The following is a 288358-nucleotide window of genomic DNA, read 5'->3' as shown; positions in this document are numbered from 1 at the left end:
GCTTGAGGCCTATCTACTTTGGCGCCTCAGCATTTGTAAATAAGTTACTGGAGTTACACCAGGAGCATTTCAGCTTATTCCTCCATGAATTTTGGATTACAAATACAAAGGAGTGACTTAGCTAGCGAAGAAGACCCCGGATTAAAGAACTTTAAGTGAGACCTCACGTATAGCCTTTAAAGCAGAGGGAGCTCCCAGGTTTATATAAATACAAACATACATATTTTATATTGTGTTATATTGAAATATATTGTGCTGCCGTCCTATGTTGGGATGACAGCACAATTACTGTAACCGCGTGTTTCAATATTTTATAGTAAATAATATTTCTGGTGAAGTATCCAGTTGTGTGGCGTATTGGTTTTTTCCTCACCAGGTGGAGCCAGTGGATCCTGAGGGTATATACAAGTACTTTGCATTGCTTTATATTGTACTGTATTACATTGCACCACAGCTGTGCCAAGGGGATTGAGTCAAGTTAGTGGGGTTTCTAGGAAAAGTACAGGCCCAATTAAAACCAGCAGCTCCTTCGGGGGTCAGTGCTACACATATATGCACACAAATGCACACCGTAAACTCAAGATAAAAAAAACATTAGATGACGGTGTGAATTTCTATTTCCTTGTTTAGGCCATGAGGTGACATGGTATTCAAACAATATATCCAATAAGTCTCTTGTTTACAGAGGCATTGAAATCTCTCAGCTAAAGTTAATGTATCAAGTATTGATTCAATTATCCAAACATTGAGATCAGTGATCTCTTTGTGATAATGTATGACAAAATGCTGTGCAACATTATATTTGGGATTTCCCACTTGGACAGCATGGCGATGTTCTCCAAACCTGGCACATAAAGTCCTGATGGTTCTACCTACATATAGAAGGCCACAAGGGCAGGAAATACAATAGACCACATATGAAGTGGAGCAATTAAAATAGTCTCACCATTTCCTAAATAATCTCAGCTCTTTGGAATATCAAGCCCTGAAATCTCTCAGTACCAATCAGGATATCATTATCAGATCAGCTGATAAGGGGGGAGGGATAGTGTTACAAAATAAAGTTGATTATATAATGGAGGCAAACTGACTTCTTTCAGATAACACTTATGAAAAATTGAAATCAGATCCTCTACCGAGATTCATAGAGGAATCCAACTCCATAGTTACACGTACACTCAGTGAGGGCACACTCAGCAAAACAGAGGCTGCTTTTTTTCAGAAATAATTTTTCCCATAGTAGCCTCTATGGACAATATCACCACCAGTTATTCACTCTACATAGATTACTTTCTCCAACCCCTGGCCCAGGCTCTCCCTTCTTTTATCCAAGATGGTACTCATCTGATAGATCTACTAAGTCCATACACCTGAGAACCAACATATCTGTGGTTGTCTCTAGATGTGCATGTGTGTGCATATATTGTGTACACTTGCTTATGCATGCTTTGCTCTTCATGATATATCTTTTTAGGTCCATTCACACATTGTTCTCAAAGTTTGTCATACATACACCTTTCGGGTCGTTCATTAATAATTATGTCACATGATCTAATTTTTTAGGGCCTTGTGGAATTTGTCCTTCATTTTTTACATTATATTAATTATTTCCCATGATATTTTGTCAGGATCATTGATCTCGCCTTCTCTTTGCCATTTTCAATATGTTCATACATCCGTGGGCACACGTGTGTGTGTGGGTGTATGTATATATACACCCGTGTGTGCTTATACATGCATACATACATGTCCCTCTGGAGATTCTTTGGGATTGTTAATTTCCCATGTGCATTGTCACTCACATGCATGTGCATGCATCCTCCTGGTTTATATACTTATACATTATTCATATGTTGGTCTCCCTCCTCCTATACATAGTACATTATTTTTCATGTTCTTTCATTCATCCATATATTGATGAGAATATTTATTTTTGTTTTTGGTTATTTTTCTATATATATGATGTATCATGGTGCATGCATGGTACATGCATTCTTCATTTAATAATGAAATAACAGATATGGTAAATCTTTATATAATATTTCTAATAATTTTTATTCTAGTCCCAAATTCACAGTTGGACATTCACCCTTTCCAGCTATATCAGTCTAATTATCGTCTCTTTCATAATACTCCTTTATTGATTTATTGATTTATTTATTTATTATTATATTTTAATTATTATTCTCCCCATTACTTCATATACATATATTCATTTTAATTTTTTTTTATATATATTTTTATTTTAGGTATATATTATTTTATATGGTGCTAATCTATTGTTGTTATATATTGTGGCAACATTGCCGTTTCATACAACTACGTGTGTTAATTTCTCCGTTGTCCAATACAGCACTTTGCTTGTCTATAAATACTTTACTTCTTGGTTAGACCGATAGAACTGATGAAACAACGGATGTTGTGAAACGCATCTTCTGATGTTCTCCACGTCACTTCTGGTCTATGAAGCTTGCGTTCCATGCTGAGACGCACTTCCAGTTCTGGCCTTTTGGTCTTACGGACGTTGAGGATACCATACGCTGCTGTAACTACACCATTTGCAAGGCTGCTAGCTAGAGAACCATCTACAGAAGCTTCATTATTGCTTCTTTCCTCAACGGCTTGCCAGCAGCTTGTCATTCTCATCCCTCCACGGACCTCTCAGTGACTCTGGACCCAAATTTTTACTTATATGCCTGATTACCGCATACCCTTGTGAGTAGCCATTTGCCCATTTGTTACACTATATTAAATGCATCCTTAAATACTGCACTTAGTCTGGTGCACTTTGTCTCTTCTTCCAAGCAGGTTAACATGTAAACCACCCTCGTAATATTAAGGTTGATAAAGTTGTTAATTTTGAATTTTCTCTTACCCTCAGAGTCGGTGAACATGTCTGTTTTTTCCACGTATTTACAGACTGAACATCTACCACATTTATACATACCCTTCAGCGGTGGTAGCAGTGTCAACCAGTTGGGGGTTGGAGATCTCTGGTATTCAGAACGAATGAGACTATCCCTGAGATTCCATGAGCGGTGGGCAGTAAGAAGTGGCCGATCGCCCACAATTTCTCCAAGAATAGGCGCATCAGTAAGGACATGCCAATGTCGACTTAGTACGTCTCTAACTTGGTCCCATTGGGCACCAAATTTAGTGATGATCCTGATGGGATCTTGTGGCTTACATAGGGATTGGGGATTTCTCCCCCTAACACGAAGGGCATGTCTATCAACCTGCATAGCCCTCTTTTTGGCCTTTCTAATGCAGGGATGAGAATATCTCCTTTCCCTGAGCCTGCCATAGAGATTCCGCGATTCAGCCACAAAGTTTTGTTCTTGAAAACAATTCCTTTTTATTCTGAGGAATTGACCAATGGGTATTCTGTGAATGAGTAATCTAGGATGGTCACTGGTAGCCTGTAGTAAGGTGTTAGCTGCTGTTGGTTTTCTATAGGTTTGAGTGGTATTCAAACCATTCTCAACTCCTATAGTTAAGTCCAAAAAAGGAAGAGTCTGCGGGTGAAAAGAAAAGATGAGCTTAATATTTCTATCATTAATGTTGAGTTCCTCGTTGAATTCAGTCAGTTCTTGGGGGTTACCAGTCCATATCATAAGCATGTCATCGATGTACCTCAGCCAGAGATGACTATTGCTGAGGTACATCAGCGAGGAGCACACAACCTCCTACTCCCATAAACCAAGATGTAAACATACATAGGAGGGAGCCCAGGGTGCCCCCATCGAAGTCCCCCTGATCTGCAGATAGTAGGTCCCCAGGAACTGAAAATAGTTATGCTCAAGTAAAAATTCAAGGATTTCAACAATGAATTCATTCTGTTGTCCCATGAGTGGGAATTTACTTTCCAGAAAAAACTGAACAGCTCTAAGGACACACCCATGGGTGATCGACATGTATAAAGATTCCATGTTGATCCCCACAATGAATGCCCCCTCCGGCAGTACCATAGTGTCCAGATGAAAAAGCACATCATGTGTGTCCTATACGTAAGAAGGCAGGTCCTGGACCATTTCCCATGCATCAATATATTTCCCAGTTTTCTCCAGGGGACCATTAATAGCGGACACTATGGGTCTGCCAGGTGGATCAGATAAAGATTTGTGAAGTTTGGGTATGATGTAAAATGTTGGTGTGTTAAACTGAAGTACCCTTACGTAATTAAATTCCCTTTTAGTAATCAGATTTTCCTCCATACCTAGGCTCAGCTTGTGATTAAGAGCCTTAACAATAGTAGAGAAGGGGTAAGGCCGCGTACACACGCGCGGACTGTTGGCCCAACCTTGTCCGCTGAACAGTGTTTGGGCGGACAGTCCGCTCGTGTGTGGGCTTTCAGCGGACAGTTGGACGGACAAGGTTTTACGGAAATTCCGAAAAACTGTCCGCTGAAACCTTGTTTCAACGAACAGTCCGCCCGTGTGTAGGCTTGTTCGTCAAACTAAGTTCCGCGCATGCTCAGAAAGGATTTTCAAGCCGAAAGTTATAATGCAGTGTATAGGACGTCGTATTTTGCGTCACGTCGTACGTGCCGTTCACGTCATCGCGCACGGTTTCAGCAAACTGTTCGTTCGTCGTGTGTGGCCATGTCCGTCCATGCTAAGTTTGAGCGGACTGTTCGCTCAAACTGTTGGACGGACAAAGTTGGGCCAACAGTCCGCGCGTGTGTACGCGGCCTTAGAGTAAAGTTTCCGGTAGGTGGATTCATCATGAAGTAGCCTAGTGACCTATTTTTCATATTGGTCCTGAGTAAGAAGGACCACATTGCCACCCTTATCACTACCTTTTATTATAATACCAGGGGCCTCCTCCAATTCCCTCCATGCCCTTCCCTCTTCTTTAGTAAGATTGTCAATGCCCCTATATTCCCAGTTAATTTTGGATAAGTCCTTCCTGACTAGGTCAAAGAAGAGTTCAATCCACTTGTGTTTGGATAATGGGGGCATTTTGACAGATCTAATTGGAATTTTGAATGGACGAACATATTCCCATCGAGCTCAGGGAGTTCAGAATCTGATTCAGAGTCAGCATTCTCTTGCAGGAGAGACACAAGGGCATCTAATGCCACTCTTTCTTCTTCATCTGTTTGGTTTATTTTTATTTTACTATGTCGTATATTATGCCAATATCTAAAGATGACTTTTAAGAAAGAGGGAGATGTCCCTGTATACCTCAAATTCATTAATCACTGATTTAGGTGAATATGAAAGACCATTCTGAAGGAGTGAAAGATGATATGCATTCAATGGGAACTCAGTTAAGTTCACCACCTTCATATCTTGTGTGGACACAGAGCTCACAGTTCCACTGTTCAACAGAGTATCTATTAAGTTCTCTGAGTCCTGATTCTGAGTTCTCTTTGATTTTTGTGAGATTCTTTGATTCTGCCTTGCTCGATTGGAGATGTATGTGTGAGAGGTTTCCCCATTGCACTTAGTTTGGTTTTCCCTTTGTTTGTACCTAGGTTGTTTTTAGGGTCCTGGCCTTTCTCTAAAAAAGTCACTGACTTATCTCTATCCTCACTTTCGCTATCTGTAGATGAGTGACGCCTATGGTTAGGGTTTGAGTTTTTTCTCCTCCTACTTTTATGTGATGCTCACAAATGCTCCTGATGCCAGATCTGATAATTGGAACCGGAAGTCGGTGGGCAGAGAGGGCGGAGCGGAGATCGGTCTGGCAGCAGTGAAACATGGGGGTAAGCTGGCCGGGGCAGGGTGCCGTCCATATTCTGTCCAAAACGGTGACAGGAGCCATCACATTTGGTACAGGAAGTGAAGTTCCGTGTCTCAGTCGAAGGGTAAACATCCCAACGCCCATCTTGGTGCACCCTGCACTAGGCTGCAGTAAACCAGCAGCGAACATCTTGTTACACCCAGCCCATATAGTTTGGGATTTTATATATATATATATATATATATATATATATATATATATATATATATATATATATATATATATATATATTTATTTCCTGGTGCCTTCATGGCAGCATACCTGTGATAAGCTCTGCCTTGGGCTACTCAGAAGGTTGTGGCTTGGGACAACTTCTAAACGTTTGCACTAGTCCATGTCTACATAAGCAGTCTTAGCCTCTTGCCACTAAATCTCTCCTTGACCACTACCATAAATTATTCATAAAACATAAATTATGTACAGTGCTGATAAAAAAATAAATCATACAATGTGAAAAAAATCTTGCAAGAATAATTTCCATGTATATGTGAGACTCTTTTAGTACAATAGCCCCACTTTAGTCTTCCCAAAAATATGTGTGAAAAAAATAATTTAGTATCATCAATGCTCCCACTTCCCAGATCCATGAGCTCCACCTTCAACACCCATTGCTATAATTGTAAATCTGTTCACCTTGGTATTGACCTCCAGTATGTGAGAGGTCAGATAAGGCACTATATGATGTGACTGGAAGATGGCTCCACACCTCCACTCTACATGGGACCTGGAGAAGTTTCCATGTGCACCTCAAAATAACACACCAAATCTAATGCTCTCAGTTGGAATGTTTATTTTTATATATTAAAAAACCCATAATAGTACTCACAAAGCATGCAGAAAGCACTTGAACTTAAAATAGGAAGGCACAGCTTTCTTGGAGATTTCTTGGAGTTCAGGACTGGCTTCAGACATAAACATACATAGGAAGCCACCACTTGCATTCTCATTTGAGCCAGTGGGCATGATGACATCAGTCATTAACTCTGTCCTTATGTGTTATGTCCAAGTGGGTGGGGACTTCACCTTCTGATGAAGTCTGCACCCACTGGGATGTAACGCGTTGGGGTAAATGAAAACATAAAGGATTTATCTTGCAACCTTACTCCCCAAATGAACATGTGATGCAGCAGATGGCTCACGACAAGGAGGATCCTGGGACTCAAACACAGGAGGCCAGTCTAAAAATTTATAAAAATGGGTTAATAATATACATTTACAAGAACAAGGTCATATAATGATTCATAAAGTAATAATGTTTTACTGAACTCCTGGGGTTTAGAAATCTGCTCCTAGCAATGCTCCTGCCAATTGGTTGTTTATTCCTTTTTAACTCTGACCTAAAGTTCTTCAGAAGTCATACAATGCCAAATGTGCTGCTAATCCTGGTAGCATCTATTTGCTCTCCCATTCTTGTGCTAAAGCCTACAACAGCCCTGCAAGACTTGTCCACATTCACAGACCACCAAGGCTAAGCCTTCTGGACCGCTCCTGTAGCTACTCATTATATTACATGCTCAGTCTCATCTCTTAATGGATATTATAAATGGCCTGCCTCGCCTGAGGTCCTTCCTGTTGGAGTAACCGGTGCCCTGACAGAGCCTGAGCTCACCACCATGTATTATAAGTTGAGCAGCTTCACTCAGAAGCTGGTCGGGGCGGCGCCGGTGGAGGCTTACAGCCCGCAGGGTTTCCGACCATTCGCTAACCCTGAGGCTCCAGCGCCCATCTTTGCAACACCAACAAAACTTCCAGGTGAATCCTCTGCTTCTGACACCTTCAAAAACAGAGTGCCAGAGCTACAGAAATTCTTCCAGAAACCTGATGGCATACCTGTCCACTTAAAAGGAAGATATTCTGACAGACTTCTGTACCGAACCACTATGGCATTATCAATTGGAGGGACCATCTATTGTGTCATAGCACTCTTTATAGCCTCACAGCCCAAAAAAATATATAATTCTGGGACTGATCACAGCAAATGTCAAACAAACATGTAAAATTTTATTTTTGTCTATCTTACGGAGCGTTTTACATGTTAATGTTGATTTCCAAAAACAATAGTTTTACTTTAGAGTTGAGGGATGACAGAAAGGTGTTCCGGCCATTTCCTCATTCAAATAGGCTGTGAGTACTATTCAAATTAAGGAATATTTATAAAGACTGCTGTATTTATTGGTAATTCCTCTTCCATTCCTATGAATACACTCTTATTAGATTTAAGTGATCTTTCTGAACAGAGCCCTCACCAGGATATGATGCAGAATGGTCGGTTTTTTATTTTTATTCAATTGTTGAGCTGCTCAGGTCATCTTACCGAGTTGAATTAGCTCTTGTAACACACAGGTTGTGTTAATAAATCTGTATGAGCTATGGAATTAAAGGGTCACATGTACAGTGAAAGCAAGACTTCTGTGCAAAATATGGAGCACAATAAATATTTTCCATCCATAAAAAAAATAAAAAAATAAAAATAAATAAATAAATGGCCTGCCTCTCTCTAAAGAGAAGACTATCATCTGGGTAATGGTTGACTATTTTAAAAAGATGGCCCACTGTCACGTACCTTAAGGCAGAGCCCGGAGTGCAGGGAGCGGCCTCTCGTAAACCTCTGACTCAGGAGGCCCTGATAGAGGTGACAGGGGCTCGTGAACACAAGCGCCTGACTGGATGGCTGGTGTAGAAGGCAGGAGACCGTTGGTAGCAGGGAGGTGTCCTGTAGTCCAGCCGCAGGATGCAGATGACAGCAGGACGCAGCAGGCGGTTCCAACCGGAAGCAACGGACAGCAGGTATGTGCCTTGTAGCCCAGTGGCGGAATGCAGGCCGCGGGCAGAATGCAGCTGACAATGGGGAGGAGTCCTGTAGTCCAGCAGCGGGATGCAGGTGGCAGCAGGATACATCGGACAAAGGGAAGGAGTCCTGTAGTCCAGCAGCAGGATGCAGGTGGTAGCAGAACACAGCAGAAGGCACCGGCCGGATACAGCGGAGAACAGGGAGGTGTTCTGTAGTCCAGCAGTGGTAGGCAGGTAACTGGCAGGCTACAGAGTAGTTAAACAGTCCGGGTCAAACACAGGCGAGCAGATCAGGTACCAAAACGAAGTCCAAGAGAATAGTCAGGTTCAGAAGCCAAGGTCGGGGGCAGGCAGCAAGCAGAGAAGTCAGGAACAGGCCAAGTTCAATACGGATCAGGTAGATTCGGATACAGGGTAGCAGAGTACACAGAAACGCTGTTGATCGGGCAGCAAGACAGCAAGGCAAAGATCCCCTTTAAATAGCAATTGCCGCGCACATACGCGCGCTATTGGTTTTCCTGCGCACAGGTATTCTTCCGACCCTCACACCACTCAGACGTTTGTGGGAAAGGTATTCCTGACACCCACTTTGTAGCTTTTGCCAAGTTGCCTTCTGTCAAACAGCTCTCCGCTCTTTTCATACAAGTAGTCATCAGGCTTCATGGCATTCCATTGCCTATTCTGCAAATCACCACCAATCTAATGGGTAACTGAGGCTTACTAATCAGTCCCTAGAAGGTTTCCTCTGCTGTTTCATCTCTGAAAGACAAACTGAATGGGCCTCTTTTCTCCTGTGGGTTTGACTACAAAAGTTGGACACTCCTCTAATGGGTTTTAACCTTTCTTCTGTGTTTATGGCTTTCACCCCAAGTCGTCAGAATTCAAATTTTCCAGAGGCCAACAAGCTTGGGGAGCATTGTTTCTGACAAGCTGTGTATAGCAACCTTGAGCAAGCTTCTGCATATAACTGACTTTCAGCTAATCACTTTAAGGTTGATGATTTGGTGTGGCTATCTGTCCTCAATATCTTTGTACACTCCACTCTCAGAATCTAGCACCAGGTTTGATTGGACCTTTTCAAAATCATCAGTCAAATCACCCTGGTTGTTTCTGTCTAAGGACACCCAACTAATTTTATGTTTACTTGTTGAAAACAGAGAACCTGGTTACCATATACTCGTCTAAACTTCCAGTTGCTACCAGTGGTCAGCAGGAGTTTGAGGTAGATGACATCTAAGCCCTTGTACACACGGTCGGAGAATCCGTCAGAATGTGTCCTATCGGACCGTGTCGTCGGATAATCCGACTGTGTGTGGTATGCATCGGACTGATTCCGTCCGAATATCCATTGGACCCAATTTTCCAACATGTTGGAAATATTTCCCGACCAACCGGTTCGATCGGACATACTCCGATCATGTGTAGCGAATTTTGATCGGACCAAGTGCCACGCATGCTCAGATCAAATTCCTACATCAAAGCTATTGGCTGTTAGCCTGAATGTAGTCCCATCATAACGAAATTACGTCATCACGTTCTGAAAGATCGGATTTTTCGACAACTTAGTCCGACCGTGTGTATGCAACAGTTTCGGACACAATCCGTCAGACTAAATCCGACGGACAAAATCCGACGGATTTGGTTGGCAGAATATCCGACCGTGTATACAGGGGCTTAGGCCTTGTACACATGGTCGGAGAATCCGTCGGAATGTGTCCTATCGGACCGTGTCGTCGGATAATCCGACTGTGTGTGGTATGAATCGGACTGATTCTGTCGGAATATCCGTCGGACCCAATTTTCCAACATGTTGGAAATATTTCCCGACCAACTGGGCCGGTCGGACATACTCCGATCATGTGTAGCGAATTTTGATCGGACCAAGTGCCACGCATGCACAGATCAAATTCCTACATCAAAGCTATTGGTTACTAGCCTGAATGTAGTCCCATCGTAACGAAATTACGTCATCACATTCTGAAAGATCGGATTTTTCGACAACTTAGTCCGACCATGTGTATGCAACAGTTTCAGACACAATCCGTCAGACTAAATCCAACGGACAAAATCCAACGGATTTGGTTGGCAGAATCTCCGACCGTGTGTACAGGAGCTTAGACTTTAGGAAGATTTATAACTCACTTCAATACTCCAAAGTGCATCTCATGCCCAATGGTATTTAAAATCCTTATAAAAAATGTAAAAAAATAAAGTTATTTTTCACAGTCCAATGCGATTTAAAAATTACTGTCACATGGCAGAAAAGAAAAAAGTGCAAACTTTTATAAATTTAGCCTATTATCTTTTTCACTGTTGCAACCCAATGCAATTAGTGCTGCATTGATGGTCTCCACAAAAAAAAAACCTTTTCCAGTACATATCGTCCATGGCTTAATAAGTACAGAAGTACAGAAATAAATCAAGAACACATCAAATTACTATGTTAAGCAATATTTCCATAGCAATATCTGCAGAAAAATGGTTCTTCTAATCCTTTATTTGAAGGAAAACGTGTGTGGAGCATGCAAAAGGGTCACAATCTGAAAATATAAGCATTTTCTTATTTCCAGCTAGAATTTGTGCAAGAAATGAAAATAGTGCAATCATAATCCATGAATAATTCATTAAGCTGGCAGAAGGAGATCTCTTTTTTTTTAAATGTTTTCTACATAGGGACTGGGTGTGTTGGTTACTTGGATTGGGATGTGCTAGATGCTAAATATACCATATGTTTAGCGCACAACTATTTAACTAGCATGATAAATAAACCCATTTGAGTAGAATAAATTTTAAAGCAGAAGTTTAGTGAATTAAAGAAAAAAACTGCATCAGGGACAGTACTTACCATGGATGACATGTGTCTTAGAAGAAAAAGAACCACTGCTCCAGGTGTATCAAGATAAAGCTGATTGGAATTTCTTGCAGAGGGCAAACTTGGAAAGAAGAAAGAGATGGCTGCACTTACAGAAATTCTGATAGCCTTTTATTATGTTCGCAAAGATAACACCAAAGACACCAAATTATGGTCACGTAGACGCATTTCACACATACATCTTGTGCTTAATCATTACCATGACATGTGTCTTGCATGTTGGTGGCTGCTGTGTTTGGTTGAAATCCAAAGTCCTCTACCTCTGGATACCCCTATTGTGGTCATCTTGCCTTGCTGCAAGAGTTAATATGAGTGGCTGAATATGTGACAGGCACTCATCAAGTGCCAAATATGCCCAATCTTTATACCCTCATGATCCATCCAATCGGTTCCTACAATGAAAAGCACTTTATGAATGGAGGACAGGCAGATGAATAAAAGGTGCATCTCCACTAATCAAGGATTGCTTTTCCTTATGGGAATCAATAGAACATTTTTGTTTCTTATTGGGCATAGGGGTGAAGCAGGGGTTTATAGTTGACACTTGATGAGTCCCTGGGGCTGATTTACTAAAGGCAAAAAGACTGTGCACTTTGCAAAGTGCAGTTGCACTCTGTAAGTGCAGTCGCTCCATAGCTTAGTCATATGAGGTAAAGCTTCACTTTGCAAAGAGTACCCAATTACAAGCAAGGAAAAAAAAATGTTTTGCTTGCACATGATTGGATGATGGATGTCAGCAGAGTCCTTACTCATTTACTAAGCTCTGGAGCAAGTGCTCTTGAAGAAGTAAAGTGCACAGTCTATTTGCCTTTAGTAAGTCTACCCCCTGTGTCACATATAGCCTTTTATGGGTAATGAGTCATTTTGGAATGTTAGTTGTATGTAGAGTGGCATGTGAGATAGGCATGTTTCTCTTACTCTCTCATTCTTGTATTGTTCTGTCTATATAATCCGATATTGGCAAATAATAATAATAAGATAAAAATGAACAACCATTTTTAATAATCAGTGTAAACAAAAACAGAATCTGTATGTACAGTAGATGTACTATATAAAAAAGGTACTATATGTATCTGCCTTTGTGATATATTCAATATATATTTAGAAATAGAATATATAGATGTTCACAATTTACATGTAGAATAGATTTACTGTTTTAACTGAGTTACATAGTACTACATGATTACAATAACAACAAAGATTATTAAAGTCATACAACAAACGTCTTTTAAGTCTACCCTTATACCACATTTACTTTCATTATAAATCATAAGAGAAGTTACTTTTTTAATAAATCTTCATTAAAAAGTAAAGTATTGAAGTCAGCAGGCATTATAAACACATAATGTTCTAATGTTTAATCTAAACAAATGAAAATAGTGTATGTGAAAATTGTCTAGCTAATAGTATAGAGCAAGGGTGTGGAGCCTATTTCAAATAGTATAAAATGACTCACTATTAACATGGTAAAGTGAACAGTAAATACATTTCTCCATGAGTCAGGCTGTAAAGCAAGATGCTGTGCAATTCATTTGTGACAATCTTTTATAAGCATTGATGGGCAAAGCATATAATATTGAAAAAGCAGTTTACTTTTTAACCATATTTTCTATTTCAGTTTTAAATGATGCTAACTGTGGCAATATACTCAGTAAAATTGCAATGCAATACCAGTCTCAAGATTCCTTTTTGATATATTGTTACATCTAAGTAGCTAAGACAGAGATTAATACAGGGTTTACTCAACCTATGCTAGGGTCCTCCACCTAGCATGTATTCAGTTATTGGCTCCCACATGGATCATTGGGCATAGTTCGTGCACAGCCCCTCCCAGTAATTTGTCTACCTTGTCAACCACATGCGGAATCTGGCTGCAGGGAAGCAAGAAGTAATTTGGTTAAGAAGACCATGGTGACAATAATGACATCCATCTGATGATGAAATACCTTATATAGCCTGTTTATGCATCCCTGCATTACATTCACCACCGTTACATTGATTGCTCTTCCAGTTATAAGGAATGGAGGGGCACTCCTAAGGCTGATATGTCTTGATTTGTACCCTTCTATTTCCTTTCTCTCTATTCTGAGAATGCACCCATACATTTTGATTCACCTTTAGGTGCTCAAAATTTCATATAGCTATATCATCCTGCAACCTTTCACTACCTAATACATCTATTCCACTAACTACCTTATAAGCCCTTGTACACACGTTCGATCGGAAAATGTCCGATCGGACCGCGTTGTCAGATAATCCGACCATGTGTGGGCTCCGTCGGAATATCCGACCGACAAAGTTTTAGACCTGGTCTATAAAATTTTCCAACAACATGATCCGATCAGACTTTGTCCAATCGTTTGTAGAGAATTCCGATCGGACATAGTGCCACGCATGCTCAGATCAAATTCCTAGACCAAAGCTATTGGCTACTAGTAGTCCCGTCGTTACGAAATAACGTCATCACGTTACGAACGACTGGATTTTCCGACAACTTTGTCCGACCGTGTGTATGTAACACCAGTTTTGGACAAAATCCGTCGGACAAAATCCGACAGATTTTGTTGTCGGAATGTCTGACCGTGTGTACAAGGGCTTAGAGAGCTTGAGAATGAATTCTGTGTTACATTTTGCTTGCCCAGATCTCTATTGTAAGCTTGTTGATGGGCTCACATCTACAACTTTTGCTGCAGCTTTGCATAAATGTGGCACAGTGTTCACTAAACAATATATTCAATCTTGCTGTCCCAGTTACAATTAATCAGATTGCTAAGAGGTTACTTACAGTTAAGTCACTGCTGTTGTTTTTGACTCTTATTATTTTTTACTCCCGTTATTGTATCCCTTAATTTGTTACAACCACTCAATTCTCAAGCCACAGTGTAGCGCAAGCTCAGCATAACTCTCATACTTTATGTGAAAGGACTGACCCCTCCTTTCCTTTTGGAGACCCTATCAGGTAAAATAAAAACCCCAGATATCCTTGTAAAAGAAAAGAGTGCTTACCTTAGTTTCTGTCTGCTTTGTTAAAGATAAATTTCTCTCTGTCAATTTTCTGTGTTCTCCAATGTGCTTAATGGTTCCTTCCACAGACCATCACTATAGTACATTTACTATTTGGCAGTGGGATAATAATATGCTTTCTATTTTTTTGGTAACAGTGAACTCTATTAAACAAAAAAAAATTGTAGAGGTACATGTTATAAAAGGCCAATATATGCAAGTATACTTAAATAAGTGTATATGAACATGTAACCTTGTTTCAACTGAGTAAAGGATTCACAATTTCTGTTTTTTTAGAGATTCTACATAAGTAAAAAAAAAAAAAACAACATAAACAGTGAAGAACTGTTTTGTGTGGCTCTAAAATTTGCTCTGGTATCAAATACCTATTGATAAGGGAAGGTCACTTTAGCTGATCATTATAAGTGTAATTTTTTAATTCAGGTCCACGGAGTTGGGCAGGGAATGAGCTTGCATAAAGATATTGAGGTAATTTAATTACAGTAAATGTAACATCAGATAGAGGTTTGACTTTCAGGGAAGTTTGCACAGGAAACCCATTCACCCAAAAAAGTTTTTTAACAAAACATCCTCTAGCCATGTAAATTAGCCTGTAAAAGAGTAAAACATTTCCTATGAAGGAAAACAATATATAAATTATTAAATCAACAGCGAATGAAAAGTTGAAAACTACATCCTGCAGCCCAAACTGGGCCTAAGTTGGAGATATTTAGTGTCAGATATCTTTAGTTCCTGTTTCAATTTTGTATTTAAAGGAACCCTGAGAAATTGGTGCATACATTGTAGTTCTACCTTGGTCTATGGAGGACCATTTGGAACAGTCAGAAAATATTCACGATCTGGATTACACTAGATGGGATTGTTAGGGAAGATAATCTGGGATAATTGTGTGGTTGATCTGGAGACATTTTTTATAGATTATTAAAGACATTACTAAGTTGGAGGAAGCAGTATGAAGAGGCCTCCTGCGTACAAGGTTTGAGAATGTACTATCTTCTATTACAGGGATATCTTTCTGAACAATTTTATTTGCACTTTAAAAGAAAAAAGTATTCAAAGAAATGCATCAACCGTTCAAACTGCTAGGTGCATGGCTTTCCTATTTTTAAGTACTTTCTGAGTCACTAACCCAGTGCAGATAGTGATCGTCAAAGTGACAGAAAGATCTGAAAGGAGAAAATTCTTATTAAATCTAGATGAACAGGCGGTTAGAGAGATGTATTGGGTAGTGAGAGGTTTCAGGATGATCAGGTAGAAAACTGTGTCCCAAAAACTAGATAAGAGCCAAAGGGTCTCCAAAAAATTTCTGCAACTGCATGACTAAAGTTTATATTTGCATTTTCTTCTATACTCTCTACTTTTGTTTAGTTGTGTTAATATTGTCATTCTCTTGAAATATATTGTATGGGTAACAAATTCATTTTGTAAAACTTGTTTGATTAATGTTATTTTGACATTAACAAATTCCTTTAGTCTATAAATGCAGCTTTTTCTTAGTCCAAGACAGCTGTTCCTATGCAATGGCAGATGGTGTTTAACCACTGTGTTTATATGTCTTGTGTGTCTGGAAATTTAAGGAAAACCTCTTTTTGGGCAGTCCAGGGTTCTACTAAAATGTTTCTTTTGAGAGATTATGCAATTAATATAAATACTGAATTTTTTTTCATTGCTATTGTCTTTGTAGTTTAAACTACTTCAGACTTTATAGGAAAGGTTTATTTTAAAACATCTGTTTTTTGGGTAAACAAAGATTTTGGTGGTATACATGAAAAATAATGCACAGTACTCTGCAACTCTGTGTATGATATCTGTTCTCTCTTGGTGTCAAAATTACAATGGCTTTGCATTATAGAAACACAACTGAATTTATCAGCTAAACAGAAGATAACTTTTCATCTCTGTATAGATAGCCACTAGCTAAATATCTTATCCTAACCGGTTGTTGAAAAATTAATTATATGACATGTCTAGACATATGTCATTCACATACATACCTAAATTCTTTACTATATGATCCTTACATATTTTTACATTTCATGTTTTCAAATGTATTTGAAGTTTACTTTGATTCAGTTGTCACTTTACAGGCCTTAAAGGTAAATAGACTTACATTTATACATGCATATAGTGGCAATTTCAGAAACCAGGGAGGGGCTGCATTTATGTGTAGTAGGAATAAGGTTTAGGTTCACTGCTATAATGGGTGTGAGGTGAATCCTGCAGGTCTGAGATTCGCAAACCCAGGTAATTTATGTGCAAATTTGCCCAAGAAAAAAAGTTTTTAAACCATAATACACTATATTACCCTTTAAATATGGCCAGCAGGCCTAAAAAGGAACTTTTGGATAAGTCAGCTACCACACTATAAAAGGAAGGGGGGACGCACAGGGCAACCATATTGTCAGTTGATTGAAAGCTGTTGAAGAGAAAGATAAGGAAGCTGACAAATTGCATATGGAAAATTGGGTTTTATGGAGTGGTATTTTGGGGTTTTCATTTCTTTTGGGGGTATATTGACTTTTTATTGTATATTGATAGGACCTTTTCTTAAGTTTGGGGTAGTCAAAATGCAGCATTCACTTGCTACTGAACATCTGTTCTTGGAGCCGGCTTTTATATGTAACACACTGCTGCATCATTTGAAAGAGAAAAAAAAACAAAGTGAAAAAACAGTGTGTACCTACTCCACCTTACAGAATATCACACATATTTAGCATACCCCGCTATTCCCATAGATTAAATAAAAGTTAGGCATACACTAGTTAGGCGTATTATTCCAGATTGAAACGGTTCTGCTGCTGGCCAATTTTACACTGCTGTATCCACTGCACAATCTTTAAGTGTTATATTAAAACACTGCCAGACCCTCTATTAAAGGAAAGCATACCACACTGTGTAAGTCTTTTCTAAAAATGAGAATACCTTTTTAGGGCAATCTTCAAGCCGGTCACATTATTCGTGGCTGCTTTACAGCTTCAATACATGGCCCCTGCAGGAGGGGCCCAGATCTCCCTCTGATGTCAGCCAGGGAGGTCATGTGGCCGCGGCTGTGAGTCATGTGACCGGCCTGAAGATAGCTCTAAAAATGTATTTACAATCCTCATTTTTAGAAAAAAACTTACACAGTGTGGTATGCCTGCCTATAATAGAGGGACTGGCAGTGACCATTGTAAGTTTCTTATTTTTACTAATAGCAGCAGGGATTGGGGGGGGGGGGGGGTCAGAGACAGAGACATAGAGCTGACAGGCAGGGAGGGGGAGAGAGGAGAGCAGAGCAGGGCTGCGGATGATGGAGGAGCGTAAACTGACCACGGTGGTCAGGGCTTAGAAGCCTGATTATCATGGACAGCGCAGAGAGGGGGATATAGGAAGTAGCAGGATCAACCATGTTTTTTACCGTTTAGGGGGGGGGGGACAAATTACACAGCACATGCACTGTGCTGTTTAATCTGCTTTAAAGCAACAGGTTCTGATTTTTTTGGGGGTTAACAAACACTTCAATTCTTGTAGTAAAGCCCCAGCATGTGCTCTCTGTCTCTATTTAATTAGGGTCTAGCCTTGCTATTCAAAATTGTCCTGCTGCAATGTCATACTGCTGTGTCATCTGCAGTCTCATAATTCTTGATGTAAATCACTTGCCGGTAAGTAACACAGTGACAGGCCCTTCTCTTATCAGTAAGTCTCTCTACAAGGGGACTCTAAGCTAATGGCAGGGTCTCTAAGGGGGGGGTCCTGCTAATATAAAGGCACTCTAATCTAATAGGGGTCAGATGGCAAGCGGGTGGGGGGTCACACTGGGGGCATTCAAGGGCACACTGGCAGCATTTAATAGGCACACTGGCAGCATATGATGGGCACACTGGCAGCAAATAATGGGCACACTGGCAGCGTTTGATGGCACAGTGGCAGCGTTTGATAGCATAGTGGCAGCATTTGATGTGCACAGTGGCAGCGTTTGGTACAGTGGCTGCGTTTGATGGGCACATTGGCAGCATTTGATGGCACAGTGGTAGTGTTTGATGGCACACTGGCAGTGTTCAATAGGCACAGTGGCAGCATTTTATGGCACAGTGGCAGCGTTTAATGGACACAGTGGCAGCGTTTGGCACAGTGGCTGAAATTGATGGCACAGTGGCAGCGTTTGAGGGCACAGTGGCAGCGTTTGATGGGCACAGTGCTAGCGTTTGATGGGCACAGTGGCTGCAATTGAGGATTTTTTCAAATTTTTTGTGCCCCCCCCCCCAAAAAAAAATTTGGAGCACCAGCCACCACTACACTAATGCATTCCAATTTCAGAATTCCCCCACATCCCACCTGCACTACGGGGGAGGCACTGTGCCCCCACACATTGTAAAAGATGGGAAAAAAACACAATCAGGTGACAGATTGTGGAATTACTGTTGAGCTTCTGGGAACTTTGTTAAAATTATTCCTGAACCTTTGCATCACTTACTACTGAACCCCTGCACTCTGTGTCCCCTTAAGACACAGTCAGTATTCAGCACAATGAAAACCACACCCAACTTTTGCTGCAACGCATTTCGCTGCACTTTTTCTCAGCTTATGTTTTTGTACACAGGCCCATTGCTTTCAGAAAATGCCCTTGACCTGAGCTCATCATTGCGCATCCATTCCAGATGCTTTTATGTCACATCACACACATCACATACAAGCGCGTGGGCTGGATGTGAGAGGCGGATCAACAGGATGAGTGTGCCAGGACAGGTAGATGTGTCTCATCTCTACTTTCTTTCACCACTCTGCATATCACGCATATTATAAATGAGAAGGGGGTACAGTGGTGGAGCAGATGGGAAGACGGTACAGCGGTGGGGAAAGTGAGCAGGAGGGCTTCATAGGTGGGACAGAAGAGCAGGAGGGTACAGCGGTGGAGCAGATGTGCAGGGAGGTACAGTGGTGGAAGAGATGAGAAGTGGGTTCATCAGTGTGACAAAAGAACAGGGGGGTACAGTGATGGGGCAGATGAGCAGGGGGTTCAGTGTTGGGCCAGGTGAGAAGGGGGTTACAGCGGTGGGACTGAAGAGCAGGGAGTTTAGTGTTGGAGCAGATGAGAAGGGGGTTCAGTGGTGGGACAGAAAATCAGGGGGGTAGAGCAGTGTGGCAGATGTGAAAGGAGGTGTATTGGTGGGACAGATGAGCAGGGGGAACAAAGGTGGGGCAGAAGAGCAGGGGGGTACAGAGGTGAGACAGATGTGAAAGAGGTATATTGTGGGGCAGATGAGGAAGCAGGTTACAGTGGGTGGTCAGATGACCAGATGGGTTCAGTGTTAGGACAGATGAGAAGGTGATTCAGTAGTGCGACACAAGAGCATGAGGGTACAGCGGTGGAGCAGATGTGCAAGGAGGTACAATGGTGGGAAAGATGAGAAAATGGGTACATTGATGTGGCAGATGTGCAGGAGGTACAGTAGTGGGAGGGATGAGAAGGGGGTTCAGCGGTGGGACAGATGAGCAGGAGGGGTTCAGTTTTGGGCCAGATGAGAAGGGGGTTACAGTGGTAGGAAAGATGAGCAGGGGGAACAGCAGTGGGGAAGATGTGAAAGGAAGTGCATTTGCGGGGCAGATGAGCAGGGGGTTACAGTGGTTGGGCAGAAGAGCAGGGGGGTACAGAGGTGGGGCAGATGTGCAGAGGGGTGCAAAGGAGGTACATCGGTGTAACACATGAGAAGGGGGTTACCGTGGTGGGACAGATGACCAAGGGGGTTCAGTGTTGGGGCAGATGAGAAGAGGGTTCAGTGGCGGGACAGAAAAGCAGGGGGGTAGAGCAGTGGGGCAGATGTGAAATGAGGTGTATTGGTGGGACAGATGTGAAAGGGGTACAGTGGTGGGGCAGATGTACAGGGGGATACAGTGGTGGGGCATATGTGCAGGGGGGATAGTGATCTGAGGTATGAAGGAGCAGGAATTGGGGCTGATCTGAGGTGTGAGAGTGCACAATGTTAATTTCTCATTATTACTTAAGTAGTTTACAGCATGTACTTTATAAAAAATCCTTTTCATGATTGAGAGTGTGAAGTTGACATTTTCTTGTTATAAAATTGGCACGCTCAATTTCTTTGAAAACATTTTTCGGCACACTGTGCTCAAAAGGTTGCCTACCCCTGTACTAGGACAATACTTAATTTGCTTCTCTGAAATAATAATGAAAGAAAATTCCTAGAAATGCCTGTTTTCCATCATGAATTTCCTAGGAAACTACTCGCTGTTTTACATATATCTTGTACATATTAATCTTGCTGATTTCCCTTTGCATTTATCTATAAAAAAATGTCAATATATATTTCCATAGAATTGCTGATAGGTTTAAAGGTTTGTGTTTTTTCAACTTAATGCATCCTATGTATTAAGGTAAAAACATTTGTCAGTGACTGGCCCCCTAGCCCCCGTTTTACTTACCTGAACCCTCGAACTTGTCCCACGGGGACACGCTATCTCTCTGCCCAGGGTTCTTGGCTCTTGATTGGATAGATTGATAGCAGCGCAACCATTGGCTCCCGCTGCTGTCAATCAAATCCAATGATGCGGGAGCCAGGGGGCGGGGCCGAGTCCTGCATTCGGCCTCTATGGACGCAAGTTAACCCTCTGGGAGAGCGCTTCTCGCAGGGGGTTATCTGATGGGGGGAGGAGCTGTGAGAGCCACAGAGGGACCCCAGAAGAGCAGGTTCAGGGCCACCCTGTGCAAAACGAGCTACACAGCGGAGGTAAGTATGATATGTTGGTTATTTAAAAAAATAAATAAAAAAAAAACCTTTAGTGTCACTTTAAGTAAATGCATACAAAATTGGCCATCAGTTTTTTCCCTCATACCACAATACTATACACAACAATACCCAATTAAAGCTGAACACTAGGCAAATAAAAACAAAAACAAAAACACACTGATGAATGCAGCTCTGTATTCATTAAAACATAATTAAATTGTCTTTTTGTAAGCAGTGTATGTACCTGAATTCTGAATTTGGTTTGGCATCACCAGATATGCCAAGGAGACTTTTTTTGAAACCACATTGCATTGCATGACCTTTGAAATATGGCCACCAGGCTCAAAAAGGACAATGAGGGGCTTTTGAATAAGCTAGCCCTCTCACTATAAAAAGAGGGAGGCATAGGACAGCCATAGTGTCAATGTACTGGAAACAGCTGTAGGGAAAGCCTAGAGAAAGCTGATAAACAGCACAGGGAGAAATTAGGATCAGTTAGGAAACATTTATTCTGATAAAGATAGCCGATTACCAGCTCTCTTTACATCACATGATCAGCTGTCATTGGCTGACAGCTGATCACGTGATAAGGGGTCAGGAACAGCCCCTTACTCCAATCTGTGATCAGCCAAGTCTCATAGACTCGATAATCACAGAGTGCGCTGCGTGTGCCCTGCAGGGGGGCGTGCAGGCCGCTCGAGCACGGGAGGACGTCTATTGACACCCTCCCGACAAAGCAGGTCTGAGCTGTAGCCGTCATTCAGCTATAGAGCGGATGGAAAGGGGTTAATGTCAATTTTGAAAAGAGCAAACCCAGTAGCATGGCTGATTAGGTGCCAGAGGGCAGACCATCAATAAGCATAGTAACTTTTCTAAAGTTCCTTTCTTGCTTTCAGTTGAGGTTTATATCTACTGGCGTCTTTAACAGCTTCCATATAGTGCAAATTCCAGCACTTCTCTCCTACATGTAAAAACCAACATTTTTTTGCTAGAAAATTACTCAGAACCCCCAAACATTTTATATATTTTTTTAGCGGGCACCCTAGGAAATAAAATGGCGGTCATTGCAACTTTTTATGTATCACTGTATTTGCGTGGTATGGCGCCAATCCTTGGTACTTAAAAATTTCCATAGACGCTTTACATTTTTTTACAGGTAACATGTTTAGAGTTACAGAGGTCAGGTGCTAGAATTATTGCTCTCGCTCTAATGCTCAGGGTGATACCTCACATGTGTGGTTTGAACATCGTAAACATATGCGGGCATGACCTATGTATGTGTTCTCTTCTCCGTGCGAGCTCCCAGGGATGGGGGCGCTTACATTTTTTTTAATTGTTTATTTTATTTAAATTTTTACACTTTCCCTTTAAATGTTTTTTTTTTTTTTAATCACTGTTATTCCTATTAGAAGGAATTTTAACACCACTTGTTATCCCTTGTGCACACGGTCGGACATTCCGACAACAAAATCCGTCGGATTTTGTCCGAAACTGGTGTTGCATATACACGGTCGGACAAAGTTGTTGGAAAATCCGACCGTTCGTAACGTGATGACGTAATTTAGTTACGACGAGACTACGTTCAGGCTAGTAGCCAATAGCTTTTGTCTAGGAATTTGATCTGAGCATGTGTGGCACCTTGTCCAATTGGAATGCTCTACAAACGATCGGACAAAGTCCGATCGGATCATGTTGTCAGAAAATTTTATATCCCAGCTCTAAAACTTTGTCGGTCGGATATTCTGACGGAAACAGTCCGATGGAGCCCACACATGGTCGGATTATCCAACAACACAGTCCGATCGGACATTTTTCATCGGAATGTCCGACCTTGTGTACAAGTGCTAATAGGAATGGCGCGTGACAGATCCTCTGTGCAGGGTGAGAGACGACCACAACAACCAGCAGCCCCTATGGGGGTACTGCTGCATGCAGCTTATGTACATTTAGAAGAACATGGACAGCAGCAGGGAAGACAGGACCAGGATACTGGCTGGAGAGACCACAATAATCAGGCAAACAGGAAGTGCAGAGACATGGCTTGAACCATGAAGTTCATGGGAGGAGCAAAGAGTTCAGCGTTCAAGACAAACACGGTTCAACACAGGTTCATTCAAGGAATTTTCCCAGGAACTGTGGGGTTATTTACTAAAGGAAAATCCACTTTGCACCGAAAGTGCACTTGGAAGTAAAGTCGCTGTAGATCTGAGGGGAACATGCAAGGAAATTGGATGGCTGCTTAGGGGGCACTTGTGCAGGCATTTTCCCAAGCTGGGCTGTGTCCATAGACACACACAGTGCGACCCTGCTGGGCCCTCTGCTCCCTCCTCACAGGATTTGACTGACAGCAGCAGGAGCAAATGGCATTTTCAGATGTGTGGGGCTGCCATTAAGGATAAATCGTCTGCAGTTCATGTTGGTTCTGGGTACTTGCGGGTGCAGAAACACGTGCGATTTACACACTGTCCAGCACCCGCAACCACCGTAACAGTGTGAACCTAGTGTCATACTGTGTTTTGAAGACAAATTTTCTTTTTAGAAAGTCATACCGTGCCGGGGTTGTATACTTTTCTGCACTAAAGTCTGGAGAAACTTTTTTTTAATCTCCTCATTGTTGGTTGATCTTGAGTCTTGTTCCAAGGGCTGGGAAGTTTATGGACTTATGCAGCTTTGACATTTACTTTTATTTGTGCTGCAAATTATAAAAGTATATTTAAACAGGATATGTACAGTCACTTAATATTTGCCTGTGCACCAGAGGCACACTGATTAACTCTTCTTGCTTACCAGGTTGACTGCTTATTGTCTAAATGAAAAAAACTTTTTTTTTTTTGCAGTTGTACCAAATAAATCACATTCCACCAACATAAAAAAATTCTCTCCCAGTTAGATATTTTAGTGATATTTAGAAGACAACATACTGTACTCTCATATCAAAACAGCAGCGTTTGGTCAAATACAATTTGTTTCTTTAGGTGAAAAATAAATGAGATTATTGAACGCACCGGTGAAATATGGTACAGCATGTTGTCAGTACATGAATAACATAGCTTCTTCAGGATATGGGCAAAAGCATCACATTGGAACAGAAACATAATGAAATGTGACATTTCTTTCATTTTGTTTGCTGGTCTGCAATAGTAGAGTGGATCTCATAAATGATTAAAGAGGAATTTCACCAAAAAAATAAATAAATACATATATGTGTGTGTGTGTGTGTGTGTATGTATGTGTATATATATATATATATATATATATATATATATATATATATATATATATGTAGCTTACCAATTCATAGATGTGGTGGTCCTATTAGTTTTCTTTGTGGGTGGGGGGGCTTTTTTCACCTTTATTTCACCTGGTGTCCAGCCAGTAAAACAACCTCCTGCCTTATGCCCTGTACACACGGTCGGACATTCTCACAACAAAATCCGTTGGATTTTTTCAGACGGATTTTGGCCCAAACTTGTCTAGCATACACACGGTCGCACAAATTGTCGGAAAATCTGATCGTTCAGAACGCGGTGACGTAGAACATGTACGGCGGGACTAGAAAGAGGCCAGCAGCCAATAGCTTTCATCTAGTAATTTATTCTGAGCATGCGTGGTACTTTGTCTACACACGAGCGAAAGTTAAATGATCGGATTTTGTTTTAGATCCGGCTCTCAAACTTTGTGTGTCGGGAATTCAGACGGAAAAAGTCAGATGGAGCCCACACACAATCGGATTTTCAGACAAAACACAATCCGATTGCCCTTTTTCCGTCGAAAAGTCCGACCTTGTGTACAGGGCATTAGGGTTTCTGCATTCTGGGCAGTAAATCAGACACCTTTGGCAACAACATTGTCAGTCTGAGTATCGTTAGACCAGCAAATTTAGATGGATTGGACTGGCAAATTTAAGCTGAACTCTAGCTAACACTTATGGCCCTTTCACACTGCTCTGTAGCAAAATCTGCTGATTTTGCTGTGTTTCAGATGCATTTCCTGCGCATTTGTGGTGCATTTATGCATTGCCTGTGAAAAATGGACATGTGACTCAAAAAGGCACCAAAAACGGGAAGCTGAGTTTTTGGTGAGGTTTTCAAAACCGCACCAAAGATGCAGCATGCAGGACTTTTCAAAACGCACCGACCCTTTTATGCAGTGGTGTGAAGAGTCCCATTGGATTTAAAGGGAAACATTTTTCTTGCGTTTTTCTTGAAAGCCAAAAAACTTAGGGAAAGCGTATCAGTGTGAAAGGGCCTTTAAGCAGTTACAGCAACATTTTTCCTTTTGGGATAAAGTTTAACATAAATAAATAAAAGCTGACCTTTCTAAGCACCCGTCAGTGGTTTATCTCAGCCCTCTAACTGATAATTTGTCTGGACAGCTTGGTCTGTTAAAGTGTTAGTTCACCTTTATAGAAAGAATGTAAAGGTGGACTAACATTGGACCCCCTTCCGCGCCCCTTGGCCTCCCCTGTACTTACTTCTGGGAAGACTGAACTGTCAGTGCCTACCCAGCCGATCCAGCAGTCTAGGGATCTGAAATCCCCACTTTTCCACATTTTCTCTGTGCAGCACTTTTAGGAAGGATCGGAGCAATTCTGTTTGTTTAGTGACATTACAGAGCGTTGCTCTGATCTGTCCATGAAGCACTGAGCAGAAAATAGAGAGAAGAGCAGGCATTTCAAATCCCCGGACCACTGAACTGGCTGCATCGGCACTGACAGCTCAGCAGCCCCGGGGGTAAATACAGCAGGCACTGGGGGTGAGGAGGGTGTATGGTGTTAGTTCTCTTTTTACATGTTTTCTGTAAAGGTGAACTAACACTTTAAAGTAAAATAAAAGACTTACTGCCCGAATCACCAGATGAAAATAAGGATAAAAGGTCTAAAAAATAGAAAACAAATGCAGCCACCACATCTAAAAAAATGTAAAGTGCACTTTGAAGTATAACAAAAGGCAATTTTTAGTTTTGGATAGAGTGTAGATGGATTTACTTCTGCCTGTGCCCCCATTAAGGAGATTCACCCTCTTTATTTGTCTTATTTACCATTAACATTGAAAGTTAAAGTAAAAGAAAATCAAACATTTCGAGTTGTCCCCAGAAAAGGGAAAACCTTCCAATGGGTACACTAGTGCTGGTGACCTGGAGATCCCCAAGAAAGTCCCTTAATTTGCAGGGGTTTACTAACACTTCCTATTTGGCTATGGGAGAGGAAGTGAAGGGAAATCTCTGCAATGGGATACAGATGGCAAAAAAAATCTGGTTCTATCCAAAATGAAATGAAAATAAAAGTTTTGCCCACAGTTGGTGGATATTCTTTCCTATTAAATACGTAGTTAGTCCACCAAAAGGTGATATTTTAGCTACAGGTAGAGTCTGTTGAGCTTAGATACTCCAGCAGTGCACTCTCCATGCCATAATTGGGGGTTCACATGTTGTTGACATCCTCTGGGGCTCTGTGTGCAGTCACCATGGGTGGACATGGGGTAAGCATGCACTACTATAGGAGGACAGGTTGCCACCTGTCCAGGATTTACCCGGACAGTTGGGGTTTGAAACCATGCGTCCGGAATTCAGACTGCCTGAAATCCGGACATATTATTTAGACTGGACTATGGCTTCCCAGCAGGGTTGCTGGCTGCAGTTGTCTAAGCTGTGAGTGTCTGTTACACTTTCACAGCCCTAAAGCCAGCAATACCAAATCCAGAGTCCCCCAAACACACACACAAACGGGAGAGGAGAGAGGGCTCAATCTGAACCTCTTCCCCCCACCCCTACTCCTCTGTCTGCCCACTCTCCAAATTTCCAGACCCAACCTTCCTTTTTAGGAGGCATAGTGCCAGGGATTGAAGTCCAGCAGCCGCAGATACATCTGGATGAGAGGTGCTGACTGCCAAGGGGTGAATGAACTCACCATCCATCCCTGTCTGTGACTGAAGTCTCCCCACTCCCCCCTTCTCTCTCCTGCCTCTGAGTGAGTACAATAAAGCAAATCAGGGTTCTCAGAGCACCCCTTACATCAGAGTTCCCCTTTACACCAGAGGCCACAGTGTTTTCCCTTACATCCTTGAGGGTAGGGCTCCTTGAGGGTAGGGACCAATGTGAGTGTATAATGTACAGGGATAGGGACAATTGTAGACACTCAGGTTGAACTGGATGAACTGGTGTCTTTATTCAACCTTACTAACTATGTAACTATGTAATTATCAGGGTCTTTTGCATACATCAGAGTTCTCAGTGTTCCCCCTTAAATCAGTGTTCCCAGAGCATCCCTTATGTTGGGGCCCCAGAGTTCTACCCTTACATCAGAGTCGGCAGAGTCCCTCCTTACAGTGAAAGAGAACTCTGCGAGTTAAGATGTAAAAGGGGAACTCTGTGGATCCAGATGTAAAGGGGGACTCTTGTTATTAACGTCATATGATTAGAAATGTTGGGGGGCGTGGCTTGGAGCCGGGACGAAATGGCCGCTTGCTAGAGGAGCTCCGTCCGCGGGAGTCCTTTCTTCAGCCTTTAACACAGGAGCAACATCAGCCAGTCGATGGGGAAATCACGGGGACAGCGCTCGCAGTCCCGCTCGCGCTCCCCGAGGAGTTCCGAGGCTCAGACAGGGCGCGGAATACCGGAACTATTCCGTCCCCGCTCACGCGAGGCCGAGGCTTCATCTCGGGCCTACCCGGAGGCCGCATCTCCTTCCAGGAGTTCAACGCCGGCGGAGCTTTCCCCGCGAACGGAGGGATCGCTCAGCCCACATGCCAGACAGACTCTCACTGTAGCAGACCTCCGGGATGTGGCCACTGACATAAAGAATTCCCTCTCAGCAGCTATAGGGGAGCTCCGCAGAGATATACAGGCCATGCACACCAGAATCTCTGGTGTGGAAGAAGCGACAGCCCGCCATGACTCCGCCATTAGGCAGCTGCAGCACACCTCCTCCTCCTACAACATGCAACTGAGAGATGCCAACAGGTACATGGAGGACCTCGACAACAGGGGACGCCGCCACAACTTGAGGGTAAGAGGCATCCCCGAGACTGTTGAACCCACACGCCTGACCCAGGCCACTACACAGATCTTTAATGATGTCCTAGGCAGACCCCCGGACACTTCCCTGGACTTTGAACGACTACACAGAGCCTTGAAACCCAGGGGCAGAGATACAGACCCCCCCAGAGACGTTGTCTGCTGTTTAGTTAATTTTAAAACCAAAGAGGAAATTCTGAGGAAGGCTAGAGACAGACGACAGTTGCTGTTCCAAGGTACAGAAGTGAAGATTTTCCAGGACCTGTCTCCCGTGACACTACAAAACAGGAGAGATCTGCGCCCCCTTTTGGAGGTTCTGCGCCGCAAAGGCATTCCCTACAAATGGAGATTCCCTTTTGACTCTCAGCATCTGTTTCCGGTCGCACTGCCATTTTGAGAGTACCAGAAGAACTGAGCAGGTTCTGCGACACACTTCAGTTGCCCCCGGTGGAGCTACCTGATTGGTACAAAGCTTTTCGGTCCACTCATCTCCGCAGATCTGACTCGATGGACACCATCCCTGAGAGAGATGATTTCCATATCAGAAGGCGCAGATCATCGTCACCGAACCCGCTTCAGCAGAGAGAACGCGGAGACAGGGCCTGCAATAGCCCTACTGCCTCACCGGCTCACAGGCGAGCGCGACCAGATGACCCCTAAACTCAGCGCCATTTTCATTCTTCCAGTTTGCAGGATCATGCGCCTTGGTTTGTCCTGCTAGAGACTCTCATTTGACCCTGTCGCTTCTTAGTGGATCTTCCCTCACCCCCTCCCGAATTGGAGGGCCGAAGAGACACTGTCATTGATTTACTCACTCGTTTTTCTGTTTTTTGCCTTTCTCAGTGGGGTGTCCTTCCCCCCCCCCTCGAACCCATGTTTCCCACGAGACTACAGCTGCTTGCCAGTTTTTACCCAGCCAGACCTGTTGCCATGTTCAGTTGACGGTTGTTGAGCAAGTTATTCAGGTTGGGGAGTTCGCTGATCAATTAAGTCCGCATACGTCAAGGCTGGATATATCTAGCCAAGGGACCCTTTTTTTTTTTTTTTTTTTTTTTTTTCTCTTCCCCCTCTATCTCCCGCTCACACAGTGGGACCACTCGCAAGACTGTACCACCACCTCCCGCCAACATGTAGAGGACATCTCCTGCGAGTACGCATGCGATTTGATATCACGGATCATTATTTCTTGTATGGGATAGGCATCGGAGTACTTCCCGCCTATTTTAAACTGCTTTGATGACTATGTGGAGGCTGGAAGGGGGGAGGCGGGAGGGTGGGAAATTGGAACGCTATGTGTCCGGTTAAGTATAAGATAGCACATAGAGTTATCAGGATGAGGGGGACCGTTAGCTGCAGGTTAGCTATTGTTTTTTGCATTTACCTCACAGCCTTATTTTTTGCATAAGAAGCAATGTTCCAAGGCGTGGTTCTGTTATTGGGCCCCCTAGTGTTGTTTTGTTTTATTTCTATTTTCCTCTTGTTGCTGTTTCACTGTTATGTTTTTCACAGGCTATGTAGTCATGGTGGTGTAACCTATCATCTTACCCCCTCTTGCTTAGTATAGCTGGCTCCTGCTACACCTACAGACGCCTTCCAAGGACTCCCGCTGGACTGAACCTGAAAGAACTTCTTCTCGGACGACCTTCCACACACTCGCACAACGGACGGACTCTCCGACTGTTGACCCATTCCGGACTTACCACACTAGGTCAGGGTAAGGTAGCTGTGCTACACAACCCTCCGGCTCTCTTTCTTCTTTGTTCCCTTTTTCTCCTTCTTTCTCTCCTATTCTTCCTACCTTTGTCTTCCCCTCTATCCCCCTCCCCACTCTCTCTCCTATACCCTTTTGCCTCTTCCCCCCCACATATTTCTCTCCGGCCTCCCCTGAGCCACACGTCACTCCGCAAGGGGAGGTTCTCCTTACTAGCGCTGGGCTTACACCTAACTATCCGCGCTCCTTCCCACCTGACTTTGAGGAGCCCGAACTGCTGATCACAGGGCCTAGCCACATTTTCACAAGCGATCCCGCACGATTTACTTTACGCAAATATGTCTAACCCGACTCCTACACTAGGCCCCTCTACTCTAAAAATCTGGTCTCAAAATGTGAAGGGCCTTAACATCCCCGAAAAACGTAGCCAGGTCCTAAACCTTTTATCCAAGCAGAAAGTAGATATAGCATTCCTACAGGAAACGCACTTCCGTACTGGACAGGTCCCTAACATTCTTAGCCGAAAATTTTCTACGGCTTACCATTCTACAAACCCCTCTGCAAAAACTAAGGGTGTCTCAATCCTCATCGCTAAGAATATCCCATGGCAGTGGGAGGATTCACTTATAGACCCAGATGGCAGATATGTCTTTTTGAAGGGAACCATATATAATAAACCAGTTACATTAGCGAGCATATACAGCCCTAATACGGCGCAGGTTAGTTTCTTCCGAAAGGTCGTTGACCTTCTTACGAACTTCCACGCGGGAATGACAATTCTGGGCGGTGACTTTAATGTGGTACTCCAACCCCTCCTAGACTCCTCGTCGGGTACGTCCTCCCTTCCCTACAGCTCTCTACGGCAGATCAGGACTTTACTACAAGCTCTCACTTTACACGATGCTTGGCGCACTCTACACCCCACCACAAAAGATTACACCTTTTTTTCCGCACCACACAATCGGTACTCCAGGTTAGATTACCTATTCATTTCTCAAAGAGACCTCCCTCTGCTCCAATCGGCGAGGATCGAACCACTCCTTTTTGCAGACCACAACCCGATCTCCATGCTCCTTACATTCCCGGTTCAAAATAGGGCCATGAAAATCTGGCGCTTGGACGCCTCCCTCCTTTCCTCTGAGACAGATCTAAATGCTATTTCCTCCAGCCTAACTCATTATTTCCAAGAAAATACTACCCCCGGGATCTCCCCTATTACTATCTGGGAAGCCCATAAGTGCACTATAAGGGGGAAGTTTATAGAACTTGCTGCATTGCGGAAAAAAGCGAACCAAGCCCATATCTCTGAATTAGTCCACAAAATCCAACAGCTCGAACGAGCCCACAAACGCTCGTTAGCTCAGGCCACACTTCAAGACTTGACTGACACGAGAAAGCTCTTACAGGAAGCGTTGAACCGTAAAACCCACCGTAAGTTTATTCTCAACCAGAAACTGTTCTATGAACAGGGCAATAAAAATGGCAGACTTCTGGCCCAAGCCATTCGCACTAAGCGCATGTCCACTACAGTTCACACCATTAAGGATCCAGGGGGCACGGCACACACATCATCGGAGGGTATAGCATCTCAATTCGAATCTTACTATAAAAGCCTTTACAACTTACACAACCCAACGTTTACTCCTTCGTCCCAAAAACACAGGGAAATGCTCCTTACGAACTTTTTGGAAAAATACAGCCCTGGAAAGATTTCTAGTGAACTAGCCTCTGAGTTGGACAATCCCATCTCAGATTTGGAGCTCAAGCAGGCCATCAAGCAATTAAAACCGGGCAAAAGTCCGGGGCCGGATGGTCTGTCTGCCCCCTATTATAAAGCTTTCACTGAGATCCTCACTACACCCTTTCTGCGGGCCTTTAATTCCCTTAGTAACTCAGAAACCCCATTCCATCGGCTTCTAGATGCCCACATCACGGTCATCCCCAAACCAGGGAAGGACACTTCATCAGTCACCAGTTATAGACCCATTTCTCTACTCAATTCAGACATCAAGCTCTTCGCCAAAATACTAGCCAACCGCCTACTCCCAATCCTCCCCTCTCTAATTGGCAAATATCAGGTGGGCTTTGTCCCTGGCAGGGAGGCCAGGGATAATACTACCAAAGCCATTAACCTACACCACTGGCTTACGTCCCGTAATGAAAAGGGTTTTTTCCTGTCACTGGATGCTGAGAAGGCATTTGACAGGTTGGCCTGGGATTATTTAGCTTCGGTACTCCGACACCTAGGTCTACCCAACAGACTGCTGACCTTGATCCTGTCCCTTTATACCACCCCCACTGCATCCATAAGGGTCAATGGCCACCTGTCAAATGCCTTCGACATCCGAAATGGAACAAGACAGGGATGCCCTCTGTCCCCTATTCTATTTATCTTGACGCTTGAGCCTTTCCTTCGGCGCTTGCATTCCAATGAAGATATTAGGGGAATTCAGGTAGCAGGACACACTCATAAGTTAGCGGCATTCGCGGATGACATCCTTTTGTTCCTCAGCGAGCCGCTAACGTCTATCCCTAATTTGCTCAAGAACTTTGAAGCCTTTGGCAAACTATCCAACTTGAAAATCAATTTTTCAAAGTCCAACGCTTTAAACATCACTTTACCTACCGAAATAGTATCCCAATGTCAAACAGCGTTCCCTTTCTCCTGGAAACAGGACGCTATCACATATTTAGGAATTCAACTCCCCAAGCATTTGTCCAACTTATACTCTAATAATTTCCTCCCGCTGTCACGCTCCATTACTGAAGATCTACGACGATGGGACAAACCCCACTTCTCCTGGTTTGGCAGAGCAGCCATTCTCAAGATGAATGTGCTCCCCAGAGTCCTATATCTTCTACAGACAATTCCCATTCAACTCCCTGCCTCCTTTTTCGTGCTCCTCAAACGCGCGTTCACACACTTTTTATGGAAACATAAACGCCCGAGAATCAGTTACAATCAACTTACCAGCCCTAAAACCGCAGGAGGTATAGGTCTCACGGATCTTAAACTGTATTCCCTTGCCTGCCAAATGGTCAGAATCTTTGACTGGTCAGCTCATGGGTCAGATAAGGACTGGGTCTCCATAGAAAATGCTTTCTCGAACATTCCTGTCAAGCACACGCCCTGGATCCCCACTTCCTCTGTACCTAAGGCCCTGAAAGGCCATCCGCTAGTGCACACTACCCTGCTTAACTTTAAGGAAGCATGCAAAAAATTTAAGGTCTCATCCAATCCGGGGCCCCTCACGCCTATTCGGCTTAACCCCGCGTTCCCCCCAGGCATGTCTGTAACCTTCCTTAAAAATAACTGGCCACATGCAGAACTGTTGGCGCATCAGTTTTATCAAAATGGGGAGATCCTGGATTACTCGACACTTCCGACAGATAGGGATATTCCCCCTGTACCCAAATGGTCTTACTTTCAAATACGCCATTTTCTTAGAAAAGTTCACAGAGAGGCCGATCTCTCTAGACAGCTGACGCCTTTTGAGACTCTCTGTTCTCAAGCCTCGCCCAAGCGCCACCTAATTTCAGAGGTCCACTCGCTCCTCTCTCAGCCCACCTCTTCGAAACATTGGAAAGCATGCTTAGCTTGGGAAAGGGATCTGCAAATGGAGTTCTCAGAAGAAGATTGGGAAAAAATTTATATCATCACGCACAAAGGTTCCCTGAACGTGCATACCCAAGAAAACAATTTTAAACTTATTTCTAGATGGTATCGAACACCGGCTTTAATCAACAAATATAACCCAGAGATCCCTAACAAATGCTGGAGGTGCTCTGATACTGACGTATCCCTACTACACATATGGTGGTCGTGTCCCCGTATCCAGAATTTCTGGACCCAGGTGCATGGAATAGCTAGCTCCATTACTGACAGCCCTATTGACTTTACAGCAGCTCACATGCTCCTACACCACACTTCAATCCCAAACCGCTCCTATATGCACTCACTAGGCTTGCATCTACTCAACGCTGCCAAACTGTGCATCCCCATCCATTGGGGATCTCCCACTGTTCCCTCCACCTCTGACTGGTTAAAAAGGGTGGCCAAAATAGCTGAAATGGAGGAACTCATTTACATTGCCAAAGACTCACCGCACAAATTCGCACAGATCTGGGATAAATGGATGACTTTTCAAAGCTGTCACCCCTTGAGCTTCGGGGCTAACCAGACTAGTCCTTCACTTAGCGGGCGACCGCTTGTCTAAATTGGGTAACCCCATCTGCCTCGAATCACACCGATCGCGCGGTCCCGGGATGCGTAGGCCAGCCCGCTTTATCGTCTTTCCCCCTCATTCTGCACACGGACACATGGGGGAGCCCGGAGAGTAATCCCTCCTCCCCAACCGGGGCTCCAACTCCCTATCCCCCCATCCCCTTCTTTTTTGTCCTCCCTTTCATACCTGTTCTTTCTTTCTTTCCTTCTTTCTTTTGACTTGACTACCCCCCTGTATGGGGATTAGACTTTTGACGCAGACACCCATCCCGAGAACGGTTGACGACTTCCCACTGACTATGTGAACCCCTCCCCAGCCCCCTGCGCCTCTCTCCTGGCTACAGTTTTACCACCCTCTCTCCACTTCACTCCACTACACCTTGGGGTTTTGGACCGAATGCCATGGGAAACTGAATATCCCCGTGTTGAGCAATGTTGTAACTGAACTGCGACCCCTTACCGCTTCCTGTGCTTGCATTCGTGGTGAGGAAAAGGAAAGGAGTGGAGACGTAGGGGACATAACATCGTGTTTAGTTTTAATAGGAGATGCTGGGTAGGACTCACCTCTGCTCTCCACTATGAAACCTTGCCCGGTTTGACGGTTCACATGTTTTATCTATGCCATTGTTTTTGTCTGTGATACCAACTTGTACTTTTCTTATTTTGTACATCAAGTCTTGCCTGTTATACCTCTTTCTTTGAAAATAAATAAATATTTTATGGAAAAAAAAAAAAAAGAAATGTTATTTAATAGTAAAATATATGTATAGTTTACTATAAAATAAAATTGCTGTGCGCCGCTAAAGTGTTTGAGTTTGACTTGAAGAAAAGGTGGCAACCCTGGAGCTAGCTCTTATTTACTATGAGTCCATCTTCTATAAACTCTTATTTTTTGAGTGAGAACCATCTCTTTACAGGACCAGAAATGCATTAGGATATACACTGTGCCAGCCCAGCTGGCAGTTGCAAAAAACATATCTTCTCATAACACCTTTAAACATTTATATTTAGCATGTTACAATATGTGGACTGCCTTTTGCAGCTGCAAATTTTTATATAACTGAAATGATATTAATGATATTAAATCATGTGAAGAGTAAGCACTACAGGCGTGTATAAAACAAATGGTTTATGTATGGTTACAGCAGCTCTACCATAAACCATACTGACTTAAACCAAAATCTTTGCTCAGATTTTCAAATAGACTGTATGTTAGTTCAGGATTTATAAGCAAATATAAGCTACTCATGCATGATATTAAGGAGGATACATAACAGAAATTGTTTTACACAGTTGACCTCAAATAAGGTTAAAAGCGATTAGATGTTTTCTGAAAATTAAATAACATTTATTGGTAAAGTATGTATCAATGTATTCATTGGTACAAGTATATGAGCATCCAAAACAAAGATCAAATCAATATGGTACGACGTGGATTCATACCTTTCCGAGCACGTTTAAAGTGGTTCTAAAGCCTAAACATTTTTTCCTTAAAGTGTTTCTAAACCCAGGACCCTGCATTCACTATATCTACCATATTTTTCGGTGTATAGGACAACCTTTTACACCTAAATTACACAACCAAAAAGCGGGGGTCATCTTATACACCGGGTATGAAGTGGCCGCCAGATGGATTTCAGCTATGCACTCTGTTGATGAATACAGAGCCTGCTAAGCCTGCTCAGATTGGAGAAACAACCTCTGCCAATCCAAAAAGGATACATTATAATGAGTCAAAGTGGCGCGGGCTGATGATGTCACAGCCTCTGCCAATCTGCCAATCCGAGCAGCCTATGTATCCATGAACAGGTTAGTAAAATACATTGCCCGGCCATTCTCAGCAGCTTTTGGAAAGCCGCTGAGAACGGCCGAGTGCGGCCAAAAATAGGCAAAAAGGGATGAAAATGGGCGAATACAGCCGAAAATACCCAAAAGCCACTGAGAACGGCCGAGACCGAGCGATGCCGAGATACACAGGACATCCGCTCTGTATCTCGGCGGCACCATTTTTAAAATGACACTGACAAGCCTACAAACGACTGACAAGGCTGGAATCGACTGACAAGGCTGCAATGCAAGGCTGCAATGCAAGGCTGCAATGAAAGGCCGCAATGAAAGGCCGCAATGCAAGGCTGCAATGCAAGGCCGCAATGCAAGGCTGCAATGCAAAGCTGCAAATGACTGACAAGGCTGCAATGCGAGGCTGCAAATGACACTGATAAGGCTGCATTGATGGGCATTTAAATGTAAGGTTTTTTTCCTTAAACTTCCCTCCTAAGTTTTTTCTTTTAAATTCCCTCCTAAACTTGGGATGCGTGTTATACGCCGGCGCGTGTTATATGCAGATAAATACGGTATATACTTTACAACCACTTTAATGTGTTTATACATGAATTTGAGTAATTAGGTGTGTTCATGCAGTGCCATTGTCATCAATAGGTTCTTTATAAACTGTAGCACATCAAAAAATGAACAATCCATGTCAACACATCATACAGATATGAAGTAGCACCATTTAAAACAATGACTAAACTATGCATATGCTTTGGAGTTTATATGTGATTGGCCTTTATAAAACCAACATCTTAATAATGATAAAAAAGATTATCAAGATCAGTAGCAGAAGAATGACCAGACATCATGTACAGGTAAGTGCATGATTTATACACTGTTCTATTGTCCAATCTGAGTTGCTATACACAATATGCATTTGAAATGAAGGTACACATGTTCATACGATTAATTTATAAAATATTTCTGTGATATGGCTGCCCACTATTCTTTAAACCTGTTGAGCTTATTGAAAAGTTAAAAATCCTGTCATAATACTGTATAATATGCTTACTTTTTTAGCAAAATGCTTAGTAATGCCAATCAAGCTCTTGAATTAAAAAGCATATGCAAGAGTTAATAATCCACATAAATCCTCTGAGACATTTTCATAAGTCTTCACGATTCCTTAGAGATTAATTTTGTTCTCAGGCAACAGCTATGAGTAGGTTTCAAATATTGCTTGACAAATCCCAGGCCTAGCTACATGACAAGTATTAATGTGAATGTGTCAGAGAGGGCAGGTTCTTTCACCAAGAACCATTATATTGGCCTTATATAATGAACTCAGCAGAAGCAAAATTTATGTAGGACACTACTTCATATGTCTTAATCAGGCCTAATGTGTGGTGGCTTGCTCTTCTGTAACTCATACTGATTAAAGGTTCAAATGGTTGGTGTTCATTTTAGCACCAACCTTTGAGGGTTTGTCAAAATTAATTTATATTTGTGAAAAAACACTTTATATATTATATATGCTTACATTCAAAAAAACAGAGCAAACTGGTGAGGCAAAAGAAATACATACACAGATGCTTTTAATAAAAAAGATCTTCCATACACATTAACATATGTGTTAAAAGAGCCCTAAAGCGATGTTAAAGTCTTGTTTTATTTTTTATTTTTTTTAACTAACAAATACGTCATACTTACCTGCTCTGTGCAGTGGTTTTGCACAGAACAGCCCTGATCCTCCTCTTTTGGGGTTCCTCACTGTCGCTGCTGGCCCCTCCTTCCTGCCAAGTGCCCCCAGAGCAAGCAACCTGCAACGAGTGCACCCAAGCAGGCCCGCTCCCAAGCCGTGGCTCTGTGTGTCCATTTACACACAGAACCACCCCCTCCCTTTCCTGATTGGCTCGCTGGTTGTGATTGACAGCAGCTGGAGCCAATAACTGCTGTTGCTGCCAATGAGCAAGGAGAGTCCCTGGAGACCGGAGGCTCTCCTGCACATAATTGGGTCAAGATGGAGCTCATGTAAGTATTGGGGGGGGGGGGGAGGCTGCTGCATATAGAAGTTTTTTTTTTTTTTTACCTTCATGCATTCTAAGCATTCAAAGTGCCTTGAGCTTTTAGAACCACTTTAATAAAAAATAAAAAAAATAAAAAAAGGTGTCAATGAACATTAAGCAGGCCATAGATTGAACGATTCTCTTTCCTGCAACCATAGGTAAGAAATGCATAGTAGCCCATTATGCTTTTCATTTTCAGGCTGCAGCAGCGAGCAAAATAGGAAGTAAAACCCATCAGGGTTTACTTCCTCTTTAACAGGACAGGTTCCACTCATAACCAGAGAAGTAGAATGCACGTGCTTAGCGTTATATCCAGAGGTTTTCTTTGGAAAATAGATGTATGAGTGCTGCCAGCATTGCTGCAGAAGTTGAAGGGGTGGGGGGGTGGGGGTCAGCCTGTCAGTGTTCAGACCATACGCCACACACTACAACAGCTGTCTGGTTGGTCCTAACCTGTCCCTGTGACCCCGGGGTATGTTTGAGGCCCCTTGTTTCTTCCTATGTGACCACACAGCACCGCCCACCAGGTCGATTCCCCTTGGGCTTGCCCCTCCTCCTTTCTGCTCTGGTCGGTTCGTTCTGATGCATGTGCAGCAGTTTGGGCAATATTCGACCACTGTTGTTCCTTGGGAACAACGTGGTTTACATTCGTTACCATGGGAGGCTTTTGCTCTCCTCTTGCCCCACCTCTGCTGCCGCCTCATTGGATGCTTGCCACCGTAATCAACGGCGGCTCGCGGTGCATGTGCGGCAGCCTGTGGCCATGCCGGTCACCGTCGCTTCCACCCAAACATGACATATTTCTGGCCGGGGCGCAGTCTTAAACGGCTGCCTTCAGACTGCTTAGTCAGACCAGCATTCCTGTCCAGGACCACATGCATGATTTGGTCTCTCCATTTGTGCTATCTATAACTACCTATTTAAAGTAAGACTGTGCTTATTATTACTAGTCATCAGTTGATGGTTATTTGGCTTTTTGTGTCTTTTGCTACTATCCCAATTATGACTCATTGAATTTTGGCTTTGCCATTTCTGCTCTTCGTTCCATCACTAGGCAATACCTGTCTGATCTTTCTGCCAACCACTGCACAGCTTACCTCACTGGTCAATTTCACAGTGATAATTGCCGGTTTAGACTACGGTGATAGACTATTATCTAAAGTGCGTTTATATAAAACAAGTCCCGGCTCTCATGGTTACTTACCGCCGCTTTCTATCGGCCTTTCTAGCCATTGGTAAGCCTTTTCATTATTTCTTGTTATACCATATATATTCAATACCTCTTATCTACTGCCCATTTTTTGGCATGCATTATGCATATGCATAGTATTGGGTACTATACAGATTATTTATATTATATTTTTGTTCTTTTCCTTTCTTATTTATTTTTGTTTTACAGAATATTATTTCAATATTGGGGATTCTTTGTTTGTTTGACTTTATTCACACATGACCGCCTACAATTTATTACTTTAAAAATTGTCATACTATGTAAGTATCTATTTCTATGGTATACAGTATATTTTGCAATATCTGACTAAGGCCGCGTACACACGGGCGGATTGTCTGCCCAACTTAGTCCGCTGAACCGTGTTTCAGCGGACAATCCGCTCGTGTGTGGGCTTCAGCGGACTTTTTCAGCGGACAGTCTGACGGACTTTGTCTTTCGGAATTTCCGTAATTTTGTCCGTCCAAACTTGGTTTTGTCCGTCCAAACTTGGTTTCAGCGGACAGTCCGCTCGTGTGTAGGCAAGTTGGACGGACTAAGTATGGCGCATGCTCAGAAAAGATTTACACGGCCGAAGGTTGCATTGCAGTGTATTGGACGTAGTTTTTCTAGTCCCGTCGTACGTGCTGTACACGTCATCGCGCAAGTTTTCAGCGGACTGTCTGTTCATCGTGTGTGGTCAAGTCCCTTCATTCAAAATTTGGACGGACTGTCTGTCGGATTGTCTGACGAACTTAGTTGGGCAGACAATCCGCCCGTGTGTACGCGGCCTTATGCAAAAAACTTTTTAAATGTATTAGTTCATGCAATGTGTGGCTGCATCCCCATGGGAGAATTGCTGCTTCTTGCCCCCCCGGTGGTCACCAGACTTGGGCTTATCCTGCTAGATCCCATTGAAATTACCATTTCATTGTTTACATTGCTTTATGTACGGGATAGTATTTTTTTACATGTTTACCAGATCTGTTAGCTCCTGAAGAAGCGCAATTATGCACGTAACATGTGGACCGAAATATCTTATATCGTGACCTCACACTGTGACTCAACAACTCCATGCACCTTATACCTTTTGGATGTTGTTACTGGTTATATCATATTGTATCCTTTATCCCATTGGATTAGATTACAATATTTGGAGGTGTTATTTAAGTCCTTGGGGTCATATATTTTATGCAAACATTAGTATGATGTGTGTTCTTTTTATGTTTTGTACATTACCTTTTTAATTTTATCCAAATTAAAATTTCAAATAACTTTTATCCCATGTGTGTGCCTACAAAGTCCATCTTTGCAAGTCCTTAGTCTTTTCCACACGCTACATCAAATTGGTCTGCATGGCTGTTGTCCCAGAGGGAAGCCTCTTCTAAAAATTATGCACAAGAAAGCCCGCAAACAGTTTGCTGAAGACAAACCGACTAAGGGCTCCTTCACACGGACGTGTCCGTGTACGGAGCCTGCTCTGCTCAGCGGGGGATTGCTCTGTCGATCCCCTCTGAGCAGGAAGATGACAGGTCTGTCTCTGCACACTGTGCAGGGACAGACCTGTCAGAGCACCGTGCTCCCCTATGGTTGATTGGATGACGACGGACCTTAGAGTCCGTCTTCACCCGATCCGATGTCGGAAGGAAGAATAGGTTTTTCGTTCGTCACACTTTTTCGGATCGGAGCGGGTCGGATGTCAGTGGACATGTCACCGCTGACATCCGTCCTTCCATACACCTCTATGGAGTGTCCGTTCAGGTCCGCCTAAAAACTGACAGGCAGACCTGAACGGACCAGCAGTGTGAAAGGGGCTTAAGGAGGACATGGATTACTGGAACCATGTCCTGTGGTCTGATGAGACCAAGATAAACTTATTTGGTTCAGATGGTGTCAAGCGTGTGTGATGGCAACCAGGTGAGGAGTACAAAGACAAGTGTGTCTTGCCTACAGTCAAGCATGGCAGTGGGAGTTTCATGGTCTGGGGCTGCATGAGTGGTGCCGGCAATGGGGAGCTACAGTTCATTGAGGGAACCATGAATGCTAACATGTACTGTGACATACTGAAGCAGGGCATGATCCCCTCCCTCCGGAGACTGGGCCGCAGGGCAGTATTCCAACATGATTACGACCCCAAACACACCTCCAAGGCGACCACTGCCTTGCTAAAGAAGCTGAGGGAAAAAAATTATGGACTGGCCAAGCATGTCTCCAGACCTAAACCTTATTGAGCAATGAGCAACTGTGGGGCATCCTCAAACAGAAGATGGGGGAGCACAAGGTCTCTAACATCCACCAGCTCTGTGATGTTGTCATGGAGGAGTGGAAGAGGACTCCAGTGGCAACCTGTGAAGTTCTGGTGAACTCCATGTCCATGAGGGTTAAAGCAGTGCTGGAAAATAATGGTGGCAACACAAAATACACTTTGGGCCCAATTTCGACATTTTCACTTAGGGGGTGTGCTCACTTTTGTTACCAGTGGTTTAGACATTAATGGCTGTGTTTGAGTTATTTTGAGGGGATAGCTAATTTACACTGTTATTATACAAGTTGTACACTCCCTACACTCACTACTAGCAAAGTGTAATTTCTTCAGTGTTGTCACATGAAAAGATATAATAAGATATTTACAAAAATATGAGATACTGTGTGTGCGCGTGTGTATATATATATATATATATATATATATATATATATATATATATATATATATATATATATATACATACACATATATATATATATATATATATATATATATATATATATATATATATATATATACACACATACATATATAGTTGTTTTTTTGGAGGCGGGTTGCAAAGAATGGTTAGGTAATTTAAGAGTGCAACAAAACTTCAAAATATTTCAAATGTTTTGAAATGAAAGACATTTTACCTTCTTCCTTTTTTTGTTCTGCCACACACACACACACACACACACACACACACACACGCACACACACACACACACACACACACACACACACACACACAGTGATATCTGTCCCATATTGTAAATGTGGAAATCATATAGCTGATTATTACACTGTAGGGATGAGCCGAACACCCCCCGGTTCGGTTCGCACCAGAACTTGCGAACGACCCCCGCGTTCGGTACGAACGTTAGAACCCCATTGAAGTCTATGGGACTCGAACGTTCAAAATGGAAAGTGCTAATTTTAACGGCTAATATGCAAGATAGTGTCCTAAAAAGGGTTTGGGGACCTGCCTCCTGCCTCAGGGGACATGGGTCACTGCAAAAAAAAGTTTTAAAAACTGCCGTTTTGGCGGGAGCACTGATTTTAATGACGATTAAAGTGAAAAAAAAAAAGTGAAATATTCCTTTAAATATGGTGCCTGGGGGGTGTCTGTAGTATGCCTGTGAAGTGCCACGTGTTTCCCGTGTTTAGAACAGTCCCTGCACAAAATGACATTAAACGGAAATAACACCATTTAAAACTGCTTGCGGTTTTAATGTTATATCTGGTTCCTGCAATATGGTTGAAAATCATTGAGAAACATGGCATGGGTAGCCCTCCCTGCCCATTACCAGCCTATTTGGGTCTTGTACGCATATTAAAAAAAGGAAATGCGTGTGGCCCCCAGGCCCTATATACTCAGAACAGCAGTATACAGGCGGTGCAAACAAGACAGGGACTGTGTAGGTTTGTTGTGTTAAGTTGAATCTGTTTGTCATTTTCAACCGGTACATTTTTAAAGTGTAGCTCCAGTCAAAAAAACTATTTTTAAGCTTTTTGGAAAACATAGGGAAGGGTTATCACCCCTGTATAATTTGTTTTGTCGTCCATCTTTTTTCATCTCACTTGCTGCTGTCTCCTTGCGTTTGCAAGTAGGAGATGTTTGTAAGTTGGATGTTTGAAAGTAGGGGCCTGCCCTATATTATAGCGGTATGTACTGGGTACAGAGCACGCAGATAGCACGCACTATCTCCTAACACTACTGACTGCAAGCTCTATTATTAACCACTTGACCACTGGGCACTTAAACACCCTTAATAACCAGACCAATTTTCAGCTTTCGGTGCCCTCACATTTTGAATGACAATTACTCAGTCATGCAACACTGGACCTATAGGAAATGTTTGTCCTTTTTTCACACAAATAGAGCTTTCTTTTGGTGGTATTTAATCACTGCTGGGTTTTTTATTTTTTGTGCTATAAAAGAAAAAAGACCGAAAATTCTGCGAAAAAATGAATTTTTCTTCGTTTCTGTTATAAAATTTAGCAGATTAGTCATTTTTTCTTCATAAATTTTGGCCAAAATTCATACTACTACATATCTTTGGTAAAAATAAGTACAAATTGGTGGATATTATTTGGTCTTTGTGAAAGTTATAGAGTCCACAAGCTATGGTGCCAATATCTGAAAATTGATCACACCTGAAGTACTGACGGCCTATTTCCTTTTTTTTTTTTTTTCCACAAAATTGTCATATTATCAGGTTATTTCACACACACAGCATATGCATACCACAAATTACACCCCAAAACACATTCTGCTATTACTCCCGAGTACGGCGATACCACATGTGTGAGACTTTTACACAGCGTGGCCACATACAGAGGCCCAACATGCAGGGAGCGCCATCAGGCGTTCTGGAGCACCCAGGCCAATTCTGACATTTCTCTCCTACATGTAAAAATCATCATTTATTTGCTAGAAAATTACAGAGAACCCCAAAACATTATATATATATATTTTTTTTTAGCAAAGACCCTGGAGAATACAATGGTGGTCGTTGCAAATTTTTATCTCACACGGTATTTGCACAGCAATTTTTCAAGCGCGTTTTTTGGGGGGAAAAAACAGTTTTGTGCTTAAAAAACAAACAAAAAAAACAGTAAAGTTAGCCCAATGTTTGCATAAAGTGAAAGATGAAGTTATGCTGAGTAAATAGATATCAAACATGTCACTCTTCAAAATTGCACATGCCCGTGGAATGGCGCCAAACATCGCTACTTAAAAAATCCCCATAGGCGACGCTTTAAATTTTTTTTTACTGGTTACATGTTTTGAGTTGCAGAGGAGGTCTAGGACTAGAATTATTGCTCTCGCTCTAACATTCTCGGCGATACCTCACATGTGTGGCACATGCGAGCACATGGGGACATGGGCGCTTTAATTTTTATTTTATTTTTTTATTGTTCATTTTACTTTATTTATTTTAGTTTGACATTTTTTCCCCAAAAATATATTTTTGATCACTTTTATTCCTATTACAAGAAATGTAAACATCCCTTGTAATAGGAATATGGGGTGACAGGTCCTCTTTACAGTGAAATCTGGGGGGTCAATATGACCCCACATCTCACCTGTAGGCTGGGAAGCCTGAAATAAAAAATAAAAAAAAGATTCTGGCTTTGATCGTACTGGCGAGTTGGTAGAAGCACCGGAGGGTGGTGAGGGGTGGGGGGCGTCTATGGCTGGGTATTTCAGGGTATCACCGAGTATGGCTGGGTATCTCTGAGTATGGCTGGGTATGGCAATTTATGGCAGGGTATTACAGAGTATTGGCGGGGTATTGGCGGGGTACTACAGAGTAATAGCAGGGTACTGCAGAGTATTGGGGGGTACTACAGAGTAATGGCAGGGTACTGCAGAGTATTGGGGGTACTGCAGAGTAATGGCGGGTACTGCAGAATATTGGGGGGTACTGCAGAGTAATGGGGGTTACTGCAGAGTAATGGGGGTTACTGCAGAGTAATGGGGGGTACTGCAGAGTAATGGCAGGGTACTGCAGAGTAATGGGGGGTACTGCACTGCAGAGTAATGGCAGGGTACTGCAGAGTAATGGCGGGGTACTGCACTGCAGAGTAATGGCGGGGTACTGCAGAGTAATGGCGGGGTACTGCAGAGTAATGGCGGGGTACTGCAGAGTAATGGCAGGGTACTGCAGAGTATGCACTGGTATTGCAGAGTATTGGCAGGGAATTGAGGGGTTAAATTCGGTGAGCAGCGATGTGGGCACTGCAGATGCAGCCCACATCGCTGCTGACACCGATCTCTTTCCCCTCCGCTGTACCGATCGGTACAGAGAGGGGAGGGAGGAACCGGCGTCATAACATGACGCCGGTTTGTTTCCAAGTGATCACTCCGTCATTTGACGGAGCAATCACGTGGTAAACGGCCGCTATGAGCGGCCGTTTACCGTGATCCGTGATGCGCCGGGTCCTGTGGACCCGGCAGTCATGGATGCTCTCGAGTGCGCGCACCTCGGGGCACGCGAGAGCAGAATTCTGGGAGGCCGTTAATTAACGGCCTCTCAGAGTTAAACAACCGCCCTGAAGCCGTTAATCGGCAATGGGCAGTTGTTAAGTGGTTAAAGCTAGATCACTAGCTATATAGGTGAGGTGAATATAGTGGTGTATACTGCAGTCAGGGCACAGACAACAACCACTACACAGCAGCAAGATAGGAAATCAGCCAAAAACGATTGGTGTGTACTGTGTTGAAGGTACACAGAACACCCACTGCTTCAGATGCTAAGTAACACACTACACGAGGCCGCCTCAAAGGCGGCCTTATATAGTGTGGGGCGTGCACTACACAGCCTGAGCTATGATTGGCCACAGGCAGGATGCCTGTGGCCAATCATGGCTCTCCTCACTGCCGGCGCTGCGATTGGCCAAGCATGCGGGGTCACAGTGCATGCTTGGCCAATCATGGGGCAGCAATGCACTGCGCCACCGCAGTGCATTGTGGTCCGCGCGCGCGTCACTCGAATTTTGACGCGAACGGCCCAAACGTTCGGAATTCGCCGAACGGCCGAACAGCCAATGTTCGAGTCGAACGTACGTTCGACTCGAACACGAAGCTCATCCCTATTACACTGTTTGACAAATGAGTCTTCCTATGAGACAATGTGGTGACCTAGGACATTACTGATAATCCATCTCATATTGCACCCTTCCCTAAACAACCTCTTCCAGACCCTGTCATCTCTCTGCTAGATCTGCTGTGGTACGCATAATGCAAAAAAAAAAATGTAAGCATTACAATGCTTCCCCTATGGGTTAGGGAATAGAACATTGACCCTTAGCTTGGGCAAGCAAGTACATTTACAGACTATTTTAAACCCCAAATGGCCCACAATTTAAAATTACCTTTTTTCCTGCTGTTTACTAATAGGGATGACCCCCCCTGATTCGGTTCACATCCAGAACATGCGAACAGACTGAAAGTTTGCACCAACTCTTGAACACCTTTAAAGTCTCGAACGCGAGAAATCAAAAGTGCGAATTTTAAAGGCTAATATGCAAGTTATTGTCCTAAAAATAGGCGCTGTTCAATTGCCTAGACACCACACATGGAGATAGTCTGTTGCCCCAGCAGCACAATATAAGACCTATGTGCGGGTTTGATGTGGGCCACCTTTATGTCCCTAGCACTTTCTGGCTGTGCATCTCCGTGAGGTGATCTATCAATAATTCTGGCAGACAACATTTTTGATATACATTTATATATATATATATATATATATATATATTCACACACAAGTATTTACTCTTGATATGGGATTTATTCTCAGTAGTTTTGTTCATTTACAAATAAATGATTACAGCTATTTGTTCTCCTTAGATATGCCTCTGAATAAGGGAATGTGTTCCTGAAACGTGTCAGGCGTTTTGGAGTTCACATTATAAAATCATATATGAAACCTTTGATGTTGTGCAGACTATATATTTACATGTATGATTCCACGCATTGATTTACGTATGGATTTTTATACTGTCCTGTAAAACGATTTTGTGTATTATTTTTGTGAATAAATTTGTAATATATTTTTTACTCATATTTTGGTCTGCCTTAAAAGTCCCGCTTAACCTCCCTGGCGGTACGATTATTTCGGATTTTAGGTGCTAAAAGCGGTACCATTATTTTGCATGAAAATTTGGCGTTTTATATTGTAGTCCTGCAATTCTTAGGAATAACTCTCTTAAATCTGTTCAAACCAGAGTCTAGCAGACATCCCGGGTATGATAAAGTTTGAAAAATTAAATCATAAATTATAATATAATAAATAATTATAAATAATTGTACCAAATAATAATATAACAATAATAAAAATTATTCAATAATATAATCAAATCAAAAACACTGAAATTTGCTCAGTTGCAGAATTGTCACTGTCATTACTTTTCAGTATTTGATGACGGATCTCCCCACAAATCGCTATCGCTCAATTCTGCGAGTGATTCTAATTTATTATCGCTGTTTTCTAGCTGGTCTAAAACCATTTTTGATGTACAGTGACAGTTTTGGTTGCTATGGGCAATCTCCAGTTTCCAGGCATAAAGAACAGTTTATATTATATAAAACTGCATGCAGGACACTGGGCAGACCACTAGGGACAACGGGGATGTGAAATATTTACATACAGCAATGTAATCTGTAAGATTACATTATACTGTATGTTTACTGTTTGTTTCACTTTTTGAATTTGGCGCCGATCTCCGTGCCCGTGCGTCGCAACGCTCGCAGGGCACGGAGATCGGCGATGTAATGCAATGAGCGAGACACGGCTCGCTCGTGCAGCGGGGAGACAACGCTGGATCCGAGGGAGAAGGTAAGTAAGCCTCCTCCTGGATCCAGCGATGCAGTCCCGAGTCTGACTCGGGGATACCGCTCTTGGTATAAAAAATCCACCCCGAGTCAGACTCGGGAATACCGTCAGGGGGGTTAAAGTGAAAAAATAAAAGTGAAATATTCCTTTAAATATTGTACCTGGGGGGTGTCTATAGTATGCCTGTAAAGTGGCGTGTGTTTCCCGTGTTTAGAACAGTCCCTGCACAAAATTACGTTTCTAAAGGAATAAAGGTAATTTAAAACTGCCTGCAGCTGTAATGTAATGTCGGGTCCCGGCAATATGTATGAAAATGATTAATAAAAACAGCATGGGTAACCCTCCAGCCCATTACCAGGCCCTTTGAGTCTTGTATGGATATTAAGGGGAACCCTGCACCTAAATAAAAAAAAGAAAAGGCGTGGGGCCCCCAGGCCCTATATACTCTGAACAGCAGTATCAGCAATCCCAAGAAAGACAGGGATTGTAGGTTTGTTCTTAAGTTGAATCTGTATGTAATTTGGAACAGGTAAATTTTGTAAGTGTAGCTCCAGCCCAAAAATCTATTTTTAAGCTTTTTGGAAAACATAGGGAAGGCTTATCATCACCCCTGTTACATTTGTTTTGCTGTCTGTGCCCCTATTCAGAAGATTTCACCTTACTTTCTGTCCCAACGACAATTTGATTTAGAAAATTTGGGGTTTTTAGGGAAACAAGGATTGGTGATAAAGCATCAGTGGAGGAGACATCTTTTTCTCATATTAACTCTTACAGCAGAGAATTTCCCTTCCTAGGGGTAGATTTCCTCTCACTTCCTGTTGTCTCCCTCCGTTTGTAAGGAGGAATAGAATAGCCACTCAGCATAACAGGATAGTCACTCAGCATCAGTATAAGCAGTCTTGGAGGGATCTCATATTCATAAAAAAAATATTTGGTTACATCAGCATTGGTTGCTTGGTAACTGATGATCCAAGACTGATTCATTTTTATGAAGGTGAGACGATCAACCGAATCGGTGGACAGGCGCACTCTGATCGGTTACAAAGCCTCCAGTAGCACTGAATGTGCGTTCCGAAAGAACGCTGGATGCAGGACAGGCCAGTAGCTCAATTGCATACTGTGCCAGCTCTGGCCAGTGATCCATCCTCAAGACCCAGTAACCTAGAGGATTTTCGGTTGGAAAAGTCTCCAAGTCTGATCTTGCCCCTAGGTATTCCTGCGTCATGTAAATCAGACGCTGGTTGCTGGAACCGATCAGACCTTGGGGCTGTGGACTAAAAAATTGTCTGAACATATCTGTCAGATGGCCACCTTCTCCACCGCTCCTGCTGTGACTGACCGAAGCCTCAGCAACACGTTGTCCAGGACCAGGAATTTGTAACCTCTGGAAACGCATTGCACAAACCTTTCTGCAAGGCCTCCCGAAGATGTTTCATCCTCTGCTCCTTCTGTGATGGCTGGATACGTTTCACAAACCCTATACTTGTAACGTGGATCAAGGAGAGTTGCCAGCCAGTACTGATCCCTCTCCTTGATACCACGAATCCGAGGGTCCTTTCGCAGGCTTTGCAGGATCAGGGAGGCCATGCAGCGTAGGTTTGCTGAGGCATTCAGTCCGGAGTCCTCTGGGTCACTAATGATGACCTGATCCGCAGCCACATCCTCCCAGCCACGTACAAGTCCATGGGTTACTGGGGACTGTAAATGATCCCTTGAAGACTGCTGCTGATACTGAGTGCTAGGCTCCACCTCCATGCTGACACAATCCTCCTCCTCTTCCTGTGTGATCGTCGGCCCGCAGGAACACTGTCTGGATAAAGGGAGCCTTGAGAGGTAAGGAAGTCCTCCTCTTCCTCCCTCTGTTCTACCCCAAGTGCCCTGTCCATTATTCCACGCAGCGTGGGCTCCAACAGGTAGACAAGAGGGACAGCATCATTGATGCATGCACTGTCACTGCTCACCATCCTCGTGGCCTCCTCAAAGGGAGACAGGGCAGTGCATGTATCCTTGACCATGAGCCACTGGTGTGGATCAAAAAAAAAAAAGCCAAGCTCCCCTGACCCTGTCCTGGTGCCATAGTCGCACAGGTACTCATTGATGGCCCTTTGCTGTGAGAGGAGAGGAGGTTGGTGCCATTGTCGCAAACCACCATTCCTGCCTGAAGCTGGCATGGCGTCAACCAGCTCTGAGCCTGCCCCTTCAGAGCTGACAATCTCTGCCCCAGTGTGGCTCCTGTCCCCTAAACACACCAGCTCAAAGACCACATGGCATCTTTTTGCCTGAGTGCTTGCGTTGCCCCTTGAACACCTACGGAGCGCCGCTGGTTCCAAGGACAAATCTATAGAGGAAGAGACCATGGAGGAAGAAGAAGAGGAGGGGGTGGAGGAAAGAGGAGTGTCAGAATCACCACTAGTAGAATTTTGGAGGTGTGGTGGTGGAACTGCGCCCTGTCCTGCATCCTTCCCAGCTGCCAGCAGGGTCACCCAGTGCTCTGTGAAAGATAGGTAACATCCCTGCCTGCTGGACCATGGGTCAGCGGTAATATGCACCTTACTGCTGACCACTCTGCCCAACATGGCCAAGACATTGCCTTCCACATGCCGGAATCACCTTCCGTGAAAAAAAGTGGCGTTTGGGAACCTGCCACTGAGCTACCGCACATTCCACAAATTCACGAAAGGGGCAGAGTCCACCAGCTGAAAAGGCAGCAGTTGGAGTGATAGCAATTTAGCAAAGTTAGCATTCAGACGCTGGGCATGTGGATGGCTGGGAATGAATTTCTTTCGCCTGTTTAGCAAACAGGGTAGGGAAATTTGCCTGCTACAATCGGATGTAGGTGTCGAGATAGCAGATTGCCCACAAGTACTTGGCACACCTAATTCTACACCTTCATTCCTCTCAGTACAGGTTTCTGAGAGAACTGAAAGTATAGTGGGGTTGGAGATCCCAGCTGATGAGGAGCAAGGAGAGGTCCGCCTTGTTCTTTGGTGTGGGTCTTTTAAGTACGCTTGCCAACAGACTGCGTGGGAGTTCGACATATGTCTGGTCAAGCATGTGGTGCTGTTTTGGCCACACTTGATACGCTTAAGACATATGTTGCAAACAGCAACGGTGCGATCTGCTGCACATGTCTCAAAAAAGGCCCACACCACAGAACTTTTGGAAAAACACGTGGAGTCAGCAGAGCCCTGCACATGTGGAGCCCTGCGGTGTGATTCAGTTGGTTGGCTGCAATTAAGCTGGCCCCTGGAGGGCATCCTGCCTCATTGTAGATGTTCCTCCTCCTCATCCTCCTCCTCTCTCCTATCAGGCACCCATGTAGAGTCAGTGACCTCATCATCCCCTCCCTCCTCGTCACTGGAGCAAACCTGGCAGTATGCTGCAGCTGGGGAACATGACTGCCAGTTTGTTGTCCTTCTTGGGGACCCCCTCTCTCTGGGCTCATGTTAATGCCTTCCTCAATGTGGGTACTATCATCAGAGCCTTCAAAACGCTGCGCATCCTCCTGCAGCATGTACCTAACACTGTGGTCGAACAGTTCGGGGGACTCCTCAGGGCATGATGGTGGGGCTAGGGAAGGAGTATCTGATGACACTGAGCCGATGGAAGAGGCTGCTTTGGCAGCTGCATTGGCAGCCAAAGTACTCTGAGCCTGGTTGACAGAGGATGAAGAGAATGAGGACGGCTTGGTTATCCACTCTACCAACTCTTCTGCATGTTGTGGCTCAACAAGGCCAGCTGCTGTAAAAAAGGACAAGCGTGCCCCATGGCCACGTGCTGAGGATGCACTGTGTCTATGACCAGCAATGTTAGCTGTAGACACAGAGCCTGCTTGCCCTCCTTTAGTGGCCTGTGAGCATTTGTCTCTCCTTGTTGGTCTTCCAGACATACTGTATTTGATTTATATGTAATGTATTTGAATAGGTACACCAGGAATGGCCTGCAGTGAGATATACCTGCACAAAGCTGGGATGTATATATATATATATATATATATATATATATATATATATACACACTGATTCTGAAAATACTGCTGCTAACTGAATCAACTGCCTGCCTGTAGTATATTAGGAAGAGAATAACAGGAACAGTCTGCAGTGAGATCTAGCTGCACAGGATACAGTACTGAATATATTGCAGCGAACTGAATGAACTGCCTGCTTGTAGTATATTAGGAACATAACAACAGGAACGGTCTGTAGCGAGATCTAGCTGCACAGGATACAGTACTGAATATACTGCAGCTAACTGAATGAACTGCCTTCCTGTAGTATATTAGGAACAGAACAGCAGGAACGGTCTGCAGTGAGATCTAGCTAAATTGGATACAGTATACTGAATATACTGTAGCTAACTGAATGAACTGCCTGCCTGTAGTATATTAGGAACAGAACAACAAGAACGGTCTGCAGCGAGATCTAGCTGCACAGGATACAATACAGAATATGCTGCAGCTAACTGAATGAACTGCCTTCCTGTAGTATATTAGGAACAGAACAGCAGGAACGGTCTGCAGTGAGATCTAGCTAAATTGGATACAGTATACTGAATATACTGTAGCTAACTGAATGAACTGCCTGCCTGTAGTATATTAGGAACAGAACAACAAGAACGGTCTGCAGCGAGATCTAGCTGCACAGGATACAATACAGAATATGCTGCAGCTAACTGAATGAACTGCCTGGCTGTAGTATATTAGGAAACAGAACAACAGGAATGGACTGCAGTGAGATCTAGCTAAACTGGGTCAACTGCCTGCCTGAAGTAGATTACAAATAGTACAGCAGGAACGGTCTGCAGTGAGATCTAGCTAAACTGGATCAACTGCCTGCCTGAAGTACATTAAAAACAGTACAGCATGAACGGTCTGAGTGGAGATCTAGATAAATTGGATCAAATGCCTGCCTGAAGTAGATTAGAAATAGTACAGCATGAACGGTCTGCAGTGAGATCTAGTTAAACTGGATCAACTGTCTGCCTGAAGTAGATTAGAAACAGTACAGCATGAACGGTCTGCAGTGAGATCTAGCTAAACTGGATCAAATGCCTGCCTGAAGTAGATTAGAAACAGTACAGCATGAATGGTCTGCAGTGAGATCTAGCTAAACTATATCAAATGCCTGCCTGAAGTAGATTAGAAATAGTACAGCATTAACAGTTTGCAGTGATATTGTCAGGAATCCGCCCGTTCTGCACGATCGGGTGCCCGTTCGCGCACGCGCGTTCGTGCCGCGGGTCGTCGTGGGCACGCGCGTCTCCAAGCACGAGCGGGTGCACGTCGTTCGTATGTGCGCGCGGCATACGCACGCACGAGTGCGCGTTAGCGCTATTGGCGCCAGTGGCCCTTTTTAAAGGAGCAGCTGCAGTCGTTCTGTGCTGTTCGTCTGCAGCTTGTGCCTGAAGAAACCTGTTGATCTGTCTGCTACCAACCTGATACCTGACCCGGCTCCGTCTGACTCTGTTGACCTCTCCTGCTCCGACCCCGGCTTGTTTGACCTCTCTTGGACTGATTACCTGTTGCCGAACCTCTGCTTGTATCTGACACCTCTGCCAGTTCCTGCTTGCTCCTGCATCTGTACCTTGCATCCTGAAGAGCCCGCCATCCTGTCTGCAGCCTTCTCCTAGCTGCCTTCCTGCCACTGCGAGTTCCTGCTCCAGAGGATCCTCTCCTATCCAGTGCCTGCTGCTGCACCTGGCTGGACTCTCCTACCCCGCTGTGCTCCGGTCTCCCTGTTCCCATTCCAGTGAGACCAGAACCAGAGCCGTAAGAGCGGTCCCCTTCCACTAAGTCAGACTCACCACCTGAAGACCATAACAGATATCTAGCTAAAGTGGATCAAATGCCTGCCTGAAGTAGATTAGAAATAGTACAGCAGGAACAGTCTCCAGTGAGAGCTAGTTAAACTGGATCAACTGCCTGTCTGAAGTAGATTAGAAACAGTACAGCATGAATGGTCTGCAGTGAGATCTAGCTAAAGTGGATCAAATGCTTGCCTAAAGTAGATTAGAAATAGTACAGCAGGCACGGTCAGCAGTGAGATCTACCTAACTGAATAAACTGCCTGCTCAAAGCTATCTCTCTCTATAACACCAGCAACACACTACACAGGGACGATGTGCAGGCGGCCTTATATAGTATGGGGCTTGTACTTAACCCCCTGAGCTATAATTATCCAAAGACATCCTGCCTTTGGCCAATTATGGCTCTGTTTGCTTACGGCGCTGTGATTGGCCAAAGCATGCAGGTCATAGTGCATGCTTGGCCAATCATCAGCCCACAAATCACTGCGATGATGCAGTGCATTATGGGTCGTGACGCTCCACTCGAATTTGGTGCGAACGGCCCATAATGTTCGATCTTCGACGAACGACCAAACAGCGGATGTTCGACTCAAACTCGAAGCTCATCCCTATTTACTAATTATCCAGATAGCAAGCAACTGTGCTGCAAGTTTGAAAATGACTTGGTAAGCTATTATTGGACTTGCAAGGGTTCACAGGTTTGTTGCACAATCACAGCAAGTCAGCTTTGCATGACCCTGGATCAACTTTATTTGCAAACATTCTGCAAGTCTGTGCAATAGTCATCCCACCACAAGGGGCACTGTGGCTGAATTTTCATGCTGTAGACTTGCAGAGCTCTTGCTGTAGACTCACCAATGCAACTTTGCTCTTGCTAGAGACTCGTCGTGCAAATTTGCTACAAATTGGAAAAGTGTCAACTAGAACTTGTGCTTCAAGTGCTCTGCAAGTGTACAACGTGCCGGTTAAAATGTGCAGCAAGTTAACAGACTTACAATTCAACACTGCCACAAATGTGTGGCAAGTTATCCTTGCTATCTGGGTAGTTAAGAAGTTTTTCAGAGCCTATCCATGGAGTGCAATAAATTGCTGGAATACTGTAGCATGATGCGTTGAGATGCTTTCAATTTTGAATGGCATGAAAATGAATTAGTCTGGTGCACATTCAATGGAGCTGAGTTATAGCACACAACAATGCATGGTAACGCATTACCATGAATTGTGATGTGCTGCAAGGGAAAGAATAGTGCATGGCTAATTGTAGCTGCTCAGCCTATTCAAACGCATAGCCTGTCTTACTACAACTTATGTGTGGGATAACATAGCATATATTTGTTCAGGCATCAAAGCACACCACAGACATCTAAATGGACCCTCAGTACCTGTAAACATGAAGATTTCCATTGTCAACTGATTCTGAAATCAGGCAGTGTAATTACAACAGGTATTTCAATTAATGAAAAAGTCACACCCTTTAATCAGATTTATATCTGGAAAGGAAAATGAGAGAATAAAACTTGAAGTTGATCAGTAGCTACAGAACAATACGTTTCATATAAAATACACTTTGATGGTGGTCCGGAAATGTACATAAAATAAAATCTCCATCAACTAAAGGTATTATACTTGATTATTAGCTGCTCATTCTCAGTTTAGTTTTCTATTCTATGTACATGATTATATAGTACATTATTTTTTGCACCCAAAACATGCACAGCTGTCTTTTAAATCTTCAACCCACCTTAACCCTAAACCTTAGCACATCCTTTAACCACTTGCTTACTGGGCACTTAAACCCCCCTCAGTCCCAGACCAATTTTCAGCTTTCAGCGCTGATGCACTTTGAATGACAATTGCGCGGGCATACAACACTGTACCCAAATGAAATTTTTATCATTTTTTTCCCACAAATAGAGCTTTCTTTTGGTGGTATTTAGTTACAGCTCGGAGTTTTATTTTTTGCTAAACAAACAAAAAAAGATGCAAAAAAAAATAAAAAATAAAATCATGTTTTAATAGTTTATTATAAAATTTTGCAAACGGGTCATTTTTCTCCTTCATTGAAGTGCGCTGATTAGGCGGCACTGATAGGCTGCATTGGTGGGCACTGATGGGCTGCATTGGTGGGCACTGATGGGCTGCATTGGTGGGCACTGATAGGCTGCACTGGTGGGCACTGATAGGCATAGTTAAGGCGGCACTAATAGGCACAGATAAGGCGGCACCGATGGGCACAGATAAGGCGGCACTGATGGGCAAAGATGGGCACAGATAAGATGGCACGGATGGGTGGCACGGATAAGTGGCACGGATGGGTGGCACGGATGGGCACTGATAGGTACCACAGATAGATGGGACTGATGGGCACTAAAAGGTGGCACTGATAGGTGGCTCTGATAGGTGGCACTGCTGGGCACTGATGGGCGGCACTGCTGGGCACTGATGGGCGGCACTGGGGTGCAGCACCTTTGAGGCAGATTGGGTGGCACTGTGGGTGGCACTGTGGGTGGCACTGTGGGGTGGCACTGTGGGTGGCACTGTGGGTGGCACTGTGGGTGGCACTGTGGGCACTATGGGCACTGACGGGGGGCACTTACTTTTGCGTTTTATTTTACTTCAGGATGGCACTGCGGGAGGCAGGTGGGCACTGGCAGGTGGCAGGTGGTCCCTTGTATTGATGGCCGTGATCGGGACTGATGTCCCGATCACGGCCGCCGGTGATCGGCTTTTTTTTTTTCTCCTCGCGCTCTCAGCTGATCACGTGATAAGGGGTCGGGATCGACCCCTTGCACGGATCGGTGATCAGGCGAGTCTCATGGACTCGCCGATCACAGAGCGCGCCGCGCGCGCCCCTCAGGGGGCGCGCAGGCCGCTCGTAACCGGGACGACGTCAATAGACGTAGTCCCGGAAATGTAGGTCCGCGCTAATGCCGTCATTTGGCAATAGCGCGGATCTCAAGTGGTTAAAAATAAACACCTAACTAACCTAACTGTATTGTAACTCTTAAAGAGAACCTGTAATGTGTGATGACCCTGGACAGTAAACGCTGGCTTCGAACACCATTCCACTGGAAAAGAATATACAGGGTGTGCTATGCATGTGCACATGTGATTGTTCACTGCTATGTGAATAGGGTTTTATTATTTGGAGAGTTTAATGTCATCACAATGTTGCAGCTGTTTCAAGATTATTTCACATGATGATCGTGTTCTTCTTGCAGCACACCTTCAGTAGAGTTTGCATTAAGAAGCCATTAAACTGAAATAACCTTTGCAGTTATTCACTTGTACAATACATCACTTAAACTGCACAGATGGAAAATGTAATCCAATATCCTATCATCATTATTATAGCCCTTTTGGAAAATACTGTGACAGAATTGTAATCATCCATTTAATGCCCAACCTGTGAAACCACCAGTGAAGGTGGTACAGTAAGGAACAATTTACCATTCATTTATATAATAAGCGGTTGATAACATACAGAATATTTGTATGCATGAACTATCTATACTATGAAATTAGAAAATTCATAATTGCAAGTGGTACTCTAAGCAAATATAAAATTGTACCCTTTAGCCCAGTTATATATGCAATCATAGACTACATTGGTAATTATTTTGACATTATCTTCCTGCAATTCCCTTAGTTAGGCACTTTGAACCAATCATGCTTAAGTGCATTGCACAGTTGTGTGGATCGAATGTGTTTTCACATAATAGGAGCCAGAGGGGCAGGTGTTTGGTCAGGTTATGGAGGAGTCTCAAAGAAATGCCAGGATACAACATGACTGCAGTCAGGAAAATGCCAGGATCCAATAGAATTCCGTCAGGAAGAATTCAGGATCCAGTACGGATGAAGGCTGATTTATTGTTCAGTGCCACCTGAGCCCAGGGCTATGTGGTCTTTAGCCATTTCTGGGACTTAACCTGACTTGCTTGTGCTCAACCGGGCTGGTTGCTGTTACTGATCCTACAGCTGTCTCCTTCCTGGTTGCCTGCCTTTGTTTTTGACCCTGCACCTGCTGCTGTTCTTTCTTTGTGTTCCAGACCTTACACCTATCTCCTGTCTGATACTGCTTACCTGTTTTCCTAACCCGACATCTGTCTTTTACCTTGTACTGCTGATATCTGCCTGTTGTTATCCTTGGCTGGTTCCTAACTTCACACCTGTAGCCTTCTCGGTACTTCTGCTGCCTGCCTGTTGATGACCTGAGCCTGTTCCAAGATTATATGATCCTTAATGGCACTCAAGCAACACCACTGCTTTTGTGCTGCCTATAACCAATACCAGGGACACATGGACTTGAGTACCAATAAAAAAAACTGACCTGCTGTCTCAGGCTCCATCAACATACATGGCATAGAGGAGAGAAGAAACATTCGCTAAAGTGACACCCTTCGAGCTACGAATTGTGACAAGGGTGTGTAAATCATAGAACCGGTTTACTACATTTACAAGCAAACCTGAGAAGAGAGACAACTGGTGGGATCCACTTTCTTTAAAAATGCTAGGTGTCTGATTGTCTGGCTTCCATACCAGCCCAGATTATCCTTAATCCACAGCAATGACAGATATGCATAATGTGTACGAAAAAGTGAATATTGGTTGTAGGATATTGCCACTGTATTTATCTAATGATCTAAGCATTAGTTATTTCAAACACATATGAAAAATCTTTAGCAAAGCCACCATGTTAAAATGGTCTATGGCCCATGAAGATAGTAGATTGCATAGTTTGTGCTGCTATTATAAATCTGGGATATGTTTACTTTTGCAGGATTTTGGGTACCTATATGATGTTATGTACTGTATGCTAAAGCCCAAGCTACAGTACATATGCAATCCTGATGCAACATAAAATCAGCTGAGGCAATGAACTGGAAATCATTAATTTCAATCTACTACCAATTCCATTGTAATTGCTAGACAATTGCATACTGACACGATACAAGGGCCGTAGCATTTTGCATTTTTTTATTCAATAAATGATGATCAAAGCAAAACAAGATTCCTTAGTAATCACAACAGATGTCAAATGAGAGCAAGATGGAGTGATGGGTTAATTTATTAAAGGCAAATAGGCCGTTCACTTTGCAAGGGAATCTTCTCCAGAGCTTAACGAATGTGGTAAATTTCACTTTGGAAGAATGCCTAATCACATGGAAGGACATTTGTAAAATTGACACAAACCAGCAGCCTCTCACTGTATGACTTACTACAATGTTGTAGTCTGATTGCTGCAGACTGATGACATTATCTTAACCTAGGCAAAATCATTTGACTGTAGCTCATGCTTTTTAAAGATAACAGGAACAGCTTTAAAAAAAATAAAAATAAAGTTTACTGTGAATGTTTATTGTGACAGATGTCAGAAATGTTTTTTTTTTTTTCTGAAAGATCCACTTTAAAGACAGCTATTGCAATTAATTATACTACACACCTATAATAAAAAATTTTTTTTATAATATTGGATTATAGGTGGAAAAGCAAGGACATGTATATGATTATTGTCCAAAGAGGCAAATTTTCAAAGTAATAAAGGATTCATATTAAGGATTTGCTCTACACCAAGGGTACTGGAGCCTGTAGACAAACAAACTCTACTGCCAATTTCAGCACCCCCTTACCTAGGGTCATGTTAGATGTACTGGCTCTAATGTGTCCAGAATAACCTGATATTGTGTAAGCAAGCTCATATTAGACACTTGTAATTCTACTGATGATGGAAAAGCATGTTTGTCCAATATACAGTACAGTGAAAAACAACTTCTTTGCCTACGACACCTACAGGCACAAGCCTAATGTACGTAATGGCAAATCCTGACCTGTGTGTAACCATTGTCTTAAAAACTATTTTTAATTGAGAACTCATTAATGTTATTATGTTGGTATAAGACAATTGGAATTATTTATGAGTATCACTTCATTGTATTCTCTACAGTGATTAAAGGGGAGTTCCACCCAAAAGTGGAACTTCCGCTTAATTGCTTCCCCCGTGTCATATTTGGCATCTTTCAGGGGGAGGGGGAATGGGGACCTGTTTTTGACAGGTCCCATTCCCCACTTCCAGGAGACCAAGCCACGGCCCGATCTCCCGAAAGCTCGCCCCCTTCCTCCACCACCGGGCCAATCAGAAAGCGCAGCACGCTTCTCGCATGCACAGTAGGAAACCAGCCGTGAAGCCAGGTTCCCTTGCCTGGAATGGTGGGGATCTGAAGATCGGCTGGGGTGCCGACATCGCAGGTAAGTGTCCATATAATAAAAGCCAGCAGCTACAGTATTCCCCCCCCCCCCCCCCAAGACGGAACTCCGCTTTAAGGAATCTTCTAAATATTGTGCTTTGAGGACATTTTAATATCAACTTAGGCAGTCTTTAAAATAATTTATTAGTTGAAGCTCTTTATTAATTCTTGGCATCACATGAGTCTTTATTGCATATTGTTAGTTTTACTCATCTTTTTTATCTAAGAGGAACTGTTGTAAAAAGCACTCGTTGAAGCCAGAATGGATTTTACCCCTCACAACTTCCTGCTTGAGAACTGAACTAATCTTTGTTTGCTTTGTATTCTATCATTACAGTGGGAAAAATCTTTACACCGTGAGTGTGGAACAAAACATAGTGTATTTCAAGCCAAATAAACATTCAAAGGAAGTTATTGTCTTAGTATGCCAGGATTCGGATGCAAACAATAATATTTATAAAACATATTAAATAACAAGACAGCTAAACATTCAGATGCCTTCAAATTAAATCAGTTTCAGTTACTGCACACTATATTAACAAAAATATTGGGACACCTGCCTTTACACGCACATGAACTTTAATGACATCCCAGTCTTAGTCCATAGGGTTCAATATTGAGTTGGCCCACCCTTTGCAGCTATAATGGCTTCAACTCTTCTGGGAAGGCTGTCCACAAGGTTTAGGAGTGTGTCTATGGAAAGGTTTGACCATTCTTCCAGAAGCGCATTTGTGAGGTCAGGCACTGATGTGGACGAGAATGTCTGGATCTCAGTCTCCATGCTAATTCATCCCAAAGGTGTTCTATCAGGTTGAAGTCAGGACTCTATGCAGGCCAGTCAAGCTCCTCCACCCTAATTCACTCATCCATAGCTTTATGGACCTTGCTCTGTGCACTGGTCCAAATCATTTTGTGGAGGAGGGATTATGGTGTGGGGTTGTTTTTCAGGGGTTGGGCTTGGTCCCTTTGTTTTGGTGAAAGGTAATCTTAAGGTATCAGCATACCAGGAAATTTTGGACAATTTCATGCTCCCAGCTTTGTAGGAACAGTTTGTAGGTGGCCCCTTCCTGTTCTGACATGATTGCGCACCAGTGCACAATGCAAGGTCCCTAAAGACATGGATGAGCAAGTGCGAGCTGGAGGAACTTGACTGACCTGTACAGAGTCCCGACTTCAAACAAAAAGAACACCTTTGGGAAGATTTAGAGTGGAGACTGCGAGCCAGGCCTTCTCGTTCACATCAGTGCCTGACCTCACAAATGAGTTTCTAGAAAAATGATCGATTATTCCCATAGACACACTCCCAAACCTTGTGGACAGCCTTCCCAGAAGAGTTGAAGCTGTTATAGCTGCAAAGGGTGGTCCAACTCAATATTGAACCCTACAGACTAATGCCCCCTACACGCGATCGGATTTTCCGACAACAAATGTTGGATGTGAGCTTGTTGGCGGAAAGTCCGACCGTGTGTATGCTCCATCGAACATTTGTTGGCGGACTTTCATCCAACAAGTATTGGCTAGCATGTTCTCAAATTTTCTGCCAACAAATGTTTGTTGTCGGACTTCCCGATCGTGTGTACATAAGTCCGTCAGACAAAAGTCCACGCATGCTCAGAATCAAGTACGAGCCGGAAGCGCTCGGTCTTGTAAAACTAGTGTTCGTAATGGAGTTATCACGTACGTCTTGTACATCACTACGTTCGTAATTGTTGGCCAAAATTTGTGTGACCGTGTGTATGCAAGACAAGTTGGAGCCAACACCCTTGGTACAAAAATCCACGGTTTTCTTGTTGGAAAGTCCAATCGTGTGTACGGGGCATAAGACTGGGATGCCATTAAAGTTCATGTGCGTATAATGACCAAAATTCCAATTTTTGCCAAAATCACTTTTGACTATAAAATAGATACATGGAAATGAGTGGCTTACAAAATCTGTGCAGCTGCTGGCCTTCGGTCTCTTTATAACTGGGGAATTCCTTTTCTAACCTGCCAATACAGTAATTCAGTTGCCATAGAAACTGGGGTTCTGAATGATATGAACATTCTTCCCAGTAATTACTACAGCTGATGAGTGCTGTAATTATCACCACTTCCTAAGACAAACTTAAAATAGAATAGACATGTTACAGTGATAGAATGCATAATCTATTTGCTTCCCTTTAATAAAAATCGGAGAAAATTCAACTTTTGCTTATTTATTTAGTCTGATTTAGGCTATTTCAGCAATATTCTTCTAGACAGATTACAGCTTCCAGGGTTTTTCATGATTTCTCTTATGTGTATTCACTTCAGAATATGAAGTATTATTTCCAGGCGAGCTGTCATATAGGGGGTCATTTACTATAGCGCGAATATGCGATCACACCGCACATGAAAATAGCCCCCAATTAAGCCAATTAAGATATTTCAGTGTAGAAATCACTTTATAACACACTTTAAAAGCAGATTATCTTTAAACAATATACCACATATTTAAGTATCATTTAGGCAATCTTATGCTCTAAACATTCTCCAGGCCCTAACATGAGTAAGGGTTTGGGTGCTATCTGTTGTCTGGGCGCTATAGTGAATTCGATTTTGGGAGTATTTGTTCGCCAGGGCTATTGTGAATTCTATTTGGGCGCCAATTAGCGCTATTTGGCGTTTTGAGCGCTAATTCGCATATTTGAGCAATAGTAAATGACCCCCATAGTCACTGGAATGCCATGACCAGCAGCACTGAAAAATAGCAATGACTGTATAGGAAGGCCCTGTTTCTGTGCAGATGTAAGCCTAGTAAGATGGGACATTTAGAATGGCATAGTGCATTTCACAGCACCAGGAAGAAAAGCAGCAAAATTAAATACTGCTTAAAGGGGTTGTAAAGCTTAATTTTTTATTTTCTAAATATGTTCCTTTAAGCTAGTGCATTGTTGGTTCACTTACCTTTTCCTTTGATTTCCCTTCTAAATGTTTTTTTTCTTTGTCTGAATTTATCACTTCCTGTTTCTCCTCAGTAAACTTCACACCATCATCTAAACGGTGTTTAGTCAGCCAGAACAGCTTACTGAACAGCTTACTGAAGAGGAACAGAAAGTGAGAAATTCAGACAAAGAAAACAGAGAAAAAAAACATTTAGAAGGGAAATCAAAGTAAAAGGTAAGTGAATCAACAATGCACTAGCTTAAAGGAACCTATTTAGAAAATAAAAAACAAACGTTTACAACCCCTTTAAGCATCAACCCCTATTTTCTTGAATGGGAATTTATCATGAAGTAGGAACAGAAAGCTCAGCAGTCTATTATTAAGCTATTGACCCTGGGAAAGCTGCTAGATTCTCAATACAAAGGTTGTCTTTGGACTGTAGGGCACCTATCTGTGCCTAACTGAAGGCGTACAATAGATAAATGTACTCACAATTATCCAGACTCCTGTCTTGCTTATGGATACCGAGAGCTCCTGACATGCTTCTACAGGCATTTTGCAAAGAATTTTAACCCACACCAAAAAAATATATACATTGTTCTCATCTCTTATTCATTATGTGTATATTTTTTTTTTTATGTTGTACCATTTTTATAATTATTTTGTAGTTGTATTAACACTAAAATTAAAGTAAGGCCTCATGCACACGGACGCTTTAACATTGTTTTTTTGAGCTTTTTTTGCTGCTTAAGAATAGAGCAAAATACAAAAAATAGCTATTTGAATTTAGTGATTTTTTATATTATTGAAAGAATACATACTGTACTTGAATAGAATTTTCTTTTTAAACCAGAGTTTAGTGTCACTTTAATACAACAGAATTATGATAGAACAACATGACTGAACCACCCCCCATCCAACAATGACCCACTAATGTCACCAATCAACCTGCACTGCATCATTCAATAAACACAAAGGGAAAGGCAAAAGCTTTTCAACTTTCTTACTTATAATTTGTAATCAACTGTCTGTGCTTCTGCAGGTAATATGCAAATTACCATAATTTGTCCCCTGCTAAACGTTGGGAACTAAAGTGCACCGTTATCTATATCCAAATGATGGCTTGATGCTCACAAACGACACAGTCATGAATTATATATATATATATATATATATATATATATATATATATATATATATATATATATATATATTTTAGGGTTGTGATCGGACCACAGTGGGGGACAAATTAAGGTGATTTGCATATTACCTGCACTAGCACTTTGCAAACCAGCTCATTGGTACAGGTATCTTCCCTTGTGTTTAATGTGGGAGTGGATATTTTCTACCTATAGGTAAGGCTTACCTATAGGTACAGTAAATATCTCCTAAACGTGCACTGTTTAGCAGGTATTTACTTGTGAAACTGCCGGTGACATCTCCGGCGCATGCGCTATGAAGGAACGGCTTACCATGCCATTACGTCAGAGCCCTGTGCCATGATATGACGGCTTGTCCAATCAAAGTATTGGAGTCCACCAGCCTGGAAAGAAAACCAGGTCAAGAAGGAAAACCCTATCAGCGGGACAACATGCCGCTGGAGGGCTTCACTTTGAAGTAAGTTTCACATAATGTGCTAGTATGCAATGAATACTAGCACATTGTAACATTGCCTTGCAGGTTAAAAAAAACAAAAAAAACAAAATGGTGGTCTACTACCGCTTTAATGAACTCTGGAGTGTGCACTATTGGTTAGTGATAATGTTGTTATTTGATTTTTAGTATATTCAAAGTAGGAATGTTGGATGGGGGTTGTTCATTTGTGTGTGATATAATTCAATTGTTGTGATGAAGGGTAATTTAAATGCTTACAGCAATCCACCATTTATTGTTTCGGGTTTGCATATACCACATACTGGAGGATCCTTTTATTATATATTTTTTTGAGATATAAAATACACAAACTCCTGTCCACACATCAAGAGATGCACATACGTGTGCCTGTGCACATGCACGCATGCAAGCACAGGTACTTGCGCAAAGATTCAGCCATTCCCAACAGGAGCATCAATGACATATGTATTTATTTTGCTTGCAATTAGAAGCTAAGCCTCTTCAAGTGTTTAATTCTGACATCTAATAACCTCTGCCTTGAGAAATCATAATGTACTTTTGGATTTGTTCCAATTATTGTGCACATCAAAAGCACACGTTTAAATGTTTACCTTAATATTATAGCAGGTAATAAGGAAGCAGCGCTAAAATTTCCCTATTTTGACATGAACGGTGAAGATTATGACTTCCTCCATCTGTGTTCTATTTGGGAACATCAGGAAGCAACAGCTGAGAAAAGATGACAGCTTTAGTACTTGGGAACACACCTACTCACGTTTCTCTCATGCAATCCAGAGCCATGCCAAAAGGAGAACAAAAATGTACTGTACAGACAAACTCTACTAATATTAGGGTGAACGACGAGCAGAGAAGCTATTGTGACAATTGTTTGATCCCCCTCAGCCAAATATAAGTGTAAATAAAAAAATCCATATCTGCATATTATTTCATATTGTATGGCTCTAAACTAAGGCCCCATGCACACCAGCTTAAAAAACATTGCTTCTACGGGTGTTTTGTGTTCTGCCTATAGAAGCAGCTCAGTATTATCCTATGAGTCCATGCACATTCGGACGATTACAGGCATATTTTTTGCTTAACATTTAGAGGCAGGAAAAAAAAACACTTCTGGTTTGCGTTTCTGATTGGCGCTTACTAACAGAAAAATGTAAAACTCTCCTAAACTCAACTGTACAAAAATTGCTCTATATCCAGTTGCCGACCGCCGCACGACGATGTATGTCGACAGAATGGCACGGGCAGGCATATTGGCGTACAGGTACGTCCATGCCTTCCCGTGGGTGGGGGGCCCGATCGGGCCCCCCCCCCGTGCCAGCGGCGGTCGGATTCCATGCAGGAGCGATCCGGGATGAGGGGGCGGCCATTCATTCATGGCTACCCCCTCGCGATCGCTCCTTACGAATGAAATGGCAGCATTACATCACTTCCTCTCCTGTAATGTAAACACAGGCAGAGGAAGTGATGTAATCTCTCCTCGTGTCGGTCTTTTTCGTTCCGGCACCGAGGAGAGAGGATCAGTGAGTTGCACCTAACACTACACTACACAGTAGAACATGCCAGGCACACTTTCACCCCCCTTCACCCCCGATCACCCCCCCAATTACCTCTGCACCCCCAGTCACAGTGACACCAATTGCATTTTTTTTTATTTTTTATTATTGCACTGGTGTCATTTGTGACTGCAATAACTGTTAGGGCAGTTAGGGTTAGCCCCCTTTAGCTCTAGGGTACCCCCCTAACCCCTCAATAAAGGTTTAACCCTGTGATCACCCCCGTCACCAGTGTCACTAATAAGCGATCGTTTTTCTGATCACTGTATTAGTGTCACAGGTGACGCTAGTTAGGCAGGTAGGTATTTAGGTTCGCCGCAGCTTTTTATAGCGTCAGGGACCCCCATATACTACCGCATAAAGCCCCCTGATTGCCCCCTAGTTAACCCTTTCACCAGTGATCACCATATAACTGTTACAAGTGACGCTGGTTGGTTAGTTATTTTTTTATAGTTTCAGGGCACCCGCCATTTATTACCTAATAAAGGTTTAACCCTCTGATCACCCGGCGGGTGATATAAGTTTGAGGGTCAGATAAGGTCTGCGTCGCCCCAGGCAGCGTCCGGTTAGTGCCAGTACCGCTAACACCCACGCGCAAAGCATACACCTCCCTTAGTAATATAGTATCTGATCAGATCTATATTAGCGTCGCCAGCAGTTTAGGTTTCCCAAAACGCATTGTTAGCGGGATCAGCCCAGATACCTGCTAGCACCTGCGTTTAGCCCCTCCGCCAAGCCCAGCCCAGCCCACCCAAGTGCAGTATCGATCGATCACTGTCACTTACAAAACACAACACACATAACTGCAGCTTTCGCAGAGTCAAGCCTGATCCCTGCGATCGCTAACAGTTTTTTTTGTAGCGTTTTGATACAGTCGCTGACAGCCTAGGTGCTTTTTTACCTGTGAGTCTCACTAGTGTACCCCTAAATTTAGAGCCCAAAATGGCAAAGCGAAGGCACACTAGTGAAGAGGCCTACACGTTTCTGAGCATGACAGATAGTGAAGAGGAAGTCACTCATCTGTCAGATTCAGGCTCAGAATATGATCCTGTAGAGGACAGCGGCTCCATGACAGATAGCTCTGGCGACTGAGATGAGGTCCCTGTTAAGGGCAGGTGTACCCGATCCCGAATTTTTTCTGTTGTTCAGGTGCAGGAACCGCAGGTCGCTCGTATGGAGCAGAGACATACTAGAGTCGCTCATCCTTCTGGTGAACTGGCAAGCACCAGCGGCCTAGTACACCCTGGACGTACATCCAGCACTGCAGTAGCACGTGGTGACGTGGCGAGTTCCATAAGTGCAGTTCAAGCTGGCGAGGTGGCAAGCACCAGTAGTGTCCCGCTGCCACCAAGACGAAGACAAAGACAGGCCCGTCTTACCCATAGTGCCCTTCCTGCAGAATTCGCCAATCCTGATTGGGTGCCCACCACTTCTGCAGAACCCGTACTTCCCCCATTCACTGGCCAACCTGGCATTAACGTGGAAACAGTTGATTTTACGACACTTGATTTTTACTCACTGTTTTTCACCGAAGATCTCTATAGATCTATTGTGGACCAAAGCAATTTGTACGCTGGTCAACACATCGCCACTGTTCCCCAGTCCGCCCTTGCCAGACAATGGAAACCAATTACGGTTTCCGAATTTAAGATCTTTCTGGGCCTCTCCCTCAACATGGGCATAACCAAAAAGAGTGAGTTGCGGTCATATTGGTCCACTGACCCAATTCACCATATGAGCGTGTTCTCTGCTTCCATGTCCAGGGCACGATACGAGCAGATTTTGCAGTTCATGCACTTCAGCGACAATGAATCTGTCGTCCTCGTGGAGACCCTGTATACGATCGGCTCTACAAAATTCGGCCCCTCATAAACCACTTCAACCAATGTTTTGCAGACTTGTTTACTCCCCATCAAGTTGTCTGTGTTGATGAGTCCCTAATTAAGTTTTCTGGTCGCTTGTCATTCAAACAATACATTCCCAACAAGCGTTCCAGATACGGGGTCAAGGTGTATAAGCTCTGTGACAGGGCCACAGGCTATACACGTAGTTTTATGGTTTATGAGGGTAAAGATAGTCACGTAGAGCCGGAGAACTGCCCTGACTACATAGGAAGCGCTGGCAAGATAGTGTGGGACATGGTGTCACCCTTATTCGGAAAGGGGTACCATTTATATGTGGACAATTATTACACGAGTGTGCCACTGTTTAGTCACTTGTTTGATCAGCAGATTGGAGCATGTGGCACCGTGCGACCTAATCGCCGGGGCTTTCCCCAGTGGCTTGTAGAGTCTCGTCTTAGGCTGGGGGAAGAGAGCCTGCTTGCGGAGTAATAATTTGCTCGCTATGAAGTGGAGGGATAATAAGAATGTTTTCGTTCTTACCTCCCTTCATGCAGACAGGACGGGCCAAATTCCTACGGCGACTGGTATTGTGGAGAAACCCCTCTGTGTCCACAAATATAACCAAAATATGGGAGGGGTGGACCTCAATGACCAGTTGTTGGCGCCGTATCTAGTTGCCCGTAATGCCAGATGCTGGTACAAAAAAGTGTCTGTTTATTTATTCCAATTGGCTATGCTGAATGCTTATGTGCTACACAAAGCTTCAGGACGGACTGGATCCTTCCTTAAATTCCAGGAGGATATCGTCAGAGCCCTTCTGTATCCAGACGGTGCTCCACCTCACCTTCCCCAACCAAATGCAGTAAGCCGGCTGCATGAGAGGCATTATTCTTATGTCCTCCCGAGTACCCCTACCCAACGAGCCCCCCAAAGAAAATGTTGTGTCTGCAGAAAGCGCGGATATAGGCGTGACACCCGTCATTATTGTCCCCGCTGTCCTGACAATCCTGGTCTTTGCATTGGTGAATGTTTTGAACGCTACCATGAACTAGTTGAGTATTAGCGTAGGGTACAGCATTGCACAGGCTAGGCACACGTTCACAGGGTCTCCCAAGATGCCATCGCATTTTGAGAGACCCAAACCACCGGAAACGTTACAACAGAAGTGTTAAAGTTACATAAAAAAGTGTTTAAAAAAAAAAAATATATATATATATATATATATATATATATATAATAAAAAAAACAAAGATAGTTGTCGTTTTATTGTTCTCTCTCTCTATTCTCTCTCTATTGTTCTGCTCCTTTGTACTGTATTCTATTCTGCAATGTTTTATTGTTAACCATTTTTTGTTTTCAGGTACGCCATTCAGCTGTAGCGTGGATTTATTTATCTTGACAGCAACAGTGTTTGCTCCCACGATACATAAAGCCGCGACTCCAGCACTGTCGGGGGTGATTTCACCACCACAGTTAAAAAAGAGCATATATGCCAAAGCATGGGGGCATAAGGGGTGGAGGAGCGATTTGCTCCTACCTTTTGCGGGAGGATGCCCCCATGCTTCAGCATATATAAATGGTGCATGTATGCCCACCATTAGAAGTGGGTGGATGAAGGGAGGTATTCTAATGGTACCCACCGATCAATATTTTTTTTTCGTTCAGCCCACAGGCTGCATGAAAAAAAAATTACAATATATGCCCAACCAGTTCTTTGAGTGCTTATACCAGAATGATGCCAGCAGGTTTAGGTATCATCTTGGTATCATTCTTTTCAGCCAGCGGTCGGCTTTTATGTAAAAGCAATCCTAGTGGCTAATTAGCCTCTAGACTACTTTTACAAGCAGTGGGAGGGAATGTCCCCCCCCCCGCACCATCTTCCATGGTTTTCTCAGGCTCTCCTGTCCCAACAGGGAACCTGAGAATGCAGCCGGTGGTTCCGCCAGCTGACCATAGAGCTGATCAGAAACCAGAATGGCTCCAATCATCTCTATGGCCTAAGAAACCGGAAGCTATGAGCATTTCATGACTTAGATTTTGCGGGATGTAAACAGTGCCATTGGGAAATTGGGAAAGCATTTTATCACACGGATCTTGGTGTGGTCAGATGCTTTGAGGACAGAGGAGAGATCTAGGGTCTGATAGACCCTCATTTTTTCAAAAAAAGAGTACCTGTCACTACCTATTGCAATCATAGGGAATATTTACATTCCCTGAGATAACAATAAAAATGATTAAATATATATATATATAAATGAAAGGAACAGTTTAAAAATAAAATAAAAAAGCAAAATAAATAATAATAATAAAAAAAAACACCCCTGTCCCCCCTGGTAAGGCGCAACGTCAAACGCAAGCGTCGGTCTGGTGTCATATGTAAACAGCAATTGCACCATGCATGTGAGGTATCACCGCGAAGGTCAGATCGGGGGTACTAATTTTAGCAGTAGACCTCCTCCGTAAATCTAAAGTGGTCACCTGTAAAGGCATTTAAAGGCTTTTAAAAATGTATGTAGTTTGTCGCCGCTGCACGTTTCTGACTAAAGCATGTCGTGTTTGGTATCCATGTACTCGGGCTAAGATCATATTTTTTATTTCATCAAACATTTTTTTATTTCATCAAACATTTGGGCAATATAGTGATTTTTATTGCATTAAAATTAAAAAAAGTGTGTTTTTTCCCCCAAAAATGCGTTTGAAAAATCGCTGCGCAAATACCGTGTGAAAAAAAAAATGAAACACCCACCATTTTAATCTGTAGGGCATTTGCCTTAAAAAAAAATACTTAATATTTGGGGGTTCAAAGTAATTTTCTTGCAAAAAAAAAATATTTTTTCATGTAAACAAAAAGTGTCAGAAAGGGCTTTTTCTTCAAGTGGTTAGAAGAGTGGGTGATGTGTGACATAAGCTTCTAAATGTTGTGCATAAAATGCCAGGACAGTTCAAAACCTCCCCAAATGACCCCATTTTAGAAAGTAGACACCCCAAGCTATTTGCTGAGAGGCATGTCGAGTCCATGGAATATTTTATATTTTGACAAAAGTTGCAGAAAAAAGACATTATTATAATTTTTTTTTTTTTTGCACAAAGTTGTCATTAAATGATATATTGCTCAAACATGCCATGGTTATATGTGAAATTACACCCCAAAATACATTCTGTTGCTTCTCCTGAGTACGGGGATACCACAAGTGTGAGACCTTTTGGGAGCCTAACCGCGTACGGTACCCCAAAATCCAAGCACCACCTTCAGGCTTTCTAAGGCCTTTTTGATTTCATTCCTCACTGCCTATCACAGTTTCGGAGGCCATGGAATGCCCAGATAGCACAAAATCCCCCCAAGTGACCCCATTTTGGAAAGGAGACACCCCAAGCTATTTGCAGAGAGGTATGGTGAGTATTTTGCAGACCTTCATTTTTGTCACAAAGTTTTGAAAATTGAAAAAAAGAAAAAAAATATACATTTTTATTTTTTTTCTTAATTTTCAAAAACAAATGAGAGCTGCAAAATACTCACCATGCCTCTCGGCAAATAGCTTGGGGTGTCTACTTTCCTTTCATTTGGGGGGGGGGTTTGTGCCATCTTGGTATTTTATGGCCTTCAAAACTGCGATAGGTAGTGAGGAGTGAAATCAAAAATTTACACCCTTAGAAATCCTGAAGGCGGTGCTTGGTTTTCGGGGCCCCGTACGCAGCTAGGCTCCCAAAAAATCCCACACATGTGTGATCCCCGTACTCAGGAGAAGCAGCAGAATTTATTTTGGGGTGTCATTTCACATATGCCCATAGCATGTGTGAGCAATATATCATTTAGTGACAACTTTGTGAAAAAAAAAAAAAGTTTGTAATTTTCCCGCAACTTGTGGCAAAATATAAAATATTCCATGGACTCAACATGCCTCTCAGCAAATAGCTTGGGGTGTCTAATTTCTAAAATGGGGTAATTTGTGGGGGTTTTGTGCCATCTTGGCATTTTATGGCCTTCAAAACTGTAATAGGTAGTGAGGAGTGAAATCAAAAATTTACACCCTTAGAAAGCCTGAAGGCGGTGCTTGGTTTCGGGGCCCCGTACGCGGCTAGGCTCCCAAAAAGTCCCACACATGTGGTATCCCCGTACTCAGGAGAAGCAGCAGAATTTATTTTGGGGTGTAATTTCACATATGCCCATAGCATGTGTGAGCAATATATCATTTAGTGACAACTTTGTGAAAAATAAATAAAGTTTGTAATTTTCCCGCAACTGTGGCAAAATATAAAATATTCCATGGACTCAACATGCCTCTCAGCAAATAGCTTGGGGTGTCTACTTTCTAAAATGGGGTCATTTGTGGGGGTTTTGTGCCATCTTGGCATTTAATGGCCTTCAAAACTGTGATAGGTAGTGAGGAGTGAAATTACAAATGTATGCCCTTAGAAATCCTGAAGGCGGTGCTTGGCTTTCGGGGGCCCCGTACGCGGCTAGGCTTCCAAAAAGTCAACCACATGTGGTATCCCGTACTCAGGAGAAGCAGCAGAATGTATTTTGGGGTACCATTCCACATATAACCATGGCATGTGTGAGCAATATATCATTTAGTGACAACTTTGTGTAAAAAAAAAAAAATGTTCTCATTATTCAATCGCTTGAGGCAAAAAAATAAAATATTCAATGGGCTCAACATGCCTCTTATCAATTTCCTTAGGGTGTCTACTTTCCAAAATGGGGTCATTTGGGGGGGGGGGGGTTTACTGCCCTGCCATTTTAGCACCTCAATAAACTAAATAAACTAAAAGCTGCGTAAATTCCAGAAAATGTACCTTAGTTTTTAGATGTGACAACTTTTGCGCAAACCAATAAATATACAGTTATTGACTTTTTTTTTACCAAAGACATGTGGCTGAATACATTTTGGCCTAAATGTATGACTAAAATTGAGTTTATTGGATTTTTCTAATAACAAAAAGTAGAAAATATCATTTTTTTTTCAAAATTTTCGGTCTTTTACGTTTATATCGCAAAAATCGCAGAGTCAGTCAAATACCTTTAAAAGAAAGCTCTATTTGTGGGAAAAAAAGGACGCAAATTTTGTTTGGGTACAACATTGCATGAACGTGCAATTACCAGTTAAAGCAGCGCAGTGCCAAATTGTAAAAAGACCTCTGGTCATTGACCAGCAAAATGGTCCAGTCTGAAAGTGGATATAAACGTTTTTTTATGCCAAGGGAATTGGCATTTTTTTAAGCCCAGTGTGCATGGAGCCTAAATGTAAGGACATTTTATCCCCTGACTTTAGCAATAAATATGACAAAAGAGGGACAAGCCATATATAACCTCTTTGTTTCTATAATCACTTTGGGTTGGTACATAATGGAATTTCCCACTGCTCTTTAACTCACTTAATATCTTAAAAGGGGTCCATATCCACTATTTTAACAACGCACACCGTTTACAACACCACAGATGCAAAAACCTCAAAGAAAACTACAGGAACAAACAAGCATGTGTCAGTGTAATGCTGCGTATACACGGTCGGATTTTCTGATGGAAAATGTTCGATGGGAGCTTTTTGTCAGAAATTCCGACCATGTGTAGGCTCCATCGGACATTTTCCATCAGAATTTCCAACAACAAAATCTGTTGGGCGGAAATTCCGATTGTGTGTACACAATTCCGATGCACAAAATTCCACGCATGCTCGGAATCAAGCAGAAGAGCCCCACTGGCTATTGAACTTCATTTTTCTCGGCTTGTCATACGTGTTGTACGTCACCACGTCCATGACTATTGCAATTTCCGACCAACTTTGTGTGACCATGTGTATGCATGACAAGTTTGAGCCAACTTCTGTCGGAAGAAATCCATGGATTTTGTCAGAATGTCCGATCGTGTGTATGGGGCCTTACAGTGATTTTTCCACAATGCAAAATCCATGTGTTTCTCAAGCCAGTAACACCCTGAAAAGATAATCAATGCTCCTCTCATATATACTGAGATTTTCAGTGCCCTGGAAGTGTTTACCTTTATAGGATAGGGACACTCCACAACACAATGTATTAACACATATGAAAATGACAACCACCATATGCAGCCTGTATCTAAAATATCAACGAGACAGTGACTATCATGGGACAAATAAGCATACAGTAGGTGATCCTAACTTGAATTTAATGATTAGTAACCATATGTCTGCAGCAGAAATCCACAACTCCATCCTTAAAGAAATTACATTCAAATAGTTTCTTCTAAAGATATATTTTTGGTACGGAAAAAGTAACAATCTTTTTTTTATTAACAGGGATTTTCTATTTGGACTCAAGATCTCATAGACCTTACTTTAGAAAATGATCCAGCTGTTTCCCACACCTCAGCACACTCTGAAAATGGGGGTACTGGAAATCCCTGGTGATCCACGTATGCAATGCTGCCCGGTCACCTATGCTGAGTTCCCAGATCTGAGTGTACACCCTCTGTGCCCATTATGAGGGGTTCCCACTATCCCTGTGCTGTGCTGACTTCCTCTGATTGGCGAACAAAACACCAGTCACAATTCTGTTAATTTGGATCCAAAATTCCGAAATTTGTTAACGAAATCTCATATTTCATATAAAATTTGTAAGCATAGAAATTCCCCATAGGGTTCCCACCATCACTGTGCTGACTTCCTGGGGTTTTAACTGTTAGGTTTGTTAAATTTTCGTAAAAATTACGAATTTTCATTATGATGAATTTATCATTATGAGGGGTTCCCACCATCCCTGTGCTGTGCTGACTTTCTGGGTTTTTAACTTTTAGGTTCGTTAACTTTTTCGTAACAATTGTGAATTTTCGTTATGACTTTGGATCCAAAATACGTAAATGAAATTTCGTATTTCGTACGGAATTCATATGCATAAAAATTTGTATTTCGGATTTGTACGAACTTACGAATTTCCGGAATTTCGTACTAATTTTCAATTCGTACGAAACGAATCGCACATGTCTATTGATTACCTGTGGCACTGTCTTCACTACAGATGGTAGTAATTAATTTCTCCTGGAGAAGCGGCTGTAACTGGAAAATATGTAAAGGATTGGTTGGACATTGACATGGAATTTTATAGATAGGCAACTCCTATCATTGATTAGTGCTTGCAAATTAATAATAACTACTGCAGTAGGGAACAGACACAAAATATACACTCTGCATTTTTCCAAATAACTGTTCTGCTTTATTATGATGCAAGTGAAGGTTTTTATACACATGATTACGTACATATCACATTACTAGTACAATTGTACTTGTATGGTAACAATGGACGTAACATAGGCAGACTAATTCTAATCAGGACTCAAAATAATGCAAACATGTACTGAACATTATTAGTGCCGTGTGCACAGTGAGGGCATTGTGCAATACATCCAAAATAGAACACAATTATATACAGAACTTACAAATTTCCTTTACAGTCTCCTCTCATTTGATCCATATTTTGATCACTAACCATACCTGCTATCACCTTTAACCTGGAACCTCCACACACTTAGGCCTCTTTCACACTTTCACACTTTTATTTTTTCCAAATGGCATATAGTTTGATATAGAATAAAAAAAAAAAAAGATTGTATATCTTAAATAAATAATGCTGTTAACATTTGATGAAGAAGTAACATTTACAGCATTTTTTATTCCTAAATTTTATTTTTTACATAACTTGTTATGTTTTAAAAAATTAGTTCACAAGGGGTGGCACGATGCCATTAGAGACTCATGCCACTATAGGTATATAATGTCATAATGTATGAGGTGCATAAACTCATTGCATTGTATGGGATTGTAAAAAAGTCAATTGTCTTGTTATTAGTTTGTTTGATATGAACCTAATACAGGTCATATATATATATATATATATATATATATATATATATATATATATATATCTATATATATATATATGATTTTGTCTAACTATATGCAATTTGTTTAATTACATTTTTTATTAAAATTTAATTTTTTTGCTATAGTCGTAGACACGACCATCATTGTCCTTAGAGGTTTGGGATGTAATTGGTGGTAATGCAGATAAGGTGGTACACTCTTCTGCCATCACAACTAATTTTTAAAACTTTTTTTCTTTCATTATTAAGTTTCCAGAACATCGGTATGTTACATACAATGTTTTGCCCACACTCAAGATGGCACATTGCAGCTCACTACGCAGGACTCAGAACGAGGGTAGGTGTGTGCTTTAAATGGTGGTGGATCAGCATGCTACCCGCTCCCCATTGAAAACGTTGTTTGATGACGAAATGCGCCTGGAAGGTACGTGCTGACGTCACCACGCCGTCGAGGAGGACGGGAGTTTAGTTTGTTACCGGCCGGCTTCTTTTTTATGCTAAGGCATATTCTTTTTATAATAAATTTGTTGTTGATGGTATTACGCTATGGCCTGTCATGCCTCTCTTTTGGATTGACACTTATCAAATGTACGAAAGATACGGACACTGTCACTGCTGGAAATCTAGACTTATCGTCATTTGGGTTGTCTGTATATCCAGCTGAGGAGTTATCCAATTGTGGGAATATCTGCATTTCTGGGCTTATCATTTGGTAAGGAGGCCCTCTATGTGGTGTCAGTGCACTTGGATTCATTACTTATACATCACTGGGTGATTTTTGTTTTTCTTGCCCTACAATTAATTCACATTGTAAGTGTAATGATGTGGTGTTTTGCTTGTTTATAAACCTGACAATATTACGCTATGGTATATTAAATTTTTCTTCTGGGTTAACACGGTTTTGGAGTTAAAATCTATCCGGGATTTTAAGCCTACAAGGACTTCATTGTTGTTACATCTTCTTGTACTCCAAGGCCCAGGCTGGGTTGGAGCCATCTGTTTGCTTGGCTTACATTCTGGTAAAGCATGAATTTCTTAAGTTTTAACTTTGTTGTGAAAATCACTGGTGCTTTTATTATTTGAAAGTTTTTACATCTACAAATCATCACTGTGGACTTTATTTTGCACTATGCACTTTTTTGTCATATCTATTAACTTTTATTGATTTATCAAGTTTTTAATTAATTAATTTAGATAGGTCACTCTGCATTGTATGATCACTATTTTGCTTTAGGTCTCACAATAAGCCCACAATAAGCTGCTGTTCACTGTGTTATAAATAATTTTTCCCTTCAAAGCGCAGTTTTCGTACCCCTTCAGTATGGGTATTGCCACCCTCAGTATAAAACCGGGATCAAATCTACAAAAAATTAAATATCTGGGTCTTCAGGGAGTGTGTCCTGCACTGGGCTCACAGCAGCTGATTCCTACATTATCAGTTTGACACGTGGTTTTCCTATGTCTCCAGCCTCCTCCAATACGTAGTCCTGTCGTAACTAATGAACGTCATCACATTCAGAACGTTCGGATTTTCCGACAACTTTGTCCAACCGTGTGTATGCAACACCAGTTTAGGATAAAATCTGTCTGAAAAAATCAGGCGGATTTTGTGGTCGGAATGTCCGACCATGTGTACAGGGCATTACCCTTCATTCCCTTACTTAATTTAAATGGCAATGATGACTGGCCAGTCTTCTGTATGTGTGCCTATACCCGCTTGCCTCTAAACTACTTTATCTAGCAGATGTACCACTTATTCCTGTGAATAGCACTATTCTTCCCTTTCTTATCTATAACACTCCGATGGACAGTAGACAGTGACAACATAACATATAACCACCAATCAATACAGTTTGAGTAAGGAGAGTAAAATAGGTACCCTTTGTCCCAAAAATGTCTTAATGATCAAGGGAAGTCTGATAACTCAAATAGCAAAAGGCTTACCTCAGCCGGCTGATTTTCAGAAATTCCCGGATCGTTTCAAGCTCCTTATTTCGTATTCTCAGGATCACCTGTAAATATCCTCCTAGGCAAAGCTTGCCATCTGACATGGAAATATTTAGATAGGCAACGCCTATCCCCATACTGATGAGTGGTTCCAAATTAATAATAACTACTGCAGTGGGGAACAGACACAAAAGATACACTCCACATCTTTCCAAATAACTGTTCTGCCTTATTATGATGCAATTGAAGGTTTTTATGCACATGATTATGTAAGTATCACATTAATGTTACAATTGTACTTGTATGGTAACAAGGGGCATAACATAGGCAGACAAATTCTAATCAGGACTCGAAAGAATGTAAACATGTACTGAAAACATTATTAGTGCCGTGTGCACAGTGAGGGCAGTGTGCAATACATACAAAATAGAATACAATTATATACAAAACTTACAAATTTCCTTTATAACATCAGAAATTAATTACACCCTGTGTCCACAGGACTTACCTGGGAATACCATCCCACCAGCAATATCTACAAATATTGTTTTGTAGTGTTGTCTGTTTTATGTGTATGGATATGTGTCCTTTTTTAACTAATTATTGTACAAATAAAATGTAAAAACTTTTATTATGTAAATTTGTGGTATTTTCTGGGTACTGAGATGCTGGGGGTCCAGTGTGGATAACCCCTGGCCACACCAATATTGCCATAATCTCATACAATTTATAAAACTTCTGCATGTTTTTTTTATGTTGTCCCCCCCCCCCCTACAGGGAGGGGGAACAACCCAATTATATAATTGGCCTCGGCCTCAGAACAGTTTCTCTATACATTTTCAAGGAACGCCTGAATGTTCTATACGGTGATATGTATTTTTATTGCCATGCTGTTAAGGCTTTGTACTCTGTGTTTGTTTTATGACTAGTAATTTGTTGGTTCACCATCAGAAATAAAAGAATAATAAAAAAAAAAAAACTGAGACACTTGCCATAGCAATCAACTCAAGGAGTTGCATGTCCCTGGTACCTTTCTGCATGTCTTCTATAAAAGTATAATGCCAAATTAAATGTAAAGTTCCACATCCCTGTATTGTAAATTTTTATTAAGGTATTGTGAATGGTGGGATTTTGGAGGCACAACCATTAAAAAATATATACTCTTTATTCAATTAGGTATAAAAACCATACTAATATACCATACAATATTCCATAAAATACATCCACGATACAATCTTATTCATCAGTTTCACCAAAACATTTTGTGAAAGTCACATACATATATGCTGGTCTTTTCTGGTCAGGCGCATTTCATGGAATACTCCACTTCTTCAGAAGCCACGAGTCTAGTATTGTATCAAAATAGATTTGAAGAAGCATGTGTCATAATTATGAAGTACCATATATTGTATGATATATTAGTATGTTTTTATACTTAATTGAATAAAGAAAGTAGATTTTTTATAGCTGTGCCTCAAAAATCATATATTTCACAATACATTACTAAAAGTAGAAGTAAAGGCAAAAAGCTAAATTCACAGCTAGAATTTGTAAACGCAAAGTGTAATCGAACCTGCCAAAAATTGTAATGTATTTCAGCTAGTTTTCTAAGCCATACATCACGGTTAGACAATGCTTGCAGGATCTGACTTAACTCCACGGCAGTTAAAGCAGTACAGCTCGGTCAGTAAACTCCCAAGCCTGATCTTGGAAAGGGAAAGAGCAGCAATATACAGTACCAGTTTGTCAAGATGTCGGCAAAACAGTAAAGCTGAATTGGCTTACCGTATTGCTCCTTCCTCTCCAAGTCTGAAGTTTGATAGATTGATTTTATATTTGGCAGATTGATGTAATATTTAAAATGTAGGGTATTTTAAAGATTTTAAAGTATACCAGGGCTAAATTGGAATATTTTATATATTTCTACAATAGGGCTTCAACCACTTGACCTCTGGAAAATTTGACCCCCTTCCTGACCAGGTCATTGTTTGTATTTGGTACTGCGATTGCACAAGCATGCAATGCTGTACTCGAGCAAAATTGACATAATTTTTTTCACACAAATAGAGCTTTCTTTTGGTGGTATTTCATCACCTCTGGGCTTTTTTACTTTTTGTAATATAGACGGAAAAAGAATTTTGAAAAAAAAAACAATATTTTTACTCTCTGTTATAAAAAATATCCAATAACAAAATTTAAAAAATCAAATCTCTTCTAAAATGTATTCTGCTACATGTCTATGGTTAAAAAAAATCCCAGTCAGTGTGTATTGATATTGATTGGATTGAAAGTGAAAGTTATAGCGGCTACAAACAATGGGATATATTATAGTTAGATTATATACTACTAATGGCAGTGATCAGCGACCTATAACAGGACTGTGAGTGCGGTGGAGAATCTGACACTAACTGATGCTGGGGGAACTGACAAACTGCCACTGACATCACCAGTTACATTAATACTGTGATCAGTGCTAATACAATGCAAAGTCACTGTAATAATGACCAGGGGAGGGCTGGGCCAGGGGGCAGGGATGCAATTGCCCCCTGGGCTGCTCTGATATGCGGTGGAAAAGGCTGCTGTGTCGTCAGCTCAAAACCGCAACATGCACAGTTCTTGAGCTGGCCGAGTCAGTACTGTGAGCCAGCGATGTCTTCATGTCAGGGCTGACAGCACAGCCCCACCCAGCCCCTCCCTACTCCACACCATTGGCTGGCAGAGGCTGGACCTGCTCTCTGCTCAATCTGACCAGTTGGCTGGAATCCAGTGAGGCTCCTGGGAGGCTGGGACCATCCAAGTAAGTGAGCTCCTCCTCTCTCCTCCTCTCTGCAGCCAAAGAGTTTTTTTTCTAGCAGCCTGTGCCAGTACCTTGCCCTCCTAGGTGGTATGACGTGGGCTCTCACTGACATGCTGCAGTTTGGCTGCAGTGCTGGTGTACTGGCAGTCATCCTGCATGTTGCCCCTGGGACATAGAGGATGCACATTTTTACTGCTTGTTCTGAAAGTGCACAAAACGTCCTGCATGCTGCATGTTTGGTGCACTTTCAGAACATGCAGCAACAATGAGTAACCTAAAAGAAGTCTGAGGGGGTGTGACACCCGCCAGTACACCCACACTGCAGCCAAACCGCAGCACACCAGTGTGAGCCTAAATGCTTGTATTCACTTGCAGCAGCCACTGCCACTCCTCTGAAAAGTGATCCATGCTCAGGTCACTTTTCAGAGGCATTTGACAGGCAGTGAATAGTTGATATCACATTTCATCCCTGCCTACTTTAACCCCCCTAAATGCCAATCCCTGCAGGTAATGACACAGTTCACTTTGAACTCCACCTTATTTCCATTACTCTCTGTAGGTATTAGATGTGGTCTCACCTTTTTGTTTGCACATCTAATACCAAAGGGTACTTTCACACTGGGGCGATGTGGGCGGTAGTGGGTACAGCGCTACTCGTTTTAGTGGCGCTTTATCATTGTTTTAGTGGCGCTAGCAGGGCACTTTTAACCCCCACTAGTGGCCAAAGAAAGTGTTAAAAATGGCTGTGTTGCATTCATTTCAATGGGCTGGGCATCTCTCCCAAACCACCCCAATAATGCTGCTTGCTGGACTTTTCAGAATGTCCTTCAAGCGCACCGCCCCAGTGGGAAACCTGGGGTGGCATAAGAAGCGCTTTACAGGTGCTATTTTTTAGCACTAAAACGCCTGTACAGCGCCTTCAGTGTTAAAGGACCCTAAAGAGAGTTCTGGAAATAAGGTGGAGTTCAAAGTGAATTTCTACACCTAAGTGGAGCCCCCCTTTCAGAAGATTTGAGGATATTATTAAACCCAGAGACTGGTGGATTTAGGCCACAATAGACAGATTGGAATTCTGCCGGTTCAGCAGACATTTCAATCTATCTCTGTGGTTGTACAGAATTTGACTCCATCAACTGACAGTACAACCAGTGTGTCTTTATGTTTTTTAGCGATCAGTGCTGGCTGCTATAGCTGCCAGCAGTGATCACTGTATTCTGATGGCTTGGAAATTTTCACCTCAGAGCACACACCGACACACGGCTCTTACGGAAGCTTGGTAATTCAAGTTCTGGGCTTCCCTAACATTACAGCCCTGTGGGGCTGTGACCAAGTCTGGGCAAGAGCTGGGATATGACATTACTTACCTCATATCCCTGCCACTCCTAAACCTGCTCCACTGCAGCACCAGACCCACAATGCCCTTAATCTGGCCTGTGCTCCGGCATGCGCCTGCATGTGCATTTCTTACTATCCGCAATTGAGACAGGAGGAACCTGCACCCTGGTGAATCTGGTGTTCATGCCGGGGAGACAGCAGGACTTGCGTGTTTAGCCTGCTGCGCTCACTGTGACTCTCAGCTACTCTGCTTGCTTGGCTTGCCCAGTGGTGTGGTGCTCACTCACCGGACTCCACAGGTAGTGCTTAGTGTGGTGGCAGTGACAGCACAGTCTTTAGTCTTCATCTTCCTGCAGTCTCATTGGTCTGTGTACTGGGTGTGGGGAAGGGGCAAGCTCTTTTTCTCAGTCTCTCTGGGGGCAATCATGCAGTCTCTTTCTGAGAGACTGCTTCACTTCACACTGCCTGTACAGAGACTGACTGCTTCACAGTGCCTGCACAGAAAGTGACTGCTCTCTCTGTGCAGGCAGTGTGAAGCGGGGTCTCTCTCTGTGGAGGCAGTGTGAAGCGGGGTCTCTCTCTGTGCAGGCAGTGTGAAGCAGTCTCTCTCTGTGCAGGCAGTGTCAAGCAGTCTCTCTCTCTTTGGGGCAATGTGGAGCAGTCTCCCTCTCTCTCTGTATGGGGAATGTGGTGTAGATGGGTGGTGAGCTGATTCAGTGGTTCAATGGGCCACTTGACTGGACTTGCCCCCCAGGCCTAAGGCTGCCAGCCCTCCCCTGATAATGACACTGGGTAGGAAGGGATTAACATCTAGGATGATCAAGAGGTTAAAAGTGTGCCTAACTATGTGTGCAATGTGTGCTGCTTTTACCAAGGATCTTGTTGTTTTTATTCCCTGCTTATGGGAATGAAAAAGCAATAAGATCCCCTGTTCGTGAACACAGCTCTGTATTGTTTACAATAACTGGGCTGTGTTCAGCTGTGTTTAGCACAGATCACAGGGTCCTGGTGGTCCAGTTCAGGAGAGCTACTCTACCTATATGTAAGTTATATGGTTGAAAAGCAGTTATAAAGAATGCAGGAGTACTAAGGGCTTATTTACATGGGTTCCAAGGCCCACAATGTGCAAAGAAATGTATGCCTGTCAGATGTGTTTGTGAGTCCATAGAGGCTTGCATCGCCATTTACTAACCAGCTTGTTTCAGGTCAGTGATTGGAGAGTATAATAGCCTGGCAACCAGCAATCTCGTAAGGAAGTAAGCAATGGCAGCCTTCATATTTCTCTCACTACAGGTTTCTTTAAAAAAGAAATGTTTTAACAAGTTTGTTTATCTTTGTAAAATGAAAATGGACAGCAGCTGCACAGGTACTAACAGTGACAGCAGAGCTGGGGGCCCATCTGAGACCTAGGGTCACAGTGCCATGCCACCAGAATTCAACGCAATCACCTCCTTGATTGGGGTAGGAAGCAAACAGAAGACACAAGATGTTTTTCATGACAAAAATGAACAGTCTAGACCTGTTCACACAAAGTGTTGAAGCCACTGGTGGCCACATATGGCCTGATAGCTACAGACAGTATACCAAAATCAATCATTGTTTGTGGACATTAGGGCAAGAATCAGGTTATGTAGAATAATAATGAAGTTAGAATGACTTGCAAATTGAAAATCCCTGTGTGAGCAAGTGTCAATCATTCCCTTTTTCCATAGATTGAGAGAGAAAATGACAGTCCCAATAATATTATCATGGGGCATTTGAGGATGAAGGAGACAAGTGTCTTACTACATATCACAATGAGTAAGACATCTTTCCATCTACAATATGTCCCCTGTAACAGTAATCAGACAGGAAAGGCAAAGGAGAACAGTATGTACAAATCTAGCCATTTTGCTGGGTCTTTGAAACCTAAATGCAGCTCTTTCACCCCTGATTAAAGCGGGAGTCCACCGGGACTCCGCGTTTTTTTTTTTTTTAAAGCCAGCAGCTACAAATACTGCAGCTGCTGACTTTTAAAATAGTGACACTTACCTGTCCAGCGCGCCCGCGATGTCGGCACCCGAAGCCGATCTCTAGATCGTCTCTCGGGTGCTGCCGCCGCCATCTTGGGTATGGGAATCAGGAAATGGAGCCTTTCGGCTTCATTTCCCGGTTCCCTACTGCGCATGCGCGAGTCGCGCTGCACAATAAGGACGGTCCCCGCTGCCTCTGGGATCTGTGTGTTTCCCAGCAGGCAGCGGGGCACTTGCGGAAAGGGGCGGGCACTTGCGGAAAGGGGCGTAATCTACGCCCCTTTCCGCAGAGAGCTATCCCGGAAGTGGGTGCAGATACCTGTACTGTACTGGAGGGTTCCGATGAGAGGAAGGTCCACTTTAGGGTGGACCTCCGCTTTATATTCACTTTTGGCACAAAAATATCCTGGCAATCTTTGTCCTAGGTAGCCTAACATTATTTTATTAGTGACTACTTAGCATGTAATGATATGTTAGAGTCATATTAGGTATGAGAAGCCCCTTATAAAGTAACACCCCCCCCCAAAGAAAAATAGAATGTGATTTGCTCTGCTGGTTCACAGATGCTTGCTTATGTAATCCTCATAGCTCTATACTATAGTTTTCAAAGGAAATAAGGCATAGGTGTGCACAGCCTATTGCATTAGTGTGTGCAGCCCAAAGTTCAAACACACATGCGCTGCTGTATGTGTGTGTATACAGTATATATATATATATATATATATATATATATATATATATACACACACACACACACACACACAGTTGTGTGAAAAAGTATTTGCCTCCTTCATGATTTTTTTTTTTTTTTTTTATATTTTGAGTATTTAGAGTAAATCCAAGATGCAGTTTTTAAATTATTTTTTAATTTATTGAGGGAAAAAAATCTGTTCAAACCTGTGAAAAAGCAATTGCCCCCTCTCATGCTGGATCATGAATGAACTGTGATTAACCACAATTGTTTTGGAAAGTGGAGTTAAATTTCACTTGCCACACCCATGCCTGATTACTGCCAAACCTGCTGAATCAATAAATCACATAAATAGAAGCTGCCTGACAAAGTGAAGCATGCTAACAGATCACAAAAAGCCACTTGGTTTCTTCAGACCATGACACATTTTTCCACATGCTTTTGGAAAACTTCAGATGTGTTTTTGCAAAATTTTGCCAGGCTTGGATGTTTGTCTTTGTAAGAAAAGGCTTTCATCTTGCCACTCTACCCCATAGCCCAGACATATGAAGAATAGGGGAGATTGATGTCACATGTACCACAGAGCCAGTACTTGACAGATATTCCTGCAGCTCCTTAAATGTTGCTGTAGGCCTCTTGGCACCCTCCCTGACCAGTTTTCTTCTCATCCTTTCATCAATTTTGGAGGGACGTCCAGTTCTTGGTAATGTCACTGTCGTGCCATATTTTCTCCACTTGATGTCTTCACTGTGTTCCATAGTATATCTAATGCCGCGTACACACGGTCGAACTGTTTGACGTACTTAGTCCGTCATACAATCCGACGGACAATCCGGCGTACTTTCCACTGAACGGACTTGACCACACACGGATACACAAACAGTCCGACGAAAGCTTGCGCGATGACGTGTACAGCACGTACGACGGGACTAGAAATAGGAAGTCCAAGACATAGCAAAGCCCTGTAAATCCTTTCTGGGCATGTGCCATTCTTAGTCCGTCGGACTAGCATACTGACGACCGTATTGTCCGCTGAAACCAAAGTACGACGGACAGATTTTTGGAAAAACCGAAATTCTTAGTACTCCGGACTGCACGCTGAAAAAGTCCGCTGAAGCCCACACACGAGCGGATTGTCCGCTGAAATGTGTTTCAACCGACTAAGTACGTCAAACAGTTCGACCGTGTGTACGCGGCATAATGCCTTGGAAATTCTTTTGTACCCTTCTCCTGACCTTTTAACAATGACATACCTCTGATGCTTTGGAAGCTCTCTGTGGACCATGGCATTTGCTGTAGGATGCAACTAACAAAATGTAAGGAACGACCTAATGGAACCGCTGAACTTTTTGGGGTTAATCAGAGGCACTTTAAATGATGGGATGTGTGTACTGACTCCTATTTAACATGAGTATGAATGTGATTGCTTAATTTTGAAAGCAGCTACATCCCACTTCTGCAACAGCATTATTTTAGCATTGTTTTTTAGTTTTACTTTATTTTTACCTTTACACATTAAAAGCGGAAATTATTTATCTTTGTCTCATTTTTTTCAACACAGAAATTGGACATTTTAACAGGGGTGTGTAGACTTTTTATATCCATTATATATACAGTATATGTATATACCGAATACACATACACACTCTTATAAATAAATGTAAACAAACACTTTAAAATGTAATAAAACACTTTTTAACTAAATAAACACTTATTGCGCATATATAATTAGTGTTGTTTTTTGCTAGCGCAGGGAGAGGAGGGGAAACCGAGAGAGCTGCGGGGGAGGAGGGGACCAGGGGAGCACACAGGGGGGTCCAGGCAGCAAAAAGAAGAGGAGCCAGGACAAGAGAGGCGGAGGGGTGGCATAAACCGGTACTGATCCCCTGTATTTTTTTCCTGTGGCAGCTGAATGCCGATGGAAGGGAGAGGAGGAGAAGCTTACTTTCTGCTGCTGAGGAGTAAAATACAGATACGTTTCAGTAAATGTTGCCCCCTGTCACCCCTCCTGTCCAGTTTCCAGGGGCTAGCAAGGAAGGAACATAATCTACTTATCATCTGCTCACGATCAACAGGTTGCTGACCCTCAGGTTAGGATGTGCTTGGGCACACCTGAAACACCGCGTGCACACGCCTATAAAATAAGGTGTTACTTTTATTGCCATTATAAGATTCATGTATAAACATTGATGATACTTGTGAAAAAAATAAACTCTGCTATTCTTATTATGAGCAAGAAGGGTGCTTTGAAAGAAATCAGAATTTTTTGAAGAGACATCTAGCATATGCAATGATCCTGATCATTTATTATCTGGCAAATCTTGTGTTCTATACTCTCAAAAGGTCATATCTCACATATTTACTTAGTAGGTGCCAAAAATATTTCTAGCACTTACATGCCCCTGGGACAGTAGTGTACTGTATTATTTCATGTGTTCTGTCTATATTTGCACAGAGCCATGTGTATATATGCTCTGGGGGTTTGGCCTTTAAAGGAGAACTATCATGAAATGAGTCTAAAAAATAAACCTGTATATGCAATTATTGCTTGGGCACTAACAGAGTGTCTATTTCTATTTTTCCAATGTTAGTAACTTTCATTTTTTTCATTACGCTTTACCTGTATATATGTATGTCTAACTCCCCACCATTTCCACTACTCTTCAAAGGGTACTATCCCTAAGCTATCTGGTCTCTAGTAATTATCTTAAATAGCACTCAGATTGGTTTGTCCTAATATTGAGCACGGAAAATTTTTGGGTGACCAATTTAATAGTAGACATAACATACATACATAGAGAAGATCCAAAGAGGAGTAATATCTATCTCTTTGCCTTGATCAAAATGCTGAAAACACAGTGTACGATATATTTCTTTATCATGCATAACCAAGGCCTCCTGCCTTGGGTGCTCTGGTATCATGGAGGAGGGGCAGAGTAAGAAACATTTGTTTTGGGAATGAGAGTTTGATGGGGGGGGCATCAGTGGTAGGTGGTGGGGGGTGGTGTAATATGTGCTAGGAGGGGGGACATTGTGGGGGAGCTAGTAATGGAATTTGGGGGGGTTTGGGGGAAAGGATTTGTCCTAGAAAGGGGGGATTCTGCCAGAGGGGAGGATTTGTGCTTGTGATGAAATTTGAGGGGGGGATTTATGCTAGAAGGGGGATTTTGGGGGATTTGTGCTCAGAGGGGAAATTTAAAGGGGGGACTTGTGCTAGGATGGGAGTTTTGGGGGGGGGATTTGTGCTGTGGGAGGATTTTTTGCTTGTAGGGAAATTTGAAGGGGATTTGTGCTGGAGGGGAGGATTTGTGCTCGTGGAGAATTTGTGCAAGGAGGGGGATTTGTGCTTAGAGGGTAAATTTGGGGGGTTTGTGCTAGAAGGGAGAATTAGTGTTTGAGGGGAAGATGTGTGCTCATGGTGAAATGTGTGCTAAGAAGGAGGATTTGTACTCAGAGGGGAAATTTGGGGGGGAGGGGATTTGTGCTAGAAGGGGGAATTTGGGGGAAGGGTGTTTGTGCTGTGTAAGAATTTGTGCACATGGGGAAATTTGAGGGGGAGGTTGTGTTAGTAGGGATGATTGGGGGGAGGGGATTTGTGTTAGAAGGGGAATTTTAGAAGGAGGTTTGTGGTAGGAGGAGGGATTTGTGCTGGAGGGGAGGATTTGTGCCCAAGGGAAATTTGGAGGGGGGGGTAATTGTGTTTGTAGGGATGATTAGGGAAGATTGTGTGACATAAAAAATTTAACAAATTGCAACAACAATTGTATTCTCCAGGGACCCTGATTCAAAATATATATAATATTATATAGTATTATTGGAGTTTTAAATAATTTTTCTAGAAAAATCTTATCTCTGGAATGTCTTCAATGCAGGGTGCAGCTATTTTGTCTGGATCTGATTTGTGGAGGTGATTGGCTGATGGAACAAAGCAAGGAAAAGGGGTCTGAAGGCCGAAAGGGAAAGGAGAGGATGAAACAAAAAAGAAAAGGGATACTTTCTAAGTATCCCTAGGTCGTACTTTTAAAGGCATACGAAACAATAGCAAAGTATAAAGAAATAACAATGTTTATTAATTAAGCAAATATAATACATGAATAGAGCATTCAAAAAATCATATATAAGGATACAGAGTATACAGTGAGCCCTTGTGGGTCAGTGCGTTTCACCGTTACGTTTCTTCAGGACACAATCAAGGTTTCAAAGGTAGCAGAGGAGAGAATGGATCTCACTGTCTTATCAGTCCAAAAGGAGAGGTCGTGGCACAAATGGGCACAAAAAACAAAACGATGAGAAAAACAAAAACAAAACAAAAATACCAAGATTATCTTGCAGGAGAATGAGCCTTGTATGCAGATATCCAGATAACATGGATGTTCAATAAAATACTCCTGGAAGGGGGGGTTAATTCCAGTGGTCTGTATACAGTTAAATAGAAACATAAATACCCGCTAATATAAGTAGATCGATGATGAAAACCAAATAGTTCCCAAACAGGGGCGAAGCACTGCCATAAAGGGTAATCCAGGACCGGTAGCCACAATGGGGGGTACAACAAAGTCAAGCTGCCTTAATGGCTACCCCACAAGGAGTCCTGTACCTAAACAGGTAGTATGGTCCCTATAGGGTGATCTATAATAAAGGTAACAAAACAAAAAAGCAAAATAGCATGCTTAGTTGTAAAATACACTACCACGCAATAGACAAACATGCCGGCGGGAAAGTGTCAGCAATGCAAAACATCCAAATATGACGATACAAGGCCAAAAGCCATGTGAACAAGGGTACAGAGGCAGACAACAATAAAAAACAAACAAAAATGAAAACAAAGAACAAAAAACAAAAAGCAAAAAAAAAAAAGAGAGGTATCCATAGTATCAGGATGAATCCCATGGACGGACAGCGATAATTAAAATAATAAATGCTCATCTATCATACAGTCAAGAAAATCAATCAATAATTACACTATATTATTCAAAGGTATATAATTCATCATTACCAAATAGCATTTATTTAGTTAGTCAAAATTGCCCCCTCGAGTATCCTGCTAGATACGATCAAGGACAGCAAATTTGAAAACCTGAGGATCATATTTGTGTCTAAAAGCCACATGGTGGCCAATAGTAGTGGTCAGAAGGCCATTGGTGGCATAATAGACATGGTCCTTCATCCTCCTCCAGAATTGCCTTATCGTTTTGCCAATATAGAAGGCTCCACATTGGCAAAAGATTATATATATTACTCCCCTAGTATGGCATGTAATATGATGTCGTATGGGGTGAGTATGGCCATTGGGAAGCTAGATTGAGGAACCTCTATCAACAGATAACAAAAATCACAAGTTCCACAGCGAAACAGTCCTAGTTGATCCTGTTGATCCTATTGTTTGTTCTTAGATTTATGGTATTGACTATGTACTAAATGATCTCTAATGGATCCTGAACGTTGAAACATTATTTCGGGTTTTGGTCCCAGGTATTTAGTAAGCACAGGATCCAGTGTTTCTGGATGATGGATCATATTCTTTGATGATGCTACGAGTAAGTTGTAATAAATCTGACTGTATTAGAATCAGTCTTTTTTGGTCCTGAGAACAGAGCTACATTTCTTGATCTACCTTGGGCTTTCTTAAAAGCCCTTTTTTAAGCAGGTTCTGCTGTATCCCCTGACTATCAACCATTTATACAAAAGGTCAGCTTCATGTTTGAGAAAAACATTATTGGAGTAGTTTTGTCTCAACAGTAGGCATTGACAGAAGGGGATATTTTCGACCAATGAACGTGGATGTGCGCTCGACGCCTGTAAAATCGTATTCCAAGCAGTGGGTTTACGATATAATGATGTGTTAATAATGCCATCAATGCCAGTACTAATGGTAATGTCAAAGTATGCAATTGTGTTCATACTGGACTGCATTGTGAACTTGAGATTATAGCTGTTTGTACTTAGCATTCTCATAAACCGATCCAATGCATCTACTGGTCCCGCCCATAGCATCAGAACATCATCTATGTAGCGGAATCACTGTAGGTTCTAGAAATTACCTCCATCCCATGGTCATGTGGGATGAATGAATAGAGGGCCTCAATGTCAATGGCCACAAGGGAGCATCCAGGGGGCACACCTAGGCCATTCAACTTCTTGAGGAGGTCTGAGGTGTCCTTGATGTATGAGTGTAAAGCCGTTACATGCGGATAAAGGTATTTGTCCACAAACTTGCTCGCTCTTTGAGTCTTAGAGCCCACTCCTGAGACAATTGGGCATCCTGGAGGGTGTCTAAGGTTTTTATGTGTTTTAGGGAGCGAGTAAAAGGTAGGAGTTTTGGGGTAGGGAACTTGTATGCCCTCAAAAATTTCCTTGGTGATCAAGCCATTGGCATGGGCCGAAAAATTGTATCATCATACTGTTAATTAAATCTGGCAATTGTATTTCGGATATTGGTTTATACCAATATCTACTTTTTAGTATATCCCAGCACATATTTCTGTACTGTAGTTTAGAGAGGGTGGTACTGAAGCAAGCAGGTGTGTGGAGAAAAGACGAAGCTACTGCGACTGACTAAACAGAACCTTGCCATAGCTGACTGCAATCAGGAGAGAGACCTCACAGAAAACAGGTCATTGCACAGTGTGAGGTGTGATTTGGATGCCTGGTGACATCAGATTGTACTACAGAGCACCAATGCAAATTATGTCTCAACATGCTGGATCTCCCCAAAGACCGCCAATTCATACCACTTCTGTAAATATTTTACCAAATAATACCCAAGTCAGCCAATGCTGAATAACTCCTGCACATAAAAAAATACTTGGGAACACAACCTCCAATGTCCAGAATTAAAAAAATAAATAAACATAAATAAGACAGGGCATGTGGACAATATAGATAATGCTGGTATTAACATTCTACTGAAAGGGTTAATGAGATCACACTCTGGAAGATCTGTCTTTACCATAGGTAATTCTCAGCTACTTGTGCATTCCACGTCAAACTCATTTTTAGGGAACACTTTCTGCCAGGTTAGACGTTGATTTTTTGGCCTGTTCTTTCCATTCAGAAATTGACTTCTGACAACTCTTCTGTGGCTCCCCTCCCCCTATATCAGCAATCAGGGTGGCCAAAAAAGATTATGAGATACACATAGCGGAGGAGAGTTAAAAAAAAAAAAAATCCAAATAAATTTTTGATATACATTAACAGTAGAAAGGCAAAATCAGAGCACATTGCCCACATAAAAGACGATAATGGGAGGGTGGTTTCGGATGACACAGAGAAGGCAACTGTACTAAATGCCTCAGTTTTTACGCAGGAAAAGGAGGGGTAACCAACTAAGACAGTACTGTTAGTGACACATCACAGGGCATACCCTCATGGCTAACAGAGGCTGGAGTGAAGGATTTAATAAACTTAATACAAATAAATCACCAGGACCAGATGGCTTACACCTGAGAGTCCTCAGAGAACTCAGTCAGGTTATAGCCAGACCATTCCTAATCTTTGTGGACAGCATACTGACAGAATTTGTACCAGCTGATTGGAGAAAAGCCAATGTGGCACCAATATTAAAAACAGGACAGAGACAAATCCCTGGAAACTAAAGGCCAGTCAGCCTAACATCAATCATTGGTAAATTATTGGAGGGGATGATAAGGGACTATGCCCAAAATATCCGAAAATTACTGAAGAAAAAAATATCATAAGTAGTTATCAGCATGAGCTTATGAAAGGTCATTCTTGCCAGACCAATCTGTTAACATTCTACGAGGAAGTGAGCTGCCATCTACACAGGGGAAGGCCAGTGGATTTAGTGTACCTGGATTTTGCAAAGGCATTCGATACAATCCCCCACAAGCTCTTATTCTACAAGCTTAGGTCAGGAGGCGTGGAACATAAGGCTTTTCTTGGGTAAAAAACTGGTTACAGGGGCGTGTCCAAAGGGTGATGATAAATAACATGTACTCAGACTGGTCTGGAGTGGTGAATGGGGTGACTCAGGGTTCTGTCTTGGGACCAATTCTATTCAATGTTTTTATAAATTAGCGATTTACAAATATCTCAATAGCGATCCCAGCATAGGAAAAAAATATTCGTTCTCAAGGAGTGTAAGAGGACGCGGGCCGCACAATGAGATTGGAGGAGAAGTGAGTTAATCTTAAACTTTCAGGGGGGCTTTCACTGTCAAGGCAATAAGGAACGCTCTTTCACAGTTGGTGGTGGCTGTGGGGAGTACATGGATATGGGAAATAATTATAGACACTGACACACGTGCACCTACGCAGGTTGAACTTGATAGACTATTGTCTTTATTCAACCTTACCTACTATGAAACTATGAAACTCTGTGTACCTGGGTTCACTTGTCCTGTCATCATTTAAGCCCATAGCGTTGCTGGAGAATCAATAATAGAATCAATAATATTGCATACACTGACAGAAACTTTCCCATGGGTTCTCCGTAGAACCTTTGTTGAAACAACTTCTGGAATCAATTCCAAAACCAAATTTTCCACTGTGGATCCCCTCAAGAATAACATAATAACCAGATTCATCCCAATTTAATTTCAATGAACAAATAAAAACAGAGCAAATCACAGCAATTACTCTAGCAGCGCTCTACAACACGTAAAGGAAATATCAATACACCTCCATCTCCACCTCCCAGAGACAGAAATGTGCAATTACTGTAAATAGTGCACAAATATAATATCCTTAACTGGATTGTTAAGAATCCAGATACAACTGCTCCACCTGAATAGTTGAAATCACCACTGTGTGTTAAGTGAGCCACACTCCCCTCTTGACACCTCATTCACTGCAAAGTAACAAGCTCAATTCTCCAATCACAGTGTTTGTTTTATCTCTGGTTAGAGCTCCCCACTAAGATGGTCTTCCATTTTGTTAAAACTCAAAAAAAAAGGACAAAATAAATCCTCACAGTGTAGTCCCGTTCAATTTTGTATTGTAGAAACATGCCCCCTAAAAAAATACTCAGAAGAATGCATAAAACAATTGCTTATCAGTCATAATGTCAGGCTCCGGCCATGTAATAAATTACAAGCTGCGTCTCACCACACTACCTAGATCCTCATCACTTCCGGTCACCGCTCTGACGTCACTACCTGTCGCTGTATAGTCACACCCTGACGTTTTGTCCTTCCGACTTCCTGAGAGTTTGCTGTGATTTACTCTATTTTTATTTGTTTATTATATGTTTTTAGTGCAGTTGTCCACCACATTAGTATTGGTTTGAGTTTCACCTTTCCTCCATGAGCACATAGTATTAGAATATAATTAATGTACTTAATTTCAATAAAACCTGCAGATATGTTACTTCACCTGGCTGCAAGACCTTTTCCAGGCAGCGCAGACCCAGGAGGAGACACAAACGCACTAACCTAACAAGGCAGACAGACAAAGTTTTTCTGACACTTAGTACTAGGTGAACCAAAAAAGCTGTAATATTATCATGGTAGATATAAGGATTATCTATAATATCCTGTGTAGAGAATCTGTATGGTGTGCTGGATTATTATAGGAAAGTAATCTTATTATCCTAGGCTTCTGCATGTCCAGTTCGAAAGAACTCAGTGTTAAGAATTTATTGAGCGGTGTTATAACATCCATTGGTCCCTGGTTAGACTCTGTTAAATTAAAGACCACCATTCCCTAGTATGTGGGGTGTCCCTGAGCTTACCCTCAAGGGCCCCAATGGTAGAGGTTTTCCCTTGGATGTGGTTCTTAGTGAAGGAATATCCCATAAAATGTGTAGAGGCATAATGAGATGCATATGAGGACCCCATGTATATAGCATGATATTTATTTTTTGTAACTTAAGGGGGGTACCGTGAAGAAATCAGGGATCTACATTTGCATCATTGATTTTATATTTGTCTTGACATGCCTTTAATTGATACAGTTATATAAGAATACATTTTGCAAAATATATTTTTAGTCTGTTCATCCTTTAGCGCCTTAAACCGCGTGTCTATTAGTTAAAGCTAAAAACCTTTCCCATCTTGTCAAACTTCCATTGCTTTCCCATTCCTTCAACTGGGGCCTTCTGCTATTGAACCAAATGCTGGTACACTGCTTGCAGCATGGAATGTACATATTTAAGAGTGGCATCACTCTCTGAAACAAAGAGAGTGAGTAACTGTCAGACAATCGGTGTTCATTCCCACTATCATGGAACTATCATGGAACTCCGATTAGCCCCTGGAGGGTGAAGACAAATGATGGCCACTGTGTCAAAGGTCTCTGGCCATCCTACCATGGGGGAACTTATTAAAACTTGACTGGGAGATTCCCATCATAGGGGAGCTATTAAGGCCCTATAGACCAGATCCCTATATCTTCTAACTTCTGCAGGGGCAGGTGCTTAAGTTGTTTGTCATAGAAAGTCTTGGTAGATCAAGGTCACTTGAGCCCCAAAGTCCAGAAGGGCTTTCATGTATAAACCTTCCACTTGAACAGGCACTATAGGAGAAGGGACCACTAGCTTTTCAGACAACCTACTTGGAGGTGAGGAGGTGAGGTTACTTGTCCCACTGCTTGAGCTTGAACGCTTCTTTTGGTCTGATGGCATGTCTGTTGCTGTCTAGGCCAACAGTTTTGGGTTCGGTGCACACTGATTTTCCATGATCTGAGGCTTGAGTTTGAAGGTAATTTTGGCAGCCTAATCAAGGTTTTAGATTAGGCCAGACAGGAAGGTTTGGGCCCTGCCCATCCTTTGTCTTGAATGTGGGAATGGGAACAAGCTGACTTAGTTGAGCATCTGGTTGGCTCCTTCACCTGGGGGCCCCCTGGAGTTTTCCACTGCTTGTAATGTTCTTACTGTGATCTTGATGGGCTAGGACAGACACAGTGGTAGTGACCAATACCCTCACACTTATAGCAGACCATTTCTCTAGATGGCTTTTCAATGGGAGCATTCTGTGGTGTATGAGTAGATCTTGAGACATTCTCCCCTGAAGGTGTGTCAGTCCTGGCAAACAGCAGAGTCATTAGATGCATCATCTGGGATATCTTTGTCAATAAAGTGGCTACTTTGAACTATAGAAAAAGATTCAAGTCTCATCCGAAAGTGCTATAAATAAAGACAGATATCAACTGGAAATATTCCTGCTGCCTGTAAATATGGACTATAACGGCACCGCATTGGAGACAACAACCAATAAGATAAAATACCAACTTTATTTATACAATTAAAAAATATATGGTAAAAAGACTACAATTACACGTTCTATATGAATTAGGGACATAGTACCCTCTCCATATCACATAACATTTAGATATTCATATACCGACTCAGGTGGCATTAGCCCAGAAATAGTTGTTCTAGTGGCTGTAAGGTTAATGCATTTTTGTAAGGGCTTACCTAGGTTGGAGTCCATAGTGCAGAGATGTATGCTCACCCTTGCAAATACACACAGCCCACAGTAACAAGGTAAAAGGCTACCCGGGCTGTGAATCTGTGCACAGGGGCTTGACAGGGAATTTACCAAAGGATTGTTGAGGTGAAGCCGTAGCCAAGCACTGGGAGAAATGATGCGAGCAGTAGAGAACCAGGAGGCTGTGCTCTCCCCTCACGCCCAGCCTCAGTTCTTGTGATGACTCCACTCTTAATACAAAATCCTCCTGTTGACAAGCCGGTGACTATTGGGAGTAGGGATTTCAGAAGTCAGAGTTAACGATGAACAGAGCAAGAGTCAGAAGCCGGGGTCAGTCTTGGAACACTGAAACTTGAAAATAACAACACAGGAAACCAGAAACCTTTGGCAATACAAGAGACAATGAACTGACACAACCCTCAGAGTGAGGCAGTGTTTTATACCCAGCTGATTAGATAAACTGCCTCTGCTGAACCAGGAGTGACAGGTGCTAATTGCAAAGCAAGTTGCAGAGTATAGCCCTCAGTGCTGTATGCAGGACAAGGCATAGCTGGAAACCAGGCTGGATAATGAGCTGAGGTGTGGCTCAGAGGCAATACAGCAGGAGCATTACACAGAAAGTCATGGGTTCAATACCTCCTTGAGCCACCTGGGGTGTGGCCATGCCTGGCCGTTTGCATGGCACGGTAGGAACCTTGACAGTTTTGCCAAAGATTTGGCTTCTTCAGGACCCAAACCAATAGAGAGTATAAACTATGCAAAACAATATAAGTATTAATATAGAGCAAATGTCTGAATGGTATACACAGTTAATTCATATATACTGTATATATCATCATGTGTAATAACTTTGTGTGCTCGCACCAGTCAGTCACCACAGTGGACCATCAACATAGGGCCATCTGCCCATTAACATAGGGTCAACATGAGCCCAAATCCACCTACAAAGGACAGGCAATAGGCAGCCAAGACAAGATCTAAATGTGAAAAATAGGTGCTATAAGAGCCACAATTCCCTATTGTATGTATATACCCATGATCAATATAGGGGTACGCACTTCACTAATATAATCAAATATGCAGGTATGTTAACCAAAATATAAGGACCTTCCTGCCTACAAGGATATCGTACAGATGAAAGGCAGTATTCCCACAAGTATGGTAAATAACTCTATACATACAGTAGATCAAAACATGATATCGGTATATAAGATAAAGTCCAGGGTATGTATGGCTCAATATTAGTCTGTAATCTATAGGAGGTGGACCAGGATGCTGTACTTATATAATATTATGTCAAGTAACAGTATAAAAGACCTCTATGCAGATATGATCAACTGCAGCCCAACGAGGGAGGGGGATGAAAGGAGGGGGCCTCCAGTGAGCTCTCCAATGTAAATAAGGTCAATCTATAACAAAAAAGGTACCCACATTTAGATAACCGACCCTAAAGCCACACAGACCACACCAAAGGGAAACCTCCTAAAAACACAGTGAGCCACAAACTGCAATTGTAGCGTTTTTACCTTATATTTTTTAATTGTATAAAGGTTGTAATTTATCTTATTTATTGGTTGTTGTCTCTGATGCTGTGCCATTATAGTATATTTGGCCCCCGTGGCATCAGAGGGGGGTGGGATCACCCGTTTACATCCCTCAGATATATAAGAACTGTCACAGAGAAGAACTGTCAGTCGGCAAGAGCCTCCCATGGAGGCGGAACAGTTGCAGCTATTTTCTTACCCCATTACCAATTCACGCAGGGGGAGGCCGGGATCTGGGGTTCCCCTTGTTAAAGGGGGCTTCCAGATTCTGATAAGCCCCCTGCCTGCATAACCCCACAACCACCGGGCAAGGGTTTTGGGGATGAGGCCCTTGTCCCCATCAACATGGGCACAAGGTGCTTTAGGGTCAGACCCCAAAGCACCCTCCCCATGTTGAGGGCATGTGGCCTGATATGATTCAGGAGGGGGGCCCCCTCTTTTCCTGCGGCCTGCCAGGTTACGTGCTCGGATAAGGGTCTGGTATGGATTTTGGGGAGACCGTTTTTTAAAATGTTGGCGCAGGGTTCCCTGCACTTTTTGTTATTCATGTTTGTGTCCCATAGACTTTAATGGTGTTTAGGTGTTCTGACAAATTTTTTGCCTGTTCGCATCCCTAGTAAACAGCTACAGTAACAGTAATTACCAGAGCTGAACTGCATTTACCTAGAAACAGTATATAAAGACAGTCCTAACTTGTAATAACAGTCCCCATTTTGTCACACTGGCCACTGAATGATGAAAAAAAAAATGGTGGCCAGCAAGGTTCCCAGCAGACAAAGTTAGTCTCTTACCAGATCCAGGGCACCCTCTTCTGGGTCTCCAGACACGTGCTTGGATTCATTAAATGTTAAAGTGGTTGTAAACCCTCCCCCACAACTTTGTCCCATGTAAATCAGCATAAAAATCCATAATGAACAGTGCTTGTAGATATCTCCTTACTTGCTTAGTATTGTTGTAATTCTTTTTGTTCTTTAGAATGACATCACTGAGCATGCCCAGATCTCCCTTGATTTACGGCACACTCTCTATGTCTTATCTATCTGTTATCAGGACTTCCAACTGCACACCACTGATATCCCAGGAGGCTTCATAATCACTCAGAGCTTCCTTCTACACACCATGTGACACATGCAGTGTAAAGCACAGCATGGGACAGCATTACTGCACTCTTATCAGCTGAAGCTGATAGGACTCACACAGGTAAACACTAGATAAGCAGCAAAAGTAAATACTATGAAATAAAACAAGTCAGCTATGAACAGGGAAGCAGGGTTGCCATAGAAACGTTGGATTGAGAAGGAGGCTTGGTTAACAGTACAGGAAGTGCTCAATGTAAGAGCGGAAATACACTCCACTGTGGACTTAAAAAACAATACTTAAGATGGCGCTGCCTAACCCCTGGAAACAAGTTTTTTAAAGTTTCTTTAAACAGTAAGTAATATGCAATGTTGGCTGGATTACAGTGGCTACAGTTTGATAATTACTTATTATAATGGACTAAATGAAAAGAATCATCAGAGTGGGAGAGTTTACTTTCTCTTTAAGTTCAAGCTAGACAGGAATAAAAGTTGCTGTGATTTCTCTTTTTTAATCCTGATGAGACAGACCCGCTTTTACTTCCTTACAAGTGGTGGGAGTGCTCTCTAGTGCAGTGTGATGTTACTAGGCATCAAATCACACCTTGCGCTGTCCAATGAGCAGTCTTCACTGAGGTCTTTCTCCTGAGGCCCCATTCACACCTGAGTTTTTTACTGCGTTTATTGCATTTTTTTTACGGCGTTTTGTCACAATTTTGTGCAGGGCAAAAGGTCACCAATGTAAAAAGAAGAAAAATGCCCAAATCTGCCTTAAAAAAGGTTCCAAAACTTGTTTGAGCTTCAGCCATTTTGTAGCTTCTGGCTTCAGGCGTTTTGGAGTGGAGATGTGAACCATGTGGAGATGTGAGTATAATAGATTTTTTTCCCCTTCAGCGTTTTGTAGCTTCAGGCTTCAAACTACAAAACGCTCAGGTGTGAATGGAGCCTGTAGTCAGTAATGGAAGAGCTCTGTGCTGTCAGGTGCAGCAACTCAGGCTTTCCCCACACACCTACTTGCTTCAGGTCCATCCTCTTCTTTCCTCTCAGTCTCCAGACCCCCACTCCTTGCTTTGTTGTATTAGCCAATCACCTCCAGGATCAAAGCCAAAAGAGCTGCACCCTGCACTGGAAACACCTCTGAAGATGAGCATTGCAAAATGTTCTCCTTAAAGATGGCTGCTGCACTTCTGGATTTATGAACATTCAGTTTAACCCTGTCCACACAGCAGAAGGATACTACAGCAGCAACAAAAGTTCCACAGCAATTAACAGCTACAGTCCAGGTTATACATGCATAGGTTTATCGTTCCCAGCACCAGGCCCAACATGCTGAGAATGATCATGAACAAATGTACTTCATATATAAAATTGCTAGAAGCACGGGAGAAAAGATTTTTTGGCAAGGAAGATTTACATATCTCTTCTGCCTAAAATTATTTTGTTTCAATTTTAGAAAACATTTTAGACAGAATTTAGCCTAATGTGCAAGCAAATTGTTATGCTAGTATTTATTTATTTTTTTGTAATGTTAGCTGGACTATTGTTTTAAAGAGTTTAGTTGTCCTCTGGCAAAATGAAACATTTTGTAAACAAATGTTTTTGCTTTAATCAATTTTTGCACAACTTGTACATTCATATTGTTAAAAACAAATAATCAAGCCGGGTCTAGACTTAACAGCACAAGTAGTATCTCTCTATGATATCTCCAAGAGCTCTGTCCAAAACAAGATACATCTGTTATTGACTCGTATGTAAACATAGACACTTGGCAGCTGCAGGATAATACGCTACGAACAACTGTATCAATAATTCTGAGGTAGAACAAAAGGAAAAAAAACACTCAACAATAATATACGCTATTCAATATGGTGTTTAATTAGATTCTCATTAAAATAAGTACAAAGCTCTTCAAATCATGGTTCAAGTATTCCCTTTTTATTTCAGGTATTATGTTTACTACAATTACAAACTAACAGCAATTAGATGATATGTTTATGAAAGGAAAGCATGAAATTATAACTGTTAGGAAACATTATTTACTATTATAATTTACTACAGGTTCTGTTTAGAGCATTTGTTACCCCAACATTTTATATTCATGATTTGTACCTGCTATACCATGTACTTGTATGAAAAAGTCTCCCGTTCTCTTCCTTTCCCTGTATTGCTTCCTTTGTATGAAATCCCTGGAAATCCTGCCAGTTCCTCTGCTTTCCCATTAAAAACCAACCACACTAAGCAGGAGAGCACACCATGGTCAGTTCTCTAGCTCTGCTGGGAAATCAGTGTGCTTTCCTCCAATGATCAGACTTGTCCTGACATGCCCCCACCTGCACAGCCTTTCACTGAGAAGCTCAATGTACTGCTGTTTCTCCTCTCCAGCTCTTATGCAGCTGGGAACAGACCGAGGAAATGTGATTGGGGGAAAGAAGGTATGTATAATGTTTTTTTTTATATCCATACACAGATGCTTTTACTTTAATTTCTGTTTTAAACTAAATGGGCTGTTTTACAAGGTGACCATTTACAATCATTTTAAAGAGGACGTAAACCCTGATGGGTTTACTTCCTCTTTGTCTCCCTGCAAAGGTTAAGTATAATGGGCTACTATGCATCGCATAGTAGCCCATTATGTGTCACTTACCTAACACAGGAGCCAGCGATGTCACCGCTGTCCCCTGTAGTACAGAGCGCCCATCTTCTTCCGGGTATCGCTGCTCCGGCCACTCACAGCGCCGGAGCAGCGATGACATCACTCTCGCGCATGCACATGGGAGCCGCCACTAACAGCATATCGGCGTTAGCTGCGGCATGCTGCTAACGGCGATAGTGCGCCTGTGTGCCACTGTCTACGGAGCATGCACCACAGACAGCAGTGCCTGTCTTTTAGTAAATATCTCCTAAACTTGTAGGTTTAGGAGATATTTCTTGGATCTACAGGTAAGCCTTAATCTAGGCTTACCTGTAGGTCAAAGTGGTTTGTAATGGTTTACAACCACTTTAAGGTCAGGCTGGATTTAAAGAGCCTCTGTTTTGGACCTACACAGTGAAAATTTACTTTTCTGCCCTTTCACTAAAATTCACATCATCATGCAGCTCTGTGAAATCATCTAACATTCGTTACTTACCTTTTCCTTACCTTTGTGTTCCCACTTAATGGTTCCTCCGAAGCACTGCTGATGCAGCCAGGACCTCACAGATTGCCCCTGGGAAGGCAAAAAATATATCTCCTGCGCAACCACTTTTTTTTTTTACAGGTGGGTGTATTATTGTATTGCTTTTGTGTAAAATAAAACCCATGACTTTATAAGCTACTTCATGAATGTAAGGTACACTCATGATGAATGTAACGTAAATTAATGTAATGTAGAGGATGACAAGATGTGATGCAAACATCATCTAAGGATTGGCACAGATAACAAGGAAAAAGAAACCAGATACCATTTTTGAAAATGGCATGGGAGCAATGGACACAAGTAGATCAGAGGCAGTGTCAAAAGGGTTAAACATGGACATAGACATATGTAAGGGCATTTGTTTTGTTACACACCCCCTCCAACCCCCCTTACTATTTATCTCAGGCTAAATTCACAGCAGACACTCGCCTGCCCATCTGTTACCTTGCGTTGTCCTACAGCAATCCACTGTTGAGTTGTGTCCTCCGCCGCTATCTGGACCCTCTTCAGTTGGCTGCCGCTGCCGCTGCCTAACCCCACCCCCCAGATGTTCTGTGAATGGGCTCCCACAGCCTCCTGAGATATATAAACTGGGTTTCTAAGGGGACTGCTGGAGCTGGATACATCATTCTGGCCTAGGCCGGAATGGTGGTGGGGCAACCAGAAAAATCTGAACAACACAGAAAGTCCTCCAAAAAACATGCTGTTATTAATGTTGTAGGGTAAAAGAGACATGGAGCCCACTTGATCTCCGGAAAATTCCCCCCCCCCCCCCCTTCATGACCAGGCCATTTTTTGCGATATGGCACTGCGTTACATTAACTGACATTTGCATGGTCATGAGATACTTTACCCAGATATAATGTAAAGTGTTCTTTTTTCCCACAAATGGAGATATAATGTAAAGTGTTCTTTTTTCCCACAAATGGTGGTATTTGATCACCTCTGCATTTTTTTTTTTTTTTTGCGCTATAAACAAAAAAAAAAACAATTTTGAAAAGAAACACTGGGGGTTATTTACGAAAGTCCACGTTGCACTACAAATGCAAACTACAAGTGTAAAGTGCACTTGAAATTGTACTGAAAGTACACTTGGAAGTAAAGTCGCTGTAGATCCGAGGGGGACATGCAAGGAAAATTAAAAAAACAGCATTTTAGCTTGCACATGATTGGATAATAAAATCAGAAGAGCTTCCACTCATTTCAGATCTACTCCTAAAGCCGCGTACACACGGGCGGATTGTATGGCCTACTTAGTCCGTCATACAATCCGACAGACAGTCCGTCATACTTTCGAATGAACGGACTTGACCACACACGGATGCACAAACAGTCCGTTGAAAGCTTGCGCGATGACCTGTACAGCACGTACGACGGGACTAGAAATAGGAAGTCCAATACACAGCAATGCAACCTTCCGCCGTGTAAATCCTTTCTGAGCATGCGCCATTCTTAGTCCGTCGAACTAGCCTACTCACGAGCGGATTGTCCGCTGAAACCAAAGTATGACGGACAGTATTATGGAAATTCCGAAATACTTAGTACGCCAGACTGCACGCTGAAAAAGTCAGCTGAAGCCCACACACGAGCGGACTGTCCGCTGAAATGTGTTTCGGCGGACTAAGTAGGCCATACAATCCGCCCGTGTGTACGCGGCATCAGATTTACAGCGACTGCACTTCCAAGTGCACTTTCAGTGCAATTTCAAGTGAACTTTGCACTTGTAGTTTGCACTTGTAGTGCAAAGTCGATTTCCTTTTCATAAATAACTCCCTATATCTTTTACTTTTTGCTATAAAACATATCCAATAAAAAAATTGAAAAAGTCTAATTTCTTCATCAATTTAGGCCAATATGTATTCTGCTAGATGTTTTTGGTAAAAAAAATAAAAAATTCAGATAAGTGTATATTTATTTATTTTAGGTACTTATATATCGCCGTCAATTTACACAGTACTTTGCATATACATTATCCATTCACATCAGTCCCTGCCCTCAAGGAGCTTACATATTGATTGGTTTTTGCAAAAGTTATAGTGTCTACAAACTATGGGATATATTTGTATTTATTTATTTATTTATATTTTTACAAGTAATGGCGGAGATCAGCGACTTATCGTGGGACTGGGATATTGTGGCAGACATTCTGACACTAACTGATTCTTTTTGGGAACCAGTGACACTAATGCAGTGAACAGTGAAATATGCACTGTCACTGTACTAATGACACTGGCTGGGAAGGGGAATCACATCAGGGGAGAGCAAAGGGATAACTGTGTGCCTAGCCAGTGTTTTACCATACTGTGGGAAGAGATGATATTTATTCCCTGCTTTGCAGTAACACAAATTCCATCCCTTCTCCCCTGTCATAACAGCGATCTGCCTTGTTTACATATTCCGATTGCAGTTCTGTCTCTCTGCAGTACGATCAGAGGGAGCCAGTGGACATTGAGTACCCGATACCCGCTGATCAGCTCCCACTGTGTGTAATCACAGTGGGAGCGAGCCACCGTCGACGAGCATTCGCACTCCCTACCTGGAAGTGTGGGATCGGTTGGCAACCGGTTACTTCTAAAGGCATCATTTTTTTATCTTAATGCATCCTCTGCATTAAAGAGGGATTCACCAAAAAAAAAAAATATTAAAAGCCAGCAGCTATAAATACTACAGCTGCTGACTTTTAATAAATGGACACTCACCTGTCCCGGGTTCCAGCGATGCCGGCAGCTGAGGCCGATCGATCACTCGGCCCTCGGCTGCTGCCGCCACCATTCTAGGTGAGGGAATCAGGAAGTGAAGCGAATCGGCTTCACTTCCCGGTTCCCTACTGCGCATGCGTGAGCCGCGCCACGCAATAGGAAATCTCCGCGCTGTCACTGGGACCCGTGTGTGTCCCAGCAGACAGCGCGTAAAGGGCAGGAAATGGCGTAGACTCCCACGGGAGTCTATGCCCGGAAGTGGGTGAAAATACCTGTCTTTGACAGGTATCTCCACCCCCCTCCCCCCTGAAAGGTGTCAATTGTGATACCGGAGGGGGGGAGGGATCCGATCAGCGGAGGTTCCACTTTAGGGTGGAATCCCGCTTTAAGGTAAAAATCTTTCATTATCAGACCCACACGCCAGACCCCCTTAAATACTTACGTGGCTCCTCTTCCAATCCAGCTCTGTGCTGGTCTGCAGCATTGGTGCTCTCTCTCCCTGTATTCAGAGGACACAGAAGCAGCCACAGGAGCTATTTGCTCCTGCTGCTGTCAATCAAATCCTTTGAGGAGGGAGCAGGAACAGAGCCAAAATGCAATGTGTGTGTGTGTCTATGGACGCAAACAGCCCAGCTCAGGAGCTTGCTATGGAGGCACCAGAGGAGAGGAGGAGTAGGGCCACTGTGTGCAATAACATTGGCCAGAGCAAAAAAGTATAATATGTTTATTATTTTAATTATTAAAAAAAGTCCCTTACAACTGCTTAAAAGACAAGTGGGGGATCCACTTCAAGCTTTGCTCATCAAATTGTCACACCCTAAACCACATTCCTGACGTGCATATTTAACATAAACATGTGCCTATATAATGAATACTAAAATATTTACATACTCTGCATACTCTGTAGAAGCAATAAGAGCCCTTTAAAGCAAGCCCTAATTTGCCTCTTTATCTTACAGGTATGAGCATTGTTAATAAATACAATTTCAAAGTTCTTGATGCATTGAAAGCACCTAGAGAATTGTGGGTTTGATATAAAGCTCTTTTAGGCTAGGTTCACACTACCCCGGCTATAATCTGATCTGATGTTTAGTGTGATCATGTAGTGTGACTTTGTTGCATTTTTGATGTGATTTTCATGTCTCTGGTGTTTTTGGTTTTGGCCAATGATAATAACAAATGTTGTGACAGGGGAAAAAAAAAGCACTGAAATTGCATTACAAAGACGTAGATGCATTTTTGGTGTGTGTTTATTGACATCTATGGGGCTGGAATCATGCTGGAATCACACCAAAGTGATACAGGACCCTTTTCCAAAAAATGCGATTTGCATTGTCATGCAATTCTGTGCAACTCTAGTCGCATCTGAAAGTGCAGTAGTGTGAAACAGGCCTTACTTCTTGTTGGAAATGTGTAAATAGCTAAATGTCCATAGTTTTGACACAGGGGCACTTTAAAAACAATAGTTTATCTAAAAAAAAAAATAAAAAAAAAATTGTATACAGTATATTGCATTTGACCAATACCAAGATGTTGTAGCTGCATTACTTTTGTTTTTATATACTTTTTTTTTTCTTTTCACCTAGTGATCCAGCCATAGCACTTCCCATACTAGGGTGGCTACACTCATTCATCTACTGTATATATGAAGAAGTAATGTAGCCTGAGGAGAGGGTAGCGTTGGATGGACTAGTTGATTTAAATTTATATAAGTGACTAACAAATAAGTGACTAACAAATTAAAGCCTAACTCCAGCTAACATCTTTTAAGCAGTTAGAGAAATAGATTTTCTTTATGGTCTATAGAGGGACACAGGATAGTAAAATATTCTATGATAAGTGGGTTATGATTCTGCAGATGCACCCTTCAGGAGGTTTGGATGAAAAACCATAAAGCCAGTCCATGCATATTACTAGCATCAACTGTCAGGGCCTTCCTGGATTGTGACCCAAGTTCATTGGGCTCTGCCATTGGAGCATTCCAGACTATAGTGTTTTGTGTTAGTTAACCACAGGGCACACTCCAGGTCCTGAGCTGTGGCTTTCTGATCTGAACAGTCTCTGAACATTTTTTGAGTAAAAACTTTGGTCGTGACAAAATCAACTACCTATATCATCTTCAGGCACTGAGCTCTGATGGACCTCAGAGTCGGTCATTAGCCGTAGAGCAGAGTCTCCAGTTCCAGAGCAGTGGCACAACTGTTGCTATGCCCAGTCAGTAAAATCTACCTTTGTGGGTGACACATTGGTTGTGGCAAAGATAACCCTGGTAAGCCATCTTCAGCCACTGATATCTGCATTGTGGCATAATCCAGACCTCTCATTCTGTTTCAGTTTGTCACAAAGCATAGTCTTGAAGTCCAGAGCAGAGACATGAACATTGGTGTGACCCAGTCTCTGTTTACTCTCATTACAAAACATTTGGACACTTCCAAAACATTTGGACACTTCCTCTATATAACTTTGAAGTCCCTTCCCCCACTCCCTTGAACTGGTCTATTGACGATTATTATGATCTGTGACCTTTCTTCACTCCATCGCTCTATATCATAACACTATCCACACTTTAGTGTACTGTGTGTGTACTCGGTGTACAAGACACTCTCCTATTCTAGAGCGTTGGCACAATATACATCATGACCCAGTATCTTTGACACAATTTTAATTTATGTAAACCATTTGGCCTTTACCATGTAGGTTTTTCTCTTGTCTATGTCAGTTTACAAGCATTTTTTTCCTTATACAGAGGGTGGAACAGACCGTGGTATGCCTAGTCTCTAACATTTCCTCTTGTATGTGAACCAGAGCAGATGATTTGTTGCAAATTACTTCACAGTTTATGCAGTTGTATACTTTATTCATAGTTTTCCCCAAATTTTTCCTTGCCATGGTGATAAGGTAGAGGTAACTGACGCATACTTTCTCATGCCTTCGGAGCCTGGAAGAACCACTGTTCTGTTAATATTCCTGCTTTGCCTGCACTTTGGAATCTTCAGTTCTTTGGCCTGGTTCCAATGCCTTTCTGTTGTGACTTGATCACCTCCGGCCACATGCCATCTTATATGTCAATTGTTTGGATATGTTAATACATAAAGCATTGCCTCAATTTGGGCCCGATTTCCCTCTGATTGCAGTGCAGCATGTTGTCACATCTCTTTGGGAATCGCTGAGAATGTGTCCTCCTTGGAAAGGCAACTTCATCACTAAATTTTCTGTCCCTGCCTGAAGGTCAACAAATGAGATTCCCTATTATCCCATGATTCTTTTCCTTGGTGGGATATCATACACTTGTGAATTTATTGGAACTTGATTTGTGGTGTTCCTTTATCAGAGTCCTTACCCTGGTAGCATCACTTCTGGTTGTGTTCCGGAGCAGTATGTTCCGGTTTTTCCATCTCTAGGCATGGTGGATGTGGGGAGGGGACCTCTCCCCACTATGAAGATGTCTTTGGCATTGTATTTTTTTTGTGGAAAGAGTCCGCCATTTCTGTGTGAGGGGGTAATAGTTGGGAATACCTGGGGGATATTTAAAGATAGTTGGGGACTTTGGTTTTGAGATTTTGATATACCTATCTAGTGTTGGAGTGTGTCATGCATACCCATGTGGTGGGTTGACAATGGTAAGTAGTAGTATATTGGGTTGCCCTCCCCCCTTTGCAGCTATAGCAGCTTCAACTCTTCTGGGAAAACCATCCACAAGGTTTATGAGTGTGTCTATGGGAGTGTTTGACCATTCTTCCAGGAGCGCACTTGTGAGGTCAGGCACTGATGTGGACGAGAAGGCCTGGCCTGCAGTATGCACTCTAATTCATCCCAAAGGTGTTCTATCAGATGGAGGTCAGAACTCTGTGCAGGCCAGTCAAGTTCCTCCACCCCAAACTATGTCTTTATTGACCTTGCTTTGTGCACTGGTCCAAATCATTTGGTGAATATGGGACTATGATGTGGGGTAGTGTTTTAGGGATTGGGGATTGGCCCCTTAGTTCCAGTCAAGGGAACTCTTAAGGCATCAGCATACCAAGGCATTTTGGACAATTTCATGCTCCCAACTTTGTGGGAACAGTTTTGGCTAAAAAAGTCCCTATTTTCTATTGAGCCTTTTAGATTTTTTTTATTCTGTGAATGGCACCCATGCTAATTTGCTGACCTCCTGTCTTCAGAATGCAGCAAGAAAGCTGTTTGGCTGGGGACCTGGAAGCAAGTGGAGATCATTAGAGTAGCAGTGTTCACTTTTCAGTGGTATCAGCCAGATAAGGTGGTATGGTATGGCTCACATCAGAGCAGTACTAGGCATTGCAGAGCTGAGGAAAGTCCTACACACCTAAGCTTTTATGTGCCATTTGCAGGCATAGAAGAGACATGGGAGGACGTCCCTTACTCCACCAGGCACCACTGCATGAGGTCTGGTGAGTGAATTTTAGAGGGATGGGCAAGTTTATGCTGTGGGAAATTTTACGTTAAGGGAATAGATGTACTACTCAACTCTGGACTCTGCACTACTTGCTACTGACCTCTGAATTCTAAGTCACATACTAAAGAACTCTGTGTTACTTACTATTGACTTCTGAACTCTGCATTACATACTACTGATCCCTGAACTGGTCAGCAGAACTCCTTAATTTTTTCGATTTTTTTGTGAGGCCTAGCTAGGTTACCTTCTTAAAAAAAAGCGTGCTACACTCTGGTCATCTATGTTGTTAAGGTAGATGTCCACCTCTCCAGGGTTGCCCATCCCTGATGTGTCATCACGCCAAGTATACTTTGTAAAAATTATGATTTGTTAACGTGTGCATTTATGACATTATAGCCTACTTCTACGCTCTTTTCTGTAAGGTCTTTGGTATTCACAGATTTTATACTTAAAAATGTTTACATTATGATTAAATTTCAGGAATTCAAATGCAGTCATCTCTACATGGTGGTAATCTGTGCAGAGTTTAGACCATTAAATATATTTAGTAAAACTGTATAGTGTTAGAGCTATATTATTTGCTCTGCATCTTTATATAAAGCAAGACCAGAACTTCTTTCACAAATTAAAAAGTAGACATGATCTGCTTTATCAAAATAGAAAAAAAAAAGATTTGCTTCAAAAACGAACAAAATATATAAAGAAACAAAAATGTTCTAAATCTAATGGTGTCATTGATACTAACAACTAGTAAATCCTGCGTACAGTACTGATTTTATGTTTGCACAAAATCAAGTGTCAACATTTACCATGAACCTCTGTTTTCAAATACTTTAAAAAAAAAAATAAAAGATTAGTTATATACTGTGTTAGGATAATTATTGCATCTTCTGTGACAAATAGGATGAAACCTCTGAAAACTATCTGCTATAATACACATATCAAAAATTATTTTAAATAGAAGAATTACATACATATTTACACGTGGAAAATATCTGAGATTTACTTTCCCACAGTCTTAATAAATTGAAAGTTACAGTGCTATACTTGTTTGTAATTTGACACTAAACAATCCTGACACATACAATAATGCTTATAATACATAGTAGTGATAAATATCTGAGAATTCAATCACTTCAAGCCTTCAATGTTGTTTTCATTTTATCTGACAATTCGACTGCATAAGAATTAGGTGCAGTGATGTGTTTTAAAAAGTTGATCATCTTTTTTTTTTTTTGCTTTCATCTATATTAAATCAAATTTTGAAATAAAATAACATTATTAAAAAATGCTCAGTTAAAGTTGTAAACCCTTACCGTGTAAAATATTCGGTTTCAAACATAAATGAAAAAACACTGGTTTTCCTTTTTTTTTTATAAGTGATCACATTCCCCCTGTTCTTTGCTTCATAAGAGCTGGGGGAGAAGAATCAGAAGCACACTGAGCTCCACAGTGATAAGCTGTGCAAGGCTGTGCATTGGAGCAGAGCAGGCTGAGTTCCCAGCACAGCTAGAGAATTGACCATAATGTGTTCTGTTTAGTGTGGTCAGTTTTTAATAGGAAAGAAGAAGGACTGGCAGGAACACCAAGGGTTTCACACAAAGGAAGCAATAGAAAGAGAACAGGATACTTTTTCATACAAGTACATGGTACAACAGGCACACATCAGGAATATGAAAAAAGTGGGTTTACATATTCTTTAACCACTTGACAACTAGGCACTTAAACGCCCTTCCTAACCAGACCAATTTTTAGCTTTCAGTGCTCTCACACTTTGAATGACAATTACTCAGTCATGTAACACTGTACCCATATGACTTTTTCCCACAAATAGAGCTTTCTTTTGGTGGTTTTGGTGGTTTTAATCACGGCTGGGTTTTTTATTTTTCACGCTATAAATCAAAAAAGACTGAACATTCGGTAAAAAAATAAAATAAATAATTCTTTGTTACTGTTAAAATGTATTGCAGAGTATTAGCAAGTATTGGCAGAGTATTGGCGAGTATTGGCGAGCATTGGCAAGTATTGGCAGAGTATTGCAGAGTTGCAGAGTATTGGCAGAGTATTGCACAGTATTGGCAGAGTATTGCACAGTGTTGCACAGTATTGGCAGAGTATTGCACAGTGTTGCACAGTATTGTCACTGAGCAGTGCTGAGGGCCCTACACATCCAGCCCACAGCACTGCTGCAATCTCTCTCCTCACACTGTACCGAGCGGTACAGAGAGGGGAGGGAGGAACTGGCGTCATGGCGTGATGCCAGTTTGTTTAAAAGTGATCGCTCCGTTCACATGGTAAGCGGCCGGTGATGGCGTGATTCGTGATTCGTGATGCGCTGGGTCTTCCAAACCCGGCAGTCACGGAGATTTATGGGAGCGCGCCCCAGGGGGGCATGCGAGAGCAAGATTCTGGGAGGACATCAATGGAAGCCCTCCCGGAATAAGCCAACCACGCTGTAGCCGTCTTTCGGCTATGGCCCGGTCGGCATGTGATTAATAGTTCATTTCTGGTCACTTCGACAAGACCCACACAAAATCACTTGGCATAACAATTCCAGCAGGTTAATTAAATCTAATACTGAAAAAATTATTGTTGTTTGAACTCTAGTTTGGTAATTGGTAAGTGGTAAACTGTGCACTTAGTTTACCAATTAACAGTTCTCTAGCTTTTCCCCAAAATGGCCAGTGTTGCTGGGTTTTCATGTGAGTAGCGTTATTAAAGAATGTTGTGCCAATAGAGAGGTCTTCTGAATCTCAAACGGAGTCAAGAAAATTGGGTCATACTGAACAAAGCGCACCCTTGTTTCTCCAAAGTGCACAAGTCAGCGACAAACAAATAGATATAAAAAAAAATTAGGAGCTGTAAAGTCAGAAGGTTTTTTATCTTAACCCCCCTGGCGGTATTCCAGAGTCTGGCTCAGGGTAGAAGTTTTACACCAAAAGCGGTAACCCCGAGCCAGACTCGGACCACATTGCTGAATCCAGGAGGAGGTTTACTTACCTTCTCCCTTGGATCCAGCGATGTCCTCGCGCTGTACGAGCGGCTCGTCCTAGAGGCGATTCAGTTCGCATTGTGCGCTATACAAGTATTTCATTCATTCATTCATTCATCAAGGAGCCGAGCTCCGTTCCCTGCAAGCATTGCAACGCACGGGGACGGAGATCGGCGCCAAATTCAAAAAGTGAAACACACAGTATACATACAGTATAATGTAATCTTACAGATTACATTGCTGTATGTAATTATTTCACATCCCCTTTGTCCCTAATGGTCTGCCCAGTGTCCTGCATGCAGTTTTATATTATAAAAACTGTTCTTTATGCCTGGAAACTGGAGATAGTCCATAGCAACCAAAACTGTCCCTTTACATCAAAAATGATTTTAGACCAGCTAGAAAACAGCGATAATAAATTGTAATCACTCGCAGAATTGAGCAATAGCGATTTGTGGGGAGATCCATCATCAAATATTGAAAAGTAATGACAGTGACAATTCTGCAACTGAGCAAATTTCAGTGTTTTTGATTTGATTACATTATTGAATAATTTTTATTATTGTTATTATTATTTGGTATAATTATTTATAGTTATTTATTATATTATAATTTATGATTTCATTTTTCAAACTTTATCATACCCGGGATGTCTGCTAGATTTAAGTGAGTTATTCCTAAGAATTACAGGACTACAATATAAAACACGGAATTTTCATGCAAAATAATTGTACCGCTTTTAGCACCTAAAATCCGAAATAATCGTACCGCCAGGGAGGTTAATGCATTCTTTGCATTAAGATAAAAGCCTTCTGTGTGCAGGAGCCTCCCTCAGCCCCCTAACTTACCTAAGCTCCATCTCTGTCCAAGCAATGTCCATGAGTGCCTCAGCCTCCTGGGGCTCTCTCTCCTGATTGGCTGAGTCACAGCAGCGGCGCCATTGGCTCAGTTAGCCAATCAGGAAAGAAAGGGGGTCGAATGGCAGTTCCTTGTCTGAATGTATACGTGGAGCTGCAGCTCGGGTGCCCCATAGCAAGCTGCTTTCTGTGGGGATACTCAACAGGAGACAGGGGCCAGTAGCCCCAGCCAGGGATCCAAGATCTGGGCTGCCCTGTGCAAAACCACTACACAGAGGAGGTAAGTATAATATGATTTTATGTTAATAGAAAAAAAAATGAGACTTTACAATCACTTTAATTGTGTGTGAGACACATTTCACAGAACCCATCACTGGCACACACCAAGCCCGGAACATGAAGCAGGCTATCATAAAATATCCTACAACAATCCAATCGCATCATTTTGACAGGATACAGTCCTAATGTCATTAAACCCATTAGAAGGAGTCTGGCAAGCCAGTGCACTATTAGCTGTTGTAAACAACTGTTTTTTTTTTTTTAAATCTAAGTGCTTTAGTAAAATTGTTATGTCATAAAACATCTAGTAGAGGCCTTAATCCTTTCCATTTAGAGCAAAACATAGTTGAGTTATGCTCTGCCTGATCTGATGCTGCCCTTTTCAAACAACCCAGCTCTCAAATGCTATTCATATTTAAAAAATCCCACTATAATAAATTTACAGTCATAACAAGCACCTACCCAAATGTACAAGAGATTTACAGAAATTTCAGAAAGCTAAGGGGACAAATTACATCAAGAAGAATAGACATGAGATCAATATCATGTTTGATATCTATCGAATTGTAAATTCATTCCATTCAGTAATATGTTGGTTGTCAGATTGTAAAACATGGTCATCAGAGAATATGGAAACAGTTAGCGCAACATGTATCCTTGTAACATGTTTCAAAGGTGAATTTAGCCTTTAACACAAATACATAGTACAACATGCACATATAAGGAATATAAAATGATAGGGTAATATATTCTTTAATATTCTTGATTAATTCCTTAGTACTGTTGAGATGAACAGGCCTAGGTTCGCAGGACATTCACTGAACTGCACTGACATTTAAATGTTAATTAAAACCCCATAGAGGTCATCTTTAAAATCAATTCAAGCCATTTTTAAGGTTAATAGGTAAATAATTGTCACCATTTCACAGAAGCACTAAATGTTAAAGCAGAGGTCCGCCCATCCCTGCAAAAATTTAAAGCCAGCAGCTACACATACTGCAGCTGCTGACTTTTAATAATAGGACACTTACCTGTCCTGGAGTCTAGCGATGTCGGCACTGCAGCTGATGTTTCCATCAGTTGTCAGGTGCTGCCTCTGCCATTGCGGGTAAGGGAACCCGGCAGTGTAGCCTTATGACTTCACGCCGGGAACCCTACTGTGGATGCGCGAGGCTAGCCCCTTCTCTCCTACTGGCCTGACGGTGGGGGAAGGAGGAGGGAGGAGGGAGCCGAGCTGCTGGTGTAATTCCCTGCAGCGAGATCTCCCGGAAGTGGGGAAAATATATCTGCCCCCCCCCCCGGAAAGGTGCCAAATGTGGCACCGAAGGGGGGGGGGGACAAATGAGCGGAAGTTCCACTTTTGGGTGGAACTCCACTTTAAGGCTTGACATGATAGTTATGTGATGCAAACTCATATTTTATATTGTATCAAAAACTGGGTAATATATTGTGTTTGTATGCTGTAAAATTATTTTTTACAGTAAATTTCAGAAAATATATGATTATGGTTGATTTTAACTAATCTTCAGGCCTAAAATTTTAACACAAATGAAAGGGAAAGGGATAAATAACATATTTGTGTTGCATGTATACAGTGTACTGCAACAAAGTGGCATTTACAAAGAAAAGAAAACAGCGTGTATTCACCACCAAAATCAAAACCATGCCCTTATCCTTGATGATGGTATAGTATGAATTTTATAGGGGACCCCACACAAAAAAAAGTGTGAATCCTGGGTAAAAAATGGGTGAATATCTTTTGAAACTATACATAGACCCTTAGGAGTCATTATGCAGGCCCCTGAAACCTATTCAGTCTTTAACAATTGCAAAGGAGTACTCCCATTTGCTGCTTGTCAAAATAATGTAATGACATTTTAGCAACAAAATATTATCTAAAGTTTTACAATCATAGAATTTTTGTATCCTCTTTGATCGTCCTTTTTTACCTGTCGCTTTACAGTAAAACTAGCTTGCCCAGCTACAATATTAGACAAGGTTTCAAATAAAGTTAAGGAAAAACATTTGACATGTCAAAAAAAGCTGTATTCAGACACAACATTTTGCAGTTCCCAGCCAGAACTGCCAGTACATTTCATTCATAATAAAAGAAAGTTCAACCTAACGTTGCAGATTTGTCATGCCACATTTGGCGCTACATCAATGATGCCCTGCCCTCAAGTTACATTGGATTTCAGAGGTAGAACGAAGAAAACTTCTGATGTGGGTAACTTGTGATTCTGAAAAAAAAATGCATTTATTAACCAATTTAGCCCCGGAATGTTTTACCGCCTTAATGATCAGGCCATATTTTTTCGATACAGCACTGCATTATTTTAACTGACAATTGCGCTGTTGTGCAACGCTGTACTCAAATAAAATTCATGTCCTTTTTACCCACAAATAGAGCTTTCTTTTGGTCGTACTTGATCACCTCTGTGGTTTTTATTTTTCTGCTTTAAAACACATACAATAAAAAATGTAAAAAAATCAAATTTATTCATCTGTTTAGGCCAATATGTATTCTGCTACATATTTTTGGTAAAAAAATCCCAATAGGCATATATTGATTGGTTTGCAACAGTTATCGTGTCTACAAACTATATTTCAATATTTTGATGGCATTTTTATTTATTTATTTTTTTAATAGTAATGGCGGCAATCAGCGATTCTTAGTGGGACTGCGACATTGCAATGGACAAATTGGATACCTAACTGATATTTTTGACACTTTTTGACATTACTTCAGTGATCGGAACTTAAGATATGCAATGTTACTGTACTAATGACACTTGCAGGGAAGGGGTTAACATCAGGGGCGATCAAAGGGTTAAATGTGTCCCAAGGGGGTGCTTGCTAACAGTGTTGGGGTTGCTCTGACTGGGGGGAAGATAGAGATCCGTGTTCCTGCTTAGCAATCTTCTCCCCTGTCAGAACAGCGATCTGCCTTGTTTACATAGGCAGACTGCCATTCTGCCTCTCTCGGGAACGATCGCATGTGGTCCTCCAGAGACGCTGATTGGCTCCCCCTCTGTCCAATCAGCCATGGATCAGGTCTACCCCCTAGTGGCTATTTCACAAAATTACGGAAGCGGTACGTGATTTTGCGCAATAAAGCCGACCTGCCGCAGTACATATATGTTAGCGGATGACAAGTGGTTAACCTCTTTCTTCCTGCACAAATTACTAATAGTAATTCTATTTATTAATCTTTATAAACGGCAGATTTTGTTTGATATAAGGCAATCCATTATATTAACAACTAAGCTTTAAGGAATGAGGCAAATAAATGTGCAGGACACAAAAGAAAAGTTTAATATACTTATACCTTGAAATCCCTAGAATTATTATTAGTGGAAAAATTTACAAAGGGATCTCAGGTTTACAGAGGGCCACAGAGGGTTGCATAAGGCCATTGGAGTTGATACAATGTAACATGATGTAATGTCTAAACATAAAAGCTTGCATTTGTTTTCAAACTGAATGTGTGCAGTCATTCAGATAATAAGTATTTAATCTACATTTTTGAGAGTGTAGATGGTAGCAAATACAACAGAACACACTGCATTTAGTAACCAGTTCTATGTTGATTCATCGTGAAATTAAACTCCAGAGAATACACTCTAACCTAGATAAAAAGGTAATATAGCATAAATAGCATTCAAGTCACCTGAAAAACCTACATCCCAAATTAGATAAGCATAGCCACACAGAAAGTAATAATCTTATTTTAATTTAAATAAAATATACTCTCTGGCAGTCTGGAGTTGGCACTTCCAGAGTACAGCAAATTATATTTTTCACACTATTTATGCATAATTTACCAAAGTTTCCATTGCCCATCTATTTTGCTTAATGCACCTTTCACCAATGCATCTGTTATAAACAAGTGCAGTAGAGACATGTAGATTTTTTTTATGTTTTATATTATATGGAAAAATGAAAAAGAAAAAAAAAAGCCATTGGCTACTTTTGTGTAGATACATTGTAAAGTTAGTAAAAACTTTAAAAATGAGCTTAAATTTTATTATGTCAAGTACTGAAAATATTTATAATTATGATTTTTTTAAATGTTTTTTAAAACTTTGAAATTAATGTTTCAAAGTAAAACAATTCCAGATAAAAATAGCAAACATAAGAGAAGCAGAGGGTGAGTGGTATAGGCCTTACTTAACCTCTGCCAATCTTCACTACTCCTACTCTGCATGGCTCCTTGTAGAGTTACAACAAGCAAATATGTGAGGAAACAGCTAGTGTTCTTTTTTGAAACCCCATAATACTCTGTGAATCCTGTGTCATATGCACGTCCTGTATTAATTAATCATTTATTAACAATGTCTTATTGGTATGCGATACTGTATAATGATACAGTAGTGCTATAATACAGTAAATAGAGTCAATGGAGTTGGAAGGGGTGGGGATAAGAGAGGATGCATTGAGGAGGACCCACGGATGTGAGAAGGTTGCTTGATCCTGTCTAGTCAAAGCTGAAAAAATAGATATTGATTGTACAAAACATGTTTTTCATGTTTCAGTAGTTCATTTTTGTAGCATAACTGTTAAAAAAAACACATATAAACTGTACTATTGTTATTCCAAACGAATAACTGAGAAGTTCCTTTATTCAAGTTTGATAGCCCTATACAATGTTAAAACTTGTATTATTAACTTGTATTGTATCATTCTCAATAAATTATTTTAAAAAGAAAAAAAAACACATATAGCATGTAAAAAAAAAAACACATCAAAAACAAAAATTATATTAAGATAACAAAAATATTGTAAATGTATATGAAGCTGGCTCTAGAGCTTAACCAGTTAATAACTTCTTATAAAGCCATTTAACCACTTGCTTACTGGGCACGTATAACCCTTCCCGCCCAGGCCAAGTCTCAGCTTTCAGCGTTGTCACATTTTAAATCAAAAATAGAACTTTGTTTTGGTGTTTTTTTTTAAACAAAAAAAGACAGAAAATTTTGAAAAAAAAGAAAGGAAGGAACATTTTTTTCACAGGTGAATGGATAGTGGTACATTGTACCCCATACTCATTCACATAGGGGGGGGGGCCGGTATCTGGGGGCCCTATTATCAAAGGGGGCTCCCGGATTCTGATAAGCCCCCCACCCGCAAACCCTGACAACCAATGGCCAGGGTTGTCGGGAAGAGGCCCTTGTCCTCATCAACATGGGGACAAGGTGCTTTGGGGTGGGGGCGCTCGCTCGTCCCCACCCCCTTTGCTGGCCGGCCGGGTAGCGTGCTCGGATAAGGGTCTGATATGGACTCAGGGGGGACCCCCACGTCGTTTTTTTGGCGTAGGGATTCCCCTTGAAGTCCATACCAGGTGACGGGCCAGCGACGCTTCCTTCGCTTGTCCCGGCTACCTGGAGCTGTGCTCAAAATGAGCTGACTTTTCTCTGGGCGGGAACAGTCCATTAATTTCAAAAGTACAGCGGACTAGCACACACACGGCCATATTGTCCGCGGACAGATTGATGTGCAAAACTACAATCTTAGTCCGCCGGACTTTTGGGTAAAAACAGTCTGCCGCAGCCCACACACGGGCGGATTGTCCGGCGGACTTGAGTCTGCCGGACTTTTCAACCAGATTGTTTGATCGCGTGTACGCGGCTTTACTCTTTTACATTCTAATAACGATTTAGCTATTTTTTTTTCGGCTCCTTTAACTTATATATTCTTAAAAATCTCCTTTCTTCCTCCTTGTTGCGCCACGACTGCCAACGTCATTTCCTGTTTTGCATTGGCTCCTGGGAGATGAGTGTCATCAATCCTAGGAGTCAATGCCCAGTGCCGGCTCCTAGCAAGCATCACGTTATTTCCAAACAGGAAATTACGCAATTTAAGGCGGCACTATGTGCCCTTTTTAAAAAGGGTAACCAGGCTGTTGTTGCCATAGTTAACCTACCCTCAGAGTAATCGACATGTCGGAGGCGACTGGAGATGTATTATTCTTTTGTAAAAAGCAGGCTGGGAAACATATAAACCTAAAGAGCAATTTTAAATGCGTTCTGTCAAGGGGCATTTATTTTCTGCGGGACACGTTTGTGACGCACTGTGCATGCGCGAGAACGGGAAGTGCTTGCTGGGTAGCCAGCATGCACGAAATCCCAGAAGAAGAACAGTGCAGCTTCAGATGCCAAGACTGAATATGACCATGCTGTACAGGAGAATAAGAAAATAAGTGAAACATGCTGCTCAAAAACTAACCAGGGGGCAGTTCACAGGATAACATAATGGAAATACACGAGTCCTAACTATATTAGGGGTGTTTTTTTAAAAATAAATAAAAATTCGGCCGGAACTCCGCTTTAAGGTGTCTCAACTGTGGGTGAGCAGTAAAGTGGACATCTTTGGATAGTAGCATATACGTAGTTACAGAAAACAGTTTTTTGTTTTTGTTTTTTTTTTAAAGCTGTTTATTGTAAGCACCCCTGTCAGTGTTAAAGTGTGGAGTCTGTTTTGCACAGAGTGGCCCCGATCCTTGATGTCTGGGTTCTCCTGGTGGCGCTGTTAGCTCCTCCCCGCATCATATAACCCCCTAGGAGAAGTGCGCTCCCAGGGGAGTTACCTTGCGGGTACGCTCCTGTGTCCAGCATTTGCGTCCATAGACGCAGAATGCCTCACTTGGCCCTGCCCTCGTCACCCGCATCATTTGATTAGATTGACAGCAGCAGGAGCCAATGGCTGCGCTGCTATCAATCTATCCAATCAAGAGCCGAGACAATGGGCAGAGGGGAAGAGTGGGTCTCTGGCGTGGGAATTACGGGGGTCAGGTGAGTAAAATGGGGGGCTGGGGGGCCGGTCAGTGACAGAAGTTTTTTCACCTCGATGCATAGGATGCATTGAGGTGAAAAAACATGAGGGTTTACAACCCCTTTAAATGGCTACATTGTCTGGACAGCTTGGTCTGTTAAAAGAAGTTGAAAAATAAAAATAACAGGCTTACTGGCCAAATCACCAGATTCAAATATAGAAAAAAAAAAAATAAATGCAGCCACCACATTTAGGAATTAGAAAGCTGCAATAATAATACATTTTTGTTTTGGGGTTTAATACCACTTTAATCACTACTGTGCATATTATTTATATTTGAACACAGATGAATAAAGGTAAGATGGTAAAATGTGAATTTGTACAGGGTTCTACTAAAAGATCTACCCATAGAATTATCATTTTTTATTGGTCTTGCCTTTTCTAAATGATTCTTGGTTACTAAATGTCATGTAACGATGCCTATATTCAGTATATCCAAGTATGTAAATATTTAGTTACCTTCATTCTTATATAAATAGGAGGAGGACAACCTACACCAAATAGTTAACAGCACTTGTCCTTTTTTCATTGTTGTTTAAACTAGCAGACACTTAAGTGTAGTAATCTGTTTGTAAAGTTCTGTGTATGTTATTTCAGGCTGCTGATACTGCTTTGCTTGCCAACATTCACCCTGTAGACAAAAAGTCAGCATAAATGCTGAAACAATCAGCAGCCTCTGAAATCTATAGGTAAGTCTGAAAATGGTGGAGGTAACAAATTGTTTTGTGCAGAATATACAACTTCCAAAAAAATAAATCACATTTAAAATACAGTTAAAAAAATTAATTTAGGTATATATTCTTTAAAGTATAACGAAAGGCAAAACTTTTTTTTTTGTTGGATGGAGTGGAGAGGGATTAGAACATCTATTAGGTTTGTATTGATGTCTGTGCTCCCATTAAAGAGATTCACACACTCTATTTGGCCTGTTTACCATTATCACTGAGAATTCCAAATTTCGGGTTGTCCCCAGATAAGTAATAGAGGGGAAATCTACTAATGGGGACACTAGTTCTGGTGACCTGGGGTTCCCCAAGAAAGTCTCCTTAATTTGCAGGGGTTTCCTCCCACTTCCCATTTGGTTATGGGACAGGAAGTGAACGGAAATCTCAGCAATGGCACACAGATGGCAAAAAAAAAATCTGACAGGGGTTATAACCCTCCCTTGGTCTACCCAAAATGAAAGAAAAGGTTTTGCTTATAGTTCTGGAAGTGATTAAGTAAAACTAAAGTCAAAACTTTTTTTCTTTTTTTTTTGCGTAATGGAGAGTTATAACCCCTGTCAGGTTTGTTTTCGCCGTCTGTGTCCCATTGGGGAAATTACCCTTCATTTTCTGTCCAATACCCAAAAAAAGAGGTGGGAAGAAATCCCTTCAAAGTGAGGGAATCCCTGGTTGTCACCAGACCTAGTGTCCCCATTGGAAGATGTCCCATCTCTAATGCCGTGTACACACGATCGGACATTCCAAAACAAAATCCATGGGATTTTTTCAGATGAATGTTGGCTCAAACTTGTCTTGCATACACGCTGTCACACAATGTTGTCAGAAATTCCGAACGTCAAGAATGCGGTGACGTACAGCGAGCCAGGAAAATTGAAGTTCAATAGCCAGTAGGCTCTTCTGCTTGATTCTGAGCATGTGTAGAACTTTATGCATCGGAATTGTGTACACCCGATCAGAAATTTCCAACAACGGATTTTGTTGTGGGAAAATTTCAGATCCAGAGCTCAAATTTTGTGTGTCGGAAATTCCGATGGAAAATGTCCGATGGAGCCTACACATGGTCAGAATTTCCGACAAAAAGCTCCCATCGAACATTTTCCATCGGAAACATTACTGTTCTGGGGAAAACCCAAAATATAGGATTTTTTTTACTTTCACTTTCAATAATAATGGTAAACAAGAAAAATAGAGAGGGTGAATCTCTCTAATGGGGCACAACCAGCAATACAAAACTTGACAGGGGCTCTAATTCTTCTCTACTCTTTCCAAAATGAGTAAAAAAAGTTTGCTTTTAGTTATACTTTATCTTAGAAATGTTCTATTGCTCTCAGCTTCCTCCAAACTCCTTTTTTTCTGCTGTGATCAGACTTGCTGTTGGAGGGTGGCTACATTTGTTCTCCATGGTCCCAAAGTATGCAGGAATGTAGCCATCCGCTCCTGTTCACTCCCGAGAGGGGTTAGGGACTATAGACCTTGAGATTTGTAGTGTGCATCGAACAGTAAACATGACCACAATCATCGTACCTCAGCTTATTCCAAACAAGTGGAATTGAGTAGAAATGAGAGGTTTGGTTGCTCATGGAGGACTTTACAAGGAGGCCAAAAAAGCACAGTAAGAAACAATTTCATGAATAATAGATTACAGGACCAGTAGCCTCCCTGGCGGTATGATTATGTCCGATTTTTGCATCTCAAAGTGGTACAATTGTTTTGCATAGAAATTTGGCGTTTTATAATGTAGGCCTGTAATTCTTAGCAATAACACATTTAAATCTGTCCAAACAAGAGTCTAGTAGACATCCCGGGTATGATAAAGTTTGAAACACAAAATCATAAATTATAATATAATAAATAACTATAAATAATTATAAAAAATAACAATATAATAATAATAAAATTTCCCCACGATTCACTATCGCTCAATTCTGCAAGTGTTCTAATTTACTATTGCTGTTTTCTAGATGGTCTCAAACCACTTTTGACATAAAGGGACACTTTTTGGTTGCTATGGACAATCTCAGGTTTCCAGGCAGAAAGAACAGTATATATACAGTAATATAAAACTGCATGCAGGGCACTGGACAAAGCACTAGGGACAAAAGGGATGTGAAATGATTTCATACAGTAATGAACTCTGTAAGATTACAGTGTACTGTATGTGTTATGTATTTTAAATTTTTTGAATTTGCCATCACGACGCTCGCAGGGAACGTAGCCTGGCACACAGAGGCATCAGGCAGAGGATGAAGCCCGCAGACACAACAAGGGGACATCGCAGGATCCTGGGGACAAAGTAAGTACACTGCACCAGGATCCTGCAATGCAATCCCGAGTGTGGCTCGGGGTTACCGCTAATGGCACTGAAATTTAACCCCAAGCCACACTCGGGATTACCACCAGGGAGGTTAAAGTGGAACTACACTGGATCTGAGCACCACAAACCAAAAAGCTTTTTAATTAATTTAAAATATTTAAAGCAATCTCACCCATCCATGCCTCCATGCTTTATTTTGCTGAGAAATAACTTTGAAAAACACCCCCCTAGCATTTTTGGCCATGGCCAACATGAGTAAGGGCAGATGATCTTTGTAGCATTTACTTCCTGGAATCCATCTGTCCTTAACTTAGGAATGCAGGCAGGAGGGTGTGCTTAGCTGAGAAAACCCCTCATCCCTCCTGAAGACTCCTGGGATGTATGAAATCATTTGCCTAGGCCTGGAAACCAGGAAGTAACTGAAGAAATATAAGGCTAGGTTTACATATATGTGAATTGGATGTGGGTTTCCCCACACCCAATTTGCATGACAGGAGAATGTGACCGGCTCTCAATGGAGTCGGTTCACACAGCTCTGGGGTGGCCACAATCCATATTGAACAAGGGTACTGTTTGTCTTCTGGTCTGATTCTGGGAAAAATTTGCACCTGGTTCACACCTGAATCAGTGAACAGGGATTTACCAGACCATATGCTGTGAGCTGCATCCGCAGCATGTGTGATTGGAGCCTAAAACAAAAACAAGTTTAAGACACGTAATTATAATATATTAATAATATCTACTAATGCTAGCAGCATAAGGATTTAAAAAAAGTAGATTTTTATTGAGAGAGTGAAGTTCCGCTATAAATAGCGGATGTATATGGATTATTTTTGGAGAATAAGGGGATTGTTTAGCCTTACTTTAAATACAATTGTGCACACAAATGTAATGGCAATAGGGTTGATTTCCTGAAGGCAAATAGACTGTTCACTTTGCAAGTGAATTTTCTCCAAAGCTTAATGGATATGGTGAAATTACACTTTGTAAAGCTTACCCAATCACATGCACGAAAAAAGAAATGCATTTTTGCTTGCGAATGATTGGATGATGGAAGTGAGTAGAGCTTCACGACATTCACTAAGCACTGGGGAAACTTCCCTCGTAAAGTGAATAACCTGTCTTTCTTTACTAAATCAACCCCCAATATTTCTACTAAACCACAGGGATTTATTGGACTCACCATGACAGAGTAGCAAGCAGTGAATAATGGAAGGGTAACCTTCCTGAGAAAACAAACTGTGGTAACAGGCCTACAACAGAATACAACAACTAACACTATTAAAGGGAGCTATGATCCCCCTACGGAATACTGGACAAAGAGATTTTTTTGACAAGTACAGAAAGTCCCTATTTTTTGCATGAGGCACGGTCAATCAGTTTTATATGGCTAGGACATCCAAACAGATCCCCCAAAAAGGGGTGGCTAAAAATATGCCAAGGGCAACCCACAAGAATTATGGTGTGAACGTCATGTCTACCTGAATCTGCTAAGTCACTGGGCTCTTTTATCGGAATACTTTCCTCAGCACCAATAAACTTTTTTTTCTTTACAAATTGCCTCTTAAAGGCTAACTCTACCTTTAGTGCCACATTACATGTTACACTGATATTTAAGGTGTAGCATGTAAAATGGTGCCAAGTGGACCCTCCACCGCTAAAACTATTTCCCCCCCAATAGCATGTCGGGGTTCTTCTCCCTCAAGGCAGCTGTTAGATTTTAAATCAGCTTGGCTGTGCATGGCTCCACCCACACATCCATACTATTCATTCACAGAAATCTGTAAATTAATAAACTACAAATCCCATCTTCCTATGGACCTTGCTTTGTGCACTGGTACTAATCATATGGTGGAAGTGGGATAATGGTGTGGGGTTGTTTTTCAGGAGCTGGGCTTGGTCCCCTTAGTTCCAGTGAAGGGAATTCTTAAGGCGTCAGCATACCAAGACATTTTGGAAAATTTTATGCTCCCAACTTTGTGGCAGCAGTTTGGGGATGACCCTTCCTGTTCCAACATGACTGCGCACCAGTGCACAAAGCAAGGTCCATAAAGATATGAATGAGTGAGTTTGGGGTGGAGGAACTTGACTGGCCTGCAGAGAGTCCTGACCTCAACCCGATAGAACACCTTTGGGATGAATTAAAACTAAGACTGTGAGCCAGGCCTTCTCGTTCACGTCAGTGCCTGATCTCACAAATGCTCTTCTAGAAGAATGGTCAAACATTCCCATAGACATACTGCTAATCCTTGTGGACAGCCTTCCCAGAACAGATTAAGCTATTATAGCAGCAAAGGGAAGGGTGGGCCAACTCAATATTGAACCCTATGGACTAAGACTGGAATGCCATTAGTCATGCGTGTGTAAAGGCAGAAATTCCCAATAATTTTGGTAATATCGTTTATATTCTTTTATTATTTTTGCAAAAGATGGACACTAACTAAATATGGAAGATATCATTTATATTTGTGGTTATATTTTATAGGTGGCAATATGTTTTGTTTTTTTAAATATGCAATATGTACATCAAAAGCCATGATATGCATATATTTTTATAATCAGTCCCTGAAATTTTAGTTCAAATGTGACCCAGCTGTTTCTTAAAACCCGCATCCAATATAAATATAACTTGAAGTTCTTTGATGGCTAAATTAAAATCCAGCGTACAGCTAAGTAACATTACATGCTGTCTCCAGTGGACAAGTAATTCGCTAAATGAAACACTGAATGCGTTTCAGAATGCTGGCACGTGAATAGTAGCATCTTTTATAGAGTGAGAAAAACTCCTTGTAATACTCTGCAAACACATACAAAATCCAGCATACTGCAAAGGACCTAAGAGGCTCATTCATCTGAATAAAAAGCAGCTTATTGTAAAATGTTATCATTTGTCTTAAAGCTGCCTAATGTGCATAGAGTACTTTATTTACAGTCTAACTTACAATAAACACTAACCCAGTTTGTACGTTACATTAGGAGCAATGAACAGGAACGCTGTGTTCTTTTATTCTTTGTCAAAATGTGAGCAATGCCAAAACACTGGGTAACTTTAGCTGCAATTTGTTTTGTAAATAACATTAAAGACAGTATGGCTGACTTTAGTTTCTACTATTTTCACTATTGCTTTATCAGTGAGGACTATATTATTATTATTATTATTATAATACAGGTTTTATATAGCGCCAACAGTTTGCGCAGCGCATAACAAAATAAAGACAGGCATAACAATTTGGTACAAGAGGAATCAGAGGGCCCTGCTCATTAGAGCTTACAATCTAATAGTGGATATATCCCAGAAAATATTAGAAATACAATTATATAAATTGGTATATGAGCAAAAAATAAATAAAAAATTTGCCTAGTCCCTAATCTTACAAAATTATTTGAAAAAAAAACTGGTAAAAAATTAAAAAAGGTTAAAAATATGGGACAGCCTTAAAGTGGTATTAAACCCAAAAGCAAACATATATTATATTGCAGCTTACCTATTCTTAAATGTGTTGGCTGCATTCATTGTTTTAGGCTTTCTTTCCTTTATTTTCATCTGAAGATCCAGCCAGTAAGTCTATTTTTTTTTTTCAAATGAAAAAGGTCTCTTGCAGATGTAAAACTTACATGGATATGACAAGCTATTTACCACGGACAGGGGTGCTTACAGTGATCACCTTTTATTTATTTATGTAAAATCTTTATTCCAAAAGGAAAAAACTGTTTGCAGTAGCTGATTTTAACCACTTAAGGACGATGTCTTTTAGCCCTCTAGATGATGTCTTATTGAGACAAAACCAGTCGGGACAGGCTCTGCTGATGCCACTGCGATATTTGATTTTACTTACATGCCTTTTAATGCCTTCTCAAATGTGAGTGACCATTTTTCTTATTTCAATAAAATGCATTTTATGTAAATGGAATCACACTATGTGGCCCAATTTTTTTCCTTTTACCGTATATAATACTGGGAGGATCCATTCTTGATCTTTGGTCACTGTTCCCTTGGTGGATGTACCCATTGATGTTATACATTGTGACCGACTCCTGCCTGATTGGTTTACATTAGAAACCGTGTATGCTGATTTTCTTGCCTGGGTGTTACCCCACAAGCTCTGTTGACTCATAAGGCGTATGCCTAGTTGAGTTCAACTTGTCTGGTAAGCCGCTTTCCTTTTGGTGGTGGATTATCAACAGACAACTAGTTCGCAGATTTATCTCGCAAGTCACTTTATATGTTGGAGTCACTTTAGGGACTTTCATTCTAATATATATATATACATGCACTGTTGGTTTATGTAAACATCATCATTATTGTTGTTTGTATATTAGAGTAATATTGTATGTATTTTATCATGAATTATGCACATCAGTAATGATTTGTTACTAGTTTGATTCTGTCAGGGGAATCTCACTTTCACCTTCACTTTTAGCGCTGCACTTTCCCACTTTCGCATTTGTTCACATAACCCCTTAAGGATGGCCCATTCAGGTAAAGTGACATACTTGTACGTTGCTGCCTTCTTCCAGGATTAGGGTGCATGCTTGCACGCTATCCTTACTTTAGTAAATAAACCCCTATGTTTCTGTTTCTTTTCCGTGCAACATTTATACCACTGCTATAAATTTCATTTGGGTACAGCATGGCATGACTGTGCAATTACCAGTTAAAATGGCGCAGTACTAAATAGCAGAAAATTACTCTGGTCACGAAGGGGGGCAAAACTATGTACAGCAGAAGTGGATAAAGTGTTAGATGGAATTCAGCTTCAATTTGTTAGTGAATCAAAATCATTAGTACATCTAAGACTACCCTCCCCCCAGACTGAAAATGCTGCTATCCAAAGGTGCCCCTGTTCTTCTCCATCCAGAGTGGGGGCACTCTAAAGCCCCATACACGCGATCAGAAATTCTGCCAGCAAAAGTCAGATGTGAGCTTTTGGTCAGAAATTCCAACCATGTGTATGCTGCATCTGACTTTTTCTGGCAGAATTCCAGCCGGCAAAAGATGAGAGCAGGTTCTCTATTTTTTGGTCGGAAAAAGTTCCGATCAGAAATTCCGATCGTCTGTACATATTCCGACATGCAAAATTCCTACGCATGCTCGGAAACAATTCGATGCATGCTCGGAAGCATTGAACTTAATTTTCTCGGCTCGTCATAGTGTTATACATCACCGTGTTCTTGACGGTTGAAAGTTCAGAGAACTTTTGTGTGACCATGTGTATGCAAGCCAAGCTTGAGCGGAATTCCGTCAGAAATGCCATCCAAGTTTTTTCCGACGGAAAATCTGCTCGTGTTTACGGGGCACAATATACAAGAGGTGTGTTACTGGCCAGATCATCACGTTAAAGCAGAAAAAAAGCCCAAAAAGGCAAAACAAATGCAGCCACCACATCTAATGATTGGTAAGTTGCAATATATTACATTTTTGGTATGAGATTTAATACTGCTTTATTGTATATCTCCAGCCTTTTTTTCTTTATTTAGAAAGTGTGGGGAAGGGTTAAACGCCTTGCCAGGTTTTTACTTGGGCTCTACTGTTCTGAATACAACCATGTCACTAGGACAGTGAATAAGGAAAAATCTCCAGCAGGGACATGAGCAGCAGGAAAAAAACACTTCTTTGTTGAGTAGGTCTAACCTTCTGTCAAGTTGTTATTCTCTGTCCTAAGAAAAAGGGATGAGGGAACAGGGTCCTTTTATTGAGGCCCTTTCACACTGCTGCGACTCGATAGTAGCAGGATTTCAGGAAATGACTGTGTAAACCTGAGGTCTATGAACCTCAACTCACATCAAAGTTGGGCCAAAGTAGTACAGGCACTACTCAAGTCAGTGCTACTTGAAGTAGTGCAGATATGAATGATTATCATTGGGAATCATGGGGTACGACTTGGCATGCCACTCTGATTGCAAGAAAAGTCAAACAAGTGTAAAAGGGGCCTAAATTACAGTTCTTTCCCTTGTCTGCCTTTGTAAACAAAGTAACGGGAGATCCCATTTTCATTGACTGCACATGGTCATAACAATATTTGGTGAATAATATCAGCCAGCATCCCTGGCTGGTTTGCTGACATTCAGCAGCCAGCTGGGGAACTGTCATTTGTGACGGGTGTAGCAACAGGAGAGGATCAAATGGTCCTGGGGGCAGGTGGCTTCATCCTTGATGATGGATTTACATTACAAGATGACAAGCTTTATGCTGGATGTACTCAGTGAACAAGGTTTTTTTATAAAAAAAAAAAATTTACTTGAAGTCACCCTCAAAATCCATACCAAGCACTTATCGAGGACAAGGGCAATGGCAGCTGGTGTTTTGTTCTTTTAGGGGGTGGCAAACAGCCACCCCCGGTCGGTCGGCAATACCCCCCCAGGAGGACGGTTGGGACATCAAAGCTCTGCACTTACCTTATCTAGGAAGCAGGCGGGCAGCGTGTCCAGCGAGTGGCAGCTTTCTTTCTTTCTCCTTCTGTGGATCACGATGGCTTCCCCCAGGCATCTCCCTCCTTCTCCTCCTAGGCATCCAATAGAATCGACTGTCCTTTCAGTCAATCGTGAAACAGGGATCAGACCTGCGCTTCCTGATTGGCGGAGAGGCGATTCAGTGTTAGAAAAGCGAATATTCGTTTGCTTTTCTAACACACCTGGGTGGAGTCCTAGCGCAATGCTCTGCGCCACAAGCCCACCCTATTTTGAAACCTATTAGAGCCTCTGCCTCTAATCGGGTGCTTGAATAGTGGGTGGCAGTGGCTATGGAAATGGGAGTCGGCACCCATGTGTCCTTAATGGACAGGCTGCCCCTGTTTTTTTTTTTTCAAGGCATGGGGTCTGGTATGGTTCAGGAGTGGGGGGAGGCCACACACTAGCTGGCCAACCTGGCTGCATATCTGGATAAGGGTCTGGTATAGATTTTGACCACCATATTTGGGATATTTGCTTTAAAGTGCATCATTCAACTCAGGAGAGGGCTGGAGCTGGATCGCAGAGCCATGAGTCTGTGAAGGACAGCATTAGAGAGGATATGAGTACTTTTTTTTAATATTCTAAAGTCCTTATTTTTATTTTATGAATAAAGTAAAGTTGGGCTTTAACCACTTAACAACCGCCCTATAGCCGAATGACGGCTACAGAGCGGTTTCTTAACTCTGGGAGGCCGTCATATGACGTCCTCCCAGAATTCCGCTCTCGCGCGTCCCCTGGGGCGCGCACTCGAGAGCATCCGTGACCGCCGGGTCCGCAGGACCCGGCGCATCACAGATCACGGTAAACGGCCGCTCATAGCGGCCGTTTACCACGTGATCGCTCCGTCAAATGACGGAGTGATCACTTGTAAACAAACCGGCGTCATGTTATGACGCCGGTTCCTCCTTCCCCCTCTCTGTACCGATCGGAACAGCGGAGGGGGAAGAGATCGGTGTCAGCAGCGATGTGGGCTGCATCTGCAGTGCCCACATCGCTGCTCACCGAAAATTAACCCCTCAATTCCCTGTCAATACTCTGCAATACCCTGCCATTACTCTGCATTACTCTGCAATACCCTGCATTACTCTGCAATACTCTGCATTACTCTGCATTACTCTGCAATACTCTGCATTACTCTGCAATACTCTGCAATACTCTGCATTACTCTGCATTACTCTGCAATACTCTGCAATACTCTGCATTACTCTGCAATACTCTGCAATACCCTGCAATACTCTGCATTACCCTGCAATACTCTGCATTACCCTGCATTACCCTGCAATACCCTGCAATACTCTGCAATACTCTGCATTACCCTGCAATAATCTGCAATACTCTGCAATACTCTGCAATACCCTGCAATACTCTGCGATACTCTGCAACACTCTGCAATACCCTGCAACACTCTGCAATACCCTGCAACGCTCTGCAATGCTCTGCAACACCCGCCAATACCCTGCAACACTATGCAATGCTCTGCAACACCAGCCAATACCCTGCAACACTCTGCAATGCTCTGCAACACCCACCAATACCCTGCAACACTCTGCAATGCTCTGCAACACCCGCCAATACCCTGCAACACTCTGCAATGCTCTGCAACACCCGCCAATATCCTGCAATGCTCTGCAACGCAATACTCTGCAACGCCATACTCTGAGATACCCAGCCATACTCTGAGATACCCAGCCATACCCAGCCATAGTCAGTGATACCCTGCAATACCCAGCCATAGACACCCCCCCCCCCCTCCGGTGCTTCAACCGACTCGACAATACGTTCAAATCCAGAATCTTTTTTTTTTTTTTTTCAGGCTTCCCAGCTTAGAGGTGAGATGCGGGGTCTTATTGACCCCATATCTCACTGTAAAGAGGACCTGTCATGCCATATTCCTATTACAAGGGATGTTTACATTCCTTGTAATAGGAATAAAAGTGATAAAAAAAAAAATTTCGGGAAAAAAATGTCAAACTAAAATAAATAAAGTAAAATGAACAATACATTTTTTTTTTTTAAAGCGCCCCTGTCCCCATGTGCTCGCATGCAGAAGCGAACGCATACGTAAGTCCCGCCCACATATGAAAACGGTGTTCAAACCACACATGTGAGGTATCGCTGCGAACGTTAGAGCTAGAGCAATAATTCTAGCCCTAGACCTCCTCTGTAACTCAAAATATATAACCAGTAAAAAAAAATTAAATCGTCGCCTATGGGGATTTTTAAGTAGCGACATTTGGCGCCATTCCACGAGCCTGTGCAATTTTGAAGAGTGACATGTTAGGTATCTATTTACTCAGTGTAACTTCATCTTTCACATTATGCAAAAATTGGGCTAACTTTACTGTGTTTTTTTTTTAAGCACAAAACTGTTTTTTTTTCCAAAAAAAAAGCATTCGAAAAATTGCTGCGCAAATACCGTGTGAGATAAAAAGTTGCAACGACCACCATTGTATTCTCCAGGGTCTTTGCTAAAAAAACATATATAATGTTTTGGGATTCTATGTAATTTTCTAGCAAATAAATGATGATTTTTACATGTAGGAGAGAAATGTCAGAATTGTCCTGGGTGCTCCAGAACGCCTGATGGCGCTCCCTGCATGTTGGGCCTCTGTATGTGGCCACACTGTGTAAAAGTCTCACACATGTGGTATTGCCGTACTCAGGAGTAATAGCAGAATGTGTTTTGGGGTGTAATTTGACAACTTCAAAAAACTCATCATGCCTCTTACTAAATACCTTGGAATGTCTTCTTTACAAAAAGGGGTCATTTTGGGGGTATTTGTACTTTTCTGGCATGTTAGGGTCTCAAGAATTGAAATAGGCCGTCAGTACTTTAGGTGTGATCAATTTTCAGATATTGGCACCATAGCTTGTGGACTGTATAACTTTCACAAAGACCAAATAATATCCACCAATTTGTACTTATTTTTACCAAAGATATGTAGTAGTATAAATTTTAGCCAAACTTTATGAAGAAAAAATTACTAATCTGCAAAATTTTATAACAGAAACAAAGAAAAATTCATTTTTTTACCGAATTTTCTGTATTTTTTCTTTTATAGCACAAAAAATAAAAAAACGAGCGGTGATTTAATACCACCAAAAGAAAGCTCCATTTGTGTGAAAAAAAGGACAAAAATTTCATATAGGTCCAGTGTTGCATGACTGAGTAATTGTCATTCAAAATGTGAGAGCACCGAAAGCTGAAAATTGGTCTGGTTATTAAGGGTGTTTAAGTGCCCAGTGGTCAAGTGGTTAAAATGTTATTTTTGAAAAGATTGATTTTCTGTTAAACCACATTGTTTTGACTACTAATACTTTTGTAGATTATCTGATTTTATGGTGTAATTTAAAAAAGAAAAAGAAACATGATGGGACTTTTTTATTTGTTGACAATTTACTATTCTGGCAGATACACTTTAAAGACACCTACGTCTGGCCAATATGACCATTTGCAGCAGGATCAGAAAAAGTTCCTACATCTGCATGCCTTCACCAGCTTCTTCCCCGTAAGAGTGTTCAGAAAAAGAATTGGGCAGCAGGGGATTTTAAAGACCATTGCTATTGTTTTTCTCTTTGACAGACTGAAGCCTAGTACACATGGGCCGAATGTTGGGCAACATTGGGCCCGTGTGTTCTGTTGCCGGTCCTACAGATGCCAGCCGTTCGGCTGGCTTCTGTTGAAGAGACATGACTGACAAAAGGTCAATGTCTGAGAGTGCTGACCGGACTGTTCTGGCGGGAGGAGCTGTACTAACAATACGCAAAAGCACAGCAGGGGAGATTGCTGTACTAACCTCGGATTGTTAGTACAATGGATCCGACCTGACCTGTCAATTTTTTGCCATTCAGTCCGCTGGGTTGAAAGAAAAAAATATTAGTGTGTACGAGACTTTAATACATTTAGTACTCTCCCTTCTCTGGCCATAGCCAAAAACATGAAAGTTATTTTAAAGCACACGATTGCGCACCAGCTGATTCACATATACTCACCTATATAAATATGTCTAGTGTCTGAGCACCTTTTTATTTACATTCAGCCAAATATACTAATTTTTTTTTTAGAAACATCTTGTTATTTAAAGTTAAAGAGGAACGAACTGCAATCTGCTCACATAATTTGTAATAAAAACATCTTTACCATTCTGAAGCTTCCATCCAACCACTTTGCATATTATTTTATATATACTGTGATTCTGTACTTGCCAAATATGCTGCAGAAATCTCCCTCCACTAAAGCCTCCTACACACAATCAGATTTTCTGCAGACAAAACCTTGGACTTTTGTCAAAGGGCGTTGGCCCCAAAATTGTCTTGCATACAAACAGCACACAATTGTCGGCCAACAAACATGAAGGTAGTGATGTACTACGTGGTCTTTCAGCTCTTTAGTGGCACCTTTGGGCTCCTTCTGCTAAGTCCATGTTAGTAGAAGTCTGGTGAGTGTTGATTCACGCTTTTCATTTCGTGCTTTTCAGTTCACGCTTTTCAGTTTGCGCTTTTCAGTTCGTTTCTGAACGGCTGTTCGTCAATCAGCCATGTTGCGGAATCGGAGGAGATCACGTGTTATTTAATATTGGCCTTGGAGTTATTGCTTTGACTCAAGTCCAGTCCAGGAACAGGAGGAGGAGGATTTCTTGGACCAAAAATTGGTTGCTTTATTAATCGTGACCAATTATGTCATATGCCTTTGCTGCAGGAGCTCCAGGAGAATAATCCAGATGATTTTCAGAATTATCTCTGGATGACGGATTCCTGCTTTCACCAACTCTTGGCATTGTTGACCCCCTATTTTAAGAAGCAGGACACATGCATGAGGCTTTTATTTTATTTTTTGGTTGAATAATGATTTGATTTGGTATATTTTCTATATTTTTGGATGCATAGAATGCTCTTTTTGGTTAACTTCTATTGGCAGATAGCACGTCTAATTTTATTTGTTTTCTTTTTTTAATGCACAATAAAAAAATGTGTAGAATAATACTTGGCTATGTGTTTTACTTCAAATTACAGTTTGGGTGTAAGCAGTTACATTTAAAAAAAATACAATGTAAAATTAACAAGGGACACCAACATAGTTGTATCTTTGATCTTAAAAACTATGGGATAATGGTGTTAACTTGTACCAAAAAAAAATAACAAGCATAATATTATTATTCTTGATATTACTAGAAAAAAAAGCCTTTGAAAATGAATTTGCAATAACTCCATCAGTATCACCAGCAAAGCAGCTTCATTATTATCCCATTAAATAAAGAAGAGAATGTGTGCTGCATTTCGAGATTTCATATTTTTGCCACGTCACAAATGTTAATTCTCCATTACAAACTCCAGTTTACAAAATCGACCGCCTCTGGCTCGTCCTTGCTTCTGAGCATGCATGTTTGTACTTTGGACTTTTGTCCGACGGACGTGTGTACACGCGCTCGGAAAATCTGACAAAAGACCTTTGTCCTTGGAAAATTTTAAAGCCTGCTATCCAACATTTGTCTGTGGAAAATCTGCCAACAATTGTCCAATGGAGCGTACAAACGGTCGGATTTTCCACCAACAGCCTGTCATCGCACAATTCCTGACAAAAAAAAACGATCGTGTGTACGGAACTTTAGTCTGGCTGCAATCATTTTAACTGTGGGCAGCTAAGCTGCTGCCTGTTCACTTCCTGGATTTACACAGACACACAGAGGCACACCTCCAGCACTGCAGCCCTGCAGCTTTCATTGGCCCTCTTATGACTCTCTTATGACTCATCCCCCCTCCCTTCCTGGCAAACTCTCACAAGAGTGAGAGAGAGAGCTGTGCATGATTTCATAAGCCTAGACTAATGACCGGACAAGAAACAGAAAGTGGGCTGTATAAAGTATTTACTGGCAGAAAAAAAATGTTTTACTATCCAAAGTTAAAACAACAAGAGCAGAAGATTTAATAGATGGAAAGATGAGAAAATGACTGAAGTTCTGCTTTAAAACAAATTCACAAATTTGCTATAATATTCATAGTAGGACCAAGCGCTTCTCACCCCCAGCAATATTCAGTCAATGTAGTCTGAGAATGTTTGTTATTATTGCTATAGTAGTGCAAAGTCTGCCAAATACTGGAGAGGCTTTGGCCATAAATATGTACTGAATAAGCTAAATGAATGATTTTCTTTGTACAATTCAAAATAATAGTTCACAATGGAAAATCCTGTTAAATCTTAACTCTAAATGTGCCACTAATAAAGATTTGTATGTGTAATAATAAAACAATGCTTCCTTGGTAAGATAACTGTTTATCTGATAACAAATAATTCAGCTGGATAGGAAGCATTTCTGAGAACAAGTCGTCGCTGAACAGTGTTTTTCTGTTCTTCAGACTAAATGAAATCCAAGATTTTATAAGGATTGTTTGTGAACACGAAGTCCCCATTTATACAACAATAGATCAAGAGTTGGGTTACAAGTATTGCTCTATCATCCTGACACACCTCCTGCAAAGAGAACATCATGCACTGTTCTGTAAATCATGTTTCTAAATCATAGAAGGTAATGGGCCTTTCAACTGGATGGCCAAAACAACCTGCGAATTAATCATCTGATCTCTGTAATGCCCTATTGTATTAAAAGGCTAAATAACCCCTGGGGCATAGTGAAGTCCAATATACAACAATACTGCTGTTTTAGTTTTGACCTATTATGTACACTACTATAAATCATACACTAAATCCCAAGAATACTCCCTCCTCCCCAGTTAAAAAGAACCTTTATTTCTCATGATGTTCTTATATTAAAAGCAGTTTTTAATACATTTGTAAAGACAACATATAAAATGTTCTAAGAAAGTTGGTAAGGGTCCACAGAGGGTTTTGACAGTTCTCTCATTAAAGTGATAGCAAGGACTTGTTGTCTTTTACCCACTTCAATATCGGCACTTTCACCCCCTTCCTGTCCAATTTTCGCAACTGTCACACTTTGAATGACAATTGCACGTTCATGCAACGCTGTATCCAAACAACATTTTTACAATTTTTTGGAGACAGATAGTGCTTTCTTTTGGTGGTATTTGCTCACCACATGTTTCTGTTATAAAATTTTGTAAATAAGTAAGTTTTCTCCTTCACTGATGTGCACTGATGGGGCTGCACTGTTGTGCACTGATGAGATGGCACTGATGGGCACTGATGAGGAGGCACTTATATGTAGCACTGATGGGCAGCTTTAATGGACACTAATAGGCAGCAATGATGGGCACTGAAGAGGAGGTATTGACAGGCATCACTGATGGGCACTAAGAGGCATCACGGATGGGCACTGATTGGCATCACTAGTGAGCACTAGTGGGCATCACTGGTGGGGCTACACTGATAATCACACTGCATTGATTATCAGTGCAGATCCCCCTGTCAGGAGAGACAATTATCGGCTCTCCTCTACTCATGCCCTGTTAGCGTGAATAGAGGAATGCTGATAACCAGCACTTCCTAGTTACACTGTAACCAGCTGTGATTGGACACAGCTGATCACATGGTAAAGAGCCTACGTCATAAGCTCTTTATCATGATTGGAGATGCGGTGTGTAGGAACTGCACACCGCACTACCGATTGCCCCGGGGGCACACACAAGCAGCTCATTCTGAAGGACGTCATATGTCATATGAAATTCCACTCAGAATGAGAGAGCCACCGCTTGACCATCATTTTGCTATACGCCAGGCAATGTTGTAAAAAAAAATAAAAAACATGTTATAATTACCTGCTCTGTGCAGTGGTTTTGCACAGAGCAGCCTGGCTCCTCCTCTTCTCAGATCCCCCACTGGCGAACAGGCCCATCCCTCCTGTCACGTGACCCCACAGCAAGCAGCTTGCTGTGGGGGCACACGAGCAGGCACGAGCAATGCATGTCCATTCACACACTGAGCTGCGGCTCTGTCCAGCCCCCTCTCTTCTCATTGGCTCACTGGCTGTGATTGAAAGCAGCGAGAGCCAATGGCTGTCATGCACATCGCTGGATCGCATATTGGGTGGGCTGGGGCCCACTGCACACAAAGTTAAAAAGCCTTAACAACCACTTTAAGACTACATTTTATTCAGATTTATAAATACAATAGGTCCTTTTTTAAAACTCCATATTCATACTTGCATTTTACCTACAATATGCTCACTGTTATGCCTTGTACACACAGTCGGAAATTCCGACAGAAAAAGTCAGAATGGATTATATTGTCATAAAATCCGATCGTGTGTGGGCTCTATTGGACTTTTTCCGTCCGAAATTGAAAAAATTTGAGAGCAGGATTTCAGATTTTCCGACAACAAAATCCGATCTGACTTTTTCCGATCGTTTGTAGAGAATTCCGATCGGAAAGTGCCAGGCATGCTCAGATCAAATTACGGGACCAAAGCTATTGGCTAGTAACCTCAACATAGTCCCGTCGTAACGAACGAACATCATCACGTTCCGAACGATCAGATTTTCCGACAACTTTGTCCAACGGTTTGTATGCAATACAAGTTCAGGACAAAATCCGTTGGGAAAAATCCGACGGATTTTGTTGTTGGAATGTCCGACCATGTGTACAAGGCATTAGGTAAAACCATGCATTAAATCCATGCAATCAGTTTGTTACAACCGGTGTATATAGTGAGACTTGCGTGCTGCTATGTGAAAATAGCTCAAACAGGTGATAATGATGTGTTAAAAATGAAACTAATAGCTGCAACCATTTAAAAGTGCACTCAGAACACTAAAGAGAATATGGTAATGTGTATGAAATGGTGCACTTATTCAATTATTCGTAGTCAAGTATATATTAAATAAATAAATATTTTAAATATATTAAATAAAGATATATATGCTTAATGAATCAAACTAAATGACAAATGCAAGTGCAAAACACGAAAAGCCCAAAGTGAAAACAATAAATATAAATGGATAAGTATAAAAAGTCCAGGTGCAAAAAACATATAGAAATGACTGCTTGGTCCATATCATAGTTTGTAGAAAGAGAAACAATGTATATGGATGTCTTCAGTGAAGCCAAGAATCAGAGATCAACCACCGCCACCAATGATTAACCACTTGAGATCCGCGCTATAGCCGAATGACGGCTACAGCGCGGATCTCCTTTTCCGGGACTACGTCTATTGACGTAGTCCCGTGCACGAGCGTCCTGCGCGCCCCCTGAGGGGCGCGCGCTGCGCGCTCTGTGATCGGCGAGTCTACGAGACTCGCCTGATCACCGATCCGTGCAAGGGGTCGATCCCGACCCCTTATCACGTGATCAGCTGTCAGCCAATGACAGCTGATCATGTGATAGAACGGAGCCGGTAATCGGCTATTATTCCTCCTCGCGCTGACAGCGCGAGGAGAAAAAAAAAAAGCGATCACCGGCGGCCGTGATCGAGACATCAGTCCCGATCACGGCCAGCCCTGCCAGTGCCCACCTGCCCCCTGCCAGTGCCCACCTGCCCCCTGCTTTGCCTGCCTAAATAAAAAATGGCAGTGCCACCCAGCAGTGCCCATAGTGCCACCCAGCAGTGCCCACAGTGCCACCCAGCAGTGCCCACAGTGCCACCCAGCAGTGCCACCCAGCAGTGCCCACAGTGCCACCCAGAAGTGCCCACAGTCTGCTTCAACAAAGGTGCTGCACCCCAGTGCCACATATCCGTGCCCAGCAGTGCCGCCCCTCAGTGCCCATCAGTGCCGCACATCAGTGCCCAGCAGTGCCACCTATCAGAGCCACCGATCAGTGCCACCTATCAGTGCCCATCAGTCCCATCTATCAGTGGTACCTATCAGTGCCCCTTAGTGCCACCCATCCGTGCCACCCATCCGTGCCATCTTATCTGTGCCCGTCTTTGCCCATCAGTGCCGCCTTATCTGTGCCCATCGGTGCCGCCTTATCTGTGCCTATTAGTGCCGCCTTAACTATGCCTATCAGTGCCCACCAGTGCAACCTATCAGTGCCCACCAATGCAGCCTATCAGTGCCCACCAGTGCAGCCTATCAGTGCCCACCAGTGCAGCCTATCAGTGCCGCCTCATCAGCGCACTTCAATGAAGGAGAAAAATGACCTGTTTGCAAAATTTTATAACAAACTATTAAACATGATTTTATTTTATTTTTTTGCATCTTTTTTTGTTTGTTTAGCAAAAAATAAAACTCCCAGCTGTGATTAAATACCACCAAAAGAAAGCTCTATTTGTGGGAAAAAAATTATAAAAATTTAATTTGGGTACAGTGTTGTATGACCGCGCAATTGTCATTCAAAGTGCATCAGCGCTGAAAGCTGAAAATTGGTCTGGGACTGAGGGGGGTTTAAGTGCCCAGTAAGCAAGTGGTTAAATTGTCCGCTCACCTCCAGGAATGACCATATGGTCAGACAAAGCTTTAGGATCACAATGGACTGCTGATCAGATCTGCCCTGTTTAGGCTCCAATACGTCTGCATACAAACTCCAATATCATGCCTCTTGAACAAACGTCACTCAGAGAGATAAAAAATACCCAATATTGACAGTAAAATATAACAAAATGTACTCAATAACTGCTTACATATAAGTTCGGTGACATCCGCAGTACACATAGGAGCAGGAACACAATCGCCTCCTCCCCACACTTTCATGCTCTGGGGACACCTGAAATGACGTCACAAGGCTCCACCCGACGTGTTGCATCACAGGCCACGTGACTTCCTCAGGGATCAGGAGGATTGTTTTCACTTTGGCCTTTTTGTGTTTTGCATTTATCTTTTATTTTGATTCATTAAAGGGGAGGGCCAGCTGAATTTTTTTTTAAAGTCAGCAGCTACAAACACTGTAGCTGCTGACTTTTAATAAGCGCACTTACTTGTCCAGGGTGCCCGCGATGTCAGCCACCTGAGGCAGACCCGCACCCCGGCTCTCGGGTCCCAGCGCCGCCATTCTATCTAAGGGAAACAGGCAGTGGAGCCTTGCAGCTTCACTGCCCATTTCCTACTGCGCATGCGCGAGTCATGCAGCGCTATGTGAATGGGGCGCTCTGTGACACACACATTTCCCAGAACACACTGTGCCCCATTCCCCAGAAGACAACGCAAGGAGGAGAAGACTGAAAATCACCGTGGAGTAGAAAGAGGCAGATTAGGACAATCTGCCTAGCAACAGGCATTTCTGGTAAGTTTAAAAAATATTTTTTTTTTTTTCATTTTTTTGGAACATTTTAATGTAATTTAGTTTTTTAGGGTGGCCCCCCACTTTAATTATATGCATCTTTATTTAATATATACTTGGTTACAATTAATTAAATAAGCGCACCATTTCATACACATTAATAGTTTGCTACAACCACTTTAATCAGTTCAGCTCCAGATCAATTTTTTTTATTTTTCGCATACATGTAAAAATCTTATTTTTTGGCAATAAAATTACTTAAATCCCTAGAACATTGTATATTTTATGTAAGTATAGGCCATGTAGAATAAAAAGGTAATAGTCTCTCTACTTGACACTGCATCCCTGATTAAACTGGTCTCTAATATGAAATCTTCCACTTGATCCTTTTCCCACCTATTTATTTTAATCATGTTTTAGTTCTCTATGCCCCATTATTCTCAATATCATAAATTACTCCCTTAGCACTGATTTTGCACCAGAGAACATCAGAGAATCATCTTGCCTAAACTCATTCAAATCTAAAAACTTTTGTGTGTTTTTTGGGAGTGATTTGCCAGCAGAAAAAACTCTGAAAACTTCTAAACTCTGCTAACAGCTGCTAAGCACTGGTACCCAGTGTTTTTTTTAGCAGACGGAATGCTGGGTTGATGACATCACAAGGGGTTGGGGGTCATCCTGTGACATCACCAGGTGTCCCCGCTTCTTTGTTTATTTAGTGGTAGCTACGAAGTGGAGCTGTCAGGTGGTGGGAGCCAGCGTCCCGTGCAAATCTCTTTTTTTTCCCAGAGCGGTATAAATGACGTTGGATCTACACCAGGGGACAATTTTTCATTTTTTTTAAGTAACGGACAAAATTTAGCTCTGCATTTTTACTCACATTTACTACTTTTTTAGTGAATGAGTAGGGGTACTATGTTTCCCATACTCATTCAGAAGTGGAGCACCAAGATCTGGTTGCTTCCAGATTCCAATAAGCCCCCCGCCTGTAGATCCCCACAACCAGGGTTGTAGGGAAAAGGTCCTTTTCCCCAACACAAGGTACTATGGGGGGAGAGTCCCCCTTGCCCCAAAGCACCCCCCATATTGATTTGGCCTGGTATGGTTCAGTGGGCCACTCGCTCTCCCCCCCCCCCCCATCCTGGCCTGCCAGGCTGCATGCTCAAGTAAGGGTCTGGTATGGATTTTTGTGGGGACCTCATGGCATTTTTTTAAATTGTGGTGTGTGGTTCCCCCTAAAAACCATACCAGACCTGAAGGGCCTGATATGGATTGGGGAGATCCTCGTGCAGTTTCTTTTATTTTTTTACACTGCTAAACGCCGATACAAAAACACCAGAAAAAACACAGGCGGTCCCCTAGTTACAATTATCTGACTTACAAACGACTCCTACTTACCAACGGAGGGAGACAACGGGAAGGGAGAGAAAATCTACCCCTAGGAAGGGAACTTCACTCCTGTACAACAGGCTTTCTGAGGTGGCTTCAGAAGTGGGTAAGTCATTTGCGCAGAGGAGAAGGTCATCAACATAATGGAGGAGAATCCCTTCTGGGTGATCTTTTTGCCATGTGTCAAGTATGGTTGCCATAGCTTTTGCAAACTGGCTTGGAGAGTTCTGTGCTCCTTGGGGCATAACTGTCCAGGTATATTGCTGTCCTTCGTGGGTGAATGCAAAAATGTACCAGCAGGAGGGGTGAAGGAGGACACTTAAGAATGCATTTGCAAGGTCCATGACTGTGAAGTATGTCGCTGTTGGAGGCACCCCCGCAAGTAGAGTGTGAGGGTTTGGGACAATTGGTTTGTCTAAGATGCTTCATTAACTGCTCTGAGGTCCTGGACCATTCTGTACTTGTCTTGTTATCCCTTAGGCCGCGTACACACGCGGGGACTGTTCGCTCAACTTTGTTCGTCAAACAGTTTCAGCGGACAGTCCGCTCAAAATTAGCATGGACGGACATGGCCACACACGACGTACGAACAGTTTGCTGAAACCGTGCGCGATGACGTGAACGGCACGTACGACGGGACTAGAAAACGACGTCCTATACACTGCAATGCAACCTTCGGCGTATAAATTCTTTCTGAGCATGCGCGGAACTTTGTTTGACGAACAAGCCTACACACGAGGGGACTGTTCGCTGAAACAAGGTTTCAGCGGACAGTTTTTCGGAAATTCCGAAAAACCTTGTTCAGCAGACTGTTCGCTGAAACTGTCCGCTGAAAGCCCACACACGAGCGGACTGTCCGCTGAAACACTGTTCAGCGGACAAAGTTGAGCGAACAGTCCCCGCGTGTGTACGCGGCCTTAGGGGTTCTCTTCTTCACAGGGAACATAGGTGTGTTGCATGGAGAAGTACAGGGTATCAGGGCTCCATTTGAAATGAGGGCCTTGACATGCTTTGAAATAGCTGCAGATTGGGCTAACCTTAGAGGGTATTGCGGTTTCCGGGGCAGGGGAGCTCCAGGTTTCAACTGCACCATGACTGGTGGCACCTTTAAGTGTCCTACATCCTTAGCTCCCATGGACCATAGACAATTAGGAATTCTGTCCATCACATCCAGTGGAATAGCAGTAGTAGTTGATTCTTCTAAGGACATTAGCAAAGGGATGGAACACAGTGCAGAGGTGTCCTCAAGTCCCAGTGGATAAGAGACAGTAACAGATCCATCTTCAGAAAAAACAATGGAAGTCTGAAGTCTGGACAGCACATCTGCTCACAAGAGATTAAGTGGACAGGTGGAAGAGACAGCGAATCGAGCCAGAAGGTCTAGGTACTTTCCAATTTGTAGGGGGTGGGTCAACAGGTTAGTTTTGGGAGTTCCATCTACTCCCACACAAGATATGTCAATATCGTAAAGATAGGAGTGGTCAGGTAAATCCTCTTTAATCGCGTTTCTGGCTGCACCTGTGTCGATCAGGAAAGAGGTTGGATGCCCCCTCAATGAGCAGGGTTACCCTTGCTAATGAGCCTTCGGTGTTCTTTGAAGAGGTTGCCATGACAGGGGTTGGCGAAACAGGCCTGCCCAATTCCTAGCATAGAAAATCCAGGTGTTCCGAGGTGGGACGTCCAGGGTTTTGATATTGTTACTGTTGGTGTTGGTACTGTTGTTGAGGATACTGATTTTGTGCTTTTGGGTTCCATGGTGGGGAAAATCGCTTAGGGCATCTGGGTGCATTACATTCCCTTTTGAAATGTCCAGGATTTCCACAGTTGAAACAGATTGGTGGTGGCCTCGGTGTGTATGGGGTAGTTGCCGCAACCATAAGTGGTGTGGTTTTCTTGGTGGTCTGAGAAGATTCCAGACTCTTTGCTACCAAAGGAGGGTGTCTAGGGGCAGCACACGGTACTCCGGTTCGGCCATGGTGAAGCCTTTTCGGGTTGACTCCTTCAGGCCTGCCCCGAAGGCTGAAGACAGCATCTGACTGTGTGCCATGTTATGGGTGGTGAATCCAAAATCTGAAAAAAAATTGTGACAGTCTGGTGTAAAACTTTTCTATTGACTCTGTTTTGTCTTGAGTAACATCTTGGATACTTGTGGCTTGGTCGGCCAGTCTGTCCCTCGCCCGTTCCCACAGCTGCTCATAGAGTTCCACACCAGAAGTAAAGGTATTGTCATCGACAATCCTGGCATCATGGAGACTTTTCTCCATGATGGGCCAGTAAGCGTCTCCAGCTTTTATTTCACATAAACTGACTAGAATTCTCCATGCTGCTGAGTACGTTTTTTGGATCTGGGCCAACCTGCGGTAAAAGGACATGGGTTGTTTTTCTGGGTCTGCCAGAGCGGTCACCAGGGTGGATGCTTGGGATGGGGTGAATGTGACATACATCAGAGGTGCATCGGCCACTGGCCTAAAAGCTACTGTCGATGACCGTGACATTGGGATTTGTGGAGGGCGTTCCAAATAATCAACTCCTCATCCTGTAAAGAGGATGGGAAAGTGTCTGGTGTGGATGCTGGGGGATATTTGATATGAATGATATGAATGTGAACTCACATCTGGCCTTGCCATTGTATCGGGGAAGGCTGGAACTTCACCTGCTGGAGCGGTGGCATGCGGTCCTAATAAGTTGGGCATGTCAGGGGTTTGGGTTGGTAGGGGAGGCATGTAAAGGGTACTTTCCACCCTTATGACCAGATAGATGGAGGTTACAGGGCCTGTTGGCCTTCTGGTGCTCCGACTAGGTGCACTAAGATGGCCGCCGCCGGAAGGAGTCATAGGGAGGGCATCTGAAAATGGGTGTACTAAGATGGTTGCTACTGGAAAGGGTGTGTTGGGCTGAAGTATGGGCAGCAACGGGGCATCTGATGGAAGGGGGGCTTAGTGGAGTGACAGGTGTTATGGTCATCATATGGCAGTGGCTGGTTATTGTCAGTCAGTACACATAACGGTTTATTCTTGTCAATGCATTGGTGATACACATATACCATTTGTTTCCCCTGCTGCACCGCCTGTTCTATCCATTGTTCTCTGGATGGCCTTTGACACATTATACCAGCCTTGGGCTGTTTTCAGTATATTGTTATCCAGCAGAACGCCTTTCTTTTCTTTCATTATTCTCCGCAATTCCTCTAGCTGTAGCCGGCCTCCACTTGCGGTCATTCCACATACTTTTGAAAATTTTCCCATTTTCTTCAGATGCTCCAACCCCTCTCTTTTTGCCACCAGGTCACACACTGTCCCATCTTCTCTCCTCTTCCGTGGCCCTCCCAGCAAAAACCTGAAGTTTCTTACACAGTCTTTCTCTGCCCCCTCACACTTTTCTGGCTGTTCCTGGTGATAGGAGCATCTCTCTATACTGTGCTCTTCCTGCTCAGCCTCTATTTATATCTGCTGTACCGACTTTCCTATACCCTCTTTGACCGGGTAATGGACATTAAGGCTGAAGACTAAGGTCTTTCGGGTTTCAGAGGGTGGCGTCCTAACAGTTCCTGATTATATCCTAATTCCCCAGCCACCCTCATAAATACCAAACATGAATCCACATACACATTTAGGACATGATATGACATACTAATCAGTGCCACAGGAGGAGAGAGATGCTCAGGAGCAGATTTCACAGAATCACCGCGCTGCCACCCCCGTGACGCACATCCAACACCTCTACCCTGTGACGCGCACACCGTGCTGCCATCAGCAGTATCGTTTCCATGTCAAATTAGTCCCTCTGTGCAACCATCCACTCTCCCGGTCTCTCTCTCTCTCTCTCTCTCTCTCTCTCAGACAACTGACACATATATAAAGACACAAACTGGGCAACAGATACTTAGGTACAGGTTTGATACAAATTAGACCCTGGGTAAGCAATTATCTGTCTCTGGGGACCGCCGGCAGCCACATCAGACACAGAGATAGACCAACAATGGTGTCAGGAAGATCCTGCCAGTAACAGGCGTCCTGGGCTCCTATGCGCGTGTGCACACACCTGTTGGTGCCGGGTGGGCTAGTTAAACCTGACTGTCACACTGGGATCTTGCTGTCTGATCTACAGCATGTGTGTGTTCTGATCCTGAAAATCTGTTCCCAGTGCCTGAACTTCACCCGGCTTGTCTCCGACCATCCCTGTCATCCGCCTGCATCCGACTTCGGCTTATCTGACTACTCTTCTGCTTGATCCTCTGATACCTCTGCTGTCTGCCTGATAGCTGACCCAGCTTGTCTGACTCTCAGTATCCTGGTTCCTGGTTCCTGTCTGCTACCCAGCTCCCAGTTTGTGGTCCAGCTCCTGTCTGCAGTACAGTTCCAGTCTGAGATGCTGCTCCGGTGTCCTGGTTCCTGGTTCATTGTGCCTGCCTGCTGTCTAGTTCCAATCTGCTGCATCTGCCTGCCGATCTAGCTCCTTCCAGGCTCCTGCCTACCTTCTGATCCAGTCGGAGGTCCTGCTACACTGTGCTTCCTGGGTTCCTGATCCATTTTCTGCTGTTGATCCTGCCATGCACTTGTGCCACTCCTGACTCTTGTGCTTCCTGTGCTTCCTGTGCTTCCTGTGCTTCCATCATACCAGGGCCCTTGAGTTGGAGCCGCAAGACCTGCAGGTCGGTCTCATTCACTAGGTATGTGACAAACGGAGATGTGTCACATACCGGTAAGGTACTGAAAGGTATGTCTTACTGTACTCTGGTGGTGATCAGTCTCCTTCCCATGCGCATTAGTCCACCTCGGCTGTCCATTGGTTCACAACCCAGGGCCCCACGTTGGGCGCCAGCTGTAATGGATCAGACCAATTGTCTGGTATCTGTCCCCGTCCTGATTAGGCCTTTGTAATTTGGTGCATGCACAAGAAGAACCACACTGAAACTGTGCTCAGATACGTGATACTTCCTTTATTGTTCCTGGATACATGGGGTTTTATAGGTGAGCGACTAGTGCTGTGAAGGAGTGCATCATTAGCATAACATTATGTAAATACTTGTAGATTCTGATTGGTCATGTCCATGTAAGGTAAGCTTCCTCCAGGATCTAGGTGTCATCAACTTGGGTGTAGTCCTGGATGGAGGCGCCATCTTAGTTACACATTCTTCACGCGATGGGAGGGGTGCTGCTAGCGGCCATTTTGAGCAAGGAATAAGAAAGCACTTTATATGCAAAAATATAGACTTTATAGTATAAAAACATGAAATAGAAAATGGGCATTTTATCTGATCCATCACAATATCAGAGAGAAGGAAGTGGAGGGGATATACAAAGTATAGTGGCAGAGAGAGTTCAGCTTAGACAGAAGAACAGAGCTTAAAGACACAGATCAATAATAAGCCAAATTATACACACAGATAAATGATAATAAATCACATAGTGTAACACAACAACAACAGTTTACCAGTCAAGTGAGGGAAAATATCCAAAAGCAACACTGGCAGAATAATGCTTTTATTTGGTATAGTATGAGAAGACTAGAACCTCTGTCAGATTTTACTTTTTGTGTTCCTATTTCAGATTTCACCTCACTTCCTGTCTGCTGAAACCAATGCAAAAATCTCTCTAACCGTGCCCTGTACAGCAGTAAAAACAGAAATTCTAATTCTTTCCTACTCTGTCCAAAACTATAAAATATTTTTGGCTTGAAATACAATTTAAGTTGTTACAAAAAAAAAAACTCATACAGAGGATTTACAAAGAACATTTATATAGTCTGATAACCTTCCACAAAATATGGGGCAACACTTACTTATGTTGAATTAATATTATTTTTATTGAAAATATAGTTATATACTAGATTAAAGATTTTAGAATGAGAATGCATTGTTGAGATTAAATTATCATAGTTACTGTATTAAAAGTGTTTGTTGTGTGCCATGTGCTGGATATCAGGAAAATGGATACCTGAGCTGTACATCAAACAGTACTAGTGATTGCAATTCAGCAATGAAGGTGCAGTAGCGATCAGATGTACAGTCACCACTAGGCACAAAGGTCAACATTTCAGGGTCTTACAGGGTCTCCATCAGGGCCTGTATGACAAAGGAGACCTTGCATGACTATTAATAATTAAACATTTATTTTTGTAGTGACTTTACAATGAAGTCAGATAAAGGAATTATTTGGGGTGATATAAGATTCAATGTTCTCAATATCAATGACCCAATATTACATTTGTTTTGGGAAAGCTTATTTTACTCTTACTAATAGATGACAGCTTTGTTATAAGTTTAGTCAGAAAAAGGAATATTTACAAGTGCTCACATTGCAAAGGTGGGAATTTGGCTTTGCTGTGCTTTGGGATTACAAAGCTGTTTGTGGATCATATACTACCAGATGTTTATTCTAGGCAGATGCATTAGATAAAAAATGTGTAATTGCTTAAGCCGATTATAATGTTTCCCAACAATTACACAGGGCTTAAATATGAGCAAAACAATAAAAGCAATACAAAGTTCAGTTGGTATGAACAAAACAATAAAAGAAATACAAAGGTCAGTTAATATGAACAAAATAATTAGGTCAAGTCATACTGATGAGTAAAACACAATATATGTTATAAAATGGTTACATCATTATATTACATCATTATATGCCCTACACGAGTTACAAATAATATTTTTTTGCTGGATCTTGATGTATCAGCACTGACCTGTATATTCATTTTGTTATCTCTTAATGACAGCCTTTCTTAATCTTTTTACACTTGAAGAACCATTAAAAAAAAAATTAGTTTCCATTTACATTTTTAAGGTGCACTTGTTTATGTGTATTCCATTAATGGAGCCTACCGAAATCATGAATGGGCTACCAATCCAACATGCCAAAAATAGGATGCGACTCTATTTTGTACGCACCACAAAGCTATACAGTGTGATACAGTGTACTGCAATGCAGGTCTTTTTACTTTGTGTGTTAGGCTGGCTGGAAATGGAATAAGAAAACTGTATAATTTACAACCAGCATTAGGGTATCGTTTAAAATGAATAGCCCCACAAAGCATAAACCACAGAATGTGTAATGCATTACAACAACATGGAAGCATAAATGGGCCATATGGGTTGCAGGGTGCAACTGCTACCCCTACACCTACAAGGTACTAGTAAATTGTGCGAACAATAAAATAATAAAGAATATAGCAAACCCAAAGTATCTGAAACCTAGGCCATTTAATAATAATAATGATAAAAGAAATAAATACAGATAGTTAAAATTGTGTTGTACCCTAACATTAGTAGTTAGTCCCAATTCCTTGGGCAATGCATACTTTCCAGGGTCCTTATTTTTGGAAGCCTCATTAATGGCAATCATTAATTCTTTTAAGATGAGAGGCAAATTTAACATGGTGTTGTCTTTGACTACATATGGAATTTAAGAATTGGGAAAGTGCTTATGTTTATAGGCTACCTTACTACTGTAGAGATCAGCATAAACACTTTAAATGGGGTTAGGGAGTTGAAAACGAAGGCTACTATGTTTATCTATTTCAACAGAAATGCCACTGACATACATTGCCTTGAAAAAGTAATCATAGCCCTTGACATTTTCCAGAGGTGTGTTAGAGAACCTTATTGAACAAACAGCATCATGAAGGCCAATAAACACACCAGACAGGTCAGGGATAAAGTTGTGGAGAAGTTTAAAGAAGGGTTAGGTTATAAAAAAAAAGTATCCAATGCTTTGAACATCTCAAGGAGCAATATTCAATCCATCAGCTGAAAATGGAAGGAGTATGGCACAACTGCAAACCTACCAAGACATGGCCCATCCACCTACACTGACAGGCCGGGCAAGGAGAGCATTAATCAGAGAAGCAGCCAAGAGGCACATGGTAACTCTGGAGGAGCTGCAGAGATCCACAGCTCAGGTGGGAGAATCTGTCCACAGAAAAACTATTAGTTGTGCACTCCACAAATCTGGCCTTTATGGAATAGTGGTAAGAAGAAAGCCTTTGTTGAAAGAAAGCCATAAGCAGTCCCATTTGCAGTTTGCGAGAAGCCATGTGTGGGACACAGCAAACATGTGGAAGAAGGTGCTCTGGTCAGATGAGACCAAGATTTAACTTTTTGGCCTAAAAGCAAAACACTATGTGTAGTGGAAAACTAACACTGCACATCACTCTGAACACTCCATCCCCACCGTGAAACATAGTGGTGGCAGCATCATAGCATCATGTTATGGTGATGCTTTTCTGCAGCAGGGACAGGGAAGTTGTCAGAGTTGATGGGAAGATGGATAGAGCCAAATACAGGGCAATCTTAGAAGAAAACCTAATGGAGTCTGCAAAAGACTTGAGACTGGGGTGAAGGTTCACCTTCCAGCAGGACAACGGTCCCAAACATACAGCCAGAGCTGCAATGTTATGGTTTAGAACAAAGCATATTCATGTGTTAGAATGGCTCAGTCAAAGTCCAGAGCTAAGTCCAATTGTGAATCTGTGGCAAGACTTCATACAATCTGACAGAGCTTGAGCCATTTTGCAAAGAAGAATGGCAAAAGTTCACTCTCTAGATGTGCAAAGCTAGTAGAGACATACCCAAAAAGACTTGCAGTTGTTATTGCAGTGAAAGGTGAATGTGAAAGGTGGTTCTACAAAGAATTGATTAAGGGGGGCTGAATACAAATGCACTCCACACTTTTCACATATTTGTTTGTAAAAAAAATCATAATTTTCCTTCCACTTCACAATTATGTACCACTTTGTATTGGTCTATCACATAAAATCCCAATAAAATAAATTTACGTTTTTGGTTGTAACATGACAAAAAGTGGAAATTTTCAAAGGGTATGAATACTTTTTCAAGGCACTGTAGTTGTGGTGTTTTGGGATTGGACAATTGAAGCTAGCAGATGACCTGTATTTTCTTCTGCCTCAAAATATTTTTAAGAGAGTCTTTTCCCGCTTTAGAGATGGATGTAGTTTTATATAAACGTTGGCACCTGGTTTGTGTGTCAGAGTTTGGGTTGGCAAGAAAAGCAAGCTCTGCTGATCCTGAATCCTCCATGAGTTTGACTTCCCTGGCCCCTGGCTTTTTTTGTTTCAATAATTTTTATTGTTTTGTGGTAAAACAGAAGCAAATAATGTATACATTGTACATCGAGGTACATTTTGGTAAGTACAAATAAAAATGTATTACGTGACTGTAGGGAAAACAAACAGAAACTTCCTTATGTATGAACCGTATTCTTAAAGAGAGGAGGTGAAAGAGATAGAGATATATGGTCCCTCCGAAGGCGCGGTTGCTGCTCCTCCAAGAACCCCTAATGGGACCTCTTTTGTTGCCTGGGGGAGATCTAAATCAGGTGTTACTGTTGGACCATATATACAAAATCTCAAGGTTTTTTAAACCAAACAGATTGCTGTATCATGACAAACTTAACTATTTCACTATTATAAGAAGTTCACAGCTCCAGGCCACTTTTTCCACGGTAACCACACCTTCATCATTTTACTCAGAGTGCCTCCACTGGAGGCCATCGCTAGTTCATAACTGTAGTGTAGGTTTACCAGTTCAAGTGTGTGGTCGATGGAAGGGGCTTTTTCTGTTTTCCACAACCTTATTATACTCAGTCTTGCAGCTAGTAGGAAATGAGTGGTAACATGTCTGATGGGCTGCGGTACAGATTCTATATTGAGGTTCAGGATTGCGAGGTCAGATGAGGGAGGAACATGTGTATTGGTAATGTCTGATATGACTTGGAAAATAATTTCCCAATGTTTGCAAATATTCCTACACTGCCAAAAAATGTGGAACATCTCGCCTTTGGTTAAGCAGCATCTCTCCAACATTTGTCGGGTGTGTTTGAGCTGAATGACACAAGATTTTTGAGGGAGTTAGATACCATCTGAGTGACAATTTTTGAGTGAGTTCCCACAAAGCTGAGCATTTAGTTGCTTTGTATATGGATTGTAGTGTCCAATGCCATTATTGTTCAGTGTAAGTTTGGCCTAGATCTTTTTCCCAGTGTATGTCTGGGGGTGTTTTGGTAAATCTGAGTTTTTGGTGTAGTAGGTCGTAAAATAGTGATATCTTGCTTTTGGGGGGCATTCAGCCATGCCTTATTCAATGTTATTGACCCTGTTTTCCATATGATGCATGTCAGTGGTGATTTTATGGAAAAGGGAGGACAGATCTGTCATCAGTGATGTCTGCAGTGACATGAGTATGTCCTTAAGGGTAGTGTCCATGACTGGCTGCCCTGTAGTGGGGAAGGAAGCCATGGAACTGTGCAGGGCCTGGTTGGAGCTCAGTGGATTGGGTAGCGGTAATGGCAGCCACGGGTTGAGTAGCGGTGATGGCGGCCGTGGGGGAAGGAGGATGAGCTGAGAGGCCCATTTCTTCCTGGGTATCATCGGTAAGGTCCGTGTAGGCCCCGTGGCTAGGCCGCCGTCACCACCTTGGGTTGTACTGACCTTGTCCTGAGGAGAAAACATGAAGGATGTCAGTTTCCTGGATTTAAACTCTCCCATCCTCTTGCAGGACATTGCTGCCGACTCCAGGGAATGCTGTGGAGTGTGGATGGCGATGCTGTGTGGCGACGGATGGGCCTGTAACGTTCCGGTGTTCTCCCTCACAGCGGAGCTACAGAGCTATGCATCCATCTTCAGCGCCAGCTAGGCATTTCCCGGCCTCTGACTTTTTTTGATACCTACTTTTTTCCTAATAAGTATGCCTCCTAAAAAGCCTGCATCGCAGACTACCAAAAAATGTACAGTATGTTTAAAGAGGTTATTCAGCCAGTTAAAAAAAAAAAAAGTTAACAAAAAACTGTAGCTGCTGATTGGTTCTTCACCGCTCTTCAGATCCAGGCATGTTAACTGTGGGCAGCTAGCTTTGACTACTTGCAGATTCACAGCCAGCTGCCCACTGTACAGGCTTGTCCCCTGGTGTAGCACTTTTGCTGGGGCCCTTCAACCTGATCCAACCATTCCACTGACAACATGATGGTTACCATATTCAATTTAGGCAGAGCATCATTGGCATGTGTTCTGGCATTTTTTTCAAGTGCTCTGTATGGCTCTACCCTAATCCTTCCCAGCCGTGGGAAGCCATCTTGGGGAGTGTGGTCAGCAGGTGACAGCTCCTCTTTATTGTGTTTCTTCATGTCCGAGCAACAAAATAATCAGCACAGGTAAGAAAGGTGGTAAGTACCATTCTGTCTGGAGCACGATCCAGACTTAAGCTGGCTAAGAATAAGGCTTTCGCCAAATGCGTTAGCCTTTTATTTTAATGTCGCTCTGATATAGGCAATACATTTTGTAATACGGACTACAGAGTTGCCGAGTCCCTTTTCTCTGTTTATTGTAACTAGTGTGGGGGGACACACCGAGCCTAGGCACCTGTTTATGGATCCTACATTAAAAGGGTTGTAAAGTCAAAAGTTTTTTTTATCTCAATGCATTCTATGCATTGATATAAAAAGCCTTCTGTGTGCAGCAGCCCCCCTCAGCCACCCTAATACTTGCCTGAGCCTCATCTCTGTCCAGCGATGTCCATGAGTGTCTTGGCTGTCTGGGACTCTCTCTCCTGATTGGCTGAGACACAGCAGCAGCGCCATTGGCTCCCATTGCTGTCAAAGTCAGTAAGCCAATCAGGAGAGAGAGGGAGCGGGCCGAACCGCAGTTCCATGTCTGAATGGACACAGAGAGCTGCAGCTCAGCTTGGGTGCCCCCATAGCAAGCTGCTTGATGTAGGGGCACTCAACAAGAGGGAGGGGCCAGGAGCACAGACGAGGGACCTGAGAAGAGGAGGATCTGGGCTGCTCTGGGCAAAACCCCTACACAGAGCAGGTAAGTATGACATGTTTGTTATTTTAATAGAAAAAAAACAAGATTTTACAATCACTTTAAGATGGGGCAGTTCCAGTAGTGAGCACTACACCTACATTACCTTTCTAAGCTGGCTACAGATTATACCATTTTTTTTTAGATTTACCAAAACCATATAATATGAGGTCAAACCTGAATACTTTAAATGTGTATGCAATCAGGGAGGCCCTTGCACTACATAGTTGAAGGTAAATCTAAAGGAAATTGAACAAAAAAATTGTATAATGTGTAAGCAGCTTTAATAGGTGACAACTGCACTCCTGCAGAACGAATTAAGCAGGATGTCTGGCGAGTAACTCCGATTATTTTGTCTTCTCAGATTACCAGTCAAACCATGCCTCTTAAGTTCATTAAAGCCGGGGCTCTGCAGTGCATTGTGAGACAATCAAACCCGGATTTCCAGGCAGCAGTAGTGCATACACTTTGTACTGCCTGAAAATGTTAGTAAAGGAGCTAAAATAAAAAGCTTCCAGACACTGTGCTGATAAAGCCAATTAAATGATTAAACAAAAAAAATTATAAATAAAAGACAAGCTGAATAGTATTGCACTGCATATGATTAATATTCACAGAGTGTAATAACTGCTAAATGTCAAATGCTTAATATTTATTTACATGGGTGTGCACGTTGCACGCACATGTAAGAGGGACAAAAGAGGAGAAAGTAAGTCAAAATGTAAATAAATTAGGAGGCTGGTTTATTATGTCATACATTTTACAAGGAAATTAAACAGTATATTTACTGAAAAATGCTAAGCTGTAGTAGAGTATTGTACTTTAATAACTCAATTTAGCCAATAAATGGTATAGTTAAAACTTCCAAATTTTTTGCAAAAAGCTAAAACAAAAATACCTAAGATAACAGATAGAAATAAAGGAACTATATAACTGTATTTGTTGTAGGCACACTTCAGCTTCAGGTTCTATCAAAGGTTTGTTTGCAATCATTGTGAGTCATAGCGCCAAGCAATTATAAAGTGACTCTGTGGAGTGTACTGTACTATTCATTAGGTCGTGGGAGCAGCATGTTATTATTGTTGCTGATACTTGACATGCATATACAGATAATATCCAAGTGTTTTACATATTGTGGCAAGTATAGACTTGGATTCTAGTTTCATGCACCCATCCTGTAATAATCACAGGTGTTTATTCAACTTTTACTAGCCGTTCTCCACTACAACTATATATAGTAGCAGTGCCCTAGACAGAAACTAGGAGTAGGAACAACTCCCTTTTTTGTAAGGTAGTCATTCATTTCAAGCTAAAGCTTGCAGCATCATCTTTCTGCCCATACCTAGAATGTGGGATATAGCATAATAGCAATGGAAAGTCCAGCTCCATTTTTTACATATAAGGAACAACTACATTACATGCTGTAACCTTTGACATTGTAACTACTTGTGTTCTGTTTTGCTATTTAATTTCATTTGTTTTGACAGTTGTCAATGTGTGTGTGCAAAGCGTGGAGTACATTTTCTAATCTCCAAAAATAATTGCATTGGTGACTGGATTAACGTCTTCTACAATTAATAGTCACTCTTGCTTTTGCCATGCCACAACATCATTAGGATTTACTAGATGGTTTACAAATTGTCGCAAGATAATTGTGAGACCCTCATGATAAACTATTGTTTATTGGCAACAGAAAGAAAAAAACATAACATCGCTCTGCCCATGCTGTAAATATAGAATTTTGGGGGAAAATAATGTTGATGGAAGAAAATATATAAATGCCTAAAAGACTAATGCCGCGTGCACACGACCGGACTTTTCGAGGGACTAGGTCCGACGGTCTTTCCGACTGACTTTCGGCGGAGTTCCGACGGACTTTCCAAATGAATAGACTTGGCCACACACAATCACACCAAAGTCCGACGGATTTGAACGTGATGACGTACGACTGGACTAGAATAAGGAAGTTCATAGCCAGTAGCCAATAGCTGCCCTAGCGTCGGTTTTTGTCCGTCGGACTAGCATACACACGAACGGATTTCTCGGTCCGGCGGAGTTCCGGTGGAAAAATTTAAAACATGTTCTATTTCTAAAGTCCGCCGGATTTTTGGCAAGCAAAGGTCCGATGGAGCCCACACAAGATCGAATTGTCCGACGGACTAGTTCCGTCGGACCTTTGCTGTCAAAAAGTCTGATCGTGTGTACGCGGCATGAGGCTCAACCTCAATGAATAAATGTCTAATGTGTAATGCGTGAGAGATCCAGCAAATAGCCTGACACATGTAGTAATTAAAGATTTTTTATTAAAAATAATGTTATTGAACACCTAGAACATACAAAAACCAACTGTCTAGCTAGTAAAATAATAATTGCCAAATTATTAAAACCCCAACCATAGCAGCTGCAGGGAAAATAGTACAGTGTCTTGAAAATGTACTCATAACCCTTGAAATTTTACACATTTTGTCATGTTACATACAATCAAAAATGTAAATGTATTTTATTGGGATTTTATCTGAAAAGTGTGGCATGCATTTGTATTCAGTCCCCCAACTCAATACTTTGTAGAACCACCTTTTTTCTGCAATTACAGCTGCAAGTCTTTTTGGGTATGTCTTTAGCGCTTTGCACATCTAGAAAGTGAAATCTTTGCCTATTCTTCTTTGCAAAATAGCTCAAGCTCCATCAGATTGCATGGAGAGCTTCTGTGAACAGCGATTTTCAAGTCTTGCCACAGATTCTCAATTGGATTTAGGTCTGAACTTTGACTGGGCCATTCTTACACATGAATATGCTTTGATCTAGTAGCGCTTTGGTTTTCTTCTAAGATCGCCCTGTATTTGACTCCATCCATCTTAACATCAACTCTGAACAGCTTCCCTGTCCATGCTTAAGAAAAGCATCCCCACAACATAATGCTATGATGCTGCCACCACCATGTTTCACGGTGGGGATGGAGTGTTCAGGGTGATGTGCAGTGTTAGTTTTCCACTACACATAGCGTTTTGCTTTTAGGCCAAAAAGTTAAATGTTGGTCTCATCTGTCCAGAGCACCTTCTTCCACATGTTTGCTGTGAGCCACATATGGCTTCTCGCAAACTGCATACGGGACTTTTTATGTCTTTCTTTCAACAATGGCTTTCTTCTTGCCACTCTTCCATAAAGGCCAGATTTGTGGAGTGCATGAATGATAGTTGTCCTGTGTACAGATTTTCTGACCTGAGATGTGGATCTCTGCAGCTCCTCTCGAATTATCATGGGCCTCTTGGTTGCTTCTCTGATTAATGATCTCTCAGCGTGCATTGTCTCCTACGTCACGCGGTGGGCACACGCCCCTATACTCCTTAAAGTGCCCGCCATACAGCTACAGTTGTCATACACAGCCAGTGTTCAGTTTGGCTGAAATTCAGCGGGAATTCCACCTACCCGTAAATTGCCTAATTTGTGACATGCCCGCCAGGTGGATCTCAAATTTGACAATACTGCAGTTGCTGCACATGCAGCAGAGGGCCATCAATGAGTGCCTGTTTGTGTATGGCACAAGGACAGGTACACCCCTCTTAGTAGGGTACATATACTGTGATTTCTATACTTATATTTTTGCAAACAAGTGCAAGAAGATATAAATTCTTAATAATCTCCCCTTTAAAGATTATTTAATTACATTATTAAAAGAATGGAAAGGGCTACATTATCATTAACCACTTAAGCCCCGGACCATTTTGCTGGCAAAAGACCAGAGCACTTTTTGCGATTCGGCACTGCGTTAACTGACAAATGCGCGGTCGTGCGACATGGCTCCCAAAAAAATTGACATCCTTTTTTCCCCACACATAGAGCTTTCTTTTGGTGGTATTTCATTACCTCAGCGGTTTTTATGTTTTGCGCTATAAACAAAAAAAGAACGACAATTTTGAAAAAAAACACATTATTTTTTATATTTTGCTATAATAAATATCCCCCAAAAATATAATAAAATTTTTTTCTTCCTCAGTTTAGGCTGATATGTATTCTTCAACATATTTTTGGTAAAAAAAAAAAAAAAATCGCAATAAGCGATTATTGATTGGTTTGCGCAAAAGTTATAGCGTTTACAAAGTTTTATGGCATTTTTATTAATCATTTTTTTTTCTACTAGTAATGGCGGCGAATAGCAATTTTTATCATGACTGTGACATTATGGCAGACACATCGGACATTGTCATTTATAGAGCAATCAGTGCTATACAAATGCACTGATTCCTGTGTAAATGGCACTGGCAATGATGAGGTTAACCACTAGGTGGCAGTGTAGGGGTTAAGTGTATCTTGGGGCGTGTTTATAACTGTGGGGGGCGTGGTTGTATGTGACACTGATCTCTGCTCCCGATGACAGGCAGCAGAGATCAGTGACACTGTCACTAGGCAGAACGGAGAGATGCTTGTTTATATCAGCATCTCCTCGTTCTTCCTCCCCGTGAGACGATCGCGGGTATCCCCGCGGCAATCGAGTCCGGGTCCCACGATCCGACTCACGGAGGTCCCGAACGGCGTGCACGTGTGCCGCTCGCGGCGCAAACACGATGGCATGGCGGCAAATTTAAAGGGACGTACAGGTACGCCCATTTGCCTGTCCATGCCATTCTGCTGACGTACATCGGCGTGCGCCGGTTGGGAAGTGGTTAATTGGTACAGTAAGTTCAATAAAACCTAATATACTGCAAAGATTGATGTACGTGATGCAATCCTTAATATGTTGAAATTAAACAGTGGGATAAGATGTTTTAGATGTAAAGGTAACATCATCCCAGTCAATATACTTACAGAGAAGCTTGGTATAAATAATAAGCCATATTTTACCTAAAGTCAAATAATCAACTATACAGTTCAGGCATGATTAAAGTAGAATATTTGAGCACAAACATACAAGCATCTATACCTCTATGTTAGCCAATACCTTATGACCTATGCTATGGGTCATTCCATGTTTGTGACTGATTGAAGACCCCAGCCAGCCTGTTCATTGCCAAGTTTTCTTACTTTGTTTAAAGTTGACTGAAAAATTTTACACATTGAATTGAAGACATTATTGTCCGTAGACTGCTATCCACTGGTGTATTTAGGTTTTGTGCTGCCCTAGCCCTGACTAAACTCATGCACCCCCTAATTAAAATATGACCCACCCCTTCCTGTCAAGGCAACACCCCTTCCTGTTTAAGACCTGCCCTATCTGGTAAACTACACCCCTCACTATTTAGGCTCCACCTTTTCAATTTAGAGCTCCACCACTTCCTCTCTGTACATTAAAAGTGGGTACCAAGTGGCCTCATCAGTGGCCATCAGTGCAGCCTATCAGTGCCCATCAGTGCTGCCTTATCACTACAGCCCTATCAGTGCAGCTTAAGAGTGCTGTCTCATCAGTGCCCAATAGTGCAGCCCTATCAGTGCCCATCATAGCAGCCTATTGGTGCACATCAGTACAGTCCCATCAGTGCAGACCCATCACTGCCCATATCAGTGCTGCCTTATCAGTGCATTGCAGCCTCATCAGTGCCCAACAGTGCAGCTCATCATTGGCCATCAGTGCAGCCTCATCAGGAGCAATCAGTGCAGCCTATTAGTGGCCATCAGTGCCATCAGTATACTAATTGCCATATTGAGCGCTTTGCTCAATGTTGTCCCGACCACTGGCTGAGGATTCCCCTCATGCTCCTTTCTCTCCTCCTCCTATCGCCCCGGGCCAGGGAGAAGATTTGGTGAAGAAGAAAGCCGTGCGGAGGAGGGAAGGCGGAGCATTGGGCTCCGACAGTCAAATTATGTGCAACCAGTCTGGCCAATCACTGGCTGCTTATGGTGTGCCAATCATTGCTGCCCCCCCCCCCCCCTCCCACCGACCAAGCATGCTCCATATACTTGAATGAGAGTGTATCAAATATCCCCGCGCCACTAAAGTGTAAGTAAGTGACAAATTAACTATTGGTTGCAGCAAACCACCTCCAGAGATGCAAACCCCCCCTCAAAATAAATAAAAAAGAAATCAATATATGGTGGTACGCTCCAAGAATTTCTGCTGAGCCTTGTACATATCCTCCATTAAGTGCAATATGCTGGATATACTTATGCTGTTTGCCTTACAGCAGCAAGGTAAGGAGCCACTGCACCCAAACGTTTGTGGGCACTGGGAAGTTTCAGGATCCCCCTGGCACTCGTTGTGGCATTTGACACTATTCACGGACTGTATAATTCTCCAGTGGCACGTTGTGGATTCACAGACTGTTTAGATGTGCTGTTTTTCTTAGCACTGTCATTAATCTGAGCTGGACACTTTCACATATTATATGTGTGGCACTTATGCACTTTAATGTGATCCTTTACAATATATGTTTGTTCTAGTGTGGTTTGACACAAACGCACTTTATTTGCCAATTTTCATTGAATCCTATGTGGATCATTTTTCTATTGTTTTGCTACACTACCGTTGTATAAGGTCTTTGCACTTTTGTGGCACACATGCACTTTATGTTTATATAGGTTGTATTTAGGTATTTATTTATGGTATGAGTGCACTTTATTAATATTCCAATATATTACTGATGAATTTTTTTGCACTTTTGTGGCACATATGCACTTTATGCCTATATAGGCTGTATCAAGTTATTTGTTTACGGCATGAGTGCACTTTATTAATATTTTAACGGATTACTGATGATTACTTTTATGCCCAGGTTAATCTTGGAGCGCACCACCATATATTGATTTCTTTTTTATATGCTCCATATACTGCCCACAATATTTACAAGTGGCGCACTACAGCAAGCCGGTCTCCGGGGGCTGTATCTGCGTGGGAGGTGGCCGTGAAAACCGGGACTTGAGAAAACGAGAGGGAGGGCTTTTTTTTCATTTGGGGGTGCCCCCCCCCGCAAAGTGCCTCCCTAGGCCTGGGCCTTGTCGGCCTAGGCCAGTGATGGCGAACCTTGGCACCCCAGATGTTTTGGAACTACATTTCCCATGATGCTCCACTACAATGCAAGGTACCAGAGCATCATGGGAAATGTAGTTCCAAAACATCTGTAGTGCCAAGGTTCGCCATCACTGGCCTAGGCCAAGACACAGCACTGTTGCTATCACGCTTCATCACCTCTTACGATCATAAATGTGGATGCTGACTATGCTAGCTCATTAATAATCATTTACTTCAATACACATACTATATGGCACTTTCTGTGATGATTGTTGTAATAAAGTCATAGGAAAAAATGGGGGTTCACTTTCCTCAATGTACAAAACCTATGGGAAGTAATAGTGGAAGGCCACATTCAAGTCTGTAAAATAATAATGGAAATTACCTCAGGGAAATATAACTGAAATGTACTAACATGAACTTTATTTCCACAAGTAGATACTGTATGCTGAATGGAAGGGTGATACTTATTTGATGCTGAAAGTGCAAGGCCCCTAGTACAAATCAAAACCACACATTATTTAACTGTAAAAAGGTGAAAAGGCTTTGGGATAGAATTGCAGGTTGGACAAGTGGCTTATTGGAGAGACATATACATTTTTCAATCAGAACAATTGAATTGCTACCGAGTATCCATTAAAGGAATTTAATTTTAATAATTTTTATAATATTGATTGCGTTTTCAAAAATTTAACTTAAAAGAATGATTAATGCAAGGGTACATCAAATAATACATCAATTCCATATCAAATGTGCAGTTTTTGCTTTTTTACAGTGAGGTTTTATGGGTTTTGGGTGGTAATATCATCCCCCCGCACTACACAAAAATAAAAAGGTTGAATATTTTAAAGGTTAATGAAATAAATATGGAGATAATTTTCCTGTATTCAATTTCCTTTTATTTTTTATGACCATGTAGCGTTATTCTAAATAAAGAATAATGTGAAAAAAATAAATAACAGAGTAAGGTACTTTGAAGAAAAAAAAAAACGTAATATGTAAACAATAATTATGGTAACTTTGCAATGTTATTCTACTATCTGTAGAGAAATTCTGAGGAATCCTACAACTCCTACTGGGGAAAACTGTACAAGAATACAGGATTGAAAGATTAATGTTGTTTAACTAAGGTGATGTTAGTGGATTTTACTGTGACCTTTGCATTTATTTAAACCAGGCAGTCTGATAATAACTGATCAGTTTTTGCATGCAAAAATTAGTAGCAGAAGTGTGCTCATTGATTGAAAGGATAATTGCTTTATATGCTATGACTACTTTGCACAGTGTCTTTCATATAATTGCGGTGCTCAGCCAAGTACTTAGGTTGGGAACTACAACATTTTCTTCTGCCTTTAGCAGCCCCTGTTCCGTTAAGGGAAGCAGACCTGCCAGAACCTGGTTGTCTCCAAGTCTCATAGCACAATTCTACAGTTCCTGCCCAGATGCCACTGGGACTGAGTGAAGTAACAAAAAGAATAACTGTAATCATTAGGCAGTTGAGGCACAGGTCGTGGTACTGCCGGTGAGCATCTGTTCAACAATCTAGAGGCTGGAAGGCAGCAGCTGGAAATACAGTCATGTGAACAGGTCCAATGTAAGGGCAGACAGTGAGCAAGCATATCTAACAAACAGTCCTGAAATCAGAAAAGGCAGCAAGCAAGTGTAGTCAAATAAGCAGTTTTCAAAATCTAGCAAGCAAAATCAGGCAGATGCCTGCAAACGGGTAGATCCAAATACAATTTAGCAGGCAGAAACAGGCTAGGTACACAGGTAGGGGGCTAGGTAGCAGGTGCTATTACAAGCCCAGAGCTCTGGTGTTGTGAAAAGCAGGGGATACATTAGGCCGGGAGGAGCGAGGGCCACTGGTTGCATAGGAGGTAGGGTTGACTGCAGGAAGAATGGGGGCGTGAACACATCCAGCTCTACTAACAATTACTCCTTTACTTGAGTCGAAGAGGCACAGGAGATACAATGTGATGTGCACGAGCCCTTGATAGAGATTTTTTTTTTCACATTTTTTATGTCAGACTTCAAAGCATATTTTGACTTAAGCTAGAGTAGCCAAGACAATTCTTTATTTTAGAAGAATGTAACTTACATACATGTACCCCAGACCACTCTTAAAAGGATAAACTTTAGGCAGGCACAAATTTAAAAACAAAAGTCTGCCATGTAAGTATGCCATTTAACTGACCAGTACAAGTCTGCCATGTAGACAGTGTACTTCTTGCAGACAGAGCAACTATACTATGTATAGTTTTGTACATTTTACGAAACCTCTGAATATTGCACTTTAATGTGTTATTAAAAACATCTTCTGGTATGCAGGGCAAAACACCACTGATTCATAACTTTTCAAATACATCAGCAAATTAGTTCAGTCAGCAAAAAGGAGCGGTGACTAGTCACATTGCTCACATTCCAAATGGTAAAAGAAGCTTCATTCTGAAAAATGTATTCTAGTATGAAGAAAATAGAACAGGGAAATTACAATAACTTAGTAGCAACATATATAGCAATACATGAAATATAGAAGACAGTGTATGTGCAAATTAATACATTCCTGGAGTTGTAAAAAGTCACCTGAAAATCCAAGATATGTACCGTATATACTCGAGTATAGGCCGACCCGAATATAAGCCGAGGCCCCCAATTTACCCCCAAAAAAACTGGCAAACTTATTGACTCGTGTATAAGCCGAGGGTGAGACATGCCTGTCCATCCCTGTGTGTGTGTCCGTCCATCCCTGTGTGTCCGTCCATCCCTGTGTGTCCGTCCATCCCTGTGTGTCCGTCCATCCATCCCTGTGTGTGTGTGTGTCCATCCATCCATCCATCCCTGTGTGTGTGTGTCTCCATCCATCCATCCATCCATCCCTGTGTGTGTGTGTCTCCATCCATCCATCCATCCCTGTGTGTGTGTGTCTCCATCCATCCATCCATCCATCCCTGTGTGTGTCTCCATCCATGTGTGTGTGTGTGTGTGTGTGTGTGTGTGTGTGTGTGTGTGTGTGTGTGTGTGTGTCCAGCCTACCTTTGTCCCGAGCCTCCGTCCCGTGCCTTGCCTCCTTGCCTCCGTCCCGTGCCGTGCCTTGCCTCCTTGCATCCGTCCCGTGTCGTGCCTTGCCTTGCCCCCGTCCCGTCCCGTCCCGTGCCGTGCCGTGCCTTGCCTTGCCTCCGTCCCGTGCCCTCTTCGTCGGCGGCCATTGTAAAATTCAAAAGCTGCGCCGCCGCCTTCGCCTGTGATAGGCGGAACACTGAATTTCCCAGCAGCCTGTGTTCCGCCTATCACAGACGTCGTATCATCCTCGTCCGTAGTACGAGGATGATACGATGTCCGTGATAGGCGGAACACAGGCTGCTGGGAAATTCAGTGTTCCGCCTATCACAGGCGAAGGCGGAGCCGGAGGCGCGGCTTTTGAATAGAATGGCCGCTGTCTGTCTGCTCGACACGCTGATCGAGCGGGCAGACAGCGATGACTCGAGTATAAGCCGAGGGGGGCACTTTCAGCCTCAAAAAAGAGGCTGAAAATCTCGGCTTATACTCGAGTATATACGGTAGTAAAATATTTGAGTTTTTTTTTTTTATTATTATTATAAACATACATTAACATTATGGGGTTAAAAGCTGAATAGTGGAAAAGCCTTTTATTTTTTGCATAAAATTTCAACATGTTGGAATATTTTTGTAAGTAACAAATGATTTTTTACCTTTACTCTATAAAGGAGAAATTCTTTCATTGCACGTTTGTGCTTAACCACCTCAATACAGTGCACTTACCCCCTTCCTGACCAGACCAATTTTCAGCTTTCAGCGCTCTCACAGTTTGAATGACAATTACTCAGTCATGCAACACTGTACCCATATGAAACTCAAGTCCTTTTTTTCAAACAAATAGAGCTTTCCTTTGGTGGTATTTAATCACTAGTGGGTTTTTTCTTTTTTGTGCTATATGCTATGTGCTATAAATAAATAATAATAAAAACTAAAAAGTACTCGGGTACTCTGATGGGCTGGTGACAGGTACTCAGTAACTCTGATGGACTGGTGACAGGTGCTCGGGTACTCTGATGGGCTGGTGACAGGTACTCGGGTACTCTGATGGGCTGGTGACAGGTATTCGGGTACTCAGATGGGCTGTGACAGATACTTGGGTACTCTGATGGGCTGTGACAGGTACTCAAGTACTCTGATGAACTGTGACAAGTACTCGGGTACTCTGATGGACTGTGACAGGTACTCGGGTACTCTGATGGACTGCGACAGGTACTTGGGTACTCTGATGGACTGTGATAAGTACTCGGTACTTGAGTACTCAGATGAACTGTGACAGGTAATCAGGTACTCATATGGACTGTGACATGTACTCGGGTACTTTGATGGACTGAGACAGGCACTCGGGTACTCAGATGGACTGTGACAGGTACTCAGGTACTCAGATGGACTGTGACAGGTACTCGGGTACTCTGATGGGCTGTGACAGGTACTCGGGTACTCTGATGGACTGTGACAAGTACTCGGGTACTCAGATGAACTGTGACAGGTACTCAGGTACTCTAATGGACTGTAACAGGTACTCGGGTACTCTGATGGACTGTGACAGGTACTCGGGTACTCTGATGGACTGTGACCGGTACTTTGATGGGTGGTGACAGGTCCTCTTTATTGGGGGGCAATCAGCGTGATTGGTGTACACCAGGCATGTCCAAAGTCTGGCCCGCGGGCCAATCGTGGCCCGTGGTCCGGTTTTGAACGGCCCGCCTGGTTATTTAAACATATACATCTTTTGTGCCCCCCGGAGATCTCCCAGCGCCGGGGTCACAAAAGATATATAGTCCGGCTGCCTCGGAGGGAGGAGGCGGGACGAGTGCCGTGCACACAGGAGGAGAATTTCCTGTTTGCACGGCAGCTGTAATAGGAAGTTCCATCTCTGCCATTGGACGACTGTTCTGTCCATCAGAGGAGACGGGACTTTCTCTTAAAGGGGCCATTGTGTAAACAGGAAATTCTCCTGTAGGATGTCTTTGGCGCTCGTCCTGCCCTCCATGGCTGCACTGATGGTAATGGTGGCTGCATTCCTAGCAATTGCAATTGTGGGGCTGCGTTCCTGGCAATGGTAAGTGAATTCCTAGCAATGGTGGCTACATTCCTGGCAATGGTGAGTGAATTCATAGCAATGGTGGCTGCATTCCCGGCAATGGTGGCTGCATTCCTGGCAATGGTGGCTGCATTCCTGGCAATGGTGGGGCTGCATTCCTAGCAATAGTGGGTGCATTCCCGGCAATGGTGGGGCTGCATTCCTAGCAATGGTGAGTGAATTTCTAGCAATGGTGGGTGCATTCCTGGCAATGGTAGCTGCATTCCTGGCAATGGTGAGTGAATTCATAGCAATGGTGGCTGCATTCCTGGCAATGGTGGCTGCATTCCTGGCAATGGTGGGGCTGTATTCCTGGCAATGGTGAGTACATTCCTGGCAATGGTGGGTGCTGCATTCCTAGCAATGGTGGTCGCTGCATTCCTGGCAATGGTGGGCGCTGCATTCCTGGCAATTGTGGGTCTGCAGATGGGCACTGACCCTTATTTTGCTTCACAGTTCTTTATTTAAAATGTAAAAAAAATTTTTCCTGAAGCTTCCCTCTTAAAGTGAAGGTGTGTGTTATACGCCAATAAATATGGTGTATCCAAATAATACACTTGAGTTCATCTCTTCACCACACACAGCCACAAAGGCAAGAGAATTCTTGTTGGGTAGTGTATTAGTACTCGGACGAACACACTTAGACCGAATTTTAATGGTTCAAAGAATGTCAGGCAAAATGGTCGGCCCTCGCACATGTTCAGTTCATCAAATCTGGCCCTCTTTGAAAAAAGTTTGGACATCCCTGGTGTACACTGTAGGCAGTAACGAGATGTTACCGCAATCTCCTCCTCACACACGATCGATGTGTGAGGAGGAGAACCCGGTAACATCTGATTACTGCGGTTTGTTGACATTTAGCGATCGGCTCTGAAAGGATCACAGCCGATCATGTGGTAAACAGCCACCAGCCAATGGCTGTTTACCAGCGTAGGTGACCAGCAGTGTTCCCGGGAAAGCGCCACCACCGATCACGTGGTAAACAGCCATGCCCAATGGCTGTTCACCCCCCTCGGTGGCGAGCGGTGTCTCCATGATACTCCACCACCGAATCGGTTAAAGGAGTTAAAAAAATAAAAACCTTTTGACTTTACATCTTAAAGGGATTGTAAACCCTCATGGTTTTTCACCTTAATGCATTCGGCTTGGTGTCCACTAGGGATGAGCTTCGTGTTCGAGTCAAACATACGTTCGACTCGAACATTGGCTGTTCGGGCGTTCGGCGAAATCCGAACTCTTGGTCCGTTCGCGTCAAAATTCGTGTGGCGCGCGCGGACCACAATGCACTGCGGTGGCGCAGTGCATTGCTGGCTCGTGATTGGCCAAGCATGCACTGTGACCCTGCATGCTTGGCTAATCGCAGCGCCAGCAGCGAGGAGAGCCATGATTGGCCACAGGCATCCTGCCTGTGGCCAATCATAGCTCAGGCTATGTAGTGCACGCCCCACACTATATAAGGCCGCCTTTGAGGCGGCCTCGTGTAGTGTGTTGGCATCTGAAGCAGTGGGTGTTCTGTGTACCTTCAACACAGTTACACACCAATCGTTTTTGGCTGATTTCCTATCTTGCTCTTGTGTAGTGGTTATTGTCTGTGCCCTGACCGCAGTATACACCACTATATTCACCTCACCTATATAGCTAGTGATCTAGCTTTAATAATAGAGCTTGCAGTCAGTAGTGTTAGGAGATAGTGCGTGCTGTCTGCGTGCTCTGTACCCAGTACATACCGCTATAATCCACCTACATAGCTGTTCTCTATTTGAGCCCAATTGCCATCTGCAGGAGTTATTGGAAGTTGTGTGTGCTTCCAGCACAGCACAGTATACATCTGTATATACCCCTTTAACTCTGCTGTTTTCTGGTTATTGTCTGCGTGCCCTGACCGCAGTATACACCGTGATATTCACCTCACCTATATAGCTAGTGGTCCATCTTTAATAATAGAGCTTGCAGTCAGTAGTGTCAGGAGATAGTGCGTGCTGTCTGCGTGCTCTGTACCCAGTACATACCGCTATAATCCACCTACATAGCTGTTCTGTATTTGGGCCCAATTGTCATCTGCAGGAGTTATTGGAAGTTGTGTGTGCTTCCAGCACAGCACAGTATACATCTGTATATACCCCTTTAACTCTGCTGTTTTCTGGTTATTGTCTGCGTGCCCTGACCACAGTATACACCGTGATATTCACCTCACCTATATAGCTAGTGGTCCATCTTTAATAATAGAGCTTGCAGTCAGTAGAGTCACAGTATACATCTGTATATACCCCTTTATCTCTGCTGTTCTATAAAAAAGGCATCTGCAGGAGTTAGTGGGTGTTGTGTGCCTCCAGCACAATATAAACTACCCAACTACTGTTTTACCCAACTCCCTTCAGGCCATTACCATGTCTGGAAGGCCAGCAAGGAGAGGCAGACAGGCGCGAGCCGATAAAAGAGAGCAAGCAGGCTCTGTGTCTAGAGACAACAGCACGTGGCCATGGGACATGCTTGTCCTTCTTTTCTGCAGCTGGACATGTTGAACCGCAACATGCCAACGACTTGGTAGAGTGGATGACCAAGCCCTCTTCATCCTCCTCATCCTCTCTCACCCAGTCTCAGGGTAGTAGCAAAGCAGCTGCCAACACATCGACTTCCCTCCTCTCGATGTCATCATCAGTGACTCCTTCCCTAGACCCACCACGTCCTCCTGAGGAGTCTCCTGAACTCTTTGAGCACAGTGTTGGGTACATGCTCCAGGAGGATGCCCAGTGTTTGGTGGGCTCTGATGATGACACTCAGCTAGAGGAAGGCAGTAGCGTGAGCGCAGAGAGAGGGGATGCTCAAGAAGGACAGCAATCTGGCAGTCATGTTCTACAAGCTGCAGCATACTGCCAGGTTTGCTACAGCGATGAAGAGGGAGGGGATGATGAGGGCACTGACCCCACGTGGGTGCCTGGAAGGAGGGAGGAGGAGGAGGAGGAGGAGGAGAAGGAGGAGGAGGCACATGTCCAACGAGGCAGGATGCCCTCCGGGGGCCAGCTTAGGGGCAGCACACCGACTGAATCACACCGCAGAGCTCCGCCTGCGCAGAGCGCTTCCTCTGCGCGTTATTCTAAAAGTTCTTTGGTGTGGGCCTTTTTTGAGACGAGTGCATCAGATCGCACCGCTGCTATTTGCAACATATGTCTCAAGCGTATCTCACGTGGCCAAAACATCAGCCGCTTGGGCACCACATGCTTGACCAGACATATGTTGACCTGCCATGCAGCTCGTTGGCAAGCGTACCTCAAAGACCCACACCAAAGAACAAAGCGGACCTCTCCTTGCTCCTCATCAGCTGGCATCTCCAACCCCACTAGACCTTCAGTCCTCTCTGAAACCTGCTCTGAGAGGAATGAAGGTGTAGAATTAGGTGTGTCACAGCCAAGTGCTTCCGGGAACTCTGCTAGTGGTACATCCACATCCGATTATAGCAGGCAAATGTCCCTGCCCCAGCTGCTGGACCGGCGGAAGAAGTTTACTCCCAGCCATCCACATGCCCAGCGGTTGAATGCTAGCTTGGCTAAATTGCTAGCACTTCAACTGCTGCCTTTTCAGTTGGTAGACTCGGCCCCCTTCCGTGAGTTTGTACAATGTGCGGTTCCTCAGTGGCAGGTCCCCAAACGCCACTTTTTCTCACGGAAGGCGATTCCGGCTCTCTACCGGCATGTGGAAGGCAATGTCCTTGCCTCGCTGGGCAGGGCGGTCAGTGGTAAGGTGCATATTACCGCTGACTCATGGTCCAGCAGGCATGGACAGGGACGTTACCTGTCTTTCACGGCCCATTGGGTCACTCTTCTGGCTGCTGGGAAGGATGCAGGACAAGGTGCAGTAGTGTTGGAGGTTGTTCCGCCACCACGCCTCCAAAATGCTATTATTGGTTGTGACACACCTCTCTCCTCCACCCCCTCCTCTTCTTCTTCCTCCATGGCCTCTTCCAGTGCTCTGTCCTCAGAACCAGCGGTGCTCCGTAGGCGTTCCAGGGGCTACGCAAGTACGCAGGCAAAACGATGCCATGCCGTGCTTGCGCTGGTTTGTTTGGGGGACAGGAGCCACACTGGGGCGGATGTTTTGTCAGCTCTGCAGGGGCAGGCCGAGAGGTGGTTGACGCCACGCCAGCTTAAGCCAGGAATGGTGGTTTGCGACAATGGCACCAACCTCCTCTCCGCCCTCCGACAGGGACAACTGACCCATGTGCCCTGTGTAGCTCACGTCCTTAACCTGGTGGTGCAGTGGTTCTTGGGCAGGTACCCCGGCTTACATGATGTCCTGAAGCAGGCCAGGAAAGTCTGTGTGCATTTCCGCCGATCATTTAATGCCTGTGCTCGGCTGGCTGAGCTCCAAAAGGAGTTGAACCTGCCCAAGAACCGCCTTATATGTGACATGCCCACCAGATGGAACTCAACATTGGCCATGCTGCAGCGGCTGCACACGCAGCAGAGGGCCATCAATGAGTACCTGTGCGACTACGGCACCAGGACAGGGTCAGGGGAGCTCGGTTTTTTCTCGCCACGCCAGTGGGGCATGATCAGGGATGCATGCACTGTCCTGTCACCGTTTGAGGAGGCCACAAGGATGGTGAGCAGTGACAGTGCATGCATCAGTGACACTGTACCTCTTGTCCACCTCTTGGAGCATACGCTGCGTGGAATAATGGACAGGGCACTTGAGGCAGAACAGAGGCAGGAAGAGGAGGACTTCCTTGCCTCTCAAGGCCCCCTTTATCCAGACAGTGTTCCTGCTGTGCCACCCATCACACAGGAAGAGGGTGAGGAGGAGGAAGAGGAGGAGGAGGATGATTGTGTCAGCATGGAGGTGGAGGCTGGCACTCAGCATCAGCAGCAGCAGCAGCAGTCTTATAGGGATGATTTACAGTCCCAAGAAACAGGTGGACTTGTACGTGGCTGGGAGGAGGTAGCTGCGGATCATGTTGTCCTTAGTGACCCAGAGGACTCCGGACCGAATGCCTCAGCTAACCTACGCTGCATGGCCTCCCTGATCCTGCAAAGCCTGCGGAAGGATCCTCGTATTCTTCGGATCAAGGAGAGGGACCATTACTGGCTGGCCACTCTCCTTGATCCACGGTACAAGGGTAAGGTTGCCGACCTTATCTTGCCATCGCAGAGGGAGCAGAGGATGAGACATCTCCGGGAGGCCTTGCAGAAAGCTCTGTGCAACGCGTTCCCAGAGACTGGGAGGTCACAAACTCCTGGTCCTGGACAACGTGTTGCTGAGGCATCAGTCAGAAGGAGCGGTGGAGAAGGTGGCCGTCTGACTGATGCTTTCAGACAATTTTTTAGTCCGCAGCCCCAAGGTATGATTGGTTCCAGCACCCATCGCCAGCGTCTAATTTACATGGTGCAGGAATACCTAGGGGCAAGGTCAGACTTGGACACCTTTCCCACCGAAAATCTTCTGGCTTACTGGGTCTTGAGGATGGATCACTGGCCAGAGCTTGCACAGTATGCAATTGAGCTACTGGCCTGTCCTGCATCCAGCGTTCTTTCGGAACGCACCTTCAGTGCTGCTGGTGGCTTTGTTACCGATCACAGGGTGCGCCTGTCCACCGAATCAGTTGATCGACTGACCTTCATCAAGATGAATCAGTCTTGGATCACCCACAGCTACCAAGCACCTGAAGCTGATGTAACCGACTAATTTTTTTTGAAATACCACATCCCTTCAAGACTGCCTATGCTGATGCTGAGTGACTGTCCTGTTATGTTGATTGTCTATCCTCTTCCTCCTCCGCTGATATGTTGGAAGAACATTTTTGGTTCTGGGTGATGCCAGCAGCCCAATTTTTCTGCCCCTGTTTAACAGGGGCGTTTAATTACAATTTTTGATGCAATGCTTTGCAGCAGGGCTAATTCCTGCAATAAAACTAGAGTATATGGCAGAGGTTGGAGTGTGGTGGCACCAGCACCAGTGCCTAAGGCCCAATTTTTCTGCCCCTGTTTAACAGGGGCGTTTAAGTACAATTTTTGATGCAATGCTTTGCAGCAGGGCTAATTCCTGCAATAAAACTAGAGTATATGGCAGAGGTTGGAGTGTGGTGGCACCAGCACCAGTGCCTAAGGCCCAATTTTTCTGCCCCTGTTTAACAGGGGCGTTTAATTACAATTTTTGATGCAATGCTTTGCAGCAGGGCTAATTCCTGCAATAAAACTAGAGTATATGGCAGAGGTTGGAGTGTGGTGGCACCAGCACCAGTGCCTAAGGCCCAATTTTTCTGCCCCTGTTTAACAGGGGCGTTTAAGTACAATTTTTGATGCAATGCTTTGCAGCAGGGCTAATTCCTGCAATAAAACTAGAGTATATGGGAGAGGTTGCAGTGTCGTAACACCAGTGCCAGCGGCCCAATTTTTCTGCCCCTGTTTAACAGGGACATGTAATTACAATTCTTGATATAATATTTCACAGGAAGGCCCGCTCCTGTGCCCACCCAGAGTAATTGTGAGGACTTATAGTGTTGTGGCACCAGCACCACAACCACCAAAGGTAAATTTTTCTACCACTGTTCAACAATGGCATGTAATTACAATTCTTGATATAATCGTTCACAGCAGAGCGCTCCAGCGCCCACCAAGAGTAACTTTGAGGGCTTACAATGTTGTGGCAAAACCAACACCTTGTTCCGCCATTTCTGCAGAGCATATAGGGCAGGCCCCTACTTTCAAACATCCAATTTACAAACATCTCCTACTTGCAAAGGGAAGGAGACAACAGCAAGTGAGATGAAAAAAGATGGACGACAAAACAAATTATACAGGGGTGATAACCCTTCCCTATGTTTTCCAAAAAGCTTAAAAATAGTTTTTTTGACTGGAGCTACACTTTAAAAATGTACAAGTTGAAAATTACAAACAAATTCAACTTATACACAACAAACCTACACAGTCCCTGTCTTGTTTGCACCGCCTGTATACTGCTGTTCTGAGTATATAGGGCCTGGGGGCCACACGCATTTCCTTTTTTTAATATGGGTACGGGGTTCCCCTTAATATGCGTACAAGACCCAAATAGGCTGGTAATGGGCAGGGAGGGCTACCCATGCCATTTTTCTGAATGATTTTCAACCATATTGCAGGAACCAGATATAAGATTAAAACCGCAAGCAGTTTTAAATGGTGTTATTTCCGTTTAATGTCATTTTGTGCAGGGACTGTTCTAAACACGGGAAACACGTGGCACTTCACAGGCATACTACAAACACCCCCCAGGCACCATATTTAAAGGAATATTTCACTTTTTTTTTTTCACTTTAATCGTCATTAAAATCAGTGCTCCCGCAAAAACGGCCATTTTTAAAAACATTTTAGGCATTGACCCATGTCCCCTGGGGCAGGAGCCAGGTCCCCAAACCCTTTTTAGGACAGTATCTTGCATATTAGCCGTTAAAATTAGCACTTTCCATTTCGAACGTTCGAGTCCCATAGACTTCAATGGGGTTCTAACGTTCGTAACGAACGTGGGGTCCGTTCGAAAGTTCTGGTGCGAACCGAACCGGGGGGTGTTCGGCTCATCCCTAGTGTCCACCATAGGAAAGCCTTCTCCAATGTGGACACTCGATGCAGGGAGGAGCCACCGGTGCCACTGAGGGACCCCAGAAGATGATGTTCGGGCCACTCTGTGCAAAACAAACTGCACAGTGGACAGTATGACATGTTTGTTATTTGAAAAAAAAATAAACAAGGGTTTACAACCCCTTTAATGCATTCTATGTGCAGCAACCACCCCAATACTTACTTCAGCCCCATCTCTGTACAGCAAAGTCCACGAGTGCCTCAGCCCTCCTGATTAGCTGAGACACAGCAGCGGCGCCATTGGCTCTTGCTGCTGTCAATCAAAGTCAGTCATACAATCAGGAGAGGGGGGGTGGGGTCGAACAGGGGCTCCGTGTCTGAATGGACACACAGAGCTGTGACTCGGCTTGGGTGCCCGCATAGCAAGCTGCTTGCTGGGGGGGGGGGGCATTCAATAGGAGGGAGAAGCCAGGAGCACAGAAAAGGGACCCAAGAAGAGGAGGATCTGGGCTGCTCTGTGCAAATCCAATGCAACAGAGAAGGTAAGTAAGGTAAGTATAACATGTTTGTTATTTTTATTGAAAAACAAGAATTTACAATAACTTTAAATCTGAATTCCAGCAAAGATATAATTTGCAAAATGTATGTATGCATACAGTATGTGAGCCTCTGCAGAAGCTGCAAATGACTGTAGTAGTCTGAGTTACTACAGTGTTGACAAGGGTCTTCTGGTTGCTGTGCCAAGTGGCTGCCCTTGGGAATAGTAAAAACAGGATTCTCTGATTGGACAAGGTGGAGAGGAGGGGCAGTGTTTTCACAATCTCCACCTTGTCCAATCAGAGAATGTTTTGTATTTATTGCAAAAAATGCAAGGCATTACCTAAATGGTGGCTGTTCCAAGACTGCAACCCCTGAGGGCATCCGGAATTCAGGTGGAAACAGTTTATTTTACTTGATTTTTATTCGCTGTTTTTCATGGAAGATCTCTATAGATCTATTGTGGACCAGAGCAATTTGTATGCTGGTCAATTCATTGCCGCTAATCCCCATTTGACCCTTGCCAGAGAATTGAAATCTATTACGGTTTCTGATTTTAAGACCTTTCTGGGCCTATCCCTCCTCATGGGCATAGTTAAAAAAAGTGAGTATCGGTCATATTGGTCCACTGACCCAATTCACCATATGCCCATGTTCTCTGCTTGCATGACCAGGACACAATACGAGCAGATCTTGCGGATCATGCATTTTAATGACAATGAACTCTGTTGTCCTCGGGCTGACCCTGAATATGATCAGCTCCTCAAAATTCATCCCCTCGTAAACCACTTCAACCAACAGTTTTCAGCCTTATTTACTCCCGATCAAGTTCTCTGCATTGATAAGTCCCTGATTACATTTTCTGGCTGCTTGTCTTTCAAACAGTATCTTCCCAGCAAGCATGCCAGATATGGGGTCAAGATGTATAAGCTCTGTAACAGGGCAACAGGCTATACATATCGTTTTATGGTTTATGAGGGAAAAGTCACGTGGAGCCTGAGAACTGCCCAGACTACATAGGGAGCGCAGGTAAGATTGTGTGAGACTTGGTGTCACCCTTATTCAGAAAGGGGTACCACTTGTTTTTAGTCACTTGTTTGATCGTGAAATTGGCGCATGTGGCACCGTGCGATCTACTCACCGGGGCTTACCCCAGCAGCTTGTAGAGTCCCTACTTAGACTGGAGGAGAGAGCCTGCTTGAGAAGTAATAATTTGCTTCCAGTGAAGTGGAGGGATGTTTTTGTTCTGTCCTCCCTTCACGAAGATACGACAGTCCAAATTCCAATGGCAACTGGTGTTGTGCAGAAACCCCTGTGTTCATGAAAACAACCTTAATATGGCAGGGGTGGACCTCAACGACCAGTTGATGGTGCCGTACTTAAAGAGGAAGTAAACTCTGATGAGTTTACTTCCTCTTTCATTCCCTGCAAAGGCAAAGCATAATGGACTACTATGCATCCATGTCACCGCTGTCCCCTGTAGTCCGGCGCATCCATCTTCTCGGTGGGGTCTCGCTGCTCCGCCGCTGTCATTCGGAAAAGCCGCGATGACGTCACTCACACGCATGCACACGGGAGCCGACACGCGCGGCATCTTCGTCGTTGACGATGCTGCGCTCAGTGCGCCGTAGACAGCAGTGCCTGTCTTTCAGCAAATATCTCCTAAACCGTGTGTTTACTTTTCTAAAATTATCGTATAAATTACTCCCATGGGGAAGAGCACGGCTGCCACTTCAAAAAAAATCCCTGCCAGACCCAGAGTCTTTTGCATATGCTCAGACAAACTCCCATTCATTCCTATGGAAAGGCTGTTAATCATTGGGTCACAAGGTGGATGGCCTCACCATAAGAATTCATGGGATTTTGCACTGGCCTGTAGATTTTCCAGTCCTGGCATTGGGGTTTCTCATGTTCTACATACCATAGATCTGTCAGAAATATGGACAGGTGAGTATAATACCCAAAGGAGGTAAAGAGTTATATAAAAGATAACTGTAAAAAGTGTACTTTTCCTTTAGAAGAACAGATTATAACAGCATTGTATGAAAATAGCACCAATTGTAGAATACATATAAAAGTGTAGTCTATTACAGTCATTACAATATGAAGGCAATATGAATACACACGTCTAACTGTGCAGTGTGGCTATATAGAATTACAAATCCTGGCAGGTAAAACTGTAAATATAATTGTATTTCAAGCTGTTTCCTGAAGTTTCACTTTATACTGACCTCTGTAGATTAATTGGCAATGTAAAATCAGCTGTTTTGCTACCTTCTAATCATCAACTCAGAAATGTATATTACACTGAGACAATTTGAGACTGAAACATTACACAAGAAGTTTCTAATTATGGACCAAGGTCATCAACTGATGTTTAGTCACTGTGACTAAAGTCACTGTCGCACATGACATTTTTTTGCACTAGAAACTCCTTAGGATAGTTTACACTCAAAAGGAAATACTTTGCATACCAAAAGGACTGTGTATGTATAATGAAATAATTCAAGACAAATCATAGTGATGCATTTATTTATATTATCTATATAGCGACTCTGCACAAGAAGCAGTCTGCAGCAGTGCTAAACAGAATTAGTCTACTGTGCCAAATAAAAATTAAAGAGATGGTAAATGTTCTGGTTAGGATGAAAGGAAGAAACCATCTTCAGAAAACAAGATGCCCTGGGTCTCAAAACAACCTTGTCCTTGTAGCACAAGAAAGAGTTCTTTACAGGTTAAGTCCACAAATGCCAAAACTCAGTTTACAGATGTGATGGCAACAAGAAAGACAACCTTACGAGTAAGGATAGAAAAAAGTATATCCCTAATAGGTTTTGAAGGTTGGTTTTTAAAGAGTCAATAGAACCAGGTTGAGATCCTACAGAAGCACTGGGGAACATACAGTACAGACAATGTATGAAGACCTTCACTAACTGGGGAGAGACAAGCTATCTATGAAAGGGAACCACAGAGGCCAAGATTTGACCTTGATGGTACTCAGGTCCAAGCACTGATTTAGACTAGTCTGGTGATGACACCTTGAGAATGAAGCTGCACTGAAGTTGTAGCCCCTGGATACAATGTTCTGGGCCCAACTGTATGAAATGAAAATGCGACCATATGGCTGCAGATATCAAGAACTTGGGGGTCCAAGACTTAAGGATGAACTGAGTTCCAGGCTTCCAGGAAACTCTTAAGCCTCAGGAGTCGAATTTCCTAGAAGATTTTGCCATCTGTTTCTAGAGCAAAAGGATAATTTTTCCCCCAAGTTACGTCCTCAATGGAGTTGTCCAGGGACCACAGTAACATTATCCATCAAGGTGTGTAAGCAACAGGTGTTTTTTGCACTGAAGCTCTCAAAAACCAACATTTAACTACAGGGTTCTGCACATATGTATCAAAAATCTGGATATTCAACATAAAATATCTGCTACCCTGTCAATAGAGTTAGTCCACAGGTATAAGCTCCAGATACCAGAAGACAGAAAGATTTGTCAGAATAGATTCAAGATCTTGGGATATATCCTTGGACTTGACAGCTAAGGTCTGGTAAAAGTACATGGTCACAATGCCAGGTTGCGACTCAGAACTTGCAAGGGAGAATAAGGCTTTAAAAAAGGGCTTTTGGTTCATTATCCAAGGCTCTTTAAATGCAGGGATATCCTCAACAGTGACAATCAGAGCTTTGTTAAGACAGTAAATGGCTGGGCCCAGGGACAGACCACTTTTTTAAGAACTCCTCTTCATTCGGTATTGAGCAAAGACCTTTTCCGGGATGGGGCCAATCACTATGCAGGAACAAATGCAATAGAGAATGCACTGGTAGTTGCGTTCCGTGGAGTCCTAGCAGGTTGAAAGCTCATTAGAGAACCCAGTCTTGACATTTTAGGTGTATCTGATGCAGGCAGTTCAATAAGGACCAAGATGGTATCTTTAAGTAATGTCCGCAGACTGTGACTTCTTGTGTACCAAGTCATCAAATAAGGATAAGCTACAATGCTCCTCATCCTTGGATGACTGTGCAGAAGCAACTGCGACCTCAGGGAATTCAGAGACAAATTCTGGAGGAGAGGGCGTAGAAGCATGTGCGGTCGATGCATTTTGAGGCATTAAAATTTTTCCCTAGATAATATCTAGAAAGGGTCAAGCCTCTCAGGGAAGAAAGATTTAGAAGTGTTGTGACTCAAGGGGCTATCCTCTGGGCCAATGTCAGGGACTTTAGAAGATAGACTGTAAGCCCCCAGAATTGTTGGAGGATTGTATGCTGGGGAGGCCCACAGGATCACCACCCTTTTGCTTGTGATTCTCCATACTAATACATGCAAGTGAGGAATTCCCATAAGGGGTACTCACCTGAAAGATAAAAGGTGTGGGTGTGTGGAAGGGGTGGTGGGAGAGACCGTGCTTGTCTGTGTGCACTGTGGAAATGAGCACCCATGCACAGTGTGAAGCTCAGGAAGCAGGTTAAGCAGGCCACTCAGTCGAAGTCGCAGCATAATAGCACAAAAGGCAAAAATTTATAAACAGTGCTCTCAAAGCTGACTTGTAATTGAAAGCATCAAGGCGGATGGGAGGACAAGATTGAAATCTGGCACAGAGCTCCCTGCCCACTGCTCGCCTGCAATTGAAAGTGTCTCAGCTGGCACCAGACCGGAAACAAACTCTGGCACAGTGTTGGCAGCGAGAAAATCACACTTAGGCTCCCATAAGTGCAAAGCCCTGACTCACTACAACGATAGCGCAGTCCTCACAGATCAGTACCTAGTGCTTAGATGCCCCATCTAAACAGTCTTATGTTAGGAAGACGAGAAAGAATCGCCACACTCCCAATTGAATGCAATCAATTTATTTAAGAAGATCATAAAAACAAGTACATGGGCATATGGCAAAAGGCAGGAAATAGGTGACGCGTTTCACATGACTAGCGTGCTTCGTCAAAACCACAAAGAATGCAATTACCAACACACTGATATACAAAAAGTCACATGATGCACATTAGCAGAAAGGTGTAATCACTTAAGTAATTGGACTCATATATTTCGTTTTCTATTCTCACTAGACTACAACAAATAATAAAAACAAAAAATGATAAATACTTTAAAAGATACAGCACATCCTTCTATCAAAAGAAGGAACATACCCTGGGTGTGACAACTCCTTTCCGATGCACTTGCTGAGTGACAATGATCAATGAATATAGACACATTCTCAAATTATAATTAACACAAAATATTGGATCAGTCATAAAAATGGATCAAAATCAGGCCCTCTTTTATTCTTGTCTGTAAGAAAAATATCCAAAATAAACAGTCTTAGGCCCGCCAATGGGCATACCCCTCCCCCCATGGGTTTTTATCTACAGGCTTCCACATTGCACCATAGGTACCTAGGAAAGTCCCGGGCATAGAGTCCATTGCCAAAAGACACATTGCAGGCCAACTCTGCTTCTTTCTCTCAGTGGATTTCAGGTGCAGCTTTAATGTAAATGCTGATGGTAATTCTATCTGGTAAGCTGCAAAATGAGCCCCTTCTGGCTCAGCAGCAACTGAAGTAACTTGCTAGGTGAAACATAAATTCAGATAAAAAAAAACTTGAGAAAAGCTTTTTTTTCTCTAATGCCACATACACACGACCAGTTTTCCCGTAGGAATAAATTCCGAAGGTTTTTCCAACGGTGTTCCACTGAAACTGTCGTACGTAAACACGATCACACCAAAGTCCAATCATTAAGAATGTGGTGACATACAGTACGTATGACTGGACAAGAAAACTGAAGTTCAATAGCCAGTAGCCAAGAGCTTCCGTTTGATACTTGCTTCAGAGCATGTGTCGTTTTTGGGCCATCGGAACAGCATACAGATGAGCGGTTTTCCCGAAAAATGTAATGTTCTATTTCTAGGTCCGTCAGAATTTTCTTTAAAAAAAGTCAGATGAGGCATACACATGATCAGAATATATAATGAAAAGCTTCCCTCTGACTTTTTCTGTAGGACATTTCAATTGTGTGTATGCGGCATAAGAGTAAAATGGACATCCATTCTCCTTGAAAACTAGCAAAAAACTGAGGCACACTGGAAGTGGCAGGGGTAATACTGGGCTGTTCTGCAGCTTTGTTTTACCAGTGTCAACGCTCCTAAAGGCAGCAGCATAATCCTATGTTCCTGAATACTCATTCTGTGTTCCCTAATTTAGGAATAAGAATTGTAAGTATTAATAGTATGTATGTAAGTATGTAAGTATTAAACTAATAGTAGTTCCCCTTTAAAAGCACTCCATGTATACTTCTCTCTTTATTCTTCAATCCCTGCTGTTAAAACAAGGGAAAACTGAACAAGGTAAAATCCTTAAACCTGAATTCTGGGTATGGACTTTATTGCATAGCTACACTGGTCCATCTTTCATCTCCAAGTATGCACATGCCATACCTGTGGGGCAGCTGTGAAAGTGACCCCCTATGGTTACTATGCAGCAGGGGAGACGCTTGACACGGGATCGGAAAGACAGTGGTGATTACTGTATTAGCGGCAACTGGCATTTTGGAATAGTATATGCATACTTACATTTGTCCAAGCTGAACCTATGTAACTACCCAATGAAATCCATACATAGAATTCAACTTTAATGACTTTTATTTTAAAAAACAGCATTAAAACTCACATTAAGTGGTGCTCAGACAAGCACAGTTTTAACAGAATATGTAGCCTATATATCCCATGATCTCCCAATCTCCTGAGATCAATATACAGATCTCTTCCTAACTTGATGATTTCACATGCCCTGTCTACTCAACAAATTGGGTTTGATTTACTAAAACTGGAGAGTGCAAAATCTGATGCAGCTCTGCATAGAAACCAATCAGCTTCCAGGTTTTTTGTCAAAGCTTAATTGAACAAACTGAAGTTTGAGGCTCAGTTCACACTTATGCGATGTGGGGAAACTCAGAGAATCCTGTATGTTTCCCGCAACGCATTGTAATTGCGTGGCGTCCATGCGATCTGCAGCCGTGTCAATGGTATCTTAACGACACCACCAAAACAGAACGCAAAACATAGTGTGATTGCCAGAACCTCATCGCATGGGTGTGAACACTTATGTGATGTGTTATAGTTGCAGGGAAAAAAAGGGTCCTGCCTCATTTTGGTGTGAATGCAATGTGATTTCAGCCATACAAACTGTATGGCTGAAATCACACTGCACAGACATCACATGTGATGTGCAGAGGAATGCAGTGTGAATCACATGCGATGTGCAGAGGAATGCAGTGTGAATCACATGCGATGTGCAGAGGAATGCAGTGTGAATCACATGTGATGTCTGCACCACATTTTGCACTCTCTAGTTTTAGCAAATCAACCCCATTTTGTTACTGGATGACCTCTTCAGGACTGGTATATATCACATTAATTCAGAGTTTCAAGGTTTTTCTATTACTCAAACTGAAAGACTCTATGCACACATACAGATTTTGAATATAAACTGTTGCATGCATATACTCATTGAGTGGTATAGCTGACCAGGTCTGAATCATGGAAAAAAACATTTGCTCCCATGATGAAATAGAAACTTTCTCTATTCTAAATCACAACATATGTACTGTTTTGTATTTATCATGATGCAGATGAAACTTGAGAAGACCCAATATTTGTGATAAGTAACTTATTAAGAGTTTAAGAAATGTTCACTGTGGGTGATGGTGACTTGACTATTTTAATTTTTTTTTTTTTCAGTTTTACCATTATTATTATTAATGCAGATCAAAAAACAGGCAAAATAAGGTGAGTCTGGAGAAGTCTAAACGGGATACATGGCATTATTCAGATATTGCCAAATTCAAAACTGGATATGATCAGAGGCTTATATATATGAACATGTCTTCTACTAGTGGTGGTGGCTACCTTTGTTATTAAAGCTGAATTGCAGGTATGGGTATTTTTGTATAGTTAGGTTGGTTTAGCTTGGACCAATGTAAGTATACATGTTCCATACATGGTTGAATCTAGTGGAAGCTGGAAATCACTGTATTTGGCACCACTACTACAGTGATCACCTCTAGCATTCAACTTGTGAGGCGAGCAGCTGCCCTATAGCTTAATGAACACGGGAAGTTGCTCACTCGGCATGGTCGCCATTCAGAGAATGCTTTTTATTTCCTCAATGGGTGCAAAGCATTCTCTGATTGGATGAGATGGAGATTATGACATCAATGCCCTGCCTCCTTACCATATCCAATTAGAAAAGGCTTTGCACAATGGACCAATGTAACTATGCAAAAATATCCATACCTGCTAATCACCTTAAAGCGGAGGTCCACCCTAAAATGGACCTCCGCTCATCGGAATCCCCCCCCCCCTCCGGCGCCACAATTGGCACCTTTCAGGGGGGAGGGGGGTGCAGTTACCTGGATAATCCAGGTAACTGCACCCACTGCGCCCCTTTCCGCAACTGCCCGCCCCTTTGCGCAAGTGCCCCGCTGCCTGCTGGGAAACACACAGTTCCCAGAGGCAGCGGGGACCGTCCGGATTGCGCCGCGCGGCTCGCGCATGCGCAGTAGGGAACCGGGAAATGAAGCCGAAAGGCTCCATTTCCTGATTCCCATACCCAAGATGGCGGCGGCAGCACCCGAGTGTCGATCTAGAGATCGGCTTCGGGTGCCGACATCGCGGGCGTGCTGGACAGGTAAGTGTCACCATTTTAAAAGTCAGCAGCTGCAGTATTTGTAGCTGCTGACTTTAAAAAAAAAAAAAAAAAAACGCGGAGTCCCGGCAGACTCCCGCTTTAAGTTAAAGTGGTTATTTGCCCTGTGACATGTCCCAGAGGGTTGTGGGCAGGAGTAGGGAGGAAATGTTGCACAACATAGAGCGATAACAAATTTTAGCTAGGCAGAGCTCCAGCACACCCAGTGTAAAAATGCTTCATAAAACTCCAACATGTGTACAAGTACATAAGAACATCATGTGTACTGTGCAATGGTAAGCTATGAAGTCATGGAATAAATTCTATGCTCATCTTAACAAAACTAAAAATGTTAGGAATTGCACAATGCTTATATTATTCATATTAGACTATATAAACCTGACAGATCATCTTCACAAGTGCAAAGTGCATTTTTAATCTGCATAAGAATTCAGAAGGTTGACCTTTGTTCAATCAGTTAGGACATAGTTTTTATTGAACTATATAGTTCATTCACAATTTTGAACAATGAGTAAAACACAGCAACTTAGTTCATTGTATCTATGTGGTTAGTGACCTTAAGCCTAGTTTTATAACTTGCATTGAAATTTTTTTAGTGTGATATCCTAAAGTTTCTTTAAAGCAGCACTAATGAATGAAAGGGGTATGAAAGGATTACATGTCACACCCAACACTACTCAGCATATGGAATCAGTCACCAAGTCAGTCGCAGGTGAAGTTCTCACATTTTTCCAAAGATAAGGATCTTGCAGCCTCCAGATGAAGCCTAGTGGAGTTCAGATTAAAAGACTGACCGACAGAGAAGAGAGATCCCTGACAACTTGGGAAACTGCCTGTTCAGTAGAACCAAACTCGAGGAGTAGGTAAGTGGATATATCCATTAAGAGAATCCAACTGGAATGGGAGAAAACCAAAAGGGGTCTTTCTTTCTCTCATCAAAATCCAGCAAATAGCAGACCAGTTTTGCAGATGGCCCAAATTCCAGATTCTCCAATTAAAGAGGAGAATCAAAATGTATTGAGGAACAGCATAACAAAGGGGGCGGGGGTTGTAAAATGGAGCTCCCCAACAATCCCACAACACCCTAGAACAGGAAAATGGGAAAGAATTTGCTATGCTTAAGTAGTCATATGACCCTTAACTTAGCATGAACTGCTAGAATCTAGGACACTAGCTATTTTCAATGAAGATCTTCTAGGGTAGGAATAAGAGTCAGTGCAGTGGGTAGGGTGCAAGAGTACACTGATGAGTCAGGCTCTTACAAGGCAAGGAAGTAGCAAGAACTGATCTCAGTCAATACTGCAAGTCATGAAATCCCTTGAGAGAGAGAGATAGGGCCCTTGTCTCCCGGTAATGTGAGCTGCAACACAGCATGCAATATATTTTGATATGGTTAGGTTATGTTGCCTGCAGGAAGTTTGTATACTGGTAAACAAAAAACTGTTAAGCCAGCCCCTGTATAATCTGGTATACTACCTCCATGCCTAATTGAACTTTTTTGTAACCTTCTTGTGGGATTTTGTCAGCAATCAAACATATGAGCATAAGAAATTATGTAAAAAAAAAATGTATTACTAATATTGGGTATAACTGGCCAATAACACTGGCCTTATCTTTAAAAGGACATCATTACATTACATTACATTACCTTACATTACCCAATATCATTAATAAAACATTTTTTTACATAATTTCATATGCTCATATGTTTGGTTGTTGAAAAAATCCCACAAGAAAGTTACAAAAAGGTTGAATTGTCATGGGTAGGCAGTAATGTTTGTTTGTCAACTTACCTCTACAGGGGGTCCCCTACTTACAAACATTCAACTTGCAAACGACTTCTACTTACAAACGGAGGGAGATAACAGGAAGTAAGAGGAAATCTATCTCTAGGAAGGGAAATTCTCTCCTGTAAGAGTTAATATGGGAAAAAGGTGTCTCCACTGATGCTTTATCACCAATCCTTGTTTCCCTAACAGCCCAAAATGTTCAAAATCCAATTATCATTGGGACAGAAAGTGAGGTGAAATCTTCTGTACAGGGGCACAGACAGCTAAACAAAAGTTACAGGGGTGATAACCCTTCCCTATGTTATCTAAAAAGCTTAAAAATAGATTTTTTTGGCTGGAGCTACATGTAAAAAATGTACCTGTTCCGACTTACAAACAGATTCAACTTAAGAACAAACCTACAGTCCCTATCTTGTTTGTAACCCGGGGACTCCCTGTACATGTGTTCTGCTTAAGAGGTCAGCCACTCTCACCTGGCTGCTTACACAGTCTCTCCTCAAAGCATGGCTCCACTCCAGCTCCTATCAGGGAACTCTATATTAAGCTTTGCACTGCAAGCCAGCTCTGCTGATCAATATTGTGTGTTTAACTTTCATGCGTGACTTGCTGTGTCTTCTACATCTGATTCCAGTTACCAATCTTGGCTTGTTCTTGAATATCCTTACCTGCTTGTTACCCCGATCTTTGGCTATTTCCTGACTATCCTTACCTGTTGGGTGTCCGGACCTTTGGCTATCTCCTGACTATTCTTTGTTGTCACCGTCTGCTGCTTCCACTCTACCTCCCTGTAGTCTACCATGAGCGTGAGCTGGGAGGCCCTAGGGGTCGCGACCTGGAGCCAGACTGCAGCTAAATCCATCCCCACCACTAGGGGCTTCTAGTGAACACCCGCTGGCTCTTAGACTCCACGCCCTGGGAAATCTCATGCTCTAGCTCCCAGTGTCATCCATGTAGGTACTACAGAGTATCTGCTCTCCTGTATATTCTAGAGCTCCTTCCTCAGCAGTCAGACGTAGGGTCCACTGAGGTGCAGTCCAGACCCCAACAGGGTGCTTCTGTCACCTGGGCTCAGGTGACCTGACATCAAAGAAGATTCTGGTGATTTACAGTAAGAAAGTTAGCACCATTAAGGGGCAACTATTATTCAGACTAATATCTAAATAATGATGAAATTCAGCAACAAGTGGATGACGGCTAGTCAACCACAAGAAGAAAAAATTAAGATGTAATAACTGACCAATAGCTGAAGTAGTCAATAGAATAAATAGTGTATTCTATGGTAAAAACCGAAGCTTACTAAGTAAAGGAATATAGAACACTACAGTGTGTCCCAAACAAAAATTAACCAGTGAACAGCTGAGAGATTAAGAAAATATCTGTAACCCTGGACTTCAGGAAAATAGATATCCGTAATTAAAAATGGTCCTCTGAGTAGTGAACTACAATAATAAAAGTGAAAGACAATAAGAATAACATAAGAGATCTCTTTACAAAAAAAGGTAAGATATCCACACTGCTAGAGAAAAGAAATAGCTTAGTGGAGAATTAATATACTGCATGTGTGTATGATATGTGCATAATGTTAAAAGAGAGAGGAGCTTTCCTATTAGAGCCGGTTCACACAGGGGCGTCTCGTCAGACGACTTAGCCGCCTGACAAGTCGCGTCCCATTCTGTGCAATGGAACCGTTCTAATCGGAGTGACACAAGTCGCTCCGACTTAGAAAAAGGTTCCTGTACGACTTTGGGGGCGACTTGAGGCGACTTGCATTGACTTCTTTACAGAAGTCGTTTTGAAAGTCGCCGCAGTGGTCACGTCCAGGTCGCCTGAGGCAGTCGCGCTGTAAGTCGTGCTGCCTCAGTGTGAACTGGACCTTACAATTGAAGGATCCACAGACTATATTTTCCTAACTAGGAAAAACTGCTGTAAAGCAACAGAGTTGCTGAGTTTGCTCATCTTCCAGAGAAAGACAAAATTAACAAAAATAAAATATCTCTACGAGTAGGGAAAAAGAGGCAGATTGTTGAATGGAGTCTTAAAGTGTTACTAAACCCACTACAGGAAAATATGTCTCTATATGCAGAATAGCATGCTTGTTATACTCAATGTGGAACGTAAGGGGTTAATCCTCTGTATTGTGCAAAATGCTCCTTGATCCTGTATGGACAGATCCTCCCCCTCCTGCAGGGTCTCTCTTGGCAAGGCCAGATAAGACACAGTCAGAGTAGTAAAGCTGCACAGGCTCAGTTTGGTCTCTATTGCTGGAGAAGATGTTTCCTTGTTGAGCTGAGCTTTACAGGTCACATGGTATTGACATCACACTTTGAAGCATGTATACAGATCCTAAATGACAGCCCAGTCCCTCCTCCTTCTCCTCCATGCCCAGTAATTAAAAAAGAACACAGTTGGTGGGATGTCACATCTTGATTCATGGATGATCCACCTCCCATAACAGCATGAGCACACAGGCTGTAGTTGAAATCTCCTTCTACCTGAACACTCAACACTCGGGCAAACCTGGCAGTTTATCACATGTCCATGGTATACAGATCAGCCAAAAAGGTATATAGTGGCAGTATTTTAATGTAAAAAGAAGATTTCTAAGCTGTGGGCACTCGGATGAACTATTTTATATTACTGGGATTAGTAACACTTTAACTGTATAAAATAATTTAAGGATACATGGATCGAGAGACAGGAGTCATGCATGGAAATGGTGTGAAAAACTATGAAGACACGTTGTCTAGCATTGGCAAGAGACAGACAAAGATTTTACACACTCTATTAAATGCAGAGGAAGTCAGTTTTATTAAAACTGACTAATATAGATTTTTCAAAAATGTTTGGGAAATGAACAGATGCATAGAAACAGACCCAAGGGTAGCAACATGAGGAATGGTATGTTTTAGATGTTAACCCGTATCCTGGCTACACACTAAAAATGAGAAGCAGAACATTACTGAGGTAAGAAGGACATGGAGTTTTCTTCAAGTGGAAGATATTTCCAATACTCAAATATTATAAAGGAAAAGATACTGACAGTTTCTTGTGGGAATATGGTAAGCATTCCACAAAGGGAGATCTCCTAAGTAACAGGGAAAAAATATAGAACCAGGTATCTAAAACATATGCTTAAAGTGAAAATCAAGAGGTTTGAGCATGCCTGTTTTAAGTGCACAACCAAGGAGAATTGTTCCTTCAAAAGTCAAGTGAATGAGATGTTGTACAACAAATCTTAAACATTGCAAGTATGCAGCCATAGTAATCTACACAAATGAACAAAAATTACTAGGATGCAAGACACCAACGTAAACACTTGCAAGCCCTTGTACACGCGGTCGGACATTCTGACGGAAAATGTCTGATCGGACCGTGCTGTCGGATAATCCAACCGTATGTGGGCTTCATTGGACTTTTTCCGTCAGAATGTCCGACCAACAAAGTTTGAGAGCTGGATATAAAAATTTTCCGACAACATGATCCTATCGGACTTTGTCCAATCGTTTGTAGAGAATTCTGATCGGACAAAGTGCCACGCATGTTCAGATCAAATTCCTAGACCAAAGCTATTGGCTACTAGCCTGAACGTAGTCCCGTCCGAACGATCGGATTTTCCGACAACTTTTGTCTGACCGTGTGTATGCAACACCAGTTTCGGACAAAATCCGTCGGACAAAATCCGTCGGACAAAAGTCTGATGAAAACCAAAAAAGTTTGTCCGATGGAGCATACACACGGTCAGATGTTGCTCCAAAACAGCTAATTTGCATGTTTGTTGTCAAAAAGTCTGATCGTGTGCACGGGCCTTTAGATTGCCCTGTATTTGGCTCCATCCATCTGTCCATCACCTCTGACCAGCTTCCCTGCTTAACCGCTTAAGCCCTGGACCATTTGGCTGGCGTCAATTTTAACTGACAACTGCGTGGTCATGCCACGTGGCTCCTAAAAAAAAGAGAACCTTTTTTCCCCACAAATATAGCTTTCTTTTGGTGGTATTTGATCACCCCTGTGGTTTTTATTTTTTGCGCTATAAACAAAAAAAGAGCGAAAATTTTGAAAAAAACGCATTATTATTTTCTTTCAACAATGGCTTTCTTCTTGCCACTCTTCCATAAAGGCCAGATTTGTGGAGTGCACAACTAATGCCACGTACACACGACTGGACTTTCCATCGGACAATCCGATCGTGTGTGGGCTAGTCCAATCGTTTTTCAAAAAATAAATCTATCTGATGGACTCAATTCCGACGGACTAAAATCGATAAAACCATTTGTCTGTGTGCTGGTCCGACAGACCAAATATGGCACAAGGGAAGCTATTGGCTACTGCCTATTGAACTTCCTTGTTTAGTCCCATTTATTTCATCACGTTCAAAACAAACAGACTTTCGAATGGACTTAGTCCGTTCGTGTGTGGCCAAGTCCGTTCGTTTGGAAAGTCCTGTCGGAACTCCGCCGAAAGTCAGTCGGGAAGACCGTTCGACCCAGTCTGCCGGAAAGTCCGGTCGTGTGTAAGCAGCATAATAGTTGGCCTGTGAACGGATTCTCCCACCTGAGCAGCTCCTCCAGGGTTACTATGGGCCTCTTAGCTGCTTCTCTGATTAATGCTTTTCTGTCAATTTAGGTGGACAGCCATGTCTTGGTAGGTTTGAAGTTGTGCTATACTATTTTTCCATTTTACGATGATGGATTGAACAATGCTTTGGATATTTTTTTATAACCTAACCCTGCTTTAAACTTCTCTACAACTTTATCCCTGACCTGTCTGGTGTGTTTATTGGCCTTCATGATGCTGTGTGTTCACTATGGTTCTCTAACAAACTTCTAAGGGCTTCACAGAACAGCTATATTTATACTGAAATTAAATTACTCATAGGTGGACTCTATTTGCCTTCAGAAGTCACCTAATTAGTAATTGGTTTTTGGTTGTAACATGACAAAATGTGGAAAATATTAAGGGATATAAATATTTTGTAGAGGCCTACTTAGACAGTAAGCTATTAGAGAGTGGGTACACCAGATGCAGTTCCACAGCCCTGAAAATGGAGAGAGTGCAGTGGTTAAGTGACACAGTACAATAAAGTATTAAAAGAGCCACATGCAGAGCCTTGTGCCTGAAGGACACTTCATTTATCCTTACCCATCCATGGGACTACTCCCAGAGCACGTTTTAAGAGACAATGTTACACGTCTCTAGACATAGAGAGTGCTCTGTGGCTAACACAGTACACTAAGGTCTATAAAGGACTACTTCCAGAGCCCAGTGCCTAAAGGTCACATCCCAGGTAGGCCCTGCAATCTTCATTCCTGCGGGGTCCAAGCATGGTTTCAAGGCAGTTGAGAGAATTCTGTACTGCCTCCTTCTGTACTGCCTTTCTGCACCATCAACTGCCCCACCCTCCACACTGCCTGTCCCACCATTAACTGTTCCCTCTGTACCACCTATCCAATACCATCAACTGCCCCCTTCTGTACTACCTGTCCCCACTATCAGCTGCCCCAACATCAATTGGCCTTCCTTGTTTGTACTGTTTTTTTTTTTTTTATTCCCTCTTACTGACATTAATGCAGGGGCATTTTTTCCTTCCACTGCCATCACCAACCCAGGCAATTTTTTTCCTTTACATAACACCACTGATCTAAGGACATTTTTTTTATTCCCGTGACACCATGGGCACAAAGGCATTTTTTCCAGTGATACCATTGATGTAGAGTCACTTTTTGCTCCAGTAACACCACCAACACAGGGGCTTTGTTTTCTTCCAGGGACCCTAATGGTGCAGGGGAATTCTTCCTTCCAGTAACACGGATGCAAAGACATTTTTTACTTCCAGTGATATCACCGACTCGGGAGAATTTCTTCCTTCCAGTGACACCACAAATGCAGGGGCATTTTTCCTATTAGTGACACGACTGACACAGGGGCATATTTTCCTTCCACTGAAACCAACACAGGGCCATTTGGCCTCACACTAAGGCTAAGTTCACACTGTAGCTGGTCTGGGAATGCATGTAGGACCCCTTTAGCTAGCGCAGCACCTCAGTGTGAAAGCACACAGGCTTTCACATTGGGATTGCAAATGAGGCGTCTTTCAGGTGCGTTACAGGTGATTTTTTTAACGCTAAAGTGCCAAAAAATGCCACAGTGTGAAAGGGGCCTAAATCTTATGCAATCCTTGAACCACAGGCAAAACACTCTGCTCTTTAGCAGACGCGCAGAGGTGCCATTAATTCCTAATGGCAATCCCATGCATCAGAAAATGTAGCACATTTTCGGGTGCACAAAACCGCATGGTGCTGTGTTTTTGATTAGGGTCCAGGACTTTTTCCCCACATTTCCTGCATTCATTTGAATGGGCTTCTGTGCCCGTGCAAACACATTTACATGAGCCTAATGCTGGGGCATCCTCCTTCAAGCTGCACTCACCATTAACCACAGTCTCTGCTTTCTATGCCAGGCCTTTCATCATCTTAGTCATGCTCGCATTTTGTCACACACTAAGGGGAATTAATCAAAACCAGAGCAGACAAAATGAAGAGCAGTTCAGTGCATGGCAACCAATTCGCTTCTATCTTTCATTTTCAAAGCTTAGCTGAACAGGCTGAAGATAGAAGCTGATTGGTTGCCATACACGGCTGCTCCAGATTCTGACAGCTACAGTTTTTTAATACATTTAGCATTACTACATTTAATGAATATATTTTACATTACTTTTTAGCAGTAAATCCTAGCAGATTACCCCTTATAGGTATTGTTAACTTTTACAACTTGATTACACTATTTGAACATTGAATGAAATGAGCCTGCACACAAAAGGTGGAAGGGGGCCCTACTAATGACCTTGCAAACAGGCCCACTGCATTCAGAAACATCTCTGCCTGCAGCTATCAAAAACTGAAACATTAGGTTTAGGCTTCATGTACACTAGTAGCTCCTAAACTTGAGTTTAGGAGCTTTTGGCATTTTTATGCCAGAGGTTCTAAACTCAACTCCATAAAAGCATGTGTCAATGTACATATAGGCTTTTACCAGAGTTTAGGAGATGCTGTGGTTATGTGCGGTACAACCCCTCTCAACCCCCCTCTCCTGAACGTGGAACAATTGCATTCAGGATAAGAACATTTTAAATGCCAGCCACTGGAAAACGCAAAAAATCTGCGCAATTTTTCTGCATTTAGCTTTTTCTCCATGGCAGTGGTAATGGTAGCCAGGGTGTACATGAATCCTTAATCTGGCCATAGATGATAGATCAATTTTTTTGCTTTCAACTTGCTGTCAATATACACTGCTTTAGCCTGCAGCGCTGATTGAACGACTAAAACTGGAAAGGGTGGTTGCACAGAATTTGATTGGTAGATCGACTTCTGTTCAATCACAGTGGCTATACAAGTATGGCCAGCTTTAGGTGGATTAAACTGTTAACATTATATAGCGTTTACATCACAAATACATGCGTGAAGAAAATTTAGAATTTTTTGAGCATCCTTTAACCACTTAAGGACCAACCACCGCCGTTGCACTGTGGCAGGTTGGCTTCCCTGCACAAATCTTAGTCATTCTACATCGGCTCGTGCAGGCGCAGGTGTGGGCGGGCGTGCACCGCTGGTGGCGTGCTTTTGCGCCCGCTGCATGCTGCGGGAGCATGCCCGCTGCTCGGGTGGACTCAATGTCTGCCAGCAACCCACTATTAGCTAGTACAGAGGCAGAATGGGGATTTGCCTTTGTAAACAAGGTAGATCCCCATTCTGATAGATGACATGCCAGAGGTCTACTGTTCCCAGTCATCTATGTCATTTGGGGTCAGATTTGTCCGCCGCAATGTTGCAGTCCCACAAAAAATCACAGATCACTGCCATTACCAGTAGAAACAATAAAAAAATAAAAGTCCCTAAATCTATCCCATAGTTTGTAGGCACGATACATTTTGTGCAAACCAATCAATATACCAAATTTTACCAAAAATATGTACAAGAATATTGACCTAACCTGATGAATACATTTTTTTTCTTATTTTTTTTTTTTGGATATGCATTATAGCAAAAAATAAAAATTATTTATTTATTTTTTTTTTTCAAAATTGTCGTTCTTTATTTGTTTATAGTGCAAAAAATAAAAGCCGCAGAGGTGATCAAATACCACCACAAGAGAGCTCTAATTGTGAGAAAAAGGGACATCAATTTAGTTTGGGTATAACGTTGCACAGCCACGACATTGTCAGTTAAAGTGATGCAGTGCGGTATCGCAAAAAATGGCCTGGTCATTAAGAGGGCAAATCCTTCGGGTCCTTAAGTGGCTAATATTACAAATATGTAGCAAAAACTTGTATTTAAAGACATAAAATAGCTGTGTATTTAGAGCATATGTTAAGCAATAAAGTCACAATTAACAAGGCATTTGAAGGTGTTCTCTACCATCAACTAATTGTGTGAACCTTCTGTGCCTTCTCTGGAGCCTTTATAATGCTAAAAGACATTGAATAATCAATTAAGGCAACAATGGAAGCTTCTGCTACCAAAATCTATTGTATATATTAATCATGCTGACAATAGTGGGTGTAAGTGCTCCAGCACATAATTAAAACAAAAATGGCACAGTAACTGTGAAATTTTCTTGATGCCTCCAAATCACAGTGATTACAATTTAGTTCATTTAATAGACTGCCTAAGTTTGAAGAGGCAGCCATGACTGGGTTTTTGTAAGATAAAAAATATACAGAATCAAATTATCATACATGTGCAGGCTTACCTATGAAATATTTATACAGTATCTGCCTCTTAATTAGCCGAACAAACTCAGAATAACACTAGTCCCTTGGAGTTAGAGGTGAGAGGTAACTGGATGCCTGACAGTTGCTGCTGCACCGAATGGCTGACTTAATGCTGACACCACAATCCAAGTGTGTAAAGGAGTATGACATACAGGGACCTTTACTTTAAAGGAATGTAAGCAACTTTAGATCTCTGTTTAATACTGTTATGGTTTCAAAAGAGCCATGTTTTTAGCATGAGTTCAGTCAATTGACCGGGCAGCGACTGTCAGACCTCATGGGTCCTCTGATTCTCCAAGAGATATTCTGAGTGAAACCAAGAAGGGGGTAAATATACATTTTTCATAGGTAAGCTTTCAGATTTATAAGACTGATTCTTTAGACCAGTGATTCTCAACCAGGTTTCCTCCAGAGGTTGCTAGGGGTTCCTTCAGCATTTGGCAATTTCTGCCTCTCAGATAAGTTCCCACTGACACCATTGATCTTTTTAGCTATCTGTAAGGAGGTAATTCTTCCCAATGACCACAAGTGTAAGGACCATTTTTCCCACTGACCATCACACTAATGTTTCATGAGTTGTAGATTTCAAATTTTTAGCAGGGGTTCCCAAGACCAGAGAACTATGTCAAGGGTTCCTCTGTGTTGAAAAGGTTGAGAAAGGCTGCTTTAGACACTTCCATAAGCCCAGTTATGACAAGTTCTCTTTAACATACACTATATTGCCTTTACATGCACATGAACTTTAATGGCATCCCAGTCTTAGTATGTAGGGTTCAATACTGAGTTGGCCTACCCATTGCAGCTATAACAGCGTCAACTCTTCTGGGAAGGCTGTACACAAGGTTTAGGAGTGTGTCAATGGGAATTTTTGACCATTCTTCCAAGCGCATTTGTGAGGTCAGGCACTGATTTTGGATTAGGAGGCCTGGCTCGCAGTCTCTGCTCTAATCTCATCCCAAAGGTGTTCTATTGATCAGGCTAAGGTCAGGACTCTGTGCAGGCCAGTCAGGTTCCTCAACCCCAAACAAGCTGGTCAGACATTCCCATAGACACACTCCTAAACCCTGTGGACAGCCTTCCCAGAAGAGTTGAAGCTGTTATAGCTGCAAAAGGTGGGTCAACTCAATGTTGAACCCCACGGACTAAGACTGGGATGCCATTAAAGTTCATGTGCGTGTCTCAGTACTTTTGACAATATAGTGTATATGCAATATAACTGATATTTTGATCAGTGCAAATAAAAAACGTAGAGGTCTATCTATAAACAGAAAATTTGTTTTGCAAATGTTTCATTGTATGAGCAAAGGTAACAAGTTATATGCATAATATATGTGTGGACATAAAAACATCTTGCTGCACTGAAATGTGAATAATGTGCAAACCTAAAGTGATAATAAGTCAGATGTATAAAAATCCAAATAATGAATCACACAGTCCACAAAAAGTGTATACAAAACAATTAAAAATGTTGTGTTGAAAGTCCCAAATGAAGGTTTTCAAATCACTGTTGTGTCAATAAGTAGAAGAATTACATCTGATCAGATCTTGCTACCACCATGTGGACCATCACCACCTGTGAGTTAGAGACTCTTATTGGAACATATAGACCCCACTAGGGTCACATCAGCATATGGATGACAAACACATCACAATGGGATCTGTCTCATGCTGTTATTTGGGGATCTGTGGTCTTTCTCACTCTCCAATATGCAGTGGTATCAATAGTAACTAAAAGTTATGAGGTTCAGCATAAAACCAAATATGGATAAATCCACATAGTGTAAATAAAAGTAAAACCTTTATTGTACTTAAAAGTGTATACAATCTACTCACATGAATACAATAATCAAGCTCTTGACTAAAAATAAACATCCCTCGGCTATATAACAGAGATTCCAAACAATACTTCATACATTTCCCAATCCAAGGAGGTGTGGCCATGTCAAGAGTGTTAGCTCCTCCCAACACATTTTGTCATAACTGACATCATCTGGTTATGCCCCGTATAGGCAGCCAGGCACATAGCAACAGTTCATTCACTCCGGCTCATTCAACAGTCTAGGGCAGCGGTTGCCAACCAGTGGTTCATGAACCATTGATGGTTCACGAGGAAATTTTGGTGGTCCACAGGGGTTCTGCCGCAAATCAACATTGTGGCAGATATATACCGGCCAACATTGTTTGCAGTTTAGTTCCCAATGTGCTCTGACAGTCAACGCTGTCGGCATGCTTTGATATCTGCTGCCTCCTCAGTAGTTCCGGCTCCTGTGAACTCAGGCAGAGACCCTGAGTATTGTGTGTATAAGGCAGCAGTGCGATCTAGTGGGGGGGGGGGAGCAGAGGGCAAGAGCATTGTGTGTATAAATGTATAAGGCATGTAAAATTCATGTTGGTGGTCAGCGGGATTCAAAATTGTGAGTTTAGTGGACCATGAGGTCTGAAAGGTTGGTGACTACTGGTCTAGGGCAGCCTTTCTCAAACTTTTCAACACAGGGGAGCCCTTGAAATAACTTTCTAGTCTCAGGGAACCACTGCTAAAATTACTATAACTACAACTCAGTCAGTGGGACCATGAAGTAACTTTACCATAGGTGCAGTTAGTCAGGTTCACGGCCGGGGGTCATGAAGTAGTTTTAAGGTGCAGAACGGACAGAAGGCTCTACTCAAATCATGGAACAAGATCAGTCCATAGGTGTAGCCTCTTGTAAAGAAACCCAGAATCCAGTCCAAAATTTGCCAGGGGCAAGCAGCCCCCCCACCTGTCAGCACAGTGATACATTCACCCAGGGGGGAAAAATAAAATTTTCTCAGCTAATTAGCAACATCCCAGCTACCAACTGGACACACCCCTCTCAGGCATTGGACTGTTTAATTATTCAGGCTGGTCTTTTGAATTTTGCCTCCCTAAGCTCTAACAACTTCCTCTAGAGGCAGGGGGGAGCAATCAAACTCCCAGGCTGTGAAGTCCTGAACAGACTAGACCAAACAATTACTGCTCCTTTGGTTATAACAGGAGCCAAAAACTAGATTTGCCTAGCAGCCTAAACAAGAGGGTGCTACATCTGTGTAATAGTTTCTTAGACAGCCTGCATCCTCTGGCTTCCTAACAACCAGTAACTCATCCCCACATGACACATTCAGCTGTCAGCCAGGGATTCCTGACTGACAGCTGAATATAAACAAATAGAAAAAAAATATTGTGCCCCCTTCCAGAATTCATTCTAGATCCTTTAGGCCAGGGATGGGTATTAAGGGGCAAAAAATTATGCAGATTCCCTTTATTTAACCCCCACATTAAAAGAAGTTAAATAAAATCCCCACCCCCCCACCCCCCCACCCCCCAAATCCATACAACACTCATTTCCTTAAGCATGAAACCTGGGTGGCCAGGAAAGGGATGAGATCAATGTGGGCTCTGGGATGAATAGCCACTATCTCTGAACTATTTTAAAATAACTCAAGTGGTTATTACTGGACAGTAACAGTATACACTGAATGACAGCAAAGATGCTACTGCAACCTAAGGCTGGTAATGTTCATCTGCCAGCTAAAGGCTTTTATTATTTTCAATGAAGCTTCCAATCTGCATATGATAACTGTATGACAGGGATTACATGCTAGGGAACCACTTTAGTTGGGACTTAAACATCAGTGAGCATCCAAGAATTGAGAGCCAGCAGTTGCGTAAAATGTTGGCTGCTGGCTTTCAAAAGGGGGACATTTGTAAATATGTCCCCAGCACATGGCATCATGTTGGGTGAAGTTTCTTTACAGATTGTAGGCCAGGAGGGACTAAAGTGTCCTTTTTCCTTCAATGCATATTTTACATGTTGCAGCTTGTTTTCTGCATTATCATAGAGTTTGTTTCTCCTTGCAGTAATCTGTCATTATGTATTGACATTTGGGTTTTGAGTGATTTCTATGTAAACCTATTATTCTATGCAATCTGCAGCAGGCCCAATTTAGGAATGATCTTTGTGTCTGTGTATTGATGCAATGGACATGTTCATGCCGCCATCTTCTAATCTGGTATCATTAGGAGGCTGGCTTCCACTTCCAGGTTCTCTGCGTTGGCCTCCTGATAATGCTCCTCAGTTCATGCGCAGTTTGGAGGGGAGTTCCTGGGCATGTGCAGTGTGGTACAGATTGCCCTGAAATCTCCTGGGATGTGTGATCACAGTATCTAGAAGGCTTCAAGCAGTAGGTTGATCTTCCTACCTAGGCAAAAAAAAAGGAAATGAGGGAATGAGTTCCACAGCAAAGCCTCTTCAACCCCTCCCACCAAATCCATGGTGGCATACTAACAGAAAAACCACCACATGTACGCTGCCATGCTGGAACCAGGAAAACATGCTGAGGGTAACCGATCTGAAAACTGCTAAGTAGCACAAGACAATAAGCAGTCAGATGTTTTGTAGACATTTCAGATAAAAGAAATTTTAATGGCTTAAAATTATATTAAAGGCTTTTTTTTTTTGTGGTTGAACTGGATGGACTTGTATCTTTTTTCAACCTGACTAACTATGTAACTATGTTATATTTACCTGCTCTGTGCAGTGGTTTTACACAGAGCAGCTCCAACCCTCTTCTTCAGCTTGCAATGGGGGCACCCAAACAGGATTTACCGAGCCGTGGCTCTGCGTGCCTATTCACAAAAATAACTAAATATTAAAGCACACACACATATAAAAATGATATTTAACTCCTTCAAGGCCATGTAAAACACCTGAACATTTAAAAAAAATATGGGTATTTAGTCACACCATATGGCTGTATGGTGCTTAAGCCCACTTACTGCGTCAAAGTAGCCCATGCTGCTGGAAGCAGCCATCAGAAGATGGGTACACTGTAGTCATAAAGGTATGGACATGCTCAGCAATAATACAGAGGTAGTCAGTGGCATTATAAAACAATGTTCAATTGGTACCAAGGGGCCCAAAGTGTGCCAAGAAAATATTTCCCACACCATTACACCACCACCAGCCTGAACTGTTGATACTAAGTAGGGTGTATCCATGCTTTCATGTTGTTTACTCCAAATTCTGACCCTACCATCTGAATGTCACAGCTGAAATTGAGACTCATCAGACCAGGCAATGTTTTTCCAATCTTCTATGATCTAATTTTGGTGAGCCTGTGTGAATTGTAGCCTCAGTTTTCTGTTCTTAGCTGACAGGAGTGGCACCCGGTGTGGTCTCCTGCTGCTGTAGCCCATCTGCTTCAAGGTTCGATGAATTGTGCGTTCAGAGATGGTATCACATCTTGGTTGTAACGAGTGATTATTTGAGTTCCTGTTGCCTTTCTTTCATCTTTAACCAGTCTGTTCATTCTCCTCTGACCTCAACAAGGCATTTACGTCCACACAACTGGTGCTCACTGGATATTTTCTCTTTTTTGGACCATTCTCTGTAAATCCTAGAGATGGTTGTGCGAGAAAATCCCAATAGACTGGCAGTTTTCAGGTCAGGCTTCATGAGATATGTAAATGGCCTCCACCTATAGGAAGGACATTATTCAAGTTTAGTCAAAGTGGCACAGTTTGTTTTTATCTACAAGCGCCCCTTATCTGTATAAGTAATTTTTTTTTGTAAATGTGAATGTAGCGCCGGGCTCCTAAAGAGCATGCGCTATGTTTTGTAAATTTCCTTTTTTCCTAAGACTATAGTTGGGTCTTAGGGTTAATTTCACTAAATTGTGGTTTTGCCATCAGTTTGGCTGGACTGTATTGTGTTCTACCTGGTCATGGGTGTATGTATCATCTCTGACAGGCATTGGAACGCAGTCTGGTTGGATGCATTGGGTACCAATCTCCCTCTCTGAGCCAATCAGTGGGTGCGTTGTCTTGCTGTGTATTCCGGGAGTGGGTACTTAAGGTGCTGAGGTCACGTGGTTCTGGGTTCCGTTCCAGAAGTATGTTCTGACTCCATGGTCCTGGTCCTCCTGACCAGCCCCCAGAGGCCCTCATGGCCTGGGGTGCGGATCCATCCGTTTCTGAGTCTCGGGACTGGCTAGTCCGAGGCACAGCAACTGGAAGGAGGGTTCCAGGGTGATCCAGTGCCGTCTTGGGTTTGGAGAGGCCCGCAACTCAAAACGCAACCAGGGGAGGACTCTTCGGAAGAGAGCCCCGCACGAGGCTGGCTGCTTGGTAAGAGCCTGGAAGCTGAGCTGTAAGGACACCAAGTGAGTCCACATTCTTATGGTATTGCCGGACCAGCTGCAAGATACTGGTACTGTAAGAAAGTTCCTAATTTCATCCTTCAGTTACACCTAAGTTTCTGTGCTAATCTAAAGTTCTACAATCAAGTCTGTGGCAGAGACTTTTTCTCATTTAAAGTTTTATAACCAAGTCTGTAACAGATGCTGTGCTAAGCTTGAATCACTTGTCGGCTGCTAAATCCACAAACAAGGATTTATCCGATAGCCATTCACAAGTGGATATTTCAGCTATTTCCTGGATCATCTAGAGAGAGATATTTCAAGTGTCAGCAGTTCCAAACCCTTTTTTCCCAACTGTGAGACTGTGTTCTGTTCAACGTTTTATGCAAATAAAAATTCCTAAAAGGGATTCAAGTGCCGGTCTCTGCAGTTTATTGGGCAATCAACCTCAGGAACCCCTAGACAAGAACAACGAGGCGGAGAAGGTAAACGGTAAGCCCAACAAAACCAGCAGCTCCTTCGGGGGTCAGTGCTACACGAATTAGCCCTTTAACCACTTGCCTACGGGGCACTTAAACCCCCTTCCTGCCCAGGCCATTTTTCAGCTTTCAGCACTGTCATATCTTGAATGACAATTGCGTGGTCATGCTACACTGTACCTAAACTAAATTTTTATAATTTTATTCACACAAATAGAGCTTTGTTTTGGTGGTATTTATTCACTGCTGGGTTTATTTTGTACAAACAAAAAGACCAAAAATTTGAAAAAAAAAAACATTTTTTTTTTACTTAGTTTCTGTAGGTAAATTTTGTAGATACCATATTTATCGGCGTATAACACGTGTCGGCATATAACACGCAACCCAAGTTTAGGAGGGAATTTTAAGGAAAAAAACTTTTAGGAGGGAAGTTTAAGGAAAAAAACTTACATTAAAATGCCCGTCAATGCAGCCTTATCATTGTCCATCTGCAGCCTTGTCCATCATTGTAACCTAGCCCAGTGTCCATCTGCAGCCTTGTCCATCATTATAGCCTTGCCCAGTACCTTTGCAGCCTTGCCCAGAGCCTTGCCCAGTGACTTTGCAGCCTTGCCAGTCTCTTTGCAGCATTTGCCTGATTTAAATTTGGAGCCGATTTCCGCTGACTGTGAGCAGACAGCGGAGAGGAGCAAGCGAAGCTGAGATACAGAGAGCCGAGCGTACTTTTTTTTTTACTCGGCTCTGCTCACAGTCCCGCCCATCTCCACTGATTTGCGAGAGGATAGAAGCGAGCGCTGCTGATATACAGAAAGCCGAGTGTACTTTGGCTAGACTCGGCTCTGCTCACAGTCAGGGGCGGAACTGCGAGAGGAGCCGAGACTAGCCGAAGTACATTAGGCTTTCTGTTTGTCAGCGGCGCTCGCTACTCTCGCAATCAGTGGAGGTGGGCAGGACTCCGAGAGGAGCCGAGACTAGCCGAAGTACATTAGGCTTTCTGTATGTCAGTGGCGCTCGCTACTCTTGCAATCAGTGGAGGTGGGCGGGACTGCGAGAGGAGCCGAGTAAAGCCGAGTGTACTTCGGCTTTGTGTATCTCGGCTCCGCTTGCTCGTTTCCTTAAAATCAGTGGGGGGTCAGCGTATAACACGCACCCACGATTTTCCCCTGATTTTAAGGGGAAAAAAGTGCGTGTTATACGCCGATAAATACGGTAAGTAATTTTTCTCCTTCACTGATGTGCACTGATAGGCTGAACTGATGGGCATTGATGAGGTGGCACCGATGAGGCACTATAATGCTGCACTTATGGGCACTGATCCGTTCTCCTCGCCACACACTCTGTCAACGTGAGGCGAGAAGCGCCAACTACCAGCATCTCTGTGTTTACATGCGACTGGCTGTGATTGGACAAAGCTGATCACATGGTTAAAGAGCCATGGACGCAGCTCTTTACAGAGATCGGGGCCGTACTGTGTCTTAGCAACATGGTGCGGCCGAGTTTGTTGCATGCCCCTGTGGGCGCGCAACAGCCGCGGTTCTGGGACGATGTCATATGATGTCCTCCCAGAATGAGAGCTGCACCGCCCCTCCATCACTTGATGGTGGGCAGGGGGCAAGTGGTTAAAGCCCAGTTCCACCCACCAGTGAAACTTACCTCCCCCCCTCCGGTGCCACATTTGGCACCTATCAGGTGGGAGGGGGGAATGGGTACCTGTTTTTGACAGGTACCCTTTCCCCACTTCCGAGGACAGCGCCGTCCCTCGAAAGTTCGGCCCCCCTCCTCCTTCCTATGCTGCTGGGCCAATTAGAAAGTGCAGAAGGTAACCGGCTATGAAGCCAAAAGGCTTCACTGCCAGGTTCCCTTACCTGGAATGGCAGCACCTAAGAGCCGATCCGAAGATTGGTCGGGTGCCGACATCATGGGAACCCTGGCCAGGTAAGTGTCCTAATATTAAAAGTCAGCAGCTGCAGTATTTGTAGCTGCTGACTTAGATTTTTTTTTTGTGAGGGGGTGGGGCCAGAACACTAAAGTGCAAGTTCATCTTTAGACCCCTTTCACACTGGGGCACTTTCCAGGTATTTTAGTGCCAAAAACAGCGTCTCTCAAGCTACCCCAGTGTGAAAGCTTGAGTGCTTTCACACTCGGGTGGTGCGCTTTCAGTATGGAAAAAAAAAAAAAAGTCCTGCAAGCAGCATCTTTGGGGCAGTATGGGAGCACTCCTCCACCGCCCCTGCCCATTGAAATGAATGGGCAGCGCTGCCGAAAGTACCTGCAAATCGCTTGGGATTTTTCTGTAAAGGCGAACTTACCCCTTAAGATTGAACTGCACATCACTAGGTTTCCTATGCTGGCCTTTTAGTTGCTAATCTGTGAACCTGGCTCCTGTTACAAACTATGATGCCTCTGGCCTGCGTCTTGCACATCGTTTTCAATGACTGGCCAACGTGTGGTAAACTCTGCAGAAAGGTGCCTGAGGAGGCCATGTTTTTAATTAGTCCCCCAAAAAAGGCATGTGCTGTGCACATGAGCCGCCTCTTTGTTCACTTCACAGGAGTACATAAAACGTAGACATTGAGGCGATAGGTTATAAAAGCCATTCCTTCTCCTTAATAAGAATGGTCTCCAGTCTTGTGTCCTCATGTGACCTGCTCAGTGTCCCCCTCCCCCACTCTCCTCGTATAGTAGCAGTGTGTGCAGTATAAGAGCCCTCAGCAGGTCTATATAATACTACGCTTTATTAGTAGGGTTGATCTGCTAGGTGGTGAGCGCCCCCAGCGGCAGACCTGGGGAATGACACGTCATCCCAGAGGGAGGCTCCGGCTTCATAGCAGCGCGATGATAAAACTATTCCCCGCCGAATGAAATACAAACGTTCACCGGCTTAGAAATGTCAGTCATTCCTTAGACCGTGTCACCAGGCCCGTGTATTCTCCTGTTATATACAGCCGCATTATGGCTGCAGCACTTCTCTGCATTGTGAAGCCGGCTACCGTTTTGGCTATGAAGCTAATTATAATGATTAAAAATGGCTGCTGCTGCCGCCGCCGCTGCAGTTCATATTCCTGTCAGCGCTGGAACAGCATGGTGATTTTGGTGCAACTGGCAGAGCACACCCCTCCCCCTCTCCCTCTCCCTCCTCAGACGCAGTACTGTCTCCGCTTCTCCTGACCTTTCCCAGCGCTGCCTAGAGGGGCGGGGGGAAGAGAAAAAGCGCGCCCAGCAAAACCACGCCCCACCTCATACATATGCAAACACCCCCGGCGCCAATTGGCGGCGGTCGAGGAGTGAAATCTAAACGGAGAACGCCATTGGTCAGAGCGTCGCAACATAAAATATGTAAATAAACGCCAATGCTAGTTTGAGCGTGGCTACATTTTCAGACATGTAACCCGCCGCGTTGTCTAGCTACTACTAGTAAAAGAGTGCGCAGTGGAAACAAACCGTGTCACCGCTGGATAAACGGATTTTCACGGGGTTTTAGGCCGGTGGAGGAGTGACCGTGATGTGGCCGTTATTTTTCGTTTATTAGATTTTAGAAAAAGGAAAGCGAGTTTGCGGCAAAGGTGTTACCCATCCCGGCGGCGGAGGGATCTGACCGGGCGGGCGCTGTACACCGGGACCCAAATACTAGGAGTTAAGAGGCGGCTGTGTCAGTAATAGAGCTCAGAGCTGGGAGGGCGGCGGTGTGAGCGGCTCCCTGGAATTATCACACCCCCGGATTACAGGCTGTCATGGAAGTGTGACCACCCACCCAACTACCTACCTGTGACTGTGGGGACATTAGTGGGCACCGGCCGGCACAGCGCTCCTTTTTTCTCCTCAGGATTTCATTACAAACATGCTGCTCTCTAAGTTCGGCTCCCTGGCACACATGTGTAGTCCGACCAGCATGGATCACTTACCGGTGAAGATCCTTCAGACAGGTACGGCACGGGGCGGGCACTTACCGGCCTCCCACCCCGGGTCCCCGGCACCCCCACTCATCATGTCTCCTCTCATTACAGTCAAGCCGGACAAGGAGCCCTTCGATAAGGTGTACCAGGTGGGCGCCGTGCTGGGCAGCGGGGGCTTCGGGACCGTCTACACCGGGAGCAGGATCGCTGATGGACTGCCGGTGAGAGGGGGATGGGGGTCTCATTTGGGGGGGGGGGGGGGGGTTATAGTATGACTGGGGGGGCTGTAGCTCTGCAAGGGGTGATTTGGGAGGGGGGTTCTAGCTCTGCAATGGCTGACATGGTCTCTAGCCTGGGGTGGTTGACATGGGCGTGGGGCGTTTAGATACCCAGTGGATGACAAGGGGATCTATAGTCTGGCATGAGTGTCAGGGGGTTCCAGCATGGGATTGGGGAGGGGATCTAGCCTGGCATTACACCTAGGATGGGTGACATGGAGGGGATAGCTCTGTTTGGGGTTGGTCTTCAGCCTACAATGGGTGACATTGAGGCATATGGGGCTCTACAGCCTAGGATGGGTGACATGGAAGGATGCTAGGGTATCTAGCCTTTGGGGTAGCCCTGCATCTATTGACTGGGGTTTTCATCCTGTGCATGTAATGGTTGTGTCCTGGAAGCAAGGATGGCATGTAAGGGTTGCCTGTGTGTGTTCTAGCCATGGAGGTAAGGGTAGCTTGTCTGCATGGAAGGGTCCTGTTTATGTTGATGTGGGAAGGGCTGATTGACCATGGCACAGTGTATCCCTGGTATATTTGTGCATATGAATGTGTATGGCACCACCCGGTGTAACATCACTGACAGCTCATGTTTTTCCTCCTAGGTTGCAGTAAAACACGTCGCCAAGGACAGGGTGACAGATTGGGGAACCTTGGTGAGTATTGATTGTGGTTTTGTTTATTGACTAGTGGAAGTGATGAAATGTAAATCACCTTTTTGATCTAGTGTTTACTTTCATGTAAGGGGGGATGGGTGGTGATATGGCTGGTTTTTCCTCCATCCTTGGCAATTGCAGATTAGCCGGGAATCTCCCTCAGTCTCCCTAAATGTCCTTTCTGACCTAAGATGGCAGTATACAATATATTAGATGATGTGGGGGTTGGGCATCCTGAGCAGAGGCTGAACAATGCTGTTTTTTTTCTCCCCAGAATGGAGTCATGGTGCCCTTGGAGATCGTCCTGCTGAAAAAAGTCGGCTCTGGCTTCCGAGGTGTCATCAAGCTGCTAGATTGGTATGAGAGAGCAGATGGATTCCTCATAGTCATGGAGAGACCAGAGCCGGTTAAGGACTTGTTTGATTTCATCACGGAGAAGGGGGCTCTAGATGAGGACACTGCTCGGGGCTTCTTTCGCCAGGTTCTGGAGTCTGTACGACATTGCTATAGCTGTGGGGTGGTTCACCGAGATATCAAAGATGAGAACCTGCTTGTGGATCTGAGGACTGGCGAGCTCAAGCTCATAGACTTTGGCTCTGGTGCGCTGCTGAAGGACACAGTCTACACTGATTTTGACGGTATGTTGAACTAATTTTTTCTCGTGAAAAGATGGAATTTTTTTTTTTTTTTTTTAATGCCAGCATAGTGTACATCTGGCCAGCTAGGATGTGGATGGTTGCTGTATCTGCAGCATTGAATTCCCTGCAGCCCCTCCCCTGTCTGATCCACACACAGTGCGGGCGATTCCTGTGTGTGACGCACCATACTTTCCATGCTGAGATGTGTGGGTGGGGGGGACTGCGTTATTTCTCTTTCCAATGCTTGATGTATATTCCAATGCTGTGTGTTTTTCTTTTTTTTTTTTCTAACTAGTGGCAACTATTTAATATGGATGTGGGGGGGTTGGTGGCTCCATGTTTGACTTTTTTTTTTTTTTTTTCCTGCAAGCCTATAAAGCCTGTCTAATGGCTCGCTTTATACACTGATGTGGTTTTTTTTTTTTTTCCGTGTCCCCTTCAGCTTTGTATGTGGGTTTTTTATTTATTTTTTCAATGAGCTGTGTGAGCCTGAGCTGATATGTAACCCTTGGCACAAACTGAGTGCTGGGTGTGCATGTGTGGGTTTATTTCCCTCCCTTGCTGTGGGCGTACATCTCCAAGATGACTGTAGCGGTCTCCTCATTTCACATCTGTTTGTTGTGAAACCCGAAGCTTCAGCTCACGTGACGGGTGCTCTGCAGATTCCAGGTTTTGTTTGGTTTCCAAGGAACAGTAGAGAACCAAGGGAGATGTGTGATGTGGCTGAGCCTTTGCATGGGGGGGGGGGGGGGGGGGAGGAATAGGAATAACAATACTGTTGCCTTTACTGTCTTGCAGCTAGCTTTTTTCCTAAGCAGAGTGATGGGATTGCTTAACCACCGCCCACCCCACCCCCCCACACCCTCCTTTTGTGTCTATTTTTGGAGTGCTACAGACGCCACGTGGTCCTTGAAAGGGAGCCTAGTAAACAGCTGATGCATACAGTGCTGTTCATTGCAATAGAATGGGGGAGGGTCAGTTAATTGTGGAGTCGTGTGTGTGTGTGTGTGTGTGTTTTTTTTTATTTATTTTTTTTACCTTTCTAGCATGTATTTGCTTACCTTGTGTGACCTTTTTTCTTTTTCTAAACCAAAGCTTTTTATTTTTTTCAGGGACAAGAGTATACAGTCCTCCAGAATGGGTCAAATACCACAGATATCATGGAAGATCAGCAACTGTGTGGTCGTTGGGTGTTCTTCTTTATGACATGGTGTGTGGGGATATCCCTTTTGAGCAAGATGAGGAAATTTTACGAGTCCGCTTATACTTCAGGAGAAGAATTTCCCCAGGTGTGTAGAAAATGATTTCTTGTAGCTTTTCAACTAGCATACAGATTTGTGTATGAATTTCTGTACAGCTGTGATTCCATTTTTTAATTGTATATTATTTCCTCCCAGAGTGCCAACAACTTATCAAATGGTGCCTTTCACTGAGGCCTTCTGACCGACCAACACTTGAACAGATTTTTGATCATCCGTGGATGTGCAAGGGTGACCTAGTGAAATCTGAGGACTGTGATTTAAGACTAAGGACAATTGACACAGATGCATCTAGCACAAGTTCAAGCAACGAGAGTTTGTGAAAAGATGAAGAAACTCACTGGGAGGGGGAACGTGAAGCAGAAAGTTGTGCTGCTGCCAATAACTACCGAGGAGGGACGTACATACACTACTCTATAGTCAAATCTTTATACAGGAATTTTTCTTTTCTGTCAGCATTTTTGCGGTTATCTCCCTGGATTGAGACTTTAATTTGGACAATATCTGAGAGTTGTAGGCCAATGCTTACACAAATGGACTGACCTTATTTACATAAGAAAGCAGTGACCTCTGAGTACATAGTATACTGTTTGCTCTCATAGAGCCTGGACTAGATTTTTATTTGCTTTTTGAGTGCCTTTTTTGAAAGCTGCTTAAGTGGGACTTTTCTGTTTTGTGTGCGTGGGTTTTTATTTTATATTTTCTTCCATTTGGGCCTGTGTATGTCCAAAGAAAATCCATTACCATGGGCCTTGCCGGTCTTATTGGAACAGCTCTGCCTGTATCAGTTGCGTTCAGCAAACTTGAGCAATTTTTTTTTTTTTTTTTTTTTTTTTTGCAGTGATGAGGCATGATTGCTATTTATTTTTTTTATAAACCATTCCTTTTACAAAGTACTACTTGCAACCTGTACTGTAATTTTGAACATGAATGCAGTGGTTTTATTTATAACATCTCCTATATCATTTATTCCACTTTCATCTCTACCACTGGGCAACACAGGACCGTTCTCCAAAACAATGTCATCCCACAAGTCTTAAGTGTGTATGGGCATGTTAAATGCACAATCAATGCAATATTAAGGACTTTTACTTTATTCCATATCTGTGTATTTAAACTTGTTTTTTCCTTGTAATATACAGTTATTTATTGCGATATTTAGACTATTTCTCACTATTTATTTTGGTTAATTTATTTGTCTAGATTTTTATTCAACACTGTGCTTCACACTGTTCTGAAGACCCCCCCCCCCCCCCCCCCCCCTTTTACCCTTTCCCAATGGAATCTCCTTGCGGAAGCTAGCTCTGCATTCCAGGGTTTTTTTTTTTTTTTTTTTCTCCCCTCTTCTCTCCACTAATATCGCCTTCCTTTCCATTGCTCTAGCAAGTTTGTTTTTAGATGGGTAATCCTTGTAAAAAGTCTAATTTAAGAAACACAGAAATGACTGACCTAAAAAGTTAGTTACTATGCCTTTTTGTGTCTGGTTTGGTTTACCAGAAATGTAAAATGCTTTTTTTTGACAACCTTTAAGTTATTGGCATTATACAGTCTCCATGCAGTGACTCTGGGAGGGCAAGTGGCAGAGTCATAACCTTAATTTATTAGCTGTGTTTTTTGTGCTCTGGCTGCATTTTATGCAGCTTGTTTATTTTTATTGTGTTTTTTTTTCTTTAACAGTGTGAAATGTATGGAGATCATATTTTTTATACAAGTATTTCAATTAAACTTTTTGTATATAACTTTTGTGTCATTACTGTTCTAAGGTCTTATTGGCAGTTAGAATGTTTAGTCTAAAAGAATGCATGTGTATGGCTGAATTGGGTCTTCTCTGCATTATAGACCATCCACTTTACACTTGAATAATTGTAATCTGCATCTGAGGGAAAACACCTTCCTGTGAGTTGAGATCTGTTTAGGCACAGGATTTCCCTGGAGGCAACACTGACATTTGCCTTCAGTGTGTCTGGGGCTAGGTCAAAACTGCAGTTGAGGAAACCAAGTGTAAGGCTGGGTTCAAACTAGTGCCAATTGGATGCTGTTTCCTCCCATGTTCAACTTGCTTTTCAGGAGACTGACTGGCTCTTGGTTGGGATGGCTGTGGAGCTGTTTGCAGAAGAGTCCTGTTTGTCTTCTGGTCTTTCAGGTCCAGATTCAGGCTTTTTGTTCCTGAAACAGTACAGGATCGCACCGGACCCCTGCTGTGAGCCACTGAACCCAGCCTAAAACAAAAGGGTCTGTGTGTGGGTCTGTGTCTGTGTGTGGGTCTGTGTCTGTGTGTGGGTCTGTGTCTGTGTGTGGGTCTGTGTCTGTGTGTGGGTCTGTGTCTGTGTGTGGGTCTGTGTCTGTGTGTGGGTCTGTGTCTGTGTGTGGGTCTGTGTCTGTGTGTGGGTCTGTGTCTGTGTGTGGGTCTGTGTCTGTGTGTGGGTCTGTGTCTGTGTGTGGGTCTGTGTCTGTGTGTGGGTCTGTGTCTGTGTGTGGGTCTGTCGGTCTGTGTGTGGGTCTGTCGGTCTGTGTGTGGGTCTGTCGGTCTGTGTGTGTGGGTCTGTGTGTGTGGGTCTGTGTCGGTCTGTGTGTGTGGGTCTGTCTTTTATTTTTTTATTTTTTAATTACCCTGGTGTTGGGCAATTTCACATCAACATGTTGATATGAAATTAAGGGAAAGTGTTTTTTTTTTTTTTTTTTTTTTAAAACCCCTGGCTTACACTATAATTCACATGTGAATCACACAGGAACTGCAGCACATTCCTGTGATTTTTTTTTTGATCCCATTAATTTTTAATGTGCTCAAATTGCACCAAAGTGCAGGCAATTTTTTATTTTTTTTTGCCCCCATCAAATGGTCATTTTACACCATGTGATCTGGTGTGGGTACACTGCACAGCATTTGTAATCCTTTTGGGGTGTCAACTTTTTGTATTGACACCCACAGTGGGTGGCAAACGGTGATTCCAATGCAGTGTTTTAAATGCAGGGATTGCTGCGTTTCCAGCACTGCATATGTGTAACCTAGACTTGGTCCACCTTTTAAAAAAAAAATGCTGTATGCAAAGTCTTTGAATGAAATTAGGGATGCACCGAAATTTCGGCCGCCGAAACATATCGGCCGAAAATGCCCTTTTCGGTAATTTGCCGAAAGAGAAAAACGGCCGATAATGGAGCCGAAAATGGGGTGTGGCCAGGGTAGGGGGCGGGGCTCCACCCCCCGCCCCTGGTGCGCGCATCATGAAAAGCTATATCTATATAGTGCGGGAGAGCCGTCTCCGCCGCCTGTTTGATCACAGCGTGGGAACATCACAGCTTTCAGTTCAATAGCTGTGTTCCCGGCCGCGCGCCATCACGTACAGCCCCTCCCCCTTGTCAGGGCACTTTGATAGACAGATCATCCGTCCAATCCTACGGGTGATCTGTCTGTCTATCAAAGTGCCCTGACAAGGGGGAGGGGCTGTACGTGACGGCGCGCGGCCGGGAACACACAGCTATTGAACTGAAAGCTGTGATGTTCCCCTGCTGTGATCAAACAGGCGACTGAGGCGACTCTCCTCCTCTTCTCTTCACAGGTTAGCTGCTATTAGAGGGGACACTGGCTGGCTGCTATGTGAGGGGACACACTGGCTGGCTGCATTGTATCAATTGTATCATGTGTGCAATTTCTGACCATCTCCTGTACCACGTCCCCTGTCTCTGACCATCTCCTGTACCACGTCCCCTGTCTCTGACCATCTCCTGTACCACGTCCCCTGTCTCTGACCATCTCCTGTACCACGTCCCCTGTCTCTGACCATCTCCTGTACCACGTCCCCTGTCTCTGACCATCTCCTGTACCACGTCCCCTGTCTCTGACCATCTCCTGTACCACGTCCCCTGTCTCTGACCATCTCCTGTACCACGTCCCCTGTCTCTGACCATCTCCTGTACCACGTCCTCAGTCTCTGACCATCTCCTGTACCACGTCCGCAGTCTCTGACCATCTCCTGTACCACGTCCGCAGTCTCTGATCATCTCCTGTACCACGTCCCCAGTCTCTGACCACCCCCTGTACCACGTCCCCAGTCTCTGACCACCCCCTGTACCACGTCCCCAGTCTCTGACCACCCCCTGTACCACGTCCCCAGTCTCTGACCACCCCCTGTACCATGTCCCCAGTCTCTGACCACCCCCTGTACCATGTCCCCAGTCTCTGACCACCCCCTGTACCATGTCCCCAGTCTCTGACCATCTCCTGTATAAAAATATTTTTTAAAAACAGTCATTTTCGGTATCGGTGCTGTTTCGGTATCGGTTTTGGTTTTCGGCCTAGTGTATTTTTCATTTTCGGTATCTGTTTCGGCACCAAAAAAACCATTCGGTGCATCCCTAAATGAAATACTTGTATAGCGCACAATGCAAACTGAATCGCCTCTAGGCGCTGTAAGTCTTTGTGGTTCCCCCCAAGGTTGTGGATGCCAGGCAGAGGCTTTCTGTAGACTCTCCTTCCAGCTGTCTGAAAGCCTATACCTTGGTACAGTTACTGAGTTGGTAGAAGTGTCAATGGACTAGGGTGTGGGTACACTCCACAATTCATTCACCGATCTCTAAATGCTGCCGTGGTATCAGTTTGCAACATTGTTGCACCCTAAATATAGATGCAACATGGTTTGCAAGTTACAGTTGGCCTTTAAACTAGTCATTAAAGCAGACATTCAGCCGAAAAAGGAACACTGGACATCTTAAGGACTATTTCTACAATGCCATTGAATAACCACCATTCATAAATGTTCAGTGCTGGTGAATGGGATAAAAAGGATTGGGTTGAGAGAATATAAAGAGAGAAATATACTGGCAACCACATTCAAAGACTAATTTCATGTAGCCCCGTAAAGCAAAAATTTGCTATACATACCTTTTTTCCTGCAGCCCCTCTGGTCCCACACAGTCGGTGGTGGCTTCTCTGTGGAAGTGTGCAGGAGAGGCAGCCGGTAAAGGACACCCCATAGTAACTATGGCTGACATCACTTCCCAGGCCTTTCACAGCCATTGTCTGTTCTCTCCTGTACACAGCATCTGCTGCTAGGGACCGGACTGGCTTCAGAAAAGTTGTGGCTAGCAATTTTTACCTTTGCAGGGTTGGATAGATTGGCCTTAAAGTAGCTGCCAGTAGATTTTAGTTTTTGGCTGAATTTTGTTTAACCACTTCCAGCCCAGGCCTATTCTGGCACTTTGCACCTTCCTGTATTTTTTTTTTTTTTTTCCTATAAAAGTACTCGGAACCGCTAAACATTTTTTGTACTCTCAGCCTATTTTATTTGAAAAAAAGTTTCAGGAATAAAAAAAAAGCGTGGTTAGCTCAATTTTCATATGTAAAAGACGTTAAGCTGAGTAAATACATAACATGTCAGTTAAAAATTGCACACGTTCATGGAATGGCATCAAACTTTGGTACTTAATCTCCATAAGTGGTGCTTTTTAAAATGTTTTACAGATTACCTGTTTATAGATAGAGGAGGGTTTGGGCTAGAATTATTTCTCTTGCTCGAACGTTTGCAGTGATACCTCACGTGGGGTTTGGACGTCCTTTACGTATGGCGGCATGACATCTGTATGCTTTCTCTTGTGTCCAGGGACGGGGGTGTGCTTTTTTTTTTTTGTTTAAGTTTAAATATCTTTACACTTTTTAATAAAAAAAATAATTTTTGATCACTTTTATTCCTATTACAAGGAATGTAAATATCTCTCGTAATAGGACTTGTGTGTGACAGATCCTCTTTATGGAGAGATGTGGGCTCTATACGTCCCCACATCTCTCCTCCAGCCTGGAATGTCTGAGGTCCAAAAAATAAAATAAAAGATCTCAGGCTTTCTAGCTGAGCCCCCAGCATTGTTTACTTCCGCCGGCCTGAAAAGGACATCATAACGTCGCGCCCAAGCCTTCGAGTCATAGAGACGGTTGTGGACCATCTGGTCCTTGGTTTTCTCTATGGCTGCCTTCCGGCGTTGGTTTTCTTTTTCCGGCTCCCCAATCGCATGGTGATCCTTGGGTGGGAAGTGGTCAATATCCATACATCTCAACGATATCCCTTTTTTTTTTAAATCTTATTCACCTGCACTGTACGCTTATGAATGGTGGAGCGGTGGCTATTTAATTTCATTGTAGAAATCACCCTTGAATGTCCAGTGTGTCCACTAATGGCTTACTTTATAGGCACAATGTACAAAGCAGATCCAAGCATCCCTGTACTTATTGCTGTGGAGGCCAAACACAGTGATTAAATGTAGACTGTACTACTGTTTACATTGGAAAGGCTGCCCCTTCACCTCACAACCAAAGAAGGTGGAACAAATTTAAAATGCAATCCATTGGAATCTTTCCTGTAAAATATGGGAACTCAGCCTGCTCTCCTCCAGACTGAGCAGACTTGTCCTGACACCCCCACTGCACAGACATTCACTGGGAAGCTCAATGTGCTGTTGCTTCTCCCCCCCCCCCCCCCCATCTTTTATGCAGCTGGCAACAGAGGGAATGTGATCACATAAAATAAAAAAAGGTGGGGGGTTATTTGTTTTTTTATATCTATACAAAATGTTTTGCTGTTAATTTCTATTTTAAACTGGGTATTTTACAATCACTTTAGCTCCTGAAGGCAAAGTATGTGCCAAGCATTTTAAACCCACTGGGGATAGGCATTATACTATATTAAAAAAGTTTATGGTAAAGTTCAAGCTGAGGATAACGTCTACTAAAAATGGTAATTTTAGGTAAATAGTCCTATCCTGTTATAAATTCAATAGATTAAAATATTGTCATAGGCCATTATCCAGGTTTTGTTCATGAACTATTTTCACTATTTAAAGTGTTTTTTTAGAATTGTGTACAATGTCTTTGCTATCATATGACAAGCATGAAGTCTTCTACTAAATTCACTATCGTGTGCTTCTTTCATGTATTTTAGTGGAGTAAAATGTACCCCTTTACACTTCGTATGTTACCATATTTCACCAGAAGGTGGCTCTACATATGAAATCAGAATTCCATTACAGGACAAACCTGTTGTGCTTTTTTTTTTTTGTCTTTTCAAATTGCAATACATACACAAGAAATATGGTTTACTTAAAAAAATAAAATAAAAATAACTGACCTTTGATACCAAAAATTTAAAGTGAACCTGTGGCCAGACTATGCACATTAACGACTTTACTTATTCTGAACAGGCAATAAAAGCATTTAACAGGTAACTCCATATGTGTGGAAAAAAAAAAGTAATATACCATATACTGTACAATTGAGATACAAGTAGTTATATTGTAATTGAATGTTATTAAAAATTACCTTTTCTTTTTAACCACTTGCCGCCCGCCCTAGAGGCAATTGACGGCTGCAAAGTGGTTGCATAATCCTGACCGGACGTCATATGACGTGATCAGGATTATGAGCCGCTGCGCGCCTCCGGGGGCGCGCATCGCGGCGATCGTTGTTGCGGGGTGTCAGTCTGACACCCGGCAACTACGATCTCGGTAAAGAGTCTCCGACGGAGACTCTTTACCACGTGATCAGCCGTGTCCAATCACGGCTGATCACAGTGTAAATGGGAAGAGCCGGTGATCGGCTTTCCCTCACTCACGTCTGTCAGACGCGAGTAGAGGAGAGCCAATCGGCTGCTCCTCTGACAGGGGGGGTCTGTGCTGATCGATTATCAGCACAGCCCCCCCGAGAATGCCCACACTGGACCACCAGGGATGCCACCAGACCACCAGGGAAAAGGTAATCCTCCCTAGACCACCAGGGATGCCAGTCAGCACAATGGATGCCAATCAGTGCCCATAATGGATGCCAATCAGTGCCCACAATGGGCATCACTGATTGGCATGCATTATTGTTTGGCACTGATTGGCATCCATTACTATAGTATAACACCAATGCCGCCTATCAGTGCCCACCTGTGCCGCCTATCAGTGCCCATCCATGCCCATCTGTGCCGCCTATCCATGCCCATCTGTGCCGCCTATCCATGCCCATCTGTGCCGCCAATCCGTGCCAGCTATCAGTGCCAATTTGTGCCACCTATCAGTGTCCGTCCGTGTCGCCCATCCGTGCCGCCTATCAGTGCCGCCTATCAGTGCCACTTCATTGGTGCCACATTGGTGCCCATCAGTGCCGCCTTATCAGTGCCCATCAGTGTAGCCCCATCAGTGCCCATCAGTGAAGGAGAAAATGTACTTATTTACAAAGTTTTGAAACTGAAACAAAAAAAAACATTTTTGTTTTCAAAATTTTCGGTAGTTTTTTATTTGTAGCGCAAAAATAAAAACCGTAGAGGTGATCAAATACCACCAAAATAAAGCTCCATTTGTGGGAAAAAAATGATAAAAATTTCATTTGGGTACAGTGTAGCATGACCACGCAATTGTCATTCAAAGTGCGACAGCGCTGAAAGCTCAAAATTGGTCTGGGCAGGAAGGTGTTTAAGTGCCCTGTATTGAAGTGGTTAATCTGCAGTGCTGTAATTTTCCATTAAAAGTCAATATGGTAGCTTAGAGGCATTCTGTACACAGGTGGTGTACAGAATGCCCCCAGAAATGTAATTTCCGGCTTGCGTTGATTGGTTTAAGGATTTTTCCAGAAGTCTGCACTAAGATACAAGTCAGATTTTGAGCAACCCCTGCAACAAAAATGTAATCTTTGATTGCATACTCCCAATAGGAAATCACGTCTAAAGGTATCCAGACCCTGCAAGTTTCCTCAGAGCCATGCAGGTTCAGTTGCTGATTTATAATTATAGAATCACTCCCATACAGATTCAACAGGAGCTCCAAGCTCCTGCAGAAAAAAATAAAAGTTAGCAGCTACAAATACTGTAGCTGCTGACTTTTAATATTGGGTCACTTACCTACCTGTCCAGGAATCCAGCGATGTCACCCGAGCCAATTTTTTCAATTGGCTATTGGGTTCCACCGCCACCATCTTCACTAAGTAAAACCAACAATGAAGGCTTGTGCCTTGTGTCAAAACTAGGTACCCGCTCCCCCAAAAAGGTGCCAAATGTGGCATTGTGTGTGGGGGGGGGGGAGGTAAACAAGCGAAGCTTTCCTTTTTGAGTGGAGCTCAGCTTTCACTCTGCCCATGGGTACAGACAAACAGCTATTCCTTCAGAATAATGAAAGGTAGGAATCTGGAACGTTTGTTAAAATACCTGCAATGTAAATTGGTCACCCACAGGAGATTGTTTTTTTTCTCAATAAAAGTGGAGTTACAATTTAATGGATATCTAAATGCACAAAACAACTTTCTTGTAAAATAGTATTTTTGTACTCCAGGTGCAATTCTTTTTTTTTGGCGTCCATTGAGGGACACATGAAGTTATGCTGTCTGGTTATACTGCCAACTACAGAAGGATTTTACACTGGCAAACATATATGTTGAAGGCTTTGCATATCTCCTGCTTCCAACCTTACAGGTCATGGAAGAACCAGACTTAGGTTTTGTTTGCACTCGCAGTAGGTGAGTGGTAAAAACATGCATCTCAGCCACATCTTTACTGTTCCCCCCCAACCACTCCCCCTTAAGCTGCAAAAACAGAGTGCACAGCTCAGAGGGCAGTAACACCCGGTTGTGCATGTTTTTAAGTGTTAACACATAATGCCTCCGCACCACCTGTTATCTACCCTCTGAAGGGTGATCTACCGTGGAACGCATCAGAAGGTACCACAACTGTAAATGACCCTTTGGAGGCCTGGTGTGCCTACCAGGAGTAGGTGAAGGAAAAGGATGTCATTAGACTTACACTGGGGCAGGTGAACGCTCTGACTTTCAGTAATATTCTTGATGATGATATCAAGGATAAATCTGAAGAGGTAGCTTTCCTCAAAGATTAGGCAATTCAGGCATGCCTTGGAAATAGCATCTACCTCTCAGTGCCGTGACCAAAATGCTCTGTGCATCTGCATGGCCAACAGACCCATACAAGACACAAACCTAGATACTTCTAGTATACCATCACAGTGGAAATGTAGGATGCCAGCTCTGTAAGCAAGGGATACACAGCTGTGGCCAAAAGTTTTGAGAATGACACAAATACTAATTTTCTCAAAGTCCACTGCCTCAATTTTTATGATGGCAATTTGCATATACACCAGATTGTTCCGAAGAGCGCTCAGATGAATTGCAATTAATTGCAAAGTCCCTCTTTGCCATGAAAATGAACGTAATCCCCCCAAAAAAAATTCCACTGTATTTGTGAAGAAGGCTTCAGGACGCCCAAGAAAGTCTAGAAAGCACCAGTACTGTCTCCTACAGTTGATTCACCTGCGGGATCGGGGGAACCACCAGTGCAGAGCTTGCTTGACAGCAGGCAGGTGTGAGTGCATCTGTACGCATAGTGAGGCAAAGACTTTTGGAGGATGGGCTGGTGTGGGTTATCCTCCTGGTGAGCAGCAAAGAAGCCACTTCTCTCCAGGAAAAAAATATCAGGGACAGACTGATATTCTGCAAAAGGTACATGGATTGGACTGTTGAGGACTGGAGTAAAGTCATTTTCTCTGATCAATCCCCTTTCCAATTGGGGCATCCGGAAAAAAAAACAAGTCTGGAGAAGAAAAGGTGAGCGCTACCATCAATCCTGTGTCATGCCAACAGTAAAGCACCCTGAGACCATTTATGTGTGGGATTGCTTCTCAGCCAAGGGAGTGGGGCTCACTCACAATTTTGCCCAAGAACACCATGCCATGAATAAAGAATGGTACGAATACATCCTCCGAGAGCAAATTCTTCCAACCATCCAAGAACAGTTTGGTTACGAACAATGTCTTTTTCAGCATGATGGAGCACCTTGCCATAAGGCAAAAGTAATAACTAAGTGGCTTGGAGAACATAACATCGACATTTTTGGTCCAATGCCAGGAAACTCTACAGACCTTAAGCCCATTGAGAATGTGTGGTCAATCCACAAGAGGTGGGTGAACAAAAAACCCCCCACAAATTCTGACAAACTCCAAGCATTGATTATGCAAGAATGGGCTGCCATTAGTCAGGATGTGACCCAGAAGTTGATTGACAGCATGCCAGGGCAAATTGCAGAGGTCTTAAAAAAGAAGGGTCAACACTGCAAATATTGACTCTCTGCATAAACTTAACCACTTACAGACTGGACCATTTTGCTGGTCAAAGACCAGACCACTTTTTGCGATTCTGCACTGCGTCGCTTTAACTGACAATTGCGCGGTCGTGCGACGTGGGTCCCAAACAAAATTGATGTCCTTTTTTTCCCCACAAATAGAGCTTTCTTTTGGTGGTATTTGATCACCTCTGCGGTTTTTATTTTTTGCGCTATTAACAAAAATAGAGCGACAATTTTGAAAAAACGCATTATTTTTTACTTTTTGTTATAATAAATATCCCCCAAAAATATATAAAAAAACATTTTTTTCCCTCAGTTTAGGCCGATACGTATTCTTCTACATATTTTTGGTAAAAAAAAAATCGCAATACGCGATTATTGATTGCTTTGCGCAAAAGTTATAGCGTTTACAAAATAGGGATAGTTTTATGGCATTTTTATTAATAATTTTTTTTTTATTTTTTTTTTTTTTTACTAGTAATGGCGGCGATCAGCAATTTTTATTGTGGCGGACACATCGGACATTTTTGACACATTTTTGGGACCATTGTCATTTATGCAGTAATCACTGCTATATAAATGCAGTGATTCCTGTGTAAATGACACTGGCAGTGAAAGGGTTAACCAGTGGGTGGCAGTGTAGGGGTTAAGTGTTCCTAGGGGTGTGTTACTAACTGTGGGGGGGTTGGGCTTTAATTTAGTGAACACTGATCTCTGCTCCAATCACATGGAGCAGAGATTAGCGTGGCTAGTTGCTAGACAGAATGGAGAAATGCTGTTTACAACGGCATTTCTTCATTCGGCCGCTCCGTGAGACAATCGCGGGTATGCCCGCGGCGATCGAGTCTGCGGGTCCCGCGACCGGACTCATGGGGGTCTCAACCAGCGCGGGAGCGCGCCGCCGGCAGCGCGCTCCCGATGGCAGGGCGGCAAATTTAAAGGGACGTACAGGTACGCCCATTTGCCTGCCCGTGCCATTCTGCCGACGTACATCGGCGTGCGCTGGTCGGCAAGTGGTTAATGTAATTGTCAATAAAAGCCTTTGACATGTATGAAATGCTTGTAATCATACTTCAGTATACCATAGTAACATCTGACAAAAAGATCTAAAAACACAGAAGCAGCAGACTTTGTGAAAATGAAAATTTGTGTCATTGTCAAAACTTTTGGCCATTGCTGTACAGTGGTGGTGAAGAAATTTCTTTTGAGGGACTGATCCAATTCTGACACAGTCTTTGCAGTTGTAGGAGCTCTGAAAGACCCAGGGCTGGAAGCTGCAGGGTGATCCTCCAAATGTAGAATAGTGCATAGGGTAAAAATGGTCTCTTGTACGTCTGAGGTAATGGCTCTGCTGCTAACTAGCTATTAAATAAAATGGACCAAAAAAATGACTTAAGCGCTGCACATGTGGCCAACTGAGAATAATTGTATGCAATTAAAATTGAATAGTGTATGAGGGATCAATTAAAATAAAAAATGAGCTGATCAGTAAAATGTCAGCCTGTACATATAAAAATCATATAAACTAGTAAAAAAATGGAGGTAAATCTGTGTGTAAGTCATACACATAAAGAATAATCCTAGAGGTATAGAATTAGGAACAAATAGCAGTCAGTAGCCCACACTGCTGGTAAAAGATAGGCCGTCTCCTGGAGCAGGTTGGGAACCCAGACATTACAATAGAAGAAAAAGGCAAAGGAGAGGCGCCAAGCCGCCAATATTGAGGCAAACGTCAGTGGGGAGTTTGATCCAGGCTGAAGCCGCCGGGGTGACAGGTCTGCTGTGAGACTTTGTGCAGGGGTATCAACAAGCCGCTGGGAGGCCACCACGAGGGAGCCAAGCTATCAGAGGAGCTGTCAGATGTCAATGATGCAGGAGCCAATCACAAACACATTTCGGAGGCCAAGCCCTGTCTCCTTCTTTAGTCTTTTTTTCCAGTAGCGCTGCAGAAAAGACACCCATCCTACTAGCAAAAACCTGAAGCATGTTGGGTAGAGGAAGCGTTATCTTGGGTTGGCTTTGAATCAAAGAAAAACAGGTTATTGGCGCTGTTGCTGGGTTAAGAGAGATACAATATAACTGTCCACTTAAAAAAATAGTCCTATGGTATAATAACAGGGTGAGGAGGGGATCAACTATGTAAAGCAAGTGGGCAAGGAACCTTGTACATTCTTGTTGATAGTCCGTACTCCAGGGCAAGCCTTCAAGGGGAAGCAGAAAGCAGACTCCAAATACATGCAAAAAAACAGAAAAGGCGCCTCCAGATTAGGACCTGTTACATTTAATAAATATACAGGTGCTTTCTTCCACTTACATATGATAAGGACAAGTTGCAGCACAAATAGTCCTCTTTGTAGTGGCATCTACCTAGCGTTGTTAGCCTGTGAGGGAAGATCCGTCCATAAGAGAGAGACCTTTTTTCTGTTAGTGTCAGGAAAACTTGTCAAAAGCGATTCATGCTGATAATATGCAAGCCAAGCAGCAAACAGAAATTACACGTGCTCTGGATTTAGACAAGTACACACTATAGGGGATGTGCTTTGTTCATATTTCATGTCTGAGGTTTACAACCACTTTAAGATCACAAGTGAAACAAAGGTAAGACTACCCTGTCCACAGGGCAACAATGCTGTGTAATTTCACTAAAGGATGAACAGCTTTGTATTAAAAAAATATTGGATCTTCTGGCAGGATCAACAGGTAAAGTTACCAGGGTGAGAGTTCAGAAAAACAAAAACTGCTGTGTTAATGTTAGTGACAGACTGCATAAAATATATACATTTTAATATCTTAAAATTTTACTTTGTGTAAATAATGATCTTGATCGTTTAAAGCGGAGGTCCACCCTAAAGTGGAGCTTCCGCTCATTGGAACCACCCCCTCCGTCGCCACAATTGGCACCTTTCAGGGGGGAAGGGGGTGCAGATACCTGTACAGTACAGGTAACTGCACCCACTTCCGGCATAGATATCTGCAGAAGGTACGCCCCTTTCCGCAGAATCTACGCCCCTTTCCGAAAGTCCCCCGCTGTCTGCTGGGAAACACACGGATCCCAGAGACAGCGGGGACCATCCTTATTGCGCAGCGCGACTCGCGCATGCGCAGTAGGGAACCGGGAAATGAAGTCGCAAGGCTCCACTTCCTAATTCCCATACCCAAGATGGTGGCGGCAGCACCCGAGAGACGACCGAGAGATCAGCTTGGGGTGCTGACATCGCGGGTGCGCTGGGCGGGTAAGTGTCATTATTTTAAAAGTCAGCAGCTGCAGTATTTGTAGCTGCTGGCTTTTAAAAAAAAAAAACGGCGGACTCCCGCTTTAATAAGCACTGAGATACAGTATATTACCAAAGAAAACAGGCTCTGGGCTCCCTCTGGTGACTGATGATCATTTTCTGGAGTATATGTAAGTGGAACTAAGGACAAAATGATAAAAATTATATATATAATGCCGTCAGTCACTAGCATTAACACAGTCTGCTAGTCTTTCTTTTTCTGAGACCTGTAATATGGTTTTATTACCTGTTTATCCTGCCAGTAAGTCTGTTATTTTTCAACTTCTTTTAACAGATCAAGCTGTCCAGCAATAGTGGCATTTAGAAATTTTAGACAAACCATTTAACAATGATATGTCTTATTTATTTATCCCAAAAGGGAAAAAAAACTATTTCCTTACTGTAACTTTTAAAACGTGTTACAGTAGCTGTAGTTAACTTGTTATTTATTTTATGTAACTTCAATTTAAAATGTTTGTAAACCCCATTCATGAAATTTGATCTAAGCACATATATATGTAGTGTTTACTTATCTCTCTCCAAAGCTCTAAGTGTTGTTTCTCTCTGATGCTCCATTCCTCTGTTATCAGCATGAATCACTTCTGACAAATTCTCCAACACATTTGATAACAAGCTGAAAATTTGTTTTGGGAGGGAGATTAGCAGGGAGCTTGTCTATTTAGTTTACAGCTCTGCATGTTCCTTCGTTCCTCTGCCTATGTGGATAATACAGTCTGCACTTTTCAAAGGGTGTAGAAAGGGGAAGACTGCAAATATAAAGCTAAAACTTATGTAGGGAGATTTGTTTTATCTCTGTGTATCATCTGGGGCTGTTCGCTTTACTGGGTATATATGAGGGTTTACAACCACTTTAAATCTTCTAGTCCATGTAACACTACCCTCTCCACAGGTTGACAATGTTGCTGTCCAAGGGTGGCCAAGTTGATTCTCCATAGATACAGTGGAGTGAGTGTAGCCACCCTAAGGAGATGCTGCTGGTAGAATCACTCGGTGTAAATTAAGGTAAAAAAGCTTAAAAAAGAAAACGAATGCAGAACCTGTAAGGTAAGAAATATTGAAGTTGTCATTGTAGACTTGCTCTTGAAAGCTGCATGCTCAAGGTCTATGATCCGAATGCTTCTTTCTCTGCCTGGTATATTACTAACTTGGAACAAGCATGTTGATATTGCAGAGGTTCTGCATCAGAACCGGCACCACTTCTAGAAGATGAGAAGCAACAGGTTCTACTGATGGATGACTGTGGCTAATACAAACAATTATGACATCTTCAAAATGTAACTGGACAGTACTATGCATGTTTTACTCTATTATACAGTGCTTTGGGGCACCATTCACAATGAATTGCACTGAAAAGCACTACACATAGATCAGGTCCGCTGTGGCAATGCTTGATAATGTGTATGTTTTGCCATGTGTTGTGAAGGAGCCCTGATGATTGAAATATTTCAAAAACAAATAATCTCTAGCTATTTTTCTGGTTGGCAGATCCCCACAGGTGTAAGCTTTCCAGTAAGTTTCCCACCATGTCGCTCAATACTCATAATAAAGGACTCATCAAACAGTGGTTCCCCACCTTACAAATTTGTCCAACCCTGGTATTTTGACATTATTTGCTAATGCTGCCTAAACCCAATTGTCTAATTTTTCAGTGAAGGGTTGTATTTTTTTAACAATGAATCATGTTTATAGGCCACTTTGATAATTACAATATTTAATGTTTACAGTACGGAAAAAGAATTCAAAACCATCATTTAATAATCAGTAGCACAGATGCAAACAGAAATGCTTGTAATTTCTGCAGTGCCATAACTAGAACCTTTAGGGCCTTGGTGCGAGAAACCATAAAAGGACCCCCTGACCCCCGGACGGGGCCCTTGCCTCTGAGTCTGGTGGTGAAACACCAAGGCCCGGTTGCAAGTGGGACCCTTGTGACCTTGTTAGTTCTGCCATTGGTGTCAGTAGTTTTTTATTTTTATTTATTTATTTATTTTTTCACAATTTTTTTAGTAGCTCTGTTGATCGGCTGGTGAGATATCAAGGGTCTAAACAGGCCTCTGCTGTTCCACCTTTGAGTCAATGAATGGAGATTAAGGACACAGACATCAAACTCCTTCTCAACAAACAGAGCAGCCACAAGGGACACTTATCGTTCAGTTTAAGTGAGTACTGTCCCTTTTGCTGATTTAATAAAAATATTTAAACTTAAACTTTGCTACAAAACATTTGTATATACAGCTATTTTTCTACTGGGGAGGTTTTTACATTTTTCGCACACATATGTTAAAATCTGCATTTTTGATAACATTAGTTTGGAGGGATTTGAAGTTAATGCTATCTAAAAGAAGAGGTACTGTAGAATAAAATGGTGGCAGTATACATTTTCAGTGTCACATGATATTTACACAACTGTTTAGTAAATGCATATTTTTACAAAAAAATATAATATAATACCAATGTCTTTGATAAAATATAAAAGATGAGATTGTGTTGAGTAAATAGATGCCAAACATGTCAAGAGGGCTAACAAGTTCTTTACATGTTAGCAATGTCTCCCTTGCCCTCCACTGCAGCTGATTGCAGTACAGTTTGTGGAACATTCTCAGTATTGATGGTGGTACTCTTGCCTTCCTGAGTCAGAGATCTGCTATGCAGGGAATTGCAGGATGCTAATGTAAGGAAAAATTTGGATATTTACACTAGCTGTATTAAGAAAAATATCTTAAGGGACTGAATTAAATATTGATCTTTTATGTCAAGGCAGTTCAGTTTTAAATGCAGTATACACAAGCATGTTTTGTCTGGCTTTGAAAGCAGAAAAGCATTATGAATCTATCATAATACCCTAATATTTGTGGTCATTCGGCATATGCGTTCAACTGGGAATTAATGTACATCCTTCATAAAATTTATTTTACAAATGCAGTATAATTATACTAACTAGAAATTATCCTTGCCCTCCGTATTGTGTAGCTTTAATATTAATCGTATGAATGGAAAAGCTAGTAATGCTAAATTTTTAATGGGGTAGCCTACTAATAGTGAGAAATTAAAAACAAAACAAGAAACATTAGCATTAGGTTTTAATAGGACTATTGGACTATTTATTTAGGCATCATACCAGGTGATTAACAGGCAGCACCTGTTATGTAAATGGAGAATGTGTGGTCTGCTAGCTCCCTCTCTTGGTGTGTTTATATACACATATATATTTATATATATATATATATATATATATATATATATATATATATACAGCTTGTATAAATATATATATATATATATATATATATATATATATATTTTTTTTTTATTTTTTTTAATTGTTAATTTTTACTTTTTGCACATTTTATTACATTTTTTTATAAATGCTACTTTTGACAGATCTTGATATATACTGTATACATTTTATATATATATATATATATATATACATTATACATCAAGCTCCGTCGAAAGTAGCATTTATAAAAAAAATTTTAATAAAATGTGCAAAAAGTAAAAATTAACATGTAATTAGAATCTTTTTGAAGAATCTTACTGTCTTATTGTCTGTTTCTCCTGTTAACTGCTTTGGCAGAATTTATCAAAGCTGTGTCCTTGGTACATAAAAAAAAAAAGTCACCTCTAGCTGACCGCACTGCTGATTTGAGTTGTATTGAAATGAAAACACTTCCCAAAGAATCTAAAGAATCTTGGTCTTCCTAGTGTATTGGATTTCTGATCCCCTTTTGCACACACTACTGTTTCTTGTAGTGACACAGGGGTCAAAAGGAGGAAGCATCACTTGCAGCAGGGAACCAAAAAAACTGACACTTTACAGAATTGAAGATTCTTTAAGAGGCAGCTTCTTTTGAATACAACAGAGTATGGTGGAGTGGGCTGTAGAAGTGAGTATTTTTCTAAGTTGTAAGGGGAGATGTTATTTTATGTTTTTATCTGTATTTAACATTACTGTACAAACTGCTCTCATACAAGCTGAAGCCCATTTAAACGAGGCTTTGCTATCAACTAGTATTTTGTGTTATCTCTAAACATTAAAATAAAACTATTTGCCATTCCATCTGTTGTTAGATATAATGTAGTATAAGGCCCTAACAGTGAGACTAATGCCCCATACACACGATCAGAAATTCCCCCAGCAAAAGTCTGATGTGAGCTTTTGGTTGGAAAATCCGACTGTGTGTATGCTCCATCTGACTTTTGCTGGTGAAATTCCCGCCAGCAAAAGATTGAGAGCAGGTTCTCTATTTTTTAGTCGGAAAAAGTTCAGATCGGAAATTCCGATCATCTGTACAAATTCCGACATGCAAAATTCCTACGCATGCTCGTAAACAATTCAACGCATGCTCGGAAGCATTGGACTTCATTTTCTCAGTTCGTCGTAGTTGTTGTACGTCACCTTGTTCTTGACGGTTGAAACTTCAGAGAACTTTTGTGTGACCATGTGTATGCAAGCCAAGTTGAGCGGAATTCCATCAGAAAAAGTTTTTTCCAACGGAAAATCAGCTCGTGTTTACGGGACATTAGTCTTTAAAACAGTGCAAAAGGAAAAGCACTCTAGCTACAGTAACCAATAGAGATCTATCATAGAGTGGTCAATCTTTAGTAAAGTAAATTCTGACAGTGTTCACTGTACAATGCAGTAAAGCCTAATTGGTTGCTTTTGGTTACTACAATTGGCACCATGATCTTTAAGCTGGCCATATATGGATCACAATTCGGATGGTTCAGCAGGAACGGGCCACATTTTTATCCATATATGGGCAAGGTGGTTGTACAGAAGTCAATCTACCAATTAACATCTATACAACCACGCTGTCGGATTTTTGTTGCTCGATCAGTGCCACCGTCTATAGCCTGCAACACTGGTCAGTGTATTCTGATGGCAAGGAAAGCTACCCGCCGTCAAGATACAATACAGGGAGGATTCCTCCATCCACCTTCAAATGTATGCATAGTGGAATCAAGTCAAAATGACTCATCTATGGCCAGCATTACCACCAAATGATGGATTGCTTGACAAAGGTTTCATCATTGCATGGCATCATTTTTTTACTCTGAAAGGTATAGAACTCATGCAGTTCATGTTAAAGAGAAAGCAGAGGAAAATTAGACTTTTGGAGGCAAAGCTAAAGAAAAATTAAAAAAATTTGGTAGGACCACTGAAGTTTACCTCAGAGTTTGTTAAAGTGGTAGTATACTGTACTTTTTTATTTTTATCTACAGGTAAGCTTATAATAAAGCTTACCTGTAGGTTAAATGAGTATCTCCTTGTGACATTCCTTCAGAGCTTTGTGCTGAGGCTGTGACTCCCACGTACATGTGTGGGAGTGATGCCATCCCAACCAGAAGAAGATGGAAGCCTCTGCAGCAGTGACAGCACACTGCTGGAAGGCTTTGCTTCAAAGTAAGTCTTTCACTATGCGATGTATGCTAGCACATTATGCTAGGGGGAAATCTTTTCTTTCAAAGTTTACTATCGCTTTAAGTTTTCCGGCTAATTAAATTCAAATAAAGGGAAATATGATAAAGAGATACAAAAGAAAAAGAGAAAATATTTTTTTCGATTTTCTGGTGATTACAAAAATGGTGAGGTGTATAAATGGCAGAAAAAGGTAGAGGAAATCAAATAACCTTTAATAACACCACACCTGAAAGAGACTTGATCTTGAGTCCAGCCCCAGATATGAGAAATTACATTAGAAAGTGGTATGTAAAAGGGAGTGTAAAAGGGAGAGAGAAGGAGGAAAAGGAAGGGAGAGGCGAAGGGGAAAAATATACATTTTTGTAAATATTTTGTTATATCTTTTCAAGGGACAACAATTACGAAATTACACTTTGCTACAATATAAAGTAGTGCATGTACAGCTTGTATAACAGTGTATATTTGCTGCCCCCTTAAAATAACTCAACACACAGCCATTAATGTCTAAACCACTGGCAACAAAAGAGTTGAAAGAGTTGAAAAGAGTGAGTACACCCCTAAGTGAAAATGTCCAAGTTGGGCCCAATTAGCCATTTTCCCTCTCCAGTATCATGTGACTCATTAGTGTTACAATGCCTCAGGTGTAAATGGGGAGCAGGTGTGTTAAATTTGGTGTTATCGCTCTCACTCTCACTCTCTCATACTGGTCACTTTAAGTTCAACATGGAACCTCATGGCAAAGAGCTCTATGAGGATCTGAAAAAAAAGAATTGTTGCTGTACGTAAAGATGGCATAGGCCAGTGATGGGGAACCGTGACACCCCAGATGTTTTGGAACTACATTTCCCATGATGCTCATGCACTCGGCAGTGTAGATGAGCGTCATGGGAAATGTAGTTCCAAAACAGCTGGGGTGCCAAGGTTCGCCATCACTGGCATAGGCTATAAGAAGACCCTGAAACTGAGCTGTATTATGGTGGCCAAGACCATACAGTTTAACAGGACAGGTTGCACTCAGAACAGGCCTCACCAAGGTCAACCAAAGACGTTGAGTGCACATGCTTAGCGTCATATGTAGAGGTTGTCTTTGAGAAATAGACGTATGAGTGCAACCAGGTTGAAGGGGTGGGGGGTCAGCCTGTCAGTGCTCAGACCATACGCCACACACTGCATCAAATTGGTCTACATGGCTGTCGTCTCTTTTAAAGATGATGTACAAGAAAGCCTGTAAACAGTTTGCTGAAGACAAGCAGACTAAGGACATGGATTACTGGAACCATGTCCTGTGGTCTGATGAGACCAAGATAAACTTATTTGGTTCAAATGGTATCAAGCGTGCGTGGCAGCAACCAGGTGAAGAGTACAAAGACAAGTTTGTCTTGCGTGCAGTCAAGCATGGTGATGGGAGTGTCATGGTCTGGGGCTGTACGAGTTCTACCAGCACTGGGGAGCTACAGTTCCTTTAACCATGAATATCAAGTACTGTGACATACTGAAGCAGAGCATGATCCCCTCCCTTCGAGAATGGGCCACGGGGCAGAATTCCACCATGATAATGACCCCAAACACACCTCTAAGACAACCACTGCCTTGCTAAAGAAGCTGAGGGTAAAGGTGATGGACTGGCAAAGCAAACCTTAACCCTATTGAGTATCTGTGGGGCATCCTCAAATGGAAGATGGAGGAGCACAAGGTCTCTAAGATCCACCAGCTCCGTGATGTCGTCATGGAGTAGTGGAAGAGGACTCTAGTGGCAACCTGTGAAGCTCTGGTAAACTCAATGCCCAAGAGGGTTAAGGCAGTGCTGGAAAATAATGGTGGCCACACGAAATATTGACACTTTGGGCCCCATTTTCACTTAGGGGTGTACTCACTTTTGTTGCCAGCGGTTTAGACATTAATGGATGTGTATAAGAAAAAAAGAAAGGACAATGCCCTCCAAAGGGGTCACGGTAACTTAACACTACATAATTACATTTTATTTAGAAAAAACACACCATAATATCAAATATGACAAAATACCAAAAATAGCGGACTGAGTATAACCTTCCAAAATATTAAAAAAGACAATGTTGCCATTTAAAAAGAGGGATCGCAGCTGCACACACATTTACACAATCAGACATACACACAGCTCAAAGGATGGGAGTTGATTAAAGTATTGTTGATCAATATATTGCATATACTATCATCCTCCTTCTTAATTAAGCAGTGATTTGTGGTCATCCCAAACATGATATATAGCTGTAATTTGATTGAGATGTGGATGCGCATGAACAAACAAGTGTGTATAGCATAGGCCGTTCTAGGTCATTAGTAAACAAATTCAACTGTGGCACCTAGGATTAGGGGCTCTCATTTGTCTATTGGAGGCACAGGTGGCTTAATTGTAAAGGCTGCAGTGTCCAGTAAGCAAGACTGTGGGGGATAAAACTTCTTAAAATGGAAGTAAACCCTTCCAAACAACTTTGACCTACAGGTAAGCCTAGATTAAGGCTTACCTGTAGGTCCAAGTAATATCTCCTAAACCTATATGGTTTAGGAGATATTTGCCCGAAAACGGGCACCGCTGTCTACGGCGCATGCGCCGTAGACAGCGGCGCGCAGGCGCACTAAATGCGGCAAGTCCAAGAATGGATTTGCCTAATTTGTCGACTCCCGTGCGCATGCGCGGGAGTGACGTCATCGCGGCTCCGCCGAATGGCAGCGTCGGAGCTCCGAGACGCGACTCCCGTGCGCATGCGCGGGAGTGACGTCATCGCGGCTTCTCCGCTGTCATTCGTCGGAGCTGCGAGAGACGCCACAACCAAGATGGATGCGGTGGACTACAGGTGACAGCGGCGACTTCGCTGGCTCCTGTGTCAGGTAAGTGACACATAATGAGCTACTATGCGATGCATAGTAGTCCATTATGCTTTACCTTTGCAGGGAAAAAAAGAGGAAGTAAACCCATCAGGGTTTACTTCCTCTTTAAGTGTAATCATTTAAGTGCTGACATGTTTCGTTAGCCAATGACAGCTAACTTCCTCACTCTGAGGAAGTTAGCTGTCATTGGCTAACAAAACATGTCAGCACGTTTGTGATGAAAGAGGGGTCATAGCACTTAGGTTACTTTCACACTGGGGCTTTGCGGGCGCTGGCGGTAAAGCGTTTGTGATGAAAGAGGGGTCATAGCACTTAGGTTACTTTCACACTGGGGCGTTGCGGGCGCTGGTGGTAAAGTGGTGCTATATTTAGCGCCACTAAACCATCGTTTTAGCAGCGCTATTCGGCTGCTAGCGGGGCAGTTTTAACCCCCACTAGCGACTGAAAAAGGGTTAAGTCCTCCAAAGCGCCACTGCAGGCGGGTTTGCAGCGCTGCCCCATTGTTTTCTATGGGAAGGGGCGCTTTAGGAGAGGTAAATACACTGCTCCTACAGCATTCCAAAGATGCGGCTTGCAGGACTTTTTTGACCGTCCTGCAAGCACACCGCTACAGTGTGAAAGCCCTCAGACTTTCACACTAGAGAGACAGCACCGGCTGTTTCAGGGCGATTTGCAGGCGCTATAACTGTCCTTTGTAGCAAGAAGCACATGGAAGGGCAAAGCATGTGGTTGGATAATAATGATAAAAATATTATTTTAATCCTGCATCATCGTCATCTCAAATCTCTCCCCCTTCTCCCCCCTTTCCTTTTTCCTTTTTAATTGTTCTTGTTTTTACTTTTTCCTTTCTTTATTTCCTGAAATATCTACTCTAACTGCCCCTGGTCCTGGAAAATGGACTTGGGAAGCCTTATACCTCAATCAGTAGTTACATTTTTTATCAATGTTATGACGAACAACAACAGTGAAGAAAGTTGTCTGACATATCCTCTACCGATTCCTACCTGAGTTCTTCACACCACAGTTAACCATTTATTTGCTAGATTTGTTGTAAAATACATTTTCTTGATCATACATCACGGGACACAGGAGCTCATTACATAGTGGGTTATATAGGCACCTCTGGTGATTGGACACTGGTTAACCCCAATTAAGGAGAATTCCTCCCCTATATAACCATATGGGAGGCACCTCAGTTTTTTCGCCAGTGTCTATGGTGGTTGGTCACGTAAAACATGTGCTATGAAGAAAGCTCTGTGCAGGTCCCTGCGGGGGCCTAAGGGCTACAACAAACCGGATCCATGTCTCGGGCCGATATTTGACTCTCAAGATGGTATGGTACCCGGGCCTCATCATCCGAAGAAACGAGGTTTGGCCTGTAAGTCCTCTCCTATTGGAAGACTGGGCTCTGGGAAAACCAGACTTGGTGTACTGTTTTACATAGTGGCATGAAAGTTTCTGGCAGAGTCTTTTACAAGGTCCAGGTAGGAGGTTCTTCTGAGAAAGAACCCCAAAAAAACCTGAAGGTTGGCACAACTCTGCACGCCGTGAATCTGTCTGTTTCAGCAATTCCTGCGGCGAGGACAGGTAAGGGAAGTTAATCCTATATATAATTATATTATGGATTTCTTCCTTTTGAGTAGTAGTATGTCTTACCTGGTTTCCACCACTAGAGGGAGTAAGAGCAGCCTGATGCATATTTACATGCCTTTCAGTACACAGGCTCAGTGAAGCCTGGTTCTCCAGAGGTCTCACGTCTCGACTGCAGTCCCTGCCACAATAAGGTAATACAGGGGTCTCATGTAGTCTGGGGGTCCCACGCAGCTCTGATAGAGATTCCTTTTCCCCCCCTGGATTCCGGCGGTCCTCGTGCACGCGCGCCGAGCGCGCTCCCTGGCTAATGGAGGAGGGGGGAGTGTGGTTGTGAGCCGTGCACGTTGGTGTGCACGGCGCTGTACTGCGCAGGCGCCAGGTGGCAGTTTTAAAAGCCCAGAGCGTCAGGGGGCTGTAAGTGTGAGTCACAGGAGCTGTGGGCAGTAAGCATCCCAAGGGATTGGATCCAGGCAAACCTTAGACACCTACTCAGCATCAGGTTGTGCAGTATTAAGCATATATATTTATTGTGAGACTTTAAGCACAACAGTGATTGAACTTTGTACTAGTACTTCTGCTTTATAGCTTAGGACTATGTCTCCTCATAAGAGGGTCTCAGGGGGAGGTAACAAGGGCACTGGTAAATCTCCGCCTAGGTCCAGGGGTTCTAAAAATGCCTGTAAGTTACCATACCCCCCTGCAAGACTGGAGCCAGCCTCACAGGATGAGTCAGTGCCCCTGTCAGGTTTTGCAGCCTCTCCTAATGTCTCAGCCCCGGTTTACGTCACTGAGGACTCCCTTAGGGCTACATTGGAGGGTTTTGAAGGGAGAATCATGAATTTTATTTCTGCTTCCCTGAAAGATAGCAGGAAAAGGGGTAGATCCCCTCCCTATGCTGAGATTCCTCTTTCAGATGATTCTTCTGACAATGAGGAGAGATCCCTATCTTGGGACAGGGATCTTGAGCAGTCGGAGGAATCAGAGGAAGAGGAGAGAGTCCCCTCCTCCCAGGCGCTCAGAAAACAGGTGCAGTATTATACTGAATTGGTGCGTACCACATTCAGAATGCCTGCTGCTGAAGTCGCTACGTCCTCTGTTTCTTCCCTGGGAGTCAGGAAAGTCCCACAGACTGCTTTTTCCTTTGCAATTCATCCCTTAATGGATAAATTGATGTATGAGGATTGGGGACATCCCGATAAACTGTTTGCTCCTCCTAAAAGATTTTCTATGCATTATCCTCTGGAGGAAAGTTTCACCAAGAAATGGGGGGTCCTATCTGTCGATGCGGCTCTTTCTTACGTGAATAAAAACCTGACCTGTCTGTTGGATAATGCTCAGGTATGTAAAGATCCAACTGATAAGAGGTTGGAAACATTATTAAAAGCCTCCTTTTCCATGACTGGCGCTGTAGTGCAACCTACAGTCGCAGCTGTGGGGTTGTGTCAGTTCCTCAAGGAACAGGTTAAGCAGATGCTTGGCCTCCTTCCCAGTGAAGAAGTGAAGAATTATGCAGAAATGCCTCAAATTCTGTGTTTCATGATTGATGCGATTTTGGATTCTGTCCAACAAGCATCTCGTTTGTCTCTCCTGTTGGTACACATGCGAAGGGCCCTATGGCTAAAGAATTGGGCAGCTGAGCTATCATGAAAGAAGCATTTGATTGGGTTCCCGTTTAAAGGGGAACGTTTGTTTGGAGAAGAATTAGACAAATTCATCCAAAAAATTTCAGGGGGTAAATCTACTCTCCTTCCAGTCAAAAGGAGCAAACGTCCATCATTTAGGCGTTCTCTCTCTCCCGGAGCATCAAGCTCTAAGCAGTGGCGAGGGCCTTCTCATCCCTCCTCTACAGGAAAGGTTCAGGGCCGGGCCCAGGGGCAGAAAAAGACTTGGGGGCGAAAGCCTGCCAAGCAGAGCCCAAAAGCTTCTTTGTGAAAGGGTGCCCCTGCTCGGCCGAGTGGGGGCAAGGCTTCGGCAGTTTGCGGAAGCCTGGCGGGAAGAGATCAGGGACAAGTGGGTGATCTCTTCAGTATCTCTGGGCTACAGGCTAGAGTTTCAGGAGATTCCACCTTCTCGCTTTCTAAGGTCAAGGATCCCCAGGGACCCAGTAAAGCAAAAACCACTATTTCTGGCCTTAGATCACTTACTATCCCAGGGGTGATAGTAGAAGTGGACCCAAAAGAACAGGGTTCAGGGTTTTACTCGAATCTCTTCACCGTTCCGAAGCCAAATGGAGGTGTCAGACCTATCCTGGATCTGAAGGATCTGAACCGGTTTTTACGCATCCGGTCCTTCCGAATGCAGTCAATTCGCACTGTGGCCTGCAAGGGGGAGAGTTTATGGCATCAATAGACATCAAGGATGCATATCTCCATGTGCCAATTTTTCCCGCACACCAAAAGTATCTAAGGTTTGCGGTAGATCGGCTCCATTTTCAATTTGTGGCCTTGCCGTTCGGGCTCACTACGGCCCCTCGAGTCTTCACAAAGATTCTGGACCCTCTCTTGGCAAACCTAAGAGCTCAGGGTATAGCCGTCATGGCTTATCTAGACGACTTGCTTCTCATGGAGAAAACAGTAGCGTTCCTGAACCACAGTGTTTCCAGAACGCTAGAACACCTGGAACGCCTAGGTAGGATTATAAACCTAGAAAAGTCATCCCTACAGCCTGCTACCAGGTTGCAATACCTGGGTATGTTTATCGACACCGTTCAGGGCAAGGTGTTTCTTCCAAGGGCAAAAGCCTTGGCCATTGGGGATCTGGTGCGACTAATTCTGGGCAGGAGATCTTCCCCCATTTGGTTGTGCATGAGACTGTTAGGGAAAATGGTCTCCTCCTTTGAGGCCATTCCATTTGCCCAGTTCCACTCAAGGCCTCTGCAAAGATGCATCCTTGCGGCTTGGAACAGGAAGCCCCAATCCTTGGATCTTCCTATGCGTCTATCCCCAGGGACACGCAAGAGTCTCGTCTGGTGGTTACAAACCGAGAATTTGCTGAAAGGCAAAACTTTTCTTCCTCTTCCATGGAAGGTTGTTATAACAGATGCCAGCCTGATAGGCTGGGGAGCAGTGTTAGAGGAGACGTGCTCGCAGGGGAAATGGTCTGCGATCGAGAAGCTATTGCCCATAAATGTCTTGGAGATCCGGGCAGTTTATATGGCTCTCATAAAGTGGTCTTCCAGACTACGGGGTCTCCCTGTTCGGGCTCAGTCCGACAATGCCACAGCAGTGGCCTATATCAATCACCAGGGCGGTACCAGGAGTCTGGTTGCGCAAAAAGAGGTGAATCACATACTTGTCTGGGCAGAAAAGCATGTTCCATGCCTTTCTGCAGTCTTCATTCCAGGAGTGGAAAATTGTCAGGCGGATTTTCTGAGCCGCCAGCAGTTGTGCCCAGGAGAATGGGCTCTGCACCCCGATGTGTTTTTGGACATATGTCGCAGGTGGGGTACTCCAGACATAGATCTGTTTGCGTCCCGGTTCAACAGAAAACTGGACAAATTTGTGTCAAGAACAAGAGATACACTTGCTCAGGGGTCAGATGCTCTGACAGTTCCCTGGGATCAGTACAATCTGATTTATGCCTTCCCCCTGTGCCCGCTTCTGTCGCGGTTCCTGGGAAGAGTCAAGAGGGAGACAAAATCGGTTCTTTTGGTAGCCCCGGCTTGGCCCAGGCGACCGTGGTACGCAGAGATCATGAAGTTGGCAGTAGGCAGGCCATGGATCCTCCCTCTCCGGCCAGATCTGCTCTCACAGGGTCCAATTTACCATCCTGCTTTACACACTCTGAATTTGACGGTTTGGCTGCTGAGACCCACATTCTGAGAGACCGTGGGCTTTCGGGGCCAGTCCTTTCTACTCTGGTTAATGCCAGAAAGCTGGCCTCCAGGCTTATTTACTACAAAATCTGGAGGGCAGGGCATATGTTTCCTGGTGTGAACTCAGGGAATGGCATCCTAGAAAGTATGTCATTAGCAGGATCTTGGCCTTTCTCCAGTCAAGCCTAGAAATTAATTTGGCCGTAAGCACTATCAAGGTGCAGATTTCGGCCTTGTCAGTGTTTTTTCAGAAGCCACTTGCATCGCATTCCCTGGTGCGGGCTTTCATTCAGGGGGCTATGCGGATAAGGCCGCCAGTCAAACCTCTGGTATGCCCATGGGATCTGAATTTGGTTCTCTCGGCTTTGCAGGGGCAACCTTTTGAACCTTTGCATCTGGCTTCATTAGTTCTTTTGACCAAAAAATTGGTTTTCTTGGTAGCCATATCCACAGCTAGAAGAGTGTCAGAACTAGCAGCTCACTCCAGCAAAGAGCCGTATCTAATTGTTCATAAGGACCCGTTGGTCATGCGCCCCAACAGGTCCTTTCTACCTAATTTGGTTTGGGGATTCCATTTGAATCAAGATGTAATCCTACCATCCTTTTTTCCGGACCCACAGTCCGCAGAAGAAGAATCTTTGCACACTTTGGATGTGGTTAGGGCAATCAGTATCTATCTTCAAGCAATGGCTCAGATAAGGAAAACTGATTGCTTATTTATTTTGCCGGGAGGCCCTAGGAAAGGCCAGGCGGCATCAAAATCCACTCTCTCAAGGTGGATTAGACAGATTATTTCTCAGGCCTATAGTGTTAAAGGGAAAATTCCTCCTTTTCAAGTGAAAGCGCACTCTACTAGGGCTGTAAGTGCTTCTTGGGCAGTGCATCACCAGGCCTCCCTGGCTCAGATCTGTAAGGCTGCAACTTGGTCATCAGTCCACACATTCACCAGATTCTATCAGGTGGATGTCAGAGGGCAAGAGGATATCGCCTTTGGGCGCAGTGTACTGCAGGCTGCAGTTTAGGTCCTCCGGCCCATGGCGGTCTATAATTATGATCTGTGTCTCCCTCCCCTCAATCTGAGCATTGCTTTGGGACATCCCACTATGTAATGAGCTCCTGTGTCCCGCGATGTATGATCAAGAAAATAGGATTTTTATATACAGCTTACCTGTAAAATCCTTTTCTTGAGAGTACATCACGGGACACAGGGCTCCCGCCCCTCTTGGGTTTTACGTGGTTATTGCTTTGCTACAAAACTGAGGTGCCTCCCATATGGGAGGGGTTATATAGGGGAGGAATTCTCCTTAATTGGGGTTAACCAGTGTCCAATCACCAGAGGTGCCTATATAACCCACTATGTAATGAGCTCCTGTGTCCCGTGATGTATGATCAAGAAAAGGATTTTACAGGTAAGCTGTATATAAAAATCCTATTATTGAAGCTTTCGTTGTTTGTTGGTGTTATGCCTTGGTTTTGCCCTTTCCAGAATTGAATAAGAATTTTTCTGAATATCCGTAAATTTGAATATTCAAAAATCTGAAATAATAACTAACAAATAATAACTATTACTAACTGTAATGATACCCCGAGTATGAAAGGGGTTAAAGTCGTTTAAGACATTCCATTCCCGAACACAAAGGCAACTACCGAACAATCCAAGTAGCCAAACAAGAAACCCATACGAATAATTTTCCCCCAAGTAAAAGACAAGGCTCTGTGTTGAAGGTCAAGCAGGAATCTACCTTTATTGAAAAGAATACAAGTCTTATATACAGTAAAAGAGGAGGTACATACCGCCTTCTCATATTTAGTTCTAGTTCTCATAATCTAGTTCTCTAGATAACTTCTAATCTTCCAAATTTTAGACATGTCTTCTTTATGATTTTTTGCAGTACTTGATCATGTTATGGGGTGTCCTCCTCATAAATTCCCCTCTTCATTCTTTGAACCTTAGTTGATTGTTAAAGAGTCCTCCCAGACTCCATCACTTGTCTTTTTCTGTTATCTTAAACAATCCTCAATCAAGTATTTGCCATTCTTTGCAATATCCACTTCACCTTGTCATTCAAATTGTCAAACGTCCTTTTGACCTATTATTGTTCTCCTCTGTGCTTCTACCTCCTTATTTATTCTTCTCACTGAATGTTCTTCTCCCCATGTTAACACCTCCTGCAAATTAGGTCTCCTTTGTATGTTTCATATTTAAATTTCTTCAAATATGAAAATAACTATTTTTTTCCCATGACTATTGTTTTATGCTTTACTATAGGAATATTGGTGGTAGTCAGTGTTAATTTTGGCAGCAAATTTCAATTTCGTTTTAGTCATCTAAAATCGAATGGGTTTAATTAAATTGTACAGTAATGCATTATTTAAGTGTTTCTCTACAATTTCCAAACTTATTATACACTTCTGGAGTTAAAAATCGAATATGTTATTATTTATGGTAATAAGGTATAAACATGCACTAGAGGCACAGATTAGTCGATATATAACATCATTATTTAAGCAAAACCAAGTTTTGTTACAAGAATATTGCTTTGTTGACAGATGTGTAATGTTAAAATTAAAATTCACAAAAACTCTTTGCGTAATGATGCCACAGTGCACATTTGCATGAACTTTAAGGGTCCATTCACACAGGGGCAACTCAGATCCGACTTCAAGTCGCCCAAGTCGCACAACATGTAGAAATCAATGTAAGTGAATGAGAGCCGTCTTAATGCACACTACTGAAGTCGCTCTGACTTCAGAAAAGGTTCCTGTACTACTTCAATCCGACTTGTAGGCGACTGGTACCCATTGATTTTAATGGAGGTCGCCTCCAAGTCGGATCTCCGTCTATACGGATGCGACTCTCACAGAATTATCAGCTCTCAAAAGGGAACTCCATGCCAAATTTATTAAAAAAATTTGCTGTGGGTTCCCCCTCCGAGAGCATACCAGGCCCTTAGGTCTGGTATGGATTGGAAGGGGAACCCCCTACGCCGAAAAAACTGCGCAGGGTCCCCCCCAGATCCATACCAGACCCTTATCCGAACCCGCTACCCCGCCGGCCAGGAAAGGGGGGTGAGGACGAACGAGCGCCCCCCCCCCTCCTGAGCCTTACCAGGCCGCGTGCCCTCAACATGGGGGGTGCCTTGACATAGAGAGAAAAGATTAGACATTATAGAAACAATAGCAAAAAAGGTTGAATATGCCTAATCTAACTCTATTAGTCCAAGATTCTTCGACATAGAGAGAAGAGATTCGGCATGAAGATTCGACGAAGCAGTCGCCACAAGTGTACATTTATGGTCAAATGCTCCACCCATAAGCTATAGAAGAATTCTAATGTTGGTTGACTAGTAATAATAATTAATAAATATAATTATTACTAGTGTCATCCAACATTGGAATTCTACTATAACTTGTAGGCAGAACATTCGACATGTAATGTACGATTTCGGCGTAGTACAGTTTAGCTGCTCTGTCAAATCTTCATTTGACATACACCATAAACCTTCAATGACAAAGTCAACCTTAATTATTTCGGATTTTCGGACGAATGCATTTCTTAAGGAAAAAAATGAACCACTTAACAACTGGCCCATAGCCATTTAACGGCTTCAGGGCATTTGCTTAACTCTTAACTCTTAATTAACGGCCTCCCAGAATTCCGCACTCGAGAGCATCCGTGACCTGTGGACCCGGCGCATCACGGCTCATCGCGGCCGTTTACCACGTGATCGCTCCGTTAAATGACAGAGCGATCACTTGTAAACAAACCGGCATCATCAGTACCGATCAGTACAGCGGAGAGGGAAGAGATTGGTGTCAGCAGCGCTGTGGGCTGCATCTGCAGTGCCCACATCGCTACTCACCGAAATGTAACCCCTCAATTCCCTGCCAATACTCTGCAATACCCAATACCCTGCCAATACTCTGCAATACCCTGCCAATACTCTGCCATACCCTGCCAATACTCTGCAATACCCTGCCAATACTCTGCAATACCCAATAGCCTACCAATATTCTGCAATACCCTGTCAATATCCTGCCAATACTCTGAAATACTCTGCCATACCCTGCCAATACTCTGCAATACCCAATACCCTGCCAATACTCTGCAATACCCTGGCAATACTCTGCAATACCCTGGCAATACTCTGCAATACCCGCCAATACTCTGCAATACCCTGCCAATACTCTGCAATACCCTGCCAATACTCTGCAATGCCCAATACCCTGCCAATACTCTGCAATACCCTGCCAATACTCTGCAATACCCGCCAATACTCTGCAATACCCTCCAATACTCTGCAATACCCTGCCAATACTCTGCAATACCCAATACTCTGCAATACTCTGCCATAACCTGCCAATACTCTGCAATACCCTGCCAATACTCTGCAATACCCTGCCAATACTCTACCATACCCTGCCAATACTCTGCAATACCCACTACCCTGCCAATACTCTGCAATAACCTGCCAATACTCTGCAATACCCTGCCATTTTTTTATTTTTTTTATTTTAGGCTTCCCAGTCTAGAGGTGAGATGTGGGGTCTTATTGACACTATATCTCACTGTAAAGAGGACCTGTCATGCCTATTCCTATTACAAGGGATGTTTACATTCCTTGTAATAGGAATACAAGTGATCAAAAAATGTATTTTTGGGGAAAAAAATGTCAACCTAAAATAAATAAAGTAAAATGAACAATAAAAAATAATTATTTTTTTGAAAGCGCCTCTGTCCCCATGTGCTCGCATGCAGAAGCGAACACATATGAAAACGGTGTTCAAACCACACATGTGAGGTATCGCTGCGAACGTTAGAGCGAGAGCAATAATTTTGGCCCTAGACCTCCTCTGTAACTCAAAACATGTAACCAGTAAAAAAAATTAATGCGTCGCCTATGGGGATTTTTAAGTAGCGAAGTTTGGTGCCATTCCACGAGCGTGTGCAATTTTGAATGGTGACATGTTAGGTATCTATTTACTCGTCATCTTTCACATTATGCAAAAACATTGGGCTAACTTTACTGTTTTGTTTTTTTAAGCACAAAACAGTTTTTTTTTTAAAAACTTGTTCGAAAAATTGCTGCACAAATACCGTGCGTGATAAAAAGTTGCAAGACCACCATTGTATTCTCTTGTATGCTCATTGTATTCTCTCATGTAGGGGAGAAATGTCAGAATTGGCCTGGGTGCTCCAGAAAGCCTGATGGTGCTCCCTGCATGTTGGGCCTCTGTATGTGGCCACGCTGTGTAAAAGTCTCACACATGTGGTATTGCCATACTCGGGAGTAATAGCAGAATGTGTTTTGGGGGGTAATTTGTGGTATGCATATGCTGTGTGGGAGAAATAACCTGATAATATGACAATTTTGTAAAAAAAAAAAAGGAAAAAAAAATCTTGATTTTGAAAAGAATTGTGGGAAAAAATGACAACTTCAAAAAAAATTGCCTCTTACTAAATACCTTGTAATGTCTTCTTTCCAAAAAGGGGTAATTTAGGGGGTATTGGTACTTTTCTGGCATGTTAAGGTCTCAAGAAATGAGATAGGCTGTCAGCCTTCGGGTGTGATCAATTTTCAGACATTGGCACCATAGCTTGTGGACTCTATAACTTTCACAAAAACCAAATAATATCCACCAATTTGTACTTATTTTTACCAAAGATATGTAGTAGTATAAATTTTGGCCAAAATGTATGAAGAAAAATTACTAATCTGCTAAATTTTATAACAGAAACAAAGAAAAATTCATTTTTTTACAGAATTATTTTTTTTCTTTTATAGCACAAAAAATAAAAAACCCAGCGGTGATTAAATACCACCAAAATAAAGCTCTATTTGTGTGAAAAAAGGACAATAATTTCATATGGGTACAGTGCTGCATGACTGAGTAATTGTCATTCAAAATGTGAGAGCACCGAAAGCTGAAAATTGGTCTGGTTATTAAGGGTGTTTAAGTGCCCAGTGGTCAAGTGGTTAAAAATAAAAATGAATTTCAGGACTAACTAAATTAATTTATTTTTTGGACGAAAAATAAATTCTGAAACAAAATATTTCAGTGTGCACGTCTAATAATAATAATAATAAATATTAATACCAATACTCGAGGGTAATGCTTATTTCTACAATAAGAATTTGTTTACTGTCAGTTTATTATTTCAACAGTTCTAATTCGCAGATACATTCAAAGAAAAAGTGCACAGTCTACAATAATCCCATTAGGGTGTGGATTATAACAGTCACCACTTTTTATCAACTTCTCTCTCTATCTCAGCATTCGGAGTGAGGTAAATATAAAGTAAAAGTAAAAAGGCTACTCGGGGCAGGACCCTGACGTAAGGCTGCCTTTTTTTACAGTTACTGATCTATTTTTCTTTTTCATTAGTGTGATATTTACCTCTATTGTCAAATGTGTCAATGCTAAGAGAGAGAGGAGTTGATAAAAAGTGGTGGTTGTTATAGTTCCACATACTAATGGCATTTGTATGTAGCGCCCTGCTCCTGATGGGCAGACGCTATTATTTTTCAAATTTAGTTATCTGAAGCTATAGTTGGCTCAGACTAATTTTCTTTAAATGTTCTGGTATCTGTACCAGTCTAGCTGAGTTGCACTAGTTCCCACTTGACTGTAGGTGTCGCTCTCACACAGGTAGGTGTGGAAATGCAGCAGGCTGGATGTATTGAATACCACCTCTTGCTCAGTAATGGTTCAGTGGGAGTGGTTGTGCTGTGCATTCTGGGAGAGGGTATTTAAGGTACCGACGCCATTTTTGGTGGTTCGATTTCTAGGGTCCGCTATCCCGACCTCGTGGCCCTCCTGGCCTGGGGTTAGTGTCGCATGGTTCTGCTCCTCGGGGGCCAGCTGGCCTGAGGCTTTGCAACCGAGAGGGTAGGCCCACAGCACGTCTTGGGGCCTACTGATCCAGGGATGGTCCTGTGCTGTCTCGCCTGCATGGAGAGGCCAAGAAAACGGGAGGATTAAGGGGAGGACTTTTTCGGTAGAGGACCGAGCGCAAGGCTGGTGTCTCTGGAGGAGCCTGTAAACTCAGTTGAAGGACGCAACCCGGATCAATACCCATACAGTATCGCCGGGTCAGCTGAAAGAATCTGGTACTGTTCTTTGATACTCTCAAGATTTCTAAGTTCAATTGACAAGTCTGTGGCAGAGACTTTGTTGAGCATATCATCTGCTGTTAGGTCAAGTGAGAGGGGCCTATCCTATGGCTGCTGGATCCAGTCTGTGGAGCTGTTTGTCCTCTGGGTCTGACCAATACCTCTAACCCGCAATTACTAGGTGCCTGAACTCCCCTTTATCCTCTGACCCTCTATTGAAGGACTTTTGCGCTTATTCCTGAATAAATGCTAAAAAAAAGGACTTAGCCCTTGTACACACGGTCGGAGAATCCGTCGGAATGCGTCCTATCGGACCGTGTCGTCGGATAATCCGACTGTGTGTGGTATGCATCGGACTGATTCCGTTGGAATATCCGTCGGACCCAATTTTCCAACATGTTGGAAATATTTCCCGACCAACTGGGCTGATCGGACATACTCCGAACATGTGTAGAGAATTTTGATCGGACCAAGTGCCACGCATGCTCAGATCAAATTCCTACATCAAAGCTATTGGCTACTAGCCTGAATGTAGTCCCATCGTAACGAAATTACGTCATCATGTTCTGAAAGATTGGATTTTTCGCCAACTTTGTCCGACCGTGTGTATGCAACAGTTTCGGACAAGATCCGAAGAACAAAATCTGACGGTTTTGGTTGTTAAAATCTCCGACCGTGTGTACAGGGGCTAAGTGTCTGATTCATCATCATTTGGACTATTTTGAAACGGGACCCCTGTGACAGAGAGGCGAGCAGGTAAGAAACGGTAAGCCCAAAATAAAACCAGCAGCTCCTTCGGGGGTTAGTGCTACACGTACAAAATATAAAAGATATATGCTGTCTCATGTGAATCAATAGAGTGAAATATTGTGAACAAACACAAAAATTACCACCATGTGATTAAACAAAGATAATAACATGCAACTAAAATTCATCAGAAAATTGTTCATCAAAAAATAATAATCATCAAAAAAAAAGTTCATCAAAAAAATTATAATTTTTTTTTTCTCATCAAAAAAATATGCATATAAAGTGTCCTGGTGTTTTAATTTCAATCCATGTTCAAATCTTTCTATAAAATCAAATGAATCACTTCCAGTGAAAGAATATTTTCAATCCATTTTTCCAAATATAATTAAATGTGCCGTTTACTAGATCCCAATGATCCACAAGTTATAAGAGATCATATATCAATGAGAGTTCAGCAGCCTCCTAATTAGTTTCCCAGCCCTGCATACTCCAGCCTGGCCTCGCTTGATGCTCTTCACTCTGTGTATTTGTGGGCTTTAAACATAGGGAAGACTCATCGCATAATACGTTTACAAAAAGGTTTATTAAAGCTAAAATAATGCACTTACATACGTTTACAAAAAGGTTTATTAAAGCTAAAATAATGCACTTACAGCAACTAGGATAAATTTAGGCGATAGAGAGGGTAATCCAACCAAGAGTTCATCAACAAGTAAATCACAGATCCCATCTCCTTCCAACATGTTTCCCCTTACTCTCTCTATTGCCTAAATTTATCTTACTGGGGGTTCCACTGGGGTTAATAGATCGGTTAAAAACGTAGTGGAACCCCCAGTTGCTAATACTGCCACTATAATGTTTTTATGCCTGTGGCAGATGCTATAGTTGCAGGGCAGCCATGAATAATATTAAGAAAAGGGATAATTTCACTAATAGCCAGAATGGGAAGCAATATACACTCAGGGATTTTATATCGTGCAATACAGAGGGGCTAGTATATGCCCTGGAATGCCCATGTGGTATGATATATATAGGGAGAACCAAGAGGGCCATGCACATAAGAATAAAAGAACATGTATACCAAATAACCAACGGTAAAAGGAGGAACACCTGTATCATCACTTCAGAACAGTACATAATAGAAAAGTGATAGGGATGAAGTTTTGGGGTTTGGAAAAATATAAAAAGACACTGGAGGGGTAGTCACCTTATTAGGATCCTCAGTCAAAGAGAATCATGGTGGGTATACGAATTGGGCTCATTAGCGCCTACTGGATTAAATAAGGAATTTGACCTCAATTGTTTTCTGGCCAATTTTTCATTTTTATTTTTTAAATGATTTATTAATATTTTTAATAAATCTATTTGTAATTTTTAACCACTTGCCGCCCGCCATATAGCAAAATGACGGTGGCCAAGTGGTTTTAATATCCTGATTGGACGTCATATGACGTGATCAGGAAATTAAGCTGCTGCACGGGTCTGACACCCCGCAACTACGATCTCGGTAAAGAGTCTCTGACGGAGACTCTTTACCATGTGATCAGCCGTGTCCAATCACGGCTGATCACAGTGTAAGTAGGAAGAGCAGGTGATCGGCTTTTCCTCACTCGCGTCTGTCAGACGCGAGTAGAGGAGGGCCGATCGGCTGCTCCTCTGATGGGGGGGGTCTGTGCTGATTGATTATCAGCACAGCCCCCCCGAGGATGCCCTCACTGGACCACCAGGGATGCCACCAGACCACCAGGAATGCCCAGCAACAGGTATGCCCCCGTAGACCACCAGGGATGCCAGTCAGTGCCCACAATGGATGGCAATCAATGCCCATAATGGATGCCAATCAGTGCCCACAATGGGCATCATTGATTGGCATGCATTATTGTTTGGAACTGATTGGCATCCATCCCTATACAATACTGTACACTACAATGCCCATCCGTGCCGCCTATCAGTGTCCATCCATGCCACCTATCATTGCCCATCTATGCTGCCTATCAGTGCCCATGCATGCCACCTATCAGTGCCCATCCATACCGCCTATCAGTGCCCATCCATGCCACCTATCCATGCCCATCCATGCCAATCCGTGCCACCTATCCATGACAATCTGTGCCACCTATCAATGCCTATTTGTGCCAACTATCAGTGTCTATCTGTGTCGCATATCAGTGCCCTCTATCAGTGCCGCTTATCAGTGCCACTTCATTGATGCCACATCATTGGTGCCCATCAGTGCCGCCTTATCAGTGCCAGTCACTGCGGCCCCATCAGTGAAGCAGAAAACTTACTTATTTACAAAGTTTTGTAACTGAAACAAACAAAAAATTTTTTTTTTCAAAATTTTGGCCTTTTTTTATTTGTTTAGCAGAAAATAAAAATCCCAGAGGTGATCAAATACCACCAAAAGAAAGCTCTATTTGTGGGAACAAAATGATAAAAATTTAGTTTGGGTACAGTGTAGCGTGACCGCGCAATTGTAATTAAAAGTGCGACAGCGCTGAAAGCTCAAAAAATTGGTCTGGGCAGGAAGGTGTATAAGTGCCCGGTATTGAAGTGGTTAACCATACATATTTACCACAAATATAAATATTGATTCTGTTTTATATGGGTCTTCTCATGATTAGAATAGCAATAATATAGTAATATATAGTTTTAATATAATTTTTAAATAATATAATTTGAACATTTTTTCCATACTATCAGGGATGATATATCAGTTATTTGATATAATTATGTGCGTGGTTAGGGAGTGCACATATAATTGTGGTAATATTGTAATTAATGGTGGCTGTGTGCACTACCATAACACACACAAAAGGGATCATTATAGCATCACAGTCATTGTGAGTAGAGATGGACGAACTTCCGGCCAAACGTTTGCGAACCGCAAAGTTCGCGGCGGGCCCCATTGACTTCAATGGCAGGCGAACTTTAAAAACCTACAGGTCATATTTTCAGCCAAAAATACTTACTAGCTGTGCACACATAGTCCCACCACATGGCCACTGACATAACACATGTATTAAGTGAATCTGGAATCGACAACTACAAGCATTCTTTTTTTATCTGTGAAATTTTGACACTTCAGGAGTGCATGAAGGCAATGGAGGAGAGGAAAGGTCAGGATAGGCTACGAAGATTGTGCAGGAGATGATCACCAGCACCGTGATATAGAGCACTGACACCAGCACCGTGATAGAGTGCACTGACACCAGCACCGTGATATAGAGCACTGACACCGGCACCATGATAGAGTGCACTGACACCAGCACCGTGATATAGAGCACTGACACCGGCACCGTGATAGAGTGCACTGACACCAGCACTGTGATATAGAGCACTGACACCAGCACCGTGATATAGAGCATTGACACCAGAACCGTGATAGAGTGCACTGACACCAGCACCGTGATATAGAGCACTGACACCAGCACCGTGATATAGAGCACCGACACCAGCACCGTGATAGAGTGCACTGACACCAGCACCGTGATATAGAGCACTGACACCAACACCGAGATAGAGAGCACTGACAACAGCACCGTGATTGAGTGCACTGACACCAGCACCGTGATATAGAGCACTGACACCAGCACCGTGATAGAGTGCACTGACACCAGCACCGTGATATAGAGCATTGACACCAGCACCGTGATATAGAGCACTGACACCAACACCGAGATAGAGAGCACTGACAACAGCACCGTGATTGAATGCACTGACACCAGCGCCGAGATAGAGAGCACTGACAGCAACACTGATACCAGCAACTCGCTGCTGGGCCCCAAAAATATGACACCGCTCAACCTCTTCAAACAGGAGGGTACGGGCATATAGTACGGTGTGCTTTTTTTGTACAAGGAAGTGAGCCAAATGTAGAAAAAAGGTCTGTGTGCTCGATTAAATAAATCATTTATAGAGATATACATGGTCTACTGGTCACATGTGTTGAATTCCTCCGAGATCCATGTCTCATTCATTTTTATAAATGTGAGGTAGTCAACACTGTCGTGAGCTAGGCGAGTGTGCTTATTGGTCACGATCCCCCCTGCTGCGCTGAACGTCCTTTCAGACAGGACACTGGACGAGGGGCAAGCCAACAGTTCCATTGCAAATTGGGCAAGCTCTGGACAGAGATCAAGCCTGCCCACCCAGTAGACCAGGGGTTCATCACTCCTCAGAGCGTCCACATCAGCCGTTAACCCGATGTAGTCGGACACCTGTCGGTCTAGGCGTTCCCTGATGCTGGATCCGGATGAGACCTGTCGATGGGTCGGCTGAAAGAATGACCTCATATCAGAAGTCACCAACACATCCTCAAACCGCCCCCTCTTCTTGCAGGCGCTGTTGGATTGGTACCCGCAACTCTTTCTCTGGGAGTGGGAATTCCTCCTCTGCCAGCGCACGCAAGAGCAGAATGCAGCATTTCTCGAAGCAAGGCCTGGAAGTGCTCCATTCTGACAGCCCTCTATGATGGTGGTAACATTTCCACCATTTTGTGTTTGTACCGGGGGTCTAAGTACGTTGCCACCCAGTACTGGTCCTTGACCCTTATACTTTTTATACAGGGGTCCCTGTTAAAACACTGGAGCGTGAAGGCCCCCATTTGCATTAAACTGGAAGCGGTGTGGTGGCCTGGCTCCTGCTCATCATCCAGGATAATGTCGTCCTCCTCGTTCTCCTCTCCCCATCCACGCACAACAGCAGGGATCCCAGAAAGGTTTAAAGCATGCTCTTCTTGCTCCTCCTCATCCGCCCCGACACCATCCTCCTCTGACTCCTCTTCAGACTCCTGTTGTTGACTTGTCTCAGATAGAGTAGCCCCCCCTGGGAATTCATCCAGCATTGCGACTTCCTCATCTTCCCGCTCCTGCTCCTCCACGGCTTGATCAATAACATGATGCAATGCACGCTCCATAAAGAAGGCATAAGGTACCATGTCACTGATGGCGCCATGGTTGCGACTGACCAGTTTGGTGATCTCCTCAAATGGCCGCAGAAGTCTGCATGCATCTCGTATGAGCAGTCACTGGTGCAGTGAAAAAAAACCCAGCTCCCCAGAACCTGTTCTGCTGCAGAGTTCGTACAGGTAGATGTTAATTGCACGTTTCTGCTGGAGCAGCCTTTTAAGCATATAGAAGGTTGAGTTCCATCGTGTCGGGCAATCGCAAATAAGACGTCTGACCGGCAGATTGTGTCGCCGCTGAATGTCAGCAAGGCGAGCCATGGCCGTGTAAGATCTTCTGAAATGGGCCGAGATTTTCCTTGCCTGCCGCAAGATGTCCTGGACCCCAGGGTATTTGACAACGAATCACTGCACGACAAAGTTTAAGACGTGTGCCATGCATGGAACGTGCATAATTTTGCCATGTTTCAATGCGCTAAGCAGATTGGCACCGTTGTCACACACCACTTTACCAACTGTCAAATTGAGCAGTGTTAGCCACTGATCTGCCTGTGAACGCAAAGCTGAAAGGAGTGCAGGGCCAGTGTGGCTCTTGGCTTCCAGGCACAACAGACGCAGCACAGCATGGCAACGTCTCACCTGTTATGTCGAATAGGTTCCGGGGAGCTTGGGCGGTGCAGCGGAAGAGATGCTACCAGTGGAAAAGGAGGAGTCAGCCGAGGAGGAGAGGGAGGAGGATGGAGTAGGAGGAGGAGAAGAAGAGGCAGGCCTGCATGCAGTCCATAGCGGTAAAACCAAATCTACACTGGTGCCACGGATTACATGCTTGACGGCCGTCAGAAGGTTCACCCAGTGGGCAGTAAAAGTGATAAACCTTCCCTGCCCATGTTTGCTAGACCACGTGTCTGTGGTCAGATGTATCTTGGCACCGACACTATGTACCAGAGATACATTCACTTGCCGCTAAACATGGCCATATAGCTCAGGGATGCCCTTCTGTGAGAAATACTTTCTTCCTGTGACCTTCCATTGTGGTGTTCCAATGGCCACAAATTTTTGAAAGGCCTCCGAGTCCACCAGTTTATATGGCAGTAGTTGGCGGGCTATCAGTTCTGAGAAGCCAGCCATCAACCGTTGGGCAAGAGGGTTATCCGGTGTCATCATTTTTTTTACGCTCGAACATTTGGCCCACGGAAGCCTGCCTTTTTGCAGAAAAACGTGAGGATGGCGTGATGGAAGGTGGAGGGGAGGACAATTGTGAGGAGAGAGGAGAAGGAGAAGTAGAAAACGAGGATGGACGGTGAGAGCCTGGAGTGTGGCTTTGTGTGTTCCGTTGCTCCCACTGGGCTCAGTGATGGCAGCTCATGTGCCTTCTTAAGGCAGTCGTCCCTAGGTGAGTGTTGGGCTTACTGCGACTTATGCGTTGACTGCAAAGATTGCAGATGGTGACAATATTGTCCGCAGCGGACACGTTAAAAAAAGCCCACACTGCCGAGCCATGTGCCGGCATCCTGGGAGCTCCAGATGTGACCGTACATGGTTGATGCCTCACTCCTGATGCATTTGCAGTCTGCTTTGTCCCTCCTGTGCAATCTAAGTTCTTCTTGCTTCTCCTCCCTATCTGCTGGTCCATGTCTCCCTCTGAACTCCCCTCCTCTTCCTCTCTTGTGGGCACCCATGTGACATCACTAGACACGTCATCATCGACGTCACCTTCCCCACCACTATAATTAGATCTCAGAGTAGGCAGCAACAGCGGGGACCAACCTCCTCCTTGGGCTGATCTGGGTACTGTCGTCAGACTCCTGAGTGGCGGTTGTTGCTACCTCCTCTTCCTGATCCAATGCCAAGAGTGGCTGCGCATCGGAAAAGTCTTGATATGGATCGGAAAATAATTCCTGTGACTCAAGCGGAAGGTATATGGTGGTGGTGTTGGTGGCAGTGTCTTTGGGGGTGCACAGAGCAGAGAGTGAAGAAGAGGGTGCCGATCGAGAGGATGAGGAGGGTGCAGAAGAGTAAGGCTGAGTAAGCCACTCAACCAAGTCTGGTGTGTCCTTTGACGTAATCGCACGCACCTTCTGTAATTTGCTACTTTGGCTCAAGCCTGTTGCTCCTGCCCTACCCCACCACCCCTGCGGAAGAGCCTGCCGCTTCTTCTGCCTGTCATTTTTTAAATGACCCTGTGACAAAAGTCTCTAGAGAAGTGCAGTATGTATGTGGAAGAAAGTATATAACACCCCGCTTCAATCAGTCGTTTTTGGGGGCCACTGGTCTATCACACTAGTTATAATACTTTTTTTCTTATTGCGTTTGTCACTCTTTGTAGTATCGCTGCAGAAACGCTCAGCAGTCACAATGCTGCACAATGGAAATGCACTATACTATGCTTTATATATGTGCTAGTAATTTATACGTGTATTACACACCTATATACTGCACACCAAATAGTACACCTATACCAGTCCTTAAAAGGACCTTTGTGGACCTAGTAGTAATAGCTAGCTAGTGATTAAACTGACTGTCCCTGCTCCACACAGCGTCCTGTCTCTACACTGACAAAAGACAGCTACAATCACCAGCACAGCAATGCACCAGCACAGCAATGCACCAGCACCCTATATATTGTACACCTATACCAGTCCTTAAAAGAACCTTTGTGGACCTAGTAGTAATAGCTAGCTAGTGATTAAACTGACTGTCTCTGCTCCACACAGCGTCCTGTCCCTACACTGACAAAAGACAGCTGCAATCACCAGCACAGCAGTGCACTGAACCCTATATACTGTACTACACCTATACCAGTCATTAAAAGGACCTTTGTGGACCTAGTAGCTAGTGATTTGCAGACTGTCCCTCAGTCCCTACACTGATAAAGGACTGCTTCAGAATAGGGCAGTAATCTGCAGCACAGCCCTGCACCAGCACCCTATATATTGTACACCTATACCAGTCCTTAAAAGGACCTTTGTGGACCTAGTAGCTAGTGATTTGCAGACTGTCCCTCAGTCCCTACACTGATAAAAGACAGCTGCAGAATCGGGCAGCAGTCAAGTAAAATATTCTTTCTATAATTGGAAGAAAGTATATTATATGTGTACAGCCCTATATACTGTACACCTATACCAGTCCTTAAAGGGACCTTTGTGGACCTAATAGTAATAGCTAGTGATTAAACTGACTGTCCCTGCTCCACAAAACGTCCTGTCCCTACACTGACAAAAGACAGCTGCAGAATCAGTCAGCAGTGCACTCAGCAATCACCAGCACAGCAGTGCACCAGAACCCTATATACTGTACACCTATACCAGTCCTTAAAATGACCTTTGTGACCTAATAGTAATAGCTAGCTAGTGATTAAACTGACTGTCCCTGCTGCACACAGCGTCCTGTCCCTACACTGACAAAAGACAGGCTGCTGCAATCACCAGCACAGCAGTTCACTGAACCCTATACTTTTGTGGACCTAATAGCAAGTGATTTGTGTCACTACAGTCTCTCCCTGCTCCACACAACGTCCTGTCCCTAAACTGACATAAGACAAAATGTAAAATGCCCGCCATATCAGGTCTATTTATAAGTTAGGGGGAATGTCCAATTGTCCATGTGCTGAAATGTCTCAATTGGCTGTCCTGTACCCCATGATGGATGTGTCATCATGGGTCAAAGTTCTTTCACATTGTAAACACATATGTCCACTGGGCGAACAGTGGCAATAGTCCGCCGATCGGGCGAATCGCGAACATGCAAAATTCGCAGCGAACTGACCACCGGGTGAACAAGTTGGCCATCCCTAATTGTGAGTGTACACACTGCTACAAGAAAATGGCTACTGCTCAGGTATTAATGTGAGCTAAAGAAAAATGGAGACGACGAGTGTACTACTAATCAACACTAGGGTCTGTTTTGGCACTATGGTGGAATAGGCTTATATATGGGAGCACAGCAACCCACCTATCAGAAAATAGTTATAATACACATTAGCATACAGACATTATGAGCATAAGATATTTACTAGGAAATTGCCGCAATTCATATGTAATTGTGGACTACAAGAAAATGGCGGCGATCGCCGCTATAAATAACATTGGAAGAACGTCAGCCAATCACAAATCCCAGAGGAAGTCACAAGATCCGGTAGGAGGAGCTTGAACGCCTGACGTGGAAGGAATCAGGAAGTGCTCTGTAGCACAGGCTTAGGATGGGGAGAACACCGCTGACTGGGGCAAGGATTGTGTGCACACTGCATGAAGGCACCAATATCCCTTTTATCTGTGTTTTTATGATGGACTCTCAAAGAATCTAATTAAACATATATATTAATTATTTATTTATTATTTATTTTGGACATTATAAATACTTTAATGTTTGTTTGCACGTTTTTTGGATTTGTTTCCCAGGATATATTTATTATTAATTTAATATATTCATTTATTTAATATTTTTTAGTTAATTTTTTAGTAGATTTTGGTAATATATATATTTTTTATAGATATTTTATAGATATTTTATTCACTGTTTGGTCTTAGTGCTGCACATTTTGTTATATTATTTTTTTTAAGCAGTTCCTGAATATTCTCATCCGCCACATCAACAAGGATTTCACAGACAGTAGGGTTGATAAAGCAAGCAGCTGCTGCAAATGGCAAAAACACATCAGTTGGATCTAAGAATAAAGCACAACGCTGGTTTACATTCTCTTTCATCTTCTGTGCAATTGTGGCAAGGTCTTGGTAGCTAGTGTTCTGTTTAAAGTCCTCACGGTGGCTCACGGAGTAGATCAAAGAGGGCAGGGATAGCCAGGGACATGGACATGGTGTCACTCTGGAGGGTTTAGTATGTATGCAGCAGTAGATCATGCAATGATATGAGCTTTTGCCATTCACTGTAATTCTGCACAGTGGCCTGAGGAGGCCTGTAATGCTTCACAGTACTCTGGACGGTTGTCTGAGGAGGCCTGTAATCCTGCACAGTGCTCTGGATGGTGGTCCTAGGAGGACTGTAATGCTGCACAGTGCTCTGGATGGTGGCTGCAATGCTACACACAGTGCTCTCTAGAGTGGTCTGAGATGAGGAGGCCTGTAATGCTGCACAGTGCTCTGGATGGTGGCTGTAATGCTACACAGTACTCTGGACGGTTGTCTGAGGAGGCCTGTAATCCTGCACAGTGCTCTGGATGGTGGTCCTAGGAGGACTGTAATGCTGCACAGTGCTCTGGATGGTGGCTGCAATGCTACACACAGTGCTCTCTAGAGTGGTCTGAGATGAGGAGGCCTGTAATGCTGCACAGTGCTCTGGTTGGTGGCTGTAATGCTACACAGTGCTCTGGACGGTTGTCTGAGGAGGCCTGTAATGCTGCACAGTGCTCTAGATGGTGGTCTGAGGGGAGGCCTGCAATACTGCACAGTGCTCTGAGATGGTGGTCTGACTCTAAGAGACCTGTAATGCTGGATTTTGGTCTCAGGTCTGAGGGGAGGCCTGTAATGCACAGTGCTCTAGATTCTAGCTCTAGTCAGAAAAGGCCTCTAATGCTGCGCACAGTGCTCTGAACAGTGGTCTGGGGAGGCCTGTAATGCTGCACAGTGCTCTGGATGGTGGCTGTAATGCTACACAGTGCTCTGGCCAGTGGTCTGAGGAGGCCTGTAATGCTGCACAGTGCTCTGGATGGTTGCTCTGAGGAGGAAGGTACTCCTTCAAAACATGCCAGCCAGAAGCAGTCCTGATATCCTCCCCATCTGGAAACTGTTGGTTTAACCACTTAACAACCGGCCCATAGCCAAATGACGGCTACAGGGCGGTTGCTTAACTCTGGGGGGGCGTTCTATGACGTACTCCCAGAATTCCGCTCTCGCGCTCCCCCTGGGAACATCCGTGACTGCCGGGTCATGTGGACCCAGCACATCACGGATCATGGTAAACGCCCTCTCACCGCGGCCGTTTACCACGTGGTCACTCCGTCCAATGACAGAGTGATCACTTCTAAACAAACTGACGCCGGTTCCTCCCTCTCCTCTCTGTACCGATCGGTATAGTGCGAGGGGAGAGATCGGTGACAGCAGCACTGTGGGCTGGATCTGTAGTGCCCACAGCACTGCTCATTGACAATTAACCCTGCCAATACTCTGCAATACCCAGCAATGCCCTGCCAATACTCTGCAATACCCAGCAATGACCTGCCAATACTCTGCAATACCCAGCAATGCCCTGGCAATACTCTGCAATACCCTGCCAATACTCTGCAATATCCTGCCAATATTCTGCAATACCCAGCAATACCCTGCCAATACTCTGCAATACCCAGCAATACTCTGCAATACCCTGCCAATACTCTGCAATACCCAGCAATACCCTGCCAATACTCAGCAATTCCCTACCAATATTCTGCAATACCCTGCCAACACTCTGCAATACCCAGCAATACCCTTCCAAAACTCTCCAATACCCAGCAATACTCTGCAATACCCCACAATACCCTGGCAATACCCTGCCATACCTAGCAATGCCCAGCCATACTCTGCAATACCCAGCCATACTCGGTGATACCCTGCAATACCCAGCCATACTCGGTGATACCCTGCAATACCCAGTCATAATCGGTGACACCCTGAAATACTCTGTGATACCCAGCCATGCGATGTGTGCCAAGTCTCACACATGTGGTATCACCGTACTCAGGAGTAGTAGGAGAATCTATTTTGGGGTGTCATTTTTAGTATGTACATGCTATGAGTTAGAAATATTGTATAAATGGACAACTTTGTGTTAAAAAAAAAAGTATTTCAACCACTTCTCGCCCGCCGGCCATCATATGACATCGTTGACTTTGTGCAGGGATATCTGAATGATGCCTGCAGCTACAGGCATCATTCAGATATCAGCTTTTTTAGCCGGCGATTCCCTACACCATAAGAATGATCATAGCGGCTGTTCCGCTGCTTAATTGTTCTTACGGGAGGTGAGAGGGGACAGCCCCCCCCTCCTGCCGCCCTCTGGTGCTTCTACTGACTCACCGCTACGATCAAAGCCAGAATCGTTTTTTTTTGTTTTTTTTAATTTCAGGCTTCCCAGTCTTATAGACCCTATATTTCACTGTAAAGAGGACCTGTCATGCCATATTCCTATCACATTATGTTTACATTCCTTGTAATAGGAATAAAAGTGATCAAAAAAAATATTTTTGGGGAAAAAAGTGTCAAACTAAAATAAATAAAGTAAAATGAACAATAAATTTTTTTTTTTTAAGCGCCCCTGTCCCCATGTGCTCGCATGCAGAAGCGAACGCATACATAAGTCCCCCCCACATATGAAAACGGTGTTCAAACCACACATGTAAGGTATCATTGCGAACTTTAGAGCGAGAGCAATACTTTTGGCCCTAGACCAAACATATAACCAGTAAATAATTTTAAAATGTCTCCTATGGGGATTTTTAAGTAGCGAAGTTTGGCGCCATTTCATGAGTGTGTGCAATATTGAAGGGTGATATGTTGGGTATCTATTTACTCTGTGTAACTTCATCTTTCACATTATGCAAAAACATTGGGCTAACTTACTGTTTTTTTTTTTAAAGCACAAGAAAACACGTTAGAAAAATACAGTGCAAGGTAAAAAGTTGCAATGACCGCCATTGTATTCTATAGGGTCTTTGCTAAAAAAAAATATAATTTTTTGGGGTTCTATGTCAATTTCTAGCAAATAAATGATGATTTTTACATGCAGGAGAGAAATGTCAGAATTGGCATGGGTGCTCCAGAACGCCTGAAGGTGCTCCCTGCATGTTGAGCCTCTGTATGTGGCCACGCTGTGTAAAAGTCTCACACATGTGGTATCTCCATACTCGAGAGTAATAGCAGAATGTGTTTTGGGGTGTAATTTGTGGTATGCATATGCTGTGTGTGAGAAATAACCTGATAATATGACAATTTTGTGAAAAAAAAAAGGAAACAAAATCTTGATTTTGCAAAGAATTGTGGGAAAAATGACAACTTCTTAAAACTCCCCATTCCTCTTATTAAATACCTTGCAATGTCTTCTTTCCAAAAAGGGTTAATTTGGGGGGTATTTGTACTTTTCTGGCATGTTAGGGTCTCAAGAAATGAGATAGGCCATCAGTACTTCAGGTGTGATCAATTTTCAGATATTAGCTTAGCTTGTGTACTCTATAACTTTCACACAGACCAAATAACATACATCAATTTGTACTTATTTTTACCAAAGATATGTAGTAGTATAAATTTTGGCCAAAATTTATGAAGAAAAATTACAAATTTGCTAAATTTTATAACAGAAACAGAATCTTCTGTCTTTTTTCTTTTATAGCACAAAAAATAAAAAACCCAGCAGTGATTAAATACCACCAAAAGAAATCTCTATTTGTGTGAAAAAAAGGACAAAAATGTCATATAGGTACAGGGTTGCATGACTGAGTAACTGTCATTCAAAATGTGAGAGCACCCAAAGCTGAAAATTGGTCTGGTTATTAAGGGAGTTTACATGCACAGTGGTCAAGTGGTTAAGGACTGATTGCCACAAATAGGTGGCTTTTACAAGCAATATTTCTCCACATGTTTGGAAGTATTTTTTACCTTGTTTTTATCAATAAATGTATGTAATTGAGATAATGCATGAGGCTGGTGTGCCCTCTCTTTTTTCTATCTTTTTTATGACTACTAGGATATCCCCTATCCTGGAGGGCAGTAAGGCCAGAGAAACTATCCCTTGAGTAGTAGACCATCCAGACATCACACTAATGCGCAGGAGTGTTTGTTCCCTGCTCTGAATGGTGGTCTGACTCTGAGAAGCCTGTGATGCTGCACAGTGCTGGATGGTGGTCTCAGATCTGAGGGGAGGCCTGTAATGCACAGTGCTCTGGATGCCGGTGGTCAGAAAAGGCCTGTAATGCTACACAGTGCTGGATGGTGGTCTCAAGTCTGAAGTATGGCCTGTAATGCACAGTGTTCTGGATGCCAGTAGCTAGAAGAGGCCTGTAATGCTGCACAATGCTAGATGGTGGTCTCAGGTCTGAGGGATGGCCTGTAATGCACAGTGCTCTGGATGCCAGTGATCAGAGGAGGCCTTTAATGCTGCACAGTGTTGGCTGGTGGTCTCAGGTCTGAGGGATGGCCTGTAATGCACAGTGCTCTGGATGCTGGTGATCAGAGGAGGCCTTTAATGCTTCACAGTGCTGGATGGTGGTCTAAGGTCTGAGGGATGGCCTGTAATGCACAGTGTTCTGGATGTTGTGGATCAGAGGAGGCCTTTAATGCTGCACAGTGCTGGATGGTGGTCTCAGGTCTGGGGAATGACCTGTATTGCACAGTGCTCTGGATGCCGGTGATCAGAGGAGGCCTTTAATGCTGCACCATGCTGGATGGTGCTCTCAGGTTTGACTGGGATGGCCTGTAATGCACAATGCTCTGGATGCCGGTGGACTGGTCACTGGCCAGAGGAGGCCTGTAATGTTGCAATGTGCTGGTCTCAGGTCTGAGGGATGGCCTGTAATGCACAGTGCTCTGGATGCTGGTGGTGGTCTCTGGTTAGAGGAGGCCTGTAATGCTGCACAGTGCTAGATGGTGGTCTTAGGTCTGACTGGGATGGCCTTTAATCCACAGTGCTCTGGATGCCAGTGGTCAGAGGAGGCCTGTAATGCTGCACAGTGCTGAATGGTGGTCCCAGGTCTGAGTGATGGACTCTAATGCACAGTGCCCTGGATGCCAGTGGTCAGAGGAGGACTGTAAAGCACACACAGTGCTCTGGATGGACATTGGTCTGAGGGGAGGTCTCCGACCTGTAATTGTAATGTACACACTCACAACGGTGCTCTCTACTCTGGACGGTCCTTGTCGTAACTCATGAGTCGGAAGTGGAACCCTCGCCGGGACTCGGGAGGCCTGTAATGCACAGTGCTGCTCTGGTCTCTGGGCAGTTGTCTGGGGAGATGACTTAGAGGCCTGTAATGTTGACTGCATACAGTTACTTGCTTGCTGGGAGCGGCAGCGGGCAGAGCTCTGTGGTAACCGGAAGTTAGTTCACAAGGATAAACGTCCCTGCCTCATATTTTCATTTTGTTTTAGATTGTTAACATAGATGCATGTGTTACATAGATCGACAAGCTTTGTTATTTTTAGCACTGTTGCTCTAAATCCTGGTCATGTGGTCTGAAATGTGGCTGGTTCAGTAGGGACCGGATGAATTTCTATTCATGTATGGGAACAATGGTTGTACAGAAGTTGATCTACTGATCGACTTCTGTACAACCAGCCTGTTGGACAAATGCTGATCTATCAGTACCGCCAGCTATAGCTGGTAGTGTATTCTGATGACAGAGAAGTCTTCCTGCTGTCAGAAAGCAATAGCTCAGCGGGAGAGATTCCCCCATCCACCTTGAATGTGTCGATAGGAGAATAGAGTCAGGTTTTTTTTGTTCAACCTGGTGGTTGAATGGAAAAAATTGAATCATCTATGGGTCATTTTAGTTTCAGCTCTAATTGGCCTACATTGCTGTAAAAAGAGATTGTTAGGGCAAGTAACAATCATTATTGCTTATAGGGGATGGGATCCGAACATGATTTATGCCTTGGAACTCTTTCTTCACTTTTTCTGCCACTGTTGGCACAGAAAAATTTAGTTTTTTTTTTCAAACAGCCTAAGATTTCTTTTTTTTTTTTAACATTCTGCCTGCACCACTATGCCATGACCTTGGATGGGTTATTGACTACATGCCTGCTCAATAGACCTGTGCGATTAGTTTCGTACAAATTGAAAATCGCACGAATCGAAAATTCATACGAATCCGAAATATGAATTTTTATGCATACGAATTCTGTATGAATTACGAAATTTTGTTTACGATCTTTCTGTCTGTTTGGTCCTGGTCCTCCTGACCAGCCCCCATGGCCCTCATGGCCTTGGGTGCAGATCCATCCAATTCCGAGTCTCAGGGCTGGATAGCCCGAGGCAAAGTAACTGAGAGGAGGATTCAAAGGTGGTCCGGTGCCGTCTAATCTGAGGAGAGGCCCAGCAACTGGAGAAGCACCCAGGGGAGGACTCTTCGGGAGGAGGCCATGCACAAGGCTGGCTCCTCCGAAGGAGCCTGGAGGCTCAGTTGAAGGACACTAAATGGATCTACACTCATACGGTATCGCCAGACCGGCTGCGAGATACTGGTACTGTATGATAGCTCTTTAAGTTTGCCTACATCCCTCAGTTACATCCAAGTCTGTGGCAGAGACTTTGTTCAAATATTCTACATTCAAGTCTGTGGCAGAGACTTTGCTTTACTTAACACCCTATCGGCTGCTAGGCTTAGTGAGAGGAGGCCTATCCGGCAGTTGTGAGAATACAGTTGTGAAACGGAAATTCTCTGGATTTCTATTGTGAGAGACTTCCTATTTTTGCACTTCCAAAAGTACCTGAATTTTCTTCCTAAGCCTCTAACCTTCATTGATAAACTGTGTTATCTTTTCAAAAGAGAATCCAGTGTCAGTTTCTGCAATTCTTTTGGCCATCTACCACGGGAAACCCCTAGATGCAGACGAGCTCAAGAAGGTAACGGTAAGCCCAATAAAACCAGCAGCTCCTTCGGGGGTCAGTGCTACAGTTATTTTAACAAAAAGTTTATGAATCTAATGAAAATTCGTATTTCGTACGAATCGGAATTGAATTTCGGACACAAATTACAAAATACAATTTTTTTTTAATACGAAACGTAAAGGAACGAAACAAAGCAAATTTTTCTGACGGTGCCCATGTCTACTGCTCAACTCTTTGGCAATGATCTTTATCTATTTGCTTCAATGACAGTTTATAGCTAACCTTTACTTGGAAAAGGCCTCTTCTCCTTAAAGTTATCAGTTAGGATAACCCACAAAAAATGTAAAACTGTTAACCCTTTCCACAGCATTCTTTTCAATATAAAAAGGACTGTGCTCTGTCAACTGTTTAAAAAGATTGATGATAATAAGATATTTAGTCTTGTGGGCACTGAGAATGAGTCTATTGTATTCACTATGAACTTAGCCTCCCTGTAGGCCAATTCATTTTTATTATGAATCAGGCGAATTAAGATGTTTGAAACTTGATATATCTCTTCTTTATACCTGTAATGTAAAATCAAGAGTGACAGGAGTCATAATTGCAATGACAAGAAGCCCAATAGTCATTGTTAGCCTTTACCACTAGCAAAGTGAAGGCAGTCTCATGAAGTACCTGCTGCAGAATTATACTTAATTGTTAAGCAACACAACCCCTTCCTTTTAAAACTATGCGGAGTGGGCAAACAGTTGGGTTGAGTAAGAATGGATATGTGTGTTCGTGGGTGGTGCCAAGCAATCAGTATCAGGACCTTCAAAGCACTGCATTATTCAGAAAAAGTAAGGTAAAACCCTACTATAGACAGAAATGCAGTGTGTTTATAATTGACAAGTTAAAAATACTTGTTTAAATGGAATAGGTACAACATCCAAAAAAAAATGTTTTCCATGTGGTTGTTAACCATTACATATACCCACTGAAGTGACTAGCCTCAGGCGATGCATAGAGATTAAATAAATCATCCAACATAACCTATACCTATGTATCTGCAGCCCTCTCTTCTCTACAGCCTCCTCTAACAGAGGCTCTTTACCACGTGATCAGCTGTGTCCAATCACATCTGGTAGACACGAGTAGAGGAGAGCTGATCTCCTGACAGGGGGGTCTGTGCTAAATGATTATGAGCTCAACCCCCCCCCCCCCATGATGCCACCCAGGATCACCAGGGATGCCACCAGGACCACCAGGGATAGCCACCACTGATGACCACCAGGTATGCCACACATGTCCACCAGGCATGGGCGATAGTGATTTTTGAAACCAGCATAATAAAGAAAGTGAATGAGTTTCAATAGATTTTATAAGGCATCCAACCGGCTTACTGTGGAGCAAGGCAATCTCAGGGGTTTTAGAAATTGCCATATCGGTGACCCTGCGCAGCAAACCTAAGATCCTGTTCCAAAAGCCCCTAATGTGGGGACATTCCCACCAGGTATGGAAGAGGGATCCCCAACCACTTTAGTTTTAAGCAACTGCAAAGCAACAGTGCAGGTGTTATTTATTCATTCTGAATGTTAGCTGTAATACTATATAGCTGTTTTAATGCACTTTCTGCATGGTGTTTGCAAGTTTTCCCTAAGCTTCTGTGGGTTTCCTCCCACAAGCCAAAGACATACTGGTAGCTAAATTGGACCTAGTATGTATGTGTAAGGACCTTAGACCTGTAATCTCCTTAAGCAGTAACCGATGTAAATGTGTAAATTGTTGGTGCTATACAAATACCCACAATAAATATATTTAGCAATAGCAAAGTGGTCAATTATTTAAAAAGCAATGAAATCCTATATTAGACATTGCAACATTGTAGTTGCCAGTATCAGCTTTCTAAACCAGTATGCACATTTTCCAACCAACTTAACTGTATTGAACTGAATAATTTACAGCAAAGGGTTTTCTTCCATTACTTGCTATACCTTCTGTTAACTCGATTGGAAACCATACAAATAGAAAATGCTAAATCCTAACCCATTTATTATTAAAATTTCAAATTTATGCATTCTTAAAGTGTATATGAAGTCTAGTAATGAGCTTGATGTTCGAGTCGAACGTAAGGGTGTTCGTCCATTTGCCAAACAGCAAACAAAATGGGGCCTTAGTGAGACATTTGAGCGCAGCGGAACGGCTCATAATATACTACGAGATCACAGCGCACTCTGCAGAGAGAGCCATAAATGGGCAAAGGCAGGGTGCCTTTGGCCAATCATGGCTCAGGGGGACTAAGTCCACGCCCCACACTATATAAGGCTGCTTACAGAGCGGCCGTGTGTAGTGTTGTTGACGTGGGAAGAGAGATAGCTTGAGCTAGATTAGGCAGGCAGGTTAGTTAGTTAGTTGCAGTGTGTTTGATTTATATAAAAAGTCAGTCTAGTATATATATATATATATATATATATATATGTATATATATATACACTGCATTCAGTGTAGCGTATATATACCGTTCATTCAGTGGCGTACATTATATAATACACTTCAGAAGGTGTATTCCTATATCTATCTATCTAGATTATATATATATATATATATATATATATATAGATATATATAGATATATATACAGTCTAGTACAGGGCTCAAAATTTCAAGTCCTGAGCTGCTAGGCAGGCCTCAAGGGTTACTCGCCACCGGTTGCCCTGCCCCACCCAACCCATACCCTGCCCGCCCCTAAACATGCCCTCATAAGTTATTTCATGAAATTACACTTAAGTGTTCTATGCAGAATTAAGTTACAAAAATAAATATCAACAGTGCCTATCAGTGCAGCCTTACCTGTGCCCCCCAATGCAGCCTCACCTGTGCTAATAAATGCAGGCTCACCTGTGCCCACCATTGCAGCCTCACCTGTGCCCATCAATGCAGCCTCACCTGTGCACACCATTGCAGCCTTGCCTGTGTCCACCATTGCAGCCACACTGCGCCCACTGTTGAAGCTACAGTGTGCCCATCATTGCAGCCTCACAGTGCCTACCATTGCAGCCTCACTGTACCCACCATTGCAGCCTTACTGTGCCTACCATTGCAGCCTCACTGTGCCCACAATTGCAGCCTCACTGTACGCACCATTGAAGCCTTACTGTGCCCACCATTGTAGCCTCATTGTGCCCACCATTGCAGCCTCACTGTGCCCATTGCAGCCTCACTGTGCCCACCATTGCAGTCTCACTGTGCCCACCATTGCAGTCTCACTGTGCTCATTGCAGCCACACTATGCCCACCATTGCAGCCTCACTGTGCCCACTATTGCAGCCTAACTGTGCCCATTGCAGCCTCGCTGTGACTATTGCAGCCTCACTGTGCCCACTATTGCAGCCTCTCTGTGCCCACCATTGTAACCTCACTGTGCCCACTATTGCGGCCTCACTGTGCCAACTACTGCAGCCTCATTGTGCCCATTGCAGCCTCACTGTGCCCACCATTACAGCCACACTGTGCCCACCATTGCAGCCTCACTGTGCCCACTATTGCAGCCACACTGTGCCCACTATTGCAGCCTAACTGTGCCCATTACAGCCACACTGTGTTTACTATTGCAGCCTCACTAAGCCCAACGCAGCCACACTGTGCCCACCATTGCAGCCACACTGTGCCCACTATTGCAGCTTCACTATACCCATTACAGCCACACTGTGTCCACTATTGCAGCCTCGCTTGGGCAGAGGAAGAGAGAGGGCAGCGGATCATGACTGGAGGAAGAGGAAAGCCGTGGGATCACAGAGTGGGATAGCATGCTGTTACAGCCTACATTACAATTGTTTCCACTCTACTAGACACAGCCTCACCTCCTCCTAACCCCGCACCTGTGATAGACAAAATGCATCTCAGCATTGGACTGCATTCTGTCTATCATAGGTACGGGGTTAGGAGGAGACCGAGCTGTGTCGAGCAGAGCAGAGCAGAGCAGAAACAATTTAATGTAAGCTGTAACAGGGATGCAAAGTATCTTCCGGGGAGCTGACACGTTTCTCTACCTCCCTTGTCCTGTCCCTCAGGTTCTGCATGTCTTGCTTCAGTAAGGAGAAATCAATATGGATGCTCTCCATTTGTACAGTTAGAGAAGCCTTGCAGTCTTTTATAGCCAGCATGATTTCTGCTAATGTGGGTTCATCTATGGAGGGACTTGGGGAGGTGGGGTCACGGCGGAGCAACTGGCCCAGTTCAGGTGGCAAGATGGCGCCAATCCTTCAGCCACGCACAAGGTCGTGCTGCAACCAGCTCTATCCTCAACACAGATCTTTGCACAAGGGGTGAGTGACTCTATACCTGCAGCCTTTCACACCCAGGCTACTCACCTAGCACCTCTAGACTCCCCTGCCTGCTCAGCGGACCCCACCTCCCCAAGCCCCTCCATAGATTAACCCACATTAGCAGAAATCATGCTGGCCATAAAAGACTGCAAGGCTTCTCTCACTGTACAAATGGAGAGCATCCATATTGATTTCTCCTTACTGAAGCAAGAGGTACAGAACCTGAGGGACAGGACAAGGGAGGTAGAGGAACGTGTCAGCTCCCCGGAGGATACTTTGCCTCCTTTAACTGTGGCTGTACGCACGGCCACAGATGAGCTAGTGACCCTCAGAGCTAAATTGGACAATTTGGAAAATTGTTCTCGGAGGAACAATTTCAGATTTGTGGGGTTCCCGCAGCGATCGGAGGGTTCTCGCCCTGAAAGATTCCTCCATAAATGGCTGCGTGATGTTTTTGGGTCGGAGGAGCTCTCGCATGCACTTGAAATTGAGTGTGTGCACCAAACCCCCCCCCCACACACAACCAGGTCCCCCCCCCAAGATCTCTGATTGCGAAAATTCTCAACTTCCATGAAAAAGTCGCTATCCTGCGTCTTGCCAGAGAAAAAGGTCCTCTTAAGTTCAACGGAAATTCCATCTCCATATACCCCGATTTCTTACCAGAAGTGCAAGGTCAGCATGTCCTATGCGGCGGTAAAAGTTTGTCTCCGCAATGAAGGCCTTCTCTATGCGATGCTATTCCCTGCTAAGCTGCGGATCATCTATGAAGGCAAATCTCACTTCTGCTCCTGTCCTAAAGAAACTATGGCCTAGCTGGATATCCACTTTGAAAAGCAACCTAGGCAACGCCGCAACTGACACCACTAGCCACAGGCTTTGTGGTTTTCTATGCCTCTGCATTCATCCTGTTTGATGCCTGCTGACACGAATACTTGACAACTCCATCCTTTGCCTACTCACTATTGCCATATAGATAGGGTTCCTCAAGACCTGGTACTTGCAATGCCCCCTTTCTTTGAGTTCCCTTGCACCCTAAACGGGTCTGACAATCATCTCCACCAGCAATATATCCCTTGATCTAATTACAGATTGCACCTGTGCCTAACAGGTCCGTTAATATTGTGCCTTATGTTACAGAAATATCCTATATACTGCAAGATGGACACCTGAACTTTCCTTAAGAACTGCTACCTCCATCATACCAATAAGTGGTGAGGTCACAGGGCTTCCTATTCCCTCTCATGACTGTTGCTGAGGGGATACTTTTTTATTCAGGGAACCAATGCTCACTGTATTTGGGTTAGTAGAGCAGGGCGGGGGTTGTTCACCAGGCTTGGCTCATCTCAAGCCAGGGGTGCTAAAACTGACTGGACTCTCAGGTTTTTTGTTGTTTTATATGCTCCTATGGACACCTTTTCTCTGCTACTATTGCATCCCTACTATACTATTACTACTGTAAACTATGTTATATGTGGTATGCTGTAAAGCTTGATGACTCTCCTCATGCTACTATACTAAATAAGACTCTCTATGGCTGATTTGTTAAAACTAATGTTAAAACTAATTTCCTGGTAGTGATGGACGAACTTCCGGGGACGTTTCACAACCAAAAGTTTGCGAACCGCAAAGTTCACGGCGGACCCCATTGACTTTAATGGCAGGCGAATCTTAAAAACCTCCAGGTCATATTTTCAGCCACAAAATACTTACTAGCTGTGCACACATAGTCCCACAACATGGACACTGACATAACAAAAGTATTAAGTAAATCTGGGATCGACAATGACAAGCATTCTTTTTTTATTTGTGAAACTTTGACAATTAAGGAGCGCATGAAGGCCATGGAGGAGAGGCAAGGTCAGGGCAGGCTATGAAGGGGGTGCAGGAGATGATCAGTGCCACAGTCAGGGCAGCACAGTCCTGTGCCAGTGTGCCAACCTGTGCTTGAGCCCTTCCCTCTGCCCCGGCCCTTACCCCCACCTATGCAGGGCTCCACTGCGGTGGTCCGGAGGTGCCAGTCCAGTGCTGATCCTCAGCCATGGTGCTGGCACTGCCTGCTGATTGGTTTCTCTGCTGCTATCTCCCTCACTGAAACCAGCACCGCGAAAGAGACTGAGCAATGACACCAGCACCGAGATAGAGAGCATTGACACCAGCACCGTGATAGAGAGCACTGACACCAGCACCGAGATAGAGAGCAATGACACCAGCACCAAGATAGAGAGCACTGACACCAGCACCGTGATAGAGAGCACTGACACTAGCACCTTGATAGAGAGCACAGACACCAGCACCGTGATAGAGAGCACTGACACCAGCACCGTGGGAGCACTGACACCAGCACCATGATAGAGAGCACTGAGACCACACCAGCACCGAGATAGAGAGCACTGACATCAGCACCGAGATAGAGAGCACTGACACCAGCGTCGAGATAGAGAGCACTGACACCAGCGCCGTGATAGAGAGCACTGACACCAGCACCGAGATAGAGAGCACTGACACAAGCACCGTGAGAAGAAGATATATAACACCCCGCTTCAATTGGTTGTTTTGGGGGGCACTGGTCTATCAGACCAGTTATAATACTTTTTTTTAAATTGCGTTTTGTCACTCTTTGTAGTATTGCTGTAGAACCGATCAGCAGTCACAATGCTGCACAGTGTAAATGCACTATACTATGCTTTCTATATGTGCAAGTATTTTATACGTGTATTACACTCCTATATACTGCACACCAAATAGTACACCTATACCAGTCCTTAAAAGGACCTTTGTGGACCTAATAGTAGCTAGCTAGTAGCTAGTAAATTGCAGACTGTCCCTGCTCCAAAACCCAAACTGTCCCTCCCTACACTGAGAAACGACAGCTGCAGAATCGGTTAGCAGCACAGCAGTGCAGTGCACTATATATGCTTTCTATATTTGAAAGAAAGTATATTATACATGTACAACCCTATATACTGTACACCTATACCAGTCCTTAAAAGGACCTTTGTGGACCTAGTAGCTAGAGATTTGCAGACTGTCCCTCAGTCCCTACACTGATAAAAGACAGCTGCAGAATCGGTCAGCACTCAGCTCAGCAGTCAAGTATAATAGGCTTTCTATATTTGAAAGAAAGTATATTATACGTGTACAACCCTATATACTGTACACCTATACCAGTCCTTAAAAGGACCTTTGTGGACCTAATAGTAATAGCTAGTGATTAAACTGACTGTCCCTGCTCCACATAGCATCCTGTCCCTACACTGACAAAAGACAGCTGCAGAATCGGTCAGCAGTGCACTCAGCAATCAGCAGCACAGCAGTCAGCAGCAGTGCACCAGAACCCTATATACTGTACACCTATACCAGTCCTTAAAAGGACTTTTGTGGACATAATAGCTAGTGATTTGTGTCACTACAGTCTGTCCCTGCTCCACACAGCAACCTCTCCCTACACTGGCAAAAGACTGTAAAATGGCCGCCAGATCAGGTCTATTTATAAGGTAGGGGGAATGTCCAATTGTCCATGTGCTGAAATGTCTCAATTGGCTGTCCTGTAGCCCATGATGGATGTGTTATCATGGGTCAAAGTTCTTTCACAATGTAACGTATATGTCCGCCGCGCGAACAGCGCCAGAAGTCCGCCGGTTTGGTGAATCGCAAACACGCAAAATTCGCCGCAAACCGACTGCCGGGCGAACCGCAAGGCCATCCCTATTTCCTGGAATGTCTGGGGTCTGAACTCAACTCACAAGCGGTCCCTAGTGTTTTCTTATTTAAAAAAAACATAAGCCTCATATCATTTCCTTTCAAGAGACCCACTTTGCTAATATTTTGTTACAGACTCTTAAACGTCCCTGGTTAGCCACCCAATACCATGCCACCTACACTAACTATTCCCAGGGGGTTTCAATCTTGCTGGAAAAGTTCCTCCCAGCAGAAATTCTGCCAGTAAAAACAGACCCTGCAGAACATTTTATTATAATTACCCTTCATATAGTCTCCATAGTTTTTACACTGGTGAACGTATACGTTCCTCCTCCGTTCTCTACCTGTCATTTGTTAACTGGACTCAGGTATATGACCTCACTGAGCTGTGGCAATGGAAGCATTCAGATGACCAACAGTTTTCCTGTCACTATGACTCCTTCCATACTATGTCTCGCATAGACCTGACATTCATCCCGGCAGAGGTGCTCCCTCTGTTCAATAAGTTTCATATTTACCTCAAGGAATCTTTGATCATGCCCCTATGTCTATTGATTTCCTCTTCCTGCCGAGAGCAGGCCCTTGTGTTTGGAGATTGAACTCTCACTGACTGGAGGATGAGATCGTACAAAGTGAATGCAGAAGGGCATCACTGACTACTGGCAGGCGAACCAGGGTTCCACTGGACCCACCACTGCCTGGGAAGCCTCCAAGGCTGTGTTGGGGGAACCTTCATGTCTATCACTGGTATCCTACGCAAAAATTCCCAACAACACATTGAGGAACTAGAAAATGCATTATTAGTGGCAGAGGAGACATACATCCAAAACCCTGGTGTGGCTACGTTAACCCCATGGCTGCAAAGCTGCAGGGAGTATAAACTTTGCCTGCTACAGCTCACTAAAAAGCATATGCTCTATGTCACCCAGAAGACATTTGAACATGATAATAAAGCAGGTAGCCGACTTGCATATTTCACCAGATCTGACTGCCCCCCTGTTTCAATCCCCAGGATACTGTTCTCTGGGGACCAAATCAGTGATGTACCTCAGGATATAACAAATGCCTTTCTAAACTTTTAACGTGATCTCTATACTTCCAGAGCTCAATCCCTGGAGACACAACTTGATAACTATGTAACCCAAATATCACTTCCCCAACTGACGTACCAAGACCGCAAGGAATTAGAAGATGAATCTCTCTCTGTGGAGGAGCTCTCCCTTCCGATATCACAACTTCCAACTCATAAGACACCAGGCTTGGACAGTTTTCCAGCTGAATGGTATACGCACTTTCAACACCTCCTTAGCCCTATCCTACCTAATACATAGTAATGAGGCTGGCCAGTATACAAATTAAATCTCAGGTTACAGAGACTTTCCCTATCACCAGAGGCACCAGGCAGGGCTGTCCTTTTTCTCCCCTCCTGTTTGCCCTGGCCATGGAACCCCTTTGCTATTCAGATCCATAACTCTCCAATCATTAGAGGTCTTCCCATAAACGACATGGAGGAATGGATATCTCTTTATGCAGATGATACACTAGTCTACCTAGCAGATCCTCATGACCCCCTTACCAATCTATTAACTGTCATTAATACATTTGGCCATTTCCCCGGATTCTGAGTGAATTGGCACAAGTCAATCATCTTTCTCCTAGATCAAGCTCTTACTTTGGAAATCCAATCGGACTCCAGACTACAAATAGCCACCTGTTTCAGGTATTTAGGAGTTATGATTCAAATGCCATTATCCCTCTATATAACCAATAACTTAGGCCCCTTACTACTCCAATTGCAGACCCAGACCAAACAGTGGAAGGACTTGCCCCTAGGCCTTATGGGATGAGTCAATGTCCTTAAAATTATATATTTGCCTAAACTGCTGTATATCATGGCTAACTCCCCTTGAAACATTCCTAAATCCATTTTCAGGAGCATTGACTCTATTTGTATCACATTGCTTTGGAATCCCCCCTAGAGTTTTACCGGAGACACTTCGTCTCCCATCCCACCTTGCAGGGTTAGCTTTCCCTGACTTCTACCTCTACTACCAGGCATCTCAACTAGTTAATATCCATGACTGGTTACACCCTGACTCGAATAACGCATGTACAACTACTGAAGGAGCCATAGTTTCCCTGTTTGAAACATTACATAACATAATATATCACAGATGCACACCACCGGGACCTGGGATGTCTATCATACATACCTCTCTCTCTTTGTTTAAAACAGTGATGGACAAGCGTGCCTGTGACTCTTGGTTGGTCTCTCCCAAGAGTCTACTATCGTTTAATCCTATGCTTAAGGAACTAAACTCCCTACCCAACCCTAAAAGATAGACGTCCAAGGGGATTAAATACTTATGTCATATATACACACCTCAGGGTTTCAAATCCTTCTCCCAGATGAGATTAGACTTTGATCTGCCACGTACCTACCTGTTTTATTACTACCAACTTAGACATGCTATGCAAGCACAGTTTTGTCCCCTATTCCCCTTAAGACCCCTTACCTGGAAAAACTCCTAAGATCTCCGGACCAGACAAAGCTTATTTCTACCTATTACTCAGCCCTAGTGACAAACTCCAATCCTAGGTTCAGGGCAGCACAACGGAAATGGCACTCCTTAAACATACCTATCACAAAAGAAGATTGGTCTGAATTCTGTGACACCTTTAAGACCTCTGTTATCTCTTCCAGAGACAGGATAATCCAACTAAAGATTTTTCACCAATCACACCTTACTCCAGTTAAAATGAACAAAATGGGCATATCCCCCTTGGCTGAATGCTTTAGAGGATGTGGTCACATACCTGACTTCCTCTACTGCTTTTGGACCTGTCCCATAATACAAAACTTCTGGGTGAATATAGGCTCCTTTATCTCCTCAGCACTGGGTCTCCCCAATATACTTAATCCTAAGAACTGTCTCCTGGGCATCTTTGATGACCTCGCTGTTCCCTCCCAGGCCAGAAGGCTGCTTCGTATCCTCTATTTCTACGTGAAGAAGGCCATTTTATTGGCCTGGAAGGGTGCTGCGACCCCAAATAGAGATCTCTGGTTAAAACTGGTTAATGACTCACTACCACTATATAAGCTCTAAAACAGAAAATGTAGCGCTAGGGTGAGAAACACATTAACATTTGAAAAGTGATTAGATCCAAATAATCCGTACTAAGAAAAGAAGTCCCGCACTTATTGTGAGAAAAACTGCCAAAAATATTGCATGTGGTATACAACACCAAATACAATATACATATAACTGTATGTCATAAATAATAATTGTGTGAAAAAATATAAAGCTATATGGTACTAAGACTGAAAATGGACTGAAGTCAGTTCATCAAATTATGAAGGAAGTCCTCTTAATAAATTAAACAGAAGTGATCAATCTTCCCATCTAAACCATAGATCAAGGCGGGGAGAATGCCGACAACAGTAGCCTGTTTGTCTGAAGTACTATTTGAGGATTCAACCTTCTATGGATACACAATGAATACTCTTACCGGAAATGTTGGACCCACCTGTCTTAGGACAGTGGGTCTACAGCGCTTGTAATCTGTACAATACGATGATATGATGTACCCCAAGTAAAGGATTTTACAGGTTTTGCATGCAACTGGAAAGACAAATAAAAATAAAAGGTACCATCCGTTTGAGTCCCTATTCGTAACGTAAAGTTTGGATATATTGGGTTCCCAAAATAACATCGCTCTCAAGTTTGGAGAATATCGGCTGGTGGCCTTTAGAAATACCTACCTCCATCCAGGACTGAGGACGTCCACACGGGGATCATATACTAGGATCCACTACATCGAAAGCTGGAACCCAATCCTTTGGGATTACAAGCGCTGTAGACCCACTGTCCTAAGACAGGTGGGTCCAACATTTCCGGTAAGAGTATTCATTGTGTATCCATAGAAGGTTGAATCCTCAAATAGTACTTCAGACAAACAGGCTACTGTTGTCGGCATTCTCCCCGCCTTGATTTATGGTTTAGATGGGAAGATTGATCACTTCTGTTTAATTTATTAAGAGGACTTCCTTCATAATTTGATGAACTGACTTCAGTCTATTTTCAGTCTTAGTACCATATAGCTTTATATTTTTTGACACAATTATTATTTATGACATACAGTTATATGTATATTGTATTGGGTGTTGTATAATATTTTTTGCAGTTTTTCTCACAATAAGTGCGGGACTTCTTTTCTTAGCACGGATTATTTGGATCTAATCACTTTTCAAATGTTAATGTGTTTCTCACCCTAGCGCTACATTTTCTGTTTTATATCTATTTCAACTTTGTTTGTTTGAGTGTTAGCTGCTGATTCTATTATAGTAGCGCAGTGTCTCCCTTTCTCACTACACTATATAAGCTCACCTTTGATCTCCGAAAGAGGAAGAAAACATTCCACAAAATGTAGCTCCCGTACACTGCCATAATGGGAAAATTCTTAAGGCAGTTTGCCTCATACCACAAATTAATTCTGCCACGATAGTACTGTTCATGACTTTGATATTCGTCTATAGATTCTGATGTTAAGCTAGATAGTATATACTATGTTAGTCAGAGTAAAAAACAACATAGTATATATATATATATATATATATATATATATATATATATATATATATATATATATATATATATATATATATATATATATATATATATATATATATATATATATATATATATATATATATATATATATATATATATATATATATATATATATAATGCACAACCTCCTTCTGTTCTAGGCTGACATAAGAGCATTTTGTACTTTATGTTTGGATTTTGTTGTTTTTTATTTGTGTGTTTGTATGTTTAGAAAATGCAATAAAAATATCTTAAAAAAAAAAAAAAAAAAAACATGCTGGAGGCTGCTGCACTCAAATGGCGGTAAGTAAATAGTATAGTTTAGCTAAGCACAGATGTAATGTACATTGGATGTTTAATGCTGGATTACTACAGAGATATAGAAGATAAACCCAAAGCATTCCAAGATTCAAGTAAGAATACACATGGCTTAGATAATATTTGTTTAATCCAGAGTTCAGCTTTAAAGTATAACTAAAGGCCAAACTTTTTTTAGTTTTGAATGGAGTAGAGAAGAATTAGAATACTTGTAAGTTTTTATTGCTGTCTGTGCCCCCCGTTAAGGAGATTCACCCTCTCTATTTGTTCTGTTTATCATTATCATTGAGATTGAAAGTAAGACTGGGTTCAGGCTGCCACACGGAGCGGCTCACAGCAGGGGTCCTGTGCATCCATGTTCACTGTTTCAGGTGTGCTTTCAGTCCAAATTTTTGGCTGAATTCGGACCTGAAATGGACCAGAAGATGCACAGGACTCCTGTGCAATTCGCACCGGAGCCACTCTGGAGATGTGTGAATCGGTTCCATAGAGAGTCACAATCTCCTGACATGCACATTGGATGCGAGGAAACCCACATCCAATTCGCAATAGTATGAACCCAGCCTAAAAGTCATCTGTGTCCCCAGAAAAGTAATGATAGGGAAATCTTCCAACAGGGACACTAGTTCTGGTGACCTCAGGGGTCGCAAGGAAATCCCTTCATTTGCAGGGATTTCCTCTCGCTTCCTGTTTGGCTATGGGACAGAAAGTGAAGGGAAATCTTTGCAATGGGACACAGACGACGAAAAAAATTAAAATCTGACAGGGGTTATAACCCTTCCTTGCTCTATCCAAAATGAAATAAAAAAGTTATACTTTAATTTTCTGTTACAGATCCAAGATTTTATGGAGCATTATTCTTCCTCTAAACATTATATTCAAGAACAGAGATAAACAGTTTTTCACTTTTTTTTTTTAGATTGGTGCTACAGATTGTTGTACTTTGTGTATAGGACACTCAAATCTTTACCTGATCAGCTGAAAGATGAACCTTACTAGAATTAGTATAACTAGGAACTAGTCATAATCCAAAAGCTGTTTTTCTGTGTTTTTATTTAGTATTTTTTGTGCTTACTGTATTGAACTGTTTAAAATTGTATGTGTAAGACTGATAAAGCATGACAAGCATCAAGCTTCTGAAGTGTCTCATAACACTCATATGGCCATTAGAGCTATAATTATTCAGAAATTTGTTATGCATGCTCACATTTCACGAAGGCATTGTGGGTGACTAGTTATGAGTCAGTTGATAAACAGAGCAAAAAGCAGAGATGTTCTCGTCCTATATATATCTTCTGCCTACCATTTGTAGCCCAATTCACACAAAGGGTTTGTAGAAAAGCATTACTTTACAGATTATTCTTTAAAGAGACCCTGTCATCACCTCTTTTTTAACTTGACTACAACACTCACACGTGCCATAAAGCTGGATTCACACATATGCATTTTTAGTGCTTTTTGCATTTTGCAGATTTGCATTACAGAACGTGTTCCATAGGAAACCATGTTAACTGGACTGGAGCGCAAATCTGCAAAATGCAAAAGACACCAAAAATGCATAGGTGCAAATCCAGCCTTAACCACTTTCAGACCGGACCATTTTGCTGGTCAATGACCAGAGGTCTTTTTACAATTTGGCACTGCGCTGCTTTAACTGGTAATTGCGCGGTCATGCAATGTTGTACCCAAACAAAATTTGCGTCCTTTTCTTCCCACAAATAGAGCTTTCTTTTGATGGTATTTGATTGCCTCTGCGATTTTTATTTTTTGCGATATAAACGTAAAAAGACCGCAAATTTTGAAAAAAAATGATATTTTCTACTTTTTGTTATTAGAAAAATCCAATAAACTCAATTTTAGTCATACATTTAGGCCAAAATGTATTCAGCCACATGTCTTTGGTAAAAAAAAAGTAAATAACTGTATATTTATTGGTTTGCGCAAAAGTTGTCACATCTACAAACTAAGGTACGTTTTCTGGAATTTACGCAGCTTTTAGTTTACGACTGCCTATCTCATTTCTTGAGGTGCTAAAATGGCAGGGCAGTACAAAACCCCCCCCAAATGACCCCATTTTGGAAAGTAGACCCCCTAAGGAAATTGATAAGTGGCATGTTGAGCCCATTGAATATTTTATTTTTTTGCCTCAAGCGATTGAATAATAACAAAAAAAAAAAAATTTTTTTTTTTTTACACAAAGTTGTCACTAAATGATATATTGCTCACACATGCTATGGGTATATGTGAAATGACACCCCAAAATAAATTCTGCTGCTTCTCCTGAGTACGGGGATACCACATATGTGGGACTTTTTGGGAGCCTAGCCGCGTACGGGGCCCCGAAAACCAAGCACCGCCTTCAGGCTTTCTAAGGGCGTAAATTTTTGATTTCACTTCTCACTACCTATTACAGTTTTGAAGGCCATAAAATGCCAAGATGGCACAAAACCCCCACAAATGACCCCATTTTAGAAAGTAGACACCCCAAGCTATTTGCTGAGAGGCATGTTGAGTCCATGGAATATTTTATATTTTGCCACAAGTTGCGGGAAAATTACAAACTTTTTTTTTTTTCACAAAGTTGTTACTAAATGATATATTGCTCACACATGCCATGGGCATATGTGAAATGACACCCCAAAATAAATTCTGCTGCTTCTCCTGAGTATGGGGATACCACATATGTGGGACTTTTTGGGAGCCTAGCCGCGTACGGGGCCCCGAAAACCAAGCACCGCCTTCAGGCTTTCTAAGGGCGTTACAGTTTTGAAGGCCATAAAATGCCAAGATGGCACAAACCCCCCCCCCCAAATGACCCCATTTTGGAAAGTAGACACCCCTAAATTTAGGGGTACACTAGTGAGACTAGGTAATAAATGGCGGGTGCCCTGAAACTATAAAAAAATAACTAACCAACCAGCGTCACCTGTAACAGTTATATGGTGATCACTGGTGAAAGGGTTAACTAGGGGGCAATCAGGGGGCTTTATGCGGTAGTATATGGGGGTCCCTGGCGCTATAAAAAGCTGTGGCGAACCTAAATACCTACCTGCCTAACTAGCGTCACCTGTGACACTAATACAGCGATCAGAAAAACGATCACTTATTAGGCTGGGTTCACACTGGAGCGATGCGGGAACGCCACGAATCTGCGGCGGGTTCCCGCATCGCATGCCTCCCGGCGGCAGTTCACACTGCCCTATGCGAACTGCTGGGAGTGTCAGTGAAATGTTAATGACACTCCCAGATCAGTTCGCATATCGCAGTGCGATCTGCAAACTCAGATCGCATGGTGTGAACACCCATGCGATCCGATTCTGCTGCGGACCAAAAAAAGGGTCCCGTGCGAGTTTGCGGCGGGTGCGATGCGAATTCAGCCATACTATCTGTATGGCTGAACTCGAATCGCACAGATGTGATTTGCACTGCAGTGCGGTGCGAATCACATCCGTTCTCATAAACCGCTGCAATGTGAACCCAGCCTTAGTGACACTGGCGACGGGGGGTGATCACGGGGTTAAACCTTTATTGGGGGGGTTAGGGGGGTACCCTAGAGCTAAAGGGGGCTAACCCTAACTGCCCTAACAGTTATTACAGTCACAAATGACACCAATGCAAAAAAAAAAAAAATGCTATTGGTGTCACTGTGACAGGGGGGGCAGGGGTGATTGGGGGGGGTGATCGGGGGGTGAAGGGGGGGTGTGAGTGTGCCTGGCATGTTCTACTGTGAAGTGTCGTGTTGGTGCAACTCACCGATCCTCTCTCCTCGGTGCCGGAACGAAAAATACCGACACGGAGGAGAGATTACATCACTTCCTCTCCTGTGTTTACATTACAGGAGAGGAAGTGATGTCACGCCTCACTTCCATTCGTCAGGAGCGATCGAGAGGGGGTGGCCATGAATGAATGGCCGCCCCCTCATCCCGGATCGCTTCTGAACGAAAACCGACTGCCGCTGGCACCGGGGGGGGGGCCCGATCGGGCCCCCCACCCGCGGGAAGGCAGGGACATACATGTACGCCCATATGCCTGCCCGTGCCATTCTGTCGACGTACATCGTCATGCGGCGGTCGGCAAGTGGTTAATGAGCTCACCATGCCTCTTTTTATCTTCTAGTGTTTACTGTTTCACTGCAGCAGAAACTGACACTTCTGAGAGTGTGAGACTGCTTGGCCCACCTGCTGCTCATGCCGCACCTTGGTTTGTCGCTGTTATTCCTCACACTACTTTGCACTATGCCAAAAGCAGGGATCAAGGTAGAGTGCATAAACTCACATTCAGCCTAGGTTGTACTGCACATGCATGAGATCTAGAGCAACACTTTAGCTCTGTTGCTGGTAGGGCTGCTGACATCAGAGACAAAATGGCACCCAGCCCAGCAGTACCAGAAGGCATGGACAAAGGCACCCTTCCATGGCAACACACTGTGACAGACTCTTTAAACAGAGTTAGCATTGGAAGTGACAATCAGGTTGGAATTGCTGGGGACAGGGTCTTTCGAACAAAGCTTATTTCCGGTTATTTTTGAGATGACATACAACAAGATATTTAAATAATTACTTGGATGTCTAAATATCAATACTGATCTTATTCCCTCACAACTACTAAGGTCACCCTCTTCTTCTATCCTATGCTCCCTCACTCACGTCTTCAATCTCTCCCTCTCTAGTGGCGCCTTCCCCTCCAAAACATGCGCAGATCACTCCCATACTTAAAAAGCCCTCACTGGACCCCACCAACCTGAACAATTTAAGACCTATCTCATTGCTCCCATTCACCTCTAAACTTCTAGAATGCTTAGTCTACAACTGTCTTAGCTCCTACCTCAGTGAAAATAACCTTCTTGACCCCTTACAGTCTGGCTTTCACTCGCAGCACTCCATGGAAACTGCCTTACTAAAACTCACTAACGATTTACTAACTGCTAAAACCAACAGCCAGTACTCCATATTCCTTCTACTTGACCTCTCTGTGGCCTTTGATACTGTTGACCACCCACTCCTTCTCAATAAACATTTTTTGTTGTCACCAGAGCAGACAAGTAAGGGGAAGTCATCTAATGGGGACACTTGTTCCAACAACAAAATGGTTATTTCCTCTTATACTGGAGAGATTTCTTAGTTCCTGTTTTAGGGCAGGATGTGAAGGGAAATCTTCCCAAAGGGACATACACAGCAAAAAAAAAAAAAAAAAACTGACAGGTGTTTTATCCTTCGAGTGATTGTGAAGGTATGTTTTTTTTTAAACAACAAACATGCCATACTTACCTGCTCTGTTGAGTAAAAATAAATCATAAACAATATTAAATGATAATATGTGCAAAAAGTCCACGAACAGGTGATCTGTCAAGATGATCTATTAGTGAAGAAATCCATCTTCCATCACCACAACCATTGTGAATCTACCACCAGCTAAAGAGACCGCTTACCAGCTTCTGTGAACCCCTTGTTATAGGGGGTAAGATACCGCCTGTGGTTTATCATCCAGACTGGGCCTTTCGTCTTGTCTCAAGGCTGCTCCACGCTTGACCCCTTACAGTCTGGTGTCTTTCAGTAAGGGAACGATGGAGTTGGCACCCAAAAAAGACCAAAAGGGCTCCACATAGTGTAAACAATCCTTTGGGTTTTATTAAATAAAAACGTAGTACTCATACATTACAATTTGAGTAGCACCTATTGTTTGGTGTGTGGGCCGTACACAAACAAAACACCCGTCCGTCGAGACACGAGAGTGGTGGTGACGTCAATGCGTCATCCTGGGGCGGCTGCTCTGTTGCAGTGTATTTGCACAGGGCAGCCCAGGTCCTCCACTTCTCGGGTCCCTCTTCACTGGCCCCTCCCTCCTGTCGAGTGCCCCCACAGCAAGCAGCTTGCTATGGGGGCACCCAAGCTGAGCTGCAGCTCCATGTGTCCATTCAGACACAGAGCTGCGGTTCGACTTCGCCCCCTATCTCTCCTGATTTTAGCAGTGGGAGCCAATGGTGCCGCTGCTGTGTCTCAGCCAATCAGGAGGGAGAGTCCCGGTCGGTTCAGACACTCATGGATATCGCTGGACAGAGATGAGGCTCAGGAAAGTATTGGGAGGGGCGAGGGGGACTGCTGCACACAGAAAGCTTTTTAAGATAAAAAACCTTCTTCCTTTACAACCCCGTTAAGTAACCCCTTTAAGTTCTAGAATCAGTTCAAATCATCCCAGAATCCTAAATCTGTTCTCCATATGTTTGTGTGGTGTGGGTTTCCTCTGGTCTCTGGTTTCCGCTGACAATTTAAAAACAAAACAGTAGGCATCTAGGCTTGTAGCTAAATAATCTCTACGGTATTTACCAAAAACAAGAAAAAGGATAGAGAGAAGACTGCATTCTAATTAAACTGAATAAGAAACCAAATCCTTAAAGTGATTGTAAACACATTTTAGAAAAAATAACAAACAGGTTTATACTTACCTGCTCTGTGGAATGGAAAGGGCGACCCTGAAAGTTCTCTTCTTGAGCAGCCCACTGGCACTCCTGGCTCCTCCTTTTTTGGTGTGCCACCACTGAAGGCTGCTTCCTATTGTGCACACCTTGAGGGCTCGATCTCAAGCCATGCTGCCTGTGTCTATAGACCCAGACAACGAGGCCCGGCCCCACTCCCTTGTCACTGGCTTTGATTGTCAGCCATTGTCTTCTGCTGGCTCAGAAAAGCCAGTGGAACCTGAATGTGAGAGGAGAGAGTCGCTACAGATGGGCACAGTGCTGGATCGTGTAAGTAAGTGAGGGGGCAATACTTTTACTTACTAATACTGGGCACTTTCACCCTTAGTTTTCATTATAAAATGTTGCAAATAAATAATTTTTCTCCTTCACTGATGTGTGCTGATGAGCACTGATAGGCTGCACTGATGGGCACTGATGATGTGGCACTGATGAGGCAGCACTGATGGGCACTGATAGGTGACACTGATGAGGAGGTACTGAAATGCAATAATGATGGGCACTGATAGGCAGCACTGATGGGCACTGAATACAGAAAAAGTGTTCATACTCCTTTAAATTTTCCACATTTTGTCATGTTACAACCAAAAACATGAGGTGTTTTTGAAGCACCTGATTAGAGCCATAAGCTCTAATAGGCATCTAAAAAGATAAACAGTGAGCGCCAGCATGAGTTAGAATAGTGAATGAATATTCGCTTTCCTAACACAACCGCTTTGCGGGTCTGTTAGCCATCACCTGATTGGCTGAAATAACGGCACTGTGATCGGATGCCTATCCAATCATAGGAGAGGATGGGAGGAGAGGACGGCAGAAGAAGATATCGAGGACATCTCTCACCCCCCTGCCGCCATCCCCCGCTGCCCCATGGAGACAGGGTAAGTTCCGGGCAGATGGCGGGCAGGGGGGCATTCGATGGGCACAGTAGGAGCATTTGATGGCACAGTGGGAGCATTTGATATGGCAGAGTGGGGGCATTTAATGACACAGTGGGAGCATTTGATGGCACAGTGGCTGCATTTGATGGGCACAGTGGCTGCATTTGAGGGTACAGTGGCTGCGTTTGAGGGTACAGTGGCTGCGTTTGATGGCACAGTGGTTGCGTTTGATGGCACAGTGGCTGCGTTTGATAGTACATTGGCTGTGTTTGATGGGGTTTTTTCTGAATTTTTCAGTTTGTTTGCTCCCCGCCAAAAAATATGAGCACCAGCCACCACTGTAAGTGAATATATTCATTTAAAAGTCCATTAGTTCTTCTGTGATATCACCATAAACAGATACGAGTAGTTATACCTGATGCGTGTGGTAAGAATTCCTTCTCACTGGAAGAACATGACATCTTTAACTAAAAAAAAAGGTCAAAATGGGCTTTGTTTGTGGGTCTTTGTGCTTTCCTTGATTATCTGTGTAAATGTCCCCTGTTACATTTGCCAGTTACCGGCTCTCCTCTCTGCACGCCATGACAGCACGCAAGGAAAAGATTGCCGATAACCGGCAGATTAGCTGTGATTGGACACACATGGTAAAGGGCTGATGTGGTTGGCCCTTTACCATGATCGCAGAGCACACCGGATGCACGCGGGAATGTTCTGGCAGGAAGTTTATGGACACCCTCCCAAAAAAAGAGAGTCTTTCAGCTATAGGCTAAGGCTAAGGAATTAACGTAATAAAGGTTTAGGCTTTAGTATCACTTTACTACTTATAATTTTATTAGTACAAATTTTAAAATGATCAGTCACAAAAAACTCCCAAGAGCTGTAAATCTAAATATGTAAATTCTTAGGTGTTTTTTTTTTAGGATTTTTTCTAATAAAGTTCTAAGTGATTTTTTATTTTTTTGTGAATATAATGTTTTGAAAACTGAACCCACTTTAAGGACAAAATAATGCAGCCTCCTCTGGAACATTGATGTAAATAGCCCAATGCGTTTTGGAAAGCTCTGCAGGCTAGTGATACTAAGTAGCTACATAGTGATAAATAGATCCTCAGGTCAAATAAAGTTATCAGTGAAACACAATTATCATGAGGCAGGAACAATAAAACTTCAATGTCTGCTCTTCAAATCCCATTATCCTTAACTTCAGCACTCACGAGAGTCATGACACAGCATTGCTTTATAAGATGGAGCCATTATATTAATCTGCATTTGCCGACATGAATAAATAATTGTCAACATTTCACAGAGGAAGAATATATTCTCTTTTTACGAGGATAGTGCACAAATGCCTAAAATGTTTAATATTAATGGGCAGGAAACTTTCATTGCTATTAATGCAGAAGTGGAATAATGGATTGAGAGATGAGCTCTAAGATTCAACTCTTGGCACCCATTGTTAAAATTTAAAAAGTCATTTATCTCTGTACTAATTTATTTGAGCACAATATGTGAAATAAATAAATGAATGCTTGTATAAAAGGGTAACTGTATATTTTATCAGATTTCATTTCACATAATTACTTTTGCAGAGCATCAAAGAGTATGCAGTTTTATGTAAAACATGTTTCAGCCAAATGTAAAAGTGCCTCACTGGATTGTAGAGCCATGTTGAGTGCAGCTGTTAATTGCTTTCTGCTAACAGCTCATCATAGTCAGCAGGAAAGATCTTTGATCTTTTATAGCAGATCACTTAACACCATTCCCAGGATGATGCTATTCGACTACTGCTAAATTCCTCATAAATGTTAAATAAAAGGTCCATCCATCTTCTCTGGGAGTTTTTTTTTTTTTAGCATTTATTTTTTTGTAAACAGTACACTGTCAATGAAATCTATAAATGTGCATCACAAATATAGATTGTATATCACTTTCTGAAAATGTAAAATCGGTAACATTAAAGGTACTTGTTGAAGGCATGCATACAGTAAATATAGACAATTTGAAATATGCAAAATGTATAGCTATGCTAAGGTTTAACTTGTATATCCAAGAGGAACAAAAATATCAATACTTCAAGGACTAGATTTGGACACAGTGGGGTTGATTTACTAAAGGCAAATATGCTATTCACTTTGCAAGGGAAGCTTAGTGAATAGTTTAAAGGGGTTGTAAAGTCAGAAGGTTTTTTTTTATCTTAATGCATTCTATGCATTAAGATAAAAAGCCTTCTGTGTGCAGCAGCCCCCCTCATAATTACCTGAGCCCCATCGATGTCCATGAGTGTCTCGGTCGTCCGAAAATCTCCCTTCTAACTGGCTGAGACACAGCAGCAGACCCATTGGCTCTTTCTGCTGTCAATCAATGTCAGTCAGCCAATCAGGAGAGAGAAGGGGCTGGGTCGGGGCTCTGTGTTTGAATGGATACATGGAGCTGTGACTCAGCTTGGTTCCCCCCTTTAGCATGTGGGGGCACTCAACAGGAACATGGAAGAGAGACCAGAGAAGAGGGGGATCTGGGCTGCTCTGTGCAAATCCACTGCCCAGAGCAGGTAAGTATGATATGTTTGTTATTTTTATAGAAAAAAAACAAGACTGTACAATCACTTTTAAGGTTTGTTCATTTACACCATCGTAGCTAAAAGAAAATGCAGTTTTAGAATCACCACATCAAAGCATCAGTGTTGGCTTAAGAACTCCAAACAGCATATGTGAGTGCATTACTTTACTCAGTATTTGTTTGCTCAAAATAGTTGTATATTTAGTTAGTTGTTTATTTTAATCAATTTTAAAAATGCAAAGTGAGCAAACAGAAGAAACATCTAAATCAAATCAAGATTTGGTGTGACTAGCCTTTGTCTTCAAACCAGCGCATTAATCCTTCTAGGTTTGCATGCATAGTTTTTAAAGGAACTCTGCAGGTAGGTTATTCTTCTCTCTCCTGTCTTCTTTGTCCAGAGTTCTTCTTCCTCTGACATTGTCAACCCTCCTCCTATGCTGCGTCCCGCTAATCTGTCCACACTGATGTCAAGCATTTCTTAGATAACAATGGGGCATGGCTACCAGATCATGTCAATTAGAGGCCATGCCCCTTGTGACGTCACCACCCGGGGCACGATGGGTCCATGTCGTCACAAGTTACGGGGCCTATGGATGATGTCATCTGATGCCACTCCCCCATCTTTATTTAAGAAATGCGACATTGGCGCGGACAGATCAGTGGGATACAGCATCGGAGAAGTGTCGTTGGCGGGAGTGGCAACAGAGGAAGAAGAACACCAAAGACAGGAGAAAAAGGAAGAGCAGAAGAAGAAGCAGGAGAGGCCCGGAGGAGGAAGATGAGGGAGAAGATGGATAAAGACAGGAGGAAGAAAGGAGAAGCAAGGAAGAAGAAGATACTTTAATAAAAGGCTTATCAATAACTGTCTACTGTATTTTTTCACACTACACTACTTTTTTTTGGTGAATGGGTAGGGGTACAATGTACCCCATACTCATTCACATGGTGGGGAGGCAGGGTTTTGGGTGCCCCCTTGTTAAAGGGGGCTTCCAGATTTGGATACACCCTCCGCCCACAGACCCTGACAACCAGTAGGCAAGGTTTGTCAGGAAGATGCCTTTGTCCCCATCAACATGGAGGCAAGCTGCTTTTGGGTGGGTGGTGCAGAGCCCCCTGCCCCAAAGCACCACCCCTTGTGTTGAGGGCATGCGGCCTGGTATGGTTCACGAGGTGGGGCGCTCGCTCATCCCCTCCATTTCCTGACCTGCCAGGCTGCATGCTCAGATAAGGCTCTTGTATGGATTTTAGGGGGGACCTCACGCCATTTAAAGAAAAAAATGTTGGCTTGAGGGACCCAAGGGCCCTGTATGGACCTGGGGGGGGACCCCATGTTGGTTTTTTTCACAATTTATTTTTAGCTGGCAATTCTATTTTTTTACAGTCAGTGCTGACAGCTGATGACTCATCGGCTGTTAAGGACGCAGCGGCCAGCTTCCCGGCCCCCTCCTAAGCAACCAGCCATATGCAGTGTAAAAAAAAACTCACAAATTGCAGCAAAATCGCAGTAAAAACACGTCTCCCTGTACCGCAAAAAGCACTGCAGAAACGCTCAAAAGCAACATGCATAGATGTGAATCGAGTCTTAAGAATAAAAGGTCCACTGTTCCCTCTTCATTACTGTGCCACACTACCGCACAAATAGGCCTCATTCACACGAGGGGGATACGCTGCCACTGAGTCCGCCTCTGTAGGCCAGCACAGTGGGAGATCTCACTGTTGATCTCCACTGATCCAGTGGATGACAGGTCCCTCTCTGCTCACTGAGTGGGGAGGGGCTTATCGAGTGCCACTGGCTGCTATGGAGACATCAGACGAAAACTGACAGCATGTCCGTTTTCATCAGATCTCACCCAATCCGATCCGCCAGGGACAGATGCGAATGTAGGGCCATCCATCTGATTTTAGAAGATCGGACTGGGTCAGATGTCAGCGGACATGTCACCGCTGACATCCATTGCTCCATAGACTAACATGGATCGCCCGTTCAGGTCAAAACTGACAGGCAGACCTGAACAGTCCGTTCGTGTGAAAGGGGACATACTCTATGGCTGCACCTACCTGTGCTTAAACATCCCTAAGACCTGGTTCACACTTATGCATTTTTTTGTGCATTTTCCGTTTTTCAGAAACACACTACAGTCCATTTAACATGGTTTTGTATGGGTCATTTTCATATCTATGCGTTTTATGGAAAGGGCCTGGGACTTTTTTCTCGTTTATGGTTCCATAGACTTCAATGGATCAAAAACGTGTATTGAAAAACACGAAATGCACCTGGAATAGGCAAACTGCAACCTGCATAGATATGAACCAGGCTCAAGTAAACAGGTCTGAGTGACAGGGATCACTGTCCTAGGGTTCTACACAAGAGAAACAAGGATTGTGCTGGGATATCTATATGCATCTAAAAAAAATACAACATAAATCTCACTTTATGTATACCAATGAGCTCTTAAATCCCACTACAATTCTGTGTATTATGTAAACTTTTGCATAACGTGTTGGCATGAAGTATATATAGACAATAAATGATTTATAAAGTGTATATAGGACAGACATGTTAATGCCTTTACATGCTTTAAATGCATTCAGAGAGATATTTGTCAAAAAAGATGTCACCCTAGAATCTAGTGTACAGTAAGTTCTAATTCATTGAGAACACAGTTAATCTTTGCAAAGAACAGAAAGAAAAAAAAAAATATTGGTGAAAATATTAGCAGTAGTGTGGGGCATAGCACAATAATAATTAATCAACAATAGCCCTACTCAGTGGATCGTTTTTGCAATGCTGTATCTTTTAGAGTCTATTTAAATGGGCACTTGACATTATTTGCATGCTGCCCTAATTTATTTTTCCTTTGTGCAACCTCATCGGACCTTTTGAATGTTACATATACGTTTACATAATGTTTAACTGAATTCCCCAAATACATGCAATGAGTAGGACTTAGCCCCCTGTACACACGGTCGGAGATTTCGACAACCAAATCCGTCTGATTTTCTCCATCGGATTTTGTCCATCGGATCTTGTCCGAAACTGTTGCATACACACGGTCCGACTAAGTTGACGAAAAATCCGATTTTCAGAACGTGATGACGTAATTTCGTTATGATGGGACTAGATTCAGGCTAGTAGCCAATAGCTTTGATGTAGGAATTTGATCTGAGCATGCGTGGCACTTGGTCCGATCAAAATTCTCTACACATGATCGGATTACGTCCGACCGGCCCAGTTGGTCGGGAAATATTTCCAACATGTTGGAAAATTGGGTCCGACGGAGATTCGGACGGAATCAGTCCGATGCATACCACACACAGTCGGATTATCTGACGACACGGTCCGATAAGACGCATTCCGACGGATTCTCCAACCGTGTGTACGCGGCATAAGATTGATAGATTCACTACTAACCTTAACAAAGTGTTGTCCAATGTCCATATGTCACATTTGCAGCTTTTAGCCTTACCCCATGCTATTAAATTATTGCTATTGTTTATTACTGTCTGAAATATGAATTCCAGATTACCACAATCTCACCGAAAACCACATGTTTGAAATGTAGAATGTAGGCACAACCTGATCTGATCTGTTTTTTTTAGACATCTACAAAAGTAAAATATTGCTAGAAAATATTTGTATGGCAAAAATGTTTTAGAAGGACATGATTACGGTACTTTAATATGGGACCGAAAAAAAATATATATTTAAAAACTATGGAAACTAGCAGTGTTGTGTTCCCTTAAATAATTCAATATTCAAGGGAGTTTTGTACAAGTAGCACAGAATTATTCAGGCTACAAGATGGGTTAGACAGTACAATGCCACTCCAGTCTGGTTTAGATTTAGGAGTGGTTTTACTTATCTACATGAACTTAACAGGAAAGATAAATCTATTAGGATGTACAAGTCCATTTTTGCTAGTAAAATTATATAATAAAAGGGAAAATTTCCAAACTGGAAGTAAATGCTTGGCAGAACTTTCTACATTTAGTACCACAGAGTGAAAATCCACATTGCTGTCTGGACATATTATGCAATATGTGTAGGGTTTTTAGATGATAATGTTAGACAGTATTTTTTTGCAAAATTGCATGTAATAAAATATTGTTATTGTCTGTTTCTCCATTCTCGTCTAAAAAATAAACGTGATAATCCACAATTCTTTCAATTTAATCAAATTTGTTCTCCCTTGGTCAAGACCTTCTGGACATTTCAGAAAACGCAGAACTGTCAATCTTTTCCAGCAGACATGTCAAGTGTAACTTCACTCAATAGAGCGGACTTTAGCTGTGTGTAACCTAGGCGCTCATTCTCTGTATCTTATAAAAGTTTCCATTTCACTCTAGTGTCATGCCAAACAACGAGGTGGCTCAGGCGCAGTCTCTACCATAGCTTCCATGCACCAATGAAATATGTATTGCACGCTGTCTACATATTACAATGACAAATCTGAAGCTGTTGCAAAGGCAAGAGTGTAATACATAATATATTTTTAAGTGATTCTTCACCATGTTGTAGTTAGAAAATGTTGACAGAGAGTGACACTCAGTTACTTTATTATTTAGTAGAATTCCAGAGAGATGAACACAACACTTTAAACTATATACAAGTATATCTATCTATATATATATATATATATATATATATATATATATATAGAAATATATAAATCTATATATAGATCTATATTATTATTATTATTATTAATAAAGATTTATATAGCGCCAACAGTTTACGCAGCGCTTTACAATGTATAGGAGGGACAACACAATTAAAGTACAATACAAAAGGTACAGGAGGGCCCTGCTAATAGAGCTTACATTCTAAAGGGAGGGGGTGGTGGTACAAAAGGTAATAGCTGCAGAGAATGATTTGATGGGGGCAGCTCGGGGACAGTTAGGTGGGTGTGGGATAGGCTTCCCTGAATAAATGAGTTTTCAGGGAACTCTTAAAGGTGGACAGGGTAGGGGCTGAGCGGACAGACTGGGCCAGGGAGTTCCAGAGGATGGGAGAGGCTCTGGAATGTAGGCTATGTATATATGTATGTATATATATATATATATATATATATATATATATATATATATTTGAGGGTGGATGAATTGAGCATTAGCAAGGAGATGCTGTGAACCATTGTCTACAAAGATTTGGGTAAGTGGAAAATCTGTTCCTGGATTGTTCTGGTACTTTCTATTTGCCAGAATGTAGAATTAATATTTTACATGGTTTCTCATAGAATAAAGCCAATGACCCTGCTACAGTAATGTAATTTTGAAGAAACACAGCAACAAAGCCTCTCCCCCACCTGCTTCCGAGTGCAGAGCTCTTCCCTTAACCCTGGCTCCCCCACTACAAAGAGTTACTGTGTCATTATTGCTTTTAATAATTTGAATTAAACAATCTATTTAATTTAAACCTTGGAGGATCATGTTCCATGTCATATAGCAACAATGAGCCAAAAACCTTATGGATGGAGTAAGAGAGGGCTATATCCCATGTCAGTTTTTTTTAGCCTGCTGTGTTCCATTCGGGAGACTTCCCTTCACTTTTTGTCCTATAGCCAAAATAGCAAGTGAGAGAAAATCCCTCCAAAGTGAGGGAACCCATTAGTGTCCCCATTGGAAGAATTTCCCCCTATTCCTCTTCTGGTGTCATCCCAAAACTTGGACTTTTCTTTCATGTTTACGTTCAGTGATAATGGTAAACAGGACAAATAGAGAGGGATAATCTCCCTAAATAGGGCACAGAGAGCAATAAAAAACTTAAAAGGTGTTCTAATCAATCTCCATGCGATCTTAAGCAAAAAAATATTTGCCGTTAGTTTAATTTTTTTTTTCTTCAAATTTATATATAACAACTTAGATTAAATGCATAGGTGTACATCAGTCTTTGCATAGAAGATAGTGGGCGCAACCGGGGGAACTGCCTATGTAAACAAGGTGATTTCCGGTTCTGCCAGATTGCATGTCAGAGAACTTCTGTTCCCAGTGATTGGGAACAGTGATCTCTATCATGTCCCTGGAAGCCCATCCCCCCTACAGTTGGAACACACCCAGGGAACACACTTAACCCCTTAACCACTTTCAGACCGGACCATTTTGCTGGTCAATGACCAGAGGTCTTTTTACAATTTGGCACTGCGCTGCTTTAACTGGTAATTGTGCGGTCATGCAATGTTGTACCCAAACAAAATTTGCGTCCTTTTCTTCCCACAAATAGAGCTTTCTTTTGATGGTATTTGATTGCCTCTGCGATTTTTATTTTTTGCGATATAAACGTAAAAAGACCGCAAATTTTGAAAAAAAATGATATTTTCTACTTTTTGTTATTAGAAAAATCCAATAAACTCAATTTTAGTCATACATTTAGGCCAAAATGTATTCAGCCACATGTCTTTGGTAAAAAAAAAAGTCAATAACTGTATATTTATTGGTTTGCGCAAAAGTTGTCACATCTACAAACTAAGGTACGTTTTCTGGAATTTACGCAGCTTTTAGTTTACGACTGCCTATCTCATTTCTTGAGGTGCTAAAATGGTAGGGCAGTACAAAACCCCCCCAAATGACCCCATTTTGGAAAGTAGATCCCCTAAGGAAATTGATAAGTGGCATGTTGAGCCCATTGAATATTTTATTTTTTTGCCTCAAGCGATTGAATAATGACAAAAAAAAAATTTTATTTTTTTTTTTACACAAAGTTGTCACTAAATGATATATTGCTCACACATGCTATGGGCATATGTGAAATGACACCCCAAAATAAATTCTGCTGCTTCTCCTGAGTACGGGGATACCACATATGTGGGACTTTTTGGGAGCCTAGCCGCGTACGGGGCCCCGAAAACCAAGCACCGCCTTCAGGCTTTCTAAGGGCGTAAATTTTTGATTTCACTTCTCACTACCTATTACAGTTTTGAAGGCCATAAAATGCCAAGATGGCAC

At 42.9% G+C, this 288358-nt stretch overlaps 1 protein-coding gene and 1 pseudogene across 2 annotated transcripts; both read left to right on the top strand.

Moving 5' to 3' along the window:
* The first annotated feature begins 7316 nt into the window (after positions 1–7316).
* Positions 7317–7745, top strand: LOC143962011 (cytochrome c oxidase subunit 7A2-like, mitochondrial pseudogene; annotated as a pseudogene).
* A 195098-nt stretch (positions 7746–202843) lies between these two features.
* Positions 202844–207942, top strand: PIM3 (Pim-3 proto-oncogene, serine/threonine kinase). 2 transcript variants are annotated; one of them, XM_077472551.1, is made up of 6 exons: positions 202847–203405; positions 203487–203596; positions 204256–204306; positions 204581–204944; positions 206057–206233; positions 206342–207942. In XM_077472551.1, the coding sequence occupies exons 1-6, from the start codon at positions 203321–203323 to the stop codon at positions 206524–206526; spliced, it is 972 nt and encodes a 323-aa protein (XP_077328677.1). In that variant the 5' UTR covers positions 202847–203320; the 3' UTR covers positions 206527–207942. The 2 variants fall into 2 exon arrangements, with proteins under 2 accessions (XP_077328676.1, XP_077328677.1); XM_077472550.1 differs by having other exon boundaries at positions 202844–203596.
* The last annotated feature ends 80416 nt before the right edge of the window (positions 207943–288358 follow it).

This window comes from Lithobates pipiens, unplaced genomic scaffold (assembly GCF_037356315.1).
Source record: "Lithobates pipiens isolate NorthernLeopardFrog02 unplaced genomic scaffold, aLitPip1_a1.2 Scaffold_8, whole genome shotgun sequence".
NCBI classification, from domain to species: Eukaryota; Metazoa; Chordata; class Amphibia; order Anura; family Ranidae; genus Lithobates; species Lithobates pipiens.
The sequence above is the reverse complement of the archived record's forward strand: the minus strand, read 5'-3'. Positions and strand labels throughout refer to the sequence as shown.

Coding starts and splice junctions, on each gene's coding strand:
- PIM3 (XM_077472550.1), top strand. CDS start 203,321: ATGCTGCTCTCTAAGTTCGGCTCCCTGGCACACATGTGTAGTCCGACC. Junction 204,307..204,580: donor TGACAGATTGGGGAACCTTG/GTGAGTATTGAT, acceptor TTTTCTCCCCAG/AATGGAGTCATGGTGCCCTT. Junction 206,234..206,341: donor CAGGAGAAGAATTTCCCCAG/GTGTGTAGAAAA, acceptor ATTTCCTCCCAG/AGTGCCAACAACTTATCAAA.